A 288,358-nucleotide genomic window follows, 5' to 3' on the forward strand; every position below is an offset into this window, starting at 1 on the left:
CGTATAACCATCGAGGAGGAAATTAAGGAAGAGTATGAAAAAGAAGCATGCACACGGGGTACCTTCAAGCTCGATTAAAGCGTACGAGGCGAACAGTTCGCGGGGCAGGAATTTCGTGGAAAGAAGACAAATTATACGTAAACGACGGCGGAGGGAATTCGGAAGTACTTCGCGCGGGAAAATAAACGGAACAAAAGCGACGAGAATTTTTCGAAGCGAACGAAGCGATTGCGAGAAGCGGGAGCTGAAAATTTTTGGCAACTGTAAATCCGTTTTATCCGTTGGATAAAAGAAACGAGATACACGTTTCGCAGGTCTTCTCTTCGGGCTTCTCTGAATGGAGGCTGGAGGCAAAAGAGAAAAACGCGACGCAGAACCAGAACAAGAAACGGAGGGCCTCGCGGGACTAAAAGGAAGCGAGGAGATTAAAAAGGGAATATCGCCATCGTTTAAAGGTATTTCCGTAGCTCGAGACGGTGGGGAAATTATCAGGGAAAAGGAGCACACTGGTGTTTCGATGATCAAATGCAGAAGAGATGAAGAGATTTTGAAGGGGCGAAGTATGGAGGATCGAGAGGATCGAGAGGATCTACGGCCACGAGCGCGTATGAATCGGAGGAACGGACTAATCTCGGAATAATTGGCGGACGGTGATGGGTAAAGAAAGGGTTCAGCGGGGCGGGGGGAGCAAAAGGACACACGAAAGTTGGGGGAAAGTTGGACTCGCAGGACGCGACCGATACGCGCGGTTCGGTGTGAACGGAGCTTAAATTCCGTTCCAAGGAGCTTCGTGGAGAAGGACAAAGAAGTCAGGAGGAAAAAGATGAAGGGAGACCGCAGGAAAAGAACGAGGAGAGGAGAAGGAAAAGAAGAAGAAACGTGGTCTCGCCGCCGCATACCTTACACGACGCGTAATGAGAACATACCAGCGTCGTTCGGCCTGCTATCTGCTATCAAACGGATACCACCGGTTCAACCGCGGATAAACCGTGTACCGGGCCCCAAGCAAACTCGGATCCGTTTCACATCGGGAATATTATCATCGAAATTGCTTGGAATATTGGCGATCGATAGCGGGGGCCCCAACGTGCCTGGTTTAAAAACGCTCGTCGATCTGGGGGTTTCAATTCTCACCACAGTATTAATTTAACGAATATAATACGTGGTAGTAAACCTTTCCAAGAGAAATTTAGAAGAACTAAAACTAAGATGTTTATTTACAGTTAAGATTGAGCGTTCTTCTTGTCTACTGTACAGTAAATTGTGCTGTATAATTAAATTGTGATCATAATATTAAGCAAATAACACTGAACGAGTCTGTAAAAGATTATTTGAATTTGCAACTTGGGTTTCAAGAACTAATATGCCAAAGTAGACTGTTCTGATTGAAAATTGATTTATCATCAGTTTTTGAGTAAATAGCAAATTTGCAACTTCGTTGTTCGAACTGTAACAGCATTTTTAAAATTAATTTACGATGGCATTGAATTATGCCTAGCGATTTAAATTAGCGATTAATTACAGTTGAGAATAGTGTTTATGGGGAATCGAAAAGAGATTGAGCGTTCTTCTTGTCTACTGTATAGTAAATTGTGCAGTATAATTAAATTGTGATCATAATATTAAGCAAATAGCACTGAACGAGTCTGCAAAAGATTATTTGAATTTGCAACTTGGGTTTCAAGAACTAATATGCCAAAGTAGACTGTTCTGATTGAAAATTGATTTATCACCAGTTTTTGAGTAAATAGCAAATTTGCAACTTCGTTGTTCGAACTGTAACAGCATTTTTAAAATTAATTTACGATGGCATTGAATTATGCCTAGCGATTTAAATTAGCGATTAATTACAGTTGAGAATAGTGTTTATGGGGAATCGAAAAGAGATTGAGCGTTCTTCTTGTCTACTGTATAGTAAATTGTGCAGTATAATTAAATTGTGATCATAATATTAAGCAAATAGCACTGAACGAGTCTGTAAAAGATTATTTGAATTTGCAACTTGGGTTTCAAGAACTAATATGCCAAAGTAGACTGTTCTAATTGAAAATTGATTTATCACCAGTTTTTGAGTAAATAGCAAATTTGCAACTTCGTTGTTCGAACTGTAACAGCATTTTTAAAATTAATTTACGATGGTATTGAATTATGGCTAGCGATTTAAATTAGCGACTGTTCCAGGTAGAAAGTGCTCGCAGCTTACGAGTTCTGCCACGACATGGCGTTCGAAGTAACTCGTCGCGTAATATAATTAAATTTTGTTTGATTTTTTAATGAATTTCCTCTCGTTTACATTTTTAGTGTGAAAATCAATTTGATTTTCTCAATATTTCACAAATTTTTGAAACATTTTAGAAAAATTATATCGAATAGGTTTTAAATGAACTCATTTGTCGAGAATAGTAGTGGAAATGTACATTACAAGGGAATATAGAACCTTTAGGTCGAGTATCTTCCAACAGAAAATATTTCTATAATTTCTACTTACTACGTAAACCAAACCGAAGGATAAAACACTGTATCATATCGTCGTTTTATCACTGATAAAAATATAATAATTAATATATTTATTATCATTATCTGACATAATTACAAATGTATGTTATCATTGTAGACACTATATCTTTCGAGTTCGAAAACGACCACCGTTCCGGGAGGGGGTTTGAGGGGGAGTGGTCCTAATTTCAAGGACTCCTTCCGGTCAAAGTAACTATTCGAAAGTTAACGAATACCACAGAGAGACGAAAACGTAAACGAAAACGAAAACGAACTCGAACTCGAACTTTACAAAGTCGCCTGAGAAACAAAAAACGCTCTGGTACGAACAGAAAATGCAACCGGTCGTGAAAAACGATCCGGCGATCCGGTTTTCTGCGACGAGACGAAAACCACCTATGGTCGAACACCGCGTTCATCTAAACAGCGATAAAATCCAACATCCTTCAAACCAGCTCGAAGGGCGACGGGTAAATAATTGACGCAATTCAATCTACAATTGTATTAAACCTCCTATTTTATTATCTGTGTGCTTTTGAGCGGTCTGTCGTTTGAAATTTCGCGCGCTCGTCCGCGGACGATCGACGCGCCTCGTTTACGATCGCGTGTGCCCCTCCGTCTCGTCCATTCGTTGCTCCGCGTTTCTCGTCCTCTCGAGAGAGGAACGGTCTCTCTCGATCGATTCTTGTCGCAATCAACTTTGACAACTCGCCCATCAATTCGTCGGGACTCTTCTCCCATTCCCTCTTCCCCTCCTTCGTACCTTTTTTTTCCTCCATTTTCGTTCCCTCGATCCCGATACAAATATTGGCGGGTACGAACGGCGAATATAATCACGGCAATTCCTTACGCGTTCACGTTCTATGCCTCGAGATCACGCAACAAAACACGCGAAAGAAGGTTTACTCGCACGGGGGGGGGGATATTTTCTTCCGGGGGGGGATCTCTCTCCTGACGTTTATTACACGCGAGGAATACTCGAACAATTAAGTCCCTCCAATGGCGGATCTCCGAAGTTGCTCGAAGGGAGGAGGGGCCAACGAAAACATATAAACAGGAGTATCTCTCGACGTTCTCGTCGATGAAATCGCTTCGAGGGATTAAAATTCGGATTGCATACTTTTTTTTTTCTTTTTTGGTCAATCCCCTCCCCCCTTGCGTTCACCGCCGTATTTCGAATCCTCGCGGCTGGCATACTCGGGTGTTTCGTTTTATTTTTCGTTCTATCATGGCGGAACACGACGTTCCTGAAGGTACTTTGTTTCGATGAGCGTTTCAGTTTCGACGTAAATTTTTGTCGGAGCTCGTTTAACCCTCTTCAGTCGCGGACTTCGATAAATTCGATCGATTGGCCACGGTGGTCACCGGTGACCGACACTTTACACTTTCCATACTAATACTTGGTAAAATCGTAAATAACTTTAATTTGAGATATTGCAAAACAACATGTTCGTTGAATTATAGAATATTTCTGTTTCTGAAAATTGGCGTGGCAGTTAACGTGTTAACACAGACTATCGTAACACAGACTATGATTAAAATAAAAGATATCTCGTCCACTATGTTCAAGAAAATTAAGTCTCAATGTTATTAAAATTTCATACTTAAAAAATGCAAAAAAGACTGAAAGGGTTAAATGACCCGACGGAACTAACTGCTCAGGGAATGAAACACTGAGAATAGGTTGATCGAAAACCAGAGGCTCGTAGAATCGTCACGAACAATGATATAGTAAAAGTTCGTTGATTTGCATTTGGCGTAAATCTTATTCACAATTGTTTATTTACAAGAACAGTTTCGCCGACAACATTAGCGATCGGTAGAAACTAATCTTTGCGTCGTTCTCTTCGCGGTCCGTTCCAAACAATTCGCCCTACGCTTAAATTATCTACAGTTCACGATACCTTGATCGCAAAAATCTTACGTTGTACTGTTCACTTTCACGTGTTCGCGCGACTAGCAAAAATCAACACTCGATCACGATCGAACGAAACAATAATTTATTCGAACGAACGTTTCGCTGGTTTCGTTTCGCGGGATTTTCAGCCGATTCGACGATGTCGCAATTCACGATTCTTATACTAACGCCTCTCTTCCTCGACTTTCTTCATCCTCGACGCGTTTTCGCGATGGCACTTTGTGCGTCGCGATTCAATTAATAAACGCTTGCAACGACACTAAGGTATTCGCTTATCGATACCGGGCAACGGTTTTACAAACGATAAAGTACAAACAACGCATCGCTTCTAGGAATTGGTATAACGAGGATGATCACAGAACGAAATCGATTGGCCGTTTCGAGGACGCTGAGGAACTGTTACCCGCCATCTTTTTATTCCTTCGCCTTTATCAAATCAGACTGCTTCTAAATAAAATTCAGACTTTTAACAACAACTTTCTAGAAGAGGTTTCTTCCCTAATTTCATCCAGTGTTTGGCTTTCAAAATTTTGTTTTAAAGTGGCTATTCTACATAATCGTTTTAATATACGTAATAATCTTTTTTTATATTTAAATACTGGAGTACCAATCAAAACAATAAACAATCGCTATTTAAAAATATTTCTAATACCATTGTACATACATACGTACAATAAGGTTTACTTAAACTTGAATCCTATTAGGTGTTTCGAGCACTGTTCTTTCCTCCCGGATAACTGACACGTTGACTGTGGCGGGGGAAGTCGCGTGGAACGTGGCCAGTCGATTCCATTCCGACTTGTAGCTTTGCTGTACGCTTCGGTAAACACTCGCATATATGGAGAATTCGTGAAATACGCAGTGGACGATTTTTCACCTTCTTAAAAGCTAAATCGAGTCCTATATCCGTAAGTGAACGTGGTAATCTTTTTCTAATTAATAACAAGACACAATCGGTGAATAAACAATCCTCATTCTCGCTTTTGATGTTCGACGCTCGTTAAAGTATGAATAAGATTTCAATTCCTGCGTATCAATAAAGTATGCAAATGTCGTAATACGTAATACGTGTATAAAAACGGAATCCAAAAGTCGTGTTTGATATATCGATCGTTACTAAACGGCGAGCACGGTGTTCGCGATTATTAACGTTTGTGCCTGACCTGGTAACTTGGAATTATCTACTTAAAGCATCGTTTCTCAATTTTCAACGGCCGGTTCGACTAATCTATTTTCCAGCTGATTTAATAATAATATTATTTTAGTCAAATACCGAGTATTGTGCGTTTCATTTTTTCTGAAGTCATTCGCTTACGATCGCTATGTGAATAAATGAACGAAGAACATGGTTTTGGAAGAGGAACTGTATAAATTCCAATTTTCATGGAAGACCTAAATTCAAAGGTCGAGAAACTGGGTCCGATTTGTTCGTTAAAACTATACTCTTGATTGTTCGATGAAAGTTAACGGTAACAAAAAATTGCACGTCATAAGTTTGAATTTTTTCGTGCACTTTTTTTTTGGTACTGTGCGCTCCTATTTTTCCCCGGGAATCCTTTTTTCTAGATTACCCTGTACGCACACCCTTCGTGAAAAATGGGTCATGTTTTTGAAACATCAAACGAAACAGGGACGAAACGTGCACCGAGGGGTTTTGGCATTTGGAAGCGTTTCCACCGATTACCTAATTTTTTAAAGCGCGTTAAACGTTTCGATGAGAAATAATTTTAATAGTCGATTGCTGCTCGAAATTCTCTCAAAACTATAGCGTTAACGTTCGTAAATAAATCGCGTACCGCGTTCGAGAAACGTTGCTTCGAGTATCGATCGCATTTCCAGCGTTTAATCCGTAATAAATAGAACGCCACTGATAGCTAGCAATTGTAATAAAGGTGTGTTTGCGACATCGAGTCCGATAAGACGCGTGAACCCGTCGATCAGGATCGTTTGCAACAACGAGACGAAGTCGGTGAGAATCTGAAATATCGACAGCTAGAAGAGAAAATCTGAGAAAATTCGACGTGCCACAGAGAGAGAGGGGTGAATCGCGTAATTCTGTACAAAAAGTTGAGTAATCGAGGATGGTTTGTTCTCTAGGACAAGATGAATTCGATCCGGTCCTCGGTGAAGGCGAGTTTTGTAAATTCGTGCAAACACATATCGGTAAATATACAAAGCGGTACAAGCTATTTACCCAGCAACATATTCGTAAGAGAGCGTGACGACAAAATTAACGTACCTGGTGACAATTCACGCTTTCGACTTTTCTCCTGCATTCGTTCGTGACTAAACCACGGTTAACGTTTCGAGTGTCAAGACTTTCGAAGAATCGCGAATTTGAAGAGTATTTGCGACATGATCCACGTGATGAATTTGCGCGCGACAATCGAAACGACGATGACAATGGTTGGTGAGCTTGTGATCTGCGACAATGTTCGTTAGGAACCGGAAACAGGAAGAGGCGAAGGACACCTTAATGGATCTTCGCTGCTTCGACTTCTTTGCCTCTTCGTGCGGTAGATCGGCCTGTGTCAACCAATCTTTATCCATCGATCGATAGAATATTCGAGGGCGGCGAGCCACCTGAAAGCCAAACACAATTTTTTCGTGAAACACAATTTTTCCTGGGTGAAATTCGTAATCTTATAGAATATTTCGTTATACGCTCGTGGGTTCTATTGTTTCACAAGAGTGTTCGAGTGTATCTTTTTTTTTTTTTTTTAATTGAATGTTTAAGGTCACATGCACCTTCTTAGGTTATGAGTGACCACGTTTGCTTTGGAACTGTAAGGTACTTATGTAGGTTCATAATTATCTTCAAGGCTTACAGTTTGTGATAGATTCCGATATCTTTCAGGAAGGCTAGGATTTTTCTGCATGAGTTTGCCTTTTGTAGCATGCTTGTTACGCTTGATATATTATATCGCATCCTTTTGGCACAGTATTTGGGGTATTGGTCTAGGATTTGTTCGAGTGTATCTTTGTTTTACGGTTTAACTTGGAAAATTAAAAAATAGTAGAATTCTTTTGACAATTACTTTCATCTCGATGACGTTAAAATCGAGGATCTGCAATCTTATAGAATATTTCGTTATCCACTCGTGAGTTCTATTATTTTACAAGAATATTCGAGTGTATCTTTCTGTTTTTCTTTTTTTTTTTTTTTTTTTTTTTTGAGTGTTTTAGGTCACATGCACCTTGATGGTTATTAGTGACCACAATTGGGTTACCTAGTGGAACTGATCATATTTAGAGCAAATTGGTATACTTTAATGTCTTTTAATAAGTTTGAAACTTTTTTGCATGATTTCTCGTAGGATCGTTAGTGAATTTTGTAGCTTATGTTTGAATCCTCTTTATATCGTATTTAGGGCAAATTGTCAAGATGAGTTCAATAGTATTTTGTACGTTACAGGTGTCGCAGGAATTTTGTTTTATGGTTTAACTTAGTTTAGAAACACTGCAGAACTCTTTTGACAATTCTTTAGAATCCGCGATCTTATAGAATATTTCATTATCCACTCGTGAGTTCTATTGTTTTACAAGAGTGGTTCGAGTGTATCTTTGTTTTATGGTTTAACTTGGAAATTTAGAAACACTGCAGAAAACTCTTTTGACAATTGCTTTCATCTCGATGAAGTTAAAATCGAGGATCCACAAAAAATGTTTCAGGCTGAACCATCCTGCGCAGGGGGGGAGTCATTGGTAACAATTGTTCCAAGTAAACAATCGATAACCATATTAGGTCAACAAGGGTCAAGAAATCCGTGTCACCCATTGTAAGAACATCCTATGTACTAGATGCTTCCTTTGACGTGTAATTCAAACAGTATTTGAAATACCATTGTTCCGAATCTTCAACACCATAACGATTAAAGGTCCTTGTTCCACGAAGCACAGTGTACCATGTTTTTAATTCGTGCAATTTTTAATTTTAGAGCATCTAAATATTTATAGCCAATTTACCAGAATTTTGAAGTTCAAAGATACATCGTGTTTGGTATTCCAGGGTTAAGAATTCAAGTAATATTAGAATATCTAAGTATTCGAACGGTATTCGGTATAGTTATTTTGTTCGACGAATATTTTTGAGTACAGTAAAATTCTGGAGCTAGGGAAAATGAAATATGGCGGATAATTGGACTATATTTACATACGAAGTGATAAAAACGTGAAAATGGACCATTTTTACGGGGTTAAGGAGTAACTTTTGGAACGTTCTTAGAATTTCTCAACATTCTTCATCAAAATACACGTTATTTGAAATTTTTTCTTCTCGAATTTTTTTCTCGAAAGTGGATAGGATTTCGGGGGTATGTCTATTCACCAAAAATGATTGCAATTGACCCGCGCAACTGAAAATAATTTTTTTAAAGCGATTTGGAATTTTTTATTTTCATCAAAAAATTTAGATACCTTCTGAATTTTTTTTCTCGAAAGTGCGTAGGAATTCGGGGGTATGTCTATTCACCAAAAATGATTGCAATTGACCCGCACAACCGAAAATAATTTTTCCAAAACGATTTGAAATTTTTTTTTTCCTTCGAAAAATTTCACACCTTCTCGAATTTTTTTCTCGAAAATGCATAGGATTTCAGGTGTATGTCTATTGACCAAAAATGATTGTAATTGACCCCCGCGCTAGAAAATATTTTTTTTAGAACGATTTGAAATTTTTTTATTTGACGGAAAATTTAGGTACCTACCCTCCGTCGATTTTTCTTAGAAATTTGTTTCTAATTTTTAGTAATTTTGTTCGACGCTCTACGGAAAAGTTGTCTAATACTTTTTTATAAGTACCCATGAGCTCTACTTCAGAAAAAAGTTTCATTGAAATATATGCACTATTGTAGAAGTTATGGCTGTTTGAATATAGGACCATTTTTATGGGTTTTTTTTTCACTTTACGAGGCTAAGGAACAACTTTTCGAATATTTTTAGAATTTCTACATATTCCTCACCAAAGTACGCGTTGTTTGCCGTTTGAAACATTAAAATCCTCCAATCCGTTCAGGAGTTATGATTGTTTAAACATACGCATGCAATTTCAGGGGACTTAGACATAGTCAGACATTGCGTTTTCACTAAAGAATTTTTTTCTCGAAAGTGCATAGGATTTCGGGGGTATGTGTACTGACCAAAAATGATTGCAATTGACCCCCGCGATTGAAAATAATTTTTTTAGAACGATTTGAAATTTTTTTTTTTTTGGTTTTTAGTTATCCAATAAAAGAAGTTTTATGTCCAGTTATATAACTTCGTTAGTTTTCAGAATTTCAATTTAATAGGTAGATATATTTTCGAGACTTCATACTAAAAGAAAACGCAAAAAAAAGTCAATTTTTTAAATCAGACAAAGTAGAAAGGCATCTTAGTTAGGTCTGGGTTAAATTTTAATTAGTTTTTAGTTATCCAATAAAAGAAGTTTTATGTCCAATTATACCTGCGCGTGGTACACTACAGCAGACTATAACTTCGTTAATTATTCAAATTTCAGTTTAATATTTGGTAGATATATTTTCGAAACTTCATACTAAAAGAAAATGCAAAAAAAATTCAATTTTTTAAATCAGACAAAGTAGAAAGGCAACTTAGTTAGGTCTGGGTTAGGTAGATAATATTCGGTAAATATATTTTCGAGACTATACACTAAAAGAAAATACAAAAAAGAATTCAATTTTATAAATCCCACAAAGTAGAAAGGCCCCCCTTAAGGCAATTTGTATTATTCATTTGTAGGCGTAACATAATATAATCCCCGTAGCATTTACCGAAGAATAATCGGAATATGCCGGTTATTCGGACATTCCTAATAGAATAATCGGAATAATAATCGTAATTCTGCTGTACATCGAAGAAGAAGTCCCCGACCGTGGTCGGAAAACCGTCGCAATCTATTTAAAGCACGGAACATTCCTCACCGTTTCTTGTCCATTTCGGATTCTGTGGCGAAGATGTAATTCCTCTGCGTGGGATCCGGTGGCTGTAGCTCGAACGCGTGCTTCCTGCCGCCGGAAGTGGGCGCGCTGCCGTGGACGCTGAACCCGTGAAGGCAGGCGACGCCGAACGCCTTCTCCGCGTTCGCGTCGTCGTAGAAATACAACGCGGCGTCTTTCAGCACGCAATAGCGTCTGGACCATCCGGTCGGCGAGGACGTTTTTCTCGCGTACTCTTGCTGCTTGCTCAGGTATCCGAAGCAATCCGGTCTCTGAATGGCGCACGCCGCCATTTCGCGCATCCTCAACGACGCTTCCAGCCAGGTGTCGACCTGCAAAACACGCCCGGAATCTCGAATAAAACCGAGGAATTCGTACAAATTGAAACGGACATTCGCAATAAACCGTCCACTTTGAGGGCTGACATTTTCACCCCCCCGGAGAAAAATGATCGAAATTTTTCATCGTATACACGTCGATCTTTGAGCTTTTGTAATTTTACGAAAAGAATTTTAACGGAACTTTACTTTGGTACCCCTGAGTTGAATTCTTTCGAAGATTACTTCAGTTTGATAAATGCTTCGAATTCGTACGGTAATCAAATATTTAAAGAATTGATTACGCGTTACACGCGTTAAAAAGGAGATCGACAGCCGTGGCCCATCGATGACCCACGCCGCGTGAATGAAAAGCCACGTGAAATTGGCGCAGCACGGAACCCATTAACCCGCGAAGCCATAAATCTCATTATAAGAAATTGCATCTTTAAAAAGTTCGAATGGAAAAGTCTACGTCGTCGGAAAGTAAATCGCTGGAGCGAATACGAATTTAACGAACGTTTTAAATCGCAATTATTTACGTGTTTCCAAAAATGTCAAAAATCAAATAACAGAGAAACTACCCATCTAGAAAATTTATTACGTATTTCCCCAATAGTGGAAATAGCAGAAAATGTTCGAAGCATTGATATTATATTCAACGCGAACGTTCCGGGATCGAGCGAAACTCGAGCTGCTGAAAATTTTAATTTTCAGAGTTCCGTTTCGCGAACTAAGTCTAATTAGTTCGGATCGATCCCGTCATAAAATTTCCCCCGATTGAACAATGCAATTCCACCACCCCCTCCCGGCCCCGAAACGCTTCAATTTTCCCGGGTCGAAGTTGGCTCGGTGAAACAACTCTCGTAACTATATCGCCGAAGTCCAGAAATTTTAAAACGAATCCTATTTTCTTAAACTCGAAGGACCTCGAAGTTTCCGCATATTATTAAATCCGCGGACTTCAGCTCGAACGGAGCATCCAGAATGATTTTTGATTCAGCTTACTCCATTTTCCAAACAATTTTCTGTTGCTCCGCTATCAGGATTTTGGGATCGATAAAATCAGACTTTATTCAATGGCTCTTTATGTTATTTTATGTTCCTCCGTCTTCGAGCGACTTTAATTATTCCGCCATGAATCGTTATTGTAATAGCCTCGTATCGATTAACCAGTTATTCCATGCATTAATTACGAATCGTTGGCCGAGTTTCGAGCGGTCGGGGGTACGCACCTGGTCGTTCCTCTCGATGGCTTCCTTAATGACAGTCGTCCATCGGATGGCAGCCTCCTCGGTGTCCGCCGCGAGCCGTAGCGTCGGTGCACCCTGTTTCTTTATCGCGAAACTGTGCAACCTCAGTTCAGGCGTTTGCTCCACGTCGTACTTTATCAGCATTACCGCCCCCACCGGCTGTGAATCCTGCGGGACGGGATCGCACCCTCGTTGAACCATTTATCGAATAAACGATCGTGTGTAAACACTTGTCATTTCGATGGATGTAATTCGCGGGACAAGTATAGAAGTTAAATGGGCTTCGCTCTCAACGAGGCGTGGTCGGACGACTTTACTTTTGACAAACGATCCCGACTTTCAAGTCACCATCTTTCGCGTTACTTGCCTCCGGTTACGTGGCTTGGATTACCTTTAGATAGCTATGCTTGCTAACGACCAAATCAAATAGCAATCGGTCGAATGTTTCTCAAAAAGTTCATTAAAAAAAAAACGAAAATTGCCTTTGAAAACTTATATATTTACGTTGGCCACTCGATAGAATTATTCTTCGATCTTTATACGAATTAAGCTTCTCTATACACGTGTGTATATTTTGGTTAATTAAGAATTGATTCCGCCATTTTGCAAAAGTATATTAAAATCGCAAGGGAACAGGATCTTCCCAAGTGTCTGTTAACAAAATTTCAAATAAATCTGATTGTTCCACGAAGTAGAAGCTCCCTATATTTCGTTTCACTTAACCGGGTACTCTATGTTTCCGCCATTTTGCAAAAGTAAATGAAAATCACAAGAGAACAGGTTCTCCCCAAGCGTTTGTTAACAAAATTACAAATAAAACTGATTGTTCCACGAAGTAAAAGTCCCCCTATATTTCATTTCACTTAACCGGGAACTCTACGTTTCCGCCATTTTGCAAAAGTAAATGAACACGCTCTTCCCAAGCATCTGTTAACAAAATTTCAAATAAAACTGATTGTTCCACGAAGTAAAAGTCCCCCACATTTCATTTCACTTAACCGAGTACTCCGCCATTGTGCAAAAGTAAATGAAAATCGCAAGAAAAAAGGCTCTTCAAATAAAACTTGCTGTTCCACGAAGTAAAAATCCACCACATTTCATTTCACTTAACCGGGAACTCTTCGTTTCCACCATTTTGCAAAAGTAAATGAACAGGCTCTTCATAAGCATCTGTTAACAAAATTTCAAATAAAACTGGCTGTTCCACGAAGTAAAAGTCCCCCTATATTTCATTTCACTTAACCGGGAACTCTACGTTTCCGACATTTTGCAAAAGTAAATGAAAATTACAAGAGAATAGGCTCTGTACAAGTGTCTGTTAACAAAATTACAAATAAAATTGATTGTTCCACGAAGTGGAAGCCCCCTATATTTCATTTCACTTAACCGGGTACTCTACATTTCCGCTATTGTACAAAAGTAAATGAAAATCGCAAGAAAACAGGCTCTTCAAATAAAACTTGCTGTTCCACGAAGTAAAAATCCCCCCATATTTCATTTCACTTAACCGGGTACTCTACGTTTCCGCCATGTTGCAAAAGTAAATGAACAGTCTCTTCCCAAGCATCTATTAACAAAATTTCAAATAAAACTGACTATTCCACGAAGTAGAAACCCCCTATATTTCATTTCACTTAACCGGGGGCTGTGCGTTTCTACGCGAACGAAGGTGTAAATAGTATTTGGACTCACCGCGTCAGTCTTGTAATAGTAGAAGCAGTTGTCGCGACGCAGAGCAAACCATCTTCGAACCCACTTGTCCGTGTTGGTGGATGTGGTGGATTTTCTCCAAAGGTAGCCGGAACAGAGGGGCGCCTCCTGTGGGTCTTCCTTCGCCCCTGACCTGGCGACTTTCGGTGCCAATACGTTGCAGGTTCTCGCCACTTCGAGTTCAAGGACGTCGGTGCCAGAGTGCGCAAGCCTGACGACTTCCGAGTGCGTCGCGTCCATGACACTTTTCCCGTTCACCGACATCACAATGTCACCGATCTCGAGGCCCGAGCTCTCCGCCGGCGTATCCGGCTCGATGGCGGACACCACCGCCGGTTTCGAGCCGTGTATGCGAAACCCGAACTCCCCTCCAGCCTCACGTTTCACTATCACCCTCTTGTCGCTCTCTGCAATTAACGCGATCATCCAAATAAAAATCATCCTCGCCAATCCAAGTAAAAATCTATCTTCCATTCGATGTCTCAACCATTGATTTTACCCCCCAGACAACATATTAGAAATAGTAATTTTACCGATACTTTATCGTTAATTAACTCCCACCCGACCCGTTAATAGTCGAGCTATTAAGCCAGGTAATCTGTTGGGAGGCTCCCGACGATCAGAGAATCAAAGGACCTTAATTAAAATTTCTTTTCTTCTCATTCCTCCTGCGAATTAAAATGTTCGTTCAAACTTCGCGCCAAGTATTCTTCGATCGTTGCGTATCGATATGGAGACAATAAACGCGAGAATATAGTTTTTAAATTCGATCTAACCGCGAAATAAATATTTCTCGATTACGAGTCTTCCATATTCGCGCCATTCATATTTTAATTCGCAATTATTCTCTCCCGCGGGACGCGACGCGGATCGTCGAAGTTTCCGCCGCGCACGGGATGTTTTCCGTACGCGCAGCCATGCAATAAATCATCCCCCCGCGCGTACGGGGGAAATTTATAGGGAGAGTTTTCCGGCCGGTTAAGGCTCGTCTCGATTCTTCAAACTTATTTCCAGACCCGGCGGGGGTTTGTTTTCTGTTTCATATCACGTTATTACGCGTCCGCGAAAGCGGTCTTCCGGGCAAATAGACTCTGTCTCGCCAGCCACTGAATCGTTTTTGTCTTTATTTTCTTTTCGCAACGCTCCTCGAGGAAAGTTTAATCGAATTAATGCAATGCCAAGTAGGCGCGCGAAACCGACGCGAACAGATCGAATACTTTACATTTTAATATTTACGTTACGCGAAACCGACGCGATCGCGCAAAGGGAAAATGCTTTTGTCGTGGGGAAAAAAACAGTCGGAAATGCGGAGTAAAGTTTCCACGCGTGGATAGAAAGGGGAGGAATGGGGGTGCTTTGTTTTCGAGAAAATCGAATTTCAATGTTCAAACGCGACAATAGGATGTGCATTTAACTGCGTTTTGGTGAATGCGTCCCGCTGTAACTCGATGGTTCTAGCAGTTCTTGTTTGCAAAAATTGACAGCGACGAAAACAATACGGTGTACGTTCTATAGTTTGTTTATCCGCCGGCCGTGTTATTTTCGAACGTATTAACGCGCGTAGCTTCTGGACGCGTTTCCTCGTTTGCGTATCGAATCTCGTTTGATACGGACCGATGGACTTTCAATTTTAAATTTCATTCGATCGTGAAGAGTTTGCGTTGTGTGTTGGATCCACGCTTCCCCGTCGATTAACATCCGCTAAGTGCTTTACTACTAACGACGACGATCGAGAAATTATGGATGTTCTCTTTAATATTCAATTTTACTGTGCTCATCGAGAACCTCGAAGGAAACTGAGATTGTTGGGGGCTACGTACTTAGAAGGACCGATTAGGAGCTAATTATGCCGCTAAAAGACAAGTATAGTTAATGATATAATAATCAAAAATATTTTTTTTTAAATAAATTTTCCTAAAAATAATCACTGCATTTAGATGATCGATCGCACGTTTAGTATCAAAGGACCGATTAGAAGCAAATTATGTCACTAAAAGACAAGTATAGTTAATGATATAATAATCAATAATTTTTTTTTTAAATAAATTTTCCAAAAAATAATCACTGCATTTAGATGATCGATCGCACGTTTAGTATCAAAGGACCGATTAGAAGCAAATTATGCCACTAAAAGACAAGTATAGTTAATGATATAATAATCAAAAAATTCTTTTTTTTTTAAATAAATTTTTAAAAATAACCACTGCATTTAGTATGATTATATTTACTTTGATATTAAAGTTGCAAATGAATGACTTCGAAGATTTTTCGGTGATTTCTTCACGGTTTAGCTTTCTTACGTAACTACACGGTGGCACGTTTAGTATCAAACGATCTGATTCACTCGTAGAAATTTCTACGAACGCCAGTGAAGCGGACGATGCCTTTTTAAGTTTGTAGTGGAGATCATTGCACTCGTAGGACACTGGCCAAAAATTGTTGGGCGTCATAGCAACGTGTATAATGCACCGAATACCGATGCAAAATGTTCGAACTATATTGCTATTTTCGTAGACTAGTCTTTCACTTCAACCGATGCTTGCGATATTTATTTTACGGAAAATATTTCTATATTACTTGCTTCTCGATATATTTTTCGTTTAAAAAATTTCGCAATTAATCCGACGAATGGAACGAATTATAAATCCAACGTTGTACCAAGAATTTTCTGTAAACTCGATAGACGGGAAGAAAAACTTTTCAGTTAATTTCCGGGATACACAAACGACATAAAAAGAGATCGGATCCGTCTCGTCAATGCGCTCGGAATTGTTGATTGGTAAAATTAAATTCACTTCGGTTTCATTTTCCGCTTAATTGCTATCGGGGTTTCGTGCGAGAGACACGCTAAATTAAGTTTCAAATAATTGGGTATATTCGTGAATTTCAATATCACCGTTAATCGCAAATATTGAGTGCTCTTAAGGATATTACAAGTCGATTACGTTTATATTATAGAATTGCATTTTAATATTTTGTTGTTTCACGAAATTAAAATTCCACGCGACAAGAAAAAACATTCATAAAAATATGTTTGTTCAGGCTCTGTAAACTGAGGTCGGGAATAATTCAATGTTTCTTTTTCGTAATCGTAGTAATACTTTTCTTACGTTTCCGTTGCAATAACAATCCTTCCATAACAAATGATCCGCTGTCGGGAATATTTATACTGCCTCGAGAAGCGCAAACAGCGAGCTATGTTATTATTCCAGCAACGAAAACATGTTAGTATGCAATTCGTCTCTGGTACAGTAACAGAGAATTCTGCAAAATGCATTATGTTCGCGGAGAAAGGCTACGAATATAATACGTAATTTGAATTTTAAACAGCGTCGTGTTTTACTGAATTTAAGCGTCGCGAATATTATTTTTTTTATTTACACGTTACTGTTCTACGTTCAAGAGAGAATTTCAGTTTTGTAAATCGTAAACCCGTCTTGCGAAACGGAGATAAATTTTACGACGTGATGATTCTATTCAAATAATATTGCAATTCGATTATTTGGGACTAGTTTAGCAATGGATGCGTTTTATGGCTGAAATATTTCTACGAGACGTTCGGAGACAAACGATCGGTATCAATCGCGTGTTCGAGAAACGAGAAATTTCTGTAATTCGGACTGTTTGTCGTGCAGATTCGAGGAGAGAGGGAGAGTACTATTCACGCCCCAAAGCAAGTGCACAAATAGAAAGGTATACAGGGTAAAAATAAAATGAAAGCGGGACAGTGCACGTCGCTGCGGCTACATAAGTAAATGCACTTCTAGATCATTATTTCTTGCACTTTTAGCAACGTAAACGACTGGCAAGGCGGGGAAAACCAGCGAAAAATTATTTAATAAAACCAGATACCTCGACGAGAACAAACACGATTCTGGAAAAATAATACAAAGAAATTTCATTCGATCGTATAGCATTGATTAAAAATCGAGTAGAAATGTGGTAAGAATTAAAATAAAAGAAGAAACAGAAGATTGTTATTAACCTGTTGACTGGGGCGCGTCCTAGGAAGAATCCATCAACATAGATGGCGCGATCGTCGCATGTCTGGTGACCAAAAAAGTACCCCGGAGATTTAAGAGACCATTCTTTTACGGTTCAAAAAAATAATAAATGCAAATAAATTAAAATATCCAATTTTTATTCAATTCCATATCAATTGGTAAAACAGTAAAAAAAATGCAGAGGACGTAAATTTACGTTTTTCGTATATGTATATTGATGAATACATGAGAGCGTATATTTACGTCTTTCGTATACAGGGTGTTCCGTAAATAGTGTAAGAACCGGAAATGGGGGGTAGGTGAGACGATTCTAAACAACAATTTCCTTTGCAAAAGTGTCGGATGGGGCTACGTTTTTGAATTATTAACGAAAAACACTGACCAATCACTGACCATATCGATAGACTTCTGAAAGCGTATATATACGCCTTTATCAGTCAAAGGGTTAAAACAAATAGCTCGAAATAAATGAACGATTCTGTGAATGCGATCGAATAAGAACACGCGTAATATTTTTAACCGTTGTTGCGCATGCGCGTGGGCCACACGTGGGTTTGCAATTATTTTGATCGATGTTCCAGGGAACGACAGGCGATTTGCAGGAACCGTCCTCCCCTCGTTGGATTAATTGCGTAACTGCGTAATAGGAAATTACTATTCAACCGTAATAATGATTTCCAATTTCGTTTCAATTACTACTTTGAAATGTGGCACACGTTGCGACACCGTGCACGCGTTTCTGTTTACACGCGGCTACTTGTTACGCGCGCGCGCGCGCGCGTGATCGATTCGGATCGAACCCGGGGCGATGGTAAAATAAGACAGAAACTGTGTTATCGCGGCGCGAGTGGGCGACGCATCGCGAAAATAATTAGTTGCGTCACCGCGTTCCGTGCATACCGTGCCATGTTTGCAAAACGACCACTACCCGCTAACAATAAATAGCGACTCTAATTTTCGCGACAACTGGGCCAAAAAATGTGCCAAATTTCTAAATAATTATAATTGTATATATATTTTATTATTATGAAATAATTATATATATTTTATAATTATGAAATAATTATATATATATATTTTATAATTATGAAATAATTAGAAGGCATCATTCGACAGATTCTGCACTTCGAATTCTGCATAATTGTTTATAGCAAATGTGATGGGAAAGTGGTGAAAAATTTTGTTGAAATTGAGGATGTTACGAAAGACGAATCCATAACTTTCTGACTTCAAATAACTATAATTTCGAAGTGAATGCATGAAACGTAACGATTTCGATGCTATTTTGTAGAGAAAAGTCAATGTTTATATAATATGCAAGGAAATGTTGACCAGATTGTTGGTTCGTAATAATAAAATGCAAGAGATTAAGATATGATGTATTAGGATGGAAATATTGCTAAAAATATGTTTAATGGTATACTGTAACTCTTTCCTAGAATGGAATTAAATGCATTCAATATGGAGAACTGTTATTATATTTCATCCTGTTCTTCTTTGGATTATATTTTTTTAATGAATTTAACATTAACGATGACTGCTGATTGCTATCGTGGGATCTGATGTGTTTATACTTGAGATGATTCGTTACATTCATGTAGAGAAGTATTATCTGGAGAAGATAACACCACTATGGCTTTCCACAAAACTTTTTTTTTCGTCTAGAATTGGACCACAGTCTTATATGAGATGCTATCCAGTGCAAACCAGGCGATTTCTAGATTTTTTTAGATTTTAGATGTTTTTTTATTTCGAAGACATTTTGTATTACGATTTTTGTAGCGTGCTGTTTATTTAAAAATTAAAAATCCTGATCCTATTGAAATTATAGTTATTTGATTAATTCGTCCAGGAACTGAATCTATTTTTATTCCTAATGAAGGTCGAAATCCATAAAAATACAATTTTAATATTGCAACAGTATTATGGTACTTCGATGCATCCATACATTCACCTGGCAACTTCCTCAACAGATACTTAATCGAAGAAATATCATTCAATTAGAAAGTTATGATTCGTCTTTCGTAGCATCGTAAACTTCCACCAAATTTTCCACGACTTTTCCATCACATTTGCTATAAACAATTGTGCACAATTCGAAGTGCAGAATCCGTAGAACGATGCCTCCTTCCTCTACCCCTCGCTCTCGAGAATGTTAATAATTTGTTGAGAAACTAAGTCACGAGTGGAGTCAAGCTTTCGTTGAATTTTTCGTTGAATTTCGAAAAATTCGTATCCGTTATTCGAGGAATAAAATTTGTCAGCCTGTGGAGCCGTGACAATGGGACCCCGATGATTGCGCGGAAACCTCGTTTGACGCTCGTCGTCGAGTAGAGGGGGAACGGTCGTTCAGCAACGAGCGGAGTCGAGATGAAAGGATCGAGTTTGCAATAATATTTTATGTAGCTAAAATAGTGCAGGGAAATTTTGTACGGTTTGCAAAGAGCAGTTGGATTCTATTTTTTCACGGAGCTTCTCTGATATCCGCGAACGAAAGATGCAATGCGATGGTTTTCAGAGATATTTCGTGTTTGCTCGGGGAACCGAAATGGGAAGAATCAATATGAATTAATATATTAATATAATTTCTGAGTAATTTGTTTATTTTAAATCTCTTGTCGATAATAAACGAATTTCCATATAATATTGCCATCGTGTAATGTGTCTTAATTAATGTATTACCGTGTATATTATGCGAGGATTGTACAAACATTTCTCCAGTTATTAATTATTTTCTATTTCGTTGTACGAACTTGTCCCGCATAGATTCTCGTTTACAGGAGACCAAATCTCGCTCGAGTTTTACTAATTCCAACTCGAACCGGGACATTACCATTGATTAATTTCGAGTCGAGCGCACTTGTATTCGCCTTGTAATTAAAGTTGTTCCTAAACAGCGGGGGATTGATTTCCACGGGATCGATTACCGATTTTCTGCGTCGAGTTTCCTTGTTAACGATCTTATCATCGAACATTGCGACGCTCGTCGTAAATTGCTCTTAACAGTCGCAAAGATAGCGACAATCGAATTACCCAAAGCCCCGTGAACTCGACTCGCGTTTGGAATTCGCTTCGATTAAAAACAATTCGTTAGCATTTTAATTTGAAAACAGCAAGCCTCCGAACCATAAAGAAAGTTTATTGTTTAACCAGCCCTCTGGTGGCGACCTCCAAAGGTTCTAAACATATTGAAATTTACAATTACAGTTTAGTTTTTGCTAAAATTACAGTTCGAATAGCAAAAATGGTAACTAACTTTAAAATACTGCCATTTCTCTGACGAATATAGTCGTCGAACACAGTCGACTGGTTAAATGTAGGGCCAACGAAAGAACCAATTACGACGTTCGCAAAGGATCCAATTTAATTTTGCTATTTTACGCTTTCGTCGAAAAGGCTCATAGATTTTAGTTCGAACACGAAAGAATTTTATTTGACGAAATCGAAACGAACGTAATTCCCCAGGAATATGAAATCCAATATCAGCGAGTATTTATTTTAATCTCCATTTATAAAATATGTGTACGAAATATAGGGGTTGTTTTACGGTATCAGTTACGGATTTTAGTTCGTTTGTTTCACCGACACGTTGTCTACAGTTTCAGACAGTTCTTTCTAAAAGCATGCTTAGGGTTACATTATTTCTCGTAAATTGTTTCTGTTGAGTAAAATGTAAGAAAATGCATCGATCAAATGTTCTTTGTTAGCTAGGTACCTGGCTCACTCCTTGGTAGCTAGCTAGCACACTCAATGATAGCTAGTTAGCTTGCTCACTCCTTGGTAGCTAGCTAGGTAGCTCATTCCTTGGTAGCTAGCTAGGTAACTCACTCCTTCCTAGCTAGCTCACTCCTTGGTAGCTCACTTCTTGGTAGCTAGCTAGGTAGCTCACACCTTGGTAGCTCACTCCTTGGTAGCTCACTCCTTCTTAGCTAGCTCACTCCTTGGTAGCTCACTCCTTCCTAGCTAGCTCACTCCTTGGTAGCTCACTCCTTGGTAGCTCACTCCTTGGTAGCTAGCTAGATAGCTCACTCCTTCTTAGCTAACTAACTAGTTCACTCCTTGGTAGCCAGTTAGCTAGCTAGTTCACTCCTTGGTAGCTAGCTAGGTAACTCACTCCTTCCTAGCTAGCTCACTCCTTGGTAGCTCACTTCTTGGTAGCTAGCTAGGTAGCTCACACCTTGGTAGCTCACTCCTTGGTAGCTCACTCCTTCCTAGCTAGCTCACACCTTGGTAGCTCACTCCTTGGTAGCTAGCTAGGTAGCTCACTCCTTCTTAGCTAGCTCACTCTTTGGTAGCTCACTCCTTCCTAGCTAGCTCACTCCTTCTTAGCTAACTAACTAGTTCACTCCTTGGTAGCCAGTTAGCTAGCTAGTTCACTCCTTGGTAGCTAGCTCACACCTTGGTAGCTCACTCCTTGGTAGCTAGCTAGGTAGCTCACTCCTTCTTAGCTAGCTCACTCCTTGGTAGCTCACTCCTTGGTAGCTCACTTCTTGGTAGCTAGCTAGGTAGCTCACTCCTTCCTAGCTAGCTAGCTAGCACACTCCTTGTTTGCTAGTTAACTAGCTCACTTCTTGGTAGGTAGCTAGCTAGCTCACTCCTTGCTAGCAAGCTAGCTATCTCACTCCTTGCTTACTATCTAGCTTGCTCACCCCTTTTCAAAGCTCCTATCCTCTGCTCTGAAAAAGCTATTCCAAGAAACATCCATTACAAAGGATCTCAGTCAAGCTTAAACTATCGAACAAGTATTTTACCACTGAAATACTACGTTTATTACAGAATTATGAAATAAAAATTGTAACGTATCATTTTCTCCAAAAACTTTCGCGAAAGAATCAAGTATGATCTTTTCATACAGACATTAATCCTCACAGAGCTCGTAACACAATGATACCGATCTGAAAAAACCGTTTTCGATCGCTTTGCTTTAGGTCCTCGTATATTCACTAAAATCGAAATCTAGAATTTGTGTTAATTTACCTGTTGCGAAGTCTGGAAAATCTAAATACGATTCAACGTCGAATGTACCGATGGTAAATGTATCGAATAATATTAATAGGCACACGGGGCGGAGGGGGGAAGGGGGTGATCGAAATGTATCGGAAACGGGGTCGAAATGCAGGCAAAATAAAAGCAGGTCGAGCCGAAGTTATTCAGAAACGCATCACGCCATAAAAATAAGCGAGTCCTTGCGTCAGCCGGCTTCCGAACGTAATCGACTGTGTGCACGGCTCGCGTTTTGACTCATTATCGTCGCCCCGCACAGAGGGCTTCTTTTATTCCTCGCGGGGCAAAGAATGCACGCTCATTCCTGTCGGGGTCCCCCCTCTTTTCGCAGCCGATGTCAGAAATAGCGAGAATTACTTTATCGCCTTTTTCCTGGCCGGCGGGAAATTCTTGCACGCGCCGCGCGAGAATTCCAAGGTCCGGCGCGCGGCGTTCCGTCGTGGAAAACCATCATGGCGGCCGCGAGAGGCGAGAGCGGCGCGCGCTTAATCAGGGCAGATTTAATAAATAATACACGCTGGAAGCATTCGACAAGTTCGATTTAAAATACATTCCGTTTACCCGTAACGAGATTTGACGCGATGCGATTCGTAATTAGAATTGAACGTAATTTAATTGTCATCGGGTTGTTGGGAGGGAAAATAAATATTTATTGTTCGTACCATTATCGCCGCGGGAATGATTATTACGAAATTACGCTCGATGGGAATTATTGTCGATGTGGGAATACGAGATTGGTAAAAATACTCGCTTTCGTACGAATCGTATTTCGATATAAATAAAACGTAAGGCAACTCCGTTCCTTCCTTATTGATATACGAGAGCAAATAGAAACTGTGGAAACGTTTAGTGTATGATTTATTCAGGCGACGTTGCGACTCTTCCTCGGAGGCATCTTCAGTTTTGTTGCAAAACTTTCGCCACACTGGTTTAGAAAGTATCAAAATTTCTTCGATTTTTAAAAGAGAGATTTAATGTTATTTTCAAATTAAATGTAACGAATATCGTAATTTTTCGACGAACTCTCGAGGTGTGAACTGTATAGCGATTCAAAGAAGTCTTTTTATAATCGTCTTTAACCTCGTGACCCTGATCGTGACGAAAACTCGATCGGTACGAATTGTTCGACTAATGGCAACAAAACCGTGCCGCGGATCGACTTGGCACACTTCCGATTTCACCGTCTAGACGAAAATTACGTTCATCGATAAATTTCTGTATTTTGAAATTGGCGCGGTTCGGGCATTTAGCGTCGATTACTTTATTTCTCGACAAAATGACAATTTACAGCGTCTTTTTCCCGAACATTCGCGACGATTCTTCCTTGTTTGCTCCGTATCACGAAAAATTACGTTCATCGATAAATTTCTGTATTTTGAAATTGGCGCGTTTCGGCCATTTAGCGTCGATTACCTTATTTTTCGACAAAGTGACGATTTGCAGCGTCTTGTTCCCGAATATTCGCTACGATTCTTCCTTGTTTGCTCCATATCACGGAAAATGTATTTTCGACGAAAATTACGTCCATCGATTTTTGAAATTGGCGCGTTTCGGGCATTTAGCGTCGATTACTTTATTTTTTGACAAAATGACGATTTACAGCGTCTTTTTCCCGAACATTCGCGACGATTCTTCCTTGTTTGCTCCGTATCACGAAAAATTACGTTCATCGATAAATTTCTGTATTTTGAATTTGGCGCGTTTCGGGCATTTAGCGTCGATTATTTTATTTCTCGACAAAATGACAATTTACAGCGTCTTTTTCCCGAACATTCGCGACGATTCTTCCTTGTTTGCTCCGTATCACGAAAAATTACGTTCATCGATAAATTTCTGTATTTTGAAATTGGCGCGTTTCGGGCTTTTAGCGTCGATTATTTTATTTCTCGACAAAATGACAATTTACAGCGTCTTTTTCCTGAATATTCGTGATGATTCTTCCCTGTTTGTTCGAAACGCGTATACTTTATCGAACTTAAGAAATTCGGTTTAGGATCGATCGGTTATTGATAACGTAAGTCTTGCTCGAAACGTGGAGTGTATCGAATTAATTGCTGGTAAACTGCAGCTCTCCGCTGGTCGTGGAAATCTAATTCCGTTGCCATTAAATCAGGCACACGCCACGGACAAATTTGGACGAAACAACCGCGCTTGTGCACGTCTTGTTCAATGTCGCGGCGATTTGTATAAATCGACTACAAGACGACGCCGTATTTCAGCACCGAGCGAAGGTATTTTCGGTACGATTTCTTCAGGGTTACGCGGCGAGTAATTATCGATGTTGACCATGATTCCATTCGACGCGAGAAAGTCTCCGTTCCATTTTTATCTCGCCTTTAAATCGTGCAAAAATTGCAACAAAGCACATTTTTCTATTATTATAGCATTTCGAACCAAGTAAAACAAATAACGAAATGAATAAACATAAATAAAAAAAAATTGTAACAAAGTACATTTTTCTATTATTATAATTGCATTTCGAACCAATTAAAATAAATAACGAAATGAATAAACATAAATAAAAAAAAATTGTAACAAAGTACATTTTTCTATTATTATAATTGCATTTCGAACCAAGTAAAATAAATAACGAAATGAATAAACATAAATAAAAAAAAATTGTAACAAAGTACATTTTTCTATTATTATAATTCCATTTCGAACGAATTAAAATAAATAACGAAATGAATAAACATAAATAAAAAAAAATTGGAACAAAGTACATTTTTCTATTATTATAATTCCATTTCGAACTGATTAAAATAAATAACGAAATGAATAAACATGAATAAAAAAAAATCGTGCAAAAATTGCAACAAAGTACATTTTTCTATTATAATTGCATTTCGAACCAATTAAAATAAATAACGAAATGAATAAACAACAATAAAAAAAAATTGTAACAAAGTACATTTTTCTATTATTATAATTACATTTCGAACCAATTAAAATAAATAACGAAATGAATAAACATAAATAAAGAAAAATCGTGCAAAAATTGCAACAAAGTACATTTTTCTATTATAATTGCATTTCAACTAATTAAAATGAATAACGAAATGGATAAACATAAATCGATAACGTTAACAATTTATGGAAGGGAATTACAATATTACTGGGCGTCAAGCTTTGAATAATAATTTAGTAATGTAGTTGGACTTCCGTGGAACAACGATTACAGGTAATTGTGCAATTATAATATATTTTCCAATATTGAAATCTGGGAAATAGCGAGCCGAAACGTCGGTGATAAAATTCTCATCGATCGCGGGGTACAATCGTCGTAATTGTCGGGATAATTTTTACAATTAACAGGACGTACCAGCAACAAATTTACGCAGCGTCGGTGCACGTTGCAAACGGGAAAGTTTTTGATTGCATTGTTTCTATGAATTTCAAAGGCAAACGGTATAAAAGTCAACCGCTTTTATATATATATATGTGGCCGTGTGTATTTCATACAACAAACTTTGGTGCCGCGAGGGACTTCTTTCTGACCCGGCAAACATTCGTGGCAGTAATTTAATTTTTCACTTACGCAACCCTCTCTCTCTCTCGCGTGATTTCGTAGCTGCTCTCGTAAGCGGTTCAATATTTACAGCGGTGTTTGTTTAAACTCTGCGTCGATTGTATCTTCGAAAAATAATTCGCGAATGTTTAACACTAGGTTTACGGAATACGTCAATTTGACGCATTAAGATTCTAAACCTAACGTTACAGAACTCATAAACATTATTTGTTAGCAATTTATGTTGGATTGAATTGATGTAATGATATGAATATACACTCTAATTAAAAGAAAAATTGCGTTTTAATGTAACTGTTAACACAGTGAATTACAATAAAAATATGCGCAACAAGTGTCCGTAAACCTAGTATTAAACGTGCCTGTCACATCGAATCTTGATTATTTTTTATCTGTTCCAGAAATGGAGAAAAAATTCTTATTTAAATGGGGAACCGGTTAAAATATTTCATTCGATTCTAATGGAATATAATTTTGCCTATTTCTGAAGCTCGGTAGAAAATTTTAGAAATATTTTAAATATCAATGGAGAACATAACACTTGATTTCCGAGGATTTTTAAAGTCTTCACAATTTCCTGTAGCTGCAATCATCCTCGCTTGAGATTTAACGAAATATCGAGGGCTGAAAATCAACGCCAACTGCTCTTTCGCTACACAGCTTATTACCGTGCGTTAGGTGTATCAGAAGCGTGTATTTTAAACTAGGAGCATCGACATCAACAACGCGTTCCGAGCTGCAACGAAAGAAAGTCGCAGGCTGCGCGCGTCTGGCGGAACGGAAGAGATCGTTTATTATGATCTTCTAAAAAAAGATGCAACAGCGTAGTTTCTAAATTTTGGCACCGTCTTGATCAATTCATTTCTCCCCTGTCGTGTTTAAACATGGTTTATAAATTCGAAAATAATACTCTGTTTCTCGAGAAGTGTATTGTAATACTAAGAAAATGTACGATTTCTTCGAGTTTAGCTAGAAAAGTGAAGGAACCGTAAAAAGACCGGTAAAAAGTTTTTAATATCGGTAACTCCAACTTGCCCAGATCTCGTACGGTTTTGATAACGTGGTATTTTCTAGTTTATGAACTATTTCGCGCCTTGTTTCTATTACCAGCCGTACACGGTTCTGCTTTGATGCCATTATTAGGTGTGAACGCATACACTGTCAGTTCCACGCTAAACCGCGCTGGGCAGAATTAGTCTCGGCCGTTGTGGAAGAATATTTCAGCGGGAGGAGGAGTATTCCATTTGGGAAAGCAACGATTACTTGCAGTAGTTCGTTTCGACGACGAGAAACCTAGAGAACACATCACTTTCGCACTGTTTCGATCGAAAATAGTAATTATATAAACGGAACAGTATTCTGGGATATTGTATCGAAAACAACATTTACGGTGTTTTGGTAGTTTCTTGGAATGTTTACAAATAACGCGTACGTGACCGGAAGTAAGTGTAGATGAGGTTAGGTTAGGTTAGGTTAGGTTTGGTTACAATATTATTTAAAACTACACGCTGTTTAGAATAGAAAATTGTGAATGATATCTGGAATTATTATTTTGCCAAAAATCTAGTTAGATTTCGTTTAGATGCAATCAATATACAACGAATCAAAGATCAAAGGGTTCTAAAACATATTTTTCTATAAAAAGGAATTGAAAAGCAATAAGCTACCAAAAATACCATTCCAAGAGGTGACCATTGTAGGTGAATCTCACTGTCCAAACTATGAATACCACTACTCGAAGCAACACGTTACTCGAACAGAACAGAAAATTGTCAATAATAGCTTGAAACTAAACAAAAAAATTCGATAATCAGAACGCGATCGAAGGATCCTAAGACACATATTGCCCACGAAAAGGATCTATCCTTCCCCGCGAGTTTGAAAGCAAAACGAGGCGATCGAAAGATTCTATTGGCGTTTGTTAATAATAAGGAAAAGGTTTACCGTGGGTCGACGAGCCGAGCCTCGTAAGGGCCTGGCCCTCCTTGCACCAAACTCTGAGCATGCACTTCAGCAGCTCCTCCAAGGCCCTCTTCAAGGACACATCTGTTCCCAGTTCCGTGGAACACTCCGAGGCCACGGAATCGCACACCATCGCGCGACGATCTCGACGTGAAAGTTGAACGCGTCCCGGTCCTCCTCGCTCGACGGGAAGACGACTTCCGGCTCACGTGCGGGGGATAAAAAAAAAAATCGATCGCGATCACTCGGCGGAGGATCCGCGGCGGGTCACCGGGAACGTGGGGGAGTCGGGACGCGAAGCTCGATTATCCCGAGGAGAGGATGCCTTCGGCCGACTCGTGGAATGCGACTCGGCGCCCTGACCCACTGACTGCCAGCCAAAAGCTTCTTCTTCCACTCGCCACCCTCCGTCCTCGTCGCGCCCCACCGTCGCCCTCGACCGCGCCACGGCACTCCACTTCGGTTCAACTTCTGCCGGAGAATATTCCGACGGCCGCGAATCGCGTTCAACGGTACAGTAAGCGAAAAAAGTATCGCCAGGGCCCCGCCAGGGGACTCGATCTCGAAGTCACTCGTTACGCGCCAATATGGCCGCCTCCAGACCCTCCAACATGGCGCCTCGACCAAATATCACCCGGAAAGATATCAAACATATCTCGATTCAAATTAACCAGTTAACTGTGATTCACGAGTATATTCGTCATGGAGAAATGACACGATTTTGTGTATTGACGAGTATACTCGTCATGCGTATAAAGTAGCGACCATTGTCGATCATTTTGCAAAGTGCGTCCCAGTGTGTGTCGCGATAATCAAGCGATGACGGATATAGTCGTCAAACACAGAGTAAGTGGCGCTGTTGAAATATTGGGTCTAAAAGACGACTTTATTTTAGAAAATGAATGAATTTATTACTAATATTTACACAATGGATCAACGTAAAGCTATATTTACACATAATTAACGAAAAACTTAAAAAAAAATCAAATATTTGTAGAAATTAAAAATCCAATTCTCCGAAAACTAACCGGTAAAAAAAAGAGGTTAGACAGCGCGGACATCATCGCAGATGGAGAATCTAATATACTTTGTTTTTTTTTGGTTATGACACGTCAAGATGAAAATCGGGATAATCGAAGATCCAGTGTTACTGCAGTGCTTACGAGTTAGCTCTGAGGAAGTTAGAAATCCAACTCAAATTATCTATAATTTTCATTTGTTTATTTCATTTCGTCCTGACCCCTAAACATTCTAAACATATTAAAATTTACGAATATAATTTAGTTTTCGCCAGAATTACAATTTGAATATCAAATTGTAACAAAATTTTACGCATGACGGATATAGCCGTCATAACACAAAATTCTGCCATTTTTCCATGACGGATATAGTCGTCAAACACACTTAACTGGTTAAATTGTAATTTTTGAGGAAAACAAAACATATTCTGAAATTTCAAGATATTTAGAATATTTGGAGGCCAAGCATTAGTAATAAAAGTGTCAATTTTATAAAATAAACACATCTTTTTGATCCAATATCTTAACAGCGACACTTACTCTCTGATTGACGAGTATACTCGTCATGCGTATAAAGTAGCGACCATTGGCTATTTAAATTGTAATTTTTGAGAAAAACAAAACATATTCTGAAATTTCAAGATATTTAGAATATTTGGAGGCCAAGCATTAGTAATAAAAGTGTCAATTTTATAAAATAAACACATCTTTTTGATCCAATATCTTAACAGCGACACTTACTCTGTGATTGACGAGTATACTCGTCATGCGTATAAAGTAGCGACCATTGGCTATTTAAATTGTAATTTTCGAGTAAAACAAAACATATTCTGAAATTTCAAGATAGTTAGAATATTTTGAGGCCAAGCATTAGTAATAAAAGTGTCAATTTTATAAAATAAACACATCTTTTTGATGCAATATCTTAACAGCGACACTTACTCTGTGATTGACGAGTATACTCGTCATGCGTATAAAGTAGCGACCATTGGCTATTTAAATTGTAATTTTCGAGTAAAACAAAACATATTCTGAAATTTCAAGATATTTAGAATATTTGGAGGCCAAGCATTAGTAATAAAAGTGTCAATTTTATAAAATAAACACATCTTTTTGATCCAATATCTTAACAGCGACACTTACTCTCTGATTGACGAGTATACTCGTCATTGCTCGATTTCGCAATAGGGGGCGCCACAGCTAACTGGTTAAATTTAAGGGGATCTTCCACTGTAAAAATTTATTATTTCTTTTTTGCATTTTCTTAATGCATATTTTTAGACTTTTTGTACTTAAGTGTGAAAGCATATCATCGAAGTAAAATTAACGAAGGTAGAACTATACCTATTTGAACGATCTGATCCTTCCATTTAAATGCATTTTTCTCAAAACTATCTTTTCCAAAATTACCTTCCATGATATCTCAAGATCTACTTGATCAATTTCATATTTTAGCGCCTACTTTCAGCACATGTGTCGCTATAGTTTGCGCTACAATGAAATCAAAATGCTCTGCCATTTTTTTTTGTCTTTTTAATATCGTCTATGCAAAAATGTATCGTAGTTAAGAATCTTTTTCATTTTTGTTTGACTTTGACAAACAGAACGGTTGGAATCATGGACGCCATTAGAACATTTCCTCGAGGCTCTATACTGCCCCTAATTTTGACTATTCCTCGTCGTAAAAATTTGTGAATATTACTGAAAGAGCAATAAATATAAATGCAAGAAGTTATATATGCAAACGGAATATAAAAAGACGCATTTCACAGTAGAGGACCCCCTCAATTAAAGAAGTTAACCTAAGTTTGGACCAGGTGTTTCGGGGAACCGTGCCCAGAGCTTAGCCAAGCTTTATTTTTTCCCCCGACGGACGGAAATAAACGCGAGAACGTTCGTCGTGGAAAGAGTTTTTGGAATCTGTAAAAGTTCGATCGCGCGTCGCGACCTTTCGGAAGATTCAAGGTCGGGATGGGAACAGATGGCGAACAATTTCCGAACGAGTGGACGAACGGTCGGGGTAGGGTTCATCGGACTAAACACCATTAGACTAGTTTTTGCAGGGGCGCGTAAAAAGCGTCGTTTATCAAACTGCAACCACCGAAGGAAACACAAGGAGACGAATAGTCGTTCTATGTGCAACAAAAGAAGCGGTTGCTGGCGCGATCAATCATTCGTTTTCGCAGCGGTATTTACGAGACGAACGAGCAAATTTCGAGTGTATTATACAAACACGGTGCATAGTAATGGAGACGTCGATTGTCTGTTTCGACTCGTATTTTTATCTGCTTCGAGAACAGACAAATAACCAATGGAGGGGAGATAGAATTCTCTATCAAGCTCTGCATAAAAAATTACGAAAAAAATTCTTCTTTCTATCTTACGCTATCTAATAAATATATCAAATCATATTTATCTTGGGGCCCCTGTATGTTAACCCTTTGCACTCCGAATTATATTTCAATTTTGTTACCAGCAGCTCCCAACATAAAATAAAGCAATTTAAACAAGTAGAGAAGCAAACAAGTTCAATTAAATATCAGTTTTATTTTCAGTAGTATTTTGTAATTTTTAAAAAGGAGCTCCTGAGATAATAACTGATGACGAGTCACACTATACATAGTAGTGCATAAGGGTTAAAAGATCAGCGTGTAAATGCTTGTTCGAATATTTGAATTCCACCTTCAAATATTGGTCAAATCGGAACCTGGTATAAATAGTCTCAATTTATTGTCCCCGTTCTCACCTCATTCATTCCAAAAGAAAATACACGGACCAGCGAACGAGGAAAAGAAGATCAGTAGTGGCAGGGATCGTCAACCGTACTGGGTCAGACATTTTGGTCACCAACCGAGAGGCCAGTATGTTAGAAATCAAACAACGCCTAGCACCGTTTCAGATACTTCTGTCCACTAAATATACCACCTCTCTTCTACACAACACAACAAACCAACATTTAATATACTTTTACCGTGTTTCATAAATTCTAGATTTAAATCCTGAGGCCAATAAACCGCGAAAATAAATATGGATACCGACGAATTCATCGACAACAATAACCGGTGAAACGGTTCGCCTATTCTGATCAAGCAACGACCTATTCGTCACATGTGCCCGGTGGACGCCGGTGGAAGCGTTCGGTACCAGCCCGACGCTCGGCGTCTTTCTCTCAGCTGCGCCGTTTCGATTATATTTAGCCCGGAGTATTACGCGGTGCTTATTTAAAGAAACGGGAAGAACGGACTCTCTCTTTTTTCCTCCCCGCGTCGTACGTTGCTCGTCTTTCTTCCGCTTTATCCGCGGAGCCAAGCACTCCACCTCCGTCCCGGAGATCGATCCCTACGTTGTTCTCTCTTTTTGTTGCGGCCACCGGGCCGATCGGGAGCGATTTCTTTGTCGGGACGTTCGACTTCGCGGCATTCTTCGGCGATGCGTTGCCTCGCGGTTCAGTAAATTTTAGTTATACCAGCCTGTCTGTCGGGGAACGGAATTTCTGCGCCTAGGCGTCGTCGAGCGAACGACACCGGTCGGTGGCCATTTTGGAGAACGTATATTTTCCACGAAACTGATCGAACTCGTAGAATGCAAATGTTTCCTTTGTTATTTCGCAAGATTAACACGTTGCTTGACAGACCAAACCCCTCGAATTAAAAGGAAAATTACATTTTGTTTTTAGACAATTGGAAACTAGCATACCAAGAATTTGTCATGGAATTTATTTTCACAGACTCGTTTAAATTCAAGGGCCCCACCTAGCTTTATTTTCTTTCACATTTAAGCTTGAGAATTAATTTTTTTAACTCCTTGGTGAAAAATAGTGTCACCCATATGTGACATTAGTACTTGACCTCTGTTTACCACTAGAACTACCAATAGTTATAGTGTGTTTATTTGTACCAAGGAAATTGAAACGATAGGTACGTGAAGAAATGTATGATGCAATGGAAATAAGTGTTTATTCATTCTCTCATAGAAAATTATGGTAAATTTCCAAAAATTCAGTCGAGTAAAGTTTTTACAGATTTTATTAGAAATTAGGAATTGGGTCATTTTGACTGGTTTGGTAGTTCTAGTGTTAAAAGATACAGAAATCAATTGTCTAGATTGAAATTTGGATAATTGATTTTTCCACGAATCGAATTTGTAAATTGTGAATTTTTCTTTCTTTTGCAAAGATTCACATCCATTTTCTGAGAAAATCATAGTGTTTCGGTATTTGAGCCTTGAAAATTTTAGTACTCTGTTTGTTTAAAACATACAGAAATCAATTTTTTTGATTGAAATTTAGATAATTGATTTTTCCACGAATCGAATTTCTAACCTGCAAATTTTTCTTTCTTTTGCAAAGATTCACATCCATTTTCTGAGAAAATCATAGTGTTTTGGTATTTGAGCCTCGAAAATTTTAGTACTCGACCTCTTTTTGATTCGATTGTTTGAAAGATACAGAAACTGTCTCGATTATAATTTAGATAATTCATTTTCCTGGTCAATTTCCTGGTCTATTTCCTCGTATTGTATTGAAAAAAGACTTATGGGGTATTATGAGAGGTTAGGAAGTACTACTTGGTGCTTGTGGGTCGGGTTACAGGGACAATGTAAACACAGCCGGTCGCTGGCTCGACTTATGGCAACGTGCACGCCATTTGGACTTTCGAGTCGTGCATTAAGAATAAGCAAATGTTTAAAACAAGATGGCGGACAGTTGAAGTTTCCACAAAGGCGGCGCTAGTGTTCCATGTCGCATTTCTTACAGGATTTTTCTTTTGAAAACCGTGTCATACATATTAAAATCGATCGATTTGTTTGTCCATTACCTAATACTATAGAAACATAACTTCATGGAATGTTTAATCCAAAACCAGAAAAGAAACGTCAATATTTTCTAATCCATTGATGCAATCTACAAACCCAACTATTAAAATCGATCAATTTGTTTGTCCATTACCTAATACTTTAGAAACATAACTTCATGGAATGTTTAATCCAAAACCAGAAAAGTAACGTCAATATTTTCTAATCCATTGATGCAATCTACAACCCCAACTATTTTTTTTTAATTAAAAAAATTAAATAATACGCATCGAGAAACAGAAAAACCCCAAACATTCTAAATGAAAATTGTGATTGTGACATAGCAACTTCATGGAATGTTTAATCCAAAACCAGAAGAGAAACGTCAATATTTTCTAATCCATTGATGCCATCTACAACCCCAACTATTTTTTTTTAATTAAAAAAATTAAATAATATGCATCGAGAAACATAAAAACCCCAAACATTCTAAATGAAAATTGTGATTCTGACATAACAACTTCATGGAATGTTTAATCCAAAGCCAGAAAAGAAACGTCAATATTTTCTAATCCATTGATGCAATCTACAACCCCTAACTATTTTTTTTTAATTAAAAAAATTACATAATATGCATCGAGAAACAGAAAAACCCCAAACATTCTAAATGAAAATTGTGATTTCCCTGGAAAAATGTTAAATTCTAAAGTGACGCGTGTATCTTTCGCCAATGAACCGTGCATCCTCTGAATAATGCAGTAACGAGTAGATATGGCTGTCCAATGATGCTTTTCTATTACGAATGTCACCGAAGGGGGGGTTGGAGGGTGGTTCTTATTTTTATCCTTTATTTCTGGAAGTGTCAACTATTGGTACATGGCCAACTACTGGTACTTTTACCTTACCCTTTGCGCTTTCGCGATTTCGATCCTCGCCGCTGTGGCCGAGATTCCGCGCCGCGGCTCGATACACCGGATACGTTACTCTTTTTTCCTTCCACCGACCACACGTTACACGGTGAACTATCAGCCCGAGGAGGAAGTTTACCAACGCCCTCGCTAAATATTCAACCTTAATTATTGGACCGGCGTAGCTACTTATAGAACCCAAGTATCATTAGTTCCTACACGTTTCTGCCAAGTATCACGTCTTTAATTTCTGTTTATTTCTGTTCTATATTCGGTACGACGCTCACCAAACCCGCATTCCTCAGAACATTTTTACAGAAGCCTAGGGAAACCGATTGTTACTAAATGAAATATAAAAATTGCTTGATAGATCAAGATCGTCCACGAAAAATAAATAACTTGGCGCTAAAATCAGAAGGGTCGACGGAGATTACTAAATAAAAACAAAATGGATGATGCACCGTTAAAAATTATAATATCACGTCTTTAATTTCTGTTTAACATTTTTACAGAAGCCTGGGAAACCGATTGTTACTAAATCAAATATAAAAATTGCTTGATAGATCAAGATCGTCCAGAAAAATAAATAACTTGGCGCTAAAATCAGAAGAGTCGACGGAAATTACTAAATAAAAACAAAATGGATGATGCACCGTTAAAAATTATAATATCACGTCTTTAATTTCTGTTTAACATTTTTACAGAAGCCTGGGAAACCGATTGTTACTAAATGAAATATAAAAATTGCTTGATAGATCAAGATCGTCCACGAAAAATAAATAACTTGGCGCTAAAATCAGAAGGGTCGACGGAGATTACTAAATAAAAACAAAATGGATGATGCACCGTTAAAAATTATAATCTTCCCGTGAGATTTACTACCGGAGAACTGTGATCTCGAAACGAGCATAAATTCAAAGGAAAATGTAAAGGGCGATAAAACACCACCATTTATCCGAAACTCTTTGTTTTCAGATATTTGTTCTTTGCTACGAGCAAACGACACGAAGTCGAAACATTCGATGTACATTTCTATTATAAAATCGTTGTTTATCTCTCGCTAAATTCGTTACTTCACCGGATTTATGGTAGGCGGTGAAATTTATTATCGAGTTCCCCGTTACTGTAATTATTCGGGATTAGGAACCGTGCCAGATCTTTTTCTCGTAAAATCGCGCCCAGCGAGCCCACAAAGAATCTTCTTTTAAACTGTGCCGTAAGCTTAAAAGGGTTAAGTACCACTGGGTATATACGGTGGCTAGACCTCGATTAAAATGTGCTTCCGTGGCGCGGTCTCGCCTAATCGCCCCTCCCAAACGTTGCACAACCCAAACGAGTCGAAAACAATGCGTCGCGAAAGATTCATCAAGACGGATGCAACGGCGAACAATAAAGGCCCGGAAGCTCGTTACTGTCGCGTCTCGTTACGCACGAAACCTCCAAACCGGCGAACTCGCTCATGGGATACAGATTAGCGTCACTTACAGCCTCACCTTTTTCATTCCCCGCTCCTGTGTCTTCTCATTCTCTCGAATCTTTCGATTTCTACGATCACAGGACTCTAAAACAAACTATGGTTATTTTTTATGGATCAACAGAGTCCAATTTTTAAGATTCTATACCATAGAATTCAACTTGGAAAAATTCTGTCAAAAAGTACAAACGTTCTGTCAATGACAAACTATGTTTATTTTTTATGGATCAACAGAGTCCAATTTTTACGATTTTATACCATCGAATTCAACTTGGAAAAATTCTGTCAAAAAGTACAAATGTTCTGTCGATGACAAACTAAGTTTATTTTTTATGGATCAACAGAGTCCAATTTTCAAGATTCTATACCATCGAATTCAACTTGGAAAAATTCTGTCAAAAAGTACAAATGTTCTGTCGATGACACGTGTTGCAAATGTTTTGGACCAAAATTTTGAGCTTCTGGTTTCATTTTGGAGAAGATTCGATAGATTTCGAAGTTTGTACGTGAATCTGTGGCGTTGCTTCCCATGCTCGCCGCTAGAGGGCTCGCGCTCTCACAAGCGCTCGATCGACCTCTCGGTTGCTATTGTATACATTCTTCGAACGATTTTCGAATATCCCAGGGCCTGCTAGAAGGCCTTACTGAGTATCATGAGTCCACTAGCGCCCCCTTTTTTCCTTTTTTGTCCTCCTACGAATATCATGAGTTCCTAATCGCCAGCAATGTAAAGCCAAATATCAGAGCAGATTTGGTGTCGTTATGTATGATTTACGGAGTGCTGTGTGGTGAGTTCAGCAGGATTTATTTCTTGCCACTAACGTATAAATATTTAACAAATTGCAATCTGACCTGTGATGGATCAAGTTGCCTGTCTGACCCACTAATAGGTCAAGCCAGCGTGAGTGTTAATAATATAACAGTTTATTGCGTGTTTCCCCGACGAGCAACTGCAAGAGACTGGCTGGCACTTGCTCTTGGTGTCCTCAGCTTTGCACTTTACTCTTTTCCAGAAACAAATTATCTCCATCTAACAGTGCAAGCATTCAAGCTGACACTAGCCTACGTGATCTATTAACACTTTGGCTGCCACGTCACCCATATATGGGTGACAAGACTTTCCCACTATGGAACTAAAACAATTTATACTCTAAAATTAAAATTGAAATGTTAAATAAATTTGTATAGGACGAAGTTCAACGTGGTTACGAAAATAAGTACCGATGACAAATTTTAAGTTGTACAGTTTACAATTATTTAAAATCGAAGTTTCGATCTCGTAGAAAATTGTACGGTTTTGGTGTGGCAGTCGTGTTAACGTTCTCTGTGTTTCAAAAAGCCAAAAAAAATCGAGTATACCTGTGATGAATCGAGTTGTTGGTCTGACCCACTAATAGGTCAATCCCCAGCGTGAATGTGTTAATAATATAACAGTTTATTGCGTGTTTCCCCGACGAGCAACTGCAAGAGACTGGCTGGCACTTGCTCTTGGTGTCCTCAGCTTTGCACTTTACTCTTTTCCAGAAACAAATTATCTCCATCTAACACAGTGCAAGCACTCAAACTGACCTACCAGATCTGTTAACGTTCTTTGTGTTTCAAAAAGCCAAAAAACAATCGAGTATACCTGTGATGAATCGAGTTGCTGGTCTGACCCACTAATAGGTCAAGCCCCAGCGTGAATGTGTTAATAATATAACAGTTTATTGCGTGTTTCCCTGACGAGCAAGAGACTGACTGGCACTACTTGCTCTTGGTGTCCTCAGCTTTGCACTTTACTCTTTTCCAGAAACAAATTATCTCCATCTAACAGTGCAAGCACTCAAACTGACCTACCAGATCTGTTAACGTTCTTTGTGTTTCAAAAAGCCAAAAAAAAAATCGAGTATACCTGTGATGAATCGAGTTGTTGGTCTGACCCACTAATAGGTCAAGCCCCAGCGTGAATGTGTTAATAATATAACAGTTTATTGCGTGTTTCCCCGACGAGCTACTGCAAGAGACTGGCTGGCACTTGCTCTTGGTGTCCTCAGCTTTGCACTTTACTCTTTTCCAGAAACAAATTACTTCCATCTAACAGTGCAAGCACTCAAACTGACCTACCAGATCTGTTAACGTTCTTTGTGTTTCTAAAAGCCAAAAAAAAAATCGAGTATACCTGTGATGAATCGAGTTGCTGGTCTGACCCACTAATAGGTCAAGCCCCAGCGTGAATGTGTTAATAATATAACAGTTTATTGCGTGTTTCCCCGACGAGCAACTGCAAGAGACTGGCTGGCACTTGCTCTTGGTGTCCTCAGCTTTGCACTTTACTCTTTTCCAGAAACAAATTATCTCCATCTAACAGTGCAAGCACTCAAACTGACCTACCAGATCTGTTAACGTTCTTTGTGTTTCAAAAAGCCAAAAAAAAAATCGAGTATACCTGTGATGAATCGAGTTGTTGGTCTGACCCACTAATAGGTCAAGCCCCAGCGTGAATGTGTTAATAATATAACAGTTTATTGCGTGTTTCCCCGACGAGCTACTGCAAGAGACTGGCTGGCACTTGCTCTTGGTGTCCTCAGCTTTGCACTTTACTCTTTTCCAGAAACAAATTACTTCCATCTAACAGTGCAAGCACTCAAACTGACCTACCAGATCTGTTAACGTTCTTTGTGTTTCTAAAAGCCAAAAAAAAAATCGAGTATACCTGTGATGAATCGAGTTGCTGGTCTGACCCACTAATAGGTCAAGCCCCAGCGTGAATGTGTTAATAATATAACAGTTTATTGCGTGTTTCCCCGACGAGCAACTGCAAGAGACTGGCTGGCACTTGCTCTTGGTGTCCTCAGCTTTGCACTTTACTCTTTTCCAGAAACAAATTATCTCCATCTAACAGTGCAAGCACTCAAACTGACCTACCAGATCTGTTAACGTTCTTTGTGTTTCTAAAAGCCAAAAAAAAAATCGAGTATACCTGTGATGAATCGAGTTGCTGGTCTGACCCACTAATAGGTCAAGCCCCAGCGTGAATGTGTTAATAATATAACAGTTTATTGCGTGTTTCCCCGACGAGCTACTGCAAGAGACTGGCTGGCACTTGCTCTTGGTGTCCTCAGCTTTGCACTTTACTCTTTTCCAGAAACAAATTACTTCCATCTAACAGTGCAAGCACTCAAACTGACCTACCAGATCTGTTAACGTTCTTTGTGTTTCTAAAAGCCAAAAAAAAAATCGAGTATACCTGTGATGAATCGAGTTGCTGGTCTGACCCACTAATAGGTCAAGCCCCAGCGTGAATGTGTTAATAATATAACAGTTTATTGCGTGTTTCCCCGACGAGCAACTGCAAGAGACTGGCTGGCACTTGCTCTTGGTGTCCTCAGCTTTGCACTTTACTCTTTTCCAGAAACAAATTATCTCCATCTAACAGTGCAAGCACTCAAGCTGACCTACGAGATCTGTTAACGTTCTCCGTGTTTCGATATTTAAAATCGTTTGAAAAGTACCCATTGTTTACGAAGAGCTTAACAGCACAATGTTGCAGCGCGAGGATAATTTATTATGATTCCCAGAGTCGTGACGAGGCGTCCAAAGTTAAAATACACGAAACGTCTACGAATGTTGGAGTTAACTTGCTTTCATGTTCCATCGTAAACTCTCAGGGCTTCGTAAGACCCGGACACTATTAAAATAATTTCATTTGAAATACGATTTCGAAGCACGCTATTTCGGACAGTTGCCTCGTTTTAGGATTACTTCATTCTCGAAATCCGAGATTTCGTAACCGAATAAACTTCGTTGATATTTTTCACAAATTAAAAAAGAAACATCTGACTTTTTGTTTCTACACACTTTTCATAAACAATCTTCTAAAGGTTCGTTTACCAATTCTATTCGAGTTTCCGCTGGAAAAATAATTCCAATAGAATATTTTATAGCTTATCGATACTAAATCATATATACGCGTTATCTATGTACTGCTAGGCGTTTTCCGAAGGAAAGTGACCGATTTATCAAGAAAGAAACAGCTCCTTCGTATGCACGAAGGTATTCGATAACATTATACGACGTTCGAAACGCTTTTGCAGTAATTTTCTGGACCAACGCGAAGAAAAGCCTGGGTGCTAAAGTATTTGTCGTAATTAAATTTCTCGCGTGCTCCATTAAACTGTCTCTTTCGGTCTTAGCCGGCACTAAAAATTTCGATTTATCGGAGTGACGTATTGCGCGCTATTCCTCCTTTCTGTCACAACTACCGCGGAGGGCATGTCTACATGCAACACGTAGTACGTAACATGTAACATCTTTGGAGGATTGTAAATGCCCGTCGGAAGCCCCGCGTCTCGGAGCATAAATTTAGTGGCAGCTTTAAGGCGGTATATATCGCGAGACGAATTTAGCGAATATTTATGCAAACATAGAGATACATTCTCTGTACGATGCATCAAAAGCGTCGCTAAACATTCTACCCCCGCTGACGTTGTTCGATCGTTTTATAGCACGTGATATCCCTAACTATTCTCCAACAGTAACGTAATTTTACGGATTAATCGCTATTGTTATCATTAGACTGCGGATCTTCATGCAAATTCATATTTTTATTAATAAAATTGGAGCTTTGCAGAGGGTTGTCTCAACCCCTAGATATAATAATTCGTACCTTGCTTTAAGTATTTCTTATATTCTTGCATATTAACTAAATTCTGTAGTTTTTTGAAAATTAAAATTTCCCATAAATGCATAAACATCCGCAGTCTAGTTATCATTGAGCGCGTAGCTTACGAAATTCAAATATTTACTATTTTCGAGATTACTTCAAACTCGATGCTCGAATTAAGTTTTTAATATCGTTGGAAATGGTTATTAACACTTTACTTACCGACCGGTAGCGGTTGATTAATCGGCTATCGGTCGGTAAGCGTTGGTCGGTAAAACAGTCGATTGATAGGCTATCGGTCGGTAAAGTGTTAATATATCGCGACAAGTCGATGCATCGATTTCATTTACGTGCACGAAACGATGCCACATGTTTTTTGAAAAAAATCAGCCATCGTTTGACGGGTGATTGCAAAAAGAGCCGTTGAATTTATTTAATTGTTGGCGCAACGGAAGGGCAATCAATTTCGTGCGAACTACACTCGATTTTCAAGTGCACCAGTCACCGTTAAATATAGTGTATGAAGTGGAATGTATTTAAAACGCTGATTCTTGTTTCAAACGATCGATGCACCGTTTAAGCATCATCGGGTACATTTCGCTAGAAGCTTTTGAAATCCTCCCTTTGATGTCTTCCCATCAACGAAACACCTTGCACGTACCGCGAACGAGATTTACTTGTTCCCAGGCCTCGAATCAAATAATTACAAACGCCATTAATTCGATAAAACGTGAATTACCGATATTTATGCATCGATCTATCGATACATATACCTTTGCAAGTACGAACGATGGAGAAACTTTCAATCGTGGTTATTTATAAATTTATCGAAGTCGTTCACGCATTAGTTCATTGTTACGAAGGTTGGTTATTTTAATACTCACGGTATTAATTAATAAACTTAGCGGCAATACGTCGTATGGGAAAGCTATAAATCGATTCATCTAACCCCCAAGCGGCAACCTTGATAACAGGTATTTTTACGCGCTGATACAAACAATTTTTATTTTTAACAAATTTGTCTACCCTGGCCGGAGGAAGTGAAAACTTTGTTAGTCAAGACTAAACGTTGGTTCAAAAATTCAAATGGTAATTATTTACTCTAGCGATTCCTCACCAATTTCGATGACCTTGAAATATTTTGTCAAAGTCATTCTTATGAAGATTTTTTTCCCTATACATGTTACCGTCGCTCGTCCTTTGTTTTTGAGATATTCACAAAAATAATTTTTTTAACTTTATTCTAGGTATTATTATTATTATTATTATTATCATTATTATTATCATTATCATCATCATTATTATTATTATCATCATTATCACTATCATTATCATTATTATCACAATCATAATCATGAGTATTATCAATATCATTATCATCATCATTATTATTATCATCATCATCATCATCGTCATTATTATTATTATTATCATCATTATCACTATCATTATCATTATCATTATTATCACTATCATGAGCATTATCATTATTATTATCATTATCATGATCATTATTATTATTATTATCATCGTCATTATTATTATTATTACCATCATTATCATTATCATTATTATCACCATCATCGTCGTCGTCATTATTATTATTATTATCATCATTATCACTATCACTATCACTATCATTATCATTATTATCACTATCATGAGCATTATCATTATTATTATCATTATCATGATCATTATTATTATTATCATCATCGTCATTATTATTATTATTATTACCATCATTATCATTATCATTATTATTATTATTATCATCATTATCACTATCACTATCATTATTATTATTATTATCATCATTATCACTATCATTATCATTATTATCACTATCATGAGCATTATCATTATTATTATCATTATCATGATCATCATTATTATTATTATCATCGTCATTATTATTATTATTACCATCATTATCATTATCATTATTATCACCATCATCGTCGTCGTCATTATTATTATTATTATCATCATTATCACTATCACTATCATTATCATTATTATCCCTATCATGAGCATTATCATTATTATTATCATTATCATGATCATTATTATTATTATTATCATCGTCATTATTATTATTATTACCATCATTATCATTATTATTATTATTATTATCATCATTATCACTATCACTATCATTATCATTATCATTATTATCACTATCATGAGCATTATCATTATTATTATCATTATCATTATCATTATCATGATCATTATTATTATTATTATCATCATCATTATCATGATCATCATTATTATTATTATCATCATCATCACCATAGTCATTATTATTATTATTATTATTATTATCGTTATTAGTTAAAAAAATTGGAAAAATGTCTGCCATTATATAAAAAAATGGAGATATTTTTGTATCGAAATCATGACGACCAACGACAAATAATGTATAGTGTGTCAAGCTATTATCGGATAATATTAATAAAGAAAATTGAAATGGAAGATGAATGCGTGGAAGATGAATGCATTTTCCAAAATTAATTCTTAGAATTAAGTAATTTCCCATCGAGCGATGAATTGCTTCGAAAATGGAACATTCCCTATGAAATAATTATCGATTTCTGGTTGATTGGAAAGCCACGAACGCGATGTATGATTTCTCTTTCGCGACGAGAGGCGAAAATAGCCATTTGTCGACATTGTAGGGGGACATTTCTTTCGTGTCATTTCGTCGAAAACTCGCGACAGATCATAGTCAAGCGGGTTAAGAATGGGGCTTCCGGTCGACCAATCCGAAGCCGCGTTGTAGCCTGGGAGATTGTTTTCCAGCGACGTCGGGGTTGTTTTTGCGTTGTCGCGGGCGCCGAGTCTCGCTGGAAAGATCCAGGGCTTTGCCATCGAACAATTTATGAATAAGCGGCGTAACGAAGGGCTCGAGGACACCGTAGTCGAGTGAAATTTAACGAAAAAATATAAAACACTGCGCGAAATCGTACACGCGTAATGTAATATTTCGAAGGAAGAGGAAAATGGCGGTGGAATATTTTTAGCCCGACAATCTGAAACTCTGTTCGATCGTTTGGAACTTTCGAGGCACGCTATGAATATTATAGTACACTTTGTAAGATCAATCCTTGTCACTTTCTTTCGTTAAAGTGGCGAGAGACTCGCGACACTGGGGAAACGCGAATCTCCTGCAGAGTGCACGTTTCTTTATCAACGGAGGTTATTTATAACAGCAACAACACGGTTCGCTGAAAAATTAATTCCCGAGTATATATTTGTCGACGAAAAGTACAAAATACGAGCGTCGAGCATTTTACGTTTGCAATGATTGTACAATACAGGGCGATCGTAAAGCAAATATTGTCCGCGGAATGCTCGCGCAAAATGGCGGAAGGGGACATTAATTAATATTCGCTCCGCAAGGTATACGATTTGAATTGCTCGTGTCTCGAAAATTATCGAGTTATGGGCGTCGGTTTATTAAGTACCGCGGACCGCTCGTAAACTGACGATTGTGTTTTATTTGTCACGGTTGAATCGATACTTAAAAGGGAAGGTTTGACTTCGATCTTAACGAATTTGGGCCCTTGGATGTGTAGATACTGAACAATTTTAAAGATATTAACAATTGGAGATATAAACCCTCAATAATATATCGTAAATATAAGAGTTCAGAGATGTATGCAATACAAATATAAATGATAGCAATAAATGTATCTTACCTAATATTCAAAGCAATGATTTACAAAAATATACAATACAGTGCTAAATTGTATCAAAATTGTCCATATCGAAAGAAAGTTTTAGCACTATAGCAATTGTATATTTTTGTGAATCATTAGTTTAGATATTAAATAAGGTACATTTATAATTATTTGTATTTTTATTGCATGCATGTATATTTTTATAATAGAAAAAAATATATACCCACTGGAGCAAGAATCGAACGCAGAACCTTCGATTTACCAGTCAGGCACTCTCTTCACCTCACCAACAACATTTTGTCGCCTAGTGTATATAGTTATAGTATATATGTATGGTTCATAATTGTAATCGTGTGTATCTTTAAAATTATCGAGTATTTAAACTTAATATTTTGCACATATAGTTGGGAAGATATGTACATATTGTCACCTTGCAAAGACTAGTTAAAATCGAAGTCGAACAATCGAGGTCCTTTCCTCGTTGGCTCTCGGTTAGCCTATTCTCCAGATGCAGCTCCCACCGAATACCATCTGCTCCGGATCGATGGAACACTGTCTCAGAGGGCACGCATTCCGAAAATTCGACCAAACGAAAAATTGGGTCGACGCATACTTCGCAACCAAACCATCAGAATTTAGAATTTTATGGCCTTGGAATCTTCCACCAAGATCATTCAAATTGAGGCAAGAAAAGAAATTTTCATTGAAAAGAAACTCCACGAACGACCTAATAATATCTTGCATATAGCAACTTGCGACATCCACCCTCCTGAGATAAATTAAAATCGAAGGATAAGCTAGGTCGAAACACGAACATTACAAACGAGTAGGTTAAAACTGCTCTCGACGAATCGCGATTACATTTTGATGGTCGAAATATTTCGAGATCTTTTCGAGTATTTCTAATATCGTTCGACGCCTCCGTCTCTGGTCCTCCGGCAAGGGACCTAGTTTAAAGTCATTTCGGATGATACGCGAAATGGCTCCGGGCTCCCGGAACATCCATCTCGCGAGACAGGATCTTTTGCTTACGTAAAGGATTGCGCTGGATCCTTACGCGCACAGTGGGCATGGCTTTTTTCGTATTATACGTGGACGGCCTTTCGGTGTGTGGGGTGATCAATCACACCACCCGGTTTCTTCAAATCTGTTCGCAGCGCGATACGCGAGCCCGTAATATTCAGCGGCGGGGAAGTTCAACGACCACTCCAGTTACGATGCCCTCCGACAAACACCAATTTTATTCCCCGACACAAATTTTACACCCGCTCGTAAACTTCTAATTTCGGCTCATTTGGGTATTAAAATATATTTTAGTAGTTTGAATAGTTCCACGGTATTTGGAATATTTTAATGATCGATTCAACTATTATTTATTGCATATGTGTCGCCATTGAGGCTAATTTCGATTGGTTCGTGTATTAAAATATAATTGAATAGTTTGAATAAATGTATTCTAGTTTGTCTATAGTGTAATTTGAAATATATTCGAGTATTTTGAATAGTTTCACGGTATTTAGAAAATTTAAATGAAAAATTCAACTATTATTTATTGCATATGTATTGTCATTGAGGCTAATTTCGATTCGTTCGTATATTAAAATATATTTGAGTACTTTGAATAGTTCCACGGTATTTAGAAAATTTAAATGAGCGATTCAACTACTATTTATTGCATATGTGTCGCCATTGAGGCTAATTTCGATTGGTTCGTGTATTAAAATATAATTGAATAGTTTGAATAAATGTATTCTAGTTTGTCTATAGTGTAATTTGTAATATATTCGAGTATTTTGAATAGTTTCACGGTATTTAGAAAATTTAAATGAAAAATTCAACTATTATTTATTGCATATGTATTGTCATTGAGGCTAATTTCGATTCGTTCGTATATTAAACTATATATTTGAGTACTTTGAATAGTTCCACGGTATTTAGAAAATTTAAATGAGCGATTCAACTATTATTTATTGCATATGTGTCGCCATTGAGGCTAATTTCGATTGGTTCGTGTATTAAAATATAATTGAATAGTTTGAATAAATGTATTCTAGTTTGTCTATAGTGTAATTTGAAATATATTCGAGTATTTTGAATAGTTTCACGGTATTTAGAAAATTTAAATGAAAGATTCAACTATTATTTATTGCATATGTATTGTCATTGAGGCTAATTTCGATTCGTTCGTATATTAAAATATATTTGAGTACTTTGAATAGTTCCACGGTATTTAGAAAATTTAAATGAGCGATTCAACTATTATTTATTGCATATGTGTCGCCATTGAGGCTAATTTCGATTGGTTCGTGTATTAAAATATAATTGAATAGTTTGAATAAATGTATTCTAGTTTGTCTATAGTGTAATTTGAAATATATTCGAGTATTTTGAATAGTATCACGGTATTTAGAAAATTTAAATGAAAGATTCAACTATTATTTATTGCATATGTATTGTCATTGAGGCTAATTTCGATTCGTTCGTATATTAAAATATATTTGAGTACTTTGAATAGTTCCACGGTATTTAGAAAATTTAAATGAGCGATTCAACTATTATTTATTGCATATGTGTCGCCATTGAGGCTAATTTCGATTGGTTCGTGTATTAAAATATAATTGAATAGTTTGAATAAATGTATTCTAGTTTGTCTATAGTGTAATTTGAAATATATTCGAGTATTTTGAATAGTTTCACGGTATTTAGAAAATTTAAATGAAAGATTCAACTATTATTTATTGCATATGTATCGCCACTGAGGCTAATTTCGAATCGTTAGTGTATTAAAATATATTTGAATAGTTTGAATAAATGTATTCTAGTTTGTCTATACTACAGTTTGAAAGATATTTGAGTAGTTTGAATAAATCTATTCTAGTGTGTCTATAGTATAACTTGAAATATGTACTTTGATTAGTTTCACGGTATTTATAGAATTTAAATGAACGATTCAGCTATTATTTATTGCATGTGTATCGTCATTGAGACTAATTTCCGGTACGTTGAGCCGCCAGCAGGATGCCATCTAGCGTTTCGCCCGCGAAACAATTAGAAACTTGTCGAGGAGGGAAAATGGATGCGTTCAGCGTGTTGTACTCGCCTCGAACGACCATAAATTTTCTACTCGTTTCTCGGTACGTGGACCGAGATAATCAGAATCCAGCGTTTAATTTCGCTGCGTTTATACGGTATACGTACGACAACCCAGCTAGCCATCCTTGTTAACGTTAATCTCGCATGTTTATCACTATTTGCGATCCCTTCCATTCCATCTTCAACACTAGAACTACCAAAAGTGGTCAAAACGATCCGAATTTCTATTTAAAAATTGCGAAAAATTTACTCGATCGAATTTTTACTATCAGTTTTCTACAAGAGAACGATTATTCAAGCGTCTATCTTTTTAATTTCTCTGGTAGAAATAAATACATGATGATTGTCGATCCAGAGTAAAGAATCTCGCGAAATTTTGTTCCCCCCTAGTTAAAAATTTCAATCTACCGTGTTCGAGTCGCGAGCCTAGGCCAAACCCCTCAAATTAAACGTTGACTGCCAGGCCAAACCCCTCAAATTAAAAAGAAAATTAAATTTTGTTTCTAGACAACTGGAATCTAGCCTACCTAAGAATTTCTCATGGAATTTATTTTCACAGAGTCGTTAAAATTCAAGGGCCCTACCTAACTTTATTTTATTTTGCATCTAATCTTGAGAATCAATTTTTTTAACTCCTTGGATGAAAAATAGTGTCACCCATACGTGGGTGACGTGGCAGTCAATGTGTTAAAAGCGTTCCAGGGCTAATCTTTCCAGCTCAACGCCTCACACGCGCCCGCGAGCGACGTAAAACTCCCTACAGAGGGCGGTTGGCGCGTGCAGGCGTGCCACTACGCGAGTTTAATACGTTCCCCGGCGGAACAACGTGGCGTCAGCCATCCCCCGTGCATAGTCAAGTGAATATTCGACCGGATGACGAACGAAAAAGGGTTACGTTGTCGACTTACCGAAACTGTTGGTCTGTATCCTTTTATACATCTCGCCGCTGCTCTTTCGATGCACCATCCTGCGCGTCGCCGCCTGGTACTTCTCACGAAAGTTTCTCTCGCTCTCGGTCGATTCCTGGGAACTTCTTCTTTCTTTCGCGACACTTTCCGGCACCACCTCGTCGCCATCCTTGTTGTCCGCCCTCCTCCACACGTGGCTCTCCTCGAGGTCGCCGATGTAGATCCACTCGCTGCTCGTGTACGGCTCCACGTAGCTGTCCTCGTCCTCCCGGCCTGTCGATTTCATTCAAAACGTTGTATCTGTAGCGTCCGAATAATCAAGTCGTGGTTTGCGCAGTGAAATTAATAGTTTATTGCAGGTATATGTGAATTACAAAAAACAGGCTCGCATCGTGACGATTTCTCAACTCACTCGCCACACTCTCACTCTCTCGCTTGCCGCCGCGTGGCGCTGCGACCACCCAGGACCGTAACTAGCCGATCCAGCACATATTTTAAACTGTATAATACTCTTGCGAGATTAAAATTTCGATTTTACACCATTCTATGTTACGTAACTTGAAATTTGTTTCTGTTAGAATTGAAGAAAATAAACTCAATTTGTTCAATATTTGTTTAGTAATTTAGAAAAATAAAAGGAAGGTAACAAACAGAAAACTGTGATTTTACCATCCTCATCAGAAAAACATAAGAAAGGGGACGTAAAGCAATGTAGCCAACCACACGAAACAAAAATAACTTTTACTACATAGTTTTAACAGTTTCGGTATTTATTTTCGTAACCTTGTCGAAATTCACAAATTCCATCTAAATTTGTTTCCCAAAGTGTTAAAGTAACAGATTTATTTATAATACAAAAAAAAAAACTTAACCAAATCCTCAACAAATATGCAACACTCTTTGTTCTGCGTGACTCCTTTGTCTTCTCGATACACACAGTATTCCCCTCACTCATCGTCACTACCAACCTCACTCAACCAAATCACCATCGATGCCATTCACAGGAGACTATCCCCTAACACAAAATAATTTTTTAAACCTGTACTGTTTAATTTTAAATAATTTTTTGAGTGCCCACTGTTTAATTTTGTTTAAATTAAACGAAAAATGACCACAAAGGAAACATAGATCCGTCAGTATGAGTACCAAGAGAATATAAACAGTTGATTGTAATATGTAAGGCTTGACGATGAAATTTGACTAGTTTCTTCGAAAAAACTTTAGTTTGATGAAGTCTGACAGAGTTTTCCAGGCAAAGTCGTTTAAAATTTGTTAAAACCAAAATATTTTATATGATCGAAGAACTCCAGGAGCTTCTAGGTAGTTGCTCAGACCGTAGATTATGCGAGTTTAAAAGTAGCATTATAGAAACTTGAGAAATTGACTCGTAACACCAGAAATAGAAATTCTCGTACGAATACGAAAACGTCGACTATTTTTAAATAATATATCTGGAGCTAGTATCGAGTCGTGACGTTGCAATTTCGTTTTTATACCTTGGAATCTCTGGAGAGCCTTAGAAACCATTAAAATGGCATTCGAAGCGCTTCGAAAGGCGCCATTTTGCTTGTTGTGCTTCGAATTAAGCAGGCAAGCGACTAGAAGACTCGTGAGATGCAAGTTCATTACCTGAGAGGCATCGTAAACTAGGATTTTTAGAGAATTTGGGAATAAAATTAAAAGCAATATTTATTTACCTATTGGAGAAAAAATAAAATCACGTACGACAAATTAGAGTTGCAAAGAAATAGAAATAAACAAGGCAAGGTGCACCCTGGAAGCCTAACGATCGATTCGAACGAGCCACGCAATTTTCAGTATGAATTTATCATGTCGTTCGTATTGATAACACCATTCCCCATTCCGGTGTTATGGCGATATTAACACTTTCAGGCCTGGAATTTAAACGCGGTTTTCCGGTCGGGTTTCGCCAACCGATAAACTATTTTGAAACAATTTCAGACAAACGGTGCACGGTGTAAAATGTATCAATTGGGAAACATCGGCGCATAGTTTTGCCAAGTATGCGCGTATACATAACACGTGAATTATTTTTCTCGGTTAAAAAAGACTCTACAACGCTAGAACCACCGAGAATTATAGTGTATCCATTTGTATCGAAGAAATTAAAATGATTAGACTCTCGAATAAATGTCTAACGCAATAGAAATAAATTTTTATTCAGTCTTTTATATAGAAAAGTTTCGAAAATCAATTTTTTACCATTTTTATTAGAAATTACGAATCACTCTGACCACTTCCGGTATCGAAATGTATTTATCAGAACTGTTGCTTTTCCTCGAAGATTTGATCGAATTTTAAATTTTGAATTATTCTAATATTCATTTAACGATGATTCTTTGTTCCATAAATAGTCAACGTTGCATTATTTATTATCTTGGAGTAATTATTTATCGCGTCTTGGATAAATGGAGTTTCTTATCGAGCGTAATATGTACGTCGAGAAATAAATAAGCGTATCCTTCCCTCGTAGCGTGGTTTATTGCATCATAAGGAGGACAAAAGCAACTAATCTTCTTAAAGGAAAATAAATAGTAAGAGAAAAGCGTGTAAAACTTCCCCTACGTGACTGCGCCGGGGCTCCACTCAATTTTTCAATCGCGTTTCATTACGTAACTTTTTACAAGGGCGATACTTGCCCACCTTTATTACGCTCGTTCCGCAATACGCCGTACATCCGTTTCGCCTGTAAAATGCGTTTCCTGCCAGATATGAAAACTGTTAATGAAGTTTACGCATCCGAACTTTCAAACGTGCTTTTCACGATGCGCCGTACAACTTCGTTGTTGGAGCGTTTTATGCCCGCTGCAGGAAACCGAGGGAACGTTTTGTCGCGAAATATTCAAGATACGGTTCTACGCTTTAACAAAATCTACGCGATAAAGACCGGAATAACGCGTTCGAATACAATTATACGTCATTTATAACAAATATAATTTTTATTTCTGGAAAAATACTAAAATTCTGGTTGTTTATATAATTTGGTAATCGTAATTCGGTAATTTAGGAATTCTGGAGGCCAAAATAAGACGAAAGTCAAGAATACCGATTTGTTGGTGGAGGCTTCGTTAAAAAGTTATTAACAATTAAATTGAAAAGTTTCAAATCGTTTTGGAAAAATTATTTTCGGTTGCGGGGGTTAATTGCAATCATTTTTGGTGAAGAGACATACCCTCGAAATCCTTCCCATTTTCTAGAAAAAAATTCGAGAAGGTGCCTTAATTTTTAGACGAAATTAAAAAATTTCAAATCATACTAAAAAAATTATATTTAGTTACAGGGGTCAATTACAAGCATTTTTGGTGAATACACATACCCCCGAAATTCTACCCATTTACGAGAAAAAAATTCCAGTAGGTGCCTAAATTTTTCGACGAAATTGAAAAGTTTCAAATCACCCTGGAAAAATTATTTTCGATTACAAGGGTCAATTGCAATCATTTTTGGTGAATAGACATTCCCTCGAAATCCTACCCATTTTTGAGAAAAAAATTCGAGAAGGTGTGAAATTTTTCGACGGAAAAAAAAATTTCAAATCGTTTTGGAAAAATTATTTTCGGTTGCGGGGGTCAATTACGATCATTTTTGGTCGTTACACATATCCCTGAAATCCTACGCACTTTCGAGAAAAAAATTCCTAATCGAAAATGTAATTGATGGCCAGAAATGTTGCCCGAAAATTTCATGCGAATCTTTAAAATGTCATAACTTCTGAACGGATTGAAGGATTTTAATGTTTCAAACGGCAAACAACGCGTATTTTGGCGAAGAATATGTAGAAATTGCAAAAGTATTCGAAAAGTTGTTTCTTAACCCCGTAAAGTGAAAAAAAACCCCATGAAAATTGTCCAATTTTCAAACAACCATAACTTCTACAATAGTGTATATATTTCGATGAAACTTTTTTCTGGAGTAGACATCATGGGTACCTATAAAAAAGTATTAGACAACTTTTCCGTAGAGCGTCAAACAAAATTACTAAAAATCAAAAACGAATTTCTAAGAAAAATCGACAAGGAGTTAGGTACCTAAATTTTCCGGCAAATAAAAAAATTTCAAATCGTTCTAAAAAAAATATATTCAAGTGCAGGGGTCAATTACAATTACTTTTGGTCAATAGCCATACCCCCGAAATCTTGCGCATTTTCGAGAAAAAAATTCGAATACTTGGGCAAATTTTCCGGCAAAAAAAAAATTTCAAATCGTTTTCAAAAAATTATATCCAGTTGAAGGAGTCAATTACAATAATTTTTGGTGAATAGACATACCCCCGAAATCCTGCCCATTTTCGAGAAAAAAATTCAGTACTAACGGAACTTTAAATGTTAATAACTTTTTAACAAAGCCTTCATTAACAAATTGGTATTCTTGATTTTCGTCTTATTTTGGACTCTAGAATCCCAGGGTAGATTATCCAATAGTCCAAAGAAGGCAAATATGATATCAGTTTCGATTTCGAAAGGAATCGTTCGCGCGTAGTTTAAGCTCGAAGGAAAAACAATTAAGGTTTTGATTGCTTATGCTATTTCAGGTTATTGCGACGCATTAAAGCGATCACGAACGGCTGTAAAAAATAAACGACCCTGGGAATTGAGCAGGGAGGTGATTCTTGCGCGCGATAATGCTCGTCTGCGTGCCACTGCTGTCAGACGGGAGATATTCCAAAAATTTTAACGGGAACAGTGGCAACATCCGCCGCATTGCGTGCGATTTTCGTGCATTCCCGCGAACGAAAACACGAATGAGCGTTAATTCGACGCCAGAAAATTAGGAAAACGTTTCTCCAAAACCATACATTCGATAAATTTTGATAGCTTCAGAACAAAATTCTCACAACTCGAAAAAATACATTTCTCAAGAAAGGCTAAGAATTTTCTAAATTCATTGACAATTCAAAACATGTCTCACTTGAGATGATATCTCATCACCTGACAGAAGTCTGGTTTAAATTTCTAACAGAATGATATTTTAGCGCCATTTTGCTTCGCGATATTTCCTATAGTATACGTACAATGAATTTTATAATATTCACTTCTATTCTCATTGCTTCTTTTCTGAGAGAAATATGTAGTCTGTCTTGCCTGCTACGAATGATTTATATTTTTTGTTTTTTAAACAAAATTACTTTGCTTCCGATGTAAAAAGGAAATATATGTATAGTAAAGATGAAAGGAGAGAATTTTCCAGTTTCCAGTGTCTTGGAACAGTCTAACAACGCGTATTAAAAATAGTAAAACTTTAGACGTGTGTAGTTCCGAAACTACTAGTACTTTATTCATTATTAAGGTATTGTTAGAAGCGGTGAACCTTCCCCTTTAAAATGGTTTTTGGTTTTTGTCGATCGGACTTTCCGTTTCCGAGATATCGTAATTTATGTGAAAGGTAATTTTTTTTGTCTTCGTCTGACGCATAGCGTTGAATTACTGTTTACTATTTACGCGCAAGGTCATTGACCTCGAGTCAGTGAACGTAAACAAACGCTTCGGACCCTCGTATCTCCGAAACTAGCCACCGCAACGACTTGAAACTAAAATCCTCATATCTCCGGAACTAATTACGCTATCGACTGGTTCGAACGCTCATTTTAAAGGGCATTTCATCCCTTATCCAACGAACCTAACAACTATTATTATTTATGCTGTCTTCTATGTTTATTTTGTCATTTACTTTGACCCTACATCTCCAAAGAAGTTTCAACAATTCCTATTAATTATACGACTGTTTTGCGATGAAACTGTATTATAAAAATTGTTTATTTAATTGAAAACGAATTCAAATTTGTATGCAGGATCTTCTCAGAAATACTATGCCATTTTTCCCCCGTAAATAATTGTTTTCTCCAGAGTTAACCACGTCATCGACTAGAAACAAAATTCATTCTCAAGAACGTTTCATCTTCTATCTGATCAAAATGAAAAAATTCTCGACATAGTTTGTAAATATTCCGCACGAAGCTAAAGTACTAATGCACGTTCGGATTCTTGAAATGCATGCTTGAAGAAAAAATATGCCAAATAAATTAAACTTCAAAACACAACTTTCTATACTATAAATAATGAAAAAATTACGCTCCACCGGGTGAACGGAGGAAGATCCATTGATCTAACCTGTAAGAATTTCCAAACTGATGTCCGTGCTCCTCGCCTGAAGCCTTTTCCTGCCCGCGGCCGTCTCGTCGATCGATCCTCTGCTCCCACGTCTGGGTGCAGCCCTCTCCTCGGATTTCGCCCTGACGTCCGATCTGCCGCCGCTGCTACGTCGATGCCTCCTGTCACCGCGATCCTCCGATCGGTACCTTTTGTCGAACTTTTTGTACAGCCTGTGCCCGGCCACGTGCTTCGAGGACGCCCTGTGCCCTTCCGGGGAGTCCGCGAAACCTGCCGGCGGTCGAACGATCTCTTCCGAGACCTCGGGGTGGAGCAACATGGCAGCACGCACGATAGAGAAAAGAGGTAGATAGACCGATAGATAGAGAGACAGATCGATCTCAGCTTGCAGGTTTTTCTTTCGTTAAACATCCACTTGGATATCGTTTCCAATTTACAGTTCGAACGAATTCAGAAACATTCCACGCTTTCTAACACCACGATAATTTCTATTTAACACTAGATTTACGGGCATTGATCACACGTGTATTTATCGATACCTTTCATGTTGACGATTACCTTAAAATACGATTTTTCTTCTAACCATTGCATCAAACAAATTGAATATAAGTTGTTAAAAAATATGGAATCTGACATCCGTAAATCTAGTGCTAGAGTTTCTATTAGACCGCGAATTTTAATGCAAATTCATATTTTTATTAGCAGAATCAGTGAAATGGGAGGCTTCGTGGACGTTTGTCATATTGTGTTTTCTGCATACTAAACGCGTTCTCTAGTTTCTCAGAATGAAAATACCCGCAGTCCACTTACCACGTTTCGATAACAAAATTTTACATCGCTTGGAATTTCTAATTTCTCAATTTATTATAGATTTTCTATCATCTGTCTTGAGTTGTTACGTTTAAAAAAATACAGAAGTAGGAGGAAAGGAAGAGATTTCGAGACTGAAGCAACAACTAACTACACTAAAAGCGTTACGTTCGTCCTTTGCTATGCGATTTCTACCAAAAGAATAGCTTTACCGATCGTCACGCTACGTTCGTTTCCTTGGCGAGTAAAGGGGGTTTGATAAACAATAAATAATTTACCTCTCTGCCGCAGTGATGGCACTGTAGGGCCTCCAGGGCGCTGACAGTGAGACATTGGTCCGCGCCCTCGCTGTAAAAGACACTGTCGCTGCCCGGACTGACAGACCTCAAAGACTCCGCTGAAAGAGCTTTTAATCTCGCTTCTGGGCTCTGCGCCTCCACAATCATCGCTCGTTGTCCGTTGTGTCCTGGACTGCGTTGATAACGGCCTGGACTCAGCCTCGAACACATTATGTCGTCCGCAGCGCGTGATCTTCTTCGTGGCAGGCTGCCTGTTATGGCTGCGTTCTTGTCCTATATGGGGGAACAGGGACATCATGCTCTCATATCGCACCGATACTACCCCCCTTACGCCTCGATTGTTCCAGAAAAATGCACGCGGGATTAAACGTACACGCGACACGATACGATTCCTCGACGAATTAATTATAATCCGACAAATCTGATTAATCCTCCCTCGTACTGGGAACCTCATTTATTTTTTTAAATATCCCCCCCCCCCGTGGGACCAAATATCGATTAAAATATTAAATGTCGTCCTCCATGCTTAGCTTCCTTTTTTTTGTTATTATTACACCACTGAATTTACAGTTAATTTCATTGGGGAATTTTTGGGAAATGGTTTGGTCAAGAAGATTACATTGAATAGTATATTGGTGAATATACCTTACTTTTTTTTTGTTATTATTATATCAATGAATTTAGAATCAATTCCATTGGGGAATTTTTAGTAAATGGTTTGATCAAGACAATTACCTTGAATAGTATATTGGTGAATATATCTTACTTCTTTTTTTTTTTGTAATTATTATATCACTGAATTTATAATTAATTCCATAGGGAAATTTTTAGTAAATACTTGGAATTTTTAATAAATACATTGACCAAAACAATTACATTGAATAGTATATTGGTGAATATACCTTACTTCTATTTTTGTTTTTTTTTTTATTATTACACAACTGAATTTGCAATCAATTCCATTTGGGAATTTTTAGTAAATGGTTTGAATTTTTAATAAATACTTTGACCAAAACCATTACATTGAATAGTATATTGGTGAATATACCTTACTTCTATTTTTGTTTTTTTTTTTATTATTACACAACTGAATTTAGAATCAATTCCATTGGGGAATTTTTAATAAATACTTTGACCAAGTCAATGACTATTTATACGTCGAGATATTAATATAATACGAACCATAACTCGACTTGAGCTTCATTTATTATAATGCAAATAGAATTTAGAAAATATACAAATAAAATTTAAATTACAGGCATTTATCGTGGAAAAGAGATTTCTTTTGTTTTCAGAAGTCACAAACTTGCATTTGATATTCGTAATTGTTCGTATCAACAAAGACTTTTCTAAGTTTAAAGAGATTAAATAACAAAGTTTAAAGGCCTTAGTTTGTACCCTTCCTTTACAATAATAAAATTAAATAAATCAACAAGACTTTGAATACGTTATATCTAGAGTCAAATTAGTTATTTTCGTGAATTTTTTTACCCGTACAAACAGTGGAAAGCTAATTGCAAAATGTGCAAAAATAAATCTGGATGGAAAGGCAACGAACTATGGAAAATTGCTCGATGCTTTTTGCCGGTGGAATAATTGAAAAGCGACGTTGAAAAATTCACGAGACTATCTATGCTCCCGGAGGCGCGAAAATGGTTTCGATAAACACGGGCCTGGCGATACTTTCATTTTTGAGATATCGCTGCATTAACTGCACCAGGTGTTGAAAGTACGCCATATTAGATATTCAGTAGACACCCGGGCCAGGTACTTTGGAATTCTTCGTTAGCCCCAGTTAACCACAATCTCGTTGATACATATTTTACTACCGAGGAAGTTTACCCCCGATGGAATTTCCTACATTTTCCGAAGATTTTCCTCCGATGCAAATTATTTAATACAAATTGCTCCCAGTAAATTTCGGAAATTTACTCGAACCGTATAAAACCGGCTTCGAATCCTCCATTTTGCAGTGTGTGTACGGACCGAGCGACTTTCGTGTGTTTCATTATTTACCAGCAAACTGGATGATATTTCGTACAATTTCTGGAGTTCTTCCTCCGATATAAATTATTTAATACGAATTACTCCAGTAAATTTCGGAAATTTACTCGATCCTCGTGTTTTCGAACCAGACCTGACCGAGTGAAACTGGTCTCGAAACCTCCATTTTGCAGTATGTGTACAGACCAAGCACCGACGACTCGTGTATTTCATTATTTACCAGCAAACAGGATATTTCGTAGAACTCCTGAAGATCTTCCTCCAATACAAATTATTTAATACGAATTACTCCAGTTTTACTCGATCCTATTACTGTCTATTTCTATTTTCTATTTTTTGGGGTTGCGATACTGGCACCATTGGCTTCGTAATAACACCATTCATCTTCTATTTTTTAAGTCCTCTATTTCCTACTTCCACCTGTCTCCTGTTCCTTGCCCCAATCATTCCCCTCTTTTCTACTCTTTTCTCCTTTTCCCCTTCTTAACTCTCCCAAATCCAACCCTAACCTCGCCTCTCTGCTACTATCAAACCATACAATCCTGTCCAAATAAAACTCGAAACCTCCATTTCGTACTACCTATAGAAACCAACCCCCCAACGACTTCCATGTATTTCATAATTTACCAAGCAAACAGGATATTTCGTAGAACTCCTGAAGATCTTCCTCCAATACAAATTATTTAATACGAATTACTCCACTAAATTTCTGAAACTTACTCCTACTACTGTCTATTTCTATTTTCTATTTTTTTGGCTGCGATACTGGCACTATTGGCTTCGTAATAACACCATTCATCTTCTATTTTTTAAGTCCTCTATTTCCTACTTCCACCTGTCTCCTGTTCCTTGCCCCAATCATTCCCCTCTTTTCTACTCTTTTCTCCTTTTCCCCTTCTTAACTCTCCCAAATCCAACCCTAACCTCGCCTCTCTGCTACTATCAAACCATACAATCCTGTCCAAATAAAACTCGAAACCTCCATTTCGTACTACCTATAGAAACCAACCCCCCAACGACTTCCATGTATTTCATAATTTACCAAGCAAACAGGATATTTCGTAGAACTCCTGAAGATCTTCCTCCAATACAAATTATTTAATACAAATTACTCCAGTAAATTTCTGAAACTTACTCCTACTACTGTCTATTTCTATTTTCTATTTTTTTGGCTGCGATACTGGCACCATTGGCTTCGTAATAACACCATTCATCTTCTATTTTTTAAGTCCTCTATTTCCTACTTCCACCTGTCTCCTGTTCCTTGCCCCAATCATTCCCCTCTTTTCTACTCTTTTCTCCTTTTCCCCTTCTTAACTCTCCCAAATCCAACCCTAACCTCGCCTCTCTGCTACTATCAAACCATACAATCCTGTCCAAATAAAACTCGAAACCTCCATTTCGTACTACCTATTGAAACCAACCCCCCAACGACTTCCATGTATTTCATAATTTACCAAGCAAACAGGATATTTCGTAGAACTCCTGAAGATCTTCCTCCAATACAAATTATTTAATACAAATTACTCCAGTAAATTTCTGAAACTTACTCCTACTACTGTCTATTTCTATTTTCTATTTTTTTGGCTGCGATACTGGCACTATTGGCTTCGTAATAACACCATTCATCTTCTATTTTTTAAGTCCTCTATTTCCTACTTCCACCTGTCTCCTGTTCCTTACTCCAGGCATTCCTCTCTTTTCTACTCTTTTCTCCTTTTCCCCTTCTTAACTCTCCCAAATCCAACCCTAACCTCGCCTCTCTGCTACTATCAAACCATACAATCCTGTCCAAATAAAACTGGAAACCTCCATTCCATAGTACCTATAGAAACCAACCCCCCCAACGACTTCCATGTATTTCATAATTTACCAAGCAAACAAGATACCAATCTCCCCGGGGGTTTCCGGTACTAATTCTCCATGTTTGAAACTTGCATTTCTCATCCCGCCATTAAAATTCTCCGATCATGCAAATTCAATGACCTCCGTGTGCTCACCTCGTTGCTCCTCCTCCTGGCGGACACGTAGCCACCAGTCTTTTTCCGTGGACTCTCTCTGGTTCTTCTGTGCCTTGCCCCGTCGGCTCCCTCCCTGTGCAGATGATGATGATGGTGATGGTGCATGTGGTAATGATGACTGCAGCTGGAATCGTCCGACGTAGGCACGTGGCCGCCGTCCTCGGCCGCTTCCACCCTCCAATCCTCCTTCTGGGGACTCCTGGTGATCTGCTGTTGCTGTTGTTGCGACTGCGTCGACTGCTGGTTGGTCGTCTCGCGTTTCCTGTTGTTCCTGTGCGGGCTCCTGGCGCTCGTCGACTTCCCCCGCAATCTGTGACGATGGCTAGGCGTGGGGCTGACCTCCGCGTTCTCCGTGTAGAGCTCAGCGCCCCGTTCAGCCTCCGTCCCGCTGCCCAGGAAGTCCAGGGTGAAGTTTCGCCGTCGTCTGCGACGCTCCTCCTCGCTCCAGGTGCGTAGATCCGGCGGTGACTCCGCGTAACCCCCGGAAGACGAACGGTGACCTTCCTGGAAAGATATTTCATCGATCGAAAGGGTCTCAAGGTCCCCTTAAATAAAATGTTTTTTAATTCGGTGGTATTCGAAGCCAAAACAAATGTTGGATGCAGAATACGATTATTTGGATCGACTTATCTTGGCTATATTTATGTTTTTGAATTTCATTTTTAATTTTATTTCTCTCTGTACAGGGTGGTCCATGCAACCACCAACTTTATAATTTTTTAAATATGCTTTGCACAAAAAAACTTTACATGAAAAAGTTGTATGGTTTAAAGGGTTACATTGTATGTAGTGTATCTATTTTTTTTTTTTTTTATAGTTGAAGGTGTTTCGGAGATTTGAATAATTTAAAAATTAAATTGATTAAATTATAACACAAATTATTAATTACATTTTTATATCAAATAATGTTTTAATATTTTATTTTTTTTTGAAGTTCCTCCTTTCGAAAAATCGTCGACCAAGACGATATTATAGCTCTAAACGCTAAAAAAATTCCCAAAAGTAGGAAGTAAAATTACTATATCGAAAGTAGTCAACGAGTGTTTAGGGGACGAACGATGAAGATGAGGATGCCTAATGACTAATGACTAATGACTATTGCAGTCTAACTAGCCAGTGCACGCGTTATAACATGTTTCGAACGACTATCAGCGTCGAATCTAGGGTAGATGCAGCGTTTCAGAAGTTAATTCTTGACAGTTAATCGGTCGAATTCGGTGCCCCGCTGGGTAAAATGGGCGTAATTGACACCCTTCCAGGAATTTGTAAATAGATGTTGATTTCGAGAGGGAACCCGAGTAAACTCGGGGCGATCGGAATTAGTTTAATTATCGTCTTACGTCACGATCCAGCTCCGTTTCTGAGGTGTGTCCGCTCAGAGGCGCAGTCTGCTCTAGCTCCTGACCCAGATCTGTCATCGCGTCTTTCAGGTCGTAACTGCCTGAACTGCTGCTGCTGCTGGACCTGGCCGGGGACGGCGGCACCTCCAATCCGAATGGAATTTCCGTTTCCTCCAGTATCGGTGGCGGGCTGCACGGCTCCTCGACAACAGCCTAACTCGGAATACCCACGGAATTTTATCTTTCAGTACGATTGGCTTAATCTCCTGCTCGATGCACGAGCATCCGGTGGAATATTCTTCGACAAAGAATTCGTTCTTGCGTGTAGAAATATCCGTGTTCGCCGTCGAACAGGTTTTTTCTCTCTCCCCGAGAAGTTAAATCGTTTATTTTGCATCGAATCTTTTTATATGCAAGCCAGTGGGAATATTTAAAGAATTCTTGAGGCAATTCTTGTTAAACAGGAGGAAATGTGATTTTTGCAATATTGTCTGTCTGTTTCCTTGCAAATGGCGCTCATTGATCATAAAAAAAAGCGATCTGATAAACGGAACCGTGTCACGGCAATATTATGCTCACGACGTCGGTAAAAATGTTATTATCCGCCCTGATTCTTCCGACTTCTTTATTTACGGCGCGTGTATTTGATATTCAACCGTACTCTTGGTACAGATACACCCTCTGCAAATATCTCAGATTGCTTTCTCTTGTGCGAGCAACGGGCGCGCCAGATGCATCTGAAATTGCGAACTTACTGTTTCATGATGAGAGAGGAAAAATATAACACTTTCGATATTAATTCTCATCCACGATACGTAACGCGGATTCACGTAAGCGTTGGTGGAAAGATGCATACGGTAACTGATAGAAATATCTGGGATTAAAGACGAGTAGAAACATTTCAATAAATCCTCACAAAGGAGACTCTTTCAAGGTTTGAAAAAAGTCTATCAACTCTTTACTATAAGTTGATGGATCGAAGTGGTAAAAATACATAAATGGTATTTTCAATGTTAATTTTAATCTAGGATTTATAACACAAATTCACATAAGCGTTCATTGGTATATTTAGAGGGTTTAAAGACGACTCGAATCTGAAATTTGAAACATTTCAATAAATCCTCACATAAGAGCTCGTTTCCTCAGAAAATGGATAGGTGTAAGGAGGGAACAGAGTCCTCCATCGACCAGAAAAATAAATTATCTAAATTTCAATCGAGACAACTGATTTCTGTATCTTTCAAACAATCGTCGAAACTTGTCGACTGTCGAATCAAAAAGAGGTCGAGTACTAAAATTTTCGAGGCTCAAATATCGAAACACAATGATTTCCTTAGGAAATGAATAGGTGTAAACCTTCACAAAAGAAAGAAAAATTAGCAGTTTACGAAATTCGATTCGTGGAAACATCAATTATCTAAATTTCAATCGAGACAATTGATATCTGTGTCTCTTAAACAGAGGTCAAGTACTAAAATACTCGAGTCTCGAATACCGAAACACTATGATTTCCTCGGAGAATCGACAAGTTTAATCTTGCAACATGACAAAGGGAACGTTTGCGTTCTACGAGTTGGATTAGTTTCGTGGAAAATGTACGGCGGTCGATGTTCTCCAAAATGGCCACCGACTGGGTGCGTTTGCTCGACGACGACGAGGCGCAGAAATTTTGGATATATTTCCGTAATATAAAGATACATACAGTAATTAATAGAAATACTTAGGGGGTTTAAAGACGACTCGAATTTAAAACTCGAAACATTTCAATAAATCCTCACATAAGAGTTTCAATCGACTCTTTTCTATAAGCTGATGGATCCAAGTGGCAAAAACACATAAACGACACTTTCAATGTTAATTTTAATCTACGATCTTGTAACACAAATTCATATAAGCGTTCGTTGGTATAAAGATACACAGAATAACTAATAGAAATATTTAGGATGAAAGACGACCCGAATTTAAAACTCAAAACATTTCAATAAATCTTCATATAAGAGCCTGTTTCCTCAGAAAATGGATATGTGTAAATCTTCAGAAAAGAAAGAAAAATTTGCATTCGTGGAAACATCAATTATCTAAATTTCAGTCGAGACAATTGATTTCTGTGTCTCTTAAACAGAGGTCAAGTACTAAAATACTCGAGTCTCGAATACCGAAACACTATGATTTCCTCGGAGAATCGACAAGTTTAATCTTCCAACATGACAAAGGGAACGTTTGCGTTCTACGAGTTGGATTAGTTTCGTGGAAAATGTACGGCGGTCGATGTTCTCCAAAATGGCCACCGACTGGGTGCGTTTGCTCGACGACGACGAGGCGCAGAAATTTTGGATATATTTCCGTAATATAAAGATACATACAGTAATTAATAGAAATACTTAGGGGATTTAAAGACGACTCGAATTTAAAACTCGAAACATTTCAATAAATCCTCACATAAAAGCCTGTTTCAATCAACTATTTCTAATAAACTATAATCTAATAGATCGAAATCACAAAAAGAAATAAACGACACTTTCAATGTTAATTTTAATCCACGATCCTGTAACACAGATTCACCTAAGATTTCGTTGATATAAACATACACACAGAGTAACTAATAGAAATATCTGGGATTAAAGACAACACAAATCTGAAACTCAACAGTTTCAAGATCTAAAAAGGAATCAACTCTTTCCAACAAGATGATGAAAGTTCCAAGATCAATAGACAGTCAGCATCAGCGATTTAAACAGATAATATTCCGTTTGAAAGGCAAGTTTGCCGGAGAACCAACACGCCGCGATGATGAAGGATTAAGCACCGCCAATTAGGTATTCCAAAGGGAAGATTATTGCCTCGAGAGTGGAGTCGTTATATCGCGAAGAATGCGAATATTAAAGGACAGATGGCCAAAGGGGAGCATCGAATCGAACGAGCTTAAGGTCTTTCGCGAACTGGCAATTAGGAATAATTATACACGAGCGACACACCGAACACGGGCGATATGACCATATTTGCATAAATGTTTGAGCGATAAGCAGCCAAAGCAGTTGTACTGTCCTCCGGAGGGAAACTCTGACTGACACGAGCGTAGAATGGCTGTGAAGCAAAGTGGCATACTTGCGGAGTATCGACACGAGCCAAAGAAGCTGAACTCGTGCACGAAAATTTAAATAACGATGATCTTCTGGAGCTTCGAGCAAACATGGTCGATATATCGACGTTCCGGTTCGTAAGATCGAACCGAATGCGACAGGAAACCGTCCAAATTGCCGTGCACGTTTGCTCGTCTGCATTCTCGATGGAGGCTCGAGCGATCTGCTCCGTGCACGCGATGGGTATAATTATTGGTTCGAATGTTGCTGACGTTGCATCGTGACATCGATGAGCCACGTGTCTCTGCGATATTCCGAGCACAAAGTGCCACAAAAGAGGCCAAAATAGCCAAAAGGGAATTTGGCCAGCATCGAACATTCCGGGATGTGTAAGGAGGACTGGGATAAAAATAATAGTTTCGTAAATTTGTTAAATTAAAAATTTATTTCTCATTGCGTTGTTTATTCGTGGGTTTTTTTGTTCGGTGGTTACTTTCAACCTTATTGACGAGCTCTCTGGCGAAGACGAAATGTCAATTCTATTTTTGTAACCTTTTCGTGTGATATTTCAAACCCCCTGAACGAGTCAATTAACGTAATGGAGGCACTTGGTCTCAGAATTCTTGACAAGCATTTCGGTGGCATCGTGTTACCAATAAAAGGGCCCTATAGAAATCGTTTATTTATATGTTTGCTGTAATAAAGGTTCTCAAAGGTCCATTGTTCGTTGAATGTTGGTGGTTTTCAAGTTTGCTGGAATATGGTCGAATTTTTATTATTATCGAAATATATTTGAGTTTTAAGATGTTCGTCCAAGTTAAATTGCTGGATTAGAAATTTTTCCATCAAGTTTTACTTTTAATTTAAAAAATTTTCAAAAATTTGAAATAACGCCAGCAGCGAAGAGTCGAGAGTCAAGAACGATAAACTTTTGTTTAAGGGTGTTTATTCGTTACACTTCAGGTAGCATTCGAGGTTATCAGACAACGTACGGTCACGTTTGTCGGGGAAAAATGAGAGGCAGAAGATCAAAAGGATTCCGGCATGAACGATGCGGTGTATGTAACCTAAATGTAATAAAACGGACGTACAAGAGTTCGTCCTGGCACATTCCGTTCCACGTGGATCTACATACTCGGCGTTACCATTCATTAAACCAGTGTTTCTCAAACTTTGCCTTCCCGCGGACACACTTTATGAAGGGAAACTTTAACCCCTTCTGGAGCAGAATTAAATTCTCCCTCTTTAAATACGCTTTAAAACCGTTCAAAGACGATACATATTTACGCACGTTTCATCAAATTATATTCAATTCACAGTCAAATTTCGATTAGCATACCGGGGCAATGCAGGCAAATCAAATATGCCGGATAGTTGGATCATAGTTAGATACGAAGTGATAAAAACGAGGAATTTGGGCCATTTTTATGGGGTTAAGGAACAACTTTTTGAATATTCTTAGAATTTTTATATATTCTTCACTAAAATACGCTTCGTTTGCCTTTTGGAACATTAAAATCCTTCGATCCGTTCAGGAGTTATGATTTTTTAAACATACGCATGAAATTTCAGGGGAATCGTCTAATATATGGTCAGACATTGTATTTTCGGTAAAGAATTTTTTTCTCGAAAGTGTGTAGAATTATGAGGATATGTCTATTCACCAAAAATGATTGTAATCTACCCCCCCAACTGAAAATAATTTTTTTAGAACGATTTGAAATTTTTTTTTTTGGCAGAAAATTGCCCATCTATTCGAATTTTTTTCTCGAAAGTGCGTAGGAATTCGAGGGTACGTCTATTGACCAAAAATGATTGTAATTGGCCCCCGCAACTAAAAATAATTTTTTTAGAATGATTTGAAGTTTTTTTTTTAACGGAAAATTTGCCCACATATTCGAATTTTTTTCTCGAAAGTGCGTAGGAATTCGAGGGTATGTCTATTCACCAAAAATAATTGTAATTAACCCCCGCAACTAACACTAATTTTTTTAGAACAATTTGAAATTTTTTTTTTATCGGAAAATTTGACCACCTATTTGAATTTTTTTCTCGAAAGTCCGTAGGAATTCGAGGGTATGTGTATTGACCAAAAATGATCTTAATTGACCCCCGCAACTGAAAATAATTTTTTTAGAACGATTCTGAATTTTTTTTTTACCGAAAAATTTCTGATTTGAAATTTATTTTTGTTAGAATTTAATGTTTGGAACCTACCATTAAATTTGATCAAAAATCGTAATCCCCGATGTAGTTACTTGCAACTTTATTAATTCTCCATTAAAATATTATTCAATAGTATTTATTAATACCTCGATACATTCGAATTTGTCACCCACTATAAATCGTTGCCACGCGCATAATAAAATGTGTTATTGTTCCATCTCCCTTGCTCGATGTTTTCGTTGACTCTGCTTGCCGCATGATAAATAATAAAAAAAAAAAACCGATCACTCGTTGAAGAATGAACTATGACGTATAACAGTTGTAGTTTCGCCATCGAGCGTATCAATCATATTCAAGAGTCGTAGATAAAAAAAGAGGTGATATATTGTCAATACGCTAGAACGTCGATTATCCGAACTAATACGCAGTCTAATTCAAAATCGAGCCAGAGAAACCAAAGCTGCAATAATAAAATAATTTCCAAACACACACTTTCACTATGTGCAACAGTGAAAATTGTTTATTTCGTTTATTTGTTTAATCGATCGTTCTCCGTTAATATTACCCTATTCTCAATTCCAACAACGCGTATCGAAGTTACTAAAATTTACTATCAGAATTCTTGTTCGATACTCGCCACCAGAGGGCCACGCTCTTGTCTCTCTCGCAAGCGTTCGATCCACTTTTCCTCTATATATACGCTTCTCGACTATCCAATATCTCAGGCTCCAAATTTAGGGCCTTAATACCTGCTATCAACACCTCATCGATGGGCCCCAACTAGCAGGCCCCCAAGAATACAAAATTTCAAAAATCCCCCTTGGCTTTCTCGCAAGCGTTCGATCCACTTTTCCTATACATACGCCTCTCGACTATTCAATATCTCAGTCTTCAATTCAGGGCCTTAGTACCTGCTATCGACACCCATCTATGAGCCCCAACTATCAGGCCCCCAAGAATACAAAATTTCAAATATCCCCTTGATTTTCTCGCAAGCGTTCGATCCACTTTTCCTATATACACGCTTCTCGACTACCCAATATCTCAGCCTCCAATTCAGGGCCTTAATACCTGCTATCGACACCTCATCGATGAGCCCCAACTATCAGGCCCCCAAGAATACAAAATTTCAAAAATCCCTGCTTGACCTTCTCTCTTGCAAGCGACCCACTTTTCCTATATATACGCTTCTCGACTATCCAATATCTCAGCCTCCAAATTCAGCTCCTTAATATCTGCTATCGACACCTCATCGATGGGCCCCAACTAGCAGGCCCCCCAAGAATACAAAATTTCAAAAATCCCCCCTTGACTTTCTCTCTCGCAAGCGTTCGACCCACCTTCCATTCCTATATACTATACACTTCTCGAATGTTCAATATCTCAGCCTCCAATTTAGGGCCTTAATACCTGCTATCGACACCTCATCGATGGGCCCCAACTAGCAGGCCCCCAAGAATACAAAATTTCAAAAATCCCCCTTGGCTTTCTCGCAAGCATTCGATCCACTTTTCCTATATACACGCTTCTCGACTATCCAATATCTCAGCCTCCAAATTCAGGGCCTTAGTACCTGCCATCGACACCTCATCAACGAGCCCCAACTAGCAGGTCTTCAAGAATACAAAATTTCAAAAATCCCCCCTTGACTTTCCCTCCAAATTAAATTACAAATTTGTTATTCTCAGGTCGATTTCACTACACTTATTATTACGGGGCCTTAGTATGTTTCCTAACAGATAAGAAAATGATTTAAAATGCTCACCTCGCTTCGAGCCAGGCTGTATATCGAGCTGGCGCTCTCGAACGAGCTTCCGTCGGCGGCTGTGGCGGTGGCGGAGGCGGACGCCGCGGCGCTCGACGTCTGCGGGGGCCTGGACCAGGAGCTGGTCGTGGCGGAGGTCCCGGTAGTGGTCCCAGTCTCTGTGGACGTGTTGGCAGTGACGTAGTCCTCCGTGGTCGAGGTCTCGGATAGGTCGGTGTTCGTACGACCCCCGGAATCCGTTCGCGCGAGGCTCATGCCGAACTCGCTGGACGATTGCGACTGCGGCTGCGACAACGGCGGGCCGGGGCTCGGACGACGGAACCCGCTCCTCGATCTACCGTTGCTCGACGTGATGGATGATTCGACGCTGAGGAGTAATTGCCTTTAAAAATCGCCTTCAGGTTTTACACGGGGTGTCTCTACCACGGGGCTGACAGTCAATGAACGGCTACGTTAAACACCAGCGGTTCTTAACCTCTCGAGACCATCGAACAGCCGGGCCATTTATGACCCGTATGAAACTTTTTCTCTAAAACTTTGACTTTTTACTGCCACCCACATACGGGCGATCGGATCTTCCACTGCGAAACTAGATAAATTCTCAAGTTGAGATGTCGATGAAGGATAGGATTTGGGATTTCAGCAAACTTAAAATAAGTAACTTAGGTTATGCAGATTACAATGATCTGGAATCAAGATTTTAGTCTTCAGGAAAATTGCAGTTTTCATTTCGTGGTGAACATGTTGACCAGTCGACTGTATTTGACTATTACATCCGTCGATTACTTTATTAATTTAATGGTAAATTTACCATTGTGTTTAAGTGGTTAATGGTAAAATTTACCATTTGCTGTTTAAATTGTAATTTTAGTAAAAACTAAAATATAGTAAATTTCAATGTGTTTAGAATCTTTGGAGGTGAAAACTACGTAAAACGAACAAGTGCTGTGAAAAGAGGTCGCTGCAGTTGACTGGTTAGCACGAGTAACAGGAGTTTCTGTGTTAGGAATATTGAAGATCACAATAGAAAATGTCTCTTTTTGCAATTCGAAGCCAAGATTGGGTTTCCGTATCTTTTTATTCCCGGGTCGAGTCGCGTTACTGGAATATTCTAGACTCGATCGGGAAGAAGACCCAAGAGAGAATGTCTTTATTTGCAATATTGGGTGAAACAAGTACCCTTTCTTGGCGATATGGAAAGGGAGCGGGTTATGGCCGTGTGATCTTTTGATCATGCTGGTTACAAACACTTTCCTTTAAGCCAGCAATATTCCCTTAAAATTTTTCCAGTGGACTTAGACGAACTGCACGAATTAACATTAGATTTACATATTTAAAATTGCAGAACTCGTAAATATTATATTTTAACAACTCATATTGAATTTCATTGATGCAATGGCCATGAATACATATTCTAACTAAAAGAAAAATCGTATTTTAAGGTAAACGTCAACATGAATGGTATCAATAAATTTTATTATATATAATAGAAATTTTGAATTAAAATTTATTGGAAAATCCTACAGAAAATACCCAAGAGTAAGAATGTCTCGAAAAGGTTAAGAACCACTGATTTACACGGTCCAAATTTACAATACAACCATAATATCGAACACTGAAAAGATAATTTAATCACGAACCAAACAAAATTACACGATTTTGTGCAAAACTGAAGCTTCTCGAATTTTTATTAAAAGACACAATATTTGTAGTTGAGAGTTTGGAGCTTTCTCGAGTATTTCTCGAAAGTTAACGAAAAAGCTTTGAACTCGCAAAGTTCCGTCGATTCTTTGCGTATCATAATTTTCCCTTCGCGTTGCGTCATCCCCGCTAGATTTACGCGCAAGGATGAAACGTTCAACTTTTCCACTCGAAATGGCCCTTAAATCAACTGTTGCGTGTAAAATGTTTTCGTACAGAAGTTGCATTTCCTCCTATCATGGGGACGCGGTGATGTATGATTCGCTTTTTTCGCTAGCTTGCTTTTTTACGCGTTATCTTCGATGCATTAAATGGAACGTCCAACTTTTTATTCCGCTGTTCGTGGAAGAATCGAACTCTGAATAAAAGAAATTACCAGAGTACCTGTGATCTATATCCTAAAATATTAATATTGCAAAAAATTCATTTGTATGAAAAGAATTTGAAAATTAAATTGATTAAATTATAGCTCTAGCTTTCGTCGATATTATAATTTTGGCGTAAATTCGAACCGTGCAAACGTATTCAATGACTCGATCGAACGATGCGGTGATTGTTAAGTGTGAATGTTAAACTTCACGACGAGTGTAGCCTCGATTATTATAAAATCTGGATTAACAAAGGGACAAATTCAAATGTTGAGTTTCATCAATCAGAGTAGACTCAAACATCAGTTTTGCTTGATTGAAAATTCTGACCGTAGACCCAATTGAACGAAACACTTTATAACAGTGTAGTTTCTCTCCAAAGTGTCCCAACTTTCCACCATTTTCGAAATGTTCTCCAGATAGTCTCGAGAGCCCCAAGGTGCGTTGCCACAGTAGCATTGCAATTATATTTTCAATTTTCCGCCCGAGATCCTGCACAGTGTGTCGTTCTCGTATCATAAACACGTTCTTTCGTCATCTTTAGCAGCCTGAAATTGCATGGCTCTTCCGTTCCGTCGCCGTCACACGAGGCGCCAGATCCCCGACGGAAAATTACAAATATGATTGCAACAATACTGAAAGAAATTGCCTCGGGGCTCCCGGGGGACCATCCGGAGAATATTCCAAGAATTTCTCAGCGAAAGCAAAGGCTCTTTAAAAATGAAACACGTTCCTTAATGGCGTATATGGTCGTCGTCAATTTTTTAGAAACGTTGCTTCCATGGAAGCACTCTGTATTTTAATGCTTCCGTGAAATAAAATTTGACCAGTTTACGATTAGAACCAGTAGCTTTTTAATGGAACCAACTTGAAATTGTAGAGATAGAATAGTGGAAAATTAGTTCCAGATATTGTGATGTTTAATGCTGTTTAAAAAAAGTGGGTTCGTTCAAAAACTAGTCTGAATTGTAGACTCCTATTGCAAGATAATATAGAAATAAAATTTGACCTGAGCAGTCTACGGTTAGAACCAGTAGTTCTTTTAATGGAACCAACTTGAAATTGTAGAGGCAGAATAGTGGAAAATTAGTTCCAGATATTGTGATGTTTAAAGCTGTTTAAAAAAGTGGGTTCGTTCAAAAACTACTTGTCTGAATTGTAGACTCCTATTGCAAGATAATATAGAAATAAAATTTGACCTGAGCAGTCTACGGTTAGAACCAGTAGTTCTTTTAATGGACCAACTTGAAATTGTAGAGGCAGAATAGTGGAAAATTAGTTCCAGATATTGTGATGTTTAATGCTGTTTAAAAAAAGTGGGTTCGTTCAAAAACTACTTGTCTGAATTGTAGACTCTTATTGCAAGGGTCGAGTCAACGAAAGAATGAACGAGGAACGAGAAACTTTGGACCATTTGCCCCGTCGAGGGACCTATTCCACCTTTCACCGTCTGGAGGTTTGGATACTCAAATTTTAATAGGATAATTCGTGTTTTCCATGCAACGATTTCACACCAGATTCAGTCGAGATATTTTGATTTCGAAGAAAATATAATTCGTGGCGATAAAAATTATTTAGACCCGTCCCTGGTGGACCGTTTTGCATGTTTGGTTTACCCGGGGCAATTAATTTGTTTGCATATTCGTCTGACAGCGATAATTAAATGTGTAATTTAGGGACCGTTGTTGATTTAATTACTGTACATATTTAGATAATGGATGGTCCAATATCGAGACATTTTGGGTGCTGTGGAGTCACTCAATTTCCTGGCTAAACAGTTACGGCAGTATTTAATAAATATGGTCTTTGATTCATGAATTTTATGGTTGAAAATTTTTTGGAAAATATAATAGTAGTCTAAAAATATATAAAATCAAAGCGAAGAATTGGTAATTATAAAACTGTTCTAAATTCGTATTTAAAGTTAGAGATTAGATTTAAATCTAAAACGTGTGGGCGTCACTTCTCGTACTCGCCACCAGAGGGCTACGCTCTCGTCTCTCTCGCAAGCACTCAGACCGACAGTCAGAATTATTATATTTCGAGGTCGAGGCAACCCTCTACAAAGCATTTCAATAATTTAATATGGCCTCTGATTCATAAATTTTACGGTTAACTGTTTGGAAAATATAATAGTAGCCTAAATTTAATGTATAAAGTCAAAGCAAAGAATTGATAGTTATAAAATTGTTCCAAATTCGTATTTAAAGCTAGAGATTAGATTTAAATCTAAAACGTGTGGGCGTCACCTCCAGTACTCGCCACTAGAGGGCTACACTCTCGTCTCTCTCGCAAGCACTCAGACCGACAGTCAGAATTATTATATTTCGAGGTCGAGGCAACCCTCCAGAAAGCATTTCAATTATTTAATATGGCCTTCGATTCATAAATTTTACGGTTGATAATTTTTTGGAAAATATAATAGTAATCTAAATTTAATGTATAAAGTCAAAGCAAAGAATTGATAGTTATAAAATTGTTCCAAATTCGTATTTAAAGCTAGAGATTAGATTTAAATCTAAAACGTGTGGGCGTCACTTCTCGTACTCGCCACTAGAGGGCTACGCTCTCGTCTCTCTCGCAAGCACTCAGACCGACAGTCAGAATTATTATATTTCGAGGTCGAGGCAACCCTCCAGAAAGCATTTCAATTATTTAATATGGCCTTCGATTCATAAATTTTACGGTTGATAATTTTTTGGAAAATATAATAGTAATCTAAATTTAATGTATAAAGTCAAAGCAAAGAATTGATAGTTATAAAATTGTTCCAAATTCGTATTTAAAGCTAGAGATTAGATTTAAATCTAAAACGTGTGGGCGTCACTTCTCGTACTCGCCACTAGAGGGCTACGCTCTCGTCTCTCTCGCAAGCACTCAGACCGACAGTCAGAATTATTATATTTCGAGGTCGAGGCAACCCTCCAGAAAGCATTTCAATTATTTAATATGGCCTTTGATTCATAAATTTTGCGTTTGATAATTTTTTGGAAAATATAATAGTGATCTAAATTTAATGTATAAAGTCAAAGCAAAGAATTGATAGTTATAAAATTGTTCCAAATTCGTATTTAAAGCTAGAGATTAGATTTAAATCTAAAACGTGTGGGCGTCACCTCCAGTACTCGCCACTAGAGGGCTACACTCTCGTCTCTCTCGCAAGCACTCAGACCGACAGTCAGAATTATTATATTTCGAGGTCGAGGCAACCCTCCAGAAAGCATTTCAATTATTTAATATGGCCTTTGATTCATAAATTTTGCGTTTGATAATTTTTTGGAAAATATAATAGTGATCTAAATTTAATGTATAAAGTCAAAGCAAAGAATTGATAGTTATAAAATTGTTCCAAATTCGTATTTAAAGCTAGAGATTAGATTTAAATCTAAAACGTGTGGGCGTCACCTCCAGTACTCGCCACTAGAGGGCTACACTCTCGTCTCTCTCGCAAGCACTCAGACCGACAGTCAGAATTATTATATTTCGAGGTCGAGGCAACCCTCCAGAAAGCATTTCAATTATTTAATATGGCCTTTGATTCATAAATTTTGCGTTTGATAATTTTTTGGAAAATATAATAGTGATCTAAATTTAATGTATAAAGTCAAAGCAAAGAATTGATAGTTATAAAATTGTTCCAAATTCGTATTTAAAGCTAGAGATTAGATTTAAATCTAAAACGTGTGGGCGTCACCTCCAGTACTCGCCACTAGAGGGCTACACTCTCGTCTCTCTCGCAAGCACTCAGACCGACAGTCAGAATTATTATATTTCGAGGTCGAGGCAACCCTCCAGAAAGCATTTCAATTATTTAATATGGCCTTTGATTCATAAATTTTGCGTTTGATAATTTTTTGGAAAATATAATAGTGATCTAAATTTAATGTATAAAGTCAAAGCAAAGAATTGATAGTTATAAAATTGTTCCAAATTCGTATTTAAAGCTAGAGATTAGATTTAAATCTAAAACGTGTGGGCGTCACCTCCAGTACTCGCCACTAGAGGGCTACACTCTCGTCTCTCTCGCAAGCACTCAGACCGACAGTCAGAATTATTATATTTCGAGGTCAAGGCAACCCTCCAGAAAGCATTTCAATTATTTAATATGGCCTTTGATTCATAAATTTTGCGTTTGATAATTTTTTGGAAAATATAATAGTAATCTAAATTTAATGTACAAAGTCAAAGCAAAGAATTGATAGTTATAAAACTGTTCTAAATCCATATTTAAAGCTAGAGATTAGATTTACATTGAAAACGTGAGGCGTCGCCACCAGAGGGCTACGTTCTCGTCTTTCTCGCAAGCACTCGACCGACAGTCAGAATTATTACATTTTAAGCTTTGAGGCAACCCTCTACAAAGCATTTCAATAACCCTATTAATAAAAATATGAATTTTCATAAAGAATCTAATCTACTAAAAGATACAAAATGATATTTCAATTTCTCTGCGTTCCTCAACTTCTCACACACGATTTAAAAAGTGTGTATCGACCATTTCCTGTTTATCCAATCAAATATTTAACCCCTTAACGTTCATGCCCGAGTCTGACTGCTTTGCAAAAAGAATATTTGTTTAATCCCAACGGTTTAAGGGACGATAATGTTGGTTTTCCTCTAAACTACACGTTAGATACAACATTGCAATTAACAAGAACCGTATTTTTAGAAACAAATCCAACAAAGAAATTAATAAAATGGGAGCTTTGTAGATGATTGCCTCAACCCTTAAATATAATAATTCGTATCTTACTTTAAGTATTTCTTATATTTTTGCATATTAAGTGCATTCTGTAGTTTCTTGAGAATTAAAATTCCCCATTAATGCATAAACATCCGCAGTCTACTGATCATTGTTGGTTAATCCGAAAAATATGAGCGTTAAGGGGTTTAAGTAAGCCACCATATGATTCAATTTCCATGAAATTTCGATGAAAACCATCAAGTTGATGAAGAATGCTCTGGATGACTTACCTCGAGGTTAATGGCGGGACTGGCGTGGCTGGTTCCATGCGTATTCTGGGGCTGGATGGTCGCGACTCCATCATCTCCTCTGCATCCAGCGCCTCTGTGTCCATCGAGGAGCGTTGCTGGTGCTGGAGGAGCAGGAGGTGCCTCCTCCTCGAGGACGGTGTCAGAAGGGCCAACGAGTCCGCCTGGAGAACAGTCGCCTGTGACTCGTTCCAAATTCCGTCGCTGTGGTCCCTGGTGACGTCGTTGGTCAACGAATCGCTCGAGGCGAACGGGGACGTGATCAGACCGGAAATGACGGTCCCAGGACTGAAAAGCAACGGGCAGGTCTGCCCCGGTTGGCGCAACAGATGCGACGGCGACAAATAATCCCGCGGACTCTCCAAAATCCTTCGCGTTGCTGGAACATCGGGAACCACGTTTCGATTTTTAATAACAGACTTTCGTTACCGTGGGGAAAAAAAACAATATTTTCATGCTCGATCGCAAAAAAATTGCATTTTTTGCCAACGTTGCTCGTCGAAACGTTTTTGATCGATTTGTACGATGACAAGTACACTTTAGATTTAATTAATTCGTACCGAGTGTTCTTAATGTTCTCCATTCACCTTCGATATATTTTCATCGATCCGTGTTTCAATATTTATTCGCCAAAATAGAAATGAAATGTGGGCTGGAGTAGGTCGTGCGATAGAGAGTTTTCGTTGTTGAATTTTGAGTAAGGCTGGGCGTAATTTTCTTGAAATCAATTATCGTTCTTTCCCCCCGGGGGGATGCATTTTCCAGCTGATAGAACGTTCTCTAAACAGCTGCAATAGTTATTGAGAGACCATCGATGATATGTGATCCAATAATTACGTTATCGACGACGCCGCGGCGAAGTTTAGAGCCCGTCGATACCGGATACGCCATCGAACGCATTTAATGAGGATTTTCAGGGGACCAATAATGTAAATTACGTCTATTAACGCGGTAAATGTTGGCGAGTGTCGTAAACAGACTTGAAATATCGCGTTTCGAACGATGTTTATCCGGAAACGACGGTCTAACCATGAAAAAAGAATCGTTTTGCTGGCTCGACGCTTTTCAAGAAAATGGCGCCCCACTTTTTAGAGGGTATCATGCAAAAAAAATTTGTCACATCAATATTTACAATTAGTCGAGTGCAGGGAAGATAATCTTTGGATGGAGCATTCGTTTCTAGAGATGGTATTTTAACAGTTCCAGACGTTTTCTATAAGCTGGTCGATAATTTTACAAAACCAACGTCCATATTGACAAAACCCGTCGAACGAAATTAACTCGGCGGGAAAGCCATTCTATCAATTAACGCGACAAATTAGCTAACAACGAATTAAAATCGCGTCGACTGTCCTCGATGATCGAATACGCTTTGCGCGGTAGCGAAATTTCGTTAGCGATAAACGAATCGAAAAATTAATTCGATATAAACGCGATCGTTATAAACGTTTCGCTTGTTCTCGAACAATTTTAAATTGTACTCGTTTCGCGGTGAACGGTTCGCGATTTATCGCGGAAACTTCTCGCGAACGTCGACCGGGGGCTGCGAAGCTAACGGTGAGGAAATGATTTTTCATACTTGGTACTGCGGTCGGCGACGTGGGGGACGTGGGGAGTGATCTGGGCAGCATAAAGTCATCCGATGTCAAACCTTGCACGCCATCCTCGAGCGATACGCTTCTCTTGCGGAAAAGTCCTCGCCGGATGAGATTCTCGTGAAACTCCTGCAACGATATCGAGAAACATGGCGGCTGACAGCTTCTCAAGAGGGCGGAAGAGGGGCAATGTATCGAGGAAGGTTACATAAATGCCAGGTGACCCGCGATTCCCATAACAACTGATCCATCAATCGGGAACAGCATTGAAAGAGTCATTAACCCCACAAAAACACCGAGCCACGTTTTCGGTTAACCTTTTCGGACCACATGTGCATTATAGTGCTCGTAAATATGAGGACATGAATCGCTGTCGAACTCTGAGGCCATAGTGGTTAAAAGATGGCTCGAGAATTTTTGTAGGCTCGTAGAATGGCCAAAAATTATAAGCAGACTGGGGATCTCTATGCAAATTCAGGCTTTTGTTTATAGGATTTACGAAATAGGAGCTTCGTAGAGGATTCTCTCGATATAATAATATTTTAACGAAGTATTTCTTATATTTTTACGTATTAAGAGGATTCTGATGTTTTTTGAGGAATTTTGAAGGTTTAGAATCTGCGAATGATCAGTTTGGGGAGGTTAGAATTCTCTCGATATAATAATTCAGATTTTAACGAAGTATTTCTTATATTTTTAAATATTAAGAGAATTCTGTTGTTTTTTGAGAAATTTTGAAGGTTTAAAATCTGCGAATGATCAGTTTGGGGAGGTTAGAATTCTCTTGATATAATAATTCATATTTTAACGAAGTATTTATTATATTTTTAAATATTAAGTGGATTCTGTTGTTTTTTGAGAAATTTTGAAGATTTAGAATCTGCGAATACTCAGTTTGGAGAGGTTAGAATTCTCTTGATATAATAATTCATATTTTAACGAAGTATTTTTAATCTTTTTATATATCAAGTAGATTCTGTTGTTTCTTGAGAAATTTTGAAGATTTAGAATCTGTGAATGCTCAGTTTTGGAGGTTAGGAATCTTATCTACGATCGAATAAAAGTCAATTGGACGTAAGAGGCCATTTTATAACATCATTTTAAGAAACTATAATTTTGAAGATTTTTGTCAACCAAAATCAAAGGCCTAAAACCTCTTAGATTCTGTAAATGCTCAGTTTTGGATTTTTGTCAACCAAAATCAATGGCCTAAAACCTCTTAGATTCTGTAAATGCTCAGTTTTGGAGGTTAGGAACTTTATCTAGAATCGAATAGATGTCAATTGGACGTAAGAGGCCATTTTATAATCATATCATTTTAAGAAACTATAATTTTGATGATTTTTGTCAGCCAAAAGCCTAAACCTTCTTAGAATCTGTGAATGCTCAGTTTTGGAGGTTAGGAATCTTATCTACGATCGAATAAAAGTCAATTGGACATAAAAGGCCATTTTATAGTATCATTTTAACCCTTTGCACTCCTATGTCGAGTGTGACTCGACATTTTCTCAAATTCAAACCAAAGATATATCATACACTTGCAAAATTACAAAATACAACAATAGTACAAATAAAACAGATATTTGATTGAATTTGTTTGTTCCTCTATTTGTTTAAGTTTCCCTATTTTTTAGTAAATTTCAAATAAAACACTTGAAAGCGTTGGGAGCTGCTGGGTAACAAAATTCAAATATAATTCGGAGTGCAAAGGGTTAAGAAACTATAATTTTGTTGATTTTTGTCAGTCAAAGGCCTAAACCTTCTTAGAATCTGTAAATGCTCAGTTTTGGAGGTTAGGAATCCTATCTACGAACAAATAGAAGTCGATTGGACGTAAGAGGCCATTTTATAATATCATAATTAAGAAACTATAATTTTGGTGATTTTTGTCAGCCAAAGGCCTAAAACCTCTTAGAATCTGTGAATGCTCAGTTTTGGAGGGAATCCTATCTACGATCGAATAAAAGTGAATTGACCGCCATTTTGAACCTCCGCTATTTTGTTTAAAAATTTCCCATAAATGCATAAACATCCGCAGTCGACTAATAAGCACGTGTATTTGTTTAGTCCTGATAGTTTGTTTAATGGAAGCTAAAGAAGAGCTATTTATCCCCCAGTATTTCGTTAAAAATTTCCCATAAATGCATAAACATCCGCAGTCGACTAATAAGCACGTGTATTTGTTTAGTCCTCATAGTTTGTTTAATGGAAGCTAAAGAAGAGCTATTTTCGTGGACGGATTTCCATGACAACCACATTCCTAGGGGCTGTCAATATTGATATATAGACTTTGGTTATTGGGACAATGACCAGGGGGAATGTGTCGTATCTTGTTCGGAGGCTTATGCTTCGAGGATCACAATGAAGGTGGTCTGGGTTAGGAACCCTCCCGTTTACGGAGATACGGGGGGCGACGCACGAGGGGCTATCTGGATAGGATTTCCATTCAAAGTACTCCCTTTTGTAAACAAACCTATCGATCCTATTGAAATCAAAATTGTCCAAATTTTATGTCTATCTTATTTATTCATTTATTATGCTGGAATTATCAGTACGAGTTTCCATAGAGGTGAATAAACATATGCATACATAAGGGGGGCAGAAAGATTACGTAAGCAAGTACATGAGACATAGTAAACCTAGTTGTAGTAATCATAGAATAAATTGAGCGAAGTTACGAATAAAGATTGTGGAAATTAGGAATTTACAGGTAGCACTCAGTGTCAACAATTTACAAAATATTAAAAAATTCTTTGAGATACGTTTAATACATCCCTAAGGACCACAATGAATCCAAAGTTGAACAGAAATTAAAAGTTTGCTCCAAAAAGGGAGGTGCAATGACTCGTGACCATCATAGGAGGTATAAGTAGTTAGAAGATGAAAGCATAAATCAAAATATGGAGAGGAATAGCTCTATCTAAAAGAGATCCTCCTTAAAAATGATCATTTCTTTAAAAATACGAGATTTTCCCTATTTCTCCTGCCTTTTGTGGTCCCCTTAGTGATTGAAAATGTATTCAAACGTCTATTAGAGCTACAAAATTTGATTAATTCTTCAGAATCACAAGATCATGCCCTGTTGCTTACATAACAATTTTTTACCCAAGTGTGTCACGTAATTATAGAAAATCTATTAACATTTTCTCCTATTTCTCCTAACTTATTTCGAAGGATTTGATGGTTTAATGGTTGAAAGAATTACTTGCCTCTTCGGGGGGATCGTCATGGGGCGAAACTACCCTGAGCAAGGACAGTTCCTCTGGCGTGGAGGAGAATTGGACGGGTGCTCTGACGGTCCTGCCCCAGGGGTCCTGGTGGTTCCTTCTGCAGGTGTGAGGATAGCTGGGCTCGCCGGCCTCGCCAACTAGCTCGCGTCTCTCCACGCGGATCTCGCCGTCGGAGAGGGTCTTCTGCAACGGCAGAAACCTCATCGTCGACTGGGATATCCGGTTGAGGAGGGCGCGGGCATCCGGCGACACTGGCGCTGGCTTAAAGTCTATGAGGATCTCTTGGTCCTCCAAGTCGACGGACCTTCGTCGATCTTCAGGCTGAACAAGAGAAGTTTAAACGCAGAGTGGCGAGGCACCAGTTTCCGAACAATTGCCTTTCGTGCCCCACTTCGCGAGGAAACGGTCGAAAGCGAATTCTTAACGACACACCGGGCAAGGTTACGTTTCTAATTTATTCCTCCGCCTGGTAATTGCTTCTCGTTTAAATTTATCGCTAAGAATTTTATTTGAAGCGGTATTACATTCTCCATTTTCTTTGATCGATAGCGCGGTACGATTGAAATTGTTTTGGGGAAACAAACGCTGGTCGCCATTCGTAAAACCGGACGAAAAGATGACGGAACGCGAAGCATCGATCAATATGTTAATATCCGCAACGACGTGTGTCCTTTAATTACAGTACACTAACAAGCTTTTGCTCTCCGCCACGTCTATTTTGTTACCAGACAGTAATTCGATCACGGTACCATTACAATCTGCCATAAATGGGTTCGAAATTTGATTCTTGTTCGGCCATCCTTGTTAACCGAGTGGAATCGACTGTCTACGGCTACGGGGGCTTCGTTGATTTATGTAGAACACGTGCCCCCCGAAATAAATTAATTAATCCCATTCAATTTGGTACGGCGCTTTGACTACGGTGTGGCGAACAATTTTCACACAGTTGCAGACCTTCTGTCAAAATTCTACGTTGAACTCGAGTGCTCGACTATTCTACGATTGATATTAAATGTAGAATTATAGATCACTACCTACTAAATAGATCTAAACCTACTTTATAGATCAACTGTAATGTGAATCCATAATTCGTGAGTTTGGTATAAAAGACTATGTTTCAGCAGGTCGAATTTTAAAAAAAATTGTGTAATTGTTATTTAAAGATTATGATAGATTATATTTTTCTGAGAAACTTAGCAGATTATAAATCTCTTTTCTTTTTACTGAGTGCTCCACCAAATATTATCAAATCTTTCTTATAATTTATGATATCGGTATGAAAAACTGTGTTTAAGTGGGTCGAATTTTAAGAAATCGTATAATTTTCATTTGAAAATTCTGCTAGATCAATTTCTGATACGATTTTTTTGAGAAACTTAGTAAATTATCTCTTTTTTCTTTCGTGAGTGCTCCACCAAACCCTCTCAAATCTTATAATTCATGAAATCGGTATGAAAGACTGAGTTTAAGTGGGTTGAATTTTAAGAAATCGTATAACTTTCATTTTAAAATTCTGGTAGATCAATTTCTGATACGATTTTTTTGAGAAATTTAGCACATTATAAATCTCTTTTCTTTTTTCTGAGTGCTCCAGCAAATATTATCAAATCTTTCTTATAATTCATGATATCGGTATGAAAGACTGTGTTTAAGTGGGTCGAATTTTAAGAAATCGTATAATTTTCATTTGAAAATTCTGCTAGATCAATTTCTGATACGATTTTTTTGGGAAACTTAGTAAATTATCTCTTTTTTCTTTCGTGAGTGCTCCACCAAACCCTCTCAAATTTTATAATTCATGAAATCGGTATGAAAGACTGAGTTTAAGTGGGTCGAATTTTAAGAAATCGTATAACTTTCATTTTCAAATTCTGGTAGATCAATTTCTGATACGATTTTTATCAGAAATTTAGCACATTATAAATCTCTTTTTTTTTTGCGTGACTGCTCCACCAAACCTTCTCAAATCTTTCTTAAAATTCATGATATCGGTATAAAAAGCTATGTTTAAGATGGTCGAATTTAAAAAAAATTGTATAATAGTTATTTAAAGATTATGGTAGATTATATTTTGTATACGACTTTTCTGAGAAACTTAGCATAATATAAATGTCTTTTCTTTTTTCTGAGTGCTCCACCAAACTTTCTCAAATTATTCCCGTAATTGAATTTCAGAGAGCTTAAAATTTTCACGAAAATTTGCATAATAATATGACCAAAATTCGAATATTTCTGCATTTCGTCAAACTTGAGGCACTGTCGAGTAGTTAGATTTCCCATTGCATGTTAATGTTTGGAACTCGAGCTGGCCATCGCGAGGAGAAACTTTCGACTGCGCGTCGAATGGCCGTCGACCGGTTCGAAATTGAACGTAGACGCTTAATCGTCGAACGCCAAATCGATATACCCATTATGACAACGCTGACATTTCGCATGTAAAATCGAACCGAACGGAAGCGTCGAGAACGTTTAATTCAATGCGAAATGCGCAATCTAATAATTCGGGATGTTTTAGATCGATCCTTCACCGGCGGCGAAATTGAAATCTGTAATATCCTGCTCTCGATCAAAAGCCGGTATCGGCTACAGAGACGACTGGAACGACCCGTTTCCAACCGACTCTGCTGCACCAAGTAACAGAATCAATGTGATTCGACTCGAATAGCACGGTCGCGGCAATAATTTAACGCGAATTTACCCGGAACAGTTTCGCCGCGATTTTACTACACGGCCATTGTAAGTTTACAGTTCGAAACTTTGGCTGGCAAACACCGCACGATGCGCGCGACAATCGGATATTCCGTGCATGGGTTTTGTAATACGAAAGAACAGCAACGCCGTCGAACTTTACGTCCCAAATCCTCTATTCCAAATTATTACGAAAACGCTACGAAATCCAAAGAAATCATCTGTTTTACCGACCAAGCAAATATCAAGTTTTTTCAATTTCGATAATTATTTCGAATTCACGTTGAAACAAAGTATCAATTGGCAACTCACGACTCTTCGTACAATAGACGAACAATAAAATTTACCGATTCATCCCAACAGTGTAAATTATTCAACGACAACAACACCCGCGACACCGCCCAAACCATCGAACGAATAAATGATTCATACACTCGATGTGTAGAATTTAATATTGAAAATTAACGCGTGAAATTAATCGCGTCTATTGCGATCAATTTTTCATAATTCAATTTTTCGCGCATTCGTTTCCAAAGGCAACGATTCAATTTCTCGACTATGATCAAAGTTAGTTCCCCGTATCAATTTAAAGACTCACGAGGTTCGCCATGTGCTCGATGTCCCCGTTGGTCAGAACTTCCTCGAGGGCGAGGGGGGTGCTGGCGGCGTGCGGGGGCGGCGTGTCGACGAGGAACGGGGACCTCGGGGGTTCCTCGCTCTGCGTCCTGTGCAAAGGCTCGTGTTCCGTTTCCTCCTTGCCGGTGGCGCCACCTTGACCGCTGCCCAACGGCGTGCCCAGCTGGCCAGCCTCCGAGTAACTTTTCGTCAGTTTTCGTCCGTTGAAGAGGCCGTTGGTCTGCGCGCCCTGGGACACCATTTTCACCCGGTGTATCGTTCGCGGGCTGAGGCTGACGGGTACTCGACCGCGGAACATGGCCGGGATTTCCGTCTGGGTCGCCTGGGTCTTCATCGCGCCGCGTTTCGGTGGCTTTTCTGAAACGAAATTCACGCTAAATCGGCTGAAATCGACGGACGCGTCTCCGTGGCTGATTGGAGCCGGAATGAGAACGGCGAGAACAAATGGCGGGGCTAGGATTTGCCAACGGTCGATCGGATTCGCGAGGGAAGAGCGATTTTGGGAACTGTCGGCGATGAGAAAACGGTTCTTGGGAGGAAAGATCGCTGTTTTTCAAATTTTTCGGGGGATGAAAGGGGGTAGATCGTGTTTGGGATGATTTTTATTTTTGTGATCGCTTGGAATCTGTGGATGTTCAGTTTGGGGAGCGTAGGATCCTCATCCGGGATCGAATAAAAGTTAATTGGATGTAGGAGGCCATTTTGAAAGCCATTTTGTAGTATCATTTTAAGAAACTATAGTTTTGTTGATTTTTGTCAGGTAAATGTAACCCCTTAGAATTTATGAATGCTCAGTTTTTGGAGGTTAACCCCTTGGGTACGGATTTATTTGAGAAAATATTTGCATGTGGAACGGATATAATTTTTGGTTGCTTGGAGTAGTATGTAAAAGCAGTACATTTTACGTAAGAATTTATTTATTTCTAAAATATTGGTGACATATGTAGTATTAAGATGCCTTCAAGTAATTAGAATTGCAAAACAAAAATTAATTAATAACAACAAAATAAAACTAAATGAAATAAATTCAAGCTATAACAAAAAACCAATTACTAATAATTATGCAGAGTGTGATATTTTTCAAAGCAAGTAGGTAAATGCAGTGCTACTTTGCATTGTTTGCACTGCCACGTAGTCTCTTTCCTAATATTATGCTTATAACAAACACGGCACCTTTTTCCAGGGTGTTGCTTGGACTTAGTTGACGGAATGTTCTCAGGAAAGTGCGCCCAATTTTTCGCTGCCAAACGAAATGGTGTATCGCTACTTGACGGACGTCCACGACGTTTATAATTTGGCAATGACAATTGCTCCAGCAATTCTTCGGCAATAGCTAAACGAAAGGAAGTAATGCCTGCCTTGGTTGTGCAGTTGATTTTAGAATATAAAACATGAGCATTATAAAAGGCCATATCTATTAGATAAAAAAACATTTTCTTATAACCCTTTACACATTTTCTCATAACTGGGAAGCACGCTAGCAATTGGTCTTGTTTATCAACGCCTCCCATACCTTTATTATACTCAAGCACAGATGCCGGTTTTATAATATTTTCGCTATCGCCAACTTTATTTTTTCTCCTTTTGCCTGTGTTTATCAAATCAGCATTTGAATGTTTCGTGCTAAGTATGTGAACGTCTTTTTTATCTCTCCATTTCAAAGCCAATAAACCGTGACTGGATAAAGTTTTGACTTCTCCTTTTTTCAACTTCATTGAAGAAAACACCTTTGGCATATTCTTCCTGTTTTTCCGAACAGTTCCAATAGCATTCGTATCATTTTTTAGTAAGGTCAGAAATAAATGTGGTGATGAATAAAAATTATCCATATACAACGTGTAACCTTTTTTTAAAATAGGCTGTGCCACTTCCATGACTACACTCTCAGTAGCAGGTATATCACTTCCCTGGATTTTATCCTTGCCAACATAAATTTTGAAACGAATACAATAACCTGATGTAGATTCGCAAAGTTTATAAAATTTTATGCCAAAACGAGCTCTTTTGGAGGCAATAAATTGAATAAAACTCAATCGACCTTTGAATTTCAGTGAATGACGTCTCTCAGACGTCAAATGTACCCAGGAGTTTAATTTTTGGTTTGACGTCTTAGACACGTCATCCGCTCCTAGGGGAAAAAAGTGAATGACGTGTCTCAGACGTCAAATGTACCCAAAGGGTTAACAGTCTCATCCAGGATCGAATGAAAGTCAATTGGGCACCATTTTGAAGACATCCCCACCATTTCATTTAAACGATTTCTTCAATGGTAACTATACTAATGTTATTTTTAAAACTCTAAGTTATAATTTTACGAAATCATAAATTTTCTTTCATTTTTATGAGTCACAGGTAACCCCTTAGAATTGAGCACACGACGCCATTTTGAGGACACCTCATCATTTCATTTACACTTCCATGGTAATTATTCCAATGTTATTTTCAAGATTCTAAACCATAATTCAGTGAAACCATAATTTTTTTCATCTTTATGAGCCATAGGTAACCTCTTAGAGTCTGCAAAATGCTCAGTTTGTGGAGGTCAACAGGTTCACTGTCTGATTTCTCAGTGGTGTATCCAATAGCACGGTGATATGACCCACATACGAGTCACGGACAGTGAGCATGTTAAGGTTCCTATCAGCGATCGAATAAAAGTCAACTGGGCGCCATTTCGAAGACACCCATTTCCTTTAAACTACTATGGTAACTATTTCACCTTTTTAAAAATTCTGAACTATAATTTAACGGAACCATAATTTCGTACATTTTTATGAGCCATAGGTAACCTCTTAGACTCTGCAAAATATTCAGTTTATGGAGGTCAACAGGTTCACTGTCCGGTTTCTCAGCAGTGTATCCAATAGCACGGTGATATGACCCACATACGAGTCACGGACAGTGAGCATGTTAAGGTTCCTATAAGCTATCGAATAAAAGTCAACTAGGCGCCATTTCGAAGACTTCTCTGGTAACTACTCCACCTTTTTAAAAATTCTAAACTATAATTTAACGTAACCATAATCTCGTACATTTTTGTCAGCCACAGGTAACCTCTTAGACCCTGGAAATGCTTAGTTTGCGGACGTTAGGATTCTTATCCACGATCGAATGAAAGACAAATTGGACACCATTTTGAAGATATAAATGATTTCTTTAATGATAACTATACCAATGTTATTTTCAAGATTCTAAATCATAATTTTTTTCATTTTTATGAGCCATAAGCAACCTCTTAGAGTCTGCAAAATATTCAGTTTATGGAGGTCAACAGGTTCACTGTCCGGTTTCTCAGCAGTGTATCCAATAGCACGGTGATGTGACCCACATACGAGTCATGGACAGTGAGTGTATTAAGGTTCCTATCAGCTATCGAATAAAAATTCAACTGGGCGCCATTTCGAAGACTTCTATGGTAACTACTCCACCTTTTTAAAAATTCTAAACTTTAATGTAACCATAATTTCGTACATTTTTGTCAGCCACAGGTAACCTCTTAGACCCTGGAAATGCTTAGTTTGCGGACGTTGGGATTCTTATCCACGGTCGAATAAAAGTCAATTGGCCGCGCGAGACCGTTTAGAAGTCGCTCCCGCCCGTTCCGTTTAGTTACTTCCTGCTTTATCTCTCGTGTCTTCGCGTAAACTTGCAGACACTTTACGTGTCGTGCAGAAAGACAAACTCGCACGGTGGAAAACTAGAAGTCGCGACGTCCGGGGGATTTACAGTCGAGAAATAGTGGGTTTTAACTCACCGTGTTTAATTTGTTAAAATGCATCCGTGGAACTTAAAAACCAGCTTCGATAACGAAGTCGTCCCAAATTTCTTTACCGAATCTTAACTGCGATCAAACATACCGCGTATCTTCGTAGTACACAGGTCCACGTAGAATCCGGAAACGGATTTTCTTCGACACAGAAATTACCCCCGGGGTAACGTAATTCATCCCGCCAGGGTAATTCGACGTTCGTTTGGAATTAATCGAGGAAGCAGAATTAATGCCTTCATCGACTCGGTTCGGCGCCACTTGCGAATCGAGACTACTATCGATGCTGCGAAACTACTCGGAATCGTTATCATTTCCTACGCGAATTCAATATCAAGTCCCATTGGACCGCGTATATTGGCAATTTGGCGGCTAATATTGAGTTAACAGCCGGTCTCTGAGCGAGAAGTTAATGCTTGAGTAGGCCCGATAATCTGCGGAGCATGTGGAGTAGAAATGGAAACGAGCCACACGGTCCTTTCCAACGCGATGCGGTAGAACCTCGATTATACAATGTGCTGGTCAATTTTAATATTTTTAATCGAACCTCACCTCCCCAGAAGCCAAAGACAACGCCATCTTTAAATTTTAAGAACACAGCAATAATTGCAACGCGATCTCCATTTTGTATTTTACAGTTTCGATAATATTTTACACTCGATTATACAAAGTGCTGGTCAATTTTAATATCTTTAATCGAGCCTCCCCCTCCACGAAAGCCAAAGGCTGCTTATCGACAACGCCATCTTTAAATTTTAAGAACACAGCAATAATTACAACGCGATCTTCATTTTGTATTTTACAGTTTCGATAATATTTTACACTCGATTGTACAAAGTGCTGGTCAATTTTAATATTTTTAATCGAGCCACCCCTCCTCAAAAGCCAAAGGTCATCTATCGACTACGCCATCTTTTAATTTTAAGAACACTCGAACAATAATTACAACGCGATCTTCATTTTGTATTTTACAGTTTCGATAATATTTTACACTCGATTATACAAAGTGGTCAATTTTAATATTTTTAATCGAGCCTCTCCCGTCCCCCTGGAAGCCAAAGGCCACCTATTGACTACGCCATTTTGAAATTTTAAGAACACTCGTGCAATAATTACAACGCGATCTCCATTTTGTATTTTACCGTTTCGATAATATTTTTAATCGAGCTTCCCCTCACCCCCTGGAAACCAAATGTCGCCTATTAACAACGCCATCTTTAAATTTTAAGAACACTCGAACAATAATTACAACGCGATCTCCATTTTGTATTTTACAGTTTCGATAATATTTTACACTCGATTGTACAAAGTGCTGGTCAATTTTAATATTTTTAATCGAGCCTCCCCCTCCACGAAAGCCAAAGGCTGCTTATCGACCACGCCATCTTTAAATTTTAAGAACACAGCAATAATTTCAACGCGATCTCCATTTTGTATTTTACAGTTTCGATAATATTTTACACTCGATTGTACAAAGTGCTGGTCAATTTTAATTTTTTTAATCGAGCCTCTCCTGTCCCCCTGGAAGCCAAAGGCCACCTATTGACTACGCCATTTTGAAATTTTAAGAACACTCGTGCAATAATTACAACGCGATCTCCATTTTGTATTTTACCGTTTCGATAATATTTTTAATCGAGCTTCCCCTCACCTCCTGGAAACCAAATGTCGCCTATTAACAACGCCATCTTTAAATTTTAAGAACACTCGAACAATAATTACAACGCGATCTCCATTTTGTATTTTACAGTTTCGATAATATTTTACACTCGATTGTACAAAGTGCTGGTCAATTTTAATATTTTTAATCGAGCCACCCCTCCTCAAAAGCCAAAGGTCATCTATCGACTACGCCATCTTTTAATTTTAACAACACTCGAACAATAATTACAACGCGATCTTCAATTTGTATTTTACAGTTTCGATAATAATTTTAATCGAGCTTCCCCTCACCCCCTGGAAACCAAATGTCGCCTATTAACAACGCCATCTTTAAATTTTAAGAACACTCGAACAATAATTACAACGCGATCTCCATTTTGTATTTTACAGTTTCGATAATATTTTACACTCGATTGTACAAAGTGCTGGTCAATTTTAATATTTTTAATCGAGCCACCCCTCCTCAAAAGCCAAAGGTCATCTATCGACTACGCCATCTTTTAATTTTAAGAACACTCGAACAATAATTACAACGCGATCTTCATTTTGTATTTTACAGTTTCGATAATATTTTACACTCGATTATACAAAGTGGTCAATTTTAATATTTTTAATCGAGCCTCTCCCGTCCCCCTGGAAGCCAAAGGCCACCTATTGACTACGCCATTTTGAAATTTTAAGAACACTCGAACAATAATTACAACGCGATCTCCATTTTGTATTTTACAGTTTCGATAATATTTTACACTCGATTATACAAAGTGGTCAATTTTAATATTTTTAATCGAGCCTCTCCCGTCCCCCTGGAAGCCAAAGGCCACCTATTGACTACGCCATTTTGAAATTTTAAGAACACTCGAACAATAATTACAACGCGATCTCCATTTTGTATTTTACAGTTTCGATAATATTTTACACTCGATTATACAAAGTGGTCAATTTTAATATTTTTAATCGAGTCTCCCCCTCCCCCTGGAAGCTAAAAGCCACCTATCGACAACGCCATCTCTAAATTTTAAGAACACTCGAACAATAATTACAACGCGATCTCCATTTTGTATTTTACAGTTTCGATAATAATTTTAATCGAGCTTCCCCTCACCCCCTGGAAACCAAATGTCGCCTATTAACAACGCCATCTTTAAATTTTATGAACACTCGAACACTAATTACAACGCGATCTCCATTTTGTATTTCACAGTTTCGATAATATTTTACACTCGACCGGAAAAGCGTTCCCTCAGTTCGGAATAATATATTTCTTAATTTAGCCCCCCGCAGCTAGCCTAGTTGGCGCGGGTCCAAGGGTTAAACGTACGTGCCTGAAAATTGATGAATCGACTTTCATTCTTCTCGTCTCGACTCGAAATCACTCGCAGCAATCACGGGAATGAAAATTTGATAGTTTCGTAACAAGCGGATTATTAATTTCCATCTAGGAATTCTAGAGCCAGCGCCATCTTGGCGTTCGCTATTTATTCGAATATTGGTCGCGGGGAGGCTGGAAATGTTCACCGCGCGGGCCTTAAATCTCATAAAAGTTTTCGCCCCGGGATCTAAAGCCGTAACTTTAAGGGGGAGAGAGTTTTAAGCGCGCCATTCTATAGAAACACTTTTTTAAAGAGTGTCCTTAGTCCAGTGAGGATCTATTTAGTTACACGCGGAAGGTGTGTATGTGCTTTTGAGGAACGAGTGGAGCTACGCGTTTCGTGAAAAACTCAGTCGAGAGTCGGGGGGCTATGAAAGAGTGTGGATACGTGAAAATTGACCCGTAAAGTGCACCGGCGAGATTCGCGGAATCAAAAAGAGATTTCTTATCCTCATTCTCTTCGCGTCATCCAGTTATCAAAACCAGACCACAACTTTCGTTTCATTTTCTTTTCTCATAAATAGACTACGGATGTTTATGCACTTGATATGCAAAAATATAAGAAATACGAATTATTATATTTAAGGGTTGAGACAACCATCTACAATTCTCCCATTTTATTAATTCTATTAATAAAAATATGAATTTGCATAAAGATCGGCAGTCTACTCATAAACAACGTATAAATTCCTCTCCTTGGAAGGCATAGTTAATAAAATTTTTAGATCCTCTCTCGAAGAACACTTTGAGGTTAGAAAAAACCTCGTTGATACTTTTCTCAATGAAATTGTTGTGAAGAAAACTTTCTCCACCATTAAGAATAAATTGCACATTCACGGTAGCCATGGTTTGTTAAATATTCAAACGATTAAAAAGTTTCGTGACACCTCGAGCCGCCATCTTGTATCCTTCTTTATTTCACGAAGTATCCGCGTCCTCGGGGGAGAAAATTAATTTTAATCTCCGCGTTAATGGGTCTTTTTTTTCTGACGATTTCGTTTAAAAAATTATACACGAGGTCGTCCGACCTCAAATATTCTCGAGGATCGAAAAGTGGAGTTGGAAAGTTTCGCCCGGGAACTTAAATATTACTTTCTTTGTGCTTCCCCGGGCCGTTTATTAAACGTCTTTATTACGAAAAACGCTCAGACACGGGTACATAATTTCGCGGGCAAACACAACGAAGGGATGTATAAATGCGTGGAAGTGCCATTATTAAACTCTAGCTAGAAGTTATCCTACAAAGGAGAGCTCGATCGCGAGGATACTCCGTTGCAATTACTTTATTCGTATCTTTTTCTTGGCTTAACGCGGAAGAAATTGACGGAGCAGGAATCTGAATGCTTAATTTCCTGGAAAAGTGCCTTTCCTGCGACTGATACGCAGACGCGGAATATCGTTATCTTTCGTCCAAGAAATTTACAATTTTTCAAATTCACAAGATCATCGATAACAATTAAAACAGGATAATCTTTTGAGTGTTCGATAAAGGTGGATATTTAAGGGTTAGGTGAACGCCGAGTGAACGATAAAATTATATGAAGGAGCTCTTTTGATATTTTAAAAGTGGCTCGAAGGAAAAAGTGTGCAAATTGGTTGTTACAAGAGGATAATGATCCCAAACAAGAGTCGCCAGACAATGGGGAGCAGAAAATGGCATTAAAGTATTGGATCCGTTATTCCCGGGAAGTCGCCAAACGCGAATCCAATCGAAAACGTGCGAAGAGGCTGAATATAAAACAATTAACTGGACGGGTGCAGTTAATATGCAGATCCCCGGTTCCGAGGACACGCGATTTAGTTAAACGAAAGCACTGTTTTCCAAACGTTCGCGTTGTAAGGCAATTTTCAACGAAAACTGCGACATTTTGTTGGAACTTTGCACCCTTGTCGATTTAATTATTCGGTTTATTACTCAGGAATTTTTGGAATATTTATTAAAGTTTTATTATTATCTAGAAATGTAATTTTAATCTATCGAGTCTCACTAGGGCGTACAGTGAAGTAAAAGGAAGGCCCAAGGTTCGATTCCCGATAACTACCCTAAGTTTTTTTCTCTTATTATAGATTTTGATTAATGGAATGCTAATTAACGTTTAAAATAAGTGGTATAAAAATAACAAAATTTGCAATTGAATTACTTTTAAAATGAAGAAAAATTTCTGTTACAAATAAAGATATTTTATTTAAGGGGGGAGTCTCATGTGAATGATGGAAAATTGAACCATTTTTCTTAATTTTTTTTTTTAAGGAAATGTTACATCTGACGTTATACGAAATGTTCTACAATCCACAATACTTGACATTTATCTCTCAAAATTTAACAGTAGATTCTTAAATATATATTCAAAAAATGAAGTAAAAAAAAAAAAATGATATTTTTGAGGTCTCACATGAGATGAATTTGACTATTTATATTTATCTATATTAGGAGAAAAACACTTATGTAATTTTGAAAAATTGAACTTTGGACCTTACAGGGTAGGAGTCTCTTTACTATCACACCCCATAGTGGTAATTCAGACTTAATAAATTAAAATTATATTTCTAGCTAATAATGAAATTTTAATCATTAATATTTAAAAAATTATCGAGTGTCTGTAATTTAAGTTTTAACAAAATTGATGGCTCGAAGGCCTTGCCCTTTCCTTCTATATGGAATCTGTGAAATTATTTTTACACTCGTACAGCGAGTAGTTATTAAACAATTTCAGCCACTCTCTCGCTGGGCTGGCATTAAACGCGAGGTCCACGGGTCTCTAATTGGTCTACAATGAGGTCATGAGTCTTTAGTTGAACCATTAACGGATTATGGATCTCCAGTTGGGACGCCATCGCGTCTTATTCGCATTTATCTTCATACCATCGGACCACAAACTAACCTTTACGACACGATTCGTCGCGACCGCGATATTATACATTTCGTAGGTCCATAAACTCGTATTTTGCACCACTTTTAAGAGGGGAAACCACCGCGATGCCTGAAAATAGAGGCAATTTTCAAGAATCTTTTGCCCGTAACTATGAAACTTCTGACAAATGTTTAACCAGTTAAGTGTGTGTGTGTTGACTATATCCGTCATACGTAAAATTTTGTTGTAATTTGATATTTAATTCATGAATTTTAATTCAAATTTTAATATGTTTGAAATGTTTGAAACAAACAAATAATAATTATAAATAATATAAAAAAAACCGGTTGAAATGTTTAAAACAAACAAATAATAATTATAAATAATTAATATAAAAAAAACCGCATATACTACGAATTAGTTTTCGTAAATGTATCATTGTCTTTTATCAGTCATCACAAAAGCAATTAGGGGTCCAAATATTCATTATGCATTGTACCATGCTTTGCTCAACACCATTCTCTGACAGCAAGTTAAAGTAAGAAATTGATTATTCATGTTTTTCTTTCCGTTCACGTGCAAAATATTTATGTTAATTTAAGTAAATAAATAAAAAAAATAAAAGTCATTTTATTAGAATCTAATTTCATAATACACAGTTGACTGGTTAATGTTAACGAAAGTACATTCCTTGGACTTTGTAGAAATTTCGTATAAAAATATTAATTATTCCAGATAGGGGTGAGAGGCCTCAAAAAATTTCTTAAAAACGAACTGAAGTGTAATTTTTCACCGTAAATTGTATGAAACCATGCAATTTTCTGAAACTACAATTTTTAATATAAAATTAAAAATTATATTTAATTATCATTTTCATTGGATATATGAAAATTTTTCTATTATTAAATAACTTTTTTTGATACCATAAAATGGCCATAAAATATCATTAATATTATTATACCATATAAAATACCATTTCATAAGAATTTTATTGTATATTATTTGAAGATATTATAAGACAGTAGCTTCAGTTACTCCAGCAGATGTCGCTGGTTGACCATGCAATTATCTCTATATGTACTAACATTTGCAAATTTCTTTCTTTAATACTTTATCATTTTTAAAACCCTCGAAGCATCGAAAAGAGATCTGAAAAATTCCAATTTTTCCAATTCATCATATGCAATGACGAGGGTTGGTGAGATTTGGAACGCCCTTGTATAATTATCTTCCATTCTTCGACAAGGTGTTCCGTATCGTGGTGTTTCCCATCGTTTCCCCGTGATCCGTGCAACGCGTAGGAAATCGAGCGCGTCGCTGCACTTACATAAAGGTATGATTCCACTGAGGCAACACTATGCGACTTGTAACATGTCACATGTTCGGTAACACTATGCTACCTGTAGCATGCTACTTGTCATTAACTGACGACATTGCTCGACATGTTCAATCTTGTCGATTCGACAAAACAATATCAAATAATCCCGCGTTTCTTTATTTCGGAAAGGAAACAAATGAATGTGTAGCAAATACACATGTCAAGTGTCTACAATAACGTCGATTTCATGTTGCATGCGTCGTAATCGCATGCGACATGTTGCCTTAATAAAATTGTATTTAGTCGCATCGCATGCTACATGTTGCCTCAGTGGAATCACGCCTTAAGAAAAGAAACTCACCGAGGACGAGAACGCGTGGCTCGGCGGCGGCGTAAGGGTGCATCAAGGGTAAGGTCGAGGGTAGCATCGTGTTCTGCATCGTTGGCTGCGAGTCTATAAGCCGTTCCTGGTTCTGGGGCCTCGGAGGACTACCGCTCCTGGGCACGTCGAAGGACGTGAGCGTGTGCGACCTCGCGAAGCTCACGTGTTTCGTTTTCGGGGCTTGCGACGAGGGCGGCGGGGGTGCAGGGGGCAGTACCGGCCGGGGACCCTCGAGTTTCGTCGATTCCTCATCCTCCGGAAGCCAGGTGTACCTTCGACGAAGAAAAAACTTTGAAAAACTCATCCCTTCCTCCACTTCCGGGTCAATCGAGTCGCGAGTAAGCACATCCGGGGGGGGGGTGGTTTAACCTAACTTCTGCTGGAACTTTGTTGCGTTTCAAAATTCGACGGATTTCGTGTTTATATTGGAGGAGAGGGGGCAGATTATTCATTTTTGCTAATTTATTCGGTTCATACGCGAGACACCGTTTATTGCGAATTTAAATGGAGGGGGCACTAACGGAGACCCTTCTTTGTGAATTTTTTACTCTTTCCGGATGCTAGTGGTGGCAGGGTTTTTCGAAATTTGCATAGTTGTTTGTACGTAGTTCGAGAAACTGTATTTTGTTGCAGGGAAATATTAATTTTATGGGAGGGATGTGTTTATTAGTGTGTTGTTGAATGCATAGTTCTTTGGATTTTAATGGAGGTTGTTGATTTTATATGTTGGAAGAATAAGGATTGTAGGTGATGTAAGCTGCTTTACTACTTTCTGTTGAAATGTAGAGAACAACTGAGTTAAAGTTTGTTTGGATTGGATGACGATGATTGTAGTTATAGGGAAATCACAAACATACAGAATTTTTATTTTATTAAGAATTGTAACCAATACAAGTAGCTTATACCTTCTGTAGAAATGCAAAGAACAACTCACAATCAGTAAAATGTTATTCGAATTAGATGGTAATACGATGGTAGTAGTTGTAGGGAAATCACAAACACACAGACTTTTTATTTAATTAAGTATAGTACCCAATACAAGTAGCTTAAACTTTCCGCCGTAATGTGAAGAACAACTGAGTAAAATTTTATTCGAATTGGACAACGATGGCAGTAGTTATAGAGGAATCACAAACACACAGACCTTTTGTTTTATTAAGAATTGTAACCAATATAAGTAGCTTATATTTTCCGTGGAAATGTGAAAAACAACTCAGTAAAATTACATTCGAATTGTACAACGATGGTAGTAGTTGTGGTGAAATCACAAAAACACAGAGATTTTGTATTTTATTAAGAATTGTATCCAATACAAGTAGCTTATACTTTCCGTCGAAATGCGAAGAACAACTCATTAAAATATTATTCAGATTAGATGGTAATACGATGGTAGTAGTTGTAGAGAAATCACAAACACACAGACTTTTTATTTAATTAAGTATAGTACCCAATACAAGTAGCTTAAACTTTCTGCCGTAATGTGAAGAACAACTGAGTAAAATTTTATTCGAATTGGACAACGATGGCAGTAGTTATAGAGGAATCACAAACACACAGACCTTTTGTTTTATTAAGAATTGTAACCAATATAAGTAGCTTATATTTTCCGTGGAAATGTGAAAAACAACTCAGTAAAATTACATTCGAATTGTACAACGATGGTAGTAGTTGTGGTGAAATCACAAAAACACAGAGATTTTGTATTTTATTAAGAATTGTATCCAATACAAGTAGCTTATACTTTCCGTCGAAATGCGAAGAACAACTCATTAAAATATTATTCAGATTAGATGGTAATACGATGGTAGTAGTTGTAGAGAAATCACAAACACACAGACTTTTTATTTAATTAAGTATAGTACCCAATACAAGTAGCTTAAACTTTCCGCCGTAATGTGAAGAACAACTGAGTAAAATTTCATTCGAATTGTACAACGATGGTAGTAGTTGTGGGTGAAATCACAAAAACACAGAGATTTTGTATTTTATTAAGAGTTGTATCCAATACAAGTAGCTTATACTTTCCGTCGAAATGCGAAGAACAACTCATTAAAATATTATTCAGATTAGATGGTAATACGATGGTAGTAGTTGTAGAGAAATCACAAACACACAGACTTTTTATTTAATTAAGTATAGTACCCAATACAAGTAGCTTAAACTTTCCGCCGTAATGTGAAGAACAACTGAGTAAAATTTTATTCGAATTGGACAACGATGGCAGTAGTTATAGAGGAATCACAAACACACAGACCTTTTGTTTTATTAAGAATTGTAACCAATATAAGTAGCTTATATTTTCCGTGGAAATATGAAGAACAACTGAGTAAAATTTCATTCGAATTGTACAACGATGGTAGTAGTTGTGGGTGAAATCACAAAAACACAGAGATTTTGTATTTTATTAAGAATTGTATCCAATACAAGTAGCTTATACTTTCCGTCGAAATACGAAGAACAACTGAGTAAAATTTTATTCGAATTGGACAACGATGGCAGTAGTTATAGAGGAATCACAAACACACAGACCTTTTATTTTATTAAGAATTGTAACCAATATAAGTAGCTTATATTTTCCGTCGAAATGCGAAGAACAACTCAGTTAAATATTATTTGAATTGGTCAATGATGACAGTAGTTATAGAAGGATCACAAACACACAGACTATTTATTTTATTAAGAATTGTAACCAATATAAGTAGCTTATACTTTCCGTCGAAATATGAACAACAACTCAGTACAATTTTAATTGCATTGAACAACGATAGTAATAGTTATGGTGTAATCACAAACACACAGAGATTTTGTATTTTATTAAGAATTGTACCCAAGAATAGCTTATAGTTTCCGTCGAAATATGAACAACAACTCAGTACAATTTTAATTGCATTGAACAACGATAGTAATAGTTATGGTGTAATCACAAACACACAGAGATTTTGTATTTTATTAAAAATTGCACCCAACAGTAGCTTATACTTTCCGTCAAAATATGAACAACAACTCAGTAAAATATAATTCGAATCGAACACCGACGACAGTAGTTATAGAGGAATCACAAACACACAGACTTCACTTCGTCCTAATAATCGATATTCGAGTTTCTCTGTGACTCGACCGTGCGAGCTAATTAGTGGACAAAAATTTATCTTCGTACGATGACACTCACTTTTTAATAACAAACGGGAGAAACGAGAGTGGGAGGGAGAGAGAGACGTTGGTACACACGATGGCTACATTCTCATTCCCATTGTTGTCGGCCACAAGCCGATCTCACGTGTGACAGGTATTATCTGGAGAAAAGTGGGTGACGGCGTGACGCGTTGCTTCTGCGACGCTGAAACAACGACCTAAATAAATTGCATTTAGATTTCAGCTCTGTCTTCGAGGATGCGTTATTATTCCATCTTTGCCGCCGTGATTCCCTTCCAATTTTAATAAAGCAAATCCTCTTTCTGCTTTTACGCGTTGGCAAAGTCTCCTTGCAGCTTATTATGACCGTTCCTCGTCCGCGAATAATGAAATTTTTTTTTTCGAAATAAAAATAAAAATATCGAAATACTTGGAACAAGGGAATTGTCCTCGTCCTTCACGATATTAATTTTAATTATATAGAATTTTTTTTTTTGCAATTGTGCTAGATTATTCTCTTTGATGCTGCGTGTAGTAGTACTGGCTGATATTTGTTTTCTATCCCGGCATCTTGGCACGCCTTTACCGCATTTACACCTGCAGTTCTCGCGTCGATGCGCCGATAACGTATAAATACATCAATTTACCCCGGGGAACATAATTTTTCATCGATCGTTTACACGCAACCTTGAAACTACGTCGTCATTAAAGCATTCTGAGCACTATTCTCGACGATCTATATAAATAAAATTGCATCTTTACAACATGTCCACAGTCCACTATTTTAACGAACTATAACACGACCTACCATCCATGGAAAATTTTATAACAAGCATCAAGATTAAATTTTAAAAATCTATAAAAATTTTCGGTACACAGAAGGGCTAAAAAAGAAGCAATTCGAAGGCGTAAATGGGGGGTACCAGGTAGCTAGGGACAAACTGAATCATTCAACGCGCCATCGAATGGAGTAATCTCTACTTCTTTTCGAGCTTTTCATGGAAAATTTTGAGAAAAGCGTCGAGATCAAATTTAAGAAATCTATACAAATTTTCGATACACAGAAGGGATAAAAAAGAAGCAATTCGAAGGCGTAAATGGGGGGTACCAGGTATCCAGGAACAAACTGAATCATTCAACGTGGCCATCGAACCTGTAATCTCCATTTCCTTTCGAGCTTTCCATGGAAAATTTTGAGACAAGCGTCGAGATTAAGTTTAAAAAGTCTAAATGGGGGGTACCAGGTAGCCCAGGGATAAATTTTTCGAGCTTTCCATGGAAACCCTCGAACAACGACGCATATAACAAACACATTACGAGCCACGTAAGCTCCCTCTTAAGATTTTATCGTGGCTGTGCGCTTTATGTCTCAGGTTAAGTGGTTAATTTTCCTTTCTGCCACTCGGGGATATTTATGTCGTCGAATCACAGCACCGTGAAAGAGCAGATATTTTCTGCGGGGGGGGGGCAGTAAATCTCTTTACACTCCATGAACGTTGTCGTCGTTATAGCGAGCACAGTAGTAAATGCACTGTACTACTGATGATTAACGCGTCATGAGACGGAGGATGCTCGTTTCAGCTCGCGCTACCAGATCGATGTAGAGCGAATTAAGCGAAAGAAGAAGATAATTGTTTTTAACACTTTGACCGCCACGTCAAACCCATATATAGCTGACAGGATTCACCATTGTGATACTAGAAAAATTGATTCTCAAATTAAGACGTCCAGGGAAATAAGTTTGAATAGAATTAAGGTTACGATAATAACTGCTGAAACAAATTTTAGGTTATGTAGCTTACAATGGTCTGAAATCAACGTTTCACTTTTGCAGAACGTGTTAAAGAAACTCCATTGCAAAATCTAAGCACAATTCTTATGGACGATTGTCGAGTCTGAAGCTCAGAATGAAATAGGAATTGTTCTTTTATTTCTTTTTGTGTTTATGGTATGATTGTTGTAAATTGTTAATTTGGTTTGTCCATACAGTAGCTTATTCCCGGATGATTTCTGTGGAAATACAACAACCACAAGCTATCGGAAATACTAAGTAATATCGCTGGCGACATGATAAAATATGAACGTCGCCAGTATTCGAGCGACGCGTCCCCTGTGAGTTCTACGTGTCACCCAGATATGGGTGACATGGTAGTCAACGTGTTAAGAGCAACCATTATTTCAGAGGCCAAAAATAAGGCCAACACCTGGGATTTACGAAAAATTCATTTCTCATTTTTTCGTCATTTTGTTTGACGACTTACGGAAAAGTTGTCTAATACTTTTGTGTAGGTACCTAGGAGCTCTAGTTCCCCTAAAAATTTCATTGAAATATATTCACTATTGTAGGAGTTATGGTCGTTTTAGAATTTGGACCATTTTTATGGGGGGTTTGTCACTTTACGGGGTTAAGGAACAACTTTTCGAATATTTTTAGAATTTCTATATATTCTTCATCAAGATACGCGTTGTTTGCCGTTTGAAACATTAAAATCCTCAAATCCGTTCAGAAGTTATGACATTTTAAACATTCGCCTGAAATTTAAGGGGAATTGGTCAGACATTAGTCAGACGTATTTTCGGTAAAGAATTTTTTTCTCGAAAGTGCGTAGGATTTCGGGGGTGTGTGTATTCACCAAAAATGATTGTAATCCATCCCCATAACTAAAAATAATTTGTTTAGAACAATCTGACATTTTTTAATTTTGTCGAAATATTTCGGTTCCTACTCGAATTTTTTTCTCGAAAGTGGGTAGGATTTCGAGGATATGTCTATTCACTAAAAATGCTTATATTTGACCCAAGTAGCTAAATATAATTTTTTTTAAACGATTAGAAACATTTCAATTTCGTCGAAACATTTGTCCATCTAGTCGAATTTTTTTCTCGGAACTGTGTAGGATTTCGGGGGTATGTCTATTCATAAAAAATGATTGTAATTGACCATAGTAGCTAAATATAATTTTTTTAGTATGATTGGAAATTTTTTAATTTCGTCCAAAAATTTCACACCTTCTCGAATTTTTTTTTTGAAAGTGGGTAGAATTTCGGGGGTATGTGTATTCACCAAAAATGCTTGTAATTGACCCCTGTAACTAAATATAATTTTTTTAGTATGATTTGAAATTTCTTAATTTCGTCCAAAAATTAAGGCACCTACGCCCTGTCGATTTGTCTTAGAAATTCGTTTTTGATTTTTAGTAATTTTATTTGATGCACTACGCAAAACTTGTCTAATACTTTTGTGTAGGTACCTAGGAGCTCTAGTTCTCCTCAAAATTTCATTTAAATATATTCACTATTGTAGGAGTTATGGTCATTTGAAAATTGGTCCATTTTTAAGGGGGGTTTTTTCACTTTACGGTGTCAAGGAGCAACTTTTCGAATATTTTTAGAATTTCTACATATTCTTCACCAAAATACGCGTTGTTTGCCGTTTGAAACATTAAAATCCTTCAATCCGTTCAGAAGTTATGGCATTTTAAAGATTCGCATGAAATTTAAGGGGAATTGGTCAGACATTGGTCAAACATTGTATTTTCAGTAAAGAATTTTTTTCTCGAAAATGCGTAGGATTTCGGGGGTTCGTGTAATGACCAAAAATAATTGTAATTGTCCCCTGCAACCAAAAATAATTTTTCCAGAACGATTTGAAATTTTTTTTCCCGTCAAAAAATTTCACACCTTCTCGAATTTTTTTCTAGAAAGTGAGTAGGATTTCGGGGGTATGTGTATTCACCAAAAATGATTGTAATCCACCTCCACAATTAAAAATAATTTTTTGAGAATGATTTGAAATTTTTTAATCACTTTTTAACGAAGCCTCGATCAAGAAATTGATATTCTCGATTTTCGTCTTATTTCAGCTTCTAAAGTCTCCCATTAAAATTTTTCCCAGGGGCATCCAAACACCCTGTATACGCTCCTCGATCATCCAATATCCCAGCGTCGAGAACCTGCTAGAATTATTGCATTCAGAGATTTGAAGGCAACTTTCTACAAAGCTATCAATTCACATTAATAAAAATGGGGAATCTAATAGTACAACAACACCCCCAGTGGATAAGAAATCGAAATTACATCTGTTAGGATGTCGATCGCGTTTGGAAAATGAAAATAGCAAATGCCGGTTTCAGGGGCTTTTCCCTTTTCCTCGTCGACTGGTAGGAATCAAGTTTCCCTGGGATGGTTAGGGGGATTCCATAAATAAAATTAGAGCTTACCTCTTCGGATCGGAGACGGTGCAGAAGGATCTGGGTCGTCGCCGGAAGTAGGAACTCTCGATCCAGTCGGCCTCGTCCTCGAAGTCGTAACGGTACAAGCCCCTCGGATAGCTCGGGTGAGGCTGACGGTACATGATCTGCAGGGGTCGTCGGGGATAGGGGGCGTCGCAGAGGTTCTCGTCGCTGGGCACGCTTCTTACGCAAGCGGATAGTATCGAGGTACGCGCGTTGCTGCAAGGGGACGGGCCGCGGGTCGACAGGCAACCGAAGAACCCGCCCTCGGATTTCTCGACAGCGTCCAATTGCCGGCTGGTTATGCAATACTGCTCTTTGATGTCCTCGCGGGAGTAGAGCGGGGTCGCACGGCGATCCCAGTCGATGCTAATGTTGCCGCCGGATGCGCCGAAACCGCCATGGAGATCCACCTGGGTTGAGACGTCCACCTGTCATGCACACAAGGTTTAGTTTAATTAGTGGAAAATCGATGGAGGACGCGTCGCTGTTTGATTGATAGCGGCCCGCGTAAAACTAATTTCGTGGCGCGCGGACGAGGGAGTCAAGTTTTGTTTCGAATCTGTGTCTCCAGGGGCACGAATATTATATTATATATTGTGTTAAATCAATTTTTCTCGTCTCTCAGGGGAGCTAACATTTTTTATAATAAAATATGGGAATCTTTTTTTATAATAAAATATGGGAATCTTTTTTTATATATAAGAGGTAATCTTGCTACTTGGAATTTTGGAAATTGGGAAAATAGGTTTCTCTAATGGGTAGCTATTTTTTTTTTTTTGGATCAGGTATTCTTGATACTTGGAATTTCGAAAATTAGTAAAATTGATTATTTCACTAGTCAGTTACTTTTTTTTTATGTGAAATTTGGTATTCTTTTGCTACTTGGAATTTCAGAAATTTAGTAAAATAGGTTTCTCCAATAACCAGCTAATTTTTATTATATCAAATTTGGTATTCTTGCTACTTGGAATTTCAGAAATTAGTAAAATAAATTATTCCACAGGGCCAGTTATTTTTTTATATAAAATTTGGTATTCTTTTGCTACCTGAAATTTCGAAATTTAGTAAAAAGAATTATTCCACAAGTCAGTTATTTTTTTTATATAAAACTTGATATTCTTTTGCTACTTGGAATATCGAAATTTAGTAAAATATATTATTTCACAGGACAGTTATTTTTTTATATCAAATTTTAATATTCTTTTGCTACTTGGATTGTCAGAAATTAGTAAAATAGGTTTCTCCAATAACCAGCTATTTTTTTTTTATATCAAATTTAATACTCTTGCTACTTGGAATTTCGAAATTTAGTAAAATAGATTATTTCATAAGCCAGTTATTTTTTTATATAAAACTTGGTATTCTTTTGCTACTTGGAATTTTGAAAAATCAGTAAAATAGATTTTTCCAATAACCCACTATATTTTTTTATATCAAATTTGCTACTCTTGCTACTTGGAATTTCGAAAATTAGTAAAATAGATTATTCCACAAGCCAGTTATTTTTTTATATAAAATTTGGTATTCTTTTGCTACTTGGAATTTCGAAATTTAGTAAAATAGATTATTCCACAAGCCAGTTATTTTTTTATGTCAAATTTGGTCGTCTCTTGCTACTTGGAATTTCGAAAATTAGTATTATAGATTATCCCACAAGCCAGTTATTTTTTTTATATAAAACTTGGTATTCTTTTGCTATTTGGAATTTCGAAAATCAGTAAAATATATTTCTCGAATAACCAGCTATTATTTTTATATTAAATTTGGTGCTCTTCCTACTTGGAATTTCGAAAATTAGTAAAATAGATTGTTCCATATTGAATTCGATTGTAGATCGAGAGCGTCGCGTAGTCGATCGGTGAGGGCGCCACCATAATGCAAGCGGATGCGCCATCTTGATTAGTCAGTACGTCTCGCGACACGCGAGAGAGGAGATGTATCGAAATACAGTTTTCTTATAAAAGGTTATCTCCTGCCACGTACATCATCAACACTCCACAAATGAGTTATTTTTTTATATAAAATTTGGTATTCTTTTGCTACTTGGAATTTCGAAAATTAGTAAAATAGATTTTTCCAATAGTTAGCTATTTTTTTATATAAAATTTGCTCATTTTGCTATTTGGAGTGTTGAAATTTGCTCTGTTTGCTATTTGGAGTGTTGAAATTCGCTCAGTTTACTATGTGTTGAAATTTGCTCATTTTGCTATTTGGAGTGTTGAAAATTAGTAAAATATGTTTCTCCATTAGCCAGCTATTACTCATTTCTTTGCCATTAAAGGTGGCCTTGAATCTCAAGGTCACGTTGACCAACAGTATTTAATTTGCAACTCGATGTTTTTCAAGCTTTTTTCGTTTGTTCATCGCAATGTTCCCGTACATTATTAACCCCTTCCAGTACTTTAACCCTTTGCGGTCCTATGTCGAGTGTGACTCGACATCGCGTTTCGTTCTGCCGCGTCCTATGTCGAGTTTGACTCGACATCGCTTTTCGTTCTGCCGCGTCCTATGTCGAGTGTGGCTCGACATCGCTCTGTGTTCTGCGGCGTCCTGTATCAAGTTTCACCCGACTATATCTCAATTTTAAACTAAACGAGATAAGATAAGAGCTACAGTGTAGTAATTCTGAAATAAACCATGCATCTTGAACTTAAGGGCTTAATTTTAGTCTTTTCAAACCCACCGTGGCGTACAGTTCAATTTTATTTTATATATCTACTAATTCATAAGTACGTTTCGTTAGTAAGGTCATAAATGTTTTCCAAAGTAAACGCTACCAAGCGGATAAGCGATTGGTGAAATCTGTGCGGACCGGTTGGTACGCACTTGCGAATCCAGCGCGGACCTGCTGGAACGAAACGGTGAAGAGCTCTCGGTCCGCAAAGGGTTAACCTCTTAGCTTACAATGGCGTCTCAGAGACGTGATAAGTCTTCCGGGGCCAAACATGAATAAGACGTTTCAGATATGTGATAAGTCTTCCAGGGCCAAACCTTGGTGTTTGGCACTTACAGTTGGAAATTAAATCGTAAGGCAAGGGTTTAACGAGTTTGATTTGTAATGAAGATTTTGGCCCAAAGCGGAATATCACGAGTCTAACACAGACTCGCGAACAGAAGGTTGTCCCAAAGGTAAGCATGACGAACCAAACTCGAGGACAGCAAATCACGATCATGATTGAGTATTAGTTCCTATCGATACGTTGCAATAGTCACAATTCTTATAATCTTCGTTACAAAGCAATCTAGCATCAATCTGGTCTGTTTACCACGCGTTTACACCTACCATTTGGGCCCAGATTTCGTCCAGCTAAATGGTCATGGAAGGAGCTAACAACTCCCAGTTCAATTTTGAAAACTAATACATCACTCCTGACGTGCCAGGTAAACTAATTTAATTTATAACAATTCCTGATCGCGGACGAAGGAGATATCGGATTATCGATGTCATCGAGCCACATCGAGTGGAAGTTCTCGCGAGGAAAGTTCGCTGAGCGACACGTGTCGATTCCGATTAAATTTTCGATAGGAAGAACTCCCTTTTCCCGGCGATTACAATCCCAAAGTTTCCACCGTAAACAGAAGGAATTGCGATCGTTGACAAAAATATCTGCCCGTCGGGGCTGTGTTTAATCACGGAACGACAATGCCGAGCGTTGTCGCGACGCCATGTGCACGGTTACAAGTTAAAAAATTTCCGAGTACCTTTTATGCCACTCGACATCGCCGCGAATCGCGCGTACGGGACACATTACTGTGTCAAGTGTGAAACACTCAACCCAGCTACGCATTACAATGTTACTCAGACTTATAAGGAAGGAAACTATTGTACCATTCAAAATGGCGAAAACATATTTTCACGTTACAAACACCGGGGAACAAAAATTTTATAATTTTAAAGCGTGTCAAAATAAAACAGTTTATCTTCGATTATTTCTCGATCGTCGAGAGTTATTTCAACAGAATTTAACTGTTAAATATTGAAAATAATGTAACATTCAAAATGGCGGAAACCTATTTTTAGGTTACCACCATTGGGGACTAAAAATTTTATCTATTTCGTACTGTTTTCTTTTTCCAAAATTCCATTTCAATCGTTGACGATCAAACTAATCAAAAACACGTTTAGAAACTGTCTTTTCACATTTTTAAAACGACTCAAAGCGTGTAAAAATAAGAGTTTGAATATTTTCGATTATTTCTCGATCGTCGAGAGTTATTTCAACAAAATTAAACCGTTAAATATTGAAAATAATTTAAACGAAGTGGTTAAACATCATTTCCTCGCCCAAATGAAAACGTCGCGAGCAGAAAACGTGCAAACGGTTGCCTCAAACTTTTCAGAGTCTGGCGCGAATATTTTCTTTCAATTAACCGGGGGCGACGAGAAGGTCAACGCCTTCCGAAAATATTACGTTTCTAAACGCGCGCTTGCAACGAAGAGGGAATTCCAACGCAACGGAAAGAAAATAAGAAATGAACCGTGAAAAATGAATTTCAATCGTGATATCAATTTTGGAGATAAACACGGCTAAACGGGTTAATTGATACGTTTATAAAACTATTGTTTCATAGAAATAGCTTCAAAGGAAAAAAAGAAATTTCAAAGCGTTCGTTTTTGGCAATTTTTTCTAGTACGTCGGCGAAAAAACAACATTTCGAGGGAAAAGTACCAGCGATACGCGAGCACCACGAATTCCAATCGCTCGAAACGTCTCTTTTTTTTGGGCTTTTTTCCTGGGAAATTTATATTCCGCGGTTTCGATGAAATTTATAACTCCGTTGGCTCGAGCGTTTCGTAACTACGCGCGTAACGATTCATCTGTTAATACCTGTCAATTCGTAATTGCTCGGGGGGGGGGAAAAAAGGAGGCAAACATTCTTTTATCTTCTATTAACGCTCGTTCCGGTTCGGGTTACCGAAATCGTCCAAATACATCGATACGCGCACGTCCAATGGGAAATTGCGAATCTGCTTCGAATTATTGATATACGGGGACTCGAAAAAACCAGGGAAAATCGTTGCTGAATTTTTCCTGTTATTATTCTTGCATGTTTCAAATTTTCACTCACAACGGTCGAAATTTCTGACGAAAAACAAATTGAATTTTCTCTTTTATAAATATACGCCGTGAATGCAACGGAGAAATCGTAAAAAAAAAAAAAAGAATCAAATCCATCGGATGAAATTTTACACTTTCGAAAAGCTTAGTTTTAAAGGGTCCTTTGATTTGCAAAAATGGGAACTCGATTTTTTAAATCTGATGAAAAATTATTAAAAAAAATATCGAATTCCCCGGATGAAATTTTACACTTTCGAAAAGCTCAGTTTTAAAGTGTTCTTTGATTTGCAAAAATGAGATTTCGATTTGTTAAACGTCACGAAAAATTATTAAAAAAAATTTCTCCGGATCAAATTTTGAAAAGCTCAGTTTTAAAGTGTATTTTTGATTTGCAGAAACGAGAACTCGATTTTTTAAACCTGATGAAAAATTATTAAAAAAAACAAATCAAATCCCCCGAATAAAATTTTAAGAAGCTCAGGTTTAAAGTGTATTTTTAATTTGCAGAAACGAGAACTCGATTTTTGAAACCTGTCGAAGGACAGAATCTTCTAGTACAGAATTTAGAAACCTTAAGTAAAAATGTAAAATAATTTTTTGAGAGATTGCTACTAGCTTTCGATATTATTGCAATGGATACAAAGGGCCAAGAATGCGTTTGGTGCCTTCTGGCGCATCGATCCGCTCCACGCGTCAATCCGTTCGCGCTAGTCTGTCACGAGTAGAATATTTAGATTATTAGGAAACCGATTCGGAGACCGCTCTCTGTTCGCATCTATTCCTGTCCGGTTAATCGAGTTATGAAATCGACGTGTTACGAGAAAGTTAATCGACTTTGATGGTATCGATGTCCGAAATGGAACAATTATTTGAAGCGAGGGAAGCGCTATTTTTGTCCGCGCGATTCTCTCTCGTTAGATAACCCGACGTATCTACTTCGCTGAAGCGTCGTATCGCAGCTTGCGATGATACAACTAAATTACTAATGATAGGCTCGGGGACACATCGAATTATCTCGAATTGCGCGACACGATGCAAGGCAATCCAGAGCTCCAACGCTAGACAGCGACTTTCCAAGAGGAAAACACTAGCAACGTGCAAATCTTAACTCATTTTCAATAATTTTTCAATCCCCAAATACCTATTTTTCTAATCATAGTTAGCTAGATACTAGAAATTATGAAAAAAGTTCTGAGCTTGCTTATGAACGCTGTAATATTATTGCTAGTTTCAACTCATTTTCAATAATTTTGCAATCCCCAAATACCAATTTTTCTAATCATAGTTAGCTAGATACTAGAAATTATGAAAAAAGTTCTAATCTTACTTGTGGACGCTGTAATATTATTGCTAATCTCAACTCATTTTCAATAATTTTGCAATCCCCAAATACCAATTTTTCTAATCATAGTTAGCTAGATACTAGGAATTATGAAAAAAATTCTGAGCTTGCTTGTGAACGCTGTAATATTAGATAGTTGGTCGAGCGCTTGCGAGAAAGTCAGAAGCGTATCCCTCTAGCGGCGAGTACGGGAAATATCGCTATAATCAGCTTAATATCTTCTTATCTTGTAAACTCTGCATCAGAAAATACTGATTCACACATAGTTCGAAATTCTACTGTCATGGCTGTTTCCAAATTTGATTTTCTCCCCTAAATAGTCTCGAAGAGAAGACAGTAAAATAATAAATAACACAAGACAGTGAATTAGTTATACACTGATGCACTCGAGCAACTTTCTAATTTTCCCACTCAATTTACACGATTTGATTTTGTTTTTCAAAGTTTTACTAATAATATATGCTAAATATATTATTTACTCTTTGAATATTCAAATTTATCGTATAATTACCTCGTAAAATACTCCACTACACCGGGAGTGGTTACAACGGGAAGTTGGCTAAAAATTCGAGCGAACTGTTAATTATAATGTAGCGAAACTTCCAGCTGTTTATTGCTACGGAACTTTTTCTAGCGTCATTAAAGCACCCGCATCGCCAAATCCTAATTTCATGCTCCGGAACACCGTGCTCTAAACTTTGTTCCGTCCCGTCGTAACGCCTACTCGGAACTCCTTCGAAAACCCAAACGACACGCATAACAGTGTCATTGAAACTCTAATGCACCAGGAATACATTTCTATATCGATATTCAACCGCTGTGCTCGTTTCCAGACCAACGTTGGCTGATGCATCTTTTCCAATCACCGTTCCGTTTCAAGTCGGTGTTTCCAATATGGCCGCGATAATTCCAACGATGACTCCGCGAAAGGTTCCCCAAATTCTACACTTTTCGACTAAACAAGAGATACTTGGATATAAAATTTGCGGAGACGAATTTTGTAGAATCATAGTTCGCGTTAAATAGTTTCTTGAACTAATTCGAGAATTAATCATGCACCACGTAGAAAACAAATAAATGGGTAAGAAGCAGGCAAGAAAAAGTTGTACGTAATTGTTTTCCATAATTAAGAAGAGTGGGCAGTCGAAAATAAAGCCTTGGAAATTCCAAGGAGACGAATGATGAAAGTCCTGACTTCTCTTTTCACAGAATATTTATTTGTGTCTGAAAAAATAAGGTTATGTTTCTGGTTGCGTGTGGAAATATGTATGTTATAAATGGCGCTGCCTGCAATTTATTAGAGAGCCATTTTTAAAGAAATCTCGTTCGTTTTGCAGCGAGCCGTGCTTTAAAAATAAGGATATCGAAGTTCCTTTATTTAGATATCGAAGACGGGTATTTTAGAATCGTTTAATTTGGGATTCAACCCCTGGGGAAAGGAATTAGAACGAAATTACTAAAATTGATCAGTCTTGTTTCTCGATGATAATAGGAATTCTTCAGAGTTTTGATAATAGAAGAAGAAAATGGCGGAGAACTTGGGCTTGTTATTTAGTGGACATGTACCTAGCAATCTCTGCTTTTTTAAATGGTTTTTCTTTTTTCGATTTCTCTTTTTACGACCTCCATTGGCAGGTTTTTCAAAGATTGAAAAATTCCAAGTCATTTAATAAGTTAAACTCCCCAGTCTCAATTTCAGTCACCATAGTATTGAAATATTGTTATATTTAGTCTTTTTAAAAACTTTAACATTACATGAAAAATGATTTTGATAGAATTTTTAACCTCTAAGATAGTTTGAGTTATTATACCAAGAATTTAGATCGAAAATGCACAAAAGTCAAGAGAGCAGTCGTTTAATAAGTTAATTAACGGTTTATGAAGGGAATCCGAGTCTCGGTTTACTCTTTTCCGTGAAACGTCCGAGCAGAAATCGCCAAACAGAAAATGGCGGTGCTAGGTACGCCAAGGGGAAAAGGTTTCACTCGGCGATAAAATGGGTTTTCTCCATCGTTGTCGATATCCGCTCGCGAACGATCGAAGAAAATTCGCCACGGTACGAATGTCTCGAAAGTCTCTTTGTTCAAATATCATAAAGGTTCCATTATTGTGGAATGGTTCGAAGTTGGTTACATTTACAGTGGTACGTGTACGCGTTCGTGCATGGACACACGCGTACCCGTATATCGAATTCCCATCAATCGGGCAATAGTGGAACTTTTATGACATCGGATCAAGGAAAGGGCCTATATCTATCAAATATTCACGCGTCGTGGATCGTCGAGCGCGTTAGTGAATTTTAAGGGAAATCGAGACGAAAGGGTGGGCTGGGAAATTACGAAAAGGGATCGAATACTGTCGAGATAGAGGAATTTACGGACAAAGGACCGTATCGAAAGCGACACCTGTATCCGAATTTGGGAATAAAAGAACGCGAGGAAACGTACGGGGCTCCAAAAAGGGGAACAGAAACGTATTTTTTAGAATTATTCAACGATAGGTGCAAGTTTAGACTTAAAAAATTTGGGGAAATCAAGAGAAAAATTTGTTAAATATTCTCGTCGACGTTTTAATTTGATAAATTATTTTTTAATATGTGAGCAATTTCTGGGACAATTTAAGAATTCTAAACACATCCCCATTGTTGAGCTACGAGTATTAAGATTTATATTTGCATCGTTTTATGTAAAAGGCGCTGTTTTTGAAAAATATTCGACAATTGGATGAACGCGATTGCAAGGTTTGATTTAAGAAATTGGGGGAATTATTGTTTAATATGTGAGCAATTTCTGGAACAATTTAAAAATTCTAAACACATCCCCATTGTTGAGCTACGAGTATTAAGATTTATATTTGCATCGTTTTATGTAAAACTCGCTGTTTTTGAAAAATATTCGACAATTGGATGAACGCGTTTGCAAGGTTTGATTTAAGAAATTGGGGGAATTATTGTTTAATATGTGAGCAATTTCTGGGATAATTTAAAAATTCTAAACACATCCCCATTGTTGAGCTACGCGTATTAAGATTAATATTTGCATCGTTTTATGCGAAAACACTGGTTTTTTTTTAAATTTTCGACGATTGGGCTAATGTAAAAGGTTACAAGGTTTAACTTAAAAAATTAGGGGAATTATTGTTTAATATATGGAAAATTTCTGGGACAATTTGAAAATTCTAAACACATCCCCATTGTTGAGCTACGAATATTAAGATTTTCATTGCGTCGTTTTATGTGAAAGCTCTGTTTTTTAAAAATATTTGACGATGGTTGCAAAATTCGACTTAAAAAATTAGGGGAAATCAAGATAAAAATTTCTTAAATATTCTCGTCGACGATTTAACCTGCTGAATTATTTTTTAATATGTGAGCAATTTCTGGGACAATTTAAGAATTCTAAACACATCCTCATTGTTGAGCTACGAGTATTAAAATTTATATTTGCATCGTTTTATGTAAAACTCGCTGTTTTTGAAAAATATTCGACAATTGGATGAACGCGTTTGCAAGGTTTGATTTAAGAAATTAGGGGAATTATTGTTTAATATGTGAGCAATTTCTGGGATAATTTAAAAATTCTAAACACATCCCCATTGTTGAGCTACGAGTATTAAGATTTATATTTGCACCGTTTTATGTAAAAGGCGCTGTTTTTGAAAAATATTCGACAATTGGATGAACGCGATTGCAAGGTTTGATTTAAGAAATTGGGGGAATTATTGTTTAATATATGAGCAATTTCTGGGACAATTTAGAAATTCTAAACACATTCTCATTGTTGAGCTACGAGTATTGAAATTTATGTGATTGGATGAACGAGGTTGGAAGGTTCGACTTAAAAAATTAGGGAAATTATTATCTAATATATGAGCAATTTCTGGAACAATTTAAAAATTCTAAACACATCCCTATTATTGACCCACGACCATCAAGATTAATATTTTGCATTTCATATGAAACGCGCAGTAGAAATATAAATTTCAGTTGCATTCGTTCGTTATGGTACGTGCATACCTGACATTTCCATTTCGCAAATGACACTGGAAACCGATAATTGATTGTTAGTGATTAATTAAGACCTTCTGCGTTACTGGATAGGGCCAGGGGTTCGTTAGGCTCGTTGCAATTACACCGAAGTCTCCTCTCGCGGGGCGGTGTTGTTTTTTCTTTTTTTTCGACACCGTGAAAATTGAACATTATGGGCGGGCGGTATCGGATAAAATAATGACGCGGTATTCCGGTCAAACGGCCAGGCGATAACGATTCGAGACACTTTCGTAGAAACTGCCGCGGAACGGAGTCTCCTTTAAATGTATGAAATATTAATAGATCCGCCGATATTCGCTGATAACGCCCGTGAATGGAACCCGAACGCGATCACTACAAGATATTAAGGGATTATCGGTTATATTAAAGCGAAATGCCGCGGCATTTTTTCGTAAGTAAAAGCACTCGAGAGTTTTTTTTAAAAAGAAAAGTTTCACGGAGACCACGGTTTTAAAGTTTGCATTATGTATGATGTTTAATTCACTGTTATGAAATTAAACGTAATACACCATTCAGAGAATTCAAATTACTCGAATGAAACTACCCTAATAACAGCCATAAAAGGGATGCTGTACAATTCGATGACAATCTCACTTAAACTAATAATTTTGTAATTTTTATAAATGGATTACAATTTCTAGGATTAATCTTAACAACGTGAAATAAATAAATTTGACTGCGAAGAAAAGAATTTTGATCATTGCCGCCATATTTGCTAAAAAATATTTTCGCGAAAAGAATACGAATCCGATTCGAGGGGGATGGTAATCACTTCCGACGTTTCCATTTGTCGGGGACCGTGAACAGACTTATTATTCTCTTTCAAAAATTTTTTTCATCGGAAGCTGTCGCTACGCTTCTACTCCAATAATTCTCTCTGTTGTAAAACTGCAAAAAGGTGGACAAAAATGTTCCGTAACGAAGATCAATAATGCGATGCGAGGTTCTTACGTACGGCAAGGAGATCCAATCGTGATATGGTAAAATATTTCGCTAGAATAGTTCGATAAGGGCACGGGTGTCGCGGGGAAACATTTTACAGGAAAATAAAATCGATCGAATTCTCTTTCGTGGTCGTTTTCTGGGATTAATTATGGAAAAACGTTCATAGAGTTGCGTTTAACCTTTTCACGAACGATTTTTTTTATTTATTTATTATTGACAGTAACTGTAATTATAAAAAAAAAACTAAACATCCATATATATGTGACCAAGGACGTGAAAAGGTTAAGATTCTGCAATTGTACAACTCGTTATTATGGGGTGATCCGTTTATACGAATGGAGGGTGTAATAGATGCAACTACTCTGGATTATGGTTGTCCAGAATACGCAACATCTTGTAATCGAATCGTGACAACACGATAGTAACTCTTTTCCTACATCCCCCGTTCCAGAAAACTACGTAACGACCTATTTCGAAACATTATTTCACCCCCAATACCATCATTCGCATAATCAGTTTTGTTTCCTGAGATAAAAATTCTTGATTATTCTAAAAATGGTAAAATTGAAGTTCTAACCGTGTTATTGGCCTTTTCGCTAAATAGTCGAGCATATATAGTACACTCGTGACAGGTCGAGTGGCTCGTGAAGTGACGCGTGCTCGTTCGATAGATTCGTGACATGTAATGTATAAAACAGATTATTAATTCAAGAATTAAACTATTATTTAGCAAATATATTTGGAATTAATCTTGATACGTGTCCGCCATATTGGACCACAACGAGGCATAATTATTTTACGAATGTTGAAATGTACAAAATTTAATAATTGAAAAATTCTTTGAATTTTATTTAATATTTTTGGCTCATTTTTTTCACGAAGAATCACCCTTTATGTATCAGATAATAAAAAGAAAATTTATTCCAATGTTAAAATGTGCAAAATCCCAATTTAATAATTGAACATTTCTTTGAATTTTATTTAGTATTTTTGGCTCATTTTTTTTTACGAAGAATCACCCCTTATGTATCAGGTAATAAAAAGAAAATTTATTCCAAATTTAAAATGTGCAAAACTCCAATTTAATAATTGAAAAATTCTTTGAATTTTATTTAGTATTTTTGGCTCATTTTTTTTACGAAGAATCACCCCTTATGTATGAGGTAATAAAAAGAAAATTTATTGCAATGTTAAAATGTGCAAAATCCCAATTTAATAATTGAAAAATTCTTTGAAGTTTATTTAGTATTTTTGGCTCATTTTTTTTACGAAGAATCACCCCTTGTGTATTATACGAATAAAAAGAAAATTTATTCGATTGTAAAATCGAATCCTCGAGTCCGTTTCTCTCGTAAACGGAGAAAGCAGACGTACAACATGTGTGCAATAAAGAAGCGGATATCTTCGTAGATCGGGTCTGAAATACAGTGTTCCGATTGGTGCAGAACACGTCGATGATTGGATCGTTTACCGTGCGCCGGGTGGCACGGATTCTTGCCAACCGAGGAACAAATAGCTTAGTTCACACTGCCCCCCCTCCTTACAAGCAGAGATCTCGATCTCGAGAGCTCGACTGCGCGACACGGATGCGCGGAATCATTCGACACTCGACCGTGAGATGGAACGGGTCGTCTAACCTAACGCAACCAATCCATGTACGACGAAACAACAATCCTCCACTGATTGATTTTAAATATAGTTCAAACCAGATCACTAGAATATTAATTTGGTATTATAAAGGGTATTAATAATACATAATGATACAATACTAATATACAGGGTCTTCTTGTCCTTCGACACGATACCAATATCTATTTTGATTAGAATTTAATTGACGAAGAGAAAACACCAGAAATAGCAAGCTTTATACAGGGTCTTCGACCACCTCTGGGAAATATTGTAATGGAAGATTCTAGAGGCCAAAATAAGACGAAAATCGAGAATACTAATTAATTAATGGAGGCATCGTTAAAAAGTTATTAACGTTTAAAGTTTCGCCCATACTGAATTTTTTTCTCGAAAATGCGCAGGATTTCGGGGGTATGTCTATTCACCAAAAATGATTGTAATTTACCCCTGTAACTAAATATAATTTTTTTAGAACGATTTGAAATTTTTCAATTTTGTCGAAAAACTTCACATCTTCCTGAATTTTTTTCTAGAAAATGCGCAGGAATTCGGAGGTATGTCTATTCACCAAAAATAATTGTAATTTACCCCTGTAACTAAATATAATTTTTTTAGAACGATTTGAAATTTTTCAATTTTGTCGAAAAACTTCACATCTTCTCTAATTTTTGTCTCGAAAATGGGTAGGAATTCGAGGGTATGTGTAATGACCAAAAATAATTGTAATTGATCCCCGAAACCAAAAATAATTTTTCCAAAACGATTTGAAATTTTTGAATTTTGTCGAAAAACTTCACATCTTCTCGATTTTTTTTCTAGAAAATGGGTAGGATTTCTGGGGTATGTGTAATGACCAAAAATAATTGTAATTGATCCCCGAAACCAAAAATAATTTTCCCAGAACGATTTGAAATATTTTAATATAATTGTTAATAACTTTTTAACGAAGCCTCAAACGAAAAATCCCCATTAAAATTTTTCCCGAGGTTGGCCTAACACCCTGTATATAATAACACACAATTATACAATAATTATTACTATAAAAGCTCAGGTATATAAATTTGAGAATAACAAATTCGATGAAAGATAAATTATTCTAATGACACTTTTGACTCCCGTTGGAAATTGGCATCCGTGATCGATCGAGGTCACACGTGTCACGGGCACATTCGCGAATGCACCTTAAATTATCTATCCCGGCGGGAGAAAAATCTGTCCTGCCTTAAATATCGACGGCGAACGAGCGATAGAAAACTATATATGTTATTTCATCGACGAGACCCAAAGACTCTCGTTGGAAAAATTCTCCTGCAATTTTTCTGTATAAATGCTCTCTCCGAACGGCACGAAAGAGAGACGAGTTTATATGAAAAAATAAATGGGGAAAAAGAGGGAGATTTTTTCGTACGGAAACTTCATTTCGGAATATTCCGTCGAGCGAGTGGTTTCAGTTTCGTTTACGTTTAGCAAATATTACTACAGCGCCTCTACCCGTAACTCGAATTTATTGTTTTCGTAATGCAATCGAAGACACATTTCCTCAATATAAAGCGATACACATGGATGTTTATTACTTTCCTGAACTAATCAAAGAACGATAAAAACACATTACTTACATTCTGATAAAAGTAGTGTAGTGTCTGAATAACCCAGTCGTGGTTTGCGTAGTGAATAATTGGTTTAATATAGGTACATGTGAATTACAAAAAGAAAGAATTCGCCTCGTGGCGATTCCACAACTCGCTCGCGACACACTCACTCTCTCGCTGTCCGCCGCGTGGCGCTGCGACTACCCAGGACCGTAACTAGCCGCGATCCACCACAGTAGATCGATTTGAGGAATAAGCTATTTGTTACGACGAGAAATAATCACGATTTATTCCGTGTTGCAGCGTAACAGTAAATTCATAAATCCAGCGCATGTAATTTTAAATGTAATTATGGTGGTGAATAGACTGCGGATATTTATGCATTTATGGGAAATTTAGATTGTCAAGAAACTATTGAATGCATTTATATTGCAAAAATATAACAAAAACGTAAGATAAGAATTATTGTATTTAGGGGTTGAAAGAACCCTCTACGAAGCTCCTATTTTATTAATTTTATTTGCATAAAAATCCGCAATCTAGTGATGAATTTTATTATGGAGTAGCTATTAGAAGAATCAAAATTTACTCTTAAACATCACTCATCAATAATATATTCAAGACTTTATACATTTCGACTATTCAACGTAGAATAAATTGTTATGGTTTGTTACAAGATTCCACTGATTGTGATTCAAGTTTTTACCTTCCGTATCCCATAACTATTCACTGGTTATTAACGTTGACGCGTGAAGTTGAGCATATCAGAAAGTTTCGTTCACCAAATTTAATGAATTATTTTGCTCAACCTCTCGACATTATCCAAACATATTTGCTAATTTGTACCGATTATCGGGGTTCCGTTGCAGAGAGATAGGTGTCCCAAGAAATCAGTGCTATTATCTATCTCCGGCTCGATCAACCCTGACAATGAGCACTTCCGGAAGGAGAATGGCTAATAGCAAAGACGAGTGGGGAAACAGCATGAGTGGGATTAAACGATGGGGATAACAACGCGACGGTTAACCGAGCAAAAACTGAGACATTTAATGAAACAACAACGGTGTAGATAAAACAGTATCAACGAATGAAACACAGATAATTTATAAAAAAAACTACTTCAAATTTCATTTAAAATTCTCTATTTTTGCACAAAGATTTCCCACCCCCCAAAGAGAGTGTCCAATTCTCCTACATTCAAACTTTGACTATCATTTCGTACACGTTCATGACGCGTCTGTGAGAACAATAACAGATCAAACCAGCCAAAAATGTTCCTCTAGGATTCAAGTCCCGTCTTGGTTTCTATCGGAGCTTAGAGCCCTGAACTGACCCAGTTACAAGAATCGCCCTTTCAAACGCGTAGAAACGAAACAACGTAAAATATTACAACCTCTCTCTGTACAGGGTGTTCAAAAAAAAAAATTATTCGATATTTATGTGGTACTAGCTTTTGTTTCTCCGTTAAAGCAATTCACCTCTATAGAGTTTTAATTTTACGTCATGTCGCCATCTTACATTTCAAAATTTATACCATTTTCGTGATTAACGTCCCAAGAAACCTTCGTAACGACACCCATATCGATATTCAGAAGATTCACGTAACCGAATCCACCATTCTTGTCAAACAATTCGACGGAAATTTGGAATTTTCGAGGGAGCTCGCGATTCTGTAAAAAGAAGATGCCAAGCATTTGTAGAAATGGAAGGTGGAATATTCAGTAGTGAGTCAATTATGATAATAACAAACAAAAATGTTTATATCTCAGAAACAATTGATCTTTCGACCTATGTTTAATAAAGCTTTTTTACTCAGTACAGTGTATTCTATATACCTTATAAATATTGAATGGTTCTTTTTAAACACCCTGTATATATTGTTTGTTCTCTATACGCGAACTATCGTAGAAACGGAAAAGCAGAATTCGCAGGTTTCGAATTTACGACAATTTCTAGCGACAGAATCGCCTAACGGAAGACATTGAGAAGTTTCATTTAGATGATACGGTCTCCGTGAAAAATCCTATAATGAAAAACGAACGTCATCAGCGATGAAAATTCTTTTTCCGGAGGTGTCGTTTTATCGGAGCTCGGGCCCGCTAAAAATATCAACGAGCCGTAGCCGCGACGCGTACGATCTGGCCGCGAAAAATTTTCCAACCCTATTCTCACCTCCCCCGCTTGGTGTTCGAACGACGCTGAAAATTCCTCGCCGCGTAATTCCATTTATTGGAATTCAAGCGTGAAAAGATCAACAAAAAGGACTCCTCGACGGGGAAAATGGAACAGGCTTCTCTCGATAAAACTGACCCACATTCAATCGCGGGAAACGAGTCTTCGAGTGCATTATTGAGGCGCACCGAGCACTTATACGAAAGACGAGAGGATGACACGCTGAGTTACGAGCTTCGATTCCAGGTCGTGCACTCCTATTCAGCGGAGAGTAAAAAAAAAAGAAGAAGGAGGAGAAAAAAATAACGAAAAAGAAGGAAGGGAGGGGGAGTAACAGAAGAAACGAGAACTCCTCGAGCGGTAATCACGATTAATTAAAGGCTTTAAACTAACTCGAGTTCTTTCGGTTTCCAGACCCTTTATGACACTTTCAATGGTCGGTTCGCCTTAAGGCTGCCTTTCAGTCGGATTTCTTGGGAATTACGGGTATCGTTGTTTATCGAATTTCCTCCGCGATGATTATCGATCGCCGTGCACCAGGCCTTGTTAACGAACAATCGCCGGTGCGTTCGAAAATTCGCATCCGAGCTCGTTTTTATTCCAATTACGATTTACTGTTGACTCGAATTAACGGAGATTTTCTATGCCGTGGAAGTTGCCATGTGGTTTCCGGATCGGATCATGCGGGCGTTTTCCAACACAGTTTTCTCGAAACGAACGGTTTCACGCGATTTGCCGTGTTTGCCTGTTCGTTCGACCGATTTTCCAGCCCCGGATTTACAGTTCTTTTCCAATTCTAAAGAGAATATTCACTGTGTAGTGTAATTCATTGTGTAATAATACATGGTAAATGAGGGATAACATTTTTTCGTACGAGGCCTCGTTTTCGAGGAAATTGGTTTTTAAAAATTCGTCGGATGTCTGACCAATATGCGTTGTTTCTACTTTCGTGCGACTTTGTGAACGCTAACGATGGATTCTGACCGTTTTAATTGGTTCTAATCAGTATAATATAATTATTTATATAATAATACATCGAAAACTAGGGATAAAATTTTTTAGTACGAGTCTTCGTTTTCGAGGAATTCGATTTTAAAACTTCGTCGGACCAATATGCGTTGTTTCTACTTTCGTGCGATTTTGTGAACGCTAACGATGGATTTTATTCATTTTAATTGGTTCTAATCAGTATAGTACAATTCCTCGTGTAATAATAAATAAAAAATGAGGGATACAATTTTTTTCTACGAGGCTTCGTTTTCAAGAAATTTGATTTTAAAACTTCGCCTGACCATTATGTGTTACTTCTACTTGATTTTGGCTTTATGGACGCTAACGATAGATTTTATCCATTTTAATTAATTCTAACCAGTATAATATAATTCCTTGTATAATAATACATCGAAAAGGAGGGATAAAATTTTTTCCTACGAGGCTTCGTTTTCGAGCAATTCGATTTTAAAACTTCGCCTGACCATTATGTGTTATTTCTACTTGATTCTGGCTTTAGGAACGCTAACGATGGATTTCACCCTTTTTAATTAGTTCTAACCAGTATAATGGAATTCCTTGTGTAATAATACATCGAAAAGGAGGGATAAAATTATTTCGTACGAGGCTTCGTTTTCGAGCAATTCGATTTTAAAACTTCGTCTGACCAATATCTGTTATTTCTACTTGATTCTGGCTTTAGGAACGCTAACGATGGATTTCACCCGTTTTAATTAATTCTAACCAGTATAGTATAATTCCTTGTATAACAATGAATAAAAAATGAGGAGTAAAATTTTTTCCTACGTGACTTCGTTTTCGAGAAATTCGATTTTAAAACCTCGTCTGACCAATATGCGTTATTTCTACTTACTTTTGGACTTTATGACCGCTAACGATGGATTTCACCCGTTTTAATTAGTTCTAACCAGTATAATATAATTCCTTGTATAACAATGAATAAAAAATGAGGGATAAAATTATTTCGTACGAGGCTTTGTTTTCAAGAAAATCGATTTTTATGAATTCGTCCGACCAATATGCGTCATTTCTACTTACTTTTGGACTTTATGACCGCTAACGATGGATTTAATCCATTTTAATTAATTCTAACCAGTATAATGTAATTCCTTGTACAATAATGAATGAAAAATGAGGGATAAAATTATTTCGTACGAGGCTTTGTTTTCGTGGAAATCGATTTTAAAAATTTGTCGAGCGCCCGACCAATGTGCGATATTTCTACTTGCGTGCGGTTTATTTGTTTTAATTGGGTTCCATGTGGTCGGGGGATGGCAATATTCGCGAAAAACAGAGAATACCAATGGAAGTGGAAATAGTAAACAGTGTACAGAGATAAAAAGTAGGTGGGCGATATTATTTACGTTTCTGGGCTCGCAGGAAGCAGAATGCAACCAATCAAGACCTGGCGAGAAACTTCTTATCCCTGTGCAATGTAAACACATTTACAGTGTTTTATGAATTTTAAATTTCTCTCGTTAACAAACATACTCAAATTTTATTTTTAATCTTTGACACCAAAATGGAGTCGAGTTTAACTGATTCCTGTGCATCCAAACTTTAACTATCGTTTTGTTCGTGTAAGAGTTGTTTTTTTCAATATATTCTTTTTACTTTCATCTTTCGTAGCACACGATGGTTCCATATCGACGACCTATCGAGTTAAATTGTTAAGTCTACGGGAAAATTCGGTCGTTTATCTCGTTCTCTCGTCACGGTGTAATAATATGGTGAAATTATCGAGTCGGTTTTCGCGGCCGAGGAATTACGGGAAATAAATTCTTATCCCGCGATCAGGTAAATTTTACAAACTGTATTCCGTTACGAAATCATTTTTCAGCAGCGAAAACATTTGCACAACGTTCGGAACTCGATGGAATCGCATTAACAAACGCTTCCCGTATTCTCCGGCGGATTATTTCAATGAATTTTCAAGAAACAAACGGAGCTTTTGTTAAACGAAATCCAGGCTCTGTTTTTTTCGTATATAAATCCGTTTCACAAAATATTTCAAAGCATTTTATTCCCAGCCTCGAAACGAATAAAAAATACCGCCATTGCAATTAGAAACCTTGCGGAATTGAAAGACCCTTTGAACGACGAAATATTTCCACGATACATGTTTCGTTGATAATAGTAACTTAATTAAAATTTATATCCTGATTGATTAAAAATTTGAAGATTTTTTTGATATTGAAAATAAGCGTGTTAAAAAATTAGTTAACAAGGGACAGGGTGATGCTTTGGCACGGTATTACACTAAGAGTGACATTTATTTTGGGAAAGTGAATTTATGTTATTACGTTTCACGGCGAAAGACACTTAATTGGACAGATTGCGAGAAAATTGAGGGTTTCTAAAAAATGGTGTATTCGCGGCATTAAAGCGGAGAGATGACACTGAGCTTTTAAGCAATAAAAGCTCCCGTGCCGCGGGAAGCTTGGCGAAAAATCATAGATACCGTTTCCTAGCAGTACGGATTAAAACCATTTCCTATCCGCGCTGAACGAATTTACGGCTAAGAACATTAACATTTGTAACGAGGCGGAAGCGAATGCTTCGTTTAATAAGTCCGTTATAATTCACAGTAACTGGGGAACGTTAACATTTGGCGAATTTTTTTCCCCCCGCAATTTATTACTAATTAAAAGCAAAACTGGAAAATATTAAAATGAATTTTTAGGAGGTGAAAAATTGTTCTGATTTTTAATACTTAATTTTATTATTGAAACTGCTTGATATATAATAATTGTTGATACAGTAACGGAAGAAAAATTTCTACACCAAATACATTTGGAAGAACAGTTTGGTTCGTCTACAAAATTAGATTCTGCAAGGGATGAAAAGAAATCTTGTTATAATTTTTAACATTTTTAACAATGCAAATTTAAAAAAAAATGGTCAATAAATTTTCAAGAATAAAGATGTTCATTAAAGTACATTCTGTAGACTAGAAGAAAAAACTGGAGAATACTGGAATTATTACACTATGGAAGACCAAGTCAACAGAATTAATTTTTAACAATACAAATTCAAAAAATAAAATTTCAATATAATAATAATATAGAAGTTCATTAAACTACACTCTGAAGACTAAAAAAAAAAACTGGAGGATACTGGAATTATTACACTATGGAAGACCAAGTCAACAGAATTAATTATTAACAATGCAAAGGGTATAGCCGGATAAGATGGTGAAAAGTGCCCTTGAGCCAAACTGATCAGTGAACATATCAGTTAATAGACCATTCAAAGAAAACCATTTGTGTCAAATATCAACCCCGTACCCTTACCGAGAGGGTAGTTACAGGGCGTAACGCAATATTCAGTTTAAGCTGTATATCTTTTGTTGTATTGTATCAAAGATTTTGAAAAAAATTGGGGGTATTTAGCTCTACGGCGTGCGTGTTTGTGAATTTTCTCAGAATTTTTCACCGCAAAATGAATTTTTAAAAAATTCGAAAAGTATAAAAATATTTTTTTTTAATAGAAATTATTAAATGATAACGTTTATATTTTTACAGTGTTAGTGTCTTGTTATGATCATCAATCTATAATTTTTTCAGATTTTTAGAAATGGGGGATCGATGTTGCAAAAATGAAAAACCGACGTTTGCTTGTATTTTTACCTTAATTTTTGTTGTGACCATGTTCGTATTGTTACAATTTTAATAGCTTGTTACTGTTATAAATATATAATATTTTGAGATTTTTTGTGGAGGTGTATCATATACAAGATAATTATAAATCGATATTTCCTAAGTTTTCGTTCGCAGAGTAATATATTCGGGTAATTGATATTTTTACTTCATGGAATGATCATTATATGCATGCTCAAAACAGTTTTACATGTATGAATAAAAAAAAAAAACTGGAGGATACTGGAATTATTACACTATAGAAGACCAGGTCAACAGAATTAATTTTTAACAATGCAAATTCAAAAAATAAAATTTCAATATAATAATAATATAGAAGTTCATTAAACTACACTCTGAAGACTAAAAGAAAAAACTGGAGAATACTAGAATTATTACACTATAGAAGACCAAAGTCAACAGAATTAATTTTTAACAATACAAATTCAAAAAAAATTTCCAATATAATAACACTAAAGAAATTTCTTAAACCACACTCTGAAGACTGAAAGAAAAAGAATTCCAGCCAACGTCCCCATAACTTAATGAACTTTATTCCTTGGTTTCTTCTACTGCTGGAAATTAAAACTTTCTTCGTATCTGGTTCTTCCCCTAACACTCTGCTTAAACATAGATTCCATTAAGCGGTAAAACCATCACGTTATGAGAATACAGCATAACTTCTACTTCACGACATATTCTATACCAACCCTTCCCACCTAACAACTTTCTAATACAGTTTTGTACCTTTAAATTTCCTTAAAAATTAATTTTTCCCATTTATGGTCTTGTCATTTTAATTTCGTGTTTCGAAGGTCTTCAAATTTCCCTAAAAATTAATTTTTCCCATTTATGGTCTTGTCATTTGAATTTCGTGTTTCGAAGGTCTTCAAATTTCCTTAAAAATTAATTTTTCCCATTTATGGTCTTGTCATTTTAATTTCGTGTTTCGAAGGTCTATAAATTTCCTTAAAAATGAATTTTCCCATTTATGGTCTTGTCATTTTAATTTCGTGTTTCGAATGTCTCTAAATTTCCTTAAAAATTAATTTTTCCATTTATGGTCTTGTCATTTGAATTTCGTGTTTCGAAGGTCTTCAAATTTCCTTAAAAATTAATTTCTCCCATTTATGGTCTTGTCATTTGAATTTCGTGTTTCGAAGGTCTTCAAATTTCCTTAAAAATGAATTTTCCCATTCATGGTCTTGTCATTTTAATTTCGTGTTTCGAAGGTCTCTAAATTTCCTTAAAAATTAATTTCTCCCATTTATGGTCTTGTCATTTGAATTTCGTGTTTCGAAGGTCTCTAAATTGCCTTAAAAATTAATTTTCCCATTTATGGTCTTGTCATTTGAATTTCGTGTTTCGGTCTCCTTTAAATTTCCAGAAACCCCCCCATCGCCAATTCTGCGCTCCAGTTTTTTTATTCTCTCAGTCTTTCCAAAGTTACGGTACACTTTTGTTTATAAGAAAAGTTCGCGGAACAGCTAGGGATGTGCCTTCGGGTAATTCACTAGAAAATGCAAGTTGTGTATGCGCAGTAAACTGCGCACTGCGCGTTTAAGCGTTGTTTCCTAGCCAGCTGTTATAAATAATAACGGGTTTGTACCGTCTAACTGCTCCGTTCGTTTCAAGTCTTTAAACTATGCACTGTAACCTGTGCGTGTTAATAAATTGGTAAGTTGCCGCGGTGGTGGCTAGGAAACCAACCGCGACAACTTGAAGAACAGATAAATCTTTCAGACGCTGAGTGCTCCGGTATGCATTTTTCACTCCACGCGTGGATCAGGGGCGCGAGGGGAACGCTATGAAAGCCAAATACGGGTTCAAGCGTTGAGGACCATGAGACAACTTGAAGGACAGACTGTGACAACCTGAGGGTCCATGCAAAATAAAATAAAAATTTTCGCTTGAAACAAACTTGTAACATATTCTGTGTCTTTGTTAATAACTAGTCGATATTCTTCGTGTTATTTAGTATTTTTATAGCAGTGTAAAAAATGTGCAATTCTAAGTGGATTATTGGGTCCACAAGTTTAACACTTTCACTTCACATTTTACCACTATGATACTAGAAAAATTAATTCTGAAGTTAAGAAAAGTAAATTTGGATAGAATTTATGAATTTTAACAAGGTTGCAAATAACAAGTACTGAAACAAATTTTAGGTTATGCAGAATGATCTAAAATCAAAATTATACTTTTTCAGAATATTATGCAGTTTTAATTTGGCAATGAACGTGTTAAACTAATAATTATTTAATGTATCAAAGGAAAGTTAATTTCCATTTACCAATTTGGTAAAAATCAATATTAAATAAAATAATTCAATTGAGATTGAGAGTCCACTTAAGAGTTAAAATCGAGTGATAAAACTTGAATCGATGGGTCCTTCCGATGTTTTATCATTAATCATAAAAATTTGATCAGATCGAGAATCGTAAGCACTTGGAGCGCGATTTTAGCCACGTCTGAAAGTAAATTTAATTCGCGATCGTTCCACAAAGGGATATCATAAGTTTCCCCGTCGTGGAAACGCTCTTTGACCGCCATCTTTCCGCTCCCATCGCGCAAAGGTTGCGCCAAAAGAAGCGATTTAGTTCCTCCTTCGTGCGTAACGTTTCCTGGAATCTTTGGTAGGTTTTTTCCTCTCGCGACCACTCGAGCCAAGACGCGGAAGGAAGGATTTTAATAGAACGAGCGGTACCTGGCGTAGCCGATTACGAGGCAGACGTTGCAGGATTAGGAATATAGATCAACCGCGTTCCGCCGTGCCTTTTTGCAATAATATTCGCTCGAAAGAAAGACACCCGGAATAAATCAATGGGGGGATTTAAAAGATTACGAGTTTCTTAGAAAGGATCGGTGCATCCATTCATTCATGAATCCCCCCCCACCCGCGCGCTGGTTCCTCGCCGAGTTTATCGATAATTTATTTGCGACTGCTAGGGCCCCCGTAATCATTGAATTGCAAACGTATGGCGACAAAGGCGGGACGAAGAGCAACGGGCAAAAACTGTCGCGTAAACGATCAAAGGGAAGCTCGTCGAAGGAACGAGGAAGGAAGGATCCCGGGGTGGGGCAAGCCTTGGATCAGATAATTTTGAAACGTTGCACACCGATCGCCAGGAAACGAGATATCGGAGGGAACGACGGGGGAGGGATCCGAACTGAACACGGACGATTCGACAAATTGGAGCGACTTTCGAATTTTATCCGACGGTTTTAGCGTGCAATTTCTTACGAGGCGCTGCAACGCAAACAATGGGATCGATGCGAAAGAGGAATAAATCGCGAGGCTTCCGGGGATCGCGCGAGGGGATCGTCAGAGTTTCGAACTACGGGGGAACCCCGATAATTGTGCAGTTATGGAAAATGTTTGATCGGGAATGAGTCTCGTTAATTAGCGTTAACGAGGAAACGCTAAAACGAAATTCAGAAACATTGAAAAGTAATGGAGGTGGGAAAAAGGAGGAGTCTTTGGGAATATGGATGATTAATACATGTTTTTATTTTAATTCTAAGGAGCACTGATTGCGGGGAAACTATGTAGATGTAATGAGCTCGATGTTTTCTCGATTGGGTTTCAAGGTGGAAAATTTGGAAAATGGCGATGTTGGATAAAGGGATAATTCATTCAATTTCGTGATAAAAAAGCAATGATAACTGTGAAATAGATATATAAAGTTCAGTGTTTTCTCGATTGGGTTTCAAGGTAGAAAATTTGGAAAATGACGATGTTAGATAAAGGGGACATTTTATTCAATTTCATGATAAAAAAAAGCAATAATAACTGTGAAATAGATATAATAAGTTCAATGTTTTCTTCGATTAGGTACCAAGTTAGAAAATTTAGAAAATAGTGATGTTAGAAAGCAGTGACTTCTCAGTCAATTTCGTGATACAAAACCAATGATAATGGTGAAATAAATATAGTAAGTTCAATGTTTTCTTGATTAGGTATCAAGTTAGATAATTTAGAAAATAGTTAATGCTAGATTGGAGTTACTTTTCATTCAATTTCGTAATAAAATCACAATGATAATGTCGGGACAACATAACTATAATAAAATTAATGTTTACCTAATTAGGTATCAAGTTAGATTATTTAGAAAATAGTGATGTTAGAAAGCAGTGACTTTTCACTCAATTTCGTGATAAAAACCCAATAATATTTGGGGAAAAATATAGATATAATAATCTCATATTTTTTCGATTGAATATCAAGTTAGAAAATTTAGAAAATAGTGTGATTAGAAAGTAGTAAATTTTCATGCAATTTCATGATAAAATCGCAATGATAATGTTGGGACAACATAACTATAATAAATTTAATGTTTTTTCGATTGGGTACCAAATTAGAAAATTTAGAAAATAGTAATGTTAGTCAGGTGTGACTTTTCACTCAATTTCGTGATAAAAACCCAATAATAGGGGTGAAACAATATAGATATAATAAGTTCAAGGTTTTTTCGATTGGGTATCAAGTTAGAAGATTTAGAAAATAGTGATATTAGAAAGTAGTAAATTCTCATGGAACTTCGTGATAAAATCGCAATAATAATGTTGAGACAGCACAACTATAATAAATTTAATATTTTTTCGATTGGGTACCAAGTTAGAAAATTTAGAAAATTTAGAAACTAATGATGTTACACAGGTGTGACGTTTCACTCAATTTCGTGATAAAAATCCAATAATAGTGGTGAAACAATATATTATAGATATAATAAGTTCAATGTTTTTTCGATTGAATATGAAGTTAGAAAATTTAGAAAATAATGATATTAGAAAGTAGTAAATTTTCATCCAATTTCGTGATAAAATCGCAATGATAATGTTGGGACAATGTAACTATTATAAATATTTTTTCAATTGAATACCAAGTTAGAAAATTTAGAAAATTTAGAAAATAGTGATGTTAGAAAGCAGTGATTTTTCACTGAATTTCCTGATAAAAACCCAATAATAGTTGTCAAACAATATAGATACAATAAATTCAATGTTTTTTCGATTGAATATCAAGTTAGAAGATTTAGAAAATAGTGTGATTAGAAAGTAGTAAATTCTCATGCAATTTCGTGATAAAATCGCAATAATAATGTTGGGACAGCACAACTATAATAAATTTGATGTTTCCTCAATTGGGTACCAAATTAGAAAATTTAGAAAATAATGATGTTAGAAAGCAGTGATTTTTCACTCAATTTCCTGATAAAAACCCAATAATAGTCGTCAAACAATATAGATATAATAAATTCAATGTTTTTTCGATTGGATATGAAGTTAGAAAATTTAGAAAATAGTGTGATTAGAAAGTAGTAAATTTTCATGCAATTTCGTGATAAAATCGCAATGATAATGTTGGGACACCATAACTACAACAAATTTAATGTTTTTTTTTTCGATTGGGTAACAAGTTAGATAATTTAGAAAATAGTGATGTTAGAAAGCAGTGACTTTTCACTCAATTTCGTGATAAATACCCAATAATAGCAGTGAAACAATATAGACATAATAAGTTCAATGTTTTCTCGATAAGGTACCAAGTTAGAAAATTTAGAAAATAGTGATATTAGAAACTAGTAAATTTTCATGTAACTTCGTAATAAAAACGCAATGAAAATGTTGAACCCACTCAAATATAATAAGTAGTCAGCGGATCTTTATGCAAATTCATATTTTTATTAGAATTAATGAAATGGGAGCTTTCTAGTGGGTTGTCCCTAAATATAATAATTCGTCTCCTGTTTGAAGTATTTCTCATATACTTGCATATTAAGTGCACTGGTTTCTTGAAAATTAAAATTTTCCATAAACACTCACAATCTCATAATAAATGTATCGTATTCTCAATTAATACCAAAGTTAGAAAATGTAGAAACTAGTGATGTTAGGAATTATCAGTAAATTTCGTGACAAAAAGGCCAAATAGCAATAAAAACGAAAACCTATATATAAATTGTTAATGTTCCTATATAAATCATTCCATTGCAAGTCGTCCCTCGTTTCGACACGCATCTGTGTTATTCAAGGTTACGTATATATATTCCTGAAGAGGGTCATGCAACCTTGTAACCGAAACGTCGATTAATTACTCAATCATACTGCTGGGTGCTCGATATTACTGAAATAGTCACCCTTTGCTCTCAATCGACTTTGCACGTCCGAAACGAGTCCAAAAGAAGTCTCGAATCTTCCTCAAACAGGGAAACAATCAAAGTTCAACGTATCTCCAACCATCGTCAAATTACATTCATAAATAAAAACCAGAGAAACCAGCGGAAACAAAACGCCACGTCAGCGATGAAGTTTCACAAAAGAAAGGATTAAATAATAAAAACAAAAAATCGCAAAGCCCCTTCGATGTATATCGAATAATACCGCGAGAAACATTCGACGATAAACTCTTGGATTTCGCGCTACGATAAAAGAGCAGATTGCTGGTAACACCGTAGCGCGAAACTTTAAAAAGTATCGCGATGTTTACCAAAACAACGAAATCCGTCGAACGACAATTCGAGAAAACTAACGAACCAACGTAAAAATTCAATTCACCATCAACGACAGTCACAATTTGTCCCTGACGAGTGTCAGAGGTCGCGTAACGTAACGATACCTCGAAATCATCGTGTATAAACAACGAGAGAGACTTTTTTAGTCCCCCCCAGAACCGGTGTGTCTTCGTGACAAAAAAACTTGGAGGACCCCGGGGGTGGGGGTGTCTAAGTAATTGGCGGCGTGTGGATCGAAAAACGTCGACTACCAAAACAAAGTACGCGGACAAAGGGGTCAACGGACCCGAATAAATTAGGGGAACGCTCGCTAACGGGGTCGAGACGAGATCGTGTGTGCGGCAAAAGCCCCACGGTGTCTTCCGGTTCCTGGCTATGTACCTGGGGACTGAAGATCGAGGTGGCCTTGCCGAACGAATTGCCATCTGGTCTGATGCCCGGGGGTGTAGGAGCGTTCGCCGTCGGCAGATTACGGGGATTCATCGCGATCTCGGGCCCCGGGTGGATCTTCCTGTTCCCCTGGCTGCCGGCTGGGGGTCCCATGATCGGGGCCTTGACCATCCTCGGCCGCACCCCGTCGCGATAACCGCGTCCCGCGTTCCTTTTTCGCACGCCGAACACGCACCGTTCACGCACCCTTACGCAGCAGCCGAGCGAGCACACTGGCCGCCGGTCTATCGATCTGTCCTTCTCTCGTTCGCCCCTCGAGGAGCGCGAGAAACGTAGGTAACAAAAAAACTGGTCCTGGTCCTACACGGGCAGGACCTTCGAGGACCTACGACAAAGGTGGCCACTCACCACCCTGCGTCCTCGTCGACTATCTCCACGCTCCGTTCCCTCCCACGAACGTACGTCGTCTCGTTCCCTCGACCCACCCCCGACCCCCGCTGGACGGGCGACAGCGGCGCCACTGGCGGATCGAACAGGAAGCAACGACGCGAGATTCACTCGCGAGGAGAGAGAGGTCTCGCCGACCAGAACTTCGGCCGAAGTCGCGGCGATCACGAGGCTGCACGCCACCCCGGGGACAATCTCATCCCGCTAATGTACGATGCGTGAATGTTTTCATTAATCCCGCCCCCCACCCCCCATGGTCGGGGGAGGGGGGACCGGGCACCCGGGTGCGTAAACGAAAGGTTACGCGAGTAATTTCGCTGCTCGAGCGAGAAATTTAATAAACCATTCCCCTCCAAACCCGGTTCCTTGTTCTCCTTTCGTTTTGTTTCGTTGGGCTGTTGTGCTCCTGCATTTGCGCGACGAGAGGAGTAATTTTTTTTTTAATGAGTATGTGGGGAATGTTGGTATTAGTGAGCTTTTTATTTGTTCTTTTTTGGTAGGGGTGGAATAATGTAAATGTAGTAAGTTCTGTGGTTTCTTGATTGGGCTACAGTTGGCGAATTTAGATAATAGGGATGTTAGATAGGAGTGACTTTTCATTCTATTTTGTGATAAAAACTCAGTGGTAATGGTGATACTATACATAGATATAGTATAGATATAAGTTCAATGTTTTTTTTGATTGGGTTTCAAAGTTAGAAAATTTAGAAAATAGTGATGTTAGGAAGCAGTGACTTCTCAGTCAATTTCGTGATAGAAAAGCAATGATAATGGTGAAATAGATATAATAAGTTCAATGTTTTCTTGATTAGGTATCAAGTTAGATAATTTAGAAAATAGTGATGTTAGAAAACAGTGACTTTTTATTCAATTTTGTGATAAAATCGCAATGATAATGTTGGGACAACATAACTATAATAAAATTTAATGTTTCTTCAATTGGGTACCATGTTAGAAAATTTAGAAAATTTAGAAAATAATGATGTTAGAAAGCAGTGACTTCTCAGTCAATTTCGTGATACAAAAGCAATGATAACTGTGAAATAAATATAATAAATTCAATGTTTTCTTGATTAGGTATCAAGTTAGATAATTTAGAAAATAATGATGTTAGAAATAGTGACTTTTTATTCAATTTTGTGATAAAATCGCAATCATAATGTTGGGACAAGATATCTATAGACTAACTATAGTAGATTCTATAGTATCTAACTATAGTATCAGACTAACTATAATAAAATTAATGTTTTTTTCGATTGGGTACCAAGTTAGAAAATTTAGAAAATTTAGAAAATAGTGATGTTAGACAAAAGTGACTTTTCACTCAATTTCCTGATAAAAACCCAATAAAAATGGTGAACAATATAGATATAATAAATTCAATGTTTTTTCGATTAGGTATCAAGTTAGAAAATTTAGAAAATAATGATGTTAGACATTATATTATTGTATATGCATGCATAATGCAATTTGTTCACTAACAATCAATTATATTAGCATTCAGCATACGATAGAGTTTCAATTATCTGAAATCAAAAACAAATTTTTAAGAAAAATCGACCGAGTAGGTCGACGGAAAAAAAAAATTTCAAATCGTTCTGGAAAAATTATTTTCGGTTGCGGGGGTCAATTGCAATCATTTTCGGTGAATACACATACCCTCGAAATCCTACCCATTTTCTAGAAAAAAATTCGCGAAGGTGTGAAATTTTTCGTCAAAATTAAAAACTTTCTAATCGTTCTGGAAAAATTATTTTTGGTTGTAGGAGTCAATTACAATCATTTTCGGTGAATACACATACACCTGAAATCCTACCCATTTTCTAGAAAAAAATTCGAGAAGGTGTGAAATTTTTCGACAAAATTAAAAAATTTCTAATCGTTCTGGAAAAATTATTTTTGGTTGTGGGAGCCAATTAGAATAATTTTCGATGAATAGAGATACCCTTGAAATCCTACCCATTTTCTAGAAAAAAATTCGAGAAGGTGTGAAATTTTTCGACGGACAAAAAAAGTTTCAAATCTTTCTGGAAAAATTATTTTTGGTTGTGGGAGTCAATTACAATCATTTTTGGTGAGCACACATACCCTCGAAATCCTACCCACTTTCAAGAAAAAAATTAATTACCAAAAACACAATGTCTGACCATGAATGAATAATTCCCCTGAAATTTCATGCGTATATTTAAAAAATCATATCTTCTGAACGAATTGGACGATTTTAATGTTTCAAAATCCAAACAACGCGTATTTCAGCGTAGAATATTTAAAAAATTTTATCACCTTCCTTTCATTAAACAAAACTTTCAAAAATTGCAATTTTCTAAACACATTATTTTTAGACGAATTATATAAATAAAAATCGAAGGTCCAAAGTAGCCACTTCTTGCGATTTAAACAAAATTAAATAATACACGTTGGAAAAATAACGTGAAATTAAATCACAAGTCAAAGAGGGGGTTTAAAGTGGGGGAATGTTGGGTGGCCAGTGTACCATTCCTAATGGAACGATGCATTTTTCGTTATCCGGGGTTTTCAGTTTCCGCACGGGCGGATCTATGGCCTGTAATATTCAGGTCGCCTCGGATCTAATTTTAATAAACAGTCGATAACACTCGTTTCCTGAATTACGGTTTAATACTCTGAGGACCTGTGCCCATTGATTGTAAACGCCAGTATCGGACGTTCTCGTGTTTACGAGGAGGCGTTCGTCAAATTTCAACGCCAAATAAGTTTCCAGGAGATGTGACGATACTGATTAACATATTTTCCACCAGCACTCGGTTAAAAAATTTTTTCAATATTGTGCATACTTCCAACTATCTACAAATGAAAAATATTTAGCAAATGAACTGAATATATTACTTAATCCTCTGACATAAAATGACGAATCTGAGTCGTGATAAGTTCCTGATGGTAAGTTTATATAATCATGGGGCTACTCACTTGGTCATCAAGACTTATCTATTAAAATCAACACATTTTTTACATTCGTAAAAGAAATCTATCATTTTTCGTGGTCATTCTTTATACGGAATAAATTTAAATAAAATTGATTAATTACATTAAATCGTACGTCAGAGGGTTAAATACGAATATATCCAACATGTGAACACTATTCTGCAAATATCTTACATCGACCTGCCAAATAAAACATATTTAGCTGACCAACCGAATATATTATAATATATATAATTTATAATAAATTTTAATATATTATAGTATATTACTTAACCCTTTGTCATACAATGACGAATCTGACTTATTACAAGCTCCTGATGGTAAGTTTACACAATCATGAAGCTACTCACTGGTCATCAAGACTTATCTATTGAAATCAATAAATTTTTTTATATTCGTAAAACAAATCTATCATTTTTCGTGGTCATTCCTTGAACCAATAAATTTAAATAAAATTGTATAGTAAACGTTTTGAAAAATTAGATTAAATCGTACGTCAGGGGGTTAAACACGAATATATCCAACCTGCCAAATAAAACATATTTATCAGACCACCTGAATATATTATTCCGAACAATTCTTATATTATATCCTAAAATACCCAACACCTGGTATCTCAATGTACGAGAAAGATGCTCGAAACAATCGATTCTTCAATAGTTTCCAAAATGATCATCAAAGTATCTCCAAGCATCTAGTACACAGAGTGTCCCAACTGACTCACCACAGAAAAATTGCAACGTGTATCGTCTGCAACCCTCAGAGTAGCGACTGGCCGTTCCAAGTGTTCTGGCGGAAGGTCGAAGGGTGGAAAAAAGGGGACGAAAGGTGCTCGAAGGCTGATCGCTGCAACGAGGGTGAAACGCCGTACGTCGGAGAGATTTTCGGATTAGGGTAGGGATGAATTGATGGCGGCGATGGTGGACGCGCGGTGGAAATTGAGACAAGCGATCGTGGCGGCCGTTACCACCGGGGGAATCACGAGGGGTGAAAGAACGAAGGGGGCTGTACGGTCTCTGTTTGCGTTTCTTTCGTGCCATCTCTCCCTGGATCGTTCGCCAACGTTTCGGTAGCCTTTCAAGCAACAGACGTTGTGGGGGGGGACTCGATTCGCTGTCTGAAAGTATTTGCGTTCCATCGACGACGTAGCTACGCCGGGTGGTGGGAGGGGCTGGGGGAACCACGAGGAACGATGTTATGCCTCGAAATATGATTACGGTCGTTCCCATCGATACCCCGGCCTGTCTCGAACGTGCTATAATTATTAACGATGAAGTAATTCTTGAATATCGACAGGGATGATTCCCCAGAAATGTTAACTTGTTACGTCCTCTGACTCTCACCATTTTCTCTGCGATTCCCAGCGAAATTCTGAGACTTTGGTAAGACAGACTTAATATCTCGGCTGTTTTAAATAATGAGGAAAGCTGTTGCTTAAAAATCTCGTATAACCTCGAGGACTTGATACAGTAGCAAGAGTGAATTCGATTTTTTACGGTGGAATTCGACAGAGTAATCGTAGAGGATGAAAGTCTTCGACCATTATTTTAGCTATTACACTCACGAAAGATGTAATGGCCACTTAGAACGTATCTACCCCCCTAACCATAGCTAAAATATTAAAAATTAGGAGACTGAAATAGACCACCAGTGATGAAACAAACTTCCATTTAGGTTTTTTATTATAATATTGCTCTTATGCCCGAGTCTGAATGCTTTGAAAAACGATATTTCTTTAATTCGATGGTTCAAGGGACGACAATATCTATTTTCCTTCAAGTTACACGCTAGATACATTGTAACGAACAAAAATCGAATGTTTATGCAGCTTAGAAAGAAATTTAATAAAGAAAACTGATAATTCTTGGTCAAGTTGAGAAGTACGAGCGTTAAGGGGTTAAAAATAACGTGAAACACGATCTTTTGGCCCCGTTTGGGTTCGATCGGTAAAAACCGTGCTCGCGTTTGATGTCGTCGCCATTGTTAAACGATCCCCCGCGCTCAAGAAACGCGCCATTGATCGAAAAACGCGATAGTCAAACGGGACAAAGTCTGAACTATGGCTGCACTAAAAGGGATGCAAGGTAGGGAGGACTCGCGGAGCTTAAGCCTCCCGCGCCGACCAAAAGGAAATCCTGTTAACTGAATTTCACTCGTTCCCCCTTTATTCCTCGATTGTTCAACGATCGTCAAAACATTTTTTCCCTTTGTGTATATTTACGACACTCGTTAACGACTCCAGCGAATTTTTTTTCAACACACGGTTCCAATACTCCGCCAAAATTCGTTTGAAAAATAAATTTTCTCAGCGATTCTTCATCCCTTGCACTATTTTGAAATTTAAAAGAAGACGTGACTATAACCCAAACATCCAAATGATCGAAACTTGAAACACGATATGTGATATTCATATTTTGACACAATGTCGATTAAGAGTTATATCTAATATTATTATTTTTAGTAGTTTAATAATAATAATAATAATTTTATTCATAAACTAGACTCGTGATATTCAAGTTTCACGTGAAATCGAACAACGAGCTTGACTCGTGATATTCATGTTTTGACAAAATCTCGATTAAGAATTATATCTGATATTATTATTTTTATTAGTTTGATAATAATAATTTTATTCGTAAACTAGACTCGTGTTATCCACGTTTCAATGAATTTGTGACATTAAAATTTGGCCTAAAATTTTCATCGCGAGTCAGACTCGTAAAAACATTGCAAGGGGGTTAATTTACCCTTCCATTTCAGTAAATATAAAATATATCTACAGTGTACGTGTGCTCATAGATCGAAGAAACTCCCTATTTTGATAAAGTCCCACACCAAAAGTTGAAACTTTGATCCAAGAAATTTTCCTCCACAGAGTGATTAAAATGGACACTTTTAATACCCAATGTAGCTAAAAACTACCCCTGAAAATAAGAATTCTTATTCGCCTCCAATCGATTATTCGTTTCTGGCGAAACGATTAATATCTAGCGATAATACTAGCTCGGAAATAGCCTCGATTTTCATCGATAACGGGTAAAAAAAACTCGCGACAAGAACAGCGTGGGGGGCTCACCGCGGCGTAATTGATCCAACCTTCGCGAAAGAAAGACATTTGCACCGCCAGCAATCAATGGACGTCACCGCGCTTAACAAAAGGTACAGAAAGCATTACACCGCCGCCTACAAACGGGCTGGTGGTCCGACGATCTAAAAAGGGAGTATTGGTCGCTGGGACGCTCGCTATAGGGTAGAAAAGACCGTGTCCTACGTCATCAACCAGCGGTGGCTGTTGAAGCATCGACGCCTACACGGGAACCAGACGTGTGCAACGCCTACCGAGGAAAAAACGTCCGCGTGATATATACGAGCCAGACGCCAACTCAAACTGCCCTAATTGGCGCAACGAAAGATACGAACACGATCCTTCTACTCCTTTTTACCAATCTATTAATACCATAATAGTTATAAAACCTGCCAGCAAGAGGATCAGTAAAAAGGAGATATCGATTTTTGGTCTATTGTGATGAACAGAACGATTCTAGTAGCTTCTATCATCTGGCATTCGGTCCTCCATCTTGCAACACTCGTGAGACTAACTCTGCCTTGGGAAGGAAATCAAAATGTCTTGGCAACGTTGAAAGTAAATAGTGGGAAAGGGAGTCGAGAGAGATTGAGCACCACTGCGTTTTCTTAGGTTAGGGTTACTATTAATAGCGTGGTAGGGCTTTTAATGAAAAAAGATTTGATATCATAGATTTTTATTCGCTTGGAGCCTGGAGTCGCTAGTAGCCATTTATCATCCGACTCAATTACCAGCCATTTGCAATTCGGTGCCCAATTTCACGAGAAAGTTATTTTGTCTCGAACTTGTGCTTTTTGTAAATTTTTAGCATCGTGGATTCTGTGTATTGTTTTTTGAGCGACTTATCAGAGAATAGCTCCATTTTGTTAGCTCTGTATTACCCAATGGTGTATATTCGATCGTATGTTTTTTATTTGCGGTGGTTTTCAATTTTCAAAGCCAAAATTTGGGTAAATTAGTTTCTTAGATTTCTAAGGTTTCCTTTAAGGGTTGAAGAATTTATTGTTTCTCTTCGAACAGAGGCACTACTGTGACGATCGTTCCATTTCTAAATTTCTGTCGGTAACGTTCGTAGTACGGAATTTCCCCCCACAGAGGTCACCCACTCTGCGACTCCGAGTACGGTTCTGCTGTACCGACTTAGGATGACGTCATTATCGATGACTTTTTTGAAGCAAGAAATTTCCAAATGCACCACCGAGGTCCAAGATATATTTCAGCGGTATTTTCAAACCGATTTACAAAGAAAGTCTCTATCTACATTTTGTTAAAAAACTTTTCATCAACTTTCTAACCAAACTACTTTTTCTATCGATGATCATCGTGAAGCAATCACTTCTATAAACTAGTACAAGCTTTTACGAAGTTTCTCGTGTAATATATAAAATTATTTACCAGTATAAGAGACAGAGAATCATCAGAAAAGTTAGTATCAGAGTCCTCCTTGCTCTCGAACAGGAAAACGTGAATTCTTAGAAAAGTTAACTTTCACAGTACCTTTACCAAAAGCAGTATCAATTGTCGAGGTTAAACTAATGCAAGTACACTATTCAAACGATAAATGTACGCGATTTTTAGTTACATACACTGTAAAACGTAAACGTAATTATGCACTCGTATTTGCGGCGTGGCGCGTGCACTTTTCAAGCAGAACGTCTGCAGCGCCATCTGCGAAGTCAGAAGTCACAATGGCGGCAAATTGGAATCGCAGAAAACAACCAGACAAACCAGATAATTTAAAAATGACTGTTTTGGAATATTTCTTTATATTTGAAGTTTGAAAACTTCATCCACGTTTAGCCTATTTGCACAATTTATTTCACAGTGATAATATTTACTTTGTATATATACATATTAGCTCCGTTCAATGGACTGTTTTTTGAAAAATAAAATGTCCTCCATTTTGACTCAACAAATGGCTCCGTGAATTTTTTTTTTCTATAAAGTAAACACTACTATGGTAAAACGAAGTGCTGTTTTTGAACGTAACTTCGCAATTCAACAAAATATTCCAATTTATATATTCACGGAGCCATTTGTTGAGTCAACGAGGACATTTTATTTTTTTTTAAATTGAAAAAACATTTCCAATGGTCCAATGAGCAGAACTAACGCGTGTAAATACGAAATATTATAAATAAACGTATTGGGAACACGTGTATTTTAACACATGTATCTTATTAGACGATTTTTAGTTACAGATATTGTTAAACGTGAACGTAATTATGCACTCTTATTTACAGCGTGGCACGTGCACTTTTCAAGCGGAACGACTGTGGCGCCATCTGCGAAGTCAGAAGTCGCGTCACGATGGCGGCAAATTTGAATCATAGAAAACAACCAGACACAAAAATACAGATATTATCGAAGTTATACAATTGAATCGTAACTTGCGTAAAGCAACGATAATAAATCAACAGCCTCGATCGAAAATTGCACTGTTAAATATCGCTAGGAAGAGAGTCCAATAAATTCGCTAGATTATTAGTACAATTCCCGGGTGGAAATGTTTTCTTAGCAAAATCGCGAGATTTACGTTCCCCAAGTTCTCAGAAACAGTGAAACACACAAAGTCAAGAAACATTAAACTATTGCATGTTTTTCTCCACTGAATCATTGCTTTTTAAATGCTCCTCTCTACGTTCTCGAGCCAGAAATTTATCTGGTGGGTGGAAGGTCTAGACTAAAGAATTCCAAAAGAATGCCAAAGCTGCAAAACTTTCAAGACTTTGAGCTCAAGAAATCCTTTGAAAAAAGCAATTTTCTTGCTTTCTAAATTAGAGAGACCCTTTTATATATTCCGGGGGTTCCCCTGATGATTCGTTATCGATGAAATCGTGGCGCGTGGGATCCCCCGTATCTCATTAAGGCTCGACTAATTTTAACGCAGCCGATGAACGACTCTCGGCGAGAAAGCAAATATTTCCGAGCTCGTTTCCCGAACGAAAACGCTTTAGCGCGTCTTTTCGCGACTCGGTGTTAACTTGAACGTTCGCGGCGCGCCGCGCAAATAAACACCGTCGAATTTATAGAACTGGAAACCGCGGTACGCGTCTTATTCCCCGTCGAGGCACAGCCATCGTCTTCGAGCTACCGCCAGGAACCCATTTTCCACTCTCCCTCGACGGTGAATCCCCCCGTGAATTCACGAGCGCGAAGTGAACGTGTTCCCTTCCCGTGAAAACTGTTACGATAGTGAAATTGATCGAGATCGAGGGGGACGTTGTTGACGAGTTCAGTGCACAGTTGGTGAGTCCTATCTAGATTGCGGATATTCGGATGGAAATGTGCATTTTCATAGAACGTTGCTTGGCTGTTGCTTTTGTTAGTCGAAACACGAGTATAGAGACTTTTTTTTTATTTTATATAGAGAGTAGAGGGATTTAGAGGTGAGATGATCGTGAAAATAATTGGAAAGTGTGGTTTGATAATGTAACGATTGCTTTTTGTTTCACAATCCGCTGGGTAGAAGTTCTTGCTCTGTACGTGACAAGGTTCACTATGATTCTCGCGTGAAATTCTTCCCCGCTGGTTCGCGAGAAACATTCTGCATTTCTAATGCAATCTACGCCAGGAGTTTCAGATTTTCTTCGAGTAAGTACATGTTCTTTGGATTTGAATAAAAAAATCTGTAAAAGGAGAGAAAGCTTCTCTTTTGGTCAGGGTCTATGTTATTTTAACAACTGGAATATGCAAGGAGCTCGACTTTTGGCGTTTAGACTTCAATCAGGTTTCACTATTGCATTTTTACAACGTTTTGTTTACTTCTTATAAAAAGATCCTTAATCTTCATAAACTTAGAGCACTGTTGGTAAATTAATAGCACTGGTTAAAACTTTGAAATTTAATTTCATTGACACGCCAAAAATTTTTTAAAAAATTTGAAAATAATAGAAGATCAATCTAAAAAATCTAAAAAAATCACTGATTCAGACTCACGAGAAAGCTAATTGTATAAAGAATTTTATTAATTCCCATAGCTCAACTTCATAAATTCTTCCTTTCAGAAAAGCAATTTTTAAAAAGTTCATCGATCTATATATCGAAAAATCTAAAAATTCACTGATTCAGAGAGAAAGCTAATTTTAAAAAGGTTGCCTCGAGCAGCGAATAAAGGAATCGATACAGATAGCTATTTCCAGTGATTTATAGAGGCTGATTAAGAGAATGGTTTACCCGTACGATTCTGCAGGTCCATTGTTGTTAAAAAAAGAAATCGCGTGGGCGTTCGAGGGGCTGTACAGTCACGTCTCGTTCGATCCAATAAAATGAATAGAACTTTGCGCGTATTGGTGATTTCTGAGCAGTAAACACCGCTGACCCGTTTGAACGATCATCTTACTTCAATACTAACCAAGTGCTGGTATTAATATCCTTCGCAGCTATATTCGATCGTCTGTAAACTTGAGAATCCTGGCTCTATTAATACTGGAAACACTACATTTCCTAAACATAGCGTTCCGGTTACGGATCGCCGGTGGATCCATCAATTAGGCTTGTCTAAAATCCCGGTTGTTACCTACGATTAATTCAAATGATTTCCTGCACACTATGTGTGATTTATAAACGACAGTTTTGGAATATTTTTTTATATTTGAAGTTTAAAAACTTCATCCACGTTTAGAATATTTGCACAATTCATTTTACTTTGTATATATATATATATATAATATATTAAATCGAATGATTTCCTCCACAGTATGTGTGATTTATAAATGTCTGTTTTGGAATATTTTTTTATATTTGAAGTTTAAAAAACTTCATCCACGTTTAGCCTATTTGTACAATTTATTTTATTTTGTATATATATAATATATTAAATCGAATGATTTCCTCCACAGTATGTGTAATTTATAAACGACAGTTTTGGAATATTTTTTTATATTTGAAGTTTAAAAAACTTCATTCACGTTTAGCCTATTTGCACAATTTATTCTATTTTGTATATATATATATAATATATTAAATCGAATGATTTCCTCCACAATATGTGTGATTTACAAATGTCTGTTTTGGAATATTTTTTTATATTTGAAGTTTAAAAACTTCATTCGCGTTTAGAATATTTGCACAATTTATTTTACTTTGTATATATATATTGATTCTGTTCAATTAACTGTTTTTTGAAAAATAAAATTTCCCCAATTTTGACTCGACAAATGGCTCCGTGAATTTTTTTTTATATAAAGTAAACACTAGTATGGTAAAACGAAGTGCTGTTTTTGAACCTAACTTCGCAATTCAAAATATTCCAATTTGTATATTCACGGAGCCATTTGTTGAGTCAACGAGGACATTTTATTTTTTTTAAAATTGAATATTTTGGTCCACAGCGTCTGCTGGGGAAAAAACATTTCCATTGAGCAGAACTGACGCGTAAATTCGAAATATTATAAATAAACGTATCGGGAACACATGTATTTTACGATCTTACACGTGTTCATAAATGAAAACGAACAAAAAGCGCTGGTCTGTATCCGAAATCCATTCAAACGTAACTCGCAATCAGTTGCACGCGTTACCACGAATATAAAAAAAAAAAAATAAAATTGTAACATTCGAAGTGGATTTACTTTTCTGCGTTTAATTTTTTAAAGGCTATTTACCAGCCACTGCACAGACAGAAAAGCACTTTGGGCAGAGAAATTGTTACTTTGAAGCCCTCGAAATGCTCACGGTAATAATTTCTCTCCAATCACCGTTGCTCAGGGCGTCTCAGTGTTACCAAACTCGTAACTCCGAGTTGTTCGAAAACATCGTAAAAACCGTGTTTCCAGGCGTAACGTCCGACCATGAAAACTAAATTTACGCGTAATCATCGATAAAAAAATGGGAAAACAGCTTCGCGAGGGTATCAAATTTTATCAATGCGCCTGCATACGTGCTCGATCATGGCGCGTAAACTTACTTTCCGGCGAAAAACTCTCAACGACCGAAAGTTCCCGAGCACCAAACCTGACAGCCACACTGTTACGCGCGGAATTTAATGAAGCTCCGCGGCCGGATAAAGAACCGAACGATATTTGACCCGTTTGCTCGGATACTCGACAGTTTACGAGACTCCGGAGTTCCCCCAACTCTCGTTTCATCCTTTTCATGAATTTTCCATAAATTTAAAAAAACCATACTCCCCACGTGTGTAATTTCTTAAATATAAATTGGAAAGTGTGACCTTTGATGTTCTAGAGTCCATTGCTTCCTGTATTTGCCACCAGAGGGCCAACTCTCTCGCAAGCGCTCGATCTTTCATTTGTTTGACTTTCTTTTTTTGGGGGAAAAGTTGTTCTATTTTATTTTACAGTCTTTTTCAGGTAGAAATCGGGAAACTTTTGTTCCCCAACTCTCGTTTCATCCTTTTCATGAATTTTCCACAAATTTAAACAAACCATACTCCTCACGTGTGTAATTTCTTAAATATAAATTGGAAAGTGTGGCCTTTGATATTCTCGAGTCCATTGCTTCCTGTATTTGCCACCAGAGGGCCAACTCTCTCGCAAGCGCTCGATCTTTCGTTTGTTTGAGTCTCTTTTTTTAGGGGAAAAGTTGTTCTCTTTTATTTTACAGTCTTTTTTAGGTAGAAATCGGGAAACTTTTGTTCCCCAACTCTCGTTTCATCCTTTTCATGAATTTTCCACAAATTTAAACAAACCATACTCCCCACGTGTGTAATTTCTTAAATATAAATTGGAAAGTGTGACCTTTGATATTCTGGAGTCCATTGCTTCCTGTATTTGCCACCAGAGGGCCAACTCTCTCGCAAGCGCTCGATCTTTCGTTTGTTTTAGTCTCTTTTTTTAGGGGAAAAGTTGTTCTCTTTTATTTTACAGTCTTTTTTAGGTAGAAATCGGGAAACTTTTGTTCCCCAACTCTCGTTTCATCCTTTTCATGAATATTCCACAAATTTAAAAAAACCATACTCCCCACGTGTGTAATTTCTTAAATATAAATTGGAAAGTGTGGCCTTTGATATTCTCGAGTCCATTGCTTCCTGTATTTGCCACCAGAGGGCCAACTCTCTCGCAAGCGCTCGATCTTTCGTTTGTTTGAGTCTCTTTTTTTAGGGGAAAAGTTGTTCTCTTTTATTTTACAGTCTTTTTTAGGTAGAAATCGGGAAACTTTTGTTCCCCAACTCTCGTTTCATCCTTTTCATGAATTTTCCACAAATTTAAAAAAACCATACTCCCCACGTGTGTAATTTCTTAAATATAAATTGGAAAGTGTGGCCTTTGATATTCTCGAGTCCATTGCTTCCTGTATTTGCCACCAGAGGGCCAACTCTCTCGCAAGCGCTCGATCTTTCGTTTGTTTGAGTCTCTTTTTTTAGGGGAAAAGTTGTTCTCTTTTATTTTACAGTCTTTTTTAGGTAGAAATCGGGAAACTTTTGTTCCCCAACTCTCGTTTCATCCTTTTCATGAATTTTCCACAAATTTAAAAAAACCATACTCCCCACGTGTGTAATTTCTTAAATATAAATTGGAAAGTGTGACCTTTGATGTTCTAGAGTCCATTGCTTCCTGTATTTGCCACCAGAGGGCCAACTCTCTCGCAAGCGCTCGATCTTTCGTTTGTTTGAGTTTCTTTTTTTAGGGAAAAGTTGTTCTATTTTATTTTACAGTCTTTTTCAGGTAGAAATCGGGAAACTTTTGTTCCCCAACTCTCGTTTCATCCTTTTCATGAATTTTCCACAAATTTAAAAAAACCATACTCCCCACGTGTGTAATTTCTTAAATATAAATTGGAAAGTGTGACCTTTGATGTTCTCGAGTCCATTGCTTCCTGTATTTGCCACCAGAGGGCCAACTCTCTCGCAAGCGCTCGATCTTTCGTTTGTTTGAGTCTCTTTTTTTAGGGGAAAAGTTGTTCTCTTTTATTTTACAGTCTTTTTTAGGTAGAAATCGGGAAACTTTTGTTCCCCAACTCTCGTTTCATCCTTTTCATGAATTTTCCACGAATTTAAACAAACCATACTCCCCACGTGTGTAATTTCTTAAATATAAATTGGAAAGTGTGACCTTTGATGTTCTAGAGTCCATTGCTTCCTGTATTTGCCACCAGAGGGCCAACTCTCTCGCAAGCGCTCGATCTTTCGTTTGTTTGAGTCTCTTTTTTTAGGGGAAAAGTTGTTCTCTTTTATTTTACAGTCTTTTTTAGGTAGAAATCGGGAAACTTTTGTTCCCCAACTCTCGTTTCATCCTTTTCATGAATTTTCCACGAATTTAAACAAACCATACTCCCCACGTGTGTAATTTCTTAAATATAAATTGGAAAGTGTGACCTTTGATGTTCTAGAGTCCATTGCTTCCTGTATTTGCCACCAGAGGGCCAACTCTCTCGCAAGCGCTCGATCTTTCGTTTGTTTGAGTTTCTTTTTTTAGGGAAAAGTTGTTCTATTTTATTTTACAGTCTTTTTCAGGTAGAAATCGGGAAACTTTTGTTCCCCAACTCTCGTTTCATCCTTTTCATGAATTTTCCACAAATTTAAAAAAACCATACTCCCCACGTGTGTAATTTCTTAAATATAAATTGGAAAGTGTGACCTTTGATGTTCTCGAGTCCATTGCTTCCTGTATTTGCCACCAGAGGGCCAACTCTCTCGCAAGCGCTCGATCTTTCGTTTGTTTGAGTCTCTTTTTTTAGGGGAAAAGTTGTTCTCTTTTATTTTACAGTCTTTTTTAGGTAGAAATCGGGAAACTTTTGTTCCCCAACTCTCGTTTCATCCTTTTCATGAATTTTCCACAAATTTAAAAAAACCATACTCCCCACGTGTGTAATTTCTTAAATATAAATTGGAAAGTGTGGCCTTTGATATTCTCGAGTCCATTGCTTCCTGTATTTGCCACCAGAGGGCCAACTCTCTCGCAAGCGCTCGATCTTTCGTTTGTTTGAGTCTCTTTTTTTAGGGGAAAAGTTGTTCTCTTTTATTTTACAGTCTTTTTTAGGTAGAAATCGGGAAACTTTTGTTCCCCAACTCTCGTTTCATCCTTTTCATGAATTTTCCACAAATTTAAAAAAACCATACTCCCCACGTGTGTAATTTCTTAAATATAAATTGGAAAGTGTGGCCTTTGATATTCTCGAGTCCATTGCTTCCTGTATTTGCCACCAGAGGGCCAACTCTCTCGCAAGCGCTCGATCTTTCGTTTGTTTTAGTCTCTTTTTTTAGGGGAAAAGTTGTTCTCTTTTATTTTACAGTCTTTTTTAGGTAGAAATCGGGAAACTTTTGTTCCCCAACTCTCGTTTCATCCTTTTCATGAATATTCCACAAATTTAAAAAAACCATACTCCCCACGTGTGTAATTTCTTAAATATAAATTGGAAAGTGTGGCCTTTGATATTCTCGAGTCCATTGCTTCCTGTATTTGCCACCAGAGGGCCAACTCTCTCGCAAGCGCTCGATCTTTCGTTTGTTTGAGTCTCTTTTTTTAGGGGAAAAGTTGTTCTCTTTTATTTTACAGTCTTTTTTAGGTAGAAATCGGGAAACTTTTGTTCCCCAACTCTCGTTTCATCCTTTTCATGAATTTTCCACAAATTTAAAAAAACCATACTCCCCACGTGTGTAATTTCTTAAATATAAATTGGAAAGTGTGGCCTTTGATATTCTCGAGTCCATTGCTTCCTGTATTTGCCACCAGAGGGCCAACTCTCTCGCAAGCGCTCGATCTTTCGTTTGTTTTAGTCTCTTTTTTTAGGGGAAAAGTTGTTCTCTTTTATTTTACAGTCTTTTTTAGGTAGAAATCGGGAAACTTTTGTTCCCCAACTCTCGTTTCATCCTTTTCATGAATATTCCACAAATTTAAAAAAACCATACTCCCCACGTGTGTAATTTCTTAAATATAAATTGGAAAGTGTGGCCTTTGATATTCTCGAGTCCATTGCTTCCTGTATTTGCCACCAGAGGGCCAACTCTCTCGCAAGCGCTCGATCTTTCGTTTGTTTGAGTCTCTTTTTTTAGGGGAAAAGTTGTTCTCTTTTATTTTACAGTCTTTTTTAGGTAGAAATCGGGAAACTTTTGTTCCCCAACTCTCGTTTCATCCTTTTCATGAATTTTCCACAAATTTAAAAAAACCATACTCCCCACGTGTGTAATTTCTTAAATATAAATTGGAAAGTGTGGCCTTTGATATTCTCGAGTCCATTGCTTCCTGTATTTGCCACCAGAGGGCCAACTCTCTCGCAAGCGCTCGATCTTTCGTTTGTTTGAGTCTCTTTTTTTAGGGGAAAAGTTGTTCTCTTTTATTTTACAGTCTTTTTTAGGTAGAAATCGGGAAACTTTTGTTCCCCAACTCTCGTTTCATCCTTTTCATGAATTTTCCACAAATTTAAACAAACCATAGTCCTCACGTGTATAATTTCTTAAATATAAATTGGAAAGTGTGGCCTTTGATATTCTGGAGTCCATTGCTTCCTGTATTTGCCACCAGAGGGCCAACTCTCTTGTAAGCGCTCGATCTTTCGTTTGTTTGAGTTTCTTTTTTTAGGGAAAAGTTGTTCTATTTTATTTTACAGTCTTTTTTAGGTAGAAATCAGGAATCAGGAAACTTTTGTTGCACATCGAAAGTTTCCTTCTACCATGCGATCCAAAGGAATCCAGAAGGATGAGGAGAATGGATGATGGCAGATGGAACGACAGAGTGATTCTGAACGTTGGCGGCGTACGCCATGAAACGTACAAGTCTACCCTCAAGAAAATACCAGCCACGAGATTATCGCGTTTGACGGAAGCCCTGGTCAATTACGACCCAGTTTTAAACGAGTACTTTTACGACCGTCATCCGGGTGTCTTCGCCCAAGTGTTGAATTACTATCGCACGGGGAAGCTTCACTATCCCACGGACGTTTGCGGACCCCTGTTCGAGGAGGAGCTCGACTTTTGGGGCTTGGACTCCAATCAGGTTTCGTAATTATATTTTTACTACCTTATGGTTTGCCTCTTATAGTGATCCTTGAACTTTGCGAACTTGGAACGCTGTTGGTAGATTGATAAAATAGACAAAAACCGTGGGATTTACTTTCGTTGATAATTTAACGATTTTTTTAAATTTTATTTGAAAAGGACAGCTTCGATTGAATTTTTATTTTATTAATTTTTTGATTACTTATTATAAGCATTGTAGACGATGTTTAAAATAAAAAAACGTTGAAAATTGTTGGCAAATTAATAGCAGAGGTGATAAATTTGGGATTTAATTTCATTTATATGCTAAAAATTTTTTAAAATTTAATTTGGAAAGAGTAAAAGCTTTCATTGAATTTGCATTGTATTAATTCTTTGATTTTTATTGATAAATTAATAGCACAGGCAAGAATTTTGAGATTTAATTTCACTGACGCTCTAGAAATTTTTTAAAATTTTATTTGAAACAAATGGAAGCTTCAATCGAATTTCTATTCCATTAATCTTTGAAAAACAATAGGAATCGAGGCAACATCGAGTATTAAAATAAATCTACTATAAATGAAACGTCGCTAGAGTAAAAATTGCAAGAAATTGTAGAAAGCACGAGCCTCGTTATAGCAAATAAGAGACTTCGTCAAAAAGTTATTAACAATTGAATTAAAAAATTTCAAATCATTCTGGAAAAATTATTTTCGGTTGCTGGGGTCAATTACAATCATTTTTTATCATTGGACATACCCTCGAAATCCTACGCAGTTTCGAGAAAAAAATTTGAGAAAGTTTGAAATTTTTCGAGAAAATTAAAAAATTTCAAATCGTTCTAAAAAAATTATTTCTAGCTGCAGGGGACAATTGCAATCATTTTTGGTCAATAGGCATATCCCCGAAATCCTACGCAGTTTCGAGAAAAAAATTCGAGAAAGTGTGAAATTTTTCGACAAAACTACAAAATTTCATATCATTCTAAAAAAATTATTTCTAGTTTCGGGGGTCAATTACAATCACTTTTTGTGAATAGACATATCCCCGAAATCCTACCAATTTTCTAGAAAAAAATTCGAGAAGGTGTGAAATTTTTCGAAGTAAAAAAATATTTTAAATTGTTCTAAAAAAATTATTTCCGATTGCAGAGGTCAATTACAATCATTTTTTATGAATAGACATACCCTCGAAATCCCATCCACTACCTAGAAAAAAATTCGAGAAGTTGTAAAATTCTTCAACGGGGGAAAAAAAATTTCAAATAATTCGGGAAAAATTATTTTCGATTGCGGGGGTCAATTACAATCATTTTTTATCATTAGACATACCCCCGAAATCTTGCGCATTTTCGAGAAAGAAATTCATCATTGACGGAACTTTGAACGTTAATAACTTTTTAACAAAGGCTCCATCAACAAATTAGTATTCTTTATTTTCGTCTTATTTCGGCCTCTAAAATCCCCCATTACAATTTTTCCCAGGGCTCGCCGAACACCCTGTACACGCTGTACATTTCATCGATCACAATTATCGCGAAACATCGTTCCTCCGTCAATCTCGAAACGTTACTGAATTATTTCGCGACGGCGTTAACAATATCGCCCAACTAACGGCTGTTTGTTTGTCAATTTTCCGACTGGAATCGCGGCCGCGATTGTGCTTTGATCCCGCGTAAAATGTCTGATTTGGAATGCACAAACCATACGACCGCCGCTGAATCAGCTGGTTAGGAATGTTTGTTCGACGACAGGTCCGGCTGCACAAAGTCATATTGTTGCCTTTGATTTCGAATTCGGATGGACTTTATGTTTCCAGCGGGCGTCAGTTGCAGGGGATTTCAAATATTCGGCCATTTTGTTAATTTTCGTGGAAATTCGTATTTAAACAATACCGTTGCTCGAGACAAAAATAACAAAGACTTTACCTCAAATATAAATACTCGTACTTTCACATTCACGTGTTGCATCATTTTTCACGAGTAATTTTATCGAACAAAAAATTCGAAATTATTTCCCGCGGTTCGTCGTTAAATTCTCGTGCTCGATTAATTAACTCTAATCAATATTAATCAGCGTCTTCCGGCTCCTTTATTCCTCTATTTTCTATAGCAAATCCCAAGTGTTCTTGTTCTAATTATGGTAGCGTTATGGTCGGTAATCGTTCGCTAATAACCGACGAAATTGCATTGGCGTCTCAACGATTGCGGGGAATCGCGGTTTCGCTGGTTGTTTTTCCCGTTCGGAAAAGGTATCGACGTTGACAAAAATAACGAGATCCCCGGGGAACGCTCGCATAATGAAACAGCCCCGATGATAAATTCACGGGTTCATCCGTTGCGAATCGTAATTCATTATACAAGATCTTCCGGAATTTTAATGGAGGGTACTACGTTTATTAGTACAACGTGGAGCATGAATTTTCGTTACGAGGATTACGTAAACACCCGAGAATTATTCTTGTTAATACTTGCGGACACCATCGAGGATCAAACTGTCAACGTCACGCTTTTACGGGGAAATTTTAATTCCAAAAAGAGCTACGGAGTCCACTCAATACGCGAAAATGTGAGAAACAGGACGAGTCTCGCGTACTCGCCGCCAGAGGGCCACGATCTCGTCTCTCTCGCAAGCGCTCTATTGACAATCTGTTTGTAACTGAGACAGAGCTGCTAGAATTGTGATACTTAGAGATTGAACCCTCTACGAAGCTCCCATTTCGTTAATTTATATTGATAAAAATTTGCAGATTAATTCAGAGTCGAATGAAATCGTACTGCATACAAAAGACTCCATAAATATTTTAATTGATATAAAAAATATCGATCTGCTTTAAGGTCTATAGAAAGCACCCTCGAGGGGTTGAAAGAAAGTTTGAATGGGAAATATCTCTGTGATTCCCGAGCGTTTATTCGAACGACGGGAGATTGCCCCGATGTTTGCTAATATTTTCAATAAAAACGTGAATGCAGGTGGAGCCATGCTGTTGGAGCACTTATAGCATTCACAGGGACACTCAGGCGACGCTGGCAATCCTCGATAAGCTGGACGTGGAGGGGGAGAAGCTGAGCGAGGAGGAAATCGCGCGGCTCTACGGCCTCGAGGAGGCGTACAACAGAGGGATCTTGTCAAAATGGCAGAAGCTACGGCCGAGGATCTGGGCACTGTTCGACGAGCCGTATTCCTCCGTCACGGCGAAATGCATAGGCTGCGTATCGATACTCTTCATCTGCCTCTCGGTCCTCTGCTTCTGCCTCAAGAGCCACACGACGCTGAAACGTTCGCGGGACGACCAACAGTTCAGGGAACTGTTGCAGCCGGAAGCGGATTGCCATCACTCTTATCCGGTACTGTTCTACCTCGAGCACGCGTGCAACGCGTGGTTCACTTTGGAAATTACTCTTCGTTGCTTGGTACGTATCATGGTACTTCATTTTTATAACTATGGTTATCAAATAACTAATACTTAATGATTATTAACGCGTGTGTTGGGGTTCCTCGATGGAGATCAAGATGGCTGACGTTTGGTACCTCTAATATGGATTCGAGGATTTTATTGCATCTTTCTCTACGTTTACAGAATATTTTCTCGATTTTTTATTAAGTAGCACGTATCATATTTTATTTCTCTTCTTATGATTATCTAATAACTAATATTTAATGATTATTAACGCGTGTATTGGGAATTCTCGATGGGGCACAAGATGGCTGACGTTTAGTTGGTAATTTTAACATTGATTCGAGTAATCGAGGATTATATTGCATCTTTCTCTACGTTTACAGAATATTTTCTTGATTTTTTATTATGTGATACGTATCATATTTCATTTTTCCTCCTATGATTATCTAATAACTAATATTCAATGATTATTAACGAGTGTATTGGGGTTCCTGGATGGGGCACAAGATGGCTGACCATTCGTTGGTATTTCCAACATCGATTCGAGGATTTTATTGTATCTTTCTCTACGTTTACAGAGAATTTTCTTGATTTTTTATTAAGTAGCACGTATCATATTTCATTTTTCTTCCTATGATTATCTAATAACTAATATTTAATGATTATTGACGCATCTATTGGGATTTCTCAATGGGGAACAAGATGGCTGACGTTTCGTTGGTACTTCTAACATCGATTCGAGGATTTTATTGCATCTTTCTCTACATTTACAGAGAATTTTCTTGATTTTTTATTAAGTAATACGTATCATATTTCATTTCTCTGACTATTATTCTTTAATGACTAATATTTAATGATTATTAACGCGTCTATTGGGAATTCTCGATGGGGAACAAGATGGCTGACGTTTCGTTGGTAATTTTAACATTGATTCGAGTAATCGAGGATTTTATTGTATTTTTCTCTACGTTTACAGAGAATTTTCTTGATTTTTTATTAAGTAATACGTATCATATTTAATTTCTCTGACTATCATTATCTAATAACTACACTGCGGAACTTTATGCAAATTCACATTTTTATTAAGAGAATTAATGAAACGGAAGCTTCGCAGAGATCTGTCTGAACCCCTAAATATAATAATTCGTATCTTACTTTAAGTATTTCTTATATTTTTGCATATTAAATGCATTCTGTAGTTTTTTTGAGGATTAAAATTTCCCATAAATGCATAAACATCCCCAGTCTACTAATAACTAATATTTAATGACTATTAACGAGTGTACATGGGAATTCTCGATGGAGGACAAGATGGCTGACGTTTCGTTGGTACTTCTAACATCGATTCGAAGATTATATTGCATCTTTCTCTACGTTTACAGAGAATTTTCTTGATTTTTTATTAAGTAATACGTATCATATTTCATTTCTCTGACTATCATTATCTAATAACTAATATTTAATGATTATTGACGCGTCTATTGGGAATTCTCGGTGGGGAACAAGATGGCTGACGTTTCGTTGGTACTTCAAACATTGATTCAAGTAATCGAGGATGGTATCTTTGCTCACTTCGAGCAAAATGCAAATCGATGGAGAGGTTATGTTTCCAGAAAATTTACTTGACTATTTAGTAAGTAATAACACAGAAGAGAATCAAAGAAAATCATTAAAGCAATAACTGAAATACTTGAAAAATTTATTAAATGATTGCATCTTGCTCTCATGTGTAGTTTAGAGGTTATGTTTACAGAAAATATGCTTTCCTATTTATTAAGTAGTATTAACCCAGAAGAGAATGAAAGAAAATCAGTAAATTAATAACTAAGATGCTTGAAAAATTTGTTAAACGATTGCATCTTGCTCTCATGTATAGTTTAGAGGTTTAGAGGTTATGTTTACAGAAAATGTGCTTTACTATTTATTATGTAGTATTAACACAGAAGAGAATCAAAGAAAATCTGTAAAATAATAACTAAAATACTTGAAAAATTTGTTAAATGATTGCATCTTGCTCTCATGTGTAGTTTAGAGGTTATGTTTACAGAAAATAAAGAAAATCATGAAATTAATAACTAAGATGCTTGAAAAATTCATTAAATAATTGCATCTTGCTCTCATTTATACTTTAGAGGTTATGTTTCCAGAAAATTTACTTGACTATTTATTAAGTAATAACAATACAGAAGAGAATGAAAGAAAATGAGTAAAATAATAACTAAAATACTTGAAAAATTTATTAAATAATTGCATCTTGCTCTCATTTATACTTTAGAGGTTATGTTTACAGAAAATTTGCTTTACTATCTATTAAGTAATAACAACACAGAAAAAAATCAAAGACAATCAGTAAATTAATAACTAATATACTTGAAAAATTTCTTAAATGTTTGCTCCAAATTATTTCTGAATTTTGATCAAGTGTATCAGTGTGCGTCGCCATCTTGACGTTTGCTTCATTCAAATTGTATCAAAAAATGTACAAATTCTGTTGCACAATTCGCTACAAATCGACTCGCGAATACTTTTCTACCGGCTTTGTCGCTTTTCGTATGTTTAACAAACGCGAATATCAAATTCTAATTTTATATTTTTTGCTCGCGCGGGCGGTTCCCGAGGTCGACTAAAAAAACCAGAGCGAAGTGGTCGGAGCTGATGTATATCCTGCGAAGTTTCATCCTACGTTTAGCTGAGAAATAAATTATTTCGCTAACGTGCGTTCTTGGCCACCTAACGCGTTGCAAAATTCTGTTGGAATATAAAAGACGAATTCAATTCCTGAAAATGTCAATTTAAAAAAGCTGCAATCTTTTAACTTTTGTCCAAATATATTTTAAAACTAAAACAACGGAAAAATTCAGAAACTAATCTATTGAGTAATTTCGTCGTTGTTTATGGTACAGAAATTTTTTTAACGGTATGATACACGAGGACAATTTGGGTCCTCGTTCATGTTCGTTTGCCCCGCCATCGCCTGAAACAATATTTGTCCGATACACAGTTTACACAACAGAGTAGCATCGTAAGCATCTGGGGGATAAAAATCGTCCAAGTTGAGTCATGTTTGGTCCAAGAAGTTTCACAATGAAACAATTAAAGCAAGATACACACTTCGTTTCATCCCCAGGAATATTTAAATAAATGTCTAGTCTGTAAAAAAGATACTCGAGACCATGCAGAAACGTTTACTTTTCCCAGCGAAATTTATTATTAGGTACTTTTTAACACTAAAACTACCAATTTGTACCAAAGACAGTAAAACGGGAGATTCTTGAAAAAATCTATAATGCAATAGAAATAAGTGTTTATTCATTCTCTCATAGAGTACTAAATTTCTAAATTTGTAACAATTTTTATTGGAAATTACGAATGGTTCATTTTGACTGCTTTTGATGGTTTTAGTGTTAAAGAGATGCTTGGTATTAGACTTTGAAACCCTGAAGAATTAATCTACGTTGCTCGTATAATTAACACATTACCGACCGATAGCCTATCAATCGACTGTTTTACCGGCCAACACTTACCGACCGATAGCGTATTAATCGACTGTTTTACCGACCAACGCTTACCGACCGATAGCCGATTAATCAACCGCTACCGGTCGGTAAAGTGTTAAGAGACCAATATAGTAATTGCAATGAGAACGTAAAAACGATAGATTCGTGAGAAAATGTATAATGCAATCGAAATAAGCGTTTATTCATTCTCTCATAGAATATTAAATTTCTAAATTTCTAACAATTTTGATTGGAAATTATGAATGGATCATTTTGACTGCTTTGATAGTTTTAGTGTTAAAGAGTTGCTTGGTATTAGACTTTGAAACCCTGAAGAATTAATCTACGTTGCTCGTATAATTAACACATTACCGACCGATAGCCTATCAATCGACTGTTTTACCGGCCAACACTTACCGACCGATAGCGTATTAATCAACTTTTTTACCGACCAACGCTTACCGACCGATAGCCGATTAATCAACCGCTACCGGTCGGTAAAGTGTTAAGAGACCAATATAGTAATTGCAATGAGAACGTAAAAACGATAGATTCGTGAGAAAATGTATAATGCAATCGAAATAAGCGTTTATTCATTCTCTCATAGAATATTAAATTTCTAAATTTCTAACAATTTTTATTGGAAATTACGAATGGTTCATTTTGACTGCTTTTGATGGTTTTAGTATTAAAGAGATGCTTGGTATTAGACTTCAAAACCCTGGAAAATTAATCTACGTTGCTCGTATAATTAACACATTACCGACCGATAGCCTATCAATCGACTGTTTTACCGGCCAACACTTACCGACCGATAGCGTATTAATCGACTGTTTTACCGACCAACGCTTACCGACCGATAGCCGATTAATCAACCGCTACCGGTCGGTAAAGTGTTAAGAGACCAATATAGTAATTGCCACGAGAACGTAAAACGATAGATTCGTGAAAAAATCTATAATGCAATAGAAATAAGCGTTTATTCATTCTCTCATAGAATATTAAATTTCTAAATTTCTAACAATTTTTATTGGAAATTACGAATGGTTCATTTTGACTGCTTTTGATGGTTTTAGTATTAAAGAGATGCTTGGTATTAGACTTCAAAACCCTGGAAAATTAATCTACGTTGCTCGTATAATTAACACATTACCGACCGATAGCCTATCAATCGACTGTTTTACCGGCCAACACTTACCGACCGATAGCGTATTAATCAACTTTTTTACCGACCAACGCTTACCGACCGATAGCCGATTAATCAACCGCTACCGGTCGGTAAAGTGTTAAGAGACCAATATAGTAATTGCAATGAGAACGTAAAAACGATAGATTCGTGAGAAAATGTATAATGCAATCGAAATAAGCGTTTATTCATTCTCTCATAGAATATTAAATTTCTAAATTTCTAACAATTTTTATTGGAAATTACGAATGGTTCATTTTGACTGCTTTTGATGGTTTTAGTATTAAAGAGATGCTTGGTATTAGACTTCAAAACCCTGGAAAATTAATCTACGTTGCTCGTATAATTAACACATTACCGACCGATAGCCTATCAATCGACTGTTTTACCGGCCAACACTTACCGACCGATAGCGTATTAATCGACTGTTTTACCGACCAACGCTTACCGACCGATAGCCGATTAATCAACCGCTACCGGTCGGTAAAGTGTTAAGAGACCAATATAGTAATTGCCACGAGAACGTAAAACGATAGATTCGTGAAAAAATCTATAATGCAATAGAAATAAGCGTTTATTCATTCTCTCATAGAATATTAAATTTCTAAATTTGTAACAATTTTTATTGGAAATTACGAATGGTTCATTTTGACTGCTTTTGATGGTTTTAGTATTAAAGAGATGCTTGGTATTAGACTTCAAAACCCTGGAAAATTAATCTGCGTTGCTCGTGTAATTAAGAGACCAATATAGTAATTGAGATGGTCGAATTCTATTCGAAGGATTATTCGAATTCGTGGTTTTGTTAGTCTGCCTCTGCTTATAAAGTTCTCATTCACGGACCCTCCGTCTCATCGTTCTCTTACCTATTTATCAATTATCCGAGGGAGCTCAGGAAGCCTGAACAGAGGTTTCGAAAAGTTTCTGATGAAATTTCGCTCGGGGAAGCTTCAAGAATAGTTACAAACGAGAATCTGTTGCACACGCTCCTTATTTCACCAGACCTTATCGCAAGTAATTTACGTCCCACTTCGCGCGGGGAAATTGTTTTTCGGTAGAGGTTTGCGTAACTCCTCGACGATGCAAAAATATGTTCAAATCGTAACTCGAAAGGTAGCTAGAGAATTAACGTGGAAGAAGAAATAAATCACTTCGAAAGAAAAAGTCGACAAAAGTGTTATTAAAACTGATATTTCTTTGATATTATTTGATGTGTATGCATAATGCAATTCGTTCACTAAAAATCAATCATATTCGCGTTCAGAATACGGTAGAGCTCCAATTATTCGAAATCAAAACCGAATTTTTAAGAAAAATCGACAGGGGTGTTGAAATTTTTTGGATAAAATTCAAAAATGTCAGATCGTTCTAAAAAAATTATTTTTGTAAGTGAAGATTAATTGCAATGAGTTTTGGTGAATAGACATATCCCCGAAATCCTACCCACTTTCGAGAAAAAAATTCGAGAAAGTAGTAGACGAAATTACAAAATTTCAAATCGTTCTGGAAAAATTATTTTTAGTTGCGGGGGTCAATTACAATCATTTTTAGTCATTACATATATCCCTGAAATCCTACGCACTTTCGAGAAAAAAAATCTTAATCGAAAATGTAATTTATGGCCAGAAATGTTGCCCCAAAATTTCATGCGAATCATAAAAATGTCATAACTTCTGAACGGATCGAAGGATTTTAATGTTTCAACCGGCAAACAACGCGTATTTTGGTGAAGAATATGTAAGAATTCTAAAAATATTCGAAAAGTTGTTCCCCAACTCCGTAAAGTGACAAAAACCCCATATAAAATGGTCCAATTTTCAAACAGCCATAACTTCTACAATAGTGCATATATTTCAATGAAACTTTTTTCTGAAATAGAGCTCATGGGTACCTATAAAAAAGTATTAGACAACTTTTCCGTAGAGCGTCAAACAAAATTACTAAAAATCAAAAACGAATTTCTAAGAAAAATCGACAGGGCGTAGGTGCCTACATTTTTCGACGAAAAAAAAACACTTTCAAATCGTCCTAAAAAAATTACTCCTGGTTGCAGTGGTCAATTGCAATCATTTTTGGTCAATAGGCATACCCCCGAAATCCTACCCACTTTCGAGAAAAAAATTCGAGTAGGTGTGAAATCTTTCGACAAAATTAAAAAATTTCAAATCGTTCTAAAAAAATTATTTTCTTAAGTGGAGATTAATTACAATCATTTTTGGTGAATAGACATATCCCCGAAATCCTGCGCAGTTTCGAGAAAAAAATTCGATAAATACTGAAACTTTTTGGCGAAATTAAAAAATTTCAAATCGTTCTGAAAAAATTATTTTTGTAAATGGGGGTCAATTGCAATCATTTTTGGTGAATAGACCTATCCCCGAATTCCTACTCATTTCCGAGAAAAAAAATTCTTCATCTAAAATACAATGTCTGACCACAAATGTCTGATTCTCCTTAAATTTCTATAACTTCTGAATCGATTGGTGGATTCTAATGTTTCAAGAGGCAAACAACGCGTATTTTAGCGTAGAATATTAAAAAAAAATTTACCACATTCTTCTTGTTAACCAAAATGTTTAAAAATTGCCATTTATTAGACACATTGCTTTTCGATGAATTATATAAATAAAAAAGGGAAGTTTCGAAGGATATCTTTGATCAGAGTGCGTTTGAAAGAGCAAAGGTCTCTCAGGTCTTCGAATATATAGAGATCTCGTATTCCGATTCGTATGACGAATAAGATTCAGATAAAGTACGAGGATTGTACTTATCCCATAATGGTGAAGAGGGTTGGCAGACCCCAAACCCCTGCAAAAATAGACAGACGGTCAGAGATTAGGTTCGATTAGCTGGGATCTCTGCTGTCAGATCTCCGATTCCAGTTATCCTCGCACACTATATTTACTGCAATATCTGCAGGCCAGTCTGACCAACCCACCAGCGAATTCTACTTTGATGGATGTCCAAAAGTTAGCTCCCAGTTTAACGAAGCTAGCAAATAGATCAGATTTTTACAGTTGCACTTCGATGGTGCCTTGATGGCACCTTTAATTCGAAACACCAAACTCGTCACAGAATAATTATTATTATACAAACAGCTTGAATCTGTCGCTTGTAATCGTCATTCGTGACTGAGAAAAATTTTAGTCGAGAAAGTGATCTCTATTTCGATCGTAACAGGTCGAGAAATACATGGTGACCAGATTTGACTCGATTAAGAAGTTTCACCAGTACGTACGAAGCAAGCAAACGATATCACAAATATGGGGGGTCGTTCCACCGAGAAACGTAATACCATAACATCGCGATAAAATACGTTTTTGCTCGCACGTCGAGTTAGCGAACTGCACAACTCGTTTCGAGCCAAGTTGTTAACAAAGGGAAATTGGCATAGTGTGTCGACCAGGGGCAATTTCTCAATAGGCTAATTTAAATGTGGGCTAAAGCGAGTAACGCATTAGTACTGCTTACATTACGCGTTCGATGGAATTAACGCCTCGAATTACTCGTAGAAATTTCAATGGGAGACCAGAGTCAGGATATAAAATAATAAACATAGACACAAAACGAACAAAATATGAATTTATATAAGAGCAAAATATGGCTTTACACAAACGTTTCGTTGAACATGAAAATATGTACTGCGACGGTCGCTCGTCGCAACGAAACATTCGAGACAAAAACAATTATTTGTAACTGGAACATTCTCAGCAGGCAATGAATGTACATGTATCCAGTGCCTGTGAAATAATCTCGTCCTTTTTCTTAACAAAAACAAACGTCTGAAATGTGCGATAAACGTTTTGAATTGGGAAATTGGTGTCGCAAATTACTCTTACGAATTCCAACGACTCAACAGGGTCGGAGAAAATAAAAATAATCGTTTGAATTATGAAAATAGTGCCTCAAATTACTCTTAGGAATTTCAACGACTCACTAAAATTTTAGTAAAAAAATTTTTGAGTTAAGTAATTTAATAAATTTCATATCATTAAAAATGAAATGTGTGAATTGTGGAATTAGTGCCTCGAGTCAGAGAAAATAAAAGTAAAAGTTTGAATTGTGGGAGTGAAATATCTCACAATGGGCACATAAAAATTCGACTTAAGAGAGTATTGCTCTGTGATTTTTTTTTTTTAATATCAAATAGTCTGTTTTGTACAGAAATTTTGCAGAATCTTTTCACAAAAAAAATTTTAAAAATCGTGGGAGTTACAATTCCTTGTGTTTTCGTACGACCATAAATAACAGCGATTATTTGGGCGACCCATTTAACCACCCCGCACACGCGTCTATCTTGCAACCATTTTTTAGCTTTATTGACTCAAGGCACATGAAAACATCGAGAAAAACCCGGGGACACAGATTTTAACCAATAACAAGTTTCCCGTATTCGATAACAACCGGAAAGGAAAATATTGTTCCGTTCCGTAGAATATCTCTAGAACGATAGCAGCTTGCAAAGCACGGATACCTTGATGCCTTCGGGTTATCAATTTTATATATGTTACAGTGTATTGTTAATGGGATAGCAATAGGAGATGCACTGTGGTCGAAAGTATAGGCACATATAACAATAACGAGCAGAAGACTTTATTATAGAAGGTGAAACACATAATGATCTGTTACGTTTTGTCTGGACGCGAACTCGCGACGATCTGATGAACGCACGGCACGGTGTTGGTCTTAAGAACGGTTCGATTTAACAATCGACGATCGCCCTAACCGAAAAGGGCGATTTGCACGCCGTGTGCAAACCACGACGTGTGCAACGCTGAACCGTTAACGGATTCCGTCTCGTGATATACCACGAACTGTTTCCCGTGACAACACAGTGAAACACCGAAATCTGGAGAATGTCGACTTTCACCGGTGAATGTCAACATTCGCATAGCCGCTTAGTGTATGTCCGAAATATTTGCTAAACACCCTTATTTCTGACTTACACCGGTAAATGTTGACATTCACCATGCACTAATGGTGAGTGTTGAATATGTTGGAGATTTATAGTTTCTTCTCCGTAATTCACTCGCTATAAAACGTCACAAGGGTGACGTAACTTTTTCGCCTCTCTTTCTGAAAGGATCTAACCCAGACCTAACCCAGACCTAACCCAGACCTAACCCAGACCTAACCCAGACCTAACCCAGACTTAATTCAGACCTAACCCAGACCTAACTCAGATCTAATCCAGACCTAACCCAGACCTAACTCAGATCTAATCCAGACCTAACCCAGACCTAACCGAGACATAACCCAGACCTAACCCAGACCTAACCCAGACCCTAGATCTGGGTTAGGTCTGGGTTAGGTCTGGATTAGATCTGAGTTAGGTCTGGGTTAGGTCTGGATTAGATCTGAATTAGGTCTGGGTTAGGTCTGGATTAGATCTGAATTAGATCTTGGTTAGGTCTGGTTTAGGTCTGTGTTAGGTCTGGGTTAGGTCTGGGTTAGGTCTGGGTTAGGTCTGGGTTAGATCTGAGTTAGGTCTGGGTTAGGTCTGGGTTAGGTCTGGAATAAGTCTAAATTAAGTCTGGGTTAGGTCTGGGTTAGGTCTGGGTTAGATCTGAGTTAGGTCTGGGTTAGGTCTGGATTAGATCTGAGTTAGGTCTGGGTTAGGTCTGGATTAGATCTGAGTTAGGTCTGGGTTAGGTCTGGATTAGATCTGAATTAGATCTGGGTTAGGTCTGGTTTAGGTCTGTGTTAGGTCTGGGTTAGGTCTGGATTAGATCTGAATTAGATCTGGGTTAGGTCTGGTTTAGGTCTGTGTTAGGTCTGGGTTAGGTCTGGGTTAGTTAATAATCCAAATTATCTTAACCCTTTGCACTCCTATGTCGAGTGTGATTCGACATCAATTATTATTCAGGAGCTTATTCCAGACCTAACCCAGGCCAATTCATCGCTGATAACGGGGGTTAAGTCTGGGTTAGGTCTGGAATAAGTCTGAATTAAGTCTGGGTTAGGTCTGGGTTAGGTCTGGGTTAGAAAAAGATCACGATTTACTGCAGTATCCATTTAGTATAAATTAGGGTATCGGGAAAAAAACTTAAGAAAACGTTGCTCGCGTTATCAAAGCTTGCATAAGACTGACAAAGCTGATTGGCTCCGAGCAGAACAAAGGATTTGGAGGGAGAGAGCCAGTCGCTTGTTTTTTGACTCTTCTGTTTTGGACCTCCACCAGAGCATATCTGTGATTGTCGACGCACACCGGAGAGGGTCCGAATGTACAACAATGTAATGATATATTCGATCTTTCACCGACGTATTTGGTATCTGTTGACATTCACCGGTGAAAGTTGACATTCTCCAATTTCGGTCATTCACGGTAACATATACACGAAAATAAAAGCTTTTGTCGAAGCTTCACCAGCTCACAATGTCTGTCATTATTCCGTTGATATTCAGCGAGCAAGAGAAGTCTGCGTTCTCTTTGAAGGATAATTTTATTCCGCCAAAGCATGTTACAACCTCGACGAAGTCTGTGTTACGAAGTATTTGTATTATTTAAAACGATTGCAATTTTCGAGATATTTCTAAACTAGAAAATCGAAAACTGTTCGAATTAAGATACCGATTTGATCGTTGTACATTTATTATACGAATTTTGATCTCTGATTTCGTAATCCACAGACGGAATACCGGATTCCACGCGTAATACCGCTTATGGGACCTCTTAGGACAGTTCTCTGGAGATTCCAACTGTAGCTTAAATATGTAGATGATAATTGCAAGACATACAACAATGGAACTGTGCCGTCTAACATTCTAATGAAACAATGCTAGTTAAACGTTGGAATGGTCGTTCGAAGGTCTCACAGTAGAAAGTCTCGAACTTAATCAAAACGCTAAGCAAATATATATTAATTCTACAGTAGTATAGAAATTTTAATCAATTTTAACACATTACCGACCGATAGCCTATTAATCGACTTTTTTACCGGCCAACACTTACCGACCGATAGCGTATTAATCAACTTCTTTACCGACCAACGCTTACCGACCGATAGCCGATTAATCAACCGCTACCGGTCGGTAAAGTGTTAATATCACTTTGATTTAACAGTGAAGCCACCAACGCTCATGGTGTATTTATTTCTACCAAAGAAATTAAACAATAAAATGTGTAAAAAATAATAAACGTGAAGACGAATATAAATATGGGAAATGGAAGTCTATTCGTTCTCTGGACCGATGAATTTTTTAAAATCCAGACGAGTGAATTCTCCACGATTTTTATTAGAAATTACGAACCGTTTCTGGCGTTTAAAAAATTCATCGCGTCGGTTTTCTTTTTTCCGCGGTGACCATTATTCGAAATAAAGTGCACAGACATTGCACGCGATTTCTGCAAGATTCGCGTAATTTGTATTTCGCGTGGCGGTTTCGGGGGTCGTGCTGATTTCGCGTATTGATCTTTCGCCCGGAGTGGTTGCAAAAAATTTCGAAGAGCAATCGACGAAACGCTATGCTGCATTTTGCATCCGCGGGAGACGAAAAATAGAGGTAGAAATTTAAATGTTTATCGATCGTAGGCAGGGCTAATCGTGATCACCTTTTTGGCGATAAGGGGTTTCGAATTAGCTGCGAAATATCTTGATCATGAACAGCGAAAGCGAAACGCATCGAAGCTGTTTAATGAACTCGCGGACTGTGTATAATGCATATCGGATAACAGCCACTTGCGAATGCAGCGTAACGAATAATTCATACCGCAAATCCGTATGTGTGCCCACTTTCGACAATGACCAATCGATGATGATTATAAAGGCCACTTTACCGTGTCGAGGTTGATCGATTCGTCGCGTTAGAAATTAACGGACGTCGACGAAACGAATCTTAATTAAGTGAGAAAATGGGAATTTATTCTCTGTCACAGTCGACACAAAATAGAAAGCAGAGGGGATATTTCTCGCAATTAGGTAATTGTTTTTGTTAACTCGATTGGTATTATTTTTATTTTGGGAGACTCAGACGCCATAGAAACGAGTGTTTTTACTGTCATAAAAATGGTCCAATATTCAAACCCCCACAACTTCTACAATAGTGAGTGGATTTAATTGAAATTTATTTTGGTAGTAGAGCTCATGGATACGTACGAAAAAGTATTAGACAATATTTCCGTACAGTGTCAAACAAATTTATTAAAAATCAGAAACGAACTTCAAGAAAAGTCAACAAGTGTAGAAATTTTTCGGTGAAAATGAAGTTTCAAATCATTCTGGAAAAATTATTTTTGGTTGCGGGGGTCAATTACAATCATTTTTGGTCAATAGACATACCCTCGAAATCCTACCTACTTTCGAGAAAAAAATTCGAGAAGGATTGAAATATTTCGACAAAATTACAAAATTTCTAATCGTTCTGGAAAAATTATTTTCAGTTGCGAGGGTTAGTTACAATAATTTTTTACCATTGGACAAATCCTCGAAATCCTACCCATTTTCCAGAAAAAAATTCGAGAAGGTGTGACATTTTTCGACGAAAAAAAAAATTTCAAATCGTTCTTGAAAAATTATTTTTGTAAGCGGAGGTCAATTAAAATCATTTTTGGTGAATAGAGATACCTCTGAAATTCTACCCATTTTCTAGAAAAAAATTCAAGAAGGTGTGAAATTTATCGACGAAAAAAAAAATTTCAAATCGTTCTGAAAAAATTATTTTTGTAAGCGGGGGTCAATTGCAATCATTTTTGGTGAATAGACATAACCCCGAAATCCTACGCACTTTCGAGAAAAAAATTCATTACCGAAAATATATTGTCTGACCATATATGAAATATTCTACTGAAATTTTATGCGTATGTTTAAAAAATCATAACTCCCGAACGGATTGACGGATTTTAATGTTTCAAAATGCTAACAACGCGTATTTTAGTGAAGAATATGTAGAAATTTCAAAACTATTCAAAAAGTTGATCCTCCAACCCCGTAAAGTGAAAAAACCAACCCCCATATGTGGTCCAATTTTCAAACGATCATTACTTCTACAATAGTGAATGAATTTAATTGTAATTTATTTTGGTAGTAGAGCTCGTGGATATGCACGAAAAAGTGTTAGACAATATTTCTGTACAGCGTCAAACAAACTTATTAAAAATCTGAAACGAACTTCAAGAAAAATCGACAGGTGTAGAAAATTTTCGCCAAAAAAAAATTTCAAATTATTCTAAAAAAATTATTTTCAGTTGCAGAGGTGGATTACAATCATTTTTGGTGAATAGACATAACTCCGAAATCCTACGCATTTTCGAGAAAAAAAATTCATTAACGAAAATCCAATGACTGACCAATGTCTGACCAATTCCCCTTAAATTTCATGCGAATCTTTAAAATGTCATAACTTCTGATAGGATTGAAGGATTTTAATGTTTCAAACGGCAAACAACGCGTATTTTGGTGAAGAATACGTAGAAATTGTAAAAATATTCGTAAAATTTTTCCTTAACCTCGTAAAGTGAGAAAACCAATCCCCATATATGGTCCAATTTTCAAACGATCATTACTTCTACAATAGTGAATGAATTTAATTGAAATTTATTTTGGTAGTAGAGCTCATGAATATGCACCAAAAAGTATTAGACAATATTTCCGTACAGCGTCAAACAAATTTATTAAAAATCAGAAACGAACTTCAAGAAAAATCGACAGGTGTAGAAAATTTTTGCCAAAAAAAAAATTTCAAATTGTTCTAAAAAAATTATTTTCAGTTGCAGGGGTGGATTACAATCATTTTTGGCGAATAGACATAACCCCGAAATCCTACGCACTTTCGAGAAAAAAATTCATTAGCGAAAATACAATGACTGACCAATGTCTGACCAATTCCCCTTAAATTTCGTGCGAATCTTTACAATGTCATAACTTCTGAAGGGATGGAAGGATTTTAATGTTTCAAACGGCAAACAACGCGTATTTTGGTGAAGAATACGTAGAAATTCCAAGAATGTTCGAAAAGTTACTCCTAAACTCCGTAAAATGAAAAAAAAAGCCCATAAAAATGGTCCAATTTTAAAACGACCATAACTCCTACAATAGTGAGTGGATTTAATTGAAATTTATTTTGGTAGTAGAGATCGTGGATATGCACGAAAAAGTATTACACAATATTTCCGTACAGCGTCAAACAAATTTATTAAAAATCAGAAACGAACTTCAAGAAAAATCGACAGGTGTAGAAAATTTTTGCCAAAAAAAAAATATCAAATTATTCTAAAAAAATTATTTTCAGTTGCAGGGGTGGATTACAATCATTTTTGGTGAATAGACATAACCCCGATATCCTACGCACTTTCGAGAAAAAAATTCATTAACGAAAATATATTGTCTGACCATATATGAAACCTTCTACTGAAATTTCATGCGTATCTTTAAAAAATCATAACTCCCGAACGGATTGTCGGATTTTAATGTTTCAAAATGCAAACGACGCGTATTTTAATGGAGAATATGTAGAAATTCCAAAACTATTCAAAAAATTGATCCTTAACCCCGTAAAGTGAGAAAACCAACCCCCATATGTGGTCCAAGTTTCAAACGTTCATTACTTCTACAATAGTGAATGGATTTAATTGAAATTTATTTTGGTAGTAGAGCTCATGGATATCTACAAAAATATATTACACAACATTTCCCTACAGCGTCAACTAAATTTATCAAAAATGAAAAACGAATTTAAAAAAAAAAATTGACAAGAGGTAGTCATTTTCTTATTATTTTTTGAGCACCCAAACATAGGGGATATTTCTCCCAATTGGGTAAATGATATTCTCAACTCGATTGCTACTCCCAAGATAATTTTGTCCCGCCTTTGGTTCGCCATTGCCACAACCTACTTTTTATATTTTTTTCAAAGTCTTTTAATCATCTAGGGGATGTCGATTGCAGGTGAGCCCAAGTCTGAAGAGATTCGCGGTGTCGCCGGTGAACGCGATCGACTTAACAGCGACTCTGAGCTTCTACACCGAGTTCCTGACAGAGTCTAGCCTGTACCTGGAGGTCCTGTCGATAGCCAGAGTCCTGCGGCTGTTCAAGCTGACGAGGCACTCACCGGGTCTCAGGATACTGATCCACACCTTCAAAGCCTCCGCCAAGGAACTCGCGTTGCTTGTTTTCTTCCTCGTGCTGGGCATAGTCGTCTTCGCCAGCCTCATCTTCTACGCCGAACGGCTTCAAGTGAGTTTATTTTCGGAGAAAACTAGTTGCAAAATAGATGAACGCTCTGGTAAATGTTTGGACACTCGTACCCGGAGCCCACACGTGGCTTTATGCATCGATTTTATCGCGCTTAGAGCCGGTAATTTATCTTATTTCCGTGGAGCTTTTCAATAGCCTTTTAACACCATCTTAAAAACATTGATTTTCGTTTGGAAAACAATGCTTCGAGAGGATAACGCGTAATGCATCTTAGTTCTTCCTTAAGGTCAATAATAGCCATGGACGTTAATTCTATCTCAAGATATTTACATTATAATGATGATAAAAGGTTCTGGATCAGGTTCCATTAAGTGTCCAAATATTTATGAACGGACGTGCTGATCTCCAGAATAATCAGGCTTCCAATATTTTCCACGTCGTTGCAATAACGTTGCTCCCTCTTTCAACCCTTTTTCTCCCAGTGGTATCCGAGGATTTGATAAATAGTGAAGTTAGGTAGTTTAGATTGTTTCTCTGATACTGTTCTATTAAATAATGCATCCTTGACAAGGAGAGTGTACAGAAAACTGTTTAACAATTGGATCAGCGTCACCAAACCACTCAAATTGCAAATTGCAAATTGCAAATACTTCCTTTACTATTTTTCAAAATTTCAAGAAAAGCTATTGAACGCAAATTATCAGCTTACCAATGGTTTCAGTGTTCATCGAGTCATGCAACCCTAGATTTTAATATTTTAACAAAAACATGGTCCAACCTCTGTCTACAATTTTGCATCAAAGAAACTCAAATTCGAAAAATATTTTTTCCAATGCTCGAAACTGTTTCTTTTCTCTTTTTTTTTGCGTAACACTGGGAATCGTCAGCGTTTCGACATTTTTATTTAGCAACCGGTGAAACGGTTCCCTGCTCCGTTTGCCCCGACACTTCCGGTATCTTTCGAACAAACAAGTGCATATAAAAATCGAGAAAACTTGCCATCGAGTCGCAACACACGAGCACTCGGACAAATATTTGCAGACGTTGTTCTCCTACGAGACAATTTTTCGTTTCCGCGTTCTCGATTTTCTTCGTCGTTCACGGTCCCCCCCGAGGGATCGCGGTATTGCCCAACGCGTCGAGCATTAAATTTAATTGCGATTCGAAGTAATTGCTATTCGCTCCTTTCTGTGTACGTAACTTTGTAAATACGTGTTACTCGGTGCTTTACGGTACGTGGTTTCCCTGTTAAATTCACTTTAATCGTGCTTAAATCGCGTGCAAGGGACTTCTGCATCCAGAAATTTGATCTGCTTTTCGTTGGAAATAAGACAAATTTCAAACCTGTTGTTGGTTGAACGAATTAATAATTAATGAGGTTTTCGAGCAGCATTTTTCATTCGTAAGATGTTCGTCGAATTCAATAAAATATCAAATAAAATGCAGATTAAAAAATAGAGAAAATTAGTAATAATTAAAATTAAAGGATTTGACGTTTCATTAAAAATAACACAAATTTCAAACTTGTTGTCGATTTCGCTTTGTAATTCGTCAAAACTAAAGGTCGTTTCAAAAAGAAAAAAAGTGTATTCTAAAATTTATTCCTGAATTTCCAGAAATTTATTTTCTATTTTTTTATTTCTCTCATAATGCAATTAAAGAGTAATTATTCGAAACGAATATTTTTTCTCGCGATTTGACTGTTTCGTCAAAACTAAAGATCGTTTCAAAAAGAAAAAAAGTGTATTCTGAAATTTATTCCTGAATTTCCAGAAATTTATTTTCTATTTTTTTATTTCTCTCATAATGCAGATAAAGAGTAATTATTCGAAACGAATATTTTTTCTGGCGATTTGATTAGGAGCAAAACAATGTTTTCCAATCTCGTTCCAATCTCGATAGCTCGAACGAGTGTCTGATGATTATTTAATCGCGTACGAGGAGCCACGTTGCTTTCGACCCTAACTTCTTCACCGATATCGTTCACTTTTGTTACCCACACTGTGTTATCTTGTCTTTGGCTATAGGATAACCCGCATAATGACTTCGACAGTATACCGCGTGGTCTCTGGTGGGCGTTGGTTACCATGACGACTGTTGGCTACGGGGATATGACGCCAAAAACTTTCCCTGGGATGTTCATCGGAGGTCTATGCGCCATCACGGGGGTCCTGGCCATCGCACTTCCGGTCCCCGTCATTGTCAGTAACTTCTCCATGTTTTACTCCCACACTCAGGTTCGTATCACGTCAAACAAATCATTTTTAAAAATATAAAATCGTTTTTGTAAAAAAAAATGTTAATTTTCCATTGGAAGACATCGTTCATTTCAATGCACTTTCTGTTTTACCTTAGATCACCCTCATTATCATTTTTCAGACAGTTCCATAATTTCAGTATTCGTAATTTCGTAATTCCTTTGTTGCATAAAGAAAAAAAACTAATCAAGAGCCATTTAGAAGTCTCTTTGGGAAGCTTAGGGAGTTTTGACAAAGACAGATGGTACAAAATTTTTAATTTTTAACGAGAAAATATATTTTGTATGAATTATTTCAAATAGAAATTTAGGTGCTTTGTAACAGTCATTCAAAATAAATTTGCAACCCTCACAAAGACCTAAACCTATATTACAACAAGTTTCAAGCCCCCCTCAATTTAAAGACACGATTCAACCAGTAATCAAGTTATTGTTAGACATAACGTCCAAAAAATGGTCCTTTTCTAAAATCTATTACATTAAAAATAGAATTCCATAGACACACCAAAGATATCGTCGGTGTTAATTTTCCCAAGTTTCATAATTATTGGACGATCGAATCTCCGCCAATTCGACTTCTAAGATGGGACCATAATGGCGTCGAGTAGCCCCACATCGTGTGGAGTTTCGACTTGTCGCGCAATTTAAAGACACGATTCAACCAGTAATCAAGTTATTGTTAGACATAACGTCCAAAAAATGGTCCTTTTCTAAAATCTATTACATTCAAAAAAGAATTTCATAGACATACCAAAGACATCGTCGGTGTTAATTTGCCCAAGTTTCATAATTATTGGACGATCGAATCTCCTGCAATTCGACTTCTAAGATGGGACCATAATGGCGTCGAGTAGCCCCACATCGTGTGGAGTTTCGACTTGTCGCGCAATTTAAAGACACGATTCAACCAGTAATCAAGTTATTGTTAGACATAACGTCCAAAAAATGGTCCTTTTCTAAAATCTATTACATTCAAAAAAGAATTTCATAGACATACCAAAGACATCGTCGGTGTTAATTTGCCCAAGTTTCATAATTATTGGACGATCGAATCTCCGCCAATTCGACTTCTAAGATGGGACCATAATGGCGTCGAGTAGCCCCACATCGTGTGGAGTTTCGACTTGTCGCGCAATTTAAAGACACGATTCAACCAGTAATCAAGTTATTGTTAGACATAACGTCCAAAAAATGGTCCTTTTCTAAAATCTATTACATTCAAAAAAGAATTTCATAGACATACCAAAGACATCGTCGGTGTTAATTTGCCCAAGTTTCATAATTATTGGACAATCGAATCTCCTCCAATTCGACTTCTAAGATGGGACCATAATGGCGTCGAGTAGCCCCACATCGTGTGGAGTTTCGACTTGTCGCGCAATTTAAAGACACGATTCAACCAGTAATCAAGTTATTGTTAGACATAACGTCCAAAAAATGGTCCTTTTCTAAAATCTATTACATTCAAAAAAGAATTTCATAGACATACCAAAGACATCGTCGGTGTTAATTTTTCCAAGTTTCATAATTATTGGACGATCGAATCTCCTCCAATTCGACTTCTAAGATGGGACCATAATGGCGTCGAGTAGCCCCACATCAACTGGAGTTTCGACTTGTCGCGTGGCTCGCGGTTTTAGGAGCGTTTCGACCAGCGTGGATATCATACTGGTAGTTTGAACAGTGCGCGAACGCGTTGATTGGGTGTATCTGAAATGTACCCGGAGCAATGTTTGTAAAGCCCTCACCGGTGAGAGCCACGTCGAGCACTCACAAACGAAATGGCCTCAAGAACCACTCGATCAAACAGAAATAAATAGACACGGTTACTTTGTTCCGCCCACACGGACTGCACGAGAACACTAAACTGTTAATATTGACTGCCTCGAATATCCTGCGTTGTCGAACGATTACGTTGCAAACGTATAATATTTTAACAAAGCCAAGTCTCACGAACTCACGAACTCTAAGAAACTTAATTTTGGAAAATTTTTTGGAAACAAAACATAGATATTTGAATGCAAACGTTCACAAAAATGGAGGCTCGCGATGAAAATTTTAATCAAAAACTTCTATTTTTATTTACTCAAAATATAATTCAGGAAATGGTAATATTATCTTCCATTGCAGTGTTTTCAATTATAATTAATATTTATTGCAAGAGTATTGTTTCTAAAATTCACTCACGTCATCGATTTAAGAAATTAATAGTATAATAAATAATATATTTGACACTTTTGTGGTACCGAGTTTGAAAATACCGATTTTTCCCGCGCAAACATCGAGCGTCGATTCCCCGGCCATTTTTAATACCCCGTAAATGGCGGCGCCCATTGTACGGGCGGCTGTTGAAGTTTTATCACGTTGCAGAAGTTCCCAACGGCGTCAAGATTTTCTTTTTTTTATCGGATCAAGTTGTTATGACTCCCGGGGATTGTGTACAATGAATATGTGCCCACCGAGGACACGGAAGCGGAAGTTCATTCCGGCGCAACATGTAAACTTTCCTCCCTTCGGTAACCAATTTGAAACTTTCACCGGGAAGAAGTTCTCGCCCGTGACAATTTTATATACGAACTTCCGAAATGGCCGGCCCGCGCATTCGAAACTATTATAGTTCCGCGTTCATATCCAATTAATCGACACGGAACTTTCCATAGAGTTTTGTCCTATATGTGAATAACAAAAATGAAAAATTTAACTGTTCGAGATTTCACTGTTGCTGCCACCATTTTCTAAAAACGATTGTAATTCTTTACTGGTGTAAATAATTATTCATTTTTTTATGGAATTATATTAAGGGTGATAGTATTTAATTAATGGAGAACTGTTTTCTTGTTATTTGAGAAATTTAAGACGATTTTGAGATTTCTGCCATTTTTTGAAAATGATGATTCCACTTTCTTGTAATTCTTAATTGCTCATTTTTATGGAATCATGTTAACTCTAATAATATTTAATTAATAAAGAACTGTTTTCTTGTTCCTTGAGAAATTTATTTCTCTGAATTTAAGACAATTTTCAGGTTTGTATTTCCGCCATTTTCTAAAAACTATTCCATTTTCCTGGAATTCTTTACTGCTGCAATAATTGATCATTTTTATGGAATTATATTAACTCTGATAATATTTAATTAATGGAGAATTGTTTTCTTGTTCCCTGAGAAATTTAAGACAATTTTGAATTTTGTATTTCTGCCATTTTCTAAACACGATTCCACTTTACTGCTGTAATAATTGTTCATTTTAATTGAATTATATTAATTCTAATAATATTTAATTAATAGAGAATTGTTTTCTTCTTCCTTGAGAAATTTATTTCTCTGAATTTAAAACAATTTTGAATTTTTTATTTCTGCCATTTTCTAAAAACTATTCCACTTTCCTGTAATTCTTTACTGCTACAATATTGTCTAACAATATTTAATTAATATTTGTTTTCATATTCCTTGAGATTTCTCTGAATTTAAGACAATTTTGATTTTTGTATTTCTGCCATTTTCGTTAAAACAATTCCACTTTCCTATAATTCTTTACTGCTACATTAATTGTTAATTTTCATCCAATTATATTAACTCCAACAATATTTAATTAATATTCGTTTTCTTATTCCTTTGAAAAATTTATTTCTCTGAATTTAATACAATTTTGATTTTTATATTTCTGCCATTTTCTAAAAACGATCCCACTTTCCTATAATTCTTTACTGCTACAATAATTGTTAACTTTCATCCAATTATATCAATTCCACCAATATTTGATTAATATTTGTTTTCTTATTCCTTTGAGAAATTTATTTCTCTGAATTTAAGATAATTTTGAGTTTTCAATTTTTGCATCTATTTGATTTTATGAGTGATTCTCTATAATTGCAACTTGGGTAGAATTTTTATTCGAGTCTCGAAGAAGATCGTCGAAAGTTCGGGAAACGTTCTTTTCTGTTTGTTTTGCTTTACCTCCGCATCCCTAACGCCGGGAACCTTGACCAAGAGTCACTTTGAAACCGGAATTCGGTGCTCGGGAGCTCCCAAGCAGTTCAGAAGTTCCCTGTACGAGAGCACTTCCGGAAAGTTCTTTGGAAAACAACGTGGAAATTAAAGACTGGAATGCGTGTGCCGCGTTCGAAACCTTCCTCGATACTTTGATATTGCGTTAGAGAGGATTATTAACGCGACACTGAGAACAGTGGATATTTTTGACCTTTTATCGACGTTTCTGAACGATTCTGTGCAATGGAAAATAAGTGCAGAATTTTGTGCCGAATTTTAGGCGTGAAAATATTGCAGGCTCGTAGCAAACTGCCGAAGCAAAGACGGAGGGTGCTTCCGGCGGAAGTCCCAAGACGATCGAGGTCGATCTATCAGATTCAAAGCGACATTCAGCGTCAACTCGTTACCAATAACTCAACCAGACAGCTGACACCTAGACCAGCCACCATAGGATTCGAAAATGTCCTGCAATTACAGGTACAATTGGAAATTTCGTTCCAAATTACTTAGTTAAAAAAGTTATCTGTTTCACCCCCAAGTGGACTCTCAATCTCAACTTATTTTACTTAACATTGACTTTTGGTAAATGGAAATCAACTTTAAAGCATTCAAAAAATAATAAACTTATTGGAAGATTACAGAAATTTTTAAATAATTACATTGACATATATGAAATAATTATTAGTTCAAACTTGTGGTCCCAATAATCCATTTAAGGGTTGATTCAGACTTATCGAACCTCAGAATTATAAAATGTGATCTATCATTATTGAATACAAATTTTCAGATATAATTCATAGTCATCAAAACATAAGAGACCGTAAAAATAAAGATAAATTAAAGTTTCGTATTATTTAACGTTTTTTTGAATTTTTAATTAGGAACAATGAAACATTCTGCATTTCATGGAATATAATTTGACGTCGATTTTTTTTAATTTTCACATAATCATTTAACATTGAATTTTTTTTAATTTTTACACAATCATTTAACATTGAATTTCCTTTATATTTTCACAACAATCATATAACATTGAATTTTCTTTATATTTTCACACGATCATTTAACATTGAATTTTTTTTTAAATTTCACAGAATCATTTAACATTGAATTTTTTTTTAATTTTCACACAATCATTGATTAATATTGAATTTTTTTTTGACATAGTTTTTTTTTAATTTTTACAGAATCATTTAACATTGAATTTTTTATTCCTCGTGCATTTTACCAAATATAATTATCTATGTAATTTACGATTATTGAATGCAAATTTTTAGATATAATTCGTGGCCATCAAGCATACGAGATCGATAAATTAAATTTTCGTACAATTATTTAACGTTTGAATTTTTATTTAGAAACAATGAAACATTCTGCATTTCATGGAATATAATTTGACGTCGATTTTTTTTAATTTTCACATAATCATTTAACATTGAATTTTCACACGATCATTTAACATTGAATTTTTTTTAATTTTTACACAATCATTTAACATTGAATTTCCTTTATATTTTCACAACAATCATATAACATTGAATTTTCTTTATATTTTCACACGATCATTTAACATTGAATTTTTTTTTAATTTTCACAGAATCATTTAACATTGAATTTTTTTTTAATTTTCACACAATCATTGAATAATATTGAATTTTTTTTTGACATCAATTTTTTTTAATTTTCACACAATCATTTAACATTGAATTTTTTATTCCTCCTGCATTTTACCAAATATAATTATCTATGTAATTTACGATTATTGAATGCAAATTTTTAGATATAATTCGTAGCCATCAAGCATAAGAGATCGATAAATTAAATTTTCGTACAATTATTTAACGTTTGAATTTTTATTTAGAAACAATGAAACATTCTGCATTTCATGGAATATAATTTGACGTCGATTTTTTTTAATTTTCACACAATCATTTAACATTGAATTTTTTTTAATTTTCATACAATCATTTAACATTGAACCTTGAATGATCACTAAATAAGAAACGTATTGCTCGAAATGCAAATTGGACACACTTTAGTAAATCATTCTCATAACAGATTTATACGTATTATAAAATTCGGTGCAACAGGGCGCAGCAGGATTAATGTTGCTAATGATAACCGTTATCGATTAAAATATGCATGATTTATAACACTCTCGCGTGATTTACAGCCGCTGGCTATTAAATTACACACGCGTTCCCTTTTATTCGCGGGAATTCGTAGCTTTTCTATCACGAAATCACGAAATCACGAATACTAGCGAATCGTTTACAATTCTTTGTTTGTTTTTCGTATTTGTTGCAACAGCCTAATATCGTTATAAATTTACCACGGGAGTCAGCCGCGGCGGGGACCATAAATTCCGACAGAACGGACGCCACTCGCCTCGCCGCCAATAATCCAGTGAGAAATGGCAAAGCAGTCGATGGGATCGCCGACAATGCGTTCGAAAGGGACACCAACGAAAACGGGAATTCGTTCGTGGAAGGTTGCAAAGACCTTTCTTCCGCTTGCATAGCTATGCCAGAGAATCCAGAATCGACTCAAGGCTCGATAAATAGGAATTAAAACATTCGAGTCTACTAAAGTTTGCCTATATAGAAACAGAGTGTTTGTATAGAACGAATAAAGGCTCTGGAAGATAGATAATCAACGCTTTAACACGTTGACTGCCAGTCTAAAATCCTGAAATTGTTTACGAGACCAATACTTTGATTCTAGGCAATTGTAAACTACTTAACAGTTGTCGTAGTTCGATAAATAGGAATTAAAACATTCAAGTCTGTTCAAATTTGCCTTTATAGAAACAGCGTGTTTGTATAGAACGAATAAAGGCTCTGGAAGATAGATAATCAACACTTTAACACTTTGACTGCCAGTCTAAAACCCTAAAATTGTTTACGAGACCAATACTTTGATTCTAGGTAATTGTAAACTACTTAACAGTTGTCGTAGTTCGATAAATAGGAATTAAAACATTCAAGTCTGTTCAAATTTGCCTTTATAGAAACAGCGTGTTTGTATAGAACGAATAAAGGCTCTGGAAGATAGATAATCAACGCTTTAACACGTTGACTGCCAGTCTAAAATCCTGAAATTGTTTACGAGACCAATACTTTGATTCTAGGCAATTGTAAACTACTTAACAGTTGTCGTAGTTCGATAAATAGGAATTAAAACATTCAAGTCTGTTCAAATTTGCCTTTATAGAAACAGCGTGTTTGTATAGAACGAATAAAGGCTCTGGAAGATAGGTAATCAACACTTTAACACTTTGACTGCCAGTCTAAAACCCTAAAATTGTTTACGAGACCAATACTTTGATTCTAGGCAATTGTAAACTACTTAACAGTTGTCGTAGATCGATAAATAGGAATTACAACATTCAAGTCTGTTCAAACTTGCCTTTATAGAAACAGCGTGTTTGTATAGAACGAATAAAGGCTCTGGAAGATAGGTAATCAACGCTTTAACACGTTGACTGCCAGTCTAAAATCCTGAAATTGTTTACGAGACCAGTACTTTGATTCTAGGCAATTGTAAACTACTTAACAGTTGTCGTAGTTCGATAAATAGGAATTAAAACATTCAAGTCTGTTCAAATTTGCCTTTATAGAAACAGCGTGTTTGTATAGAACGAATAAAGGCTCTGGAAGATAGATAATCAACGCTTTAACACGTTGACTGCCAGTCTAAAATCCTGAAATTGTTTACGAGACCAATACTTTGATTCTAGGCAATTGTAAACTACTTAACAGTTGTCGTAGTTCGATAAATAGGAATTAAAACATTCAAGTCTGTTCAAATTTGCCTTTATAGAAACAGCGTGTTTGTATAGAACGAATAAAGGCTCTGGAAGATAGATAATCAACGCTTTAACACGTTGACTGCCAGTCTAAAAGCCTGAAATTGTTTACGAGACCAATACTTTGATTCTAGGCAATTGTAAACTACTTAACAGTTGTCGTAGTTCGATAAATAGGAATTAAAACATTCAAGTCTGTTCAAATTTGCCTTTATAGAAACAGCGTGTTTGTATAGAACGAATAAAGGCTCTGGAAGATAGATAATCAACACTTTAACACGTTGACTGCCAGTCTAAAATCCTGAAATTGTTTACGAGACCAATACTTTGATTCTAGGCAATTGTAAACTACTTAACAGTTGTCGTAGATCGATAAATAGGAATTACAACATTCAAGTCTGTTCAAACTTGCCTTTATAGAAACAGCGTGTTTGTATAGAACGAATAAAGGCTCTGGAAGATAGGTAATCAACGCTTTAACACGTTGACTGCCAGTCTAAAATCCTGAAATTGTTTACGAGACCAATACTTTGATTCTAGGCAATTGTAAACTACTTAACAGTTGTCGTAGTTCGATAAATAGGAATTAAAACATTCAAGTCTGTTCAAATTTGCCTTTATAGAAACAGCGTGTTTGTATAGAACGAATAAAGGCTCTGGAAGATAGATAATCAACGCTTTAACACGTTGACTGCCAGTCTAAAAGCCTGAAATTGTTTACGAGACCAATACTTTGATTCTAGGCAATTGTAAACTACTTAACAGTTGTCGTAGTTCGATAAATAGGAATTAAAACATTCAAGTCTGTTCAAATTTGCCTTTATAGAAACAGCGTGTTTGTATAGAACGAATAAAGGCTCTGGAAGATAGATAATCAACACTTTAACACGTTGACTGCCAGTCTAAAATCCTGAAATTGTTTACGAGACCAATACTTTGATTCTAGGCAATTGTAAACTACTTAACAGTTGTCGTAGATCGATAAATAGGAATTACAACATTCAAGTCTGTTCAAACTTGCCTTTATAGAAACAGCGTGTTTGTATAGAACGAATAAAGGCTCTGGAAGATAGGTAATCAACGCTTTAACACGTTGACTGCCAGTCTAAAATCCTGAAATTGTTTACGAGACCAATACTTTGATTCTAGGCAATTGTAAACTACTTAACAGTTGTCGTAGTTCGATAAATAGGAATTAAAACATTCAAGTCTGTTCAAATTTGCCTTTATAGAAACAGCGTGTTTGTATAGAACGAATAAAGGCTCTGGAAGATAGATAATCAACGCTTTAACACGTTGACTGCCAGTCTAAAAGCCTGAAATTGTTTACGAGACCAATACTTTGATTCTAGGCAATTGTAAACTACTTAACAGTTGTCGTAGTTCGATAAATAGGAATTAAAACATTCAAGTCTGTTCAAATTTGCCTTTATAGAAACAGCGTGTTTGTATAGAACGTATAAAGGCTCTGGAAGATAGATAATCAACGCTTTAACACGTTGACTGCCAGTCTAAAATCCTGAAATTGTTTACGAGACCAATACTTTGATTCTAGGCAATTGTAAACTACTTAACAGTTGTCGTAGTTCGATAAATAGGAATTAAAACATTCAAGTCTGTTCAAACTTGCCTTTATAGAAACAGCGTGTTTGTATAGAACGAATAAAGGCTCTGGAAGATAGATAATCAACGCTTTAACACGTTGACTGCCAGTCTAAAATCCTGAAATTGTTTACGAGACCAGTACTTTGATTTTTAGGCAATTATAAACTACACAACTTAACAGTTGTCGTAGTTACTTTTGTGACCACATTAAAATTTACGAAGCTTGTTAAAATTGATTTTTTTTAACATTTCAACTTGAGAATTAATTGTTTTAGTTTCACTGTTAATATATATAGGTGTCGTAGCAGTCAAAGTGTTAAGATAATTGGTTAAGGGCGTAATAAACATTGCAAAGGCGCAAAATGTCGGTGAAATATTGTTTTAGATAGTAACTTACGTAGAATAGTTTGATCTTTAAATGTAATATCGATTGGTTGGATTTGAAGCAATCATTCTTTATTTTCCATTCCATTTAAAAACATCAGATTCTGTTTATTAACCAGGTTAATTTTAATCACGTGTGCATGTATTATTATTGTCATCGATTGATATCGTGAAGATAGTTTTAGCGTAAATTTAATTTTGAAATTTCACGGTGATTGAATGATAGTTTGTATAAAGGAATTTATTGTTTAAGGTGGCCAACATAGAATAGTGACATAATTGTAAAATAATGCGAATAATATTAAGTAATTATACATTATTTAAAATTGAGAAGATTTTCCCATTGCATGGATCCTTGATCCCAAGATTTTTGTTCCTACATGTTTATTTGAAAATATTCATTGAGAAGGAATGTTATATTGGTTTTAATAGAATAATTGTATTATTAAGGTACACTAAATTGTATAATACTAAATAATTGAATTGTAGAATTTAATTAGAATTTCTTCTTAGATGGGGAAAAATGGCTCCTGAATTTTTTTATGTGGAAATTGAAGCACATCTTTGTTTTAATAGAATAATTTCTTAAGGTACACTAAATTCTATAATACTAATAGATAATAAAATTGTAGAATTTATATAGAATTTCTAGTAAGATGAAAACAAAGATTCCTCAATCTTTTTGTGTGAAAACTGAAGCTTGATCTTAATAGAATAATTGAAAATAATGAAGATACATTAAAAATAGAATAATGAAGATAAACTAAATTTGATAATACTAGATAATAGAATTTAGTTAGAATTTCTTCTAAGATGAAAACAAAGATTCCTGAATCTTCTTATGTGGAAACTGAAGCTTTGTCTTGATAGAACAAATTATGAAGCTACACTAAATTCTATAATACTAGATAATAGAATTGTACAATTGTAGAATTTATCTAGAATTTCTTCTAAGATGAAACAAAGACTCCTGAATTTTCTTTATATGGAAATTGAAGCTCAGTCTTAATAGAATAATTTGTTAAGGTACACTAAATAATAAAATTGTAGAATTTAGTTAGAATTTCTTGTAATTTGAAAAAAAAATACCTTTTATCTTTTTATGTAGAAACTGAAGCTTGGTCTTGATAGAATAATTTATGAAGCTACACTAAATTTTATAATACTAAATAACATAATTGTACAATTGTAGAATTTATCTAGAATTTCTAGTAAGATGAAAACAAAGATTCCTGAATCTTCTTTATATGAAAATTGAAGAATAGTCTTGATAGAATAATTTGTTAAGGTACACTAAATTCTATAATACTAGATAACAGAATTGTAGAATTCTTGAATCTAGCTAAAATTTCATGTAAGATAAAAAAAAAATAGTATTTCCTTGCAAGGTTTACTTCTTGCACGTGAAAAATGTAGCAAAATAAGGGAAGAACGAGGTAGAAATTGTTATAGAATCGGTTTGTTCCGCAGTTTAGACAATGCACCAGTTCAAAGTGCGCGCACGGTGAAGCAGTTCTTGGCCGACTATCGCTTAACAGTGCAAAATTCAGCTACCTTCGAGACCTGTCTGTTCTCCAAAGTGAAATCCCTGCTCAAGGGGACGTGGTTCGAATCCGCCGAGACGATGAAACAGAAAACAGCAGCTTTGACGCAAATTCAGCTGCAGCGAGGGCTTCGATCCGTGAAAGACGCGAACCTTGGCCACGGCTACTCCAAAACTACTCCAAAATGGATTAAAATCCAACACAAACAACATTAAACTGCACCAATTCTAAACATAAAACAAATCACAATACTGCAAAATGGATTAAAATCCAAACAAAATTAAACTGCACAAATTCTAAACAAAAAACAAATCACAATACTGCAAAATGGATTAAAATCAAAACAAAATTAAACTGCACCAATTCTAAACATAAAACAAATCACAATACTGCAAAATGGATTAAAATCCAAACAAAATTAAACTTCACAAATTCTAAACAAAAAACAAATCACAATACTGCAAAATGGATTAAAATCAAAACAAAATTAAACTGCACCAATTCTAAACATAAAACAAATCACACTACTGCAAAATGGATTAAAATCCAATATAAACAAAATTAAACTGCACCAATTCTAAACAAAAAACAAATCACAATACTCTCAAATGGATTAAAATCTAATATAAACAAAATTAAACTGCACCAATTCTAAACATAAAACAAATCACACTACTGCAAAATGCATTAAAATCCAACACAAACAAAATGAAATAGCACCAATTCTAAACATAAAACAAATCACACTATTACTTTTCTTATTTTATTTCTTATTATATTATTTGTTTAAAAATTCTCGAGAATGTATATAAACAAAATCGTAATCGTTACATTTTTAGACGATTTCGACTCGAGCAATCGACACTATTTAAAAATTATTTTGTGTTCGTTCGTTATTTATGCCTTAGATTTTATAGATTAGAATTGATATCTATTTTCTTTTCCAATGGTAAATTTTTAATGGCAAACAGAGTGTGATGACATCTTAAATGCAGCTAAAAGCTTGAAAATATATTTGTTGTCTTCCTTTTGATAGAGTTCAAGGTCCCTCAAGGTCGCTAATAAATTTAAAAAAATTTCTACTCAACGTTCTCGAATTTCTAAATTCGAGTATCTTGAACAGTGACCTTGAACAGTGATACCTGCTCTAAAACAGTTTGAACCTAGAATTCTAGAGTAGGTATATCGATTGGGTGATAGTTAGGACGGTAGACAGACGCCTAAACGGAAGCTTGAAATTTAATATTGCAATGGGATGGTATGGAACGACGTGGAACCTAATAAAAGCATCATCGTTACGGGAAGATAGATCGTAGGGGAATAAATTAAACGGTTAAACCGGGAGACTTTGTTGGGGGGTGCTTGTAAACAAGGCAGCAAAGACGAAGGAATCTCTGTCGCGTGTTCAGCCAACTGAAACGCGGAGTAATGTTAGGTACCGAGGTTGGGAGGAGTGAGCTGAGTAGCTATCTAGCAAGGAGTGAGCTAGGTAACTACCTTCCGAGGAGTGAGCTAGGTAGCTAGCAAGGAAGGAGTATGCTATGTAGCTAGATTGCAAGCATTTGAGCTAGGTAGCTAGCTTGCAAGGAGTGATCTATGTAGCTAGCATGGAATGAGTGAGCTAGCAAGCGAGCTAGCATCGAGTCTGCTAGGTATCTATCTATCAAGGAGTGAGCTGGGTAGCTAGCTTGCAAGGAGTGTGCCAGGTAGCTATCTGGCAAGGAGTGAGCTAAGTAGCTAGATTGCAAGAAGTGATCTAGGTAGCTAGCATGGAATGAGTGAGCTAGCAAGCGAGCTAGCATCGAGTCTGCTAGGTATCTATCTATCAAGGAGTGAGCTGGGTAGCTAGCTTGCAAGGAGTGTGCCAGGTAGCTATCTGGCAAGGAGTGAGCTAAGTAGCTAGATTGCAAGAAGTGAGCTAGGTAGCTAGCATGGAATGAGTGAGCTAGCAAGCGAGCTAGCATCGAGTCTGCTAGGTATCTATCTATCAAGGAGTGAGCTGGGTAGCTAGCTTGCAAGGAGTGTGCCAGGTAGCTATCTGGCAAGGAGTGAGCTAAGTAGCTAGATTGCAAGAAGTGAGCTAGGTAGCTAGCATGGAATGAGTGAGCTAGCAAGCGAGCTAGCATCGAGTCTGCTAGGTATCTATCTATCAAGGAGTGAGCTGGGTAGCTAGCTTGCAAGGAGTGTGCCAGGTAGCTATCTGGCAAGGAGTGAGCTAAGTAGCTAGATTGCAAGAAGTGAGCTAGGTAGCTAGCTAGGAAGGAGTGCGCTAAGTAGCTAGCGTGCAAGAAGAGATCTAGGTAGCTAGCTTGCAAGGGATAAGCTAGGTAGCTAGCTAGGAAGGAGTGAGTAATGGTGGTCGAGTTTACGGGAACGTTCAGGGTAATGAGGACACGAGTTTTGGATTTGCGGTGACAGAGTAAACCGGTCGAAAAGAACGACAGGGGCCGTAAACCACGTCGCGATGATCGAGAAAAGAACTCGAGGATCGAGAAGATATGCGTTTAGAGGGGGATGAAAGTACCGGGAACGTGGTGGATACGAAACACCGTAAACAAGGGAACCGTAAAATGGCGGAGCAACGTGGGGATCAAAACATCCAAGATGGATCAATTTTTATTTTTGGAAAATAAATTTAAGCGATAAAAAGAAGGGAATCGAGCGAGATACTGAGTGAAAGATGGAGAGCTGGCAGACGCCCAGACTTTCGGAGGGATTTAGATAGGAAATATGAAAATTATACTGATGTGAAAGCATAGATCATGTTCGTAGATGTGACGAGGAACTATCAGCGAATTTTGTTGTATTCTGTTGAGCTTGCTTCTTCATTTGGGTTTGTTTTTCTCTATTTTTATAGTAAATAACGACTTGGATAGGTGAAATATATTTATGTAAGGGTTTAAGGGTTTTCTGAAAATGGAGCATATTTTGATGGATATTTAATATCGAAGTTTATGAAAAGAAATGAAACATGCAATACGGTTGGATTCTGTTCCCGTCGCTTTAAATTAACACAGACGACTAAGTTCATTGCTGGGAGCGAGCGACGGGTTGACGACCACTGCCATAAAACATTTACGGCCATCATCTTGAACGAAAAATTCGCAATCATAGCGTGTCGTCGAAAGGTCTGAACGTTTCCGAGAAGAACCGAATAAAACTGCATTGTAAAATTCAATTCAACTCGACTGAAATAGATTTGAAAAATGACGTAACACAACATCTCAACGGAAATCACTTTTTAGGTTATCGAGAATATCAACGTCGAAATGGTGCACACCTCGAGAATTAAGAAGCCCATAAAATCACAGATATCAACTAAAAAACGTATTCTCGCACATAAACATACAACTCAAGAGTGAACAATTACGTGAATATTACGTCTGAAAATTTTTGGAAAAATTTAATATAAAACTGTATTGTGAAATTCAATCTAAAGCGACTGAAATGTTTTTTGAAAAATAAAGTAACACAATATCTTAACTGAAATCACTTTTTAGTATTCTCGCGGATGAACATAAAACTCAAGAGTGAACAATTACGTGAATATTACGTCTGAAAATTTCTGGAACAACGAAACAAAACTATATCGTAAAATTCAATCTAACGCGACTAAAATAGATTTGAAGAACAACGTACTACAATATCCAAATCAAAAATCACATTTTAGGTTATCCAGAACGTCAAGATCGAAACAGAGCTCACCTCGAGAATTGAAAACTCCATAAAACCGCAAGTATCAACTAAAACCCGTATTCTCGCGGATGAACATAAAACTCAAGAGTGAACAATTACGTGAATATTACGTCTGAAAATTTCTGGAACAATGAAACAAAACTATATCGTAAAATTCAATCTAACGCGACTAAAATAGATTTGAAAAAAAACAACGTACTACAATATCCCATAAAAAATCACATTTGTCGAAACAGTGCTCACCTCGAGAATTGAAAACTCCATAAAACCGCAAGTATCAACTAAAAACCGTATTCTCGCGGATGAACATAATATTCAAGAGTGAACAAAACAGTATACAATAAAAAAATATACAATAACAAATCCTCCTCTGCCGACTCAAACTTTCTGAACGCTATTTTAATCTTGACCGGTTGTATTTCAATCTCGTCGATCGTTGCACGATAATGGATCGTCTCCGCCAATCGCAGGCGTTTCCTGGCGCCCGAACGCACCGCGCTGAAAAACGCAAGAAAATAAAGGAAGCGGTTTGAAAGTTTAATCACCGATTCGAAAGCGGGGGAGACTCGTAGCCGCCGCGACCGAGCCAAGATGGCGCGCGCGAGCATCAACGCGCACGCGCGAGACATCGACCGGCGGGGCAGCTCGCTGGGTGGCGCTGCCCATCCTCTCTTCGCCCTTTGGACGCCGCCAAATGCCCACGGGCGATACCTTTGTGCCTCTTTCAACGTGACGCGCGAGTAAACGCAGCTTTCCCGCGCACGCATATCGCTTCCAGACTCCTGTCTCGGTTATATTCTTCCTTTTTCGCATACAACCGGCCCCGACCCGGAGATGCGCTCCGTCTGGCCTTTTCTTAAGGTTTTATCTTCGCCGTCCACGCGAATTACGACGTTCCACGAGCCCCGGGAACCGTCGACGAACCGCGACGCCTTTTTCCACGACTTTCTTTGACGACGTCCTCTGTCCTCGCTAGTTTACCACGGATTTCGCTTTCTCCGTGTGTAACCCCGCGCAGACCTGTCCAGAGGGGACGCGAACTTGATCTCTTTTTAAGCCCGACGCACGTCGAGTTTAACTGGCGATGTTGTTGCAAGCTGTGGGACGTTTCATCGAACTCGAACTGAATTTCTACTTTCGTATAAATCGTAGAGAAAGTGTCCCAATGATTTATTTATTTATCAGGCGTAGTGAGCGATGGCGGAGGATATAAGCTGCATAAGCAAATTGAAGATAATGATATTGATAACGGGTGGACTATAAGAGTCGTAGGGTTTCCTAGATCAATGTGGGTGCAAAATTTATTGTAGCCAATAGATGATCGGTTTTGCGCCGTTGCGTTTATCTAATACGAGACAAAGAGGAATGAAATGATCGATTGTTTGACCTGAATTGGAACGTGGTAAAATTTTAGATTCTCTCATATTTATTTTCGAGAATTGAAAAGAATGCTGTTACGTTTATCTAATGGCGACTGACGATGTGAGACAAAGAGAAACGAAAGTAGAAAGTATGAACGGAGCTATTTGATCAAATCGATCATTCGAGCTGCATTGGAACGTGGTAAAATTGTAGATTCTCTCATATTTATTTTCGAGAATTGAAAAGAATTCTGTTACATTTATCTAATGGCGACTGACGATGTGAGACAAAGAGAAACGAAAGTGGAAAGTATGAACGGAGCTATTTAATCAAATCGATCATTCGAGCTGCATTGGAACGTGTCAAAATTGTAGATTCTCTTGTAAGATATTTTCTCTTTAATATCTAAATTCAATGTTTTGTACAGAAAGCTGGCTCGAACGTAAGTAACTAAATTATTATTAACAAACGATTAACTAATAAAATGAACAACTTCTAATACATACTTCGCGCGAAACACACACACATAGTCGGCAATGCCTTCAATCGAAACTCTGACATAATATAACCGCATTCATTAATTACAAACCTAAAGGTTGCTTACACTCTCATGTTAATTTTCAGGAATTAATAATAAGGATCTGTAAAAATTGATCGATTTGAACCAGTTATGGTTCGAATCCAGAGTTTTGGGAAGATGTTTCGAGAGCACGATACCGAAACTTTGGTACGGTTGTTTACAAGCAACGAATTCACAGGATATCAGAGCACTGTTGCAGCATTCCATCCCCCTCGTAGCTTTACCATTGCTTGCGCTTCGCTCGTTAGCGCGCTGTTATTGCGCGGTGATCACGTTTATGAACGATGGCAGGTTGCACAGCCAGCGGGAGACCGTGGATACCGGTATTTGGAGAACGTAGGCAAAATTATCGCGCGGCAACGCGCGATCGTTTCGTACAAGGTAGCCAAATTGGCGGCGTCGAAATCACGGAGGTGTTTCAGGATTCCGTGATTTGCCCCAAACAAGGACATTTACTGCGACACCGGTGGCGCGCGGGCTCGTGCGAATATTCGCAAATTGCGAGCGCGGAAACGGTAACAACGGATCCGCATCTTAACTCATGGAACGTTCAAAATTACTGTGATCTGGCGTGATAGTTTCGTGTGCTCAAACGAAAGAGTATGTGTAAAAGGTATCAAAACTTTAAAGTCATTGGAAATACTTGACTTTATAAAAAATTTGTTTTAAACCACATCACAATGCATAATATTGCATAACAGTGACAATGTAATAACTAGACTGCGGATGTTTATGCATTTATGGGAAATTTTAATCCTCAAAATACTACAGAATGCATTTAGCAAAAATATAAGAGATACTTAAAGTAAGATAGGAATTATTATATTTAGGGGTTGAGACAGCTCTCTGTAAAGTTTCCGTTTGAGTTTGCATAAAGATCCGCAGTCTAGTAATAACAATGGTCATAGAATTAGAATTATTCTCAGCATCTAGACAGTACAAATACTCTAATTTTTAATAAATAATACAATTTGAAAAGTAACAATGGCGGTAGAATTAAAATGATCCTGAACATCTAGACAGTACAGCAGTTGGTTATCAAAAAAAGCACTTTTATATTTGTTCCAACAGAAATCCTTTGAATTTTGAGTTTAAATAAGACGATTCTTCGGTTAAAAATGAACCAAAGATATGTAATAACATTTTAGAACATGAAAAGTATCCCTAGATTTCGAAAGAAATGATTTTTAAACTTCACAGTGCATGTTTGATGAACGCGCCCGACCAATGCTTGATATTTCTACTTAATTTTGTGTTTATAAGCATTAATAACGATATAATATCAATTTTTTTTATTTAGTTTACCTACATAACTAATAATAAGGTCTACTGTAAACATTCGATATCCCAAAATCATCTGTTATCAAGAAATAGTAGTGTTTGTAAGTAGAAATGATCAATATTGGTCAGACATATAGGAAATATTTAAAATCAATTTCCTCGAAAACTAACGCTCGTATCGAAAAATAATACTCCACACTTTCGATTTATTTTCGACCAAGGAATCACCCTACGTCCTCAAAAAAAATTTAGTTAAATACAGTGTATGTATAGAAAAGGTACAAAACTTTAAAATCATTAGGAACACTCGATTTTTTCAAAAACTTGTTTCAAACCATATCATACTACATTAAACGTCGATTAACTCCAATCTGAATTATTTCTGGCTTTTCAAAAGAGTATATATAAAAGGTAACAAATTATGAAATCATTGGAAACACTCGACTTTTTAACACTAGATTAACAGAAGTCATCAATTTGAACGCAACTGAAAATAATGTTTCCAAAACGATTTGAAATTTTTTAATTTCGCCAAACAAATTTCAGCACCTACTGAATTTTTTTCTCGAATATGCGTACGATTTCGAGGGTATGTCGTTTCACCAAAAATGATTGTAATTAACCCCCGTAGCCAAGAATATTTTTTCCAGAAGGATTTGAAATTTTTTAATTTCGTGGAAAAATTTCTGCTCCTACTGAATTTTTTTTCTCGAAACTGAGTAGGATTTCGAGGGTATGTCTATTCACCAAAAATAATTGCAATTCACCCTTGAAACCAAAAATATTTTTTCCAAAACGGTTTGAAATTTTTTATTTCTATCGAAAATTTCACACATTCTCGAATTTTTTTCTCGAAAGTGGGTAGGATTTCAAGGGTATGTCTATTCACCAAAAGTGATTGTAATTCACCCTTGAAACCAAAAATATTTTTTCCAAAACGATTTGAAATTTTTTATTTTTATCGAAAATTTTACAACTTCTAGAATTTTTTTCTCGAAAGTGGGTAGGATTTCGAGGGTATGTCTATTCACAAAAAATGATTGTAATTAACCCTTGAAACCAAAAATATTTTTTCCAAAACGATTTGAAATTTTTTATTTCTATCGGAAATTTCACACCTTCTCGAATTTTTTTCTCGAAAGTGGGTAAGATTTTGAGGGTATGTCTATTCACCAAAAATAATTGTAATTGACCCCCGCAACCGAAAATAATTTTTCCAGAACGATTTGAAATTTTGCTTTTCGTCGGTATTTGGATTTTTGGTAAGGGATTTTTTTCTCGAAAGTGCGTAGGATTTTGGAGGAAATGGTAATGACCAAAAATAATTGTAATTGACCCCTGTAACTAAATATAATTTTTTTAGTATGATTTTAAATATTTTAATTTCGTCGAAAAATTTCAGTACCTACTCGAATTTTTTTCTCGAAAGTGCGTAGGATTTCGAGGGTATGTCTATTCACCAAAAATAATTGTAATTCACCCTTGAAACCAAAAATATTTTTTTCAAAATGATTTAAAATTTTTTATTTCTATCGAAAATTTCACACCTTCTCGAATTTTTTTCTCGAAAGTGGGTAAGATTTTGAGGGTATGTCTATTCACCAAAACTGATTGTAATTCACCCTTGCAACCAAAAATATTTTTTTCAAAACGATTTGAAATTTTTTATTTCTATCGAAAATTTCACACCTTCTCGAATTTTTTTCTCGTAAATGGATAGGATTTCGGAGGTATGTCTATTCACCAAAAATAATTGCAATCGACCCCCGCAACCAAAAATAATTTTTTCAGGATGATTTGAAATTTTTTAATTTCATCGAAAAATGTTCTAGTCAATATGAAACTTTCATTGTTAATAACTTTTTAACAAAGCCTCGATCCACAAATCGGTATTCTTGACTTTCGTCTTATTTTCGCCTCTAGAATCATCTCCCATTCAAATTTTTCCCGGAGGTGGTCGAACACCCTGAATAAATGAATATTAAAATTTCCGGGGGATGCAATTTTTCATTTCTGCTTAATCGTTCGATTGATATACAGCTACCCCATTGTCCAAATGGACGACCTAATATAAACTGAATATTACATTGACACGTTATTTTTTAATATTATCTAAGTAAACATTAAAATTTCTGAGGGATGAAATTTGTTATTTCTGCTCAATCATTCGATTGCTTTATATCTACGCTCTATTGTCTACAGAAACAACCTATTAAACAGAAACGACCTAATATAAACTCATTATTAAATCGACACATTATTTTCTAATACTATCTAAGCGAATTTTAAAATTTCTGGGGGTTGCAATTTTTCATTTCTGCTTAATCGTTCGATTGATATACAGCTACTCTATTGTCCAAGTGGACGACCTAATATAAACTGAATATTACATTTACACGTTACTTTTTAATATTATCTAAGTAAACATTAAAATTTCTGAGGGGTGAAATTTGTTATTTCTGCTCAATCATTCGATTGCTTTATATCTACATCCTATTGTCTACAGAAACGACCTAAACTCAATATTAAATCGTCACGTTATTTTCTAATATTATCTAAGCGAACGTTAAAATTCCAGGGCGTTGAAATTTTCTATTTCCACCAAAATCGTTCGATGGCTGGGGGCATTTATTGTCCCGGGAATCCAAGAATGGACAGTCACGTTGGTATCAGAACGCTCGTATGGATCCCCCTTGCGCAAATCTTTTCGCCGGATGAGAAATGAGGGTTAACTAGCGTTTCGTGTCGACTTGTAATCGATTAAATGCGGCGTTCCGTGCCGTAAGCTGTCGCACAGTAAGCCGGATAGCTAGTCGCGAACGGCGTCCGTTCCGTCTATAAATGCGGCACAGATCCGCCGGGTTGACTTATCGACGAGTTCAGGCCGATTTCCATAGACATTCCGGGTGAGTCTGCATGAATCGCTAATGCGTCGACCAGCCGCAGGTGTTGCGAACCCGACGTCGTCCCGTAATCCCCCGTTGCGAACAAATTCATTAGAAATTAACGGAGACAAATACCCCCGACTCCTAACGAGACGATTCTTCGAAAACGAAACGAACAATTCCAATCTTTTCTCGCCACATTTTCCACTTTCGTTTTGTTTATTACACATGGCTGGAGGGGGTTGATTTCCCTTTAACAACAGGTCGTAAATGTTGATCGCGGCGGCTGTAAAGCGTAATATGGTGGCCGTAATTGAAAAGTGTCGTAACCACGAAACATCGTAAACCACGTCTGTATTCGTGTTTCTTAAAATAATCTCGTACCCTTTGTATTTAAACGTTTGATTAAACGAGACGAACGCTGTCGAGTGGGGCATGTTGACCCACCGATCGCGCTGTTTTTACATCGTTTGATACGTTTGAGTTTCGGGCGTTAACGAGCCAGACGGGATTATTTCAATCCGCCTCCATCGTCTTTTGTTTCTCTCAACTTCGTTGTTTTTTTTTTTTGTATGAAGAAATCTTTTTCTTTCTATCGTGATATGCACTGGCGCCCCCAGGCATTTTAACCCTTTCGATTTTTTTTAGTTTATGAGAGTCTCGTGAATGCTTGTTATTTTATATAATAATTGATATTTGCTATTACGTTTCTATTACGTCCGTAAGTAAGGATCGAAGGGCCCGTATAATTAAACAAAGGATATTATAGCGCCGGATTGACTGCAGAACGTTGCGTAATCAGTTCCTTTTAATTGGTTCGCGAAATTAATTGGGAGAACGGATAACACGTGTCTTTTACGGGTGGGAGAGGAGGTGGGGGGAAACACTGGCAAACGAGATTTAAAAGTCGATGCAACGGAATGCGTTTTCCATGCAGCGGCGTTACGCAAACACGTATAACGCTCCAAATATAATTGTTCCGGCGCAGCTGATGTTATCTAACGAAAACATATCGGGTACGTGCAATATTGTCGTGCAAATAGAACGGATCCATATCGCTGGTCGGAATACCTATCGTAATGCATACGCGTGCATACCTGTTCCTTCGGAGTTGAGGTATTACTTGGCGCCCCGTTCGAACCTGAAAATTCCGCCCCTGGTCGAATAAGAGGGCTCAAATTTGCTTGAATCTTCCAACGTGTACATTTCAATGCAATTTGTATTAACAATCTTCCCTTGCAAATCACGATTTACACGAGTAGAGATATTCTTAGCAAAAAGAGTGCTTTTATATTTGTTGCACAGAAATCCTTTGAATTTTGAGTATAAATAAGACGATTTCTCGATTAAAAATGAACCAAAGATGTGTAAAAATAGTTTAGTAGAGGAAACGTACGCTTTGATTTCGAAAAAAGTGATTTTTAAACTTCATATTCAGCACGTCTGACTAATTCTTGATATTTCTACTTAATTTTGTGATTGTAAGCATTAATAACGATTTAATATTAACTAGTTTAATTGGTTTTATGTAGATAGTGAATAATAAGATCTACTGTAATCATTTGAAACCCCAACATCATCTGTTATCGACAAACAGTAGTATCTGCAAGTAGAAATGATCGATATTGATCAGACATATAGGAAATATTTAAAATCAATTTCCTGGAAAACTAACGCTCGTATCGAAAAATAGTACTCCACATTTTTGATTCATTTTCGAACATAGAATCACCCTACGTCCTCAAAAAAATTTTGTTTAAACAATGTCTATGCTACAATTATAAACAATACAAAAAGAAATATGTACTGCTCCAAAATTATCTCGAAAACTATCTAATGATCCGATATCCTTTGTAGGAATTTAAATACTCGTACTAGGAGTTAGATTTTGCCATAATAAAGACGAATTATAACAATAATAATAATAAACAAACAAGCACAGAATCCAATGAAAATTTGCATAGAAAAATGCAGTATTTCGATCAAACAACGACTCTGCTACAATTGTAAATAATATTTAAAAAAATTTGACCAAAATCAGTAGTACTGTCTCGAGTTGAGTGTCACTAGTAGAGCATATGTATAAATAGTCGGACGCATATTGAATCGCAGAATTTTGCGTTTAAAAAAGGCTATTCCTCGGTTAAAAATATACCAAAGATGTGTAATAACACTTTAGTACAGGAAACGTACGCTTTGATTTCGAGAAAAGTGATTTTTAGACTTCACAGTGCACCACTGGTGAAGGCGTCTGACCAATGCTTGATATTTCTACTTAATTTTGTGTATAATGTTATCTATTTTAATTGGTTTTACCTAGATAACAAATAACAAGATTTACTATGAATATTTGATACCAATCAGACATATAGGAACTATTACTATATATCCTTACAAAAATAGAAATTAAATGGAAGGAAAATTCTGATGCCTGGAAATTTAATATCGAATTGAAAGAACACCTTGCATCTGTGTGCACCCTTAAAAAAAATAGAAATTAAATGTAAGAAAAATTGTGATGCTTGGAAATTTAATATCAAATTGGAAGAACACCCTGTATCTGTGTGCACCCTTAAAAAAAACAGAAATTAAATAAAAAAAAAATTTTGATGCTTGGAAATTTAATATCGAATTGAAATAACACCCTGTATCTGTGTGCACCCTTAAAAAAAAACAGAAATTAAATGGGAAAAAAATTGTAATGCTTGGAAATTTAATATCGAATTGAGAGAACACCCTGTATCAGTGTGCACCCTTAAAAAAAATAAAAATTAAATGGAAGGAAAATTCTAATGCTCTGATTTCGAGAAAAGTGATTATTAAACTTCACAATGCATGCTTGGTGAACACGTCTGACCAATGCTTGATATTTCTACTTAATTTTGTGTTCATAAGCATTGATATAATTTGCATAGTAAAATGCAGTATTTCGATCAAACAACGACTCTGCTACAATTATAAATAATATTTTAAAAAAATTTAACCAAAATCAGTAGTACTGTCACATGTCGAGTCCTACAAGTAGAACGTATCCAGAACTAGTCAGACACGAATTGAAACGCGTAATTTGCGAACAAAAGATACAGAAACGGAATCAGGTTCATCGCGACGGGAGACACGGTTGCATCCGATAAATATTTACGACGTTAATAAACGTTGCATCGAGTCCGGGGGGGGATCCGCAAACGTTGCTGAAAGTAATAGGGAGAGGATTGATTGGAGAAAACACAGCAAGATTAATTACAGCCCTCTGTCGTTAACAGGAAGACCGAGGACATTAATTTACGGATAGTCGTTGGAGGGGAACAGCGAGAAAAGTAAGTCGGGGTGAATTGTAGTAGTCCATCGGTGATCAGGGATCGGGGAAAATTATAGCTTCGATGGCTCTAGAAAGATAACTAGCGTTCGAGGAGGCCAATTAGAACCATTTCACGGGCCAACTGCCACGCCCATCGATACTTTACAATTTCCAATCCCCGAACGATGCTCTCTGCAACTTCTTACGTCGAGTCATTGACAATCAGTAAACATTCTTCCCTCGAAATCATTGGGGAACCTTAATCTTAACCTTAATCTTGACAAACTAACTAACAAACTGCAATCTAACTAACTGACAAACTAATTAATTTACTGCATGCTAACTATTTAACTGCAAACTATATAATAACTGCAAACTAGCTAACTAACTGCAAACAAACTATCTAACTGATTACCTTATTATTATTATTTGTTTCTTCAAGATGTTATGTACTCTAGATATTTCTTTCTCAAAAATTTTACTAATAATTGTGTCTCTTAATTGAAAATTAGTAAATCAGAAATTCAGTACCTCGACTGAAGACGATTTTCAAATTGTATTTTAACCCGTTGAAATGTTTGAAATATTTTAATAACTATGTTTGGTAAATACATCAGATTTTTGCATATTAAGTGAATTCTGTAGCTTTTAAAATTTTCCATAAATGCATAAATATTCACAGTCTAGTAATAACACGAAAATTAAATTCTAATTTTAAATTTAACTTTCTCTCACAGCTAAATTTCAACAAAATTCTCGAATAAGAAACAAAGTTTTTAGTTTCGTTGATAAATCTAGATCATACGTCATTCTATATATTTAAAATATTTGAACTATGTTTGGTAAATGCATCAGATTTTTTTTTAATATAAATTTTGAATCATCGTGTTTCCACAAACAAGACACATCCTTAGTACCTATAGTGAAAACAATGATTTTTAAATTGAATTTTAACCCTTGGAAATATTTGAAATATTTTAATAACTATATTTGTTAAATACATCAGATTTTTGCATATTAAGAGAATTCTGTAGCTTTTAAAATTTTCCATAAATGCATAAATATTCACAGTCTAATAATAACACGAAAATTAAATTCTAATATTAAATTTAACTTTCTCTCACAGCTAAATTTCAACAAAATTCTCGAATAAGAAACAAAGTTTTTAGTTTCGTTGATAAATCTAGATCATACAAAATATTTTAACTACGTTTGGTAAATCAGATTATTTTTAATATAAATTTTGAATCATCGTGTTTGCACAAACAAGACACATCCTTAGTACCTTCAGTGAAAACAATGATTTTTAACCCTTGGAAATATTTAAAATATTTCGAGTACTATGCTCGATAAATACATTAAACTTTTCCACCAAAAAATGGCGATGAAATTGAATGTTTCGAAACGTCACGTTTGTTTGTAAATAAATCCAAAGTCAGGTTGATAAAAAAGGACTCCGAGGTGATTTCCTCGTATCTTTATAGAGCCTATTCCGCGCGGTATAAAACCGTGCGGTCGTGCAGGGGTTAAAGGTCCTCGCAGAGCGTAATCTAACGATGATAAATTAGGCGAACGAGCCGGCCAGGTAACGTTTGCACCACATTCGACCCAACAGTTGGCGAACATGCTGCCTAATACGTTACATACGTTGCCAGCGCCGTAAGCCGAGCAATCGACGCGTTGATATCGCGTCAGCCATCGTTGCCATAATGGAGCTCAACGCCATTCCGGGTAATTTCCAAAAATATTCCATCGACATCAAAATATCCATAATTCTGTTTACTCTGAACTCGAACGTTTCACGCGTGTGTAATCTCTTTCGAATCGAAAAAATAAAATTAAATCGTGGAAAGATGATACCAGAAAATACGGAAAATACTTGCAAACTGTTGAGGGTATTGTTGTAATTACATGGAAGCAGGTTCTTAGTTTAATGAAAGGCACAGTTCTCCGGAAAACTTATATATATTTGATTGTACAAAGGAAAAATAACCCAGGACTTTACATGCGTCCTGTCCTAGCCGACTTATTGCTTCCAACTGCCGAAAAAACGGCAGCCTTCAAACAAAAAAATAACAAAAACGACAGTCAACTTGTTTCCAGGGACGCTCGACCTGCGACAAACCCAGACGCCATACATTGTAAGGATAGAGAGGTTTTTTACTGCAACACAAACGACTGCAATAGTTTGGACTTAAGAAAGAAAAATAAAGTGAAGAAGAAGGTAGATCAGTGAATTCAGGATGTTTTGAGAAATTCGAATCGAAAAAGATACGAAAATACTTGCAAACGACTGCAATAGTTTGGACTTAAGAAAGAAAAATAAAGTGATGAGGAAAGTAGACCAGTGAATTTTGGATGTTTTGAGCCCTTAGAATCGAAAAAATACGTAAATACTTGCAAACTACCCCAATAGTTAGGACTCACGAAAGAAAAATAAAGTAAAGAAGAAAGTAGACCAGTTGCATTCAGGATGTTTTGAAAACCAGTTTTAATAATTCTATGGCCAAGTACAAAGGAATGAGTTAATCCCGTGATTCATCACCGCGTAAATTATAATCTAGCCCGAAGCACTGGAAGATGGCTAATGGTCATATTCTATGGTTCGCTAACCGTTATTGCTCTAAACATATTCGCGATGCATATAGCGATTTCAGAAACTGGGACAAACTGCAGCTCATTTCGAAGCGTAAACACACCAGTCGAAACATAGAAACTAACAAAAAGTTCTAAAAATATTAATCAAATCCAATTTGAACGACTCTCGAACTATCGATTTTACCACTATTGAATCGCAACTTTGTTTACATAGAGGATGCAAAGAATCGGGGGAACCTTATTCGTGATTAATTGAAAATTTCATTAGCCGAAATACGCGTTATGCGAAAAGTTTTCCGTTGTTTGGCGAGCGTCGCTAATTGCGTTCGTCGAAACAAAAACGATTTTGGAAGTCGTCATCGCGAAGTTCCGCGACGAGGCGAAAACGAGGAATGGGAGGGGGGAGGTGAAATTTACGGCACTTTAATATCCGCCACGCGAACGACTTCGCAATTCCATAATACTCAATTTGCCGACAACTCATTTGCGGATTGTTTGCGAGTGTTCGAGTCGGGTTCTGCTACTTCATCAGCGGCGGTGTTACGCGGGACAAGTATTACGGGCGCTTGTTACGCGAAACAAGTAAAGCCAGTCTGGAAAATCTTCCCCTCGATCGAGCGGTTGATTTTAAGGGATGAGTCTCACGTGACACCTCAAAAATATCAATTTTTTTTCTACTTCATTTTTTGAATATACAGGGTGTTCGGCCACCTCTAGCAAAAACTTTAATGAGCGATAGTAGAGGCCAAAATAAGACGAAAATCAAGAATACTAATTTGTTGATGGAAGCTTCGTTAAAAAGTTATTAACAATTAAATTCAAAAATTTCAAATCGTTCTGGAAAAATTATTTTCGGTTGCGTGGGTCAACTACAATCATTTTTGGTGAGTACACATACCTCCGAAATCCTATCTACTTTCGAGAAAAAAAATCGAGTAGGTGGTGAAATTTTTCGGCGAAAAAAAATTTTTCAAATCGTTTTAAAAAAATTATTTTCGGTCGCGTGGATCAATTACAATCATTTTTTATCATTACACATACCTCCGAAATCGTACGCACTTTCGAGAAAAAAATTCCTTACTGAAAATCCAATTAGGTGCCTAAATTTTTCAACGGAGAAAAAAAATTGCAAATCGTTGTGGAAAAATTATTTTCGGTTGCGGGGGTCAATTGCAATCAGTTTTTGTCATTAGACATACCCACGAAATCCTGCCCACTTTCGAGAAAAAAAATAGAGAAGGTGTGAAATTATTCGAGAAAATTAAAAAATTGCAAATCGTTGTGGAAAAATTATTTTCGGTTGTAGGGTTCAATTACAGACATTTTTGGTGAATAGACATACCCCCGAAATCTTGCGCATTTTCGAGAAAAAAATTCAGTAAGAGCGGCACTTTAAACGTTAATAACTTTTTAACGAAGCTACCACCAACAAATTAGTATTCTTGATTTTCGTCTTATTTTGGCCTCTACTATCGCTCATTAAAATTTTTGCTAGAGGTGGCCGAACACCCTGTATATTTGAGCCGTTTATTTTGAAAGTGGCGTAACTCCATTTTTCAATTTTTTCCGGTTACATGTACAATTTTATGTTATTTATCAATAAAGCATTTCACGTTGCTTATATTCCGAGCAAATACGATCATTCTTGACACATAAGTTTTCAGAGTTTGTTCGGTAATTGAACCGTGTAGTTTGAAAGTGGCCTCCATTTATACTTAAATCAAGATATTTACTATTGATAATGTCGGAAAGCAGTGATGAAGGTAATTTTAATTAATTAGCACGTAAAATTACATTTCCAGATAATAATAAAACTTTAATAAATATTCCAATAATTATTAAGCACCTGGCCCTGTTATTATTGATATTATATATTCCCGAACCGAATAATTAAATCGACAAGTTCCAACTAAATTTCGCCATTAAATTTCTCGTTCGATCGAAAGAATATTTCCTTAAAACTTTAATAAATATTCCAAAAATTATTAAGCACCTGCCAATATTATTATTAATATTATATATTCCCGAACCGAATAATTAAATCGACAAGTTCCAACTAAATTTCGCCATTAAATTTCTCGTTCGATCGAAAGAATATTTCCTTAAAACTTTAATAAATATTCCAAAAATTATTAAGCACCTGCCAATATTATTATTAATATTATATATTCCCGAACCGAATAATTAAATCGACAAGTTCCAACTAAATTTCGCCATTAAATTTCTCGTTCGATCTAAAGAATATCCACGCGTGTCAAACTTCGTCAAATCTCACCATCGAGATCAAAGTTTATTTTTTGATGAATTATGTCGTCGTTTCACTGCAAGAAAAATCGAAAAACTATAAATTTTTGCAAACCTACTCCGTATTAAACTAATTTAATTTTTTTTTTAGCTTCAAACTGTTCTCGAAAGAATTTTACGAATATTATTATTACGAAAGAAATCGAGTTAGCAATTTAGCGATGAGTAGAATGTGAGTTGAGTTTGTTGGAAACTTGGAGCAACGATTAGTGATGTGGAAGGGTCACAGAACTCGAACGTCGTCCGATTGTTATTGGATGATAAAATACATATGTTACGCGCACGAAAAAAACTTTGACGACCGTGAAATCACGGTAGAGACAGTTTCTTCCTATCGGGAGAATCGCCCCATCGAATCGCGCGACCCCTAATCCACTTTGTCGTATCAGCAATAACAGCGAAGATATCCCAAGCAATAGAGATGTAAGAGCCGCGATATGCAGTCGAAGGAGAAATTTGGAATGCTCAGAATTTATTTGAGAAGACGTGAGATAAAAATAAATGATGAAACTACCCTTAAAAAAAGGGAAATTAAATGGAAGGTATATTCTGATATTTTGAAATTTAATATCGAATCGAGAGAACACCTTGCATCTGTATGTATCTTCAAAAAAAATAGAAATTAATGCTTGGAAATTTAGCATCGAAACGAGAGAGCCTGTATCTGTGTGTTTGTGATACAAATATCGAGATAATAGAGTGGATTTCGTAATCATTGCGGGGATGGAACAAGCGTAGCGTTTGAATACGGTCGTGAGATTCCATTATTCGAATCTCCGAGGGGGCGGGGAGGGTGAAAATCAGCCCGAAATGTGGGCAGGAATAAGCAGAGGGAGCTTTATTTCGCGAGCGTGATTCCCGTGGTTCTGGACCTGATACGAAGAAAGCCTGGAGGATCGATCGTTGTCGGTCTCGTCATCGAGCAAGCTTTATTCCCAGCACTCCCCTTTAAGACGTTGGCGCCTCGTTGAAATAGAGACGACGAGGGAGGGAGGAACGACGGAGGGGTGGCGAGAAAGGTCGAAAAGAGGTGAACTAACGACTCGAGTGACAGAAGAAAGGGGATGGTGATTCACATGTTACCAACACCATCCGGGAACCTCTGATACTGTCACAGTTTTTCATTAGACTTTGATTTAAGTAATTTATGATAATTATTGCTACTTAGTGTCTGGATTAGAAACTTTAAAAACTCATTAAAAATTCAACTATTATTCTTGGATGCAGAGATCATTGTATTGGAGATATTAGTGGGTTGAAATTTTAGAATTGAAAGGGGCATTATTGTAATAGTAAATTGGTAAACGATAGTAAAGTAAATCTAATCCTCGATCTAATCTTAAGCTAGTAAGATTCAAACATAAATAATTGTAATGACCATTGTGTTGGAAAATGATATAATAGGGTTGAAACTCTAGAATTGAAACATTATTCTGATAATCTAAATATAGTCCTAATCCTAATCCATCTCAAGCTAGTAAGATTCAAACATAAATAATTGTAATGATCATTGGGTTGGAAATTGATACAATTGGGTTGAAATTCTAGAATTGAAATATTATTCTGATAATCTAGACCTAATCCTAATCCTAATCCATCTCAAGTTAGTAAGATTCAAACATAAATAATTGTAATGATCATTGTGTTGGAAAATGATACAATTGGGTTGAAATTCTAGAATTGAAACATTATTCTGATAATCTAAACCTAATCGTAATCCTAATCCATCGCAAGCTAGTAAAATTCAAACATAAATAATTGTAATGATCATTGTATTCGAAATTGATACAATTGGGTTGAAATTCTAGAATTGAAATATTATTCTGATAATCTAGACCTAATCCTAATCCTAATCCATCTCAAGCTAGTAAGATTCAAACATAAATAATTGTTACAATGACCATTCTATTGGAAATTGATACAATTGGGTTGAAATTCAAGAATTGAACTAAATAATATTCTGATAATCTAAACCTAATCCTAATCCATCCCAAGCCAGTAAGATTCAAACATAAATAATTGTAATGATCATTGTATTGGAAATTGATACAATTGTGTTGAAATTCTAGAATTGAAACATTATTCTGATAATCTAATCCTAATCCTAATCTATCTCAAGCTAGTAAGATTCAAACATAAATAATTGTTGCAATGATCATTGTATTGGATATTAATATAATTGAGTTAAAATTCTAGAATTTAACTAAACATTATTCTGATAATCTAAACCTAATTCTAATCCATCTCAAGCTAGTAAGATTCAAATATAAGTAATTATTGCGAAGATCATCGTGCTGGAGAATAATAAAATTGAATTCAAATTTTAGAATCGAACAAAATATTATTCTGATAATCTAAATCTAATCCTCGATCTAATCTTAAGCTAGTAAAATTCAAACATAAATAATTGTTGCAATGATGATTGTATTGGAAATTGATATAATTGGGTTGAAATCCTAGAATTTAACTAAACATTATTCTGATAATCTAAACCTAATCCTAATCCATCTCAATCTAGTAAGATTCAAATATAAATAAATATAATGATCATTGTATTGAAAATTGATATAATTGGATAGAAATTCTAGAATTTAACTAAACAATATTCTGATGATCTAAACCTAATCCTAATCCATCTCAAGCTAGTAAAATTCAAACATAAATAATTGTTGCAATGATCATTGTATTGGAAATTGATACAATTGGGTTGAAATTCTAGAATTGAAACATTATTCTGATAATCTAAACCTAATCCTAATCCATCTCAAGCTAGTAAGATTCAAACATAAATAATTATTGCAAAGATCGTCTTACTGGAGAATAATAAAATTGAATTCAAATTTAAGAATCGAACGAAATATTATTCTCATATTAAATTAAATCCAATCCTCAACCTAATCTCGTACTAATTGTAAGATTGAATTTACCTTCAATTTTCCTATTAAACCCAAAATGAATCCCACAAGGGTAAAATTAATAAATTCTTCGTAGAAGGAACTGTGCAAGCATAGAATAATTGAAACAGTAGTTCGAATTGAGAAGTCTTAGACTCATTCGCAGTGCGTTAAGATCGAATTTATCAGCGTTGAGGGGGGTGAAAAATGGAATCGTAAAATAAAGCAACCGCCGGCATGCACGCCTATCGAATCAACAGAGCCGTCCCCTCGATCTTCTCCCATAAACCACGAGTGGAAAAGGGACGAGCCCGTAGATTCGCCAAAGAGATACTTTACGAGCAATCTCTCGTCCCGCGGCAGAAAACATGGCCCTCCGCTTTAAAATTTTAAACAGCCTTCCATGCAATCAGCATTAGGAAATTACCGCTCACTGCTCGGTGCCCCGGCGTCTAATTTGCTTATGAATAATTCCCTTTGTACCGGTGTTTGTAAATAACCAGCGTCAACAGAAAAATTTGTTACGATGGCTTTCGATTCCACCGCTCCCTCGTTCATTCCTAAAGGAAATTGTTTACCCTTTGAATCTATGTTTTATTCAGAACGAAGATGAAAAATTGCCATTCGGAATATATGAATCTTTAGTTAATTAAGAGACGTTATATCGCTCGGTGCTATCAATAAAAATATTTGCAATTACAAAAAAGGAATTATTGAAAGTTATAATCAGAGTGAACGATGAAATTGTGATTGAAAATTATTTTCTGTGTCATTAAAATATTTTTAACCATTTTCGTCGTAAAAACACGCGAATATGGCGGTTGTTAAAGTTTTCATCGTGGGAGCGGCATCCTTGTCGTCGCTGGCTCGCAAAGGATTACAAATTTCATCTCCCCCCATAATAAAAACCATAAGCTCGAGGCACTCGAGAGTTCCGGGGTATTTCAAGCAAATAACTCGATTCGCTTTCTTTACTGTTGTGTTCTTAATTTCAGAGAGTAATGCCATTATCCGCTTTCTGAGACAGACAGATTCCAAGATAACGGCGCACAAAAGGCGCAATTAGGATTCTGAGGTCCATTGTCTCCGTAAATGAATCGAACAAACCAAGTTGTTTATAAACTGGTCTCAGGGGGGGGGGGGAAGACCAATCCTTGCAAAAATTATTCCCCCAACGACCATACGAAATTTAAAATACTGTAAATATTCGTCTTTGAAAATACTTTATTTCCTTTGTCCTTGTGTGGATTTTTTTGTGGAATTTTTAGCAAATATTTCTGTCAAAAAAATATGTATATTCATATGTTTATTTTGGGGTTGCTTTCGCAATTTTTTTTGAAAAGAATCTCAGGAAATCCTGTTCCCTCCTCAAAGGTGAAAGCACCCTTAATACGTGCAAGAACTTTCCGAAGAACCTGATATATTACTGTGGAAACAAGACGCCTAACTTAACAAAAACAGCCTCTCGTTACCGTGAATCCCTTGGACCGTTCGCAAAACCCAACAAACTCAATATATAAATCAATGTTACGTTCTCCATTCGGAGGATTTATATTATCAGAAGGTCCAAGACATTTCTGCAGAAACGAATAATACATCGTTCATCGATAAATAAATGTTACATTCCTTGTCAGAAAATTCAATTCACATTCCCTACTCAGGCAACAACAATAAATTTCATGTTTCGAAATGACGTAAAACGAGAAACAATTACGTTATTATTATATTTTGAAAGCAAGAATAAATTAAGAGAAATGTATATCAAGTTTGACCTAAATCACCAAGGTCCACGTTCGAGACATTTCTTTAGAGATAAATAACATATATTCAATCGATAAATAAATATATTCTTCGTCAGAAAATTTCACGTTTCAAAGTGACTCAAAACGAGAAATAATTACATATACCACGAAAGCAAGACTACCTTAACAGAAACCAAAGATCCATCAAGATGCACAAAATATCTAACCTCCAAAAAAGACTCAAGAAACGGTACAAATAACATTCTCCACAATTATCCTAAAACGAGCCTTATAACAAGTCACCTGACCTAACAGAAACCTCGAATTCCGAGCTTGAAGCTCCATAAAACCTGCAACGAACTTAAAGAACCGCTCGTAATTATCCCGCTAGAAGCGAGCACGAGCGCGAGTTGCGTCTCCGCAAAAACAAAACCTGCGAGGTAAGTTTCTCGTACCGAGAAGCGGCAAAGGAAACGTCAGCGAAATCCAGATCGCCCGGTTGCAGGCGGCAGAAACAGAGGGATAATCGTGACAGCGTAGGGAGGATTTTTTCGGCGAGAAAAAGCACGGTGCGGTGGTGGTGGACCGAAAAACCGGGTCCCCTTTCCGAGCCCGGCGGCGTGCAACACCGTTGTGTCGTCGCAGCGACGTCCGTCTCCTACGCATACGCACTCGAGGCACCGATGCGCGCGCAGCCTAGTCTATCTCGTCCCCCTCTCCAGCGCGGCGCCGCCAGCCTCAAACATCCCCTTCGCCAGTCACCGTCTTCCGACAAAAACGGCGACTCCGTTCGAGGTCAGTTCAGTCCGCGCACGAGTCGAGACTGCCCGAGCCCCCGTCTGACGTTTCGTTGGCCGCGATATCACGGAACGGGTTGCAATCCGATGACCTTCTGGTCGCGCGATGAGAATCAACCGGTAACCGGGAGCCGCGAGAACGCAACCGACGTAAGGAGGACGCGACGCCGCGTCGGTGACACGGAGGATCTGTAACGTGCCCAGTTAGCCGGACACACGGAGCGGAAACTAGTGTCCATTGTGCGAGAGCCAGCAGCGGTGCGCTCGCGACCAGCGCCATCGTCGCCGCCAGAGCATCGACGCGGAGGATGCGGAAGCGGAATAGTGTCGTTGAGATGCCGCGAAGGAGCCCCGAGACATGAAGAGACCGCGACCGAGGGTAAGTAGACGCTGGGTCACGTCTGCCCCGGCGTCGAGTAACGAAAAAAAGGGGGCATCTTCGTCGAGGATAACGGAGGACAAAATACTATTTTTAGTATCTCCATCGCCACCGGAGAAGGGAACAGGCGATCGTTGGCGGTATCGGTCGACGCACCTGTTCAGAGCTCCGAGTCTCCTTCTTTCCTCGCATAAAGTATTTTCGTTCATTGATTTATCGGATTCACCAGTTTCTCGCTTTCTCGCTCAATTGCCACCCCCCCCCTGTGCCCGCCCTCCTCCCGCGAGGCTTGTTGGTTCGATTTCGTTGCCGCCTTTCCACCTCCTCGTTCTTTTGTTTCTCGTCGCTTTTTCCTCCTTTCGTTTTTCTCTTTCGGTTTCCCCGTCTCTCTCCACCTTCCGGGGGGGTTTTCCGACCGTAAAAGGAATCACGGTCGGAACGTCGTTGGGCGTACCGGGGACTGCTTATCGAGGTTTCGTGCACACGGACTATCGATTCCCGCGACAAGGGGTCGACTGCTACTGCCGCCGCTCAGGCTTACTTGTAAACCAGCACGCGCCTCTCGCCGCTTACGATACGCCTCGGTACCGTGGTCTCTCTCTCCCGTGACAGCACGCGCCCTGACAGCGTACACGCGCCCTGTCATGGTGGTCAACAACCTTCTGCGAACGACGTCGACGTTGCCCCGGTCGTCGTGGCCCGAGGAGCTACGCTCGAAAGAGGGTGGTTTCTCGCGGGGGTGGCCGCCGCGAGCAACACGGTTTCGACGAGCACGTACGTGATTTCGGTAATCGATGTTTAAGAAGCCTTTCGACGGGATGTGTACGCTCCTCAGACGGTGGAGGAGATTCCTGTCGATCGTGGGTGGTCCGTAGTTTCGAAAGTTCGTGGAATTCGATAAGATCCGAGTAATTTTGCCTGGAGATTTACCGCCATTGATGGTCTCGAGCAACGTTCGCCCGATTATTGCGACTGGGACCGTTTAATTCAAAGAGAAATAGCCGTACAGCGGTACAATTACCTTGCTTCCAGCGCTACTATGATTCCCTTCCTTCCTGCACGCTACTACGGCACCCTTCCTTCCTGCGTACTACTACGATTTCCTCCCTCTCGATATACGCGGCTACTCTGACCTACCAGCCGTTTCAGATTGCCGCCAAAGACCCGGTCCCGATGGAATTTGCGTGGTTTCGTTTATAATGTTTCCGTTGTTATCTTGGAAAATAGCAGCAACGATCTTACATCGCGAATAACGATTTACGTGGGCTATAGATATTCGTAGGGTTAATAGCAGCGACTGGATTGGGGATCTTTATGCAAATTTTTGGAATTAATGAAATGGAAGCTTCGTAGAGGGTTCTCTGAACTCTTAAATATAATAATTAGTACCTTTGAGTATTTCTTATATCTTTTCTTGTTAAATGTATTTTGTAGTTTTTTGAAAATTTCCCATGAGTGCATAAATATCTAGAATCTACTTCTAATATGAGACTGTGGAATTTTATGCAAATTTGTGTTAATAGAAATGGAAGCTTTGTAGAGGGTTCACACAAATCTAAAATATGATAATTAGTATCTTTGAGTATTTCTTACATTTTTGCTAATTAAATGTATTCTGTAGTTTTTTGAAAATTTCCCATGAGTGCATAAATATCCACAATCTACTTAGAAGACTGTGGAATTTTATGCAAATTTGTGTTAATAGAAATGGAAACCTTGTAGAGGGTTTTCTCAACCCTTAAATAAAATAATTAGTATCTTTGAGTATTTCTTATATTTTTGCTTGTTAAATGTATTTTGTAATTTTTTGAAAATTTCCCATGAGTGCATAAATATCCACAATCTACTTAGAAGACTGTGGAATTTTATGCAAATTTGTGTTAATAGAAATGGAAGCTTTGTAGAGGTTCCTCTCAACCATTAAATATAATAATTCGTATCCTACTTTAAGTATTTCTAATATTTTTTGAATATTAAGTGCATTCTGTAGCTTTTAAAATGTTCCATAAATGAATAAGTATTCAGTATAATAATAACACAAAAATTAAATTCTAATTTTAAATTTTACTAATAATTGTGTATCGTGGTATTTTTTTAATTGAAAATTCTGTGTCTTTTCTAGTAGAAAGCAAACAGAGAAATGCAGTATTAACACGTTAGGTCGAGTCTAATCACTTGGTCCCTTAAGTATAATTTCATCAAATACTCTAATTTTTAATAAATAATACAATTTGAAAAGTAACAATGGCGTTAGAATTAAAATGGTTCTCAACATCTAGAAAGTAGAGCTGTTGGTCATCGAAGAAAGCACTTTTGTATTTATTTCATAGAAATCTTTCGAATTTTGAATTTAAAAAAGATGATTCTTCGATTAATAATAAACCAAAGATGTGTAATAACATTCTAGAACATGAAAAGTGTCTCTAGATTTCGAGAAAACATGATTTTTAAACTTCACAGTGCACCATTAGTGAACGCGTCTGACCAATGCTTGATATTTCTACTTAATTTTGTGTTTATAAGCATTAATAACGATATAATATCAATTTTTTTTATTGAGTTTACCTACAGAGCTAATAATAAGGTCTACTGTAACCATTCGATACCCCAAAATCATCTGTTATCAACAAATAATAGTGTCTCTAAGTAGAAATGATCGATATTGGTCAGACATATAGGAAATATTCAAAATCAATTTCCTCGAAAACTAAAGCTCCTATCGAAAAATACTACTCCACACTTTCGATTTATTTTCGACCAAGGAATCGATCTACGTACTCAAAAAAATTTCTTTTAAACAATGTCCATGCTACAATTATAAATAATATAGAAAAAAATTTACTGCTCGAAAATTATCTCGAACATGATCTAGTGATTCGATATCTTAGACAGTTTCTCTGTAACAGAAATATGCCATTACGCGGAGCCATAATCGGAGCGAGCAAACACTGCACTCCCCTAAATCTGATAGAATCTACCACCCACGCAGGAATAGAGTAAAACGTCAATCATGGGGAATAATAGGGGGACGAAACATTTCGGATAAACGAATGTTCATATAATCCATCAACGTTGACAGAAGTGAAAGGATAGAACTTTGTAATATATATTTAATATTCACTGATACCTATTGCACGTATTAAAAAAAAAAGAAATATTTTTCCCTCTGAATCTAAAATTGCAGTTCGATCTTGAATTTAAATTTAAATTTAATATAGTCGACCACTAGTGTCAAGAGTGGACGAAAGGAGTCCATTTCCTTTTCAATCGCAAACTGTTATTTGATATTTTAAGATCCCAAGGGGTAACCTTCGCTCTTCCGATAATAGGCTTTCGTAAAATCAACATTTCAGTTAATTGACGCTTTGTTAATAGACGTAATATTACAGTCGTGCAAAACAAAATTGATAAGCTTAAAAAGCACCACGTAGAACCGTTAAAAAAATTAACATTTCGTGAAATGTCACTAGCAAATCACTCCAAATCACTTTCAGCATTTTTACTTTCCTTGGCCTTAAATTCTCTCTGCCATCCATTGTGTAACTCGTAATTGATCAACTCCATCGACGATCCGAGCAAGTAAAAGTTATCGTAATATCGTGTAACCCGGTTTCACCTAAAGCAACAACGAAAGTTTGAATTGTTCCTGCATGAAAATACGCTCCAAAACCGACGAGTTATTTATTTACGTATTTAACCACGGAACAAAGTTTATACTGCTCATTGTGCAAACATCTAATATTAACGTTAAGCAAATCCCAGTAAAATAATACGAGAATGAAGATATGTATCGCTGTAACGAATCTCGAAGCGTGAAAATCCAACACACGAGGGCAACCTTGTTCCAGAACAGGCGACATAAGCTTGAAATTTTAATCATTATCCACACAAGAGATATCTAACAATGATTTCTTCAATCACGAATCAATTTGAACAATTCGTTTCGTCTGTAACTTCCACGAAATATTGAAAAATTAATTTCGAATGACTTAAGAGTTAGGTACAGTTGCCTTAAGCAATTCCAAGTTTTATTGTCCACCGGGTGGAGAATTTTTAAGGATTTTTAAGCAGTCACTCTCGTCACTAACGGTCCTCGAGGAAAGTGGACCTTAATTTTCACTTACTTGCGAACGAGTGCGTAAAGTTAATATAATTGCTGCGCTCAATGAATTCCCTCGCTTTGATCTTGGCACCGGTCCGCGCTGGCATAGAAACACGAACGAGTAAATACTTATTTTTATACACTCGATTGCTTTCCTTCGACAGCTTCAAAGAGCTCTCGATTCCCAAGCAGCGACGGTTTAATCGTTACTGAAATCTATTTAACGACTAGAGAAGAGACAGGGCTCGAACAAAATATTTTCACGTAATTTCGCGCGTTCGAGACCCATTAACGGAACGCGTAAAATTCAGTAACGCGTTATAAGGTACGATCGGGGTTCATCAAGTTAATCGAAACGCAAGAATGATCTACGTTAATTAAAATAATATCCTGCTTTGCATTCGCGTCGAATATCAATTAAATGTTCACAAATTAATCTCCATGGAACGTCCATGCTCCGTTTATTTTTATCTTTATTTTTTTTATTATATGGAGGGCGTACAATTGGGGTCGAAACGTCGAAAAAATTTATTTTACACCGCCATTAGTTGCTGCTTTTAGTACCCAATTCTTCCTCTCGTAAAGCCCTCCAATATTACTCTCATAAAGTGGCCAAACGGAACACGGAAGAGATTTTCTTTTTTGGTTTATCTTTTCCCAAAACGTGGACGATAACAGCCCTCCTGGAGGGACGTTAGGGCGACAAACTTTAGGGGAGGCGTTTGGAAGTATCGAGGAGCATTAAACATTTTAGGTCGAGTGCAATCACTGGTCCTATCAAGTATAATTTTATCAAATACACTAATATTTGATGAACGATTAAAATACTTATAAGTAGACTGCGGATGTTTATGCATTTATGGGAAATTTTAATCTTCAAAAAGCTACAAAATTTAGTTGATATGCAAGAATATAAGGAATACTTCAAGTAAGGTACAAATTATTATATCTAGGGGTTGAGACAACCCTCTACAAAGCTACAATTTCATTAATTTTATTAATAAAAATATGAATTTGCATGAAGATCAGTCTACTTATAAGCATCTAGCCAGTACAGTGGTTGGTTGGAAAGCATTTTTATTTAGAAATCCTTTGAATCTCGAGTTTAAATAAGATGATACCTCGGTTAAAAATGAATCAAGGATATGTAATAACATTTTGGAACATCAAAAGTGTCCCTAGATTTCGAGAAAAGTGATTTTTAACCTTCACAGTGCAGGTTTGGTGAATGCGTCTGACCAATGCTTGATATTACTACTTAATTTTGTGTTTGCAAGCATTAATAACGATATAATATCAATTTTTTTTATTGAGTTTACCTACAGAACTAATAATAAGGTCTACTGTAACCATTCGATACCCCAAAATCATCTGTTATCACGAAATAATAGTGTTTTTAAGTAGAAATGATCAATATTGGTCAGACATATAGGAAATATTCAAAATCAATTTCCTAGAAAACTGAAGCTCGTATCGAAAAATAGTATTCCACACTTTCGACTTATTTTCGACCAAGGAATCACCCTACGTCCTCAAAAAAAATTTAGTTAAATACAGTGTATGTATAGACAAGGTACAAAACTTTAGTCACTAGAAACACTCGACTTTTTAAAAAATTTGTTTCAAACCATAACATACTACATTAAACGTCGACTGTCTCCAACCTGAATTATTTCTGGCTTCTCAAATGAGCATATATAAAATGTACCAAACTTTAAAGTTATTGTTAACACTCGACTTTTTAAAAAATTTGTTTCAAACTATACCATACAACATCAAAAGTCGACTGTCTTCCTGAATTATTTCTGGCATTTCCAAAGAGCACATATAAAAGGTATCAAACTATAAAGTTATGAAAAACACTCGAGTTCATTAAAAATTTGTTTCAAACCGCATCACAATGCATAAAATTGCATAACAGTAACAACGTAATAACGATGGTAATAGAATTAAAATGGTTCTCAGCATCTAGACAGTACAGTAGTTGGTTATCAAAAAAAGCACTTTTATATTTGTTCCACAGAAATCCTTTGAATCTCGAATTTAAATAAGATGATTCCTCGGTTAAAAATAAACCAAGGATATGTAATAACATTCTAGAATATGAAAAGTGTCCCTAGATTTCGAGAAAAGTGATTTTTAACCTTCACAGTGCACGTTTAGTGAATGCGTCTGCCCAATGCTTGATATTTCTACTTAATTTTGTGTTTATAAGCATTTTTAACAATATAATATTAACTATTTTAATTGAGTTTACCTACATAACAAATAATAAGGTCTACTATAATCATTTGAAACCCCAAAATCATTTGTTATCAAGGAATAATAATATCTATAAGTAGAAATGATCAATATTGGTCAGGCATATACGAAATATTCCAAATCAATTTCCTCGAAAACTAACACCCCTATCGAAAAATACTACCCCACACTTTCGACTCATTTTCGACCAAGGAATCGTCCCACGTGCTCAAAAAAAAATAATTTTTTTGTTATACATCGTGATCGAAAAAAACCAGTTCGATTCCTAGCCAAAATTTTTTTCCTTATCTCGAAATGAAAATGAAATTTCCCGTAATATGAAATTACAAGGGACCATTAAATTTCTCCCCGTGAAACGGGGGACGCGAACATTTTAATACCGAAGGGAACTTCTCTGATGTACTGTTGCAAAACTAAAATTGTAATACGTTTCTCGGTTCTTTGTGCTCTTTAATCCCCGGTAACGGCGACGAATGTTTAGCATAATCATATAATATATTTTACTTTTTTAAATTACTACGAGCACCTTGTCCCCTCCCCAGTCTAGGATCGTTTTAAACCCGAGAAAAGTTGCACAGTAATTACTTATGGCGTTCTGTATTACGCATAATTTGCCCCCCCCCCTACCACCCCTCCTTCTGTTAGCGCGTAATAAAATTTTGCGCAAAAATTTTCCCGCCAACGAGAAGAATTTATTCAACGTTCGCTGTGCAAACGGGACGAGTCTTGCCGATGTTAAACGTTTCCTTTTTTTGTTAATTAATCTCCGCGTCGCGACATAATGTTGCTACCGCCGGGCGGGAACGACGCGCGAATATCACCGGCCATGCATTATCACTTTTGGACCCATTCATTGTGCTAATTACACAGACGCGCGTATATTTTTGTTCCTTTTTTTCCTTTTTTTCGTTTTGCACTTCTGCGAGCATCCATTGTTGCGATCTATTGTTGCCCCTCGCGCGGAGGTTTTCCTTTCGCCCCGATAATATTTTACTCGTGGAAACGGCGGCCCCCTGGAAATGTTTACGAGCTCGAAAACCGGTTTGGAACAGACGCAGACATCTTTGATTTCTGTATGGGGTCTGGTTTTCTATAGAATTTTAGTGGAATTATAGTTTTTGAAAGCTTTGGTTTGGAGTTGGTTGGTTTGGGAACTGTTTCTATGCATATTGTAATGGATAACATTCATTGGGGACTGCCATTTTTATTCTAGAGATTTTCAAGAATCTATAGAACCTCGTTATTTATAGAATTTTAGTAGAATTATAGTTTTTAGAAGTTTTGGTTTGGAGTTGGTTGGTTTGGGAGTGATTTCTACACCTACTGTAATGGATGACATCCACCAGAGACTGCCATTTTTATTCTAGAGATTTTTGAAAATATATAGAGCCTCGTTGTTTATAGAAAATTAGTAGAATTATAGTTTTAGGAAGTTTTGTTTCGAAATTGATCAGTTTAGGAGTACTTCTGTAGCCACTGTAATGTATGACATCAGCTATCTTTATTTTAGAGATTTTTGACAGTATATAGAGCCTCAAATTTTGTAATAAATCAGTACAATTACGATTTTAAGGAGTTTTGGCTTGGAATTTGTCTGTTTATGTGACTTCTACACCTACTGTAATGGATGACAACCACCAGGGATTGCTATTTTTATTCTAGAGATTTTTGAAAATATATAGAGCACTATTGTTTATAGAAAATTAGTATAATTATAGCTTTAGGAAGCTTTGTCTCAGAATTGATCGGTCTAGGAGTGGTTTCTGTACCTACTGCAATGAATAACATCCATCAGTGACTGCCATTTTTATTCTAGAGATTTTTGAAAATATATAGAGCCTCGTTGTTTATAGAGAATTAGTAAAATTATAGTTTTAAGAAGTTTTGTTTCGAAATTGATCGGTTTAGGAGTGCTTTCAGTACGTACTATGTTTGACATCAATTATCTTTATTTTAGAGATTTTTGAGAGCATATAGAGGCTCATAATTTATAGTAAATCTGTAGAATTGTAGTTTTAGGAAGTCTTAGTTTGGAATTTGTCGGTTTATGAGTGCTTTCTGCATCTGTTGTAATGGATGACAACAACTACGAGTTACTATCTTTATTTTAGAGATTTTCAAGAATCTATAGAGCCTCGTTGTATATAGAAAATTAGTAAAATTATAGTTTTAAGAAGTTTTATTTCGAAATTTATCAGTTTAGGAGTGCTTTCAGTACGTACTCTAATATATGATATCAATTATCTTTATTTTAGAGATTTTTGAGAGTATATAGAGTCTCATAATTTATAGTAAATCTGTAGAATTGTAGTTTTAGGAAGTCTTAGTTTGGAATTTGTCGGTTTATGAGTGCTTTCTGCATCTGTTGTAATGGATGACAACAACTACGAGTTACTATCTTTATTTTAGAGATTTTCAAGAATCTATAGAGCCTCGTTGTATATAGAAAATTAGTAAAATTATAGTTTTAAGCAGTTTTATTTCGAAATTTATCAGTTTAGGAGTGCTTTCAGTACGTACTCTAATATATGATATCAATTATCTTTATTTTAGAGATTTTTGAGAGTATATAGAGTCTCATAATTTATAGTAAATCTGTAGAATTGTAGTTTTAGGAAGTCTTAGTTTGGAATTTGTCGGTTTATGAGTGCTTTCTGCATCTGTTGTAATGGATGACAACAACTACGAGTTACTATCTTTATTTTAGAGATTTTCAAGAATCTATAGAGCCTCGTTGTATATAGAAAATTAGTAAAATTATAGTTTTAAGAAGTTTTATTTCGAAATTTATCAGTTTAGGAGTGCTTTCAGTACGTACTCTAATATATGATATCAATTATCTTTATTTTAGAGATTTTTGAGAGTATATAGAGTCTCATAATTTATAGTAAATCTGTAGAATTGTAGTTTTAGGAAGTCTTAGTTTGGAATTTGTCGGTTTATGAGTGCTTTCTGCATCTGTTGTAATGGATGACAACAACTACGAGTTACTATCTTTATTTTAGAGATTTTCAAGAATCTATAGAGCCTCGTTGTATATAGAAAATTAGTAAAATTATAGTTTTAAGCAGTTTTATTTCGAAATTTATCAGTTTAGGAGTGCTTTCAGTACGTACTCTAATATATGATATCAATTATCTTTATTTTAGAGATTTTTGAGAGTATATAGAGTCTCATAATTTATAGTAAATCTGTAGAATTGTAGTTTTAGGAAGTCTTAGTTTGGAATTTGTCGGTTTATGAGTGCTTTCTGCATCTGTTGTAATGGATGACAACAACTACGAGTTACTATCTTTATTTTAGAGATTTTCAAGAATCTATAGAGCCTCGTTGTATATAGAAAATTAGTAAAATTATAGTTTTAAGAAGTTTTATTTCGAAATTTATCAGTTTAGGAGTGCTTTCAGTACGTACTCTAATATATGATATCAATTATCTTTATTTTAGAGATTTTTGAGAGTATATAGAGTCTCAAAGTTTATAGTAAATCAGTAGAATTGTATTTTTAGGGAGTCTTAGTTTGGAATTTGTCGGTTTATGAGTGCTTTCAACATCCATTGTAATGGATGACAACAGCTACGAGTTACTATCTTCATTTTAGAGATTTTTAAGAATCTATAGAGCCTCGTTGTATATAGAAAATTAGTAGAATTATAGTTTTAGGAAGTTTTGCTTCGAAATTGATCAATTTAGAAGTGCTTTCTGCGCCTATTCTAATAGATGACAACAGTTACGAGTTACTATATTTACTTTAGAGATTTTCAAGAATCTATAGAGCCTCGTTGTATATAGAAAATTAGTAAAATTATAGTTTTAAGAAGTTTTATTTCGAAATTTATCAGTTTAGGAGTGCTTTCAGTACGTACTCTAATGTATGACATCAGTTATCTTTATTTTAGAGATTTTTGAGAGCATATAGATCCTCAAATTTTATAGCAAACCAGTACAATTACAATTTTAAGGAGTTTTGGTTTGAAATATGTCTATTTATATGTGCTTTCTGCACCTACTCTAATTGGATGACATCAACCACGAGCTGGCATATTTATTTTAGAGATTTTCAAGAATACATAAAACCACTTTATACAAGATCAATACAATTACAATTTTACGAAGTTATAATCAATTTATAAGTATTTCCTGCACCCACCATAATGAATCACATCCTCCACAAGCTACCACTACTCTATTCCAGAGATTCCCAAGTACAGGGGCTGATTGCCCGACAGAAAATCAGTTACCAAAACCAGAGTGTTACGTTTTCCACGAAATTGATCGGTTTCTGAGTGGTTTCTGCGACCGCCGTAATGGACGACATCCGGGCACCAGCCACCGAAATGTCAACATCGCCTTGAAAACGTTCGCGAGGGGCCGTTTCGTACGTTCGGAACCTAATATTATAATCCTCCAGTGCCCGTGTGTCTTTGGGTCACGGTAACCGTCCCTCTGTATCCGTTTCGAGCGGCGAACGGTGTTCTACATCGAATTCGGTCGTAGCTACACGCGATCCCGCGGCGGTGTGTACGTGCACGCACACGTGGTGGTACGCTCGGTGACGTCACGGATAGAACCGACCTAGAATTCGACCGCACCACCACTTTGCCGCGTAGTATATTTCGGTGTTCGTCAATCGAACTACGGGCCGGGGCGGAACGGAAATTCGCGAGATCGTACGTGACACACGTGCACCGCGATTTTAGGTTTTCTTTTTCCGGTTCGATCGAACGCTTCCGGAATCCGTGCTTCGAACCATCCAACTTTTTTTTTTGTTTGGAACCTTTCAACGAACACAGAAATTCTCGTCGAACTATTTCTTCGTTATTATTATTATTCGAGCATTAGAAATTATTTATGCGATCTTTAAAATTATGTTTTATTTACGGGAACGAAATTTATTTAATTTATAAATTCTTTTGCTATTTTAAAAAAATAATCTGTGTATACAGTGTGCTAATAATATCACTTTTTGGTGGTAATTTTCAGTTTATGTTTTGGAATAATTGAAACAGGTGATCAGGCAATTATTGTGTATATATTGTGAATGTGTTAACAGTTTGTTATTGAAATAATAATTGATATTGAATGTTATAACTATAGTATGTTCCAGTTTGTAGGATCTATATAACAAGTCGACATAAGCAATATAATATAATATAATTATAATTATAATTTTAATATGAATATTAAAAAGTGAATACGACCGAAAGGAGCGTTTTTGGGGTAAAATGGGGTTGAAAATGTAAGACACGGTGAATTTAAACAGATAATGGAATATCAACAATTTACGATGGACAATTTCGATAGAAAATAGTATTAAATATTGAAGCTTGAATATTTTTCGTGACCCGTCGAAAAACGTATAAAATTCTCCCGTTCTTTCCGTCTGTGTAATTTGGAATAAAAACGAAATTAATCCTACGTCTCCCAAACGTTATTTTTCAACGCAATTTCGTATCAAAATGACTGATCGCGAACGACTCGCATTTAGAATTTAATTTATCCGCGTCCTACATTTTAAGCACGATTTCGCCCAGAAAGTGCTCCAACCATTCATATCCAACCCTTGTAAAATAAAAATCGTACCTTTGGATCCCTCGAACCATTCATCGAGAAATGATAAATGATTCCTGAAGAAATGTATGGCATTGCCTGTCAAACGTTTTCGGAGCATCCTTGGATCTCGAAAATAAATCTACCCTTTTGATTGATACACAATTTATAATAAATATCTCTATTTATATTTCAAATTTTTATTATCGTAGATTTTTTACTATTTTTTTCAAACTCAATTTATAATAGAAAATCTCTATTTATTATCATAGATTTTTGACTATTTCTCTCAAACTCAATTTATAATAAAAATCTCTATTTATATTTCAAACTTTTATTATCATAGATTTTTGACTATTTCTCTCAAACTCAATTTATAATAAAAATCTCTATTTATGTTTCAAACTTCTATTATCATAGATTTTTGACTATTTCTCTCAAACTCAATTTATAATAAAAATCTCTATTTATATTTCAAACTTTTATTATCATAGATTTTTTACTATTTTTTTCAAACTCAATTTATAATAGAAAATCTCTTTTTATATTTCAAATTTTTATTATCATAGATTTTTTACTATTTCTCTCAAACTCAATTTATAATAGAAAATCTCTATTTATATTTCAAACTTCTATTATCATAGATTTTTGACTATTTCTCTCAAACTCAAGTGTCCATTGCTCAAACAAAAACTGTAAATTGCAGTGTTAGATTAAAAAAAAATCTTTTATAGCAATTGAAAAAAATTAAATTAAAATTAAATTAAAAATGCTAATTTTTATTAACTATCTTAACCATGTAACTATGAGAAGCAAAGCAATTGTATTAGTTTCAAGGAAATAAAAATTTTAAAGCTGTCCCCTACTGGTTTCAACTTAACATAATTAAAATATCGCTAAAACACAATTTATAATAAAAATCTCTATTTATATTTCAAACTTTTATTATCATAGATTTTTTACTATTTTTTTCAAACTCAATTTATAATAGAAAATCTCTATTTATATTTCAAACTTTTATTATCATAGATTTTTTACTATTTTTTTCAAACTCAATTTATAATAGAAAATCTCTATTTATATTTCAAATTTTTATTATCGTAGATTTTTGACTATTTCTCTCAAACTCAATTTATAATAAAAATCTCTATTTATATTTCAAACTTTTATTATCATAGATTTTTTACTATTTTTTTCAAACTCAATTTATAATAGAAAATCTCTTTTTATATTTCAAATTTTTATTATCATAGATTTTTGACTATTTTTTTCAAACTCAATTTATAATAGAAAATCTCTATTTATATTTCAAATTTTTATTATCGTAGATTTTTGACTATTTCTCTCAAACTCAATTTATAATAAAAATCTCTATTTATATTTCAAACTTTTATTATCATAGATTTTTTACTATTTTTTTCAAACTCAATTTATAATAGAAAATCTCTTTTTATATTTCAAATTTTTATTATCATAGATTTTTTACTATTTCTCTCAAACTCAATTTATAATAAAAATCTCTATTTATATTTCAAACTTTTATTATCATAGATTTTTTACTATTTTTTTCAAACTCAATTTATAATAGAAAATCTCTTTTTATATTTCAAATTTTTATTATCATAGATTTTTTACTATTTTTTTCAAACTCAATTTATAATAGAAAATCTCTATTTATATTTCAAATTTTTATTATCGTAGATTTTTGACTATTTCTCTCAAACTCAATTTACAATAAAAATCTCTATTTATATTTCAAACTTTTATTATCATAGATTTTTTACTATTTTTTTCAAACTCAATTTATAATAGAAAATCTCTTTTTATATTTCAAATTTTTATTATCATAGATTTTTTACTATTTCTCTCAAACTCAATTTATAATAAAAATCTCTATTTATATTTCAAACTTCTGTTATCATAGATTTTTGACTATTTCTCTCAAACTCAATTTATAATAAAAATCACTATTTATATTTCAAACTTCTATTATCATAGATTTTTGACTATTTCTGTCTAACTCAAGTGTCCATTGCTCAAACAAAAACTGTGAATTTTTTAGATTTAAAAAAAATTTTTTATAGCAATTGGAAAAAAATAAATACTAATTTTTATTAACAATCTTAACCATGTAATGATGAGAAGCAAAGAAATTTTACTTTTTTCGAAGATAAAAGTCTCGAAATTATCCCCTAATAGTTTCAATTTAACATAATTAAAATATCGCTTAAACACAATTCATAATAAAAATAACAATTAATATAAAAAACTCTGAAACTAAAGTGTCCATTACTCAAGAAAAAAAACTGTAAATAATTGAAGTTTTAGCTTCCAAAAAATATTTTATCACGCTGCTAAATTTGTATATTCACAAAAAAAGTTAAATTTTTATTAACTATCTTGACCATGTAACTATAAAAAGCAAAGAAATTTTACTTTTCTCGAAGATAAAAGTCTGGAATCCATCCCCTAATAGTTTAACATAATTAAAATATCACTTAAACACAATTTATAATAAAAATCACAATTAATATAAAAAACTTTAAAATTCAAATGTCCATTACACAAGAAAAAAAACTGCCAATAATTGTAGTTTTAGCTTTCGAAAAATATTTTATAACGCTGCTGAATTTGTATTTATATTATATTTCAAACTTTTATTATCGTAGATTTTTGACTATTTCGCTTAAACTTAAGTGAAAAAAAATCTTTTATAGCAATTGGAAAAAATTAAATGCTAATTTTTATTAACTATCTTAACCATATAACTGTAAAAAACAAAGGAATTGTATTACCTTTCTCGAAGATAAAAGTCTCGAAACCGTCCCCTAATGGTTCCAACTTAACAGCCCTGATTTTATGGACGACGAGATTTCTTTCGCGTCGCGAACAGTACACGGGGTGGTAATCTTTATAGCTTCGAGCTATACATCGACTTGGGAACACCTGGCGGCCATAATCTGGCTAGTCCCAGCGACTTAGCGCGTCGATTCGACGAGCAAAGGGAACGTAGTCGTTTTTCTGGGTGAAAATATGTTAAAGGAGTTCGTTACTGGGTACTTTGAATGTTCAGCGTAGCATCAACTGCACCTGAGAGGTTATTAGCGACGGTGGTTTAATTCTTTAGACCGGGGACGCGCAAAGTCTGGCCCAGGGGCCAATCTGGCCACTTCATTCGTGTTATCCAGGGTGGAAAATAAAGTTGGAAGCTATATAATAACGCTGCGCTCGTTATCATAATTGTATTCCGATTTGCTTCGTTTACGACCTTACTCGAAATATAGGATAACGTTTTACACGAATATTATTTCATTACGAATTTTTTTTTTTTTAAGTTAACTATCAAGCAAAAATTAGAATCTGAAATATACGTATCGTTTCGAATCTATTTTAACGTGGTTCGTGGCGAAAATACACAATTTTGAAAGAAATCATTGATGAACGAGCGCTGAATCAATAGCAAACGGGTCTTCGACGTTTAAACGCCCCGGAGGCAGTTTATTCGATAAAAAAAAAAAAAAACAATTTCTTCGACAGAGGACGTTTAGAAAATGTGTTGAAAAGTGGTCGACCTAAAAAAACAAACGATTGATCCAACGGAATGGCAGGAAATAATAAACTGGGGAAAAATACACAATTTCGTGAAATATAAAGTAACAGTTTCGAGAAATAATTTGCAGATAGATATATAAAAATTACACCTTCCAATTTAAAATATAATTTGAGAAAATAAATTCTTTGCATTTGTCTCGAGGAATTACAACAAATCAATACACAATTTAACGACTATAAAATATAAAATAGAATCACAGTTTCGAGAAGTAGCTTTTGTATAAATTTTGAAATTCTGAATTTTCGTAATTTTTCGAGTCTCAACGCGATATGATTATCTCGAGTCCGACGATAAGTTTCTGAAAATGATACGGTCCCGAACGTCTGTTATATTTTTACATAGCATTATTCGTATTTGAATATCATGCTTTTGAAATATGGCGCCGCGGTAACCGTAACATTACCGTAATACATATATGCATGACGCGACGACGTCCAACGTGTTAACAGTCTCCCCTTGGCCAGATTAAAAACGCTGGAGAATATTCCCGCGTGTTTTTTTTTAATTGAAACTTTGTCAATTTCGCATTCAAATTTCGGTTAGACCCGATTCGCGGCCCGAATGAAATTCACGGACATTTTGAGGGACGCGAAATTACTTTTGAGACTTCCCCGACTACGGCTTTAATCGAGTTTCTTCGTTTGCTATCGAAGAATCTTATTTCTGGAACCGGATATTTGAAACTTGGCCATTTTGCGCCGGCTGCGAGAACCGTGGTAAACAGTGGCCATATTGCGTCGATATATATATCCGTTATTATATTTCGCTATTACATAATTGCAAATAAGCGATTAAGCTACTATTTTTACCGATTAACGAAAACCACGAGGAAAGGGAGGCTGCAGGGATAAATAAAATTCTAAAGTGGGTCACTAGGCAGAAAAAAAAATGTCGAGACTGATATTTAACGATTATCGATGGTCTTCTGCTAGTGTCTCGCGGTTCCCGAAGTATGCAACCCTTCATTTTTGCAGAATGTTGATTTTTCGAAGTCTGTTTCTGAGAGGAAAGTCACCAGAACTCGTAATATTTGCAATCGAGCCAAACGTTGGTACCATTTGTGGTTCACTGTGGTATTTTTATAAATTAAAAATAGAAATACTGTCTCTGATTCGATATTTTTTTATTTAAATATAAACTTTTTTACGAACTAGTAATTTTTCAGCTGGCTTTGAAATTGGTTATGGCTTCGTACAAGAATATTTTTCAAAATTAAACGCGTCTTATCGATGGAACGTTGGTAAATAATTCAAGAAAAGACAGGTTAAAATGCTAATCCGGCTGTTTTTAAATTTATTACGTGCACGTGAGTCTCTTTTCGAAATGAAAACCACGAATCAAGGTTTTCTCGTTCAAATTTCGCGCGGTTAGAAATAAAATGTCCGATGCATCTACGCGAATTAATTATATTAATTTGTATCTGATATTTTGTTCTGAAATTATTTGTACAAGGTGGTTTGAAAGTTTTATGATAGATTCTATAATAATTTTGTAATTATACGTTCCTTTTTACTTTTCGTAGAATGTCCCGTATCGATTCCGTTGTTGTTAAAATGGCCATCGAGCGAGAAGCGATCGTGACACTTTTCCAATCTGGAACGAAGCCGGCTAAAATAGAAAATCGACTCGATTCTTCGAGAATGACAGTCGAACGTGCCGCCATCAACCGATTCTAGGAAACTGGAAGCAACAGGGCCCCGTAATTCTCGGCGAATCGAGTTTCGATTTACGATTTTAGGTCTCGTTTCAACCTCGTCGTTCCATCAACAACGGAATCGATCTGAAACGGGAGTGAAAACGAATAAAAAAAAGCAGAAAAGAATCGAAGGATGATTCGAAAAGTTGAAAAAAATTATTCTGAAAAAAATTCATCAGAATTTGAAATTGAAGGGAACACTTATGGTCGATTTTATACATTTTCAGTAAAATCTAGGATAAAAAAGAATCGTAAGATTCGAGAATTTGACAAAATTATTCTGAAAAACATTCATCAAAATTTGAAATTGAAGAGAACACTTATGGTCGATTTTATAGATTTTTAGTGAAAGCTAGGATAAAAACGAATCGTAAAATCCAAAAAGTTGACAAAATTATTCTGAAAAACATTCATCAGAATTTGAATTTGAAGAGAACACTTATGGTCGATTTTATAGATTTTTAGTAAAAGCTACGACAAAAAGGAATTGAAGATTCGAAAAGTTGACAAAATTATTCTGAAAAAAATTCATCAGAATTTGAAATTGAAGAGAACACTTATGGTCGATTTTATAGATTTTTAGTGAAAGCTAGGATAAAAAGGAATCGTAAAATCCAAAAAGTTGACAAAATTATTCTGAAAAAATTCATCAAAATTTGAAATGAAAAAGAACACTTATGGTCGATTTTATAGATTTTTAGTGAAAGCTAGGACAAAAAGGAATCGTAAAATTCAAAAAGTTGACAAAATTATTCTGAAAAAAATTCATCAGAATTTGAATTTGAAGGGAACACTTATGGTCGATTTTATAGATTTTGAGTGAAAGCTAGGATAAAAAGGAATCGTAAAATCCAAAAAGTTGACAAAATTATTCTGAAAAAAAATTCATCAGAATTTGAAATTGAAAAGAACACTTATAATCGATTTGATAGATTTTTAGTAAAAGCTACGACAAAAAGGAATTGAAGATTCGAAAATTTGACAAAATTATTCTGAAAAAAATTCATCAGAATTTGAAATTGAAGAGAACACTTATGGTCGATTTTATAGATTTTCAGTAAAAGCTAGGATAAAAAGGAATTGTAAAATTCGAAAATTTGACAAAATTATTCTGAAAAAAATTCATCAGAATTTGGAGTTCAAGAGAACACTTATGGTCGATTTTATAGATTTTCAGTAAAAGCTAGGACAAAAAGGAATCGTAAAATCCAAAAAGTTGACAAAATTATTCTGAAAAAATTCATCAGAATTTGAAATTGAAGAGAACACTTTTGGTCGATTTTATACATTTTCAGTAAAAGCTACGACAAAAAGGAATCGTAAAATCCAAAAAGTTGACAAAATTATTCTGAAAAAAAATTCATCAGAATTTGAAATTGAAAAGAACACTTATAATCGATTTGATAGATTTTTAACAGTGTTCGAAGTCCACTCGAGCGATATTTTTCTCCTCGATGGAGGTTTTTTTAGTGGTTTAATGGGATTTGTTGGTGTTGACGGATGTTAGGGTCACGTTTGTGCTGTAAATAAAGAGATTCGAAACAATGGTCGAGTTAACTTTAAATTATTTCGCGGTATTAAAAGGCTTCTGGCTATCACAGTGGATTACACGCGCGGTTGGTTGCGGAAGATTAGGCTGTTAACCAGATCTGCTCGAATCACTATAGCCATATCGAAACGCGGGACAATATTACAAACTTGTATAGCGTTTAGGCTAATACGCTCTAATAGAATTTATCACGGGGATTGGTGAATGCTTATAAATGAAATTATTTTTATACCATTTCTAATAATTTCTCGATAGACTTACGAACTCATGTTTTGAAGAAAATTCATATTTTTGTAATTTAAAATTTCAAATCATTTTGTAACTGACAATAATAATGGTACCAACCTGTTAATTGCAGGAACAAACGTAAACTTCGAGTCAATAAAAGCTGATAGAAATCACCTATTGTTAAATTCAATATTAATTAACTTTACAGTAAAATATTTATGCACCATAAATGCGAACCTTATTTAGAAAATTACGCTCGAAAATTACAAATTACTCCGAAGAATGGTTTTCTGAAAATAATTGAATATCTTTCGTTAACGTTTCATATCCTTAAAAGCAATAGTAAAAAATTAATTCTTGAACCGTTTGATAAAACATCGACACAAATATCTCGAGAATGTATTAAAGATGGCCGATTGCAACGACAGAAGGAGGATTAAAAATCGTTGGATATTTTTCGATGGAATAATTTTAATATTTAATTTATATCGTTGTTTATATTTGTACGTATCGTTTCGCAGAAAATGGTGTTCGTTTGATTATTATTCGGTCTAAGGTCTGAACATCCGTCTTTCATTCAGAAGAATCTAGACCTACATTTACTTTGAAAGAACCTTTTCAAAAGTAACGCAGTTTTATAAGCAGAGAAGTAATTTCGTACGCAGGGTTCTTCCAAGCAACTTCGCGAAATCTGTTTACCATTATTAATACTTTCAACTAATTCAACGAGAGAAAATATGATAAAAGATTTACGTCAATTTTTAAGAATTCTAAATTCAACAATTTTGTTTTACAATTTTGAGAAATTTCAATGAGAATAAAATGGGAATAAAAATGGCGTTTAATACGTTATACAGGGTGTTCTAGAGGCCAAAATAAGACGAAATTCAAGAATACCAATTTGGTGATAGAGGCTTAGTTAAAAAGTTATTAACAATTAAATTCAAAATTTCAAATCGTTCTGGAAAAATTATTTTCGGTTGCAGGGGTCAATTGCAATCATTTTTGGTGAATAAACATAGCCCCGAAATTCTACCCAGTTTTGAGAAAAAAATTCAGTAAAAGCAGAAATTTTTCAGCGAAATTCAAAAATTTCAAATCGTCCTGGAAAAATTATTTCCGGTTGCGGGGGTCAATTACAATCATTTTTTATCATTAGACAAATCCTCGAAATCCTACCTAGTTTCGAGAAAAAAATTCGAGAAAGTTTGAAATATTTCGACAAAATTAAAAAATTTCCAATCGTTCTGGAAAAATTATTTCCGGTTGCGGGGGTCAATTACAATCATTTTTTATCATTAGACAAATCCTCGAAATCCTACCCAGTTTCGAGAAAAAAATTCGAGAAAGTTTGAAATATTTCGACAAAATTAAAAAATTTCCAATCGTTCTGGAAAAATTATTTTCGGTTGCGGGGGTCAATTACAATCATTTTTGTTGAATAGACTTACCCGCGAAATCTTGCGCATTTTCGAGAAAAAAATTCGAGAAAGTTTGAAATATTTCGACAAAATTAAAAAATTTCCAATCGTTCTGGAAAAATTATTTCCGGTTGCGGGGGTCAATTACAATCATTTTTTATCATTAGACAAATCCTCGAAATCCTACCCAGTTTCGAGAAAAAAATTCGAGAAAGTTTGAAATATTTCGACAAAATTAAAAAATTTCCAATCGTTCTGGAAAAATTATTTTCGGTTGCGGGGGTCAATTACAATCATTTTTGTTGAATAGACTTACCCGCGAAATCTTGCGCATTTTCGAGAAAAAAATTCGAGAAAGTTTGAAATATTTCGACAAAATTAAAAAATTTCCAATCGTTCTGGAAAAATTATTTCCGGTTGCGGGGGTCAATTACAATCATTTTTTATCATTAGACAAATCCTCGAAATCCTACCCAGTTTCGAGAAAAAAATTCGAGAAAGTTTGAAATATTTCGACAAAATTAAAAAATTTCCAATCGTTCTGGAAAAATTATTTTCGGTTGCGGGGGTCAATTACAATCATTCTTGATCATTAGACATACCCTCGAAATCCTACCTATTTTCTAGAAAATAATTCGAGAAGATGTGAAATTCTTCGACGGGGAAAAAAAACTTCAAATCGTTTTGAAAAAATTATTTTCGGTTGAAGGGGTCAATTACAATCATTTTTGTTGAATAGACTTACCCCCGAAATCTTGCGCATTTTCGAGAAAAAAATTCAGTAGGGGCGGAACTTTAAACGTTAATAACGTTTTAACAAAGCCTCCATCAACAAATTGGTATTCTTGATTTTCGTCTTATTTTGGCCTCTAGAATCCCCCATTAAAATTTTTCCCAGGGGTGGTCGAACACCCTGTATAGGGGTTGGTGAAAGATCAAATTGAAAATAAAAGATTTTTCCAAAAAAACTCAATATATAAATAGAAACACTGTATAGTGGACACAAAATCAACTATTCGATTAAAATTAAAAAATCTTCCGAGTGCAAAGGGTGACAGGGAAGAAAGTCTGGACACCCTTCACGGAATTCTGTACTCCACTCTAATCGTAAGAGTTAAATTCGTCTGACAGGTGGTTCGTGGCGAACGTTGACCGAGAATGAAGTACTCTGAATGCTGCACACCCCTCGAGCACAGTGGTTGAGGTTAAGACCACTTGTAGATTTTTTTTTTATCGCCGTTCCAGTCACCCTTTTCGTTTCGAATTTGACAAAAATGGATCTCCGTTCCACAAACGATCACGCGTGATTTCGAGCTCGTGTATCGTCGAGTATGATTTACAGTATGTCAACAATGACACTGTGACAGTAAAATTTCCCGCGTACAAGTTCCATCGACCAAAATAAAAATTAATAAAAATATTTTAAGAAAATGTTCAGGAAAGTGAATTCGAAAAATATTTCCAGGGTTGATGGAGCCCTTTGTTTCAATTTCACACCTTCTCGAATTTTTTTCTAGAAAGTGGGTAGGATTTCGGGGGTATGTCTATCCACCAAAAATGATTGTAATTGACCCCCGCAACTGGAAATAATTTTTCCAAAACGATTTGAAATTTTTTCCCCCCGACGAAAAATTTCACACCTTGTCGAATTTTTTTCTCGAAAGTGGATAGGATTTTGGGGGTATGTGTAATGACCAAAAACGATTGTAATTGACCCCCGCAACCAAAAATAATTTTTCCAGAACGATTTGAAATTTTTGTATTTAATTGTTAATAACTATTTAGCGAAGCCTCCATCAACAAACTGGTATTCATGATTTTCGTTTTATTTTGGCCTCTAGAATCTTCTATTAAAATTTTTCCCAAGGGTGGGTGTAATCTTGAAATTCTAATTTTAATAATTTGCTTAAAATAAATTTTATTTTTTAATATTTTCCTGACGCCACAATTCTCTGTTTGTTGATACGAACAAGACAATAAAAACTTGTAGCAACGCTCGCTTATCGTTTGTAGGTTATCATAATGGATTCTACAGGCCTTGAATAATCTAGTTTCCCTTATCTCGAAATTAATGGCCAGACACAAAGCATAATTCTCGTGGCCATTACTACACATTCCGAAGATTATACTTTTTTCCCCCCTCCTAAATAAAACGTTAAGCTGCTCGAGCATGTAACGGGCTAATTAGCGGTCAATAACAGTCGAAAACCCAATGGTTCGAAATTAATAAAACGTCGCGTTCCACGAGGGTCCTGATTAAACAGGCTTCCAGGAAATTCTGAAGTGTAAAATCTAGCACGTAATCTGATAATTGCAGAATACAGTGATAAAGCTGATAAGCCTTTAAGTAGAAAACAGCTTCGACGTACGAGTTACGTGGAATGGCTCGAAACGAATTACTTCGAGCCTCGTGTTTAAGAAGAAAATATTTCAGGAAAGCTCATTTAACCAATACACTGTCCCAGCGCAGTTCCAAAGTAATTTTTAATCCGTATAACGGCCCAATGTACCGTTCCAAACCAAAGTACTTTAATCCGGCTCGAAGTTAATCGCGAACTATATTTAAAGTTCGTCGAATTAACAGTTGAACGAATAGTAACTTCGCTGCGTGATTCGATTAGACCGGAAACTTTCAGGACCGAGTTTTCCTCGTCATTTGGAATTTTATAAAGCCAACTTTCACGAATCTCTCCCTCGAAATAGCACAAATTTTTATTTCATTTTCCACTCGACGGCGCAAGAAACACGATCTCCAAATAAAATTTGATCGTGCAATTAGCAACTATTGCTCCTTTTTCTTTTTCTTCTTCGTGGAAAGGAACGATTTCCTTATAATACTGTTCTTCGATGTTTTCAAATTGTTTTAAAATTTAAAATTTCATCGGTATTTTTTTTTAACAATTTCTTAACTTTGCAATGATATGTTTGTATATAAATATAATATACAACATCTTGTATATTAACTAAACGAGAATCTTTTAAGAATTATAAAATTTTAAGTGGATATCGATGATATTGGAATCTCAGTCGATAAGGAAGAACTACTGACACGTTTTGATAATGGAGGATTCCCATCAAACGCTATCAAAAGAGCCATTCGAGTGATATTCCGTCACAGCATGATTAATGCATCGACTGTCGACCGAATGAGCACGAATACGACCGGAAATATTATTAAAAAAAATTTATACGGTTCTTGAAAGACGTCGATATCGACGAATGGGGGGGGGGAAATGAAATAAATGAAACCGAAACTTTTCATAAAAATTCGTAATTTCGTAGCAGGTTGGAACTTTCGTTTTAATTCAGACGCCATTTTTGTTTCGATAAGGACGCGCCGGTTTCGTCGAATCGAAGCTGATTGGACACAAACGGTGCAAACAATAAAAGTTTAAACTTTGACGTCGGTGTGATTTGAATCGAATCACTGACGGGGCATTCGAAAAGGAACTCTGGATTTCGCAAATGGCGGCGTTAACGACGTTCGCGCGGTTTCGACTTCGTGTCCCCGATGCTATCGCCGGGAATGGCATCAGCGATTTCGACCCATCGAGGGTGGAATTAATCCTTCGTTCGAACCCCTAACTGGAGATTAATTGTCCTCGAACCTATTCCAATAACGTAACCAGTCAAATTACGCTTTCGTTTCGAAATTTTGGAACGGTATTAAATTTTAACCCTATTTTTAAAATAATCCTGGCAATTTTATTTATTTATTTATTTATTATTTATTTTATTTACTTATTTATTTATCAAGTATTAAGGATTAAGTACCCATTAGTAACAGAGATAAACAGAAAAATTTAATTTTATGAAGTATGAGATTGACTCTGAATAATTACAAGAAGATGCCAAGTAAAGAACACTTAAATGGTGGAATTGAATGGTCAAAAACATCTGAATTAGGGTTGTAGAGGCCATAAAGTGTTCGATGGAGTTCTACATATGTGAATAATTCGAAACGACCTAGTATTTTGGAAGAAACGTTGAATCCAAACATTTCAATGAGATCAGACCATTAACCCTTTGTTAAACTCCCACTTGACATTTTTTCAAGACCAAACCAAAGAGATATCGTACACTTGAAAGTTACAAAATGCAACAACAGTGTAAATAAGACAGATATTTTAACATGTAAATTTCAAATAAAACACTTAAAAGCTTTGGGAGCTGCTGGTAATAAGATTGAAATATAATTCGGAGTGCAAAGGGTTAAGTACCCTGTTAACAGAGAGTAAGCTACTTTTCTACAGTGTTCTAAGCGCGATAAGTGATAAAATTCAATTTGATTAGAACCGTAATCGTAATTAGGAGAATATCTAAGCATCACGACTACGATGAGCAAGGCAAGCGTAAAAATGTTCGTTGTGGACCTTCCAGAGGGTGAACGTAGCTATCGTAGTAAGGGGATTTCCACGAAATACGTTTGCTTTGCATTTTTCCGACCCCTCAGAAGCACCTAAAATACAGAGTGCGTTCTTCACTCGTGAACTTTAAGAGGTCTTTCGTGTCTTTCCTTAAAGGGAGTCGCAAATACGCCGGAGAAAATATTCCCCGGGGATTTTCTACGCGAAAACATTATTAAAATAATCTTCGACGCCCTCTTGAACCCGTTCAAACGCTTTTAATTTTCAGCCTATAAAACGCTTCAGCGACGCGCGCGTTTTTAATTTACATTCGATAATTTTAAAGTTAAATTCGAAATTATTGAATTCGTATCGTCAAAAACAGCGATTTTTACTTTTCACCTTCGACATTTGTCTTTCCAAGTTTTTCCCAACGTTGTCCATCGACGCGGTAAACGAGAGTTAATGGTGGGTTGAAAAATTATTTTGGACCCGTTCCAAATTTCCTCGCTCGTTCATCGTATTATTTCTTATTTCCCTCCTGTGGTCTCCTTCAATATGGCCGCCACTTTCAGCGGTTTTCGGTTCAACGCGTGGCTTAAATCGAGAGGAACTCTAGTAGTTTCGTTCCCTTAACAACTGAGAGACCTTAATTGTACTTTTACCCAATTTTATTTGTTTAATTATAATATCAAATTGTATCAATATTTTTTTAACAGTTTCTTCCCTTTGCAATTGTCCAATCGTTAACTGTACTTTTAACCAACTTTATTCGTTTAACAATAATATAAAATTGTATCAATATTTTTTTAACAATTTCTTCCCTTTGCAATTGTTTAATCGTTAACTGTACTTTCAACTAGCCAACTTTATTTGTTTAATAATACAAAATTGTATCAATATTTTTTTAACAATTTCGTCCCATTGCAATTGTCTAATCGTTAACTGTACTTTTTACCAGCCAACTTTATTCGTTTAACAATAATATAAAATTGTGTCAATATTTTTTTAAGAGTTTCTTCCCTTTGCAATTGTCCAATAATTAACTGTACTTTTAACCAACTTTATTCGTTCAACAATAATATAAAATTGTATCAATATTTCTTTAACAATTTCTTCCCTTTGCAATTGTCTAATCGTTAATTGTACTTTTAATCAGCCAACTTTATTTGTTTAACAATAATATAAAATTGTATCAATATTTCTTTAACAGTTTTTTCCCTTTGCAATTGTCCAATCGTTAATTGTACTGTGGCGTCGTCTCCCATGCTCGCCACCAGAGGGCTCGCGCTCTCACGATCCCTCAGTTGCTATACAATACATTTAACAGTTTCTCCCCCTTGCAATTGTCCAATAGTTAACTGTACTTTTAACCAACTTTATTCGTTTAACAATAATATAAAATTGTGTCAATATTTTTTTAACAATTTCTTCCCTTTGCAATTGTCCAATCGTTAACTGTACTTTTAACCAACTTTATTCGTTTAACAATAATATAAAATTGTATCAATATTTTGTTAACAATTTCTTCCCATTGCAATTGTCTAATCGTTAACTGTACTTTTGACCAGCCAACTTTATTCGTTTAACAATAATATAAAATTGTATCAATATTTTTTTAACAATTTCTTGCCTTTGCAATTGTCCAATAATTAACTGTACTTTTGACCAACTTTATTCGTTTAACAATAATATAAAATTGTATCAACATTTTTTTAACAATTTCTTCCCTTTGCAATTGTCCAATAGTTAACTGTACTTTTAACCAACTTTATTCGTTTAACAATAATATAAAATTGTATCAATATTTCTTTAACAGTTTTTTCCCTTTGCAATTGTCCAATCGTTAATTGTACTGTGGCGTCGTCTCCCATGCTCGCCACCAGAGGGCTCGCGCTCTCACAAATGCTCTCACGACCCCTCAGTTGCTATATACAGTTAACAGTTTCTTCCCTTTGCAATTGTCCAATCGTTAACTGTACTTTTGACTAACTTTATTCGTTTAACAATAATATAAAATTGTATCAATATTTTTTTAACAATTTCTTCCCTTTGCAATTGTCCAATCGTTAACTGTACTTTTAACCATCCAATTTTATTCGTTTAACAATAATATAAAATTGTATAAATATTTTTTTAACAATTTCTTGCCTTTGCAATTGTCCAATAGTTAACTGTACTTTTAACCATCCAATTTTATTCATTTAACAATAATATAAAATTGTATTGGTATTTTTTCAACAATTTCTTCCCTTTGCAATTGTCCAATCGTTAACTGTACTTTTAACCAACTTTATTCGTTTAACAATAATATAAAATTGTATCAATATTTTGTTAACAATTTCTTCCCATTGCAATTGTCTAATCGTTAACTGTACTTTTGACCAGCCAACTTTATTCGTTTAACAATAATATAAAATTGTATCAATATTTTTTTAACAATTTCTTGCCTTTGCAATTGTCCAATAATTAACTGTACTTTTGACCAACTTTATTCGTTTAACAATAATATAAAATTGTATCAACATTTTTTTAACAATTTCTTCCCTTTGCAATTGTCCAATAGTTAACTGTACTTTTAACCAACTTTATTCGTTTAACAATAATATCAAATTGTATCAATATTTCTTTAACAGTTTTTTCCCTTTGCAATTGTCCAATCGTTAATTGTACTGTGGCGTCGTCTCCCATGCTCGCCACCAGAGGGCTCGCGCTCTCACAAGCGCTCTCACGACCCCTCAGTTGCTATATACAGTTAACAGTTTCTTCCCTTTGCAATTGTCCAATCGTTAACTGTACTTTTGACCAACTTTATTCGTTTAACAATAATATAAAATTGTATCAATATTTTTTTAACAATTTCTTCCCTTTGCAATTGTCCAATCGTTAACTGTACTTTTAACCATCCAATTTTATTCGTTTAACAATAATATAAAATTGTATAAATATTTTTTTAACAATTTCTTGCCTTTGCAATTGTCCAATAATTAACTGTACTTTTAACCAGCCAACTTTATTCGTTTAACAATAATATAAAATTGTATAAATATTTTTTTAACAATTTCTTCCCTTTCCAATTGTCCAATAGTACATTTTAAAAGCCTGTAGAAAAGCCGGAAAATTGCATTTGTTTAAAAGCCTCCAGCGACGTCAGTTTCTTTTCGAGCGTTTGTTTTACATTTTTACACGAGTCGTTCGGATATCGAGCGGCGCCAGGCTCGTTTTCGCCGTGGCTATCGGCCAATTTGTACCCACTTTCGAGCAAAATTAGCCGCGACAACGTGCATTCGAAGATAAAAAAGTTGGACGCGGCGGAGAAATTAAAGAGCTCGTATTTTTAGTCGTCCCAGTTAAGTGCAATTGTTAAATATGCACACGACGACGGCGTAGTCACGAAAGCGTATAATTAGAAAAATGTTCCAGCGGTTCGACAAAGATTCGATGATATTGAATTTTTTCGATCGACGAAACTCCGAGCTCGATCGTCTTTTATTAGTCGCGGGCAAAAGCGTACGATAAAAATGTGAAACGACCACCATTGTTCGTGTCTCAAAGAATTTAAAAAATGTTAAATAATAAAATTAACTTTTATACTTTGGAAGTCAAATTTTCTCAATTTTTCAATGGAACATTTTGCTCGAATTTTTAAATAAATTCTATAAATTTTTATAGAAGCTCGATGTACAAAGAATTAGGTTTGTCGGATTATGTTGTAAAAGTACAAATAAGTCGAAGCTTTTCAATGGATCGAGACTCCACTGTATCGAAACGTAATTTATTTTCCCCCTCCCCTCCCCATTGTATGCTCGGATCGAAACAAAGTTCTGCAACCATCATTTATTAAACCACCCCGTAGGAGGAAATGGCATCTATCTGCTTAATTTGAAAAATTGCCCGCCGCTTGGAAAATTCCATCAAAGCGATCGCGAAAGTTTCGAGGGAACGCGATTATTCGATAACGATTCCCTCGAAACGGTTTTATCCGCTCAGCTATTCCACGCGCTGTACTCTGACGCTCGAAAAAAATGTCCTTTTGTTGCGATCGAGGTTCCTTCAAAGCGCTCGAACCGACGTCTTCCGCAACGGTGAACCGCCTCTGATCTTTCCGCCAGACGAATTTTTTCTTTCTGGTTTAACAGTGACTTCCAATGCCCCCTGGAATCTTTCATATTCGGCGGAATGCTTCGTTAAAAATATATACCCTCGGATAAACGATTTTGCGAAAGGTTAGTGGATCATCGGACGGAGAATTAACCGATAAAGGGCAGGTGCAAAGAATAAAATACATTTTATTGTAAATTATGAATTAACGGGAAGCAAAAACACGTCCTACCGGAGGAACGATCCAAGCACGACTGCCGGTCAGCTTGCGTAAGACATCACGTGACCGACTAGTTTCTTAAATGGCGCGCAGAGGTCACCACTGTGTGGCTTTCGTATCGATAATCTCACAGATTTTCTGTCAAACAGTTTTCGATCGCAGTAATCGCATTTTAACAATCCAATAATCAGAAACGAATGTAGTATTCATATATTTTTGAAAAAGGTTCGAAAATCGAAAAACAGAGAATCGCCAACACACAATTTTTTCGACAGTTTCGAAACGCGAAAGCCTCCTTAAGCTTCCCTCTGAAATCGACGTTCGAGATACACAGGGGAAGCATGGACGTCGATTTAGAAGCGTAAAAAATCGAATTGCCATTTTCCCACGAAGTACTCGCGATGTCACAGATTGCGTCACACGCCACGAGAACCGGTCCTTATCGGAACGATTTTACGAGGAAAAACTCTCGTTTTCATCGACAGCGAAAGAGCGAATTCGATAAAGCGACTAAAAATTAAATTTCGCGTTACGGGATGACCAAAATCCCCATAAATCAAACGAATTGACAAAAAGTGCTTTTCCGATCCCCTTCTCTCCCTCGCCCGGATCGCGTCGGCTTTGGACAAAGTTTACGTTCGTTTAAAACGGCTCTGTACTCTCCCGGATTGCACATCGACGGCCGAATAAAACGAAATAATAGTCGATGGTGGCGTTTAATACCGGTTAAAAACAGTTGGCAGCATTTTGATGGGAATTTTGATAATAATTTCTTTTCTATCGCATTTACGAAATCCAGAGATAGCAAAATCGAAGACAAAAAGTCGTGTTAATTGTTTACTTTTCCGTTTAATGAACGAATAAAATTACTCACTCTTCGCTTAAGATGGCGCGTTGTGGGCAATAATTGTCGGAATCATACGGAGGCGAGGCTGGATCAGGATTTGGAATCGGTGGTTGAATCACGAATCATCTTAATAACAGAATTATACCGAGGCGAGGCTGGACCAGGATTTGGAGCAGTTAAATCACAAATCACAGATCACTTTACAACAAATAACCAGAAATATATTTCAACGACAAACGACACACAAGCTCCTGTCGGCCATGATGCTGCAACAGTCGAGCAATGCGCGCGCAGCACCGCGTCTCTCTCGCTCGCGTATGCGCAGTACACGTAGGGCCAGAGATGCCCGCTAATATCGAACGTGCATCGATCTCGTTCTTTTTCTAATTTACAAAACACAGACACTCGAGTAGAATTCTTTTTAAAGAATACCAATATCAGTAATCGTTGCTTGAGAAATCTAGAGGTAGTAAAATCTAAGAGAAGGATTCGTATTAATTGCGTTTAAGAAACAAATGAAATTACAGAGCATTATATGAAATAATCTTATAACTAGACTGCGGATCTTTATGCAAAAAAAACGGAATTAATAAAATGGGAGCTTTGTAGATGATTGTCTCAACCCTTAAATATAATAATTCGTATTTCTTATCTTTTTGCATATTAAGTGCATTCTGTAGTTTCTTGAGAATTAAAATTCCCCATAAATGCATAAACATTCGCAGTCTGCTTATAACACTGAGTGGAATCACTCTCCAGATGGCGCCCTTGAAACACAGCTCGAGTAACTGATAAAGTTATGCTACAAAACTCAGAGATATCGTCAAATGCAACCCATTGCTTTGAAATAAAAAAGATTAGTGAATTTGATAGTATAATTTAGGTGTTTGGCGAGTAAAGGGTAACGTTTTGTTTTTTGTTGGCAGGCCGCGTGGGTTTCTCTGAGTCAGGAGCGGCGGTAGCAGAGCCGTGATCAAAATGAGTCTTCTAAACATGGATTCGGAGAACCGCGTGGTCCTGAACGTGGGTGGAATCCGGCACGAGACGTACAAGGCGACCCTGAAGAAGATCCCCGCGACGAGGCTTTCGAGGCTGACCGAGGCCCTCGGGAACTACGACCCCATCTTGAACGAGTACTTCTTCGACAGACATCCGGGGGTCTTCGCCCAGGTCCTCAACTACTATCGTACCGGAAAGCTCCACTATCCGACGGATGTTTGCGGGCCGTTGTTCGAGGAGGAGCTAGACTTCTGGGGTCTCGACTCCAATCAGGTGGAGCCGTGTTGCTGGATGACCTACACCCAGGTACATACGCATTCACACGGTACACATTCGCTCATTTCTTTGTTGTAACTCAGATATTATCTGTGAACGCGGTTTTACTATTTCCGTGGATGCAGATTAACGAGAATTCCATCGTGCGAACCTTTCAGTTTTCGGGAATATTATACGCTCGTTTCGAATATACGCTAATCGACTTATTTTTCACGAACGTTCCGGTTATCCAAAGTTAAAAACCTGGAAACGAGTGGAAACTATGAGACAAGTCGAAATATGGGAGTCTCTCGTGCCAAATGCGATTTTGTTATCGCGTGGAAACGAAATTCTCGAGTATCGAATATTTTTCGACTCTTCGAACGAAACTGTTACAGACGTTGGATTAATTTTAATAGGGCAGCTTGTTATCGCTGTTTCGCGTGTCAAATTTGAAGCGAGATCGATTCGTTCTTCGGATACCATGGCAACCCGATCGAACAAAAACGGTTTCGAGAAAAGCCTCGCGCAAAGCTTCGCGTGCACTTTGAACGTACATATGCAAACACAGCTGCATCGTTTGCGAACGTAATGGACGGTTAAAATTAACAATGTGCTTTTTTTATTTTCGTTCCATTTTTCTTTCTCGTCCATCGATCGCGATGGTGTTTGCATTTACATTCGAACGTACCACGTTCCGCGCGGACACTTTGCAAATATTATACTTTTAACAAAATTTTTCGAACGAGAAAAATTATTTTTATCGATCTACGCTAAATTCTTATCTTGTTTATCTCCGCGTAGCTCTGGACGATCGTTCTAAACCAATTTACAAGGAATTTATGCAATTTTACTTGTTTCATGAATATTTCATGCCCCCCCCCCGAAACCCATAAACCTCCCTTTTATCGTTGTGATTTAGAATCTTTCGTAGCACTTCCACTTTCCCGTGAGAAAAATTTCGCGACATTAAATGGATCAGATAATAGTAAAAGTTTAATAATATCGAGTACAACTTTTATCCAAGCAAATGACTTCTACGGACAAAACCAGATCTTTTTTAAAAAAAGGGGGCAATTATAGTTTGGGAAAAATGCCATATCACGGAGTAATACAGTTTATCGGGCCATACAAAATTCTACGAGTTTCTTTTATCCTCCGGTTGGAACGGAGCCAGTTCCGGGCGAGATCAAAAGGGGGAACAAAAAGCAGCGAAACAAAATTCGAAAATTCGTGGTTCGTCCAGATGCTCATTTTTCGACCTCCGCTCGTGAATAATCGTCGCATTAATTCTGAAACAACAAACCGTGATATCAGGGGAGAAAATATGTTACTTGCAAATAAGCCCCAATAATTCGAGCATAATCACCCTCATGAATAAAATAATAGTTAATGCAAACATTACTCTGTCTCTGGGAGGACTACGGGGACCGTATAATTCGAGAAAACGTTGTCGATAACTCGTACGAAACTTGTTGCGTATCGCTGGTGCATGATTTATGAAACAGCAGCGAATTCCAACGCGTTGAAATCCTCGAGAATGCATTAATATGGTTATCGAGAGATCAGAGTAACTTTCGACTCGTTTCATTAATTTTCAGAAATAATTTTTTTTTAATCGAGGCTGTTAGTTCCGCCGTTCGTTAGGAGAAATTATTAACCTGGAATATCGTGTAAAAAAAAATGCATGTCGCGAACGAAATTACGAATATTACGCGTTTAATCTGCATCGACGATCGAGCTGGTAAATACTGCATTATTAAACGGTATAATTGGAATGTGTTTGTTTCGTCTGTTTATAATACTGTTTTATATTCAGCCTAGATCAATAATCACGAACACGAAACATTGCACTATGCAAATCATCCGGCATAATTGGCGTGGGTCTTTCATTTCATCGTTTCGCAACGCCTGTTGTTTTCTCGATCTTAATAGTGTACATACACTAACGAACAAATTACCGATTATATAATGCAAATTGTGTAGTATAATCGGCATGCGTCTGTTTATCACTTGTTCGATGTAATGTCATCGGTACAGGATCTGGGTCGCGTAATCCACGAATTATGCGAGCCCAATCATTCGTGTACAAACGGATCGTGCAATCTTTAAACTTTTAAACAAAATGATCGATAATCTCTTGAAAATTAAATAGCAAAAATCGGATTGAAATTCTGCAATTCGATTGCAATTAATTGCAACTTAGGAATGGAAATAAATTTTTGCAGTTTGAAAATTAAATTTTTAGTCGAAATAGCCCTGCGATTGCAATTAATTGCAACTTAGGAATGGAAATAAATTTTTGCAGTTTGAAAATTAAATTTTTAGTCGAAATAGCCCTGCGATTGCAATTAATTGCAACTTAGGAATGGAAATAAATTTTTGCAGTTTGAAAATTAAATTTTTAGTCGAAATAGCCCTGCGATTGCAATTAATTGCAACTTAGGAATGGAAATAAATTTTTGCAGTTTGAAAATTAAATTTTTAGTCGAAATAGCCCTGCGATTGCAATTAATTGCAACTTAGGAATGGAAATAAATTTTTGCAGTTTGAAAATTAAATTTTTAGTCGAAATAGCCCTGCGATTGCAATTAATTGCAACTTAGGAATGGAAATAAATTTTTGCAGTTTGAAAATTAAATTTTGAGTCGAAATACCCTTGCGATTGCAATTAATGACGATCGAGTCGACGTTCAGGGAAAATTGTTGAAATGAAATTATTAAACAAAATAATCGATAATCCCTTGAAAATTAAACAGCAAAAATCAGATTGAAATTCTGCAATTCGATTGCAATTAATTGCAACTTAGGAATGGAAATAAATTTTTGCAGTTTGAAAATTGAATTTTGAGTCGAAATAGCCCTGCGATTGCAATTAATGACGATCGAGTCGACGTTCAGGGAAAATTGTTGAAATGAAATTTTTAAACAAAATAATCGATAATCCCTTGAAAATTAAACAGCAAAAATCAGATTGAAATTCTGCAATTCGATTGCAATTAATTGCAACTTAGGAATGGAAATAAATTTTTGCAGTTTGAAAATTGAATTTTGAGTCGAAATAGCCCTGCGATTGCAATTAATGACGATCGAGTCGACGTTCAGGGAAAATTGTTGAAATGAAATTTTTAAACAAAATAATCGATAATCCCTTGAAAATTAAACAGCAAAAATCAGATTGAAATTCTGCAATTCGATTGCAATTAATTGCAACTTAGGAATGGAAATAAATTTTTGCAGTTTGAAAATTAAATTTTTAGTCGAAATAGCCCTGCGATTGCAATTAATGACGATCGAGTCGACGTTCGGGGAAACATTGATGAAACGAAATTTTTAGAGTTTAAAGATCGATTCAATATAGATATTACTCTTTTTTTTCCAATTGTCTAGTGCACGCACAATTATAAATTTTTGTGGAAACTAGCGCATCTTGTACGAGACGAACGAAATTTCTGTACGTACGTTGTGTGGTGCACACGCACAGGATGCAAGTACGGAGAACGAATAAACAAAATGTGTCCTTCGTTGCAGGTTTTTTAATCCTCTGTTTTATAATCGCCAGCCTACTCGATATAATATTCGACGATTTAATGCTAACGTAACGACGAAATCTCGTAACGATTTACGCTTAGACAATTGTTTTGGGTCGGTGAGTGAACATTATTTTTAATTAACCATTACAACAACATCGTTCGACGAAGAGTCTACACTTTGACATTGACAGCGTGATACTACGGTTGTTTTGTGTCGTGAAATCGACGATACATCCATTTTTCATACATAAATCTGTTGATTCCACGATTTGAGTCACAGAGTTTCGAGAAATGCCTGGCTATTATATAAAAATTGGTTTCGATGTTTGCAATTACATTTCCTTCCTTCGTCTCACTATTAAGGAATATTACGAAAAATATTCGAACAAGTATAACTACGATAAGAGCTAAAAATCAAACACTAAAATATAATACATCTATGTATATAAAAATAAGTTGTCCTATGTTCGTGATTTTATAACTCGAGAACCACTCAACCGATTTTCAAACGAGTACATGCGTTGGAAAGGTCTACTTTCGCTGATGGTTTATAAAAAAAAAACATCGAAAAATTTCTACGAATATGCGTTATACGCGCACTTTTATGATTCGCGTATTCGGCCCGCGCGATACCTCGCCCGTAGCAGTACTGCGATGTTACCGCCAGGTGGCGGAGCTTATCGAGCGCTTTCTCGCGAGAGAATTGCATTATCGCGGATATATATGTCAGGACGATCGTCTCGTCGTTAATTACTTTTGGACATGGTCGGGAGAAGCCGAGACGAGGCATGCTAGTTAAATATAAAAATATAAAAAATTAAAATTTCTGTAAAAAATGGAAAATTAGTGGTGAAATATAAAATTGAGAAAAAACAGTGCCCAGACAGAAATTCGTAAACGATTTTATAAAAATGTTTTTTTGATTTATATGTATTGTTTTATCTCAGTATGAAATGTCGATAAATTTCATGTATCATTTTATACCACACAAAAAAACTGTCTTTTATACTGACAGTGGTTAATGAAACGCAATTTAAAATATTAAATTTACTAAAAATAGAGATTTTGGGAACTACAATATTTTCTTCTGAAAACCCTATTTTTGATTAAATTTTAAGATTTGAAAATTCGAGATGAAACCCAATTTTTAAAAAACAACCAATTTAACAAATACTGATTTTACAAATAACTAAAAAAATTTAATTTAAAAAAATTTTTATTTGAAAAGCAGCTGTTTATTTGCGTTCCACGATAAATGGAGATGAATCTTCACAGAAAGGAGATCTCTAAATACGTTCGTGGCGTGGTCTAGTCGCTATTCAGTGGAATTCTGCTTCCCATATTACCAGAGTGAGATAACACAAACGATTTAAGGAATTTCCTTTCGCGAGGTTGAAAGTTATTCGAGAAAAATATTCACCGTGCGTGGGAGAGCAGGATTTTTTCGTACGAGAAGCCTTCATTCACGGAGAATATCGACTTTGAGAATTCGCGTTGCCCTCTATTTCGCGTACTCGTTGAATCCTCGAAATTTCATACGGCGATTTTGTTAGTTTTACACACGAGAGATTACATTTACTCTTAACAGTTTGCAACTTGTGCACGAAGAAAATTTGATACTTTCTCGATTTTCCTACTTTTGTTTGCTACCCAACTTGGAACGTGGATCCTTTTTCCGACGTTCTGGAAATAATGGGAATCGTCTGGTTCGTAGCAAATCTTTTTTCCATCGATGAAAGGCACTTCTCCGTTTCATTTTCCACCTTATGTGTTCTCGAGCAAAAGCAATTCTATCCTTTATGTACCCCCCTCCCGCATTTAGTTATGGTTTCCTTTGAAATTTCTTTCTTTCAATGCACTCTGATCTTCGTAGAATTGGCTGTACGTTCGCGAAATCGTATATCAATGTGTTCGTGGTCGAAATAAGAGAATGAATTTTATTCTGCGTTTTCAAATATATTTCTCGTTTCATTTTTAAGCATTGATTATTTTACGTTTAATGTATCGTGCAATGTTTCCTTTTATTTCAAGTTTTATATCTCAAAGCCAGTCTTAAAAAATTAATTTTTATTTCATTTTTAGATATTGATTATTTTACGTTGAATGTATCGTGCAATGTTTTCTTTTATTTTGAGTCTCATATTTTCAATCCTGTCTTTTAAATTTATTTTTTATTTCATTTTTAGACATTGATTATTATAAAATTGAAAATATCGTGCAATGTTTTCTTTTATTTCAAGTTTTATATTAGTCTTTAAAATTAATGATTATTTCATTTTTAGACATTAATTATTTCAGATTGAAAATATCGTGAAATTTTTGTGTGTCTCATATTTATAATTCAGTCTTTGAAATTATTTTTTATTTTATATTTCCAAGCTAGTCTTTAAAATTAATTTTTATTTCATTTTTAAACATTAATTATTTCAGATTGAAAATATCGTGAAATTTTTCCTTTGTTTTGTGTGTCTCATATTTATAATTCAGTCTTTAAAATTAATTTTTATTTCATTTTTAGACATTAATTATTTCACATTAAAAATATCGTGCAATTTTCCTTTTATTTTTTGATTTTTATATTTTTTGTTATATTTTCCTTGTTTTGTGTGTCTCATATTTCCAAGCCAGTATTTAAAATTATTTTTTATTTCATTTCTAAACATTAATTATTCCACATTGAGAGTATTGTGAAACGATTTCTTCTTTTATTTTGAGTCTCATATTTCCAATCCAATATTTAAAATTATTTTTTATTTCATTTTTAGACATTAATTATTCCACATTGAAAGTATCTTGAAACGTTTTTTTTTCTTTTATTTTGAGTTTCATATTTCCAATCCTGTCTTTAAAATTATTTTTTATTTAATTTTTAGACATTAATTATTCCACATTGGAAGTATCTTGAAACATTTTTTTTTTCTTATATTTTGAGTTTCATATTTCCAAGCTAGTCTTTAAAATTAATTTTTATTTCATCTTTAGACATTAATTATTCCACATTAAAAATATCGTGCAAAGTTTCATTTTATTATGAGTCTTATATTTCCAACCCAGTGTTTAAAATTAATTTTTATTTCATTTTTAGACATTAATTATATTCCATATTGAAAGTATCCAGAAACGTTTTTTTCTTCTTTCATTTTGATTTTCATATTTCCAAGCCTTTTCTTCTCAATTTTACGTCGAACTCCGACGAGTGATGTAAGTTCAGTGTAAAATAAGTATCTCGATCGACAAAGGATTAAATTATCTCAGACTCTCAGCTATAATTAACCGCTGGACGATCGATTGCATCGTCCAGTTGTCACCGATTCAATGAATTCTCGTCAGTGTGCTTCATAGTAATTTTACGTTGATTCCACATTCACGAATTTACCATTTAATTCACGAAACAAAGCTAAAAGAAATTAACGCACGTTCGCAGATGTGAAATTTCATTCGAGGATTCCAAAATATATTACCCCAAGGATCAGAGAAAATTCATTTTAAAAAAGAAACCCATTCCACGGGATAAAAAATTTAATCTTGCTCGTTGCGAGATTTCAAGTTAACCTTTGCTTTTTTTTTAAACAGTATTCTCCGAGTGTTCCACGGATTATAGAAGAAATTGCAAGGAATAACGTGCATTCTCAAACCATTCGTAAAATACTACGAATTCTGAACGCAGGAACAGAAAATAGATTGCAACTAAAATTCAAGGAGCGTATCAGGGATCTAGTAACATCGAATCGTAAAATTGCAGAATACGTTCTGTTTACAAATTAGAGCCACCAGATCGAAACAGTTCGATACCTATTTGTCCACGAACGAATTCATATTCCATTCTCGTTTTACAAAGTATATTACTTTCACGATGTTCGACATCTATCTTGACCCATTTCGAATGCAGGGTCGAACGGGGGACTAACGGAGGGTCGTTCGCGCCGTGTACGATCCCAAAGAAGAAAGACAGATGAGAAATTTATGTTAGGGTTCCATGGAGCAAAGGGTCATCCCTGGATTTTGATTAAACGCCGTTGATTTGTGGCTGGGAATGTAGATAAATTACTAGAGCGTATTTCTCCCGATGTCGGTGTATCGTTGAAGTTTCTATGGCGATTTATTCCGCTTGGAATAAATCGAGAAACAGAATAAAAAGCGGCTCGAAGGTACTGAGCTACCAATACTAGAGAATTTCTACGAATGGACGTCGGTATTCGATAATTTTACCAACAAAATCCCTGACTTATCGACTGACTTCACTCGGTCGGTAACAAAGGTGGAATAATTAATTAAATTATCTACAATCACACCAAATCTCGAAGTTTTCTTCTCTAAATGCTTATTAGTTTTGATTAAAGTGCCACAAATAAGATTAACGGGCTCTGAGCAACGTTATTTTGTGGCTGGGAATGTAGATAAATTACTAGAGCGTGTTTCTTCCGATGTTGGTGTATCGTTGAAGTTTCTATGATGATTTATTCCGCTCGGAATAAATCGAGAAACAGAATAAAAAGCTCCTCGAAGGTATTGAGCCACCAATACCAGAGAATTTCTATGAATGGACGTCGGTATTCGATAATTTTACCAACAAAATCCCTGACTTATCGACTGACTTCACTCGGTCGGTAACAAAGGTGGAATAATTAATTAAATTATCTACAATCACTCCAAATTGCGAAGTTTTCTTCTCTAAATGCTTATTAGTAGACTGCGGATGTTTATGCATTTATGGGAAATTTTAATTTTCAAAAAACTACAGAATTTAGTTAATATGCAAGAATATAAGAAATACTTAAAATAAGGTACGAATTATTATATCTAGGGGTTGAGACAACCCTCTACAAAGCTCCAATTTCATTGATTTTATTAATAAAAATATGAATTTGCATGAAGATCCGCAGTGTACTTATTAGTTTTGATTTAAGTGCCACAAATAAGATTGACGGGCTCTGAGCAACGTTATTTTGTGGCTGGGAATGTAGATAAATTACTAGAGCGTATTTCTCCCGATGTCGGTGTATCGTTGAAGTTTCTATGGCGATTTATTCCGCTTGGAATAAATCGAGAAACAGAATAAAAAGCGGCTCGAAGGTACTGAGCTACCAATACTAGAGAATTTCTACGAATGGACGTCGGTATTCGATAATTTTACCAACAAAATCCCTGACTTATCGACTGACTTTACACGGTCGGTAACAAAGGTGGAATAATTAATTAAATTACCTACAATCACACCAAATCTCGAAGTTTTCTTCTCTAAACGCTTATTAGTTTTGATTAAAGTGCCACAAATAAGATTAACGGGCTCCGAGCAACGTTATTTTGTGGCTGGGAATGTAGATAAATTACTAGAGCGTGTTTCTTCCGATGTTGGTGTATCGTTGAAGTTTCTATGGCCGGAATAAATCGAGAAACAGAATAAAAAGCGTCTCAAAGGTACTGAGCTACCAATACTAGAGAATTTCTATGAATGGACGTCGGTATTCGATACTTTTACCAACAAAATCCCTGACTTATCGACTGACTTCACTCGGTCGGTAACAAAGGTGGAATAATTAATTAAATTACCTACAATCACACCAAATCTCGAAGTTTTCTTCTCTAAATGCTTATTAGTTTTGATTAAAGTGCCATAAATAAGATTAATGGGCTCCGAGCAACGTTATTTTGAAATAATCCGCGCGAACGCTCACCTCTTCAGCCAATCATCCTTCGCGAGATTCCGGTAAATGGATTTAAAGGCTTCTTTCACTTTTTGACTGGGAAGAGGATTATGCTTGAAATTTTGAAGAGTTTCAAAGGCTTCGACTCCGCGATATTTGCACCAACTTGATTCGCCGAGAGGACAGCTTTCGAGCAATTTTCACCGCCTGAAATTTCATGGAAAAACCCCCCTGGGAGTTTCGCTTTTTCCGCGTCCTGGGCTGAATTTTTGTTTCCCTTCGACAGGATTTATCGCTTATTTTTTCAGTCTGTCCGTTTTCGATTTTAAAATAAATAAAAGTGATACTCCTCTATTTGACTAAATTTATTTTTATTTAGAAATACTTATGTGTCATCAAAATTGAACTCGATCAATTTTTTACTAATATTCTTCTCAAAATTTTAATTTAAAAATACCTAAGTGTCTCAGGAACCGAACTCGATCAACTTTAAGAATCTCTCAACGTGCTTCACAATTTAATTTATATTTAAAAATTGAATAGAAATGGTCTAAACAGTGAAAAGAATTTCCTAATAAATTTACGAGTTATTAACAACAAACCTCGACCTTTTCGTTTAAATTCAGTTTAAAGTGGCGTGCTCGTAATTGGACGATTTCGTTGATCATTTTATCATTGTTGGAGTCACAGAACGATCAACTTCGCGTTCCAAATCGTGCATGTACTTCACGGTTTCCGGTTCCGATATATCGCATTCGCCAAAATCCAGTAACGAGAGGCCTGCAGTAATATTCAAATGCGATCGGAATCGTAGCATACCATTCCACGTGGCTCCGATATATTCTACGTTATCCAGATTGTCAATTACCTACCAAAATACGAAACAGTCCCCGGAATTGTTTCTGGAATCTATCATCATTCAGTCGAAATCGAAGAATAAATCGTGCAATAAATAATAAAATTAGTTGAAAATCGCGGTTGCGTTCGCGAGAGAAGTCGAGTTGTACAGCGACGAGACGTTGGAGAGTCTGATTAGTTATGGTATAATCTCCTATAAGCCCTGGCAAGGTGGATCTATAGAAAGTAGATTATGCTATACATAGTCAGACTCGGCCAACTTCTCATCTCCAACCAGAAATCAAAATTTTCAAAGATAAACAAATAAATTTAAGTTCCTTAATTTTTTCTTGTAAATTTTAAGGAACGATTTTCAAATCTACGAACGTGAAACGTTGTTTCATATTTAGGTTTGATAAATATGGAAGGTACCAGTATAGAAACCTCACAAATCTTCTGACTAATTCTTCCAACGTTAGACTAGAACTTTGCTTCACTATTGTTCTTAGCAGACCCTAATTAATCTTCCAGACACGTTCTGGCCTCGACTCACACTTAAAACGATGACTCTGCAACGATTTTTTCCCAATTTTCGACTTATTTGAAAGTGCAAACGCTTCTAGGAAAGTGAACATTTAATTTGGAAACTAATTATTAATGGGTTTCAGAATTTTCTCAGGGATATTAACGGTCACGATAGGGAACTTTAAATATTTCATGGTTCTTGTCTCTCGAAAATTTTGTTCGTTTTTTGCAAACTTTGGCCATATCAGCTGCTACCCGGGAGCGCAGAAGTTACCCGGCGAAAATAAACGAGGACGCATAATTTTCATTTTAAGACAAATTACGAAGTTTTCTGTGCGTGATGCTATCGCGAAAGTTGTTAAACGATTTAGACGGACCGTTGAGAGTTTAATATGCCCTGAAATCGATGGATAATTGTGAGCCCGTGAGAACGCCTACTTTATTTCAAACTACCTATATGGTGTCTCGATAACGAACGCCGTGAATTATGAAATATTCATGCCGGGTCAAATTGACGGGGCAACTATGTCGAAATCGTTTTACGATACTTCGTTGTCAATTCGGTCGTATAAAAGTCCACGAATTGGGCGATTGAAAAGTTCGATGATCGCTAAATTTATTCATATATGTGGTAAAAAAGTTTCGACGAACGAAGAGGAATTGATAATTAGTGGAACGATTACTTTCAGGTTAAAATCATTAAAACGATAGAGTATGAAAACAAATTTCGACAGAAATGGAATCGAATTTTAGGGCAATGGCCACGCGACGCGGACTGAAATTGAAACAAAAGTCGCGGGCCGAATTTCCCGGTTAAGTCGCGCGAAAATGAAACGACCAAATCGATTTTTCTCGTAATTAGTATTAATCGTGAGACGAAGGTGCGAATCCCACGGGGACAGTTCATCGAATGATACGCTGAAATGCACTTTGTGTACTTCGAAACTCGATAGCCTCTGTTTGCAATCGGAATTAATTTTCTCCGTTCATTTGCCCGACCTGATTCGACAGTAATTTATTTATTACCAGTAACAGGATCGTGGAACGATCGCGTCGCACTCCCAAGTAAAAAATTACGCCGCTTTCCTCGACGAACATCCATTGTTCTGTCGTTGTTACTCGTTATAGAGTATCATACGCAAAACGTGTGTCCATTTTTTGTTTGTTTTTATGTAAACAACCTATATCGACGTACAGTGAATCGTTTCCACGGTTAATTCGATCCTTTCGCGATGTATTGCATGGACAGAGAAAAATCGGTCGGACTGATTTTTTGTTCGCTGTACAATACATCGAAAATTAAGTCCAACTTGTTTAAGAAAATACAATAGAAATACATTGTTCTGTCGTTGTTACTCGTTATACAGTAACATACGCAAAAAACGTGTGTCCATTTTTTGTTTGTTTTTATGTAAACAACCTATATCGACGTACAGTGAATCTTTTCCACGGTTAATTCGATCCTTTCGCGATGTATTGCATGGACAGAGAAAAATCGGTCGAGCTGATTTTTAGTTCGTTGTACAATACATCGAAAATTAAGTCCAACTTGTTTAAGAAAATCAAATAGAAATACATTGTTCTGTCGTTGTTACTCGTTATACAGTAACATACGCAAAAAACGTGTGTCCATTTTTTGTTTGTTTTTATGTAAACAACCTATATCGACGTACAATGAATCTTTTCCACGGTTAATTCGATCCTTTCGCGATGTATTGCATGGACAGAGAAAAATCGGTCGAGCTGATTTTTAGTTCGTTGTACAATACATCGAAAATTAAGTCCAACTTGTTTAAGAAAATCAAATAGAAATACATTGTTCTGTCGTTGTTGCTCGTTATAGAGTATCATACGCAAAACGAGTGCCCATTTTTGTTTGTTTTTATGTAAACAGCCTATATCGACGTACAGTGAATCTTTTCCACGGTTAATTCGATCCTTTCGCGATGTATTGCATGGACAGAGAAAAATCGGTCGGACTGATTTTTTGTTCGCTGTACAATTCATCGAAAATTAAGTCCAACTTGTTTAAGAAAATCAAATAGAAATACATTGTTCTGTCGTTGTTACTCGTTATACAGTAACATACGCAAAAAACGTGTGTCCATTTTTTGTTTGTTTTTATGTAAACAACCTATATCGACGTACAATGAATCTTTTCCACGGTTAATTCGATCCTTTCGCGATGTATTGCATGGACAGAGAAAAATCGGTCGGACTGATTTTTTGTTCGCTGTACAATACATCGAAAATTAAGTCCAACTTGTTTAAGAAAATACAATAGAAATACATTGTTCTGTCGTTGTTGCTCGTTATACGGTATCATACGCAAAACGTGTGTCCATTTTTTGTTTGTTTTTATGTAAACAGCCTATATCGACGTACAGTGAATCTTTTCCACGGTTAATTCGATCCTTTCGCGATGTATTGCATGGACAGAGAAAAATCGGTCGGACTGATTTTTTGTTCGCTGTACAATACATCGAAAATTAAGTCCAACTTGTTTAAGAAAATCAAATAGAAATACATTGTTCTGTCGTTGTTACTCGTTATACAGTAACATACGCAAAAAACGTGTGTCCATTTTTTGTTTGTTTTTATGTAAACAACCTATATCGACGTACAATGAATCTTTTCCACGGTTAATTCGATCCTTTCGCGATGTATTGCATGGACAGAGAAAAATCGGTCGGACTGATTTTTTGTTCGCTGTACAATACATCGAAAATTGAGTCCAACTTGTTTAAGAAAATAAAATAGAAATATATAGACGTGGAATATGTAAAAAACCATAAATCGAGGACTCACTGTACTTCGTGTTAGAACCATCACGAGGATTAAAGAAATTTTTGATCGTTGTGTTCTGTGGACATTTTATTACTTATTTCGATCGTGATTATATCGAATGCAAATGAATCTACGTAAATGATGTACAGTGAATCTTTTCCACGGTTAATTCGACCTTTTCGCGATGTATTGCATGGACAGAGAAAAATCGGTCGAGCTGATTTTTAGTTCGTTGTACAATACATCGAAAATGAAGTCCACCTCGTTTAAGAAAATAAAATAGAAATATATAGACGTGGAATATGTAAAAGACCATAAATCGAGGACTCACTGTACTTCGTGTTAGAACCACCACGAGGATTAAAGAAATTTTTGATCGTTGTGTTCTGTGGACATTTTATTACTTATTTCGATCGTGATTATACCGAATGCAAATGACCTGGTGCCACTACGACCTCACATTTTGCAAACTAAAATTCTTGCAACTTCTTCTTGCAAGATAAAGTTCGAATATTTCATTCACGATTTTATTGCTTCTGTCTATTTTGATTACGAATTTTATTGAATATAAAGGGCTTGAATGTGAGGGCGGAGGGTAAATAATGCCTGTGATGTTGACGCTGGTTTCGGGGCAGTTCTGTGTTAATGAAATTTTTATTAATGGAAGAAGATGGTTCGTCCACGAAGAGTAAACAACGGTGGAATATAAAATATACGATATTTTCGTGGCAGAGTAGCTAAATAAACGATATCTTCGATATTTAATTAAGAAAAACAAGCGAGACGAGTTCTAAAATATTATAGAATAATTCAACTTGTCGCTTAATCAGAAATAGATTTAGATTTTTCGATGCTGTGCCAAAGAATGCTATAGTTATCGAAGGAGTCAGCATGATATCGCTCACCGGGGAACCCAAGCGTTACGTGATAGTCGTAACAAATCTGCCACGTGACGTAGATCGAGACCACGATTGTCCCTTCGACTCTTTCTCGTTACAAGACGCATGGAAAAGAAAGTTGCCGATTCTGGTCGTGGTCGATCGCTTCGAAGCCAGCGAATAGAATTAGTCGTAGCTAAAGTCACTGGATACATAAAGTACCGTCTTCGATCGAGCCAATGCTCCACGTTTGGTAACTTAAAACAGTGTTTACACCCTATTTATCTTAATATCTAGACAAGAACGTTGTCCATTTGTTAGATCATTATACAAATATACCGTACGTATTGTTTCACGAAAAACTATATACCCATAACGTCAATATTAGCTTCGACGAGTTGGGACGTTTGAATAGCGCGCGCTTGGAGGGCAAGATGGCGGGCGATTGGACGGTACTCGATGCGTCCCAGCGGCTTCAGTCGTAGACGAAATTGTGAATGACGTCTTTGTTCCACACGTGGAGGCTCACGTTACGCTTTGCACGCGCTTTATCTGTCCCGAGGAAAGCACAAACAATAAAAAAAAAATTAAAGCACCCTCGAGAGAGCGAGAGATTTTCGCAGGTACAAATTAACGATCGTTGTTGCATCCCCCTCCCCCCCCCGACCCGCTCTTCTAGCATCGGGACACGCAGGAAACGCTGACAGTCCTCGACAGGTTGGACCTCGATACCGAGAAGCCCACCGACGAGGAACTGGCGAGGAAGTTCGGTTTCGAGGAGGCGTATTACGACGGCACGCTGACGTGGTGGCAGAAGCTCAAGCCCCAGATGTGGTCGCTGTTCGATGAACCCTACTCCTCTTTGGCAGCCAAGGTTCGTACATTTTACGGTTATTTCTAGGGGTACCAGGTGGTGAGCGCTCACGGTTCAGCCCCTACGCAATTTCGAAACCCCCATCGTACCAGAATTATAGTCTCTAACATATTGTTGACGACGATCACTCTTGAGTTAGGTCTAGGTTAGGGAGTTGTATTTTCACGAATTTTTTGATGGAAATGTGTACCTTCGATCGAGTTGACCTATTTACCATGTATGAAGCACTTCTTGAACTCTTGAAAACAATTTTTTTTCAATTTTTTTGTCCGTTTATAACGGAGAAAATGGCGTCGTCCTGAACGAGTCTCTTTGCAGTCTTCGGTTAGACGAGCTATTTTCGTGAATTTTTTTATGGAAATGTGTACGTTCGATCGAGTTGACGTATTTACTATGTATGAAGCACTTCTTGAACTGTTGAAAACAATTTTTCTTCAATTTTTATGTCCATTTATAAGGGAGAAAATGGCGTCGTCCTGAACGAGTCTCTTTGCAGTCTTCGGTTACACGACTATTTTCGTGAATTTTTTTATGGAAATGTGTACGTTCGATCGAGTTGACGTATTTACTATATACGAAGCATTTGTTGAACTCTTGAAAAGAATTTTTTTTCAATTTTTATGCCCATTTATAACGGAGAAAATGGCGTTGTCCTGAATGATCTCTTTGCAGTCTTCGGTTAGACGAGCTATTTTCATGACTTTTTTGCTGGAAATGTGTAGGTTCCATCGAAGTGACTTGGTTGCCATATACGAAGCATTTGTTGAACTTTTGAAAACAATTTTTTTTCAATTTTTATGTCTATTTATAACGGAGAAAATGGCGTCGTCCTGAACTAGTCTCTTTGCAGTCTTCGGTTACACGACTATTTTCGCGAATTTTTTGCTGGAAATGTGTAGGTTCTATCGAAGTGGTCCGTTTACCATATATGAAGCATGTGTTGAACTTTTGAAAACAATTTTTTTTCAATTTTTATGTCCATTTATAACGGAGAAAATGGCGTCGTCCTGAACGAGTCTCTTTGGAGTCTTCAGTTCCACGAGCTATTTTCACGAATTTTTTGCTGGAAATGTGTAGATCCCATCGAAGTGAAATATTTACCATGTATGAAGCATTTCTTGAACTCTTGAAAACAATTTTTTTTTTAATTTTTATTTGCATTTATAACGGAGAAAATGGCGTCGTCCTGAACGAGTCTCTTTGCAGTCTTCGGTTAGACGAGCTATTTCCATGAATTTTTTGCTGGAAATGTCTAGGTTCGATCGAGTTGACCTATTTACCATGTATGAAGCATTTCTTGAACTCTTGAAAACAATTTTTTTTTTTTTCAATTTTTATGTCTATCTATGACTGAAATAATAACGTCATCTCGAACGAGTTTTCTTGCAGTCTCAGATTTCTTGAATCCTTCAGATTCATCCTACTAATCCTGTAACGAACATTTCATCCCAATTGAGGTTACACTTTGATGGGGCGTATTAATTACCGCGTATGCCCATTTTGGTAATGAATCTGAATATTACTGAGACCGGTTGCATTATTCATGCCGAACCGTTGGCATTGGTTCTCGATGTAAATGCGGGATGTACGAAACATAGATCGAGACTATAAAGCGTTAATTAGTCACTTCCTTAATCCCCAAACACATAAATATCAAAACTATAAATATTAATCATGAACACCATCCTTTTTGTTTCTAATGCTTCAACGTTAGTCAAGTTCCAATAAACAGATATCATCATAATTACATATTGAAACCGTCAGAGCCTCGAAAATGGCCGCTGACGGTAGTTAATTGAACGAAACTTTTACCGAAGCAGAAATAAAGAAGCCGTTCGTTTATTCGCGGTCCGTCGATCGCGACAAAGAAGTGGATCAAACTGTAAAGTCCCGACTGTCGTACGTGCACGTCTGTCGAAACGACGCGACTCTGTTGTAAACAAGTTTATGCTCGATGAAAAAGTTCCCTCGATAACAACTTCGAACGCGCCATTTTAGTATTCAGCGAACAACGCCGCGATGTTCGAACAGTGAAATTTGCTATATTCGACGGGGGAGTGAAATTGTAAAAGTGTTCATCGATCCTGTACTTATCGAGGGGACGAAAATAATACCAATTATTCGAGTACGGGTTTAGAAAAGGAAAGTCTAACTTAAAGTTGGTCAAATTAATTATTATATTAAGCTTATGTTAAGTTTTTCTGTTTCTATTAATTTTGTAAATAATTCTTGGACTGTTTCATACTGGTTTTGGTATCGATCTGACTTCAGATATGTTTTCCAGTCGCACTTCCGGTTACATGGTCTTAATCTACGCTCGTGCTATTCACACTGTTCGCGCCACTCGAGAGTACAGACACTATAGACGACTGGATACACAACTACAAAGCGTTTAATCGGTGTTAATTGACAATTCTAGTTCCTTCCACATCTTAACCACCGTTGTCCTTCATAATTTACCATTTGTATTCAATTTTCACCCGTTTAAACAATCGATCAAAACACAAAATATCAATCAATTTCTCTGTAATCAGTTGCACATAGTTTTTTAACGCGAATACTTAGCGATTTTCTAAAACTTTGCTGCGTAAAATAAAAGGTTCCCCTCTTCGGATTTACGTGGGATCGAGCTTTCCCTGCGCAGAGGAAACTGCTTACATATTTATAAACGGAGGAAATTTATATTCCCGACAACTTACTTTGAAAAATCAGGTTCACCTCGAAAACTTTTCGAATTTACATTTACTTTATGTTTCTTCGGTGCTGCGGATTCTTTCTCCCTTTGCCGGAAAAATGGTTGTTACGCGCGCCATTCGTCTTGCAAACAGTGTCTTATTTTAAAGATAACAAGCTAAGTACGTTTCGAATTGCTGTCACTTACAAAGCTTGCATTCCTTTTATGTATCGACAATTAAGACCTCTGGTTACAGCTAGCAGAAATTATTCTATATTTTATCATCCATTTTTAAATCCTCTATTTCCTACTTTCACCTGTCTCCTGTCCCTTACTCCAGTTATTCCCCTCCTTTCTACTCTTTTAACTGCTCCTCCTCACCCTCATCATCTCCTGTTCCCCTTCTTACAGCAGAAATTAAATTTTTGTCGCGTTAAAACGCAACACGCGAGACAATCCCGGTTAAATGATAAAAATTCTTAAAAATGACCAATTTTCCGACATTTAAAAAATTCTTGACCATTTTCCGAAACAATTGTTTTCAGATTACTGACCAAATTTTGCTGAACCCTTCGATTATGGTTGATTTTGACACGAGCGCAAGTCCTGTGCGGAAAACTTTTTCTCGCTTTGATTAACACGCGAATTGAACGCCCATGGGCGTTTCACGCACACGGTCGACCGATTGTAGTCTATAGGCGCCATTTGTAGTTAATAAGTCGTACATAAGCTGTTCCATGTGTTACAATTGTGTATCCCGACTGTTCCCCCAGGTGATAAGCATAGTCTCAGTCTTCTTCATCTGCATCTCGATCGTGTCGTTCTGCCTGAAGACGCATCCGGACATGCGAGTGCCGGTGATCGTGAACCGGACGGTGAACATAGGCAACATGACCTCGTGGGCAGTGGACAAAACGCACACGAACGCTCACGACTTCTTTTTCTACATCGAGTGCATGTGCAACGCCTGGTTTACCCTCGAGTTCCTGATACGTATCACCGCCAGCCCGAATCGCTGCGTGTTCATAAAGAGCTCGGTGAACCTGATCGACATGGTGGCGACGCTCAGCTTCTATCTCGATCTGGCGTTGCAGCGTTTCGCCTCCCATCTGGAGAACGCGGACATCCTCGAGTTTCTGAGCATCATACGCATCATGAGGCTGTTCAAGCTGACCCGTCACTCGTCCGGCCTGAAGATCCTTATACAGACGTTCCGCGCCTCGGCCAAGGAGCTCACGCTGCTGGTGTTCTTTCTGGTACTAGGGATCGTGATATTCGCCAGCCTGGTCTATTACGCCGAACGTACGCAGTACAATCCGAAGAACGACTTCAAGAGCATACCGTTGGGCCTGTGGTGGGCCCTGGTCACGATGACCACCGTCGGTTACGGGGACATGGTGCCGAAGACCTACGTCGGAATGTTCGTTGGCGCGCTCTGCGCTCTAGCCGGCGTATTAACGATCGCCCTGCCCGTGCCCGTGATCGTCAGCAACTTTGCGATGTATTACAGTCACACGCAGGCGCGAGCCAAGCTACCGAAGAAGAGACGCCGCGTACTTCCGGTCGAGCAGCCTAGAGTGAGGGCTTCGGGCGCTCCGCCAGGAATGGCCGGAGTACCAGGGACTACTGGCCCACCGGGTTGCGCCCCGCAGCACATGCCACCGGGTGGACCACTATCGGCTACCGGTGCTCTAGCTCCTGGCCTTGGACAGACGCCTGGAGTTGGCTGCCCTGGAGTTCAAGGGCCCCAAAACAGACGGATGAACGCCATCAAGACCAATCATCCCAAGGATGTTTCGTTCGCCACGAAAACAGGTAAGTTACCCCCTATATTACACCTTCTAATTTCGATTTAACTGATCGTGAATCGGTAGACTGCGGATCTTTATGCAAGTTCGTGTTAAAAATGTAAAATTTCCCACAAATGCGTAAACATCTGCTGTCTAATCACTGGCGACTACTTCGATCAGTTACTGTGAGTTCGCGAGAAGTATGTCACTGTACCATAGAGAGATGACTGATTTCAAATCATTCTCAAAAAATTATTCTTGGTTGCGAGGGTCTATTACAATCATTTTTGGTGAATATAATCCTACGCACTTTTGAGAAAAAAATTCAGTAGGTGCCTAAATTTTTCGGCAAAAAAAATATTTCGAATCGTTCTAAAAAAATTACTGACAGTTGCAGGGGTCGATTACAATCGTTTTTGGTGAATACACATACCCTTGAAATCCTACCCACTTTCTAGAAAAAAATTCGAGAAGATGCGAAATTTTTCGGCAAAAAAAAACATTTCAAATCGTTTTAGAAAAAATATTTTCAGTTGCAGAGGTCGATTACAATCGTTTTTGGTGAATACACATACCCTCGAAATCCTACGCACTTTCGAGAAAAAAATTCCTAATCGAAAATGTAATTTATGGGCAGCAATGTTGCCCGAAAATTTCATGCGAATCTTTAAAAAATCATAACTCCCGAACGGATTGGAGGATTTTAATAATTCAAAAGGCAAACGACGCGTATTTTGGTGAAGAATATGTAGAAATTCTAAAAATATTCGAAAAGTTGTTCCTTAACCCCGGTAAGGTGACAAAACCCCCATAAAAATGGTCCAATTTTCAAAAAGCCATAACTTCTACAACAGTGCATATATTTCAATGAAACTTTTTTCTGAAGTAGGGCTCATGGGTACCTATAAAAAAGTATTAGACAACTTTTCCGTAGAGCGGCGAACAAAATTACTAAAAATTAAAAACGAATTTCTAAGAAAAATCGACAGGGCATAGATGCCTTTTTTCGACGAAAAAAAAAACTTACAAATCGTTCTGGAAAAATTATTTTTGTAAGTGGAGGTCAATTACAATCATTTTTGGTGAATACACATACCCCTAAAATCCTACTCATTTTCGAGAAAAAAATTCTTTACTTATAATATAATATGTGGGCAAAAAGGTGCCTAAGCAACAAGTCTCTCTATGGTACTTTTTTAGGAACTTTTTTGGTGTCTTCCAGGTATTGTAGGACCTATGGTTGTGTGTAGAATGTTCTATACCGAAATATAATTCAAATTTGGTCTTTCATCGATGTATCCAGTTTTACATCGGTATAATGATGAAGATGAAGAATAGGAAAAGGAACATTCTTTCTCGAGGTTCCTTTAGAAATTTTAAGTTCTTTTCGACAATTTTTCTCATTGTCAGCATAATTTTGTACTTATTGCGAGCAGACGACATTCAGATCTCGTTCCATGTCGCTCTAAGAATATCGTGCAACCCCTGTGCGATCTCTCAGATGCTGGGACATTGTTCATCTTTACCTGATGGACTATTTCTTACAGAAGCCAGGAAACAATCCTGTGATACCAATTCTAGTACCAGATTTCGAATAGCATTGCAAACTTGGTAACTAAGGGGATGTGGAATATAGATGGACAAAAACATCGGTCCTCGAGCTTGCTAACTCCCCTATCGAAATAACACATCGATATAGTTAGCATAACATGAAAATCACACCAGTATCAAGCCCCATCAGATCAGAGTAAAAGTACCAATCATTTTTTATTGCTTTTAACACCTACACCATCACGTAACAGTCTACTAAAAACACGAGTCTCGTAAGATCGTACCTCTCCACACTTTCATCACTGTTGCCTCCTAAATGGACCCCCAGTTGTAGATAACATTTTCCCCCACAATCGTCCAGTTCGATAAAAATCCACCGTGATATAGCACTGTGGTCCAAAACAGAGGGACCATAAGTTTTCCTAGTTTTAATAAACACCCTCACCGGGGGTCCTCGACGCAAAGTGGCGGTCCCGGACGTTAGCGCCCTATCGCGAGAACGAGCCAGGATACACCAATTATCATTCACCGGAGGAACCTGGGCGGTGAAAAGGGGCGAAAAACCCTGACGCGAGCCAATTTAGTAGTAATTGTCGCCCGAGCGTAAAAGTCTCTAGTGTCTTTGTTTTTCCTTTTCTTCTTGTACGGTGGGTTCCAGAGGAGGACCGGAGGAACTCTAACCTACGGACTAACGGGACCAAGACAGCCGGAGGTTTGGGTTAAGCTGGAACCAAGGCTACTTCTCCACTGCCGAGGTGCACTCGACCCGGGGCGTTGGGATGACCGTGTCGCGAGAGGAAAATGGCGAGAGAAAACGTGGACGATGGGGGAAAAAGGATCGCCGGAGGAGCGGGGCTCAAGACGGGTATCAAGATTGCACGGTCTATAAGGGAATAGTAGATCGCTGCGGACGAAATGTCGGATTTTTACTGCGACGGATCGCGACGCGTGAATTATTCGAACCGTTCGTTCTCTTTCTTTTTACCAAGGGGAGCCGACTCGCCCTCGACTTTCACGCTTTTGAGTTGAGTTGAGTGAAGTTGACGATTGGATCTCGATTACGGGAATTTAAATTATATTTGACCTTCGACGAGTACAGTTTATATGTATTGTTAACGGGGGTGTGCAAACTCTGAAGATTTACGAGGTCACGGAGGGTCAATAAATTCTCGATCCACGCAGCGGAGTTGGGCATCGATCGCTGGAATTAATAGCGCACGATTTACGATTATCTCCACTCTGCAGTGGAATTTGCACGAAATATCGGGCAAAATTTTAATGGGAGATTCTGGACACCAAAATAAGACGAAAATCAAGAATATCAATTCTTTGTTTGAGGCTTCGTTAAAAAGTTATTAACGTTTAAAGTTAAAGTGTGCACACTGTCGCGTTCAAACGTTAATAACTTCTAAACGAAGCCTCAATTAACAAATTACTATTCTTGATTTTCGACTTATTTTTGACTCTACAACACTCTGTATATTCGTCCATCTACGTTCGGATAAAATGTTAAAAAATCTGCCACATAAAGCTCGCACTCTTTCGTTATTTTTTCCCACTTTTCAAACAGTTAAATTCAACGTCGAAACGTTTTGGGGTAATTTTTATTTAATACGTAGCTTTGTTTTTAACTTAAATGGAAAACGCGCGACGCGTGGTTGGCGATTAATTATTCGTTCGAAACGTGCTCGACGAGTCTCGTTGGATGATTGGAGGAAACCGGGCGTGAAATTCCGGGCGATCTCGCGGGACGAATTGGCGGTGAAAAATTTAAACGCAACGCGTCGACATCTTGGCGGGTCGGCCGCCCGATGGCGCTGGGGTCGCGCGATAAATCAGAAGCGGAATGGCGGCTCAGCGATTAATCGGCGGTTTTAATTAAAACGCGTCAGCCGCAGTTTTGCCAGCCTCTCGAGAAGCACGCGACAGCTGTGTCCGACATTTCGGATGCAACGATCGAGAACGATACACGGGTATTCCGCTTGGATACGTTCGAACCGTATCTATTTCTCTTTTTCGCGCCATTTGTTCCTTGCGATCGGGTCTTCTATCCAACCCTCCCGAATCCCCGATTTCTTTTCTTTCCCCGCCTCGTCGCTTCAACCCCAGCCGTTAACAACGCGAAATTGACTCTTTGCAAAACCAACAAAGATTTTAGCAAAGGTGAAAAACGATATTTTTGCAACATAGCGAAACGAGCGACCAATCACTGCTCGAGCGGACATTTTCCAGGCGCTGCAAAGAGTCGAGGGGGTAGTCTGGCCCCGGAACGTCGAGATCAACGATCCTTTTTTTATACCTCGAGCCTTTAGTTGACAAATGGGTCGTCGAACTTTGAAAAATTGAAGTTGCGCAACTTCCAGCTCTGCTTTACTGCTGGATAGTATTTTACGACGTCGATTATATCGATCGACTTGGTTATACGTAGTATGTGTATTGCAAATTAATCGGAATTCATTGCTACTTTACGAACTCGTCGTCGTGAAGTTTCCAGATGAACCAAAAACAGATATACAAAAAAAAAATAATTATATTTCTGTGCTCGAAAAATATATGAAATCCAAGTTTGGTTCGAAGACCACCGAAATGCAGGGTTGGGGAAAATTGGAAATAATTTTAAATAGTAAACATTGAAATATTTGCATAAGTAAATAGTAATTGAAAATACTGTTTCATTGGATGTTTAATCCCTGAGAAAATACTATTTACTACTCACTATGAAAAGCTAAAAGACAGAAACCTCTTTGCAATAACATCGTTCTAAACACTGTACAGTGAAATATTATTTTCTAAAGAATATTTAGATGCTATTTGCCCTGGTCGAAGCGATATATCGAGAATGAAGGATCGTCCACGCTTGTGTGTACGTTTTTCGTGAGTTAAGAACGTTGGAGTCTGCGTTCTGTGGATCAGACTACCCCCAAGGAGGAAAGATACGAGTGTCGGAGAGCGTAGGGGTCCGTTTGAACTGACGGGGGAATATTCATCGGCTGTCAGCTTGGAGGCACCGGTCGCGCGAAAGCCTCGTCTTCGTCAAAGCCAAATAATTTATGAACCGGAGAGCACAGCTTCGCTGCCAAAAATTCCTGAATGTTGCAAGGGCCGCGTAATGAGACTGGCGAATCTCGGTGAGCTTAAATATTTGCGTTCGGGACGTTGTAGGAATTTTTGTCAGAAGTTCGACGTCATACCGACGAGATCCCTCACGCCGCGTCCGGCGACCGCTTCGTTTTATAAACGGAATAAAAGATGCCTTTAATTTAGCCGGAATTGACGCTTTAATCGTTCGAGCCATCGGTCGGAACGAGATCCTGCCCCGAAAACCGCGAAACATTTCAAACATTTCGTAAATTACTTAAAAATTTACCGACAAACGTTGCTCAATCTTAAAATTAATTTTATTTCATTGAATATTAAATATTCTATGGAATTTGCCAAAAATCATCCATAAATATTCGTTTGCAATCGTTGCCTCTGACACTCTGTGCAATTTGAAAAAAGATAGCTCGATATAGTTAATTTAACAATAAACGCAAAGACTATATGAATATCGCGTTAAATATTCTATGATTCTTGGGACTTGCCAAGAATCATTCATGAATATTAAAACTCCGTGAAATTTAAAAAAAGATAGATATCGTTAATTTAACTATCGTCTCTGCAAAGCTTCGAACAATTAACTCCAACTTTGAGCAGAATTTTTACACGCTCGCGGGGAATATTTATTAATGGTTGTACGTTTCCCGAAACGTCGTTCCAACGAGTTGGGAGTGTAAAATCGCGGAAGAATATTGCAAGCAGGATCTCATTTCCGCTGCAGAAACGTGATAAATGTCGAACGACGCGAGGACGAGGGATCTTCGATGTACACGCACGCATGCACACGTATAACCCTCAAAGTTTAACACGCACATACGTCCACGTACGTGTAAATATTCGGATCGATCGTGATCCAAGTACGAACGATACAGGCAGCCCCGCACCACCTCGTTCCATCAATTTACTTTCCCGGCTGTTTTCTATTTGCGCGATCTTCCGCGCCATCTACCGAGCGGAACAGAAAGCTCGGAACTTTGGCGGCCATCTTAATCCGGCGTAACGTAGTTCGAGAAAAGAATGAAATCTTGGGTTCTTTTGGAATCTTAACACGTTGATTGTCAATTCTTACGATTTGTTTGCATCAAATTGCCAATCGAAAGCTGCAAATAGTTGTTTGTTCTGTTTAGTTTTGCAATGCAAACATAAATGATACTAGACACGTCTTCAGCAGTTTGAAAGCGTCAAATTATTTTGATATAAGTATGAAATGAAAATTTTCGATAATTTGGGAATGAAAGGAAGGGAGAATTTCTTAGATTCACTTGGAAAACGCGTTACGTAAAATGTTCGGAGGAGTCTGCGGGAATATTCTGGTCGAATCGAACTGAATTGGCCACTCAAGGCCACTTCCCCCAATTTAAATCTCGTCAGAAACGATTCCGACTTTTACGGTATCCAAGCTTCCCTCTTTGCTCGAAAGACACGTGAAGATTTCCTCGAGGAGATGAAAGATGGAGTGGCGGCGATGGCAAAACGATATGGCGGCGGTGGCGTGGCCAGTAGCCTCGAGAAATCAATTAATTATCATCCAAAATGGTAAAACTATCCAGTAATTAAATATCAAAACGTAATCTATGGGTTCCTTAATAAAAATAAATATTATAAACTTTTCTGCACACATTCTGTGGCCAAAGTTGTGAACACAAATATTAAAAAGCAGAAAAGTAAATAAAGTAAAATATTGGAGAAACATTCCATTCCACAAGAATTTATGTAAACTCAGGAAAAATTATAAACTTTTTTGCAAATATTCCGTGGCCAAAGACGTAATAAATTTTGCACATTTTAACGTGTACTACGGTCAGTAAATGTTTGTGTTTCCCGTATTGATTTACGCGTTCGCCGCGGGAAAGAAATAGTTTTCGTCGTTTAATTGGCGGCTCTTATCGAGGCAAATTGAGGCAAACTTTTAAACGCTTTTCGCTTGGAATACACGCGTTTCATGGCGTTCGAGGCAGGGGAAATCACTGCAGCGATAAATTCACCGAAGTCCCTGAAACGTTTGACAATCTATCGTGTTAACGAAACTTCTCACGTTCGAGTAATATTTTCGTACTTGCGATCGAGTAAATAGAAAGCAGCCTTTGCCGTTCAACCCTTAAGGAGCTTGGAGATTCTGAGTTGCGTCGATACGGCACCCACCATCTTCCTTCTGGAACCAATGATATCGTTTCACGAGTATCCTCTTAAAAATTTCACGAATACTTGCGACTCGAGACGCATTAGCATCCATTAAGCGAAATACAGTTTGCTTGTTTGAAGATTCACAATTTATCACGCTGTTTCAAACTTAACTGTTCGAAGGTTAACGAAACGAAGATAACAGAAATCGGTAATTCCTAGTCTTCGAGAACAAAATACTTCGTAATCGCGAGAACGGAAAATTGTAAAATTTATTTGATTCCGTCCGTCAGGTAGTTGATAAAAAAAATCATTCCAGCCGTCTGTTTTGCAAACTCGAAACGAGCAATATCCAAAGATACCACGGAGAATATACGGTGATTGGAAAATGGTCATTATTGGTGCAGCCATTATCGAACGTTCGATGAATGAATTTTCTATACTTTTTTAGTAAAACGAAAAAATTCTACGAACTCTACGGTACGATAATTTAACATAAGTACGTTTAAGCGTTATCGTTAAGTTTGTATATACTTAAAAGAAATTTTTCCAAAAACGTAGAGGCGAATCGTTTCTCAAATTTGTTAATTTTAAAATACGATAAGGCTCAACTTAAAATTTCCACGATGGCGCGAAGTATTCGATAAATAGGATACCCTGAATATTGAAAGAGATTCGAGACAGGTGATACAGGAGGTTCAAAAAAATTAAATGGTAGAATTTAGAGAGCAAAATAAGACGAAAATCAAGAATAGTAATTTGTTGATTGAGGCTTCGTTGAGAAGTTATTAGCGATTAAAGTTAAAATGTGCACACTATCGCGTTCAAACGTCAATAACTTCTGAACGAAGCCTCAATCAACAAATTACTATTCTTGATTTTTGTTTTATTTTGCTCTCTAGAATCTCCTATTAAAATTTTTCCCCGGAATCTCCCTGTTTATAAACGTTGGTACGGATTAATTAAGTAATATAAACGAAGAGCTTGAAATCGCGTATAGTTCGTCGGAATCCGTAAAATAAACATTGTAAACGCTACAGTACGACAATAATTTACTCTTAACGAAAAATTTAGCGACGGTGAAAACAAAAGAAAGTAGTAAAAATGGCCGGGGCGGGAGGGGGGGAAACTGGGCCGTTCCGGAGGATAGCGTAAAACGATATCACTGGGCATCGGGGATATTTCTGTACGTGAAAGACATCGTGTAACATCGTTCGAGGTGCGTTCGCGGAACAATGAAACAATTTCGATGCAAACCACTCGCCGCAAGCACACTCGCATCTACTCTGCCACTTAAAACACGAACACACACGTACACGGTTCAGGGATACTTGCGTAAAAAATGTTTGCCATTATAATAAGCCAATAACCGAAGGGTGATTCTGCGTCGGGAATTACGTCGATTGGTGCTCGATCGATGTGTGCTTTACGGGTCCGATCTACGATCATACCGATTAATTATAGTCCGGCACGAGTGTGGACGGAGCACTTCAATTTTTAATTCGAAGCAAATTGTCCAATGATCGTATCGCGTGCGAAAATACAGACACGATTAATGGCGGACGCGGAGCCATGCATTGCGCCAGACGCTGCGAGGAATCATTCGAACCTTGTTACTTTCGCGAGGGAGACGAGAAGAATGAACGCGGGTGAACAAATTACTCGTGAAATTTCCGAGTGAAGGGAACATCCGACACACAGCCACACGCACACACATACGTACACGCGTACATGGGCGCAGGGAGACCGCAAACTCGATTTGAAGATCGACTGTCGGTACGGAAGAGCGCTTGTGCACCGACACAATGGGTACACGTATGTATACATATATGTATGTATATCGCACGATGCTCACCCTGAATACCAACGGGACCAATCGACAGCCCCCCTCTCGTGATCCTCGAATCGCGTATCGAGAAAAATTACGCCCCCCTGAACCCCCCACACACAGTCGCCGGGGAAGAGAAAGTCACGCGAACGGAGAAGGGCCGAAGGGCGAAGAGAGGTGGGCGACAGGGAGCATAAAAGAGGAACGAGACAAGCATATCAAGCGGCCAATAGGGTGTATCGATCTCGCGGATCGACGGGAAGAAGCGTTTCGGGATTTCTATGATAACGAAAAGGACTGCTCGGAGACTTTGGACGGGGCACAGAACAGGGACGAGAAACGGAAACAGAAACAGAAACGGCTCTCGTCGAATTTTACACACGCCTCGAAAGTACATTTTGCGATTCGCTGAAGCGAAGTGCTCCGGGGGTTGGACGAAAGAACCGAGCTTATATCGAGCCGAGGAGACGGAATCGGAGGGAAGAGTTTAAAATGCAAACGATGACAAATCATAGCGAGGATACATGTTACACGATCGAAGAGATTATGCACCGTTAATGTCATTATAGGCATCTGGTTTTTATAAAGACGAATTTGGACGAGAATGGTGACTCGTTGCACGAGACGATAATTTATAGGGATTAAACGTGCACCTGGAGGATCGAGAGGCTTTCTTGTTCAATTTTTTATTATAATTCGTGGAAAGATTAACGAAGATCCAACAAACGATTCGGTAAACAAAGATTGATCGATTTATTTGAATAGGAATAACGAGAATACTGAGCTCCCCTTCCAAGAATGAGAGATGGTGCACTTAGGTAACGTTAAATAGGAGAATATTAAAAATCGAAGGTCGATGCAGAAAAGACTAACTTGTAAAAACGAGACACGATTAAACACACACACACAGTAATTCACATACGTACATTCAATTTTCTGACGAAACACAAACATTCGAGACTCACAGAAGGTTAAATGGGTGAACGAAGAATTTACGGTAATTTTGTACTTGTTATAATAATGGTATTATGTCGTACGAACTGATTATTTATACGTGATTTTTTTATTTTCAATTTCTACCAACGATTTTACAATGTGTGTTCGCTTCGTGAAATGATTATCGTTTGGCGCGCGCAATATTCGCAGCTGTGATATTCTATGTTTATCGATTGTTTGTCTACGTAAGTAAATTTCATAAATTTTCACGTTTTTACATTCGATGCTAATTTTCTTGTACAACAGGGTATTTTTATCAGCGTACGCGCGGAAGAAAGTTAATAAAAAAAGGAACGAACCGAACGAAAGGAAATAATAAATAGGCGAATTTTCAGGTGAAGTTAGAACGTTTCAACTTTTAACGAGCAGTAATAGTATTATACATTGAAGTGTAGATTTAAGAACTTAGGGCATCAGAATAATTACTTTGAATTTGTTATTTCATCAAAATTATTTTATTGCACGGAGTTAAAATTCACGACGTCAGACGTTGAAAATTTATAAACTTTTAACGAGGATGTAAGTTGAACAATTTTCTTCGAATCTTTATAAAAAGTTACTGAAGTTTTAATTAAACACGTAATTATAGCTTTGTTAATTCACGTGAAATATTTTATGGAAGAATTTGTTTGCAAAATGTCTGGAGGTCTAATTTTGTTGAAATAACAACATTTGATTCCGTGTTTTCTAATTCGATCTAACTAAATTCTTTATAGGTTTTGTTAATTTCATTCTGTATTTGTAGCGATAATAAATTTGCGTATGAAATTCTAGATATTTCTTATTATATTAATGCTGTCGATCACAAACGTTTAAATTACGTAAGAATCAACGAAGGTATAATAGAAATAAAATACAGTAATGAATGTTGCAAGCTCGTCGAGTAGCTTTGTAATCGATACCCATATTTTTAAACGCTAAAATTTAACGACGAATATAAAACGAGGACCCTCGAACGATAAACCTCGATAACAATAATTCATTTCTCGTTAAATAAATTCTGGTGACAGAACGTTCCGTTGATTCGACGTTTATTAATTGACGATAAAATCAAAATGTAGGTGTATCGAAAAGATGAATTTTTGTTTGCAACGAGGACAGAACGGTCATTAATAAATTGCAGGTTCGTTGCAACGCTCTAAATATAATAAAAGTACGTTTCAAATCGTGACTGTTAAAAGCGTAGAATTCCAAATGTTCTGTGCGAAAAGGTAGGTAACGAAATTGTAGACATTTTTTAAAATTCGTTAAAACTAACTCGAGCTTCGCGTCATTTTCAACGTGACATTTTTGCTAAAACATTTTTTTAATTGCAATCAGGAATATTATATTCGACTCAAAGTTACGTGTTTCTAATTTGCACAAGTGGGTCGTTAGAAATGTGAGATCTTGGTTAGTTTGTCAAAGTAAATCGAACGTCGATCGATCTTCGACACGAGAGTTCTGAATATAATTCGATCTTTTGTTCGATAAAGCAACAAAAATTTATTCATTAAGACATGTAGAAGATGTTATGAAAAATTGTCATGAATTACTTTTAAAGTATCAGAGTTCTTCCATTTGTAAAGAATACTGCAGGTGAATTCAAACTGCCGGTCACCGGTGACCCCCAAGCCAATCAACGCGAAAATAGGTTCCTTTCGTGTGTCTAAAAAATGCATTCAAAATTAGTAATTAAATTCTCGATCTGTAATCGTATGTAATCCAAATTTAATCGTGCTAATTTATCGAGTGCATTTCTCGAAACTCCCAAAAAAATGGACGCTATAAAAAGTGTTAATATTCTAACGTTGTAAACTCAATAATTTAAAGGTTATAACACTTTGAATTCTACTAAATTATATCAGTTTGAAATTATATGAAATAATAGGGTTTATAAACTGTTAAATCTTCTGTTGATTCAAAGAATAATTCCAAAGAATTGGTGAGAAGAAGTGGCGGGAAATTTGAAATTAAAATTTGAAATTATTTCAGTTTGAAATTGAATGAAATAATAGGATTATAAACTGTTAAATCTTTTGTTGATTCAAAGAGCTATTCCATAGAACTTATAAGCAGAAATGGCGGAAAATTTGAAACTAAAAATGGACGCTATAAAAAGTGTTATTCTTCTAACATTGTAAACTCAATAATTTAAAGGTTATAAAGCTTTGAATTCTACTAAATTATATCAGTTTGAAATTATATGAAATAATAGGGTTACAAACTGTTAAATCTTTTGTTGATTCAAAGGGCAATTCCACAGAACTTATAAGCAGAAATTTGAAATTAAAAATGGATTGAACGAAATAATAGAATTATAAACTATTAAATCTTTTGTTGATTCAAAGAGCTATTTCACGGAATTTATAAGCAGAAATGGCGGGAAATTTGAAACTAAAAATGGACGCTATAAAAAGTGTCAATATTCTAACGTTGTAACCTCAATAATTTAAATAATTACAACACTTTGAAGTCTACTAAATTACATCAGTTTGAAATTATATGAAATAATAGGGTTTATAAACTGTTAAATTCTTTAGTTGATTCAAAGAGCAATTCCACAGAACTTATAAGCAGAAGTGGCGGGAAATTTGAAATTAAAAATGGATTGAACGAAATAATAGAATTATAAACTATTAAATCTTTTGTTGATTCAAAGAGCAATTCCACGGAACTTATAAGCAGAAATGGCGGGAAATTTGAAACTAAAAATGGACGCTATAAAAAGTGTCAACATCATAACGTTGTAACCTCAATAATTAAAAAATTACAACACTTTGAAGCTCACTAAATTACATCAGTTTGAAATTACATGAAATAATAAGGTTATAACCTGTTAATTCTTTTGTTGATTCGAAGAGCAATTCCACGGAACTTATAAGCAGAATTGGCGGGAAATTTGAAACGAAGAATGGCCGCAATAAAAATTGAAAGGACGTATAAATACCAGGATCGTTTAATCGGTTTTTTATCTCGAAATATATTTTCCGTGTGGATGCAACGTCGGGAACGATCGAGTAATGAACGGGTAACGATTTTCGGTGGTTTTATATCGAGAACGTCTCGAGCACCCTTGTCGCGGAGACTTTGATTGCTTCGCTATCGTCGTATCGAGCACCCTTTCATCGGTAACTTCACTGACCGAAACAGAAAATAATCTCGTCGCCAGTTACTATCGCGACCAAGAAGTTTTCCTTCCTTTGTACCGTTTTAACGATGCCCTTTGAGCGCTCAACGAGGACACTTTCTTGGTCAGCGGTTAACGAGTGCAGTAGAAATCGAGCAGAAATGTTTCTTCAATTTGTTTTTAATCGATCTTCGGCAAATTCTTCTGTTATTATTTACATTGGAGCGTAAAGATCGATAAAGACTAGTTCCATGGAAGTTTTTATGGAGTTTATTGATGCTTCAACTTGTGTTTGTGGGCCATTAATTCTCTTGGACTTCTGTTCAAAAGAACATCAATATTTCTAGCCATTAGGTGTTTCCAAATTTTAAACAGAAATTAGTATCTGTTCCAAAGTATTGTTTGTTCAAACTCGATGTGCTTGTTGAAAATAAACATTCTATTCCATAATGTTTCCATCGATTAGGCTTTCTCATCTATCGTATAGTTTCTCGATTTCTTCTTCGAAGGGCTCTCGATCTTTTTCGAAGAGGATCTTATGGTCTTTTGCACAAACTTCTGTTGAATTTTTATCTTGTTATGGGAACCTTCGCCAATATATTTTCGAGGTTTTTATCATCGAAATGAGACCAAAGACGATATACATAATTTCGATGACATTTGCATATACAATAAGTGACAATAAACAATTAATATTGACATGTAAATGATATCCAAATTACATCGTGTTTGGTCTCATTTCAATCAGAAAGAACTCAGAAATACAATGGTGTAAAAATTTCTTCGGAATTAACAAAATCATTGTCAATCTTTCTACTCTACATTGAAGCTTATTTCCCTTAAAGTCTTTGCAAATTTAATGTTTCTCGAAAGTCGAAACGGTTACAAAACTTTAAATGGTTTCCATTTCAAACAGTTCCGAGTCGAACCTTTTTCAATTCGAACATAAATCGAACTTTTCTAAAACGAACGTTCTCCGTATCCTTCCCGCGAGTACAAAATGGCGGTTGAAGATGAAAGTTTTTGGTCGGTATGGAAATTACGAAAGATCTAAATACAGTTTCTCGCTCGAGTCGAATATCAGTCGATTTATTTCGTCGTCGAACACGGACGTAATAGTTGCGATGACCCCAAGACTTTTGAACAGCAATGTACACAGAATCGGGGGTAAAAGCAAGCAGCCTGACGTTGTATGCACGCACGAGCTTTGCGGTTCCCAGATACATTGTTTCATCGACGATGAATAAATCTGCCCCAGGATCGACAAACACGTTCAGCGACCGTGAAAGGAATTCAATTGCTCACAATGTGGTCGAGTGTAATTGACAGACCCGTAATTGACAGAATTGCGGAGGCTGACTCTCGGAGAAACGTATGATGAGATGGAATTGGGGCCAGGTGGGAGGGAAATGCCGTAACTTCCACCAATAAAGATACCAAAGAGACCAATAAAGGCAAAGCTCGATACTTTTAAATCTCATCCAAATATTTTTCTCTTCTATTTCCACATTCGCGTTGTCTTGGATCAAAATATTAATCATTGATGGCCAAAACTTCGCGTTAGAAACAATTTTTTGCGATTCGATCTCGTATAAAAATTGTTTTATTTTGATTAATGTGGAACAACGATGAGAAAATAATAAATAGTATTAGGTCGTCCCATATGTTCGTGCCGAGTTTTCTACTGCAACTTGGAGTAATATTTTAAACATATGATGGAATTTTATGAAAAATAGTAAACCTCTTCTCGTTCAACAACTCCTTCCCCTTCTTTTGGCAAAGCCATTGTATCGTCGCTTCAAAACTTGCTGGATATTTTATTCAAATTTAGTTTAACGCTTTTCATTAAAACGTTGACATTTTCAAATTGTTCATCCACTAATAAGCCTGGAGATTGTTATACAGGGTGTTCAGCCACCTCTAGCAAAAATTTTAATGAGCGATAGTAGAGGCCAAAATAAGACGAAAATCAAGAATACCAATTTGTTGATGGAAGCTTCGTTAAAAAGTTATTAACAATTAAATTCAAAAATTTCAAATCGTTCTGGAAAAATTATTTTCGGTTGCGGGGGTCAACTACAATCATTTTTGGTGAGTACACATACCTCCGAAATCCTATCTACTTTCGAGAAAAAAAATCGAGTAGGTGCTGAAATTTTTCGGCGAAAAAAAATATTTCAAATCGTTCTAAAAAAATTATTTTCGGTCGCGGGGATCAATTACAATTATTTTTTATCATTACACATACCTCCGAAATCGTACGCACTTTCGAGAAAAAAATTCCTTACTGAAAATCCAATTAGGTGCCTAAATTTTTCAACGGAGAAAAAAAATTGCAAATCGTTGTGGAAAAATTATTTTCGATTGCGGGGGTCAATTACAATCAGTTTTTGTCATTAGACATACCCACGAAATCCTGCCCACTTTCGAGAAAAAAAATAGAGAAGGTGTGAAATTATTCGGGAAAATTAAAAAATTGCAAATCGTTGTGGAAAAATTATTTTCGGTTGTAAGGTTCAATTGCAGTCATTTTTGGTGAATAGACATACCCCCGAAATCTTGCGCATTTTCGAGAAAAAAATTCAGTAAGGGCGGCACTTTAAACGTTAATAACTTTTTAACGAAGCTTCCATCAACAAATTGGTGTTCTTGATTTTTGTCTTATTTTGGCCTCTACTATCGCTCATTAAAATTTTTGCTAGAGGTGGCCGAACACCCTGTATATTATAAGATTCGGTTTTATTATATGCTAACAGATATATTTACGCAATCAGGCTCTACCACGATTAAGAGAATTTTGTTCCATAAGCTAGTGTGGATTCCAAACTTCGAACTTTTGACACAATATCTATTTCTTTCAAATTTCTATGAATTGTTGATGTCACTATGTTTGAAATTTCAGAAATCACCTCGACTGACAAATTTTCTTTGTTTTTTATTAGATTACAAATTTTATCCAACATCAATTTCAGAATATTGAACGGCACGAACTTATGGGACGACCTAATAGTTGTTTGATGCTTGTGGGTGAAATGAAAACTATAATTGGTATTATTAGCTCATATGTAGCATGTTAGAAACAATTTTTGCTGTTCGATCTCGTATAAAAATTGTTTTATTTTGATTTGAGTGGAACAACTATGAGAAAATAACAAAAAATAGCTGATTGATGCTTGTGGGTGAAATGAAAACTATAATTGGTATTATTAGCTCATATGTAGCATGTTAGAAACAATTTTTGCGATTCGATCTCATATAAAAATTGTTTTATTTTGATTTGAGTGGAACAACAATGAGAAAATAACAAAAAATAGCTGATTGATGTTTGTAGATAAAATGAAAACCATAATTGGTATTATTAGCTTATATGTACCATATTAGAAACAATTTTTGCGATTCGATCTCATATAAAAATTGTTTTATTTTGATTTGAGTGGAACAACTATGAAAAAATAACAAAAAATAGCTGATTGATGTTTGTAGATAAAATGAAAACCATAATTGATATTATTAGCTTATATATACCATGTTAAAAACAATTTTTGAGATTCGATCTCATATAAAAATTGCTTTATTTTGATTTATTTGAAACAACTATGAAAAAGTAACAAATAATAGCTGTTTGATGCTTCTGGATGAAATGAAAACCATAATCGGTATTATCAGCTTATATGTACCATAATTCGATCTCATATAAATTGTTTTATTTTGATTTCTGTGAAACTAACTATGAGAAAATAACAAATAATACTTATTTCATATCTGAATTTTCAAAATCAATTTTTATGATTCGATCTGATAGTAAAATTGTTTGAAAAATGAAACAATCGCTACCATCGAGTTAGTTGACAATGGAGACGGTTTGTGAATTGATTCTCTGAAAAATATACTCGAGAAAACATTAATTCGTCGTTAATGGAACCGTCCGGTGGAAGGAAACGCAACTGAATCCTTTTTCCGTGTTCAGCAATTATTCACGGAAAAAGCTCGCAATTTTCAGGATTCGAAAAATAGAATAACGTATAGCTAATGGTACCAAGTGACGCACGTTGGTAATTAAAAATGTATAGCGAAAACAGAAGAGAAAACAGGAAACGTGCAAGCGCACAGTTTCACACGAATTTTTTTTCGCCTCGTTCGAAATTTCACGTAACGAAACTTGAAATATAAAATGTGGATCGTTAATTAGGGAACGTCGAATAATTTTTTTATTCGAATCGACTTCGCGTGGGTACTTTTGAACAGAATATTTTTCTTTCGTGGTCCCTGTTTCCAAAGTAAGGGCACGTTTAAAAATTGCTGATGATTATGGTTGCTCTTTTCCGCGAACGTGACCAAATTTTTCCGCGGAACAACGTACCACCCTTTCGCTAATTGTAAGACCTGGATTCACACTTTCCGTTGGTTCTGCAACGCGTTCAACGTCCGTCGTGAAATATTCGTTTATATACGAACAACCCTCCTGAAACACGCTGCCCCGAGAACAAGATTTAACTCTAATTAATAAACGTTGATGACCCTCGTACAGCGTGGATTTTCTACAACGACCGTACGCGGGAATCTGATTGGAATTAACGGAGTATTCTCTCTTCTATGCGTAATAAACGCCTCCGCCATTTTTCCTTGAAATTACCAAACAAGAAAACTCTTTTTTTCTTCTGTTCTCCGTTTAAAATTAAATATTTCTCTTACACGGTCTCCGTGAGTCCAATTTATAAAAAGAGAGAAATCGACGGAACCAAAATGTCGGTGAGAATCAACGAAGAACATTCGAATCCATAAAACTTTATTATTAACGAATCGATACTTGTGTTCAAAGTGGATTAACATCGAATACGGTAAAATTAATTTGACGGCGTGTCGTAGGAATCTCCATTTTCAGTGGAATTTTTTTCAAAACGGGAGTACATTGCGCGTGATATGATTTAAGCAATAGAAGCTCGAACGTTGTAAATATTCATGACCGTCTACTGCTCTAACAAGTAAGTGTTTGATCGATCTGCACGTGTCATAGGTAGAAATTAGCATTTAAATGCTGAAACGTGCTGACACATGTTTCTCGCGGTTCGTGTGTCAGCATTTCGCTGCATGCTCGGCCAGAAAATATATGCATGAAAGACTCCGCCAAATCGGAAAATCACTGTTATAGATCCGGATGGAAACATACCGGCTTTACCATTGTTTTGGAATTTCGGAACATTCACGATCAGCAGGACGAAAATTCCTGAAGAAAGATTATTCTTTAACGGCCGATACGATGTTTCACACTGTTGGATTGATTCGATTGCTATATTTCAGGAAAACTTGGTGAAATATATTGAAAATAACAGGTGTTTAAATGGGGTGAACATACACTCCAAGTTGGAGCTTAGTTTGGATCGTTCAAACCACATCAAACCAAATCAAACAACCAATTCAAACAACCAATTCTATTGAGTAGCTTGAAAATACGATCTGAGATAAGTTTAAGGTCTGTTTGGATCATTCAAACCACATCAAACCAATTCAAACAACCAATTCTAATAAGCAGAGGTATTTGAGTAGCTTGAAAATACGATCTGAGATAAGTTTAAGCTCTGTTTGGATCGTTCAAACCACATCAAACCATGTCAAAGAATCAATTTTAATAAGCAGAGGTATCTGGGTAGCTTAAAAATGCAATTTGAGATAAGTTTAAGCTCTGTTTGGATCGTTCAAACCACATCAAACCAAGTCAAACAACCAATTCTAATAAGTAGAGGTGTCTGAGTAGCTTAAAAATGCAATCTGAGATAAGTTTAAGCTTAGTTTGGCGTTCAAATGAAGTAAAACAACCAATTCTAATACGCAGAGGTATCTGAGTAGCTTGAAAATACGATCTGGGATAAGTTTAAGCTGTTTGGATCGTTCAAACCACATCAAACCAAGTCAAACAACCAATTCTAATAAGCAGAGGTGTCTGAGTAGCTTAAAAATACAATCTGAGATAAATTTAAACTGTTTGGATCGTTCAAACCACAGCAAACCAAGTCAAACAACCAATTCTAATAAGCAGAGGTGTCTGAGTAGCTTGAAAATGCAATCTGGGATAAGTTTAAGCTGTTTGGATCGTTCAAACTACATCAAACCAAGTCAAACAACCAATTCTATAGGCAGAGGTGTCTGAGTAGCTTAAAAATGCAATCTGAGATAAGTTTAAGCAGTTTGAATCGTTCAAATCAAATCAAACAAACTTATAATATTGTCCTTTAACAGTAAAAGTTTAAACAAAGTGAAGAATCGCATTGTTCGACAGTGTAAATTTGTATCTACAGTTCAAAGAATAAACTTTCTTATCAGGTCCATATCTTACTGCCTCGAACTACATTTTTCACTAATTTCTAGAAACGTAGTAACGATTTAAGTAAAAAGGACGTTTACGAGGTTTGAATAGAAACGAAGAGAAATCATGGAAAATATAGGATACAAAGAACTAATTATCGAAGTAAAGGTCGACGTAGGACTCAGTTCCATAACTTAAGACTGTATTTATCCCAAATCTGACATTAAATGACTCGAATAACACGAATTCCACGGACTGATCAAACCGAAACATACAGCAAACAATATCAAACTCGACACGACGGTCCACGACGATCGTCAGCGAGAAAAATACACTCGGAACTAAGTTTGCAAGGATATGCATCTTGAGGCATTCTTCTATTTCCCCCGAGAACCCAGTTTCACCGGAGGGATCGAGAAAATGGCGGGGAATCGTATTATTCACCGAGGAACGAAATCAACCGCGAGAGATCGAAGAGTCGATGGACGATTCAACCCCCCTCCGCGTCGATTTCGACAAGAAACAGCATCGTAGCGAAAAACAAGAAACCGTTCAGTCTCCCAAATAGTAATACATATCATGACGCTTTAAAAAAAAAAGAAAAAAAAAAATCGAAACGAGAAAGCGAACGACGCGAGTCGAGACCGATTCGCAGGGGTGAACCGTGGTGTCCCCGGGTAAAACGAGGAAACCGATAAAAGAGGATAAAAAAATGAAAAAAAAAAAAATAAGAAACAGAAGAAAAAAAAAGAAGCTCATTACGAATTAGCGCAGTACGGTATCAGGGGAGCGACGCGTGCTGTATCCAGGGACACTCTGTATAGAAAACCGAACACGCCTGATTCATACGAGCACACACACACACACACATGTACACAGAGACACACACACGCGAAACAGAAACACCACACAGAGAGACACGAGTTCAATGACCACCGCCCTTTTACAAGTTTTATCGGTCCTTTTGACTTTGTAGATAGAGATTCGACTTTTCTTATACGAAACCGAACGTCGTAAAACGTTGAATCACAATTATCGCTAATCTCATTATTACTTACTCATCGTTACGGTTATTGCGAGTTCAAAGTGACGAGGAACGGGAGGAACGCGTAAAAACAAGTCACGCCGTTGTTCCGGGTGTGTTTCTTATTTCTTTTCGAAATTCTCGGCGTGACGTCACCTTCATTATTGTATTCAATAGCATTATAATTTATTCTTGTAACATCATTATCGTTATCGACGCGATCGACGCGATCATCGTCCAGCGAGTCGCGTTCACAGCTACAACGATGAATCTCGAGGAGAACCAAGATGGCCGAAATTCTGTTCGAACGATCAACGCTTTATCGACTTATGAGAGTCACCAGCGATCATCGACCGGTTTTTAAGCGGGTAGATAAAGTGTTCTCGTTTCTACGGACCGTGCAAAGGATTGTTTGCCTTTTATTAGTTCGAATATGCGTATTTAGACGAGAGTTTCGACCGTCCTCGGGACGAAGAAAGATGGCGGTCTCGCGCGCGTGCGCTGTCGATGATCGCGGCGAGCGATCGCGTGAAAATGAAGCGGATGGAAAAAAGAAGAAAGAATAAAAAAAAAGGCGAATTATATATCTATTATTGTATCGAGAGTTGTGCGCTGCGTTTGTGATTTAAGCTAGTTCGTTTGTAAATAAAGACTATTTAACTCTTTGACATCGGCGTGGCCAGCGGGAGTTTTGAATTCGCACTTTAAACACCCCCAACACCCCCCACCCTTTTGGAACGAGAGTGAACCACGGAGTCGTAGAATTTTAATTGGCTATTTCCACCCGGGAAGCAGAGAGGAAGACATTTGGTTTTGTAATGAACGCCCTCGACCCTCTGCGTAAACATATTTCGAGCTTATCTTTTGAGCTTCTTAAACATTTTCATTTAAAAGCGTGTCTCCCGTTCTTAATTGGCGGATCTCTTTTGCATATCCGCGAGCAAATTACGTGTTTAATATTTATGCTCGTTGAACGTTGGAAAATATTTTGTCGGTTAATTCCAACAATATTATTTAGGTTTGATAAACGAAGAGCAGTTTATTTGCAAGGGACCGAGATTATTAAAATATTTAACAGTTTTTTTTTTCTATGGGGTGGTAATTTAAATTACGCTTTTCACCCTTGCGGAATTTACGTTCATAAATATTCTTCTACGAATACTATATCACGTATTAAAATTGTACACCTGACGCAAAGTAAAAAGAGATTTAAACGTGGATAACATTCTTTAACAAACATTTATTCTCTTTCTCTTCGAATCGTATGGCAATATTTAAATAATCAACAGTAAATAATAATAAATTAATATTTCTAAAACATATGCACAGCACAAGTATCAGGATAATAACTAGATTTTTTTTTTTTTTCAATCGATTTCGTTAACTTTAAAATCTGTTGTCAAGCATCTATGTTTTAAAAAAATACGTCTCTTTTTATAAATGGTGAAAAAATTGTCCAGCTGTAAACGAAGCGTTTCACTTCGATAAACTTCGAATATTTCACGGACGAAGTGCAGTTTGATGCAAATGGAAATTATAAAGCGAGCCAATTATCAGTAATTTCGCAAGTGGCGCGATCCAATTGTATCGTTTTAACGTGATGGGCCGAACATGCTCCCCGACAATTGAAAATTGACTTTCCGCGAACGATGAATTTCATCTCGATAAATTTTAAACATTTCGCGATTGCATTGTCGAAGGAGCGCGAGTTATAAAGCGAGACGATTGTTTTATTATCGGCTGCGCGGCGTTTATTAATTTAAAAAATAATCGCAAAGTTCGCACGCGTTGAAACATTTACACGAAGGGATTAATACTGCCAACCGATGCAACGAGCACGATAAATAAATAATTTTTATATCCATTTCGTGTCGATTGTAAATTATATGTTTAAAATTCATCGGAGTGAATTATTTTCGAACTCCCGGCTATTTTATCTCGTAAATTTCGAATCGTTTATAAATTAAAGAAAATATCAGGTTTTAGTATTTAATTACACTTTTTTTACAACACAATAGTTTGGTAGCTTCTCGAGCGCCATCTCTACAAAAAAAAATTCTGCATTCGAGGTAAGTAATAAAAAAAAAAAATCTAATCCACAGAATTAAAAATTTCAGTGCACCTCATCTTGTAAATATTAAACGAAGCATAAACGAATCTCACCCAGAGTGTAAAGTTAACGCAAAACGTTAAAAATAAAATCGTGAGTCGCAGATATATAAAAAAAAATGAAACAAATACGTCACCAGAGGTATGAAATTACTCTCTGCGAAGGGTTTAAATATTTATGTGGCTATGATCGATTGACTGAAGGGTATTAATGTACGGTCGACCCGTATGAATTTCAGACTCCTACCTTTCCACTCCTGAACTCGTTTATCACTAGCTGTTCAAGACACGCAAGGTAATTGTTCGTACACAAGACACATGCCAATATTGTCCTCCAGCGTGGTCCCTGTGTCCTGTCCAGGACCAAAAGCCACCCTTATACGGAAGGGCGTTGCCCAAGTCTCCACGCGACAGTTCCCTTCTTCGTCCACCTCGTTCTCGTCGCACAGAGAATTACCACAGTGTTCGAGGTTGCAAATTCCAGCCTCGTTGTTCCCAGGCTGCAACCAAAATTTCCCAAACATGAAATTTAAATTCCTTAACGATCCCCAAACTTCATTAATTCCATCCCATCCCTTAAAATTCTATCGTTTGTTTCTTCAAATTACGTAAAATTAATAATTTCGTACTATTACAAAATTGATTCAAATAAATCTCATAGGATCAAGAAAAAATTTTAATGCGAGATTCTGGAGACCAAAATAAGACGAAAATCAAGAATACCAATTTGTTGATCGAGGCTCCGTTAAAAAGTTATTAACGATTAAAGTTAAAGTGTGCACACTATCGCGTTCAAACGTTAATAACTTCTAAACGAAGCCTCAATTGACAAATCACTATTCTTGATTTTCGACTTATTTTGGCCTCTAGAATCTTCCATTTAAATTTTCCCCCGGAAACTCCCTGTTTATAAATTTTGGAAATTTTTGGAAATCACGAAATGTTAAATTAATTAGAATAAATACAATTTAAAAGTATTTTATAGTTGTCCAAATTAATTTTCCCATTAAAATTTTTGGAAATCACGAAACGTTAAATTAATTAGAATAAATACCATTTAAATGTATTTTATAGTTTCCCAAATACCCACGAAAATATTGTTTGACTAAATAAACACATTAATAACGGAAAGAAATGTGTTTGGAAATGACATTTTCAGACTTTTGGCATCCGCGTCATAATATTTCACGGCGCAGAGCTCGCCAAAGTCACGCGTTATGCATATTGTTAGCGGTCATGAAAAATGGACGAAGCCGACGAAAGGAAAACGGTGTTTCCAGAGTTACGATATTTCGTTACGCGAGGATCTGTCTTTACAATGTCAGGCCTGGCGCGAGAAAACAATTGCATTCGCGGAACGAAATTCTATCCAACGATTTTCCATTCGAGATTTTTCCATTGCTTTGTCTCGCGAATTTTTCACGTAATTTTCTCGAAGACGTAAAATTTTAAACCTTCGTTCGAATGACTCGAACGCATGAATCGATAGATGGTGATGAATACGAAAGGCGTATTAGAGGTAGTTAACGAGTTACGGGAATTTTATTTCAACCGAACATTACACGATTGGTAATTTTTTGCGGAGTACTTACGAGGAAGCAATTATTTCGATCGATAAGCGTTGGCGTATATCGCAGGGGAAAAGAAAGGTAAGTCGTGGTTGAGAGAAATTTTATACTAAAAATATAGAGAATTTGCATAATGTAATAGTTTTTCTCAGAAGAAAAATTTTATATAATAATGCGAATTTTGCAGAGATAAAGTACATATAAATCTAGTTAAATCGCTTCTTTTGAGGAAACAAGCCTATTTCTAAAAAACTACTATAGTTTCTTACAATATAAAAGATATATTATACTCTTCGTGTCATAATCACAAATGTACAATTCCATAAATTCTGGAGTTCAAAGTTCTGACATTGTTAAACTGGACAATAACTCACATTTATGAATCAAGTTGAGCGTGTAATAACCATTGTTATCGAGCATGTACATTTGCTATTTTGGCACCGAGTTGGGAACAAAAACACTCAAAATTTAAAGCACATATTTACTGGGAAAAGTAAAAGTTTTCCCATTCGTGGTTCACCAACTCCCAGGTATGGGAATTGGAGGTGTTGCAATTTGTAATTTGCCTAATTTTAAAATCCTTCTAACTGTACACAATTTCTGCAAAGATTCAAAATTTTCAAAGTCCATTTTCACCAATTTGTTAGTAGACTGCGGATGTTTATGCAATTATGGGAAACTTTACAGAATGCACTTTCTATGCAAAAATATAAGAAACACTTAAAGCATGATACTACTGTGGCGTCAGTTCCCGTACTCGCCGCCAGAGGGCCAAGCTCTTGTCTCTCTCGCAAGCGCTCGACCGACCACTAGAATTGCTTTACTGATAAGAATTATTATATTTAAGGGTTGAGAGAACCCTCTACAGACCTTCCATTTTATTAATACATATCAATTAATATATAAATCCGCAGTCTACTCAATTTCCACGCAATCTTCTTTCTTTTCTCTGAGATCTGTAACCTGCTTCTCCAAAATAAGGGGAACAGTGGGACAAATTGGTAAAGTTACTGCCCTCGCAGAATCCAAGATACTACCGTGATAAATTCCTCGAAGTCACAAGGGATGAGCACCCTGTCCCTGCATCGTTCCTGGCCATTGGACTGACCATTCGAGGCGACATCCTGCTCCATGGGATTCGACGCGTTAATCGAAGAAGCCATTTCCTGCTCCATGGGGCTCGTTCCTGATCCCTCGATATCCACGTCCGTGTTGTTCGCGGAATTGCCATCGTTGGTCATATTCTGCGTCGAGTTTCCAGCCGAATTCTCGACAACTAAGGACTCGTTGGAGCTGGTGTTGTTCAGGTTCGCGACCTGCATCCTTCGCGGACCTATTCGGAACGAGTCAGCTGTGCAAGGTACGTAGGAAATCCCGCACATCCCCCTTTCTTGGCGCACGCAAATCAGGTAATCCTGGTCGGCGAGGAATCTACCGTTGGACAAATAATTCAGCGTCTTCAGGGTACCGTTCGAGCCTTGGAAGTGCTGGAGACATCCGATCGGCGCACGCTGCTCGAAATCCAATTGGACGATCCGCATCTCCCACATGCGGGACTGCAGACCGCCGGGCAACCGGAAGTCCAACGTTAGGGGCTGATCGTCCTCGTCCAGGTCTATGTACACTGTAAAAAATACGGTCTGAACGGATCAATTCACTGCAAAGAGAGGTTAAAACGGATGTGAGACGATAATAATAGTTCGAAGATCATGTTTTATTGAAGGTCTACCGGATATGCTTCTTTTAAAGCAGAGTAATTAAATTGGCAATTTTTCGTTGGAATATTCGTGGGTGATTTTGAAAATTATTGTATTTGTTTGCTCTTGAGTGGAGTGGAGTTTCGTTTTTTTAATTTTCCAGGTGAATGGTGGAATAAAATATGTGTAGAATGAATTTAGTTCGAAGTTGAAACGGATGTGACCCATAGATGATAATAATAGTCTGAGAATTATATTTTATTGAAGGTTTAGGTTAGGTCTGGCTTAGAGGGTGAAATATAGTTGGTGTTTTTTTAAATTAATTTCGTTTGTTTGCTGTTGAGTGGATTAACGTTTCGATTTCTTAATTTTCCAGGTGAATGATGAAATGAAATGTGTGCAGACTGGTTTAATAAGATCCTTGGGGGCTCGAGCGTTGAGGTGTGGATGGTTGGATGGAGAATAGTCGATTAGATCAGTGGTTGGCAATCTTTCTTATCTTCCCCTACGATAAACGTTATTTATTTCTGTGTTTATTTGTCAGATCATGGGAATTTAAAGTTCGTAGACTATAGTGTGCTCCAAAAGACTATAATTAAATGGATATCATGACCATTGTGAGTCGCTAGTTATTTGAACCTAATTCTTTATTTTTGCAACGTGGAGCCACGTATTTATTGATTTATAATATTAAAAGACAGTACTTTCGGTGGCTTCACATTTGTGTATGTTTCATTGTGGCGCCAGGAGTTGAGAATCACTGTATTACACTATAGCAGAGGCTTTAGAAGCCAAGCTAGCAGGTGTCATCTGATACCGTTTAAAATAAATAAAGCTACGGAACGTTTGACAACGGCCGACGTCGAACTAAATCCAGGGATCTTATTTGACTTGTTCAGCTCGACTTAGCTACTGATATACATCAGGCGTTCAATAAGTGATGAGAATTATGACACGCTCCGTATACAATGTAGTATTACGCGAAACTGTGCTTAGTACAGTTGAGCCCTGAATCATCGATTAGTGGAACAATTAGTTATCTATCTTTTCACGAAGTGTGTCTATCGTTCGAGAACCCTTGCACACCTTACGAAGATCGAGAGATTTATTTCTCGTCAAATCGAACAGAAATTTTAAAAACCACTGTAATTATTCGGTAAAATATCATCACGAATTTTCGTCAAATCTAGAGTTGATTTTGACGCGTTAAAATTACCCAAAAATGAGAAAGGAAACACAGATTTAATTCGTGGAAAATTGATTTTCAGTAACAATTTTATAATGGAATTTTAACTGCACGAAATTGTTCAGTTTATCGAGCTTCTCTATTGCAAAGTCGAGAAACGAACGCGAAGGCATCGTCTCTCAACGCTCGTTGCTTTGCATTAATTTTCTTTTTTCTTTTCGCGCTACGGTTTTTGCCCGGGAGATTGATCGTTTCGCGCCTTTCCGTAGTAGCGATATTGCCGAGATTTTAATCGCGACCCACCAACTTCCCGCGAAGATTTATCGCACGGATTGGGTTTATTAATCGCCAACGGTATTATGTAACGAGAAACAAGAAGACTCGCGCAACTCGAACGCCACGGGTCTCCGGGCAAACGAAATATAATTTTCGGAAACCCTTGACTCGCGTGTTCGAAAATAAACGAGATTATCGACACGCAATATTGATACAATGGCGTAAATTTTCGTGATATTATAATTACATGTAATTTTATTCATTTGCTACGAATACTTGAAAATTACCACGATTTGAAAATTACTTGCCTGGTGACCATATTTAATCCCTCCATTTTATGGTACGATTTTTTAAATTAAAAAATTCCACATTTTCTGGACTTTTAGAACGTTGGAACAGACTCGAAAGTAATGAATTTATTTTTGTTATTACTAACCTTAAAAAAATATATATATATAACCCTTTATTTTATCTACTTTTTGAATTTTTTTTGGCGACCAGGCATATTTAAACCCTCCATTTTATGGTACGATTTTTTAAATTAAAATATTCTACATTTTCTGGACCTTTAGAACGTTGGAACAGACTTGAAAGTAATAAATTTATTTTTGTTATTACTAATCTTTAAAATATATATTCCTTTTTTTTACCTACTTTTTGAATTTTTTTTTTTTAGTCTGTTCCAAATCCAGAGAAAAGGACTTCATTTTGAGCTGATTTATTCAAATTTAAATTGCAAATGCAATGAATTTATTTATACTATATATATATATATATTAATTTAATACGGTTCTAACGGTGATAAAAATTGTTTTTGTCATTACTAATCTTTAAAATATATATTCCTTTTTTTTACCTACTTTTTGAATTTTTTTTTTTTAGTCTGTTCCAAATCCAGAGAAAAGGACTTCATTTTGAGCTGATTTATTCAAATTTAAATTGCAAACGCAATGAATTTATTTATACTATATATATATATTAATTTAATACGGTTCTAACGGTGATAACAATTTTTCTTGTTATTGCTAATCTTAAAAATATATGTATATATGTATATACAGGGTGTTCGGCCACCTCTAGCAAAAATTTTAATGAGCGATAGTAGAGGCCAAAATAAGACGAAAATCAAGAATACTAATTTGTTGATGGAAGCTTCGTTAAAAAGTTATTAACAATTAAATTTAAAAATTTCAAATCGTTCTGGAAAAATTATTTTCGGTTGCGGGGGTCAACTACAATCATTTTTGGTGAGTACACATACCTCCGAAATCCTATCTACTTTCGAGAAAAAAAATCGAGTAGGTGCTGAAATTTTTCGGCGAAAAAAAATTTTTCAAATCGTTCTAAAAAAATTATTTTCGGTTGCGGGGATCAATTACAATCATTTTTTATCATTACACATACCTCCGAAATTGTACGCACTTTCGAGAAAAAAATTCCTTACTGAAAATCCAATTAGGTGCCTAAATTTTTCAACGGAGAAAAAAAATTGCAAATCGATGTGGAAAAATTATTTTCGGTTGCGGGGGTCAATTACAATCAGTTTTTGTCATTAGACATACCCACGAAATCCTGCCCACTTTCGAGAAAAAAAATAGAGAAGGTGTGAAATTATTCAAGAAAATTAAAAAATTGCAAATCGTCGTGGAAAAATTATTTTCGGTTGTAGGGTTCAATTACAGTCATTTTTGGTGAATAGACATACCCCCGAAATCTTGCGCATTTTCGAGAAAAAAATTCAGTAAGGGCGGCACTTTAAACGTTAATAACTTTTTAACGAAACTTCCATCAACAAATTAGTATTCTTGATTTTCGTCTTATTTTGGCCTCTACTATCGCTCATTAAAATTTTTGCTAGAGGTGGCCGAACACCCTGTATACATATATTCCTTTTTTTTACCTAATTTTTGAATTTTTTTTTAGTCTGTTCCAAATCCAAGAAAAAGGACTTTATTTTGAGCCAATTTATTCGAATTTAAATGCAAACGTAATGAATTTATATATATATATATGAATTTAATATGGTTTTAGCGGTGATAAAAATTGTTTTTAAAAATGTTCTGAAAAAAGTTGACAGTCGTTGGGTGAGATAGGTCAGCCGAATATTCTGAATAATATATCAGGGATAATCTGACACTGGTCTATAATTCATACTTTATTCGTTTGTGCGAGCCGTAGGGAAGGCAATCATCGCACGTACCTACGTGACGTCGATCTCTCGCGAGAATAGTCGAGTGACACACATGCACGCGACATACGTATTGTGGAAAACAAGTTACAAAGGTGATCTTGAAAACACAGAATCACCACCACCTGGAACAAAGTTACGTCAACATCCCCTCAAATCAATATCCATCAATAAGTACACAATTTTTATTAACAATCGCCAACTAAAACTTCCACTACGCATAAATTTTTAATAAATTCCTGCAAACAAAGGAAAACAAATAATGATACAATTTTTACGATCATCGTATGATTTTTAAAACTCCAGACTTCGTGATCTAGAATTTTAAGTAAAATGCGTTTTCGGTTCAAATTTTAATCTTTTTTATGGCTGGAATTTTTTTGTAATAAGAATACTTCCATTCCCATTCGCGTATTATACAATTTTCACGATCATCGTATGATTTTTCAATCTCCAGACTTCGTGATCTAGAATTTTAAATGAAATGCGTTTTCGGTTCAAATTTCAATCTTTTTTATGGCTGTAATTTTTTTGCAATGAGAGTACTTGCATTCCCCTTCGCGTATGAGATTGTAAAATTATAAATGTTAATAGAAAGCACGAAGGAACTTCTACTTACAATGCTGGCCACTGTTCCAGCCGCATATTTGAAACACGCTCCTTCCATTTCTGATTTCCATGATATCTTCGTCACATACGCCCGTCCTAGCGTTGGGTTGACCCTACGACGATCGATAAGTGTCGTGAATGAACAAGCCGTGCAGTAAATGCGGGCGATTTTTATCAGTCGGCCAATACATATACATATGTATACCACGCTACTCGAATACTTGAGCCAGTAGATTGTGGCCACCTTTGATCCGCCATACCGTATTCTCGCGGCTTATTAATTAACCAACAGGCGAGCCAGGGATACGGTGAAAAATTTTCTAATAAAACTATCCACTTTAATCCTTCGAATAATTAAACGCCAGACTGATAATTACGGTGTATTTACATGTACCAAAGAAATTAACAGATACTCGAAGAAACGTATAATACAATGGGAAATAAATGTTTGTTCCCTCTAATAGAAAATTACGGTGAATTTTTAAAAATTCAATGCAATAAATTTTTTACAATTTTTTATTAGAAATTACGAATCATTTTGACCATTACTGCATAGCGTTTACGCAGATTGAAAGCGTTTGAACAATGTTAATGAAAACACCCACCAAAGGATCGCTAATATCGAATATTATACGGTTTTATCGACAAGTATCATCGTGGAATTTTCGCTAACTTCGTTTCCGGAGTTTATTGATCACCCGGTGGATTGTGCCTCTCGATATAATTGAGAAGAATACGATTGTTTGTGAAAAATGTACATTTATTTACATTTAAAATTTTTTCTTTTCGAGAGTTAAAATACGTTGAATTTTAGTGGTCAAAAATTGTAAAGAAATGGTAAATACATTTAAAATAGTATGAGAAGAGTGGAAGTTTGAAGGGTTGTAACCCTAAAATTTGTGTCTCTTATTTAAAGAAATGATAAATGCACTTGAAATAATATTTAAAAAAAGGGAGTTTGAGTGGTTGCAACCCCAAAATTTGTGACTCTTATTTAAAGAAATGGTACTTAAATGCACTTATAATAATATTAAAAAAATGATAGTTTGAGTGGTTGCAACCCCAAAATTTGTGACTCTTATTTAAAGAAATGGTACTTAAATGCACTTGAAATAATATTTTCTAACTCTTCTGAGTGGAAGTTTGAGTGGTTGCTACCCCAAAAATTTGTGACTCCTATTTTTAAAAAATGGTAAATGCACTTATAATAATATTAAAAAAATGAGAGTTTGAGTGATTGCAACCTTAAAATTTGTGCCTCTTATTTAAAGAAGAATGGTAAACTTATTTAAAATAAGAGAATGGAAGCTTAAAGGGTGGTTGCAACCCCCAAATTTATCTCTTATTTAAAGAAATGGTAAATGCACTTGAAATAATATTAAAAAAATGAGAGTTTGAGTGGTTGCAACCCTAAAATCTGTGTCACTTATTTAAAATAAAAGAATGAAAGTTTGAAGGGTGGTTGCAACCCCAAAATATGTTTCTCCTATATTCACTTCCAAAATTTGTTGCATTTTCCATTTCTATTTGACTTGTAACTTTGATAGCAAATCTGTAACATAAAAAAACTTCAACGAAACAGTGCCATTTTTAAATTGAATCCTGCGATTCAAAGATGGCGACCTTACCTCCCTGGTCGCCTCGTACCTCGAAACTCGCGCGATTCCGTTACAACCACCGACTCACGCGTTATTTTAAAAACTGTTTAGCGTTAAAGTTCGCTTAAATCGTGGTTCGAGGAGATGTACAAGTTCCCTGGAAGCCCCCATTAAAAATTCCGGAGTTTGTAACTTAATTTACCCAGCCCGTGGAAGCGTTTCAAGTTTTATCCGGCCGCACGAAACAAAAGGGCCCTCTATATACAATGAAATATAACGGAAAAAGCCATCGGGAATGCGAGAAAAAAAAAACCTTCCCCGCAACGTAGTTAGCGAAACATAAACTAAATTCCCGCGACTTTGCCGGGGAACGGCAAACATTTCTGTTATGTCAGGCGTAGTTTATTCCGGGTCCTCGATCGTCCGTCGAATTCGTAAACAAAAAAAAAAAAAACAAAAACCGCCAAACTTTTTCACGATCCCGCGAACCGTTCGTTTTATTGATAATAGTAGGTACGCGAGAATTTTGTAAAAATTTAATTAAAAACGATATATAAAAATAGGAAATAATAAAATTGAGGTTGGGATCAAAATGGACCCAGGAAAATTAAGGAAAATACTCTCGTATCGAAATTCGTTTTATCTATACCTGTATAGTCCTTAAATTATGCAAGATATGATAAATATTTTAGATAAAAATAGTGCTGTTAATGGGGGGCATATAAATTAGTATTTTTCGTTAATCGTTAGTGATAGAATATTCCACGGAATACTACGCATTCCTTTTATTCAAATACATAGTAAAAATAAAAGGTATATTCGATTGAGAATTAAACAGCAAAATAAAACAGAAAATGGAGGTTCCCTCAAAATGGCGTCGGGCAAATTGAAATAATTCATCACTAATATATTGCTATTCCATTTATATTCTAAATTATTAGTGACATTTAATGTAAAAATAAAAAATATATTCAATTAAGAATTAAACAGCAATATAAAACAGAAAATGGAGGAAGTTCCTTCAAAATGGCGTCGGGCAAATTGAAATAATTCATCCCTAATATAATATATTGCCATTCCATATGTATATTCTAAATTATTAGTGACATTCAATGTAAAAATAAAGAATATATTCTATTAAGGATTAACCAGCAAAATAAAACAGAAAATGGAGGTTCCCTCAAAATGGCGTCGGGCAAATTGAAATAATTCATCACTAATATATTGCTATCCATTTATATTCTAAATTATTTGTAACATTCAATGTAAAAATAAAAAATATATTCTATTAAGACAGAAAATGGCGTCGGGCAAATAGAAATAATCGTTCCACTAATCTCGAGATATTTTCCTCCTGCAGTAAATTTAAATTTTATTTAAACATTCGTGGCGTCGAAAGAGCCTTATTACACGACCATAAATGCTCCACTACCCCCCGTGCAAAGGGTAGCGAACCCCCCTGAACCTTTTTCTAAACGGCCCCTCTAAAAAATTCATTCTTCCAACCCGAGTCGACCAGTTAATTTATAACGACGCAATTTCATGCGTCGACCGGGTTGAATTTTACAGGAGCCGTCCCCTCGGCGACCCTATGGCGGCGACGAAGGTATCAGAAGGTTGGAAAAGGTATTTCGGTTAGCGAACCGTCGAGTCGACGATTAAAGGTCAACAGATTTGTTTGGCCAGCGCGTGTCGCGTTTGCTTTGAGTGGAGGGTGGGTGGAGGGGAGGGTGAAACGGGGGTTGAAATCACGAATGCGTAGTATTCCGAGGGGTTAACATGCCGTTAGTGGGGCAAAGAATGATAGAGCTGCGTGGCTTACTATGTTGAAGTGGACGAAATCGATCCTG

At 36.6% G+C, this 288,358-nt stretch overlaps 4 protein-coding genes across 9 annotated transcripts in view; 2 read left to right on the forward strand and 2 right to left on the reverse strand.

Moving 5' to 3' along the window:
- Positions 1–2,662: 2,662 nt before the first annotated feature.
- On the reverse strand, positions 2,663–130,936 carry LOC122404938. 5 transcript variants are annotated; one of them, XM_043409344.1, is made up of 18 exons: positions 130,523–130,936; positions 102,178–102,620; positions 94,805–95,097; positions 83,439–83,833; positions 80,132–80,473; positions 76,907–77,051; positions 75,310–75,706; positions 68,267–68,648; positions 61,256–61,468; positions 59,898–60,419; positions 59,697–59,711; positions 55,870–56,163; positions 54,782–55,082; positions 48,654–48,926; positions 13,613–14,037; positions 11,903–12,088; positions 10,336–10,682; positions 2,663–6,997 (listed from the first exon to the last, which is right to left on the reverse strand). In XM_043409344.1, the coding sequence occupies exons 1-18, from the start codon at positions 130,700–130,702 to the stop codon at positions 6,946–6,948; spliced, it is 5,205 nt and encodes a 1,734-aa protein (XP_043265279.1). In that variant the 5' UTR covers positions 130,703–130,936; the 3' UTR covers positions 2,663–6,945. The 5 variants fall into 5 exon arrangements, with proteins under 5 accessions (XP_043265279.1, XP_043265280.1, XP_043265278.1 ...); XM_043409345.1 differs by lacking the exon at positions 59,697–59,711 and having other exon boundaries at positions 59,895–60,419; positions 68,267–68,633; positions 76,979–77,051; XM_043409343.1 differs by lacking the exon at positions 59,697–59,711 and having other exon boundaries at positions 54,782–55,070; positions 59,895–60,419; positions 68,267–68,633.
- A 16,683-nt stretch (positions 130,937–147,619) lies between these two features.
- LOC122404746 (potassium voltage-gated channel protein Shaw-like) lies at positions 147,620–175,930 on the forward strand. Its single transcript, XM_043408968.1, has 6 exons — positions 147,620–147,916; positions 150,872–151,312; positions 166,866–167,153; positions 169,142–169,351; positions 173,657–173,836; positions 175,670–175,930. Exons 1-6 carry the CDS (start codon positions 147,620–147,622, stop codon positions 175,928–175,930), a joined length of 1,677 nt encoding a protein of 558 aa, XP_043264903.1.
- A 28,226-nt stretch (positions 175,931–204,156) lies between these two features.
- Positions 204,157–258,066, forward strand: LOC122404670 (potassium voltage-gated channel protein Shaw-like). Of its 2 annotated transcripts, none has more exons than XM_043408845.1 (5): positions 204,157–204,516; positions 235,378–235,756; positions 250,590–250,784; positions 254,232–255,273; positions 257,458–258,066. In XM_043408845.1, exons 2-5 carry the CDS (start codon positions 235,430–235,432, stop codon positions 257,520–257,522), a joined length of 1,629 nt encoding a protein of 542 aa, XP_043264780.1. In that variant the 5' UTR covers positions 204,157–204,516; positions 235,378–235,429; the 3' UTR covers positions 257,523–258,066. The 2 variants fall into 2 exon arrangements, with proteins under 2 accessions (XP_043264780.1, XP_043264781.1); XM_043408846.1 differs by having other exon boundaries at positions 250,605–250,784.
- Positions 258,067–277,576: 19,510 nt separating this feature from the next.
- Positions 277,577–288,358, reverse strand: part of LOC122404694 — a 25,638-nt gene continuing 14,856 nt past the window's right edge. Inside the window, exons 3-6 of the mRNA XM_043408886.1 lie at positions 288,331–288,358; positions 284,921–285,023; positions 279,992–280,578; positions 277,577–277,886 (exon numbers count right to left, since the gene is read on the reverse strand). The exon at positions 288,331–288,358 is cut by the window's right edge and continues 133 nt beyond it. Coding sequence (XP_043264821.1) covers positions 277,668–277,886; positions 279,992–280,578; positions 284,921–285,023; positions 288,331–288,358 — 937 coding nt within the window. The 3' untranslated portion in view covers positions 277,577–277,667. The remainder of the gene's footprint in view (positions 277,887–279,991; positions 280,579–284,920; positions 285,024–288,330) is intronic.

The sequence above is a fragment of the Colletes gigas genome, unplaced genomic scaffold, assembly GCF_013123115.1.
Source record: "Colletes gigas isolate AHSC1104 unplaced genomic scaffold, ASM1312311v1 Colletes_gigas_Sc00003, whole genome shotgun sequence".
NCBI classification, from domain to species: Eukaryota; Metazoa; Arthropoda; class Insecta; order Hymenoptera; family Colletidae; genus Colletes; species Colletes gigas.

Coding starts and splice junctions, on each gene's coding strand:
- LOC122404670 (XM_043408845.1), top strand. CDS start 235,430: ATGAGTCTTCTAAACATGGATTCGGAGAACCGCGTGGTCCTGAACGTG. Junction 235,757..250,589: donor GCTGGATGACCTACACCCAG/GTACATACGCAT, acceptor CCGCTCTTCTAG/CATCGGGACACGCAGGAAAC. Junction 250,785..254,231: donor ACTCCTCTTTGGCAGCCAAG/GTTCGTACATTT, acceptor CTGTTCCCCCAG/GTGATAAGCATAGTCTCAGT.
- LOC122404938 (XM_043409344.1), bottom strand. CDS start 130,702: ATGGTCAAGGCCCCGATCATGGGACCCCCAGCCGGCAGCCAGGGGAAC. Junction 61,469..68,266: donor ACAGCCTGGCTCGAAGCGAG/GTGAGCATTTTA, acceptor ATTCCGAGTTAG/GCTGTTGTCGAGGAGCCGTG. Junction 48,927..54,781: donor CAGTTTGGAAATTCTTACAG/GTTAGATCAATG, acceptor TGAAATCGACAG/GCCGGGAGGACGAGGACAGC.
- LOC122404746 (XM_043408968.1), top strand. CDS start 147,620: ATGAGGAGAATGGATGATGGCAGATGGAACGACAGAGTGATTCTGAAC. Junction 167,154..169,141: donor TCTACGCCGAACGGCTTCAA/GTGAGTTTATTT, acceptor CTTTGGCTATAG/GATAACCCGCATAATGACTT. Junction 169,352..173,656: donor TGTTTTACTCCCACACTCAG/GTTCGTATCACG, acceptor AAAATATTGCAG/GCTCGTAGCAAACTGCCGAA.